This window comes from Hippocampus guttulatus, chromosome 3, assembly GCF_054856545.1.
Source record: "Hippocampus guttulatus isolate MCC_2025c chromosome 3, RoL_Hgut_1.0, whole genome shotgun sequence".
Classification (NCBI taxonomy): domain Eukaryota; kingdom Metazoa; phylum Chordata; class Actinopteri; order Syngnathiformes; family Syngnathidae; genus Hippocampus; species Hippocampus guttulatus.
In genome coordinates this window covers 14,685,845-14,893,368 of record NC_141263.1, presented here as the reverse complement: position 1 = coordinate 14,893,368, position 207,524 = coordinate 14,685,845, and the positions used below count along the sequence as shown (strand labels likewise).

Below are 207,524 nucleotides of genomic sequence, written 5' to 3'. Positions count from 1 at the left end.
CTACTACTACTACTGCCCCTTCTATTACCAGTCCCACTACAAGTAGTACTGGTACTTTTACTCATATTACTACGACCTTGACTACTACTACTACTGACACCACTTTTAGCACTATCATATCATCATCACCACCACTACTACTGATACACACAACACTTGAAACCTCCACCACCACTGCTGCTAGTACTAGTACTATTACTGATAATACCTCTACTATTCCTCTACTATCCCATTATTCCTACAACTACTACTTATACTAATTAGTTACATTAGTGGGTATAACTTGTACGACTACTTTTGGTACTACTACCACCACAACTACGAGAGGCAGTGATGCGCCCACCACTACTCCTACTTGTACTATTACTGACACTATTATTTCGAGGACTACTAGCGTTATTTTTTTATACTACGGTATCCCTGATATTTCTACCACCACTGTTAATTGTATTACTCCTCCTCCTCCTAATCCTACTACTACTACTATTAACTTTAGTAATACTTCTAGTAGTACCACTACCAGCACCAACACCACCACTAATACTCCACTGGGGGGGGGGGAAATGCTGAATATATTCAATTTTATTACATCAAGTGATTGCACGAAATAAACTCCTCTGGATCCAGTTACATTTTTAAGTAGCTGTGGTCTTATTTTTTTCAGTGTAGCAGTAACTACTATATCTACTACCACGGATACTTCATCCCACTTGTACCTTTTCTTTCACTATTACCACTACTACTGATAATAATAGCACAACTTCAACCAGTAAGTAGTAGTCATTTTACTACACTTGACACTAATACTGACATTTCTGCCTCCACAGCTACTGTTACTATCACTGATTCTACTACTGTACTAACACCCCTACTACCCAGCTCAGTGTGTCACTGAGAGAAGACGCATATGCGCTTTGAACGAAGTCATGTAAACCTCCATAAAATCAACGTCTGAGAAAGAGAATGACGATGATAATGATGATGAAGATGAAATGTCCCAAAGGACGCTTGTTGTCCATCAGCGCATCAGACATCGTTTCGTTTTCTTCATACCAAGCAAGAGTGCGAGGGAGCGCGTGAGTGAGTGCGTGTACGAGTGTGTGTGTGTGTGTGCGTGTGTGTGTGTGTGTGTGTGGGCGAGGGGGGCTGCGCGCGCGCAACTTCAAAGAAGAGCACGTATGGACTCAGTGACAATGACGAATGCATTGCAAACACATCCTCGAGCCTGTCGCCTGAGCGGCGGTTTGACGGGGGTGACAAAATTCTGCCGGCTCTGTTAAACGTATTCATGGAGCTCCCTCTGTTGGATGGACGCGGCCCCCGACGAGGAAAGCACACTTCTCCTTTTTTTTAATTTTTTTTTTTTATAACCCCTCCATGGATTACCGAGGAGACATCATCACTAGCATAATGTTTGCATAATACGTCAAAACGGAGTAAAAACAATTCTCCAAATGTATATCATAAAAATATATTATAAATGTTCTATATATATCATAACATTAAATAATACATCAAGAAATTGTGGAGATTTGTTGTCATAATAGATGCATTGAAAATCTCCTCATACACAGAGCAAAGAATAGCATAACAAAATACAAATACCTGGAAATTATGCATTCCTTTCCATCCATTTTCCATCTATCCTCATCATTTCCTGACACGCGTTTCACTCACCACAGCAGGACCCACCGTTTAAAGCCATACACCCTCAAAGTCACAGATTCGACAGCAGAACATGAAGGGCCCTATTTAAGTAGACTGGCGCCCATGCAATTGGTATAAGAACAAGTGTAACTTCATTTTCACGCCAGCGGAAGTCTTGTCCACCACGTTTGGTGCCATGTTGCGCCTGTCTGGGCGGGCCGGCACATGGACTTGCGTCGCCATTGACTCATTTAGTGAATTTTAATAGATGAGTTCTGCCTCACTTGATATTTCTGCCTCACCCCCCAGCGCATCTGCAAATGTGGCTACAAAAAGTAGGCTACATTTGATAGTGGCTAAAAGAGGTTTATTTTGCATCAAGTAATTGATATTTTTGATATATTTGATCGAGCCGAAGGCAGACAGATTTGGCACTCTGCGGATGTGAGCGGTGGACATCACTGGATTTCATTCGTGGTATGTGAGGGAATCACTGCCTGACTCCAGTTCATATTTAACTATTAGCACAAACATATTTGCATTAAATTTTTGTTTGTAAAAATGTATTGGGGTGCAATTAGTACCCAACTTTTATGTGCAATTCTTTTAATTAACATTATTTATTGTATTTTTTTATTCCCATATTTAAGCCTAGTGTTGATGTTCAAAGTAGGCATGAAGTTACATTGGCTTACAATAGTATGAAATATATGTTTTAGAGGTAAAAAAAAAGAAGAAAGTGTCTCGTTTTTGATGCCCACTTAAGCTACCGTTCTGAGTGTGATATTTGGAGAGCTAAGTTTTTTTTTGGGGGGGTGGGGGGGTACTTGGTGTCAAAAGTGGCCCCACTAGTGGTGGCAAAGGGTGCTGCATCCCGCCACGGCTCAGTCATGGAGTGGGAGGCGGCAACCTCCAGTGAGCATCGTCGCTTCTCGCCTCTCCTTCTCGTTATGTGTTTATTGTGTGGAAGGAGCACACAACGGGACGTGGGGAAATGGAGAGTGAGTGCCGAAGGAAGTGGAAGGCGAGATTTGCCCTGAGGCGAGACATCTTGAAGGAGTTCCTGGCGGAGTTTCTGGGGATATTTGTCCTGATAGTGAGTAGCTGTCCCGTCTGCCTGCGTGCACCTGTCATTCAGCTTAAACCGCCGCTTTAAGGCTGCTAATTAGGTGCCTCTCTATCTCTCCTGAGACTCTGCTGTCTGTCACATACATGTCTCGATTAAGACACACAGCGCACTTTGATGTGGATCAAGAGCTTCAGCATCGCTGTGCTGGCCTGTTTCAAATGTTCTTACATTTAATATATTTGTGAGCTCCCCCCCCTCCCCCCCACTTCTTTTCACCTCCACCTGTCACCACCTAAGTTCAATGACTGTGACCCATTAGTGCAGCCTTTTTATGTGTGGATGACTGCTCTCATTTGTTTTGTCCTAACTAAGTGGGGGGATTCTTTATTTTGCTCGGACAAATTGTGGCTGGCAGTTGGAGGCTGTTGTTAGACAAGGGGCTAGTGTTGAGGGTGCCTATAATTGGAATGGTGGAGGGAAAAAAAAACAATGAGCGGTTTCTCGTCTCTGTGTGTCTCGCAGCTCTTTGGATGTGGTTCTGTGGCCCAGGCTGTCCTGAGCAAGGGGGCTCTAGGGGAGCCCCTGTCCATCCACCTTGGCTTCACTCTGGGACTTATGATGGCCGCCTACATTGCAGGAGGGGTTTCAGGTAAAAGCACCTGGACACAGTTTGTATACACGTCCTAAATAGGTGGTGGAGGCAATCATATGGCTGCGATCAACGCCACTGAAAACCTACTTTAAAAATGTAAATGTGATACGAGGAGGATTTAAAAGGGTGTCCCCTCCCCAAGAAGTGACGTGAATTACATGTCCTGTTGTCCAGTGTTGTTTAATATTATTCCTATTTTTTATTTTTTATTTTTATATCACGGTGTCCCGAAGTCACTTTTCTATTCTGTTTCAGGTATAATTCGGACAGACATAACACATCAGCATTTGACAACTTTGGCTTTGCAGTTTAGTAAGCTTGCTTGACTTACAAAGTGACCATTGAGCAACATTGCAAAATTGCCACCCGGCAAGATGTTTTACTCTTCCTGACTGCAGTTCATTTCAGTGCAACCCTACGAATAAAATTTCTAAAATGCCCGTTCTAGGGTTCGGGTGTTCACATTAGTGGTGGTTGGAGCAGTCTCTGTATTGAAAAACTTGCAGCAGTGTGGCGCAGTGTGGCGGCCATGAAGCTTCTCAAATTGGCGGGGTCCGATACTGACAAACGTCTTGCCAAGCGTGAAATTTTGCAATGCTGCTTCGATGTCAACTTGCGAACCACGGGCAAGGGATGCTTGTAAAAACCGTAAAGCCGAAATTGTCCAATGCTGATGGTCTCACATTTGTCCAAAGGATACCAGAAATAAAACAGAAAAAAAGGAAGTGTATGCTGACTTTGGGACACGCTGACATGTTTCTTCGGTTGCCTGCAGTGAGATTAAAATATGTGCTGTGGGAAACTGTCCTCGGCAAATGAAACAAAATAGTTTTTGTGGTGTAAAATAATATATTACTCATCCAAATTCCCCCCAAATTTTCAAACGGGTATCAATTTTTTAACCAATTTCACAAATGTTCAAAATGGGCATTGCCTGTGACACGACTTTGGTACTCCAACTTCTTTTGCCTTCATGCGTTTTAGTACATTTTGCCTAACATTTTCCCATGGCTCAATTATTTCCTGGCTAAAGTCACACACTTGTATGACATAAGGCTGCCTCCTTAAACGAGACTAATTTCCACAAGACAAGCAATGTTGTGTGTAAAGTGGATTTGGATCCTTAATCGTGGTATTTGGACGAAAGCATGTTAAAGAAATGTTTATTGAAATGCCCAGAAAAATGTTTGAAATTGTGGAGAAATGGCATACCATGTCTCCTTTAAACTCGACTTTATTTTCAGATTATGAAATTATGCAAACACCCGCTAATGTAGTTCTCTGGTGATTATTGTTGTGCAATTAAATTAAGATTTAAAAAAAAGTATTAGCCGTTCCACAATTGGATGATATCAGACTGTACGATCACAGATATCTTAGTCTGATACCAAAATGTGAAAAAAACAAAGCATCCCTCTTACACGGCGATGTCAAAATGTCATGACATGTTATCTCTTACGGCTCCTTGTGCGCTTGCAGAACATCATTAAATTTGAAACTGCAATTAGAGTTAATGTGAATGAGTTTCTTGTGCTGCCTTGATCACCGATCGTTTCCATCACTCAGAGGCAGTAAAACTTAAATTGAAGAAGACATTTTTACAACTTGCACTACATGTTTGGATTGCAACTTTAAGAAATCAGTGGGGAAGAAAGGCAAACATCAAAAATACAATTACTGTAGGTCTGTTTAATCATCCCTCTACATTGATAATAACGCCAAATGAAATATTGAAATCAATAATGAATGTCATCCTGACTATTGATAGGTAGAAGGTGTAGGCAAAGTATAATGATAACAGAATAACAATTCACGTTTGCCTCATTCAGGTTGCAGGTGAACCACAACCGATACAGCCTAATTTGCGTGAAAAGCAGGATACACTTTGGGCTAGTCGCCTGTCAATCTCAGCAGCAACATTCACAATTACCCCAAAGTCGGAGCAGTGCACAAAGTTGAAAGAAAAAAAAGATAAGCGCAGCATTTGACAAGAATCAAGGAAAATTTAAATCTCATTTTAATCGGAACAAAAGGTGACAGGGGTTTCAGGCATTGCCGTTAGTCTGTGGCAAGTAAAAGTAAAATAAAATGGAACCCCCCCCCCCCCCCCAATAAAAGCAATGAATAGGATCCAGTCTAGTGTGCAAGAGCCACCTGTTTTCTACGGGCCAACCACTTATCTTCACCAAGTTTTCGGGTGAGCTGGATATCCACCCAGTTTTCAGTTTATCATACAGTATCGGAGGTACCTTCTTCCTATATTTTCATAACTTCATTATGCCATTTTGCACACCACTCTCCTGCTGTTATTGCAATCTTCATTTTTATAGCTGTGCATCATTTAAACATTTGTTGTTGATAGTCATTATCTCACGATTGGTCAATTCATCCAATACATCTATTGCTAATGACTCCTTAAACTTTGCACATTTGTCTTTTTGTCCAAAATGTATAGTGTCTTATTTTTGTAATTCTAGAAGAGTGACTGCAACTGAGGGAGACACATTCCTCATGTTTGCCATTAGAGATTGTCATGTGGATTCTGATGTACCCGATGTCGTGTAAGAGGTCCCTAACCGAGAACACATGTGGTCGGGTTTGACTGGACGATGCTTGCGCTGTCTAGTTGCTCTCTCCGTGGTTAATGAGAGTCGTAGTGGTGAGGCTTGAGAGGACAAGGAGGTTAATATATGGAGAGATTCTGCTGCATGACTGGGCCATTGGGCCCCGGGGTCCACAGCACAGTGGGAAGCTACTGTGGGACGACATGTCTGAAGATGATCATAGGTATTGGACTAATGAGCTTTACTGGGGCATGGGTCTCCAGAGAGGAAGGCAGGGGGGTGGGGGGTCAGGTGTGACGAGCCTGCCTTTCAAGGCTTCCCAGGCGGGGAGGCCCCCGTCACTGAAGAAAACACAATTGTCTCCTCTTTGTAGTCCCCCATTTTGGATGACGGCGGAGCGCAAGTGTGACACATCCTGGTCACTCTAATGACCCGCGCTCTACGTGTGCCTTAAGCCGCTTCAGACAGATTATGTCACATGCAATTGGGCGCGCCGCTTCTGGCTCCGTTGTTGCGCCTGGTGTTTATGAACAGGATGGGGAGACGAACAATGGCCGCATGGTTGATACCCCCCAGCGGTGTCGCCACGGAAAGGTCAAAACGGAGATCCCAGAGTGTTAAATAAATGAGCCCACACTGTCAGCGCAGGACCACAAATTTGGGATGGAATGTTCTTCACCCTGCTCTTTTAGGGTGGGATCATGAAGGGTGTAGTTATGCCCAGCTCAAACAACAGGCGAGACGTGTTCAGATGGGTGCCTTGAAAACGAAGTACAAATGAAGGCAACATGAGTTTATTGATCAGGAATGCAGCAGAAATACAGTGAAGCATCCTACTATCTTCTAATAAAATAAGAAAAATATTTAACGTACCTCGTTCTGTTTGCCAAGGGAGTTCATCGAAGATTCAAGACTCCTGTTGTGTTTCTTATTTCTCTAGCTTTGGTCTGTGATGGAGTTTGTCTCGAGATTCAGGACGAAGATGTTGAACAGCCACTGGGACCAAACACGAGAACTTTACATTGAAATTCAAGACGTTTAGTGCCATCCAAGCCATGACTTCCTCCAGACAACACTTCCTGAGAGAAAAAAAACCTCTTTTGGCCAGTGGGACATACTGTAGATCTGACTGTCACGCACCGCAGTGAAAGGAAATACAATGAAAACAGCAGGGGCCCCAAAATGGAACCCTGTGGAACGCCATATGGTAGTGTGGGAGTCAGAGCAGCAAGGCTAACACAAAAAAAAAACCTGCCTGCCAAATAGAATCTAAACTAGTCTAGAGTGCTACCACAATATTGTGGTCCACTGTAGTGGACGCTGGAGTCAGGTCAAATAAAACAAGCATACAGAACAAAATTTCAAACAAGAATAGTATTAAGAAGAAATATATATATATATATATATATATATATATATATATATACAGTATATATATACAGTATATACAGTATATATATATATATATACACATATAAACTAGAGGAATTCAACTAGTTTTTGAACTTGAGCACGCCCTTTTTAGTCATAGCAATGATTGTGTGCTTTTGGGTTGTGTTGCTCCAGGAGCCCACGTGAACCCTGCAGTCACCCTGGCTATGGTGATGCTGGGCAAGATTTCCTGGAAGAAGTTTCCCGTGTATGTGGCCGCACAGTTTTTGGGGGCCTTTGCTGGGGCCTGCTGCGTCTATTTTTTGAATTATGGTGAGTAAAAATGTCTTCTCACCCACCTAAAGTACAGTGCAACAAGTCTAGGCACACTTCAGGCACACATGCAACTATAGGCATATATATATATATGCCTACACATATATAGACATATATGTGTGCCTATATATATATATATATATATATATATATATATATATATATATTATGGCTAATTGTACTGTTAGGCTATTGCTATCTTTCTGAAATTATTTTTTAGACGTTAGAGGATGTTCCATTTCCTTTGAGTGATTCCCTCAATTTGCATTTTACTGTTTCAACTAGCTCTTTTACTGCATGTGTTATTCTCATAGATGCTTTAATGGAATATAGCAGCGGGGAATTTATCGTTACTGGAGAGAACGCCACAGCTGGCATATTTGCATCTTATCCCGCAAAGCATCTCTCCACCCTCAATGGATTCTTTGACCAGGTAATAACTAAATCATGCCATGTCCAGTTTTTGTTTTTCGTTATTATTATCATATATTGATATAATTTTGTAACTGTGCCAAAGTGATTTGTGTTGTGTACACCTGTATTTTTGCAAGCTTCGACAAAATTTTCGCTTATAGTCTCTGAGTGCTCTTGGTTTCCATATGGAATTATTGATGATGATGAGTGCAAACAATGTTACACAACACTGACTGTACTGTATGTAGAACCTACTGGAGCATGCAGAGATGCTTGAGAGCATACCTACCGTGCACCCGTGGGCATAAATGTTAACTTTGATGTGACTTGTTTGCCGATGAGTGAACAATTCCGCACAACGCTGAAAATAGATGTCACGTGTGCTGGATATGTACAGTATATGTGGGTTGCAACGTTAAAGACCATACAGGAAGATTTTTCATTGTGTAATTTGTCATTTGGTTTTCTGATTTGCACGTAAACACCCATATGTTTATCTAGTTTATGACTGCCTCGTGAAGCCATAAAGCAGGGTAAAATGGAAGCCATGTAATAAGCTTAAACCAAACAACATAGGGCACAGATGATCACATTTTAAAAACGGCATCTTGTTTTAGATAGTTGTGATTTGGTTTTATGACGGACTGACCGCCTGTGTGTTTTGTCAGGTGGCAGGAAGTGCTGCGTTGATCCTGTGCATCCTGGCCATAACGGACTCGAGGAACATCGGCGCGCCCAAAGGCATGGAGCCTCTGTGCATCGGCCTGATCATCCTGGCCATCGCCGTCTCCATGGGCTTGAACTGCGGCTATCCCATCAACCCTGCACGAGACTTCAGCCCGCGACTCTTCACCGCAATGGCAGGATGGGGATGGAATGTCTTCAGGTAAGTGCAGCCGAGAAGATATAGTACACTGATACCTTGACTTATGAGTTTAATTACTTCTGTGACCAAGACTTTAACGTATTTTTCAATTTTCCGCTACCTGTAGTCAAGGATTGACAGAGACGCGGGTCCACTTTCAATCACTGTTGAACAACAGTTAAAAAAAACAAAAAAACATCAGCAACTCACATGTAAATAAGCTACTACCCAGGCTTTTAAGTAGCTCACAGTTAGCTAGACGCTAACCTGAGCTAATGCAATAACAGCTAAGTCTACACTCTCATATGCTGACTCCCACATCACTCACCGAGCCCGCCCTATCTTGCACACTTAAAGACACAGATATAAGAGTGTGCAACGTGAGGACGGCGACACCAAGTAGGCAACAATAGCTGCATGTCACATGCATATATCATTTTTTAATCAACCAAAGTCCAATTTTTAATGAGTAGAAAAATCACTTTGTGAAATATTCAATTGCTGCAGCCCTACTGAAGGGATTTTTGCTCTTCCTTGCATTGTCTATTCTAGATATTCTAATTCCTGGGGCTATGTGAACCGCTACAACTAGCCATGTCACATTTTATTGGTTGATTACTTTATTTCAACCACAAACAAAAGTTTTTGACCGCACTCATGGATCCCATAAAATAAAAGAGAATATTTTATTTTGAATTTGAAATTTGGAGCATAAAAAGCTGAAGCTATTAGCACGTGTTCAGTGCAGCCTTGTGTCCCTGACTCACTACTAGCTGACACTCCCTCAATGCATTATTGCACATTCCCAATGTGAGGAGTAGAATTCACAGCCACAAGCTTTTCCTTTCAGAATCTCTTTGTTATTAATATTTCAAAGAGCACTCATGTATTTTGTGCATTTTGAAACCTTACTGTGGCATTCAGGAGAACAGGGAACATAAGCCTGTCGGTGATATGAAATATTCAATGATTATAGTGATGCCCAAGTGTCTTGACCCGGCAGTTAGATCTGACTTCAAACTACTGCACCTACTTTGACGTCACTTGATCCAGTACGCAGTACACGTTTATTTTCACAAAATTGTCCCCGGTTCAAATGGGAATTTAGTAGGATTTCATATAATAATACATAATGAGCTTTAACGACTGTAAAAGTCACGCGAATAACACCCATTAAAAAAAAAAAAATCCCAAAGGAGGTTTTATACGGTGGGCTTAATAATCATGCATATTATTCACTCCGATAATAAAGGTTACCAACCAAATCAGGGGGGTTGTATTATACGGCGATGTAATGTTATTAAAACTGCCACAATATCGTTGTCGTCGTGTCAATTTTTAATGCACCACATCTGTTGAAAAGGCTGAGTTATTTTCCATTTGTGCAGTTCCAGTACCCTCTGCTGGTTAGTTTATTAGTGCAGTTTAATTTGAATTAGGCATGTTTTGGTCACCTACAGTACGTTGAAGACCCACAAGAATTGTCAGATGAAGGGGACCTAAAACGTTTGAGTTCCTCCACAAATTGACTCGATTCACGATGTGTGTGTGCATTAGCAAGTAAAGGCCTCAATATTCTGTGTTATTTGTGTTATCAGCCAAATACAACATTGTGAACTATGTAGATCATGATATTTTGCGCCGTTGAGCCAAGAGTAATTGACAATAAAATGATTGGCCGATCCTATTTCTTTATCACTACTGTCATACAGTATATAAAAACACAATACTGTGCATCTTTTTTCAAATAGGAGTTCTTTTTTTTTTTGTTATTGCGAGCTTTTTTTTAATATCTCCACCTTCCCAACAATATCGTGAAATATCGTATTGTGACATTAGGATATCGTTACATGCTTAGTATTATACACAAGTACCAAGGAAAAATTTGAACGGGCATATTTTACACTGGTGATTGTTATTCACAGCATTTTACAGGAGTAGAAAACAAGCATATTTCTTGGTTCCTTGAAAAATCTTTATGAGTCAAGCCCATGAAGCTATGAAACTCAAGTTTCCTTCTTTATTTGGTTCTCTCCACCTGTTTTTACAGGAGATACTACAAGATGTTATTTTTGTATGCATGTATTTATGTCTTTAAAGGGCAAGTTCAAAGCAACTCATGCTAAAATCCAACTTTTCTTGTGACTCCGAAAATGTTTTCTCTCTCTCTCAAGTGAGCTGATTACATTGATCAGATAGAAAAGTCTCCTGGGCCACACAGTTAAGCTTGAAATCCCGCTCAGACAACGTCCCTGGAAAGTTGGACTGCATTCATCCGGACCCATTTAATGGACGACATGTTGGTGTGTCAGTGACTCAGTCGCACCAGACCTTCTTAAACCCTGTTGGCCACTTTCCACAGAGGCGCTTTGAAGTAATAACGTAGCGTAAACACTCTCTGGGTCATGCGCCTTCATCCAATTGAAGTTGGCTTTGTTTTGATGCGACAAATTAGAGTAATGACACCAAAAAATATGGTACGTCCGGGAAAATATTCACAATGCCTTATTTTTCAGACATTTCATGTTATGGACTTATTTATTTATTTATTTATTTTATCTCACAATTTTACACACAACGCCCTATTCCCCCATGTGAAAATCATGTTTTTTTTTTTGTTTTTTTTTTGTCAATGTATTAAAAGGATCAAAACGACAAGAACGTACATATACATCCATCCTCATTCAGGACAATGAGGCAAATTCGAGTGTTCTTCTGATTATGTGACCTGTGATTGGCTGGCGACCAGTCTCGGGTGTACGTTGCTTCTCAGGCCCAGATTCTAAATCACCCCCAACCCTAATGAGGAAAAGCACCAAAGACAATGAACGGATGGAAGGACAGTGGAAAGGCCATGATGCAGGGTGTGTTTCCATGTTGTTCACCATATGGCTTAAGCACTTGAAAAATATGCTCATCTTGATGCGTGCTCATGTAAGCTTTCGCTTCTACTTCCTGTCGAACATCTGCGCATTTAATCCTATATCCATTTCATCCAACAATTTTCTTCCATTTATCTGGGGTCAGGCCATGGGGGCAGCAGCTTATGCAAGAAAGGTCAGAGCTTGGATCCCTGACGTCCAACCCATCTCATTTGGCATTCGCCATGCAGAGGAGCACTGGTTGTACTTTGAGCCTTTAAGACGCAGCTTTTTACTGTATTTCTGAGAGAAAGTCCGGACACATTGTGGAAAAAAATTACTTTTTTCGAACAATTAAAAAAAAAAAAATGAGGTGTAGATATTGACGTTTTTCAATCTTGTGCCTTTAAAAATATGATAACTAACAGAAAGTGCATTTTATGTTTCAGTGAAAATGTCCTTCGTTTTGTCAATGAATTTCATTCACGAGTTAGTAGCTAAACCGAAATACAAATTGTGCCTTTTCTTGAGGAGTAGACATTTTGTTGAGGATTATTTCAAAAAGCATTTCATCATCTGAGGACCTGATTGAAACACAATGATAAACTCTGAGTATGCAGTCATCCCTCGCCTTATCATTTTTTGTGGGCTCACTGTATCATGGATTTAAATTCTGCATATTTCCAGATTTTTTGCCATACCACCAGATTTTATGGAGATCATCTTCCTACATCTCCAAAACCAGTCCAAAATCACTTTTATGGAAACCAAAAAAAAAAAACACAAAAACTGTTTGATGAGCCCTTGATATTGCATCATCAGAGAGCAAAAATAACAGCCCCATATGGGGCTTGACCACCGGTATGGATTTGTGAAAAAAATATGTCAGCAAAAGCAGCTAACCTCATATTGATATGCAATATCTGAACATTCACATTTTATTTTATTTTATTTTATTTCATTTGGCATTCCTGCTCTGATTTAAAAAAGATAGATCAGACATTACTCACCAGTTACAAAGTACTTGTTTTTTTTTCACTAATTACTGTATGTACTTCCTCTTATGTAAGTAATTATTTGTAGCACATTAAAAAAAAAACATTTACTTGAATCATGTTAATCTAAACTAATGCTACTCCTCCTCGAGTAAAGTTTCTGGCCTCTCTGCTCACTTCTATTTTTGAAATATATTTTTTAAAATTTGTGGACGGCCAAAATATTTTAATTGTGAAAAATGTTCAATCAGGGCAGAGGATTTCTTCATTCCATATTCATGGAATGGTGTCCTGGACAGATCACCCTCAATGAGGCGCCACATAAGTGGATAATCCAGTGGCATGCCGCCTGCCGACAGCATTGGACTTCCTGGGAGCCCCCAAGAGTGACAAGAGAGCCCCCCAAACCCTTTCCCCATAACTTGTTGACTTTTTTTTCTTTTTTTAAATAAACCTGCTTCTGCTTCACCTACTGTGCTATAATGCTGGACGCTAATCACTCACTTAAAGAGTCTGCCAAAGTGACAATGAGGACACATGCAGCAGACACTGAGCTGCTTATTTAGAAGACCCGACTAATCAGGGATCAGGGCGGGCCGCTTACCTGCGCCATTTCACGCTTGGTGTTCATGAAGTCGCATTACAGTTGAGCACATTTATTAGAAATAGAATTCAACGTAAAAATATGTGGGAGTTATTTGTCTTTGCCGCCATCTTGTTGCATCTGTAGGCAAGTATTAATCTTCTGAGGTGCAATCAATTACCGGTACTCCTGGCTTTTTGTTATTCTGTCCTTACATACTGTCCTTCCTTGGCAGTAAGACGCCACAAGATGGTGCCAGAGCATTACTTTTATATTGGACATGGCTCTGGCCTGAGCACAAAAACACCGAATAAGAGTGGATAGCTTTAAAAAAATGTAAATATCCATTAATAGATCAATTTGCAAGCGGAAAATCATAAATAAATGAATCGATATTTTAGAAGAGTAGGCTCACTTTCTTCTGTAAATTCACTTTGAGCACATATTTTCCTAAGTTCTGTTAGGCTCCAATAAACGACTTTTGTGTGTGTACGCGTTTTTTCTCGTAGGGCTGGAGGGTGCTGGTGGTGGATCCCCGTTTTCGGACCCATGGTTGGCGGCGCAGTGGGAGCAGCTATTTACTTCCTTTTCATTGAGCTGCACCACGCCGAGCCCAAACAGCAGGAAGAAAACAACGGCCAACAAAAGTATGAAATCATAACTTTGTCTTAGAAGCAAATATGCTCATGAAATAAATGTTTCCTCAGAAAGCAGTTGAAGAAATGTAGGATTTCTCCCAGACAATCAATGAAGAAAGGCAATGATAATCAAGAAAACAGTATTATTTTCAAAAATAATTTACCATACTGTGTTACTAGTGTTATAATGTTATTATTTATTTCTTATTTAGCTTCTAAGCTAAAAAGTTTCATTTCAACTACTATGTTGTGGTTGAATCATTTTATATCAAGTACAGTATTTCAAGGCGTTTACTACAATGGTAATTGTTCATTTCAGGCATTTTTTGTTTTCAATCTTTGATGTTATCAGTAAAACGAAGTAAGCTACACTCATCTATTTTTGCAAACCTGTCAGGTATTATTCTAACCACAATTGAGTTGGGAACATTGAACTTGCAAGTGTTTCATATTTTCATCTAAAAAGGGTACATTTTATCTCTGTATTGTTTGGACACAATGAGATAGATCCATATTCTTTTAAATAGCAAGACCATTAAATAATACTGTACGTACTGTAGCTATTACATATCTTAGCACCTAAATATTTATATTTGATCATGTAAAGTATGGTGGAACTTCCACACAGTACCTTCTCATGTTGGCTTCCAAGTGGTGCGAATTTTAATGCCACTTCGTTCGATCATAAAAAGTGTACAGGCAAGGTTTTAAGTACATGGATCCGACGTGTCATACAAGCAGCACACATGTATGGAAAACACATTGGCGTGACCTCCATATTTTCTTTGACCCTTTCCGATCGAACTCAAGTTATGAACCACTGGCTTAGGATAACAATTCTGGCCTGTGCAACCTCACAACTACCTACAAGTATACAGGGAAGCTAATCACAAGTACCAACCTTGTGTGGCATTTTATAGGGAATGCTGGTATTGATTAAGCCTTGCCATATTTAATTCTATCAAATGTATCGATGATGTTGTAGTTAGCAACCAGAGAATGTTCCTGTGTCCGTTATGGAGGTTCCGCTGTATATGAATGCATTACAGTAACATGTGTTTAGTAGTATTCACTTTATTTTCTGCATGTGTTCAAAGCTCTGCAAGTAGTTGGAGTTGTTTTTAATTATTTTATTTTATTATTATTATTACATATATATATTTTTAGAAACTCCCGCCTTAAATGATTCTACGCACATCCCTTCTTTTGTATATACAAGCACCCAAGAGCACAGGTGTCAAATATCTGGTCCTCGAAGGCTGCTGTCCTGCATGTTTTAGATATTTCCCTTCTCCAAAACACCTGATTCAGATGATGAACTCATGAGCAATCTCTGCTGGAGCCCGATAATGATCCTTATCATTTAAATTGGGCGTATTGGCGGAGGGAAACATCTAAGACATGCCTCATCGTGGCCCTTGAGGACCGCAGTTTGCCACCTGGGCCCTAGAGTTGTAAAGTCAAAGTGACACCAAAATGTTCGGTGATATATTGTTACCGTGTCATTAATGAGCCTGTACCATTTTAGTTGTTTACCTGTAAAAAAATAGAACTGAAGTGTGACGAAGAAATATTCAACATACGTACTGTATATGTATTGACGGTATATGGATAAGAATTCCCACATGAATGTGTGTTCTGTTTGCTGAGGAGAGTTGACGCGTACATATAGTTATTTCCTGTGTACAGTGTGTATGTGTGTGTGTGGAAGGAAGAGCAGCATTATTTATAAACATATGCCCTTAATGGACATTTAAATAAAGAATCAAATTTTAAAGTTCATATTTAATGAATATCATACAGTAATGGTGTTGTAGTTACTTCCAACGCGGGAGGGTAAAAGCTTGTCTGGAAAGCTTCTTATAATAGCTTTGAACCCTCCTCCCTTTGCCTTAGGCACACCAAAAACGTTCACGGCTCAGTGTGACTCACTCACAACTTTATTCTTATCACATTATTTTGATTATGGATATAACATGGAGCGTGAAAATTTAACATGCGATAAAGATCTTTGTACCATGTGAAAAAGGGTTTCCACACTGTAACACCGATATCTTGATGAGTGCATTAACAGCAATGGTCCTAAAACGTAACCTTGAGGAACTCCCTTAGGGAAAAACCACAAACTAGGTAGTACGAATGAGCCCATTTCAGGACATTAACAGATGTTTTGAAATATGTCAAGCAAAAATACCTCGACAGCCTTCGGCGCCATGACACTAACAAGGGAGCTAAGAAGCATCCGGATGCACAGTTCATTTGTATATACTGCAATTATATCAAGCTTGAATAAGATCATAGGGAATGGATGTAGAGTACAGCCAAGTAGTCCCAAGAGTGCATCCAAAGCTCATCTAATAGTAACAACCTGACACTATAACAGCTATTAGAGTATGCGTGAGCTGACCTTCACGATTCTTTCTTGATATTTGTTGTACTGATTTACTGAACATCATTTCAAGTAAGCCAATCAATAGTGGTACTCACAAATGTTTCTATTTGAACAATTATGTTGATGTGACGTCACATGTTCAACTAAATGTACCGTAACTCCAGACTGAAATGAGCGCATTGTCCTAAGCATCAACATTCAAATGACCTTTTTTTTTGTTTATATTTGGATCTATGCTTACTTGATTGAACAGACGTGCAAGACTTGGAAGAGTAAATAGCTGCGAAAAGGACAGCAAATAATGATAACGACTTGCTATGGTGACCTATATAAACAGGTGCATTTCAAAAATGGTGGAAAACATACAACTTATATGCATGACACAAAAAGCAAATTTGTGATTTTATTTGTAGTCTTAAGAAGTTGGAAAGTGGAAAATTGGTAGAAATGTGTCTTCCGAAAGTATTGTCCTTTGTTGAATAAATCTACACGACATTACAGTATATACTGTATGACTTTTCTTTTTTGATTTTAACAGAAAGAACTAGTAAAGTTCTCCACATCGTGATACAATAGTCACACGAAATACAGAAAGACATTTTATAATTGAGGCCCATGCACAGCGCTAAACAATCTGAATAAAGGACATTTCCACATTCATTGAAATCTTTATTCATTTCTTATTGAGCGCTAAGTACTGCAGGCCCAGTATGCTAGGTGGCTCATGGGTCATGTTGCATTGCATCAGACGGCCTCCCCACCGTTCGTACCTCGGCTATTTCGCAACCTGTTCGATCCTCATGTCCTGACCCGCCAGCCAATCAGCACAGGCCCAGTGCCTCTTATCCAGCCAGCTGCAGGCCTCGCTCTTCTCCACTCCACTGTACTTTACTTTAGTCCACATGACCACGATTAGGCCCCTCTAACCCAAACAACGAGAGAACGGATCTCATTCCCAGACTTGACTGTGACACCTGAAGGAGCGATGAGCGAGTGCGACGCCCTTTTTGTGCTGAAAGTCCTGTTCTGTTTGCTCCTAACGTGTCATGCCGTAGATGGAAGGAAGATGAGAGGACATCCAGCTGGTGAGTCACCTGCTCCGAAAGCACACGAGTGAAATACTGACAAATTCAAGTCCAGAATTAATATGTTTTATCGATACACACATACATACAAATCTGTGTGTGTGTGTGTGTGTGTGTGTGTGTGTGTACGGTATAAACAGATACAATGTTTGGTGACGTGCAGTTGTCCTACTAGTGTGCAGGTATATACACGTGTAAACACACATACATCTGTATCTGCTCCCCCCCCCCCCCCTCTCTCTCTCTACCCGACAGAGTTCCATTCAACGGAACTTGTTGAGAAGTACCAAAGAGGTCCTTATGACCTGGAAAGACATTCAAGCATTTATTAGGGTGCACTAGTAGAATGACTAGCATATTAATAGTTTTTTCCACTACTAGTGCCACTTTTGGAATATTAATATGCAATTAAGCCTTACTAATACCGAGCTGCATTTGGGCCAACTAGTAGGAGTGCCTCACCCATAGGTACTCCATGCACCGTACAAGCACCAAAATCCAATCCACTTTCTCCTCACATGTAACGTTGTTGTCCGACTAGCAACGTCCTTTTATTTATTTTTATTTTTTGTTAGTGTGCCTGAGTTATTCCACAAATGCACTGAATCGTCTTACTAGTGACGACGAAGAGTGTACTAGTAAATCGACCTTAAACTGGATATTAAGGATATGGAATGCATACTTTTTCCACTACAGACTTTCATTACTGTATGACACATTTCTGCACAGTAGTAGGATAACTTAAACATACAAGAAGGCTACTAGTGCAAGAAAATGCCTACGAGTTAATCCTAGTAGTGTTCCTCGTGCAGCTCTTTGGGCGTGATTCCGTATTGGTAGACCAAAAGTGGCACGAGGTGGAGATACATATTTCTAGTAAGGACGAGTGCACAGAATTGTCTTACCAGTGAGGACAAAGGCAGCTTTTTGGAAAGTCCATGTACTTGTGTATAATTGCACAAGCAGTTTTCCATCAATTTGAGCATTTACTCGCGATCCATGATATCCAGTTTAAGTTCTATGCACTGGTACACTCATTGTCCTAACTAGTGGGACAACTTTTGCATACCAGTAGGACAACTACGTGTATTTGAAAACTGTGTGCTACTAGTGATATAAAATTGCACTAGTTAACATCTAGGTGTCAACTAGCGCAGTTATGCCTCATTGGTGACATGCAGTTGTCCTACTAGTGTGCAGAACTGTCACAGAATGGTGGGGGAAAAAAAACATTACAAGCGAAACACAATTGTTCTATACTAGTGCGCCAAATTGTCTGGTACAGTTATTTTTTAACAGTGGTACATTGTCTCCCTCTAGTGGTAGCTGAAAGCATCACTGAATTACATGTTCAAACTGCATGATGCAATGGTGGCTTTATTATTATTTTTTTAAATCTATTATAGGACTTTTGTTACGTACAGTTCATCTGTGAATGACTTTCATGCCCAATATAGCGTTCGTGAGGACCTGAAGTGCACTAGTAGCTGGAAACTCAAGCTTGATATCAAGGCGATGGAATAAATGCTTAAAAAATGGCCTCATACAATGGCTGCGCTACCACATAATTCCATCAATATGTACCCTTGCATACTGTTTCGATATGACTTGTAACTATTCACCTGCGAGCAAACATGAGTGTGCGTCAGCTGTGTTGTGTTACTCACAGATAAGTGTGTGTGTGTGTGTGTGTGTGCACATAATTCCATCAATATGTACCCTTGCATACTGTTTCGATATGACTTGTAACTATTCACCTGCGAGCAAACATGAGTGTGCGTCAGCTGTGTTGTGTTACTCACAGATAAGTGTGTGTGTGTGTGTGTGTGTGTGTGTGTGTGTGTTTTCTCCCCGAGACGTGGCCGTTCTGGGAGACAAGAGGGTCCCTGTGAAGGCAAAAGAGCCCCACGTCAGCAGCTCGGTCTTCCGGCTATTGGTGGCGAGGGGGGACACCTGCACATTGGAGCCGCCGCAGCTGCATGGCCTCTCGTCCTGCGGCTTCAACGCCACTAATCCCCTCATCATCATCACTCACGGGTGGTCGGTAAGGTCACGCTGCCGGCTGGCTCGCTTGTGAAGCGTAACGGCGGACGACTCGCTGCGGCTACACCTGCGCACTTTAATGAGGGTCTATCAAAAAGATCACAATGCTCACTTTTGATTGGATTAGTCATTGAACAGCTTGTTTTATTATCCTGCTTGTAGTTCATACTGACCGTCTGTGTTAAATGTCCCTCTCATTTAATAATTAAATTACGTAACCATAATTTTAGAAACAAGAAGATGAAGTTCAGGTCTGCAATGCTGTAAACTGCAATCGCGGTTTCAACAGGCACGCGCACACATTTTTCACACATTTTTTCACATCACACATCTAAAGCGCCATCAAAAAGGGCAACCATCAGCAAAAGCATTCATACGATGAAGAAAAACCTGTGAGATTTATTCCATTATTATTAATATTATTATTATTATTAAACTTTATTTTATTGTAGTGGTTGTGTTTATTAATCGGGATTTCAATAGCCATCAAAAGTGTTTGTTTGTTTTTTTTGTACAATTCTATACTATTTGTCAGGCCATGAGTGGTTGATTTTTACAATTTTTAACCCGTTTGAAGTGCTGAAAATAGCCTGCTCGCTTTGGCGATGCAATATGTTAATGGCTCAGCAACCACACACATTTATTTATGTATTCATTTATTTATCTTTGGCCTGAAATGTGATGATTTTGCCCAAAGTCGGTTTTTTGTTGTTGTTTTTTTTTTTTAAATGCAGAAATATGGATGATACCAAGAGTAATTTCTAATATTTTGCAGCATGACTGGCACAAATTATTAGAAACGGAGCCCAGCAGTACATTTACAGTACTATAAACAAAATGTATTAAAAAAAAAGTTGAAATCAACTGACTTTAGCAACAACATGAAGAAGAAAAGTTTGTGTTGCGATCTTTGGGCAGATGGACGGCAGGATGGAAAACTGGGTGATCAGGTTGGCCTCCGTCCTCAAGACTCATCTGCGAGACGTCAACGTCGTGATAACCGACTGGCTGTCCCTGGCTCACCAGCACTACCCCAAAGCGGCTCACAGCACGCGCGCGGTTGGAAAAGACATTGCGCATCTGTTGTCCTCACTCAAGGTACCAGAAGGGTTTTCCACAGCTGTAGGACAGCTGCACAGTAGTTCGACGTTTGAACAACGTGGCGCTGTAAAATAGGAAAAGCAAAACAACCTAAATGGAATAACCGTTCAATGAAAATACATTTCATAAATGTTATATAAAAGAGTATACCTAAACTAATAGTAGGAGAAAAAACTAGAAGGTCAGATGCACAGTACTGCTACTATTGGATCTGTTGGACTTAATGGATCTTAAAGGGGAAGTCAAGCCAAAAACCTTCTTGACAATATTATGTTGAATGCGGCCCCACTAGTCTAAACACGTTATCCTGATTAATATTGCATTTGTGCTCTATGACTTAAGCAGCAAAATCCAACCGTTTTATTTCCTCTACCTCAAAGGCCAGCGATTTTGTTGTCGATTAAAAATGACATTACAGCTGCTCAGGGCTCAGATTCCGACCAATCACAGTTCAGCTTGCGATCAAAAGATAACCAAACTCAGAAAACAGGTGAGTCGTGATTGGTTGACACCTGAAAAGCTGTGATGTCCTTTGCATGAATAGTAGTCGTATCTGCAAAATTAGTCAGAATGCCGCAATTAGACTATTGGGGCCGCATGGAACATATTGTTGCAAAGGGAATTTTTGACTTGATTTCCTCCTATGAAATAAATGCTGAATTGGCTTCCTATAATATTAAGTCGTAATAGATTGCTATTACTCTCACTCTCACAGGAGCACTATGACTATTCATTCCAGAAGGTTCATTTGATTGGTTATAGCCTCGGCGCTCACATCTCTGGATTTGCTGGAAGCCACTTTAAAGGACGAGACCAAATAGGAAGAATTACTGGTGAGTTTGATGTGGACAAATATGGTGATGTGTTCACGCGGCACAGCCATTCTTGGTGACGTTTGACATTTGCGCAGGTCTGGATCCGGCCGGGCCGTTGTTTGAAGGCATGTCGCCAACGGACAGGCTGTCGCCCGACGATGCCGAGTTCGTGGACGCCGTTCACACGTTCACCCACGAGCGTCTGGGCCTCAGTGTGGGCATCAAGCAAGCTGTGGCTCATTATGACTTTTACCCCAATGGGGGCGACTTCCAACCTGGATGCCACCTGCACAACATCTACGAGCACGTCTCCCAGTACGGCCTTCTTGGTATGTTGCGCTACAAGCGGTCAAAACATTAGGTACACTTACACAATGAAAGCTTTCATAGCTTCCATTCTTCCATTTTCAAACATCACAATCACATTCTCACACGTCTACACGCAGGTGCAGTATTTCCAGTTCGTTTTTATTCCCCTCTCGAAAAGATAAAAACTATTAAGAACAAATAATAGTTGAGTTAAAAGGTTATCGGTCACGACTGCTGAAAAAGGGCTTTGATACGTCTTTTTTTTCGTAGCGGTATGAAGTGGCACGTGAACAGGGGTGTGTAGGCTATTCATAGCTACTGTACAGTATATCATAAAGAAATTAGTTTTGTAGTGGTTGTTCAAGGCTCCTCACAAGATCAGATTTGTTTTTCCGGATGGAATATCGTCACATGCTGGCGCATATGTGCTAAGGCAAAACATGTCAGTCAAACAGGAAGAGCTGCGGCGCATCCTCCTCCGCTGCTCTGTCATAACATTGTTTTTTCTTAATTGGTGCCGCCACCTCAAAACAGAGATTTGAGGAGCCTGGATGCACTGAGCCCGTTCATCTTTGCTGGTGTTGACAGTTTCTCCTTGTGTGCATTGGAGCAGATGAATTTAATTCCCTCCAGCTGAGCGGGAGCGGCTCGACGATTCGCGGTGTTTTGGTGCCTCTCAATGAAAAAAAAAAAAAAAAAAAAACGATGAGTGCCACATTAAAGCAACTGTCACGCTCGAGAGTTAATTAGCAACATGTGCCTTTCCTTCCTGTGCTCGGTCCAAGCATCTGAGGCAAGCTGCCTCCAGGCTACGCAGTCACATGATGACTTGAAAGGGGACGTGACAACGTCAACGTGTGACAGGTGTCAGCTTTAGACAGGTATTAGGTCCACCTACTGTATGTATATTTTCATGTTGTTATGAAAACCATTCACAGCCAATCAGTGCCGAAGCCAGCTGTGATCTCGACTTTCCAAAATAGTTTTGGGATTTTTTCCCCCAATATAAGATGTATAATTTTACTATGATACGTTTCCCCCACTTATCCACAAGTTAGCTAGTCTTTATTAACAAACTAAATAATTAAAAATAAAATTAGCCACTCACCGTTTTTGAATACTTTTACTTCCAATGGTAAACTACATTCAATACTGTATTAGAAAATCAGTATTGATAACTTAAGTGCAGAAAATTTTAAGATACTTCAACTGTTTTACTCGAGTAATATTCTCCAAGGTGACTTTCTGTCGAAACTAGTAGACAGACAAAATAACAATATTCACAGGCATGTATTCTTTATCCTTAGCGAAGAAAAACAACAAGAGGTAACTAATGTATATCCATACTTGATACCTGATACTTGATAGCTGTATTATACTGCCCCCAGGTGGCCAAAGTGCAAACAACAGAAGCAAATGATGCTTTTTTGCAAGTTTAATTCTTTACATTCTATTCAATTATGTCATGACTTCAGTACAGTACTATATATTTTTTAAAATATTTTAAAAAGTACATATTTTCCATCATCTTATGGCATCAATAATCTACACAAACAACTTTTGCACAGTACTGCATGTGACATGAATAAATACAGCAATATCAGTGCTACAGGGTAGCCAGGGGAGGCCAAGTAAATGGACGATCAGTTTTTTTAGTGCTTTTCCACCTCTGGTACTCAAAGCACTTTCCACTGTTACCACATTCGCCTACTAATGACACAGCATCAGGAGCAACTGGGGGTTCAGTGTCTTGCTCAAGGATACTTCAACGTGGTCGCAATGGCCGGGGAGTGTGAAACGACCACTCTAGCACTGAGCCATGCCGCCCCTAAGACAGACAGACGCATGCGCGGCCAACCCTCACTGAGCTGTTGTATCGGCTTGGCCACCCCATTGAAACATTTCTAGCTACGCCCCTGAGCAATGTCCCATTCTCATTCTATGCTGCAGGCTTTGGGCAAACGGTCAAATGCGCCCACGAGCGCTCTGTGCATCTGTTCATTGACTCAGTGCTCAACGAGGACCGTCCGATCAGAGCGTACAGGTGCAGCGACAACCGGGCCTTTAACAAAGGCGTCTGTCTGGACTGCCGAAGGAACCGCTGCAACACGCTGGGCTACAACATCAAAAAAGTCCGAACGGGAAAACGCAGCAAGAGGCTCTACCTGCAAACACGCTCCAGGATGCCCTTTAAGCGTACGTCCATCTACATGTATCTCCTTTGCCGTTTACAGGCAGAAAATTAAATTTAGTTTGTTCTATGACCTCCTGTGCAGTTTATCACTACCAGCTGAGGATTCAGTTTGAGCAGCCCATGCAGAGCACCACACCCTCTCTCAGCATCTCCCTCACTGGTACCAAAGAGGAAAGCGGAGCACTCCCTCTCGCCTTGTGAGCACGACCCTCCATTCACAAGCGTACGCCATGTGTGTGTCACGCATTATTGCAAGCAAGACAGCATTTACAATTTAATAATTCACGCCTGTGTAAAAATCTGCGTGATGCCTCATAATGAGATGTCGTATGTAACATTGTTTCATTTCTCAACTCGGCAAGCACGGAGCAGGTTCTGGGGAATAAGACGTACACCTTCCTGATCACCATGGACAAACATTTGGGGGATTTGATGTTGCTCAAGTTCCACTGGGAAGGTTCGGCTCTGTGGAAAGACGTGTGGAACAGAGTGCAGACCATCATGACGTGGGGTGGACGGGACACCAAACCACTGCTGACTGTGAGCAAAATCAGCGTCAAAGATGGCGACGCACAAGAACGGTATGAAACACTCCCCATTTTTTTTCAAGGGATGCCCTTTTTTTTTTTTTGTATCCGTGTCAGCTGATTTTGAGGACATGTAGATTCAACAGTCTGAAGAAATATTGATGGAATTATTTGGTCAACAAAAATATGTTCATCAAAACAGAATGCCATCCATCCAGCCATTTTTTGCCGCTTATCTGGGGTTGTGTCGCGGATCCTCAAAACAGAATGTTTTCTAATTTACATTCTTCCAAGTAGGCACCTTTTGCCCAGATGACAGATCTGCACATTTCGGTATTTTCCCATTTAGCTTTATGATGCGGATGATGCTTTGTGATCTGGAATGACTTTCAGTTCACAACTGTGCATTGTCAAGACTTAATAACTTACATTTCTTGACCTCTTAATGGTCATTTTAATTTTAAGATATTTACAAACATGTTTTATTTACAAAGCCTATCTTGAAAAAAAATCAGGGTGCCTCGAAAATGCACTTCTACAGAGGATTTTTTTTAAATCTCTTAAGTCACGTCATTCAAGGTTCAGAGCCAATTAATATGCAACAATAACCCTGGGAAACAGCAAATTTTTCCATGTGTTGTAATTTATCGCTATGACGTTTCAGAAAAAAAATCCACCTTTATTTTGCTGGACCTAATCTTTTATTCATAAATATTACTAAATATATAACAATAGTACATATTCTATTTATGTTCATATATGATAAGCCAGTGGGGTAGATTAAAAAAAAAAGGAAGACAAATTCGTGATCAAGAACAATTTCCAATGTGACGTCAACACATCCTCGTAGATGTCTTTTCTATCAATTTGTATTTGAACATTTAAGATATCCTTTATTTGTCCCACACTGGGGAAATTTACAGCCTCCAGCAGCAAGAATGTAGGCAGAAAGAAGAAAGAAGAAAAAACAAACACCGTTCAATTAAGTGCAATATAAAGACATAAATTTACAGTCTCTCATGCTCATGTGCTCTTTTTCTTCTGCCAGGACATCTTTTTGTGCCATGACAAATGACGAACGGCATGTAGAAATGTCCAAAGTTAAAGTGTTTGTGCGTTGTCAACAAGAGCCAGGAATGAAGCACAAGAAGAGGACGCACACGTAACTACCCAGTCAGCAAAATTGGTCTGGCCCAGCTCTGGGGCAGACACGGCACGTACACTCGGCCCACATGCCTCAATGAATGACGGTCCTGCAATGGCCCACGTCTGGCATCCATGATGTGGGCCACATTCGGCCCAGATCTGAGCCGCATTGTAAAACCATATCTGGCCCTACTCGGACCCGACGCTGGGCCAGAACAGGTTCCTGATATCAGCCTGAATTCAACATCAACTAAGCCACATCTTTCATGAGCCATATTTGACCCACATTAAAAAAAGTCTCAAAAACGACTGTTATAAAAATATGTTTATTGTCATAATTTGTGAAGCTACATATAACTCCACATACACTGGAAAAATGCACTTTTCTTTATTTAACAGTGAACACAAAGTCCGAATTGGGATGCAGCTTACTCTTGAACGGTATTTTTCTGTCCATCAAATTGTTGCACTCTCCATGTCCTCTTTTCTTCTCATGCTCTCCTTCCTGTCACCATCCCGATCAGCAGCCAGATGTAGCCATCTTTTGATTGTGACATCAATTTCCTGGTCTGAGGCCCAAGATGTTAGGCTGTTAGGTCTCACAGCGGCTGTAAGAACTGTAAGAAAAAGGGAATGGACAGTGTGTTAGGAAAAATAAAAATTTGTACATGTCATGAACAATGAATGGTCAGTAAAAATAACCCCTGAAATTTCTTATAATAATAATAATAATAATAATAATACATTTCATTTATAAGCGTCTTTCAAGACACTCTAGGACACTTTACAACCAAAACTAAACTAGGTGTGACCCTGTGGAGCGGAATATTTGCCACCAAAAACTAAACGTGAATAACATATAAATAGTTTATACTGAATTTGAATTACATGAATTGAAGGTCAGTAGTTCGGATAATGGATGGATTTGTATATTTTACTCTGAATCAGATTGAATAACTGAATCTGAATTGTACAATCTGAATTTGAAACGATAGACTTTTTTTTCTTTGAAACTGTATTTGATCCTCACTGAAAATTAAATTCTGTTTATTTTAATATTCAGTCTTACAAATACAAAATGACGTTTTTTTCAACGTCAGATTTTGTTTTTGAATTGAGGTACTAAGTTTTAAATTAACTCTATGGTCAAGTATGAAGTATCCGGTTTGTATTGCAGCAAAGGGAATCAAAATTAATTTCATTGTATTTCAGTGCAGAAAGGCGTCTTTTTGGCAGCACCTCTGACTGTTCAATCACCTACATTTTCACAAGTGATGTGTCGGTCGAGAATGAGCCGGTACAAAGAGGCTCTTTGAAGTGAAGGATGAGCCGTTTTTAGCCGAAAAAAACGACCATGTATAGTAAGGCGTTTTTAGCCCAAAAAAACGACCATGTATAGTAAGGCGTTTTTAGCCCAAAATACGACCATGTATAGTAAGGCGTTTTTCGACGAAAAAAAACGACCATGAGTAGTAAGGTGTTTTAACAAAAAAAACCCCGACCATGTATAGTAAGGTGTTTTTAGACGAAAAAAACGACCCTGTATAGTAATGCGTTTTTAGACGAAAAAAAAGACCATGTATAAGAAGGCTTTTTTTGACGAAAAACCCCACCATGGTGTTTTTAGGCGAAAATAAATACGACCATGTATAGTAAGGTGTTTTTAGCCGAAAAAAACGACCATGAATAGTAAGGCGTTTTTAGCCGAAAAAAAGGACCATGGATAGTAAGGCGTTTTTAGCCAAAAAAAACGACCATGTATAGTAAGGCGTTTTTAGACGAAAAAAAACGACCCTGTATAGTAATGCGTTTTTAGACGAAAAAAAAGACCATGTATAAGAAGGCTTTTTTTGACGAAAAAACCCACCATGTATAGTAAGGTGTTTTTAGGCGAAAATAAGTACGACCATGTATAGTAAGGTGTTTTTAGCCGAACAAAACGACCATGAATAGTAAGGCGTTTTTAGCCCAAAAAAAACGACCATGTATAGGAAGGCGTTTTTGGACGAAATTTTTAGCCGAAAAAAACGACCATGTATCGTAACGCTTTTTTACACGAAATATTTAGCCGAAAAAAACTACCATGTATAGTAAGGCGTTTTTAGCGGAAAAAAATGACCATGTATAGTAAGGCCTTTTTGGAGGAAAAAAACGACCATGTATAGTAAGGCATTTTTGGATAAAATTTTTAGCCGAAAAAAACGACCATGTATAGTAAGGCGTTTTTAGCCGAAAAAAACGACCATGTATAGTCAGGCGTTTTTAGCCGAAAAAAACGACCATGTATAGTAAGGTGTTTTTAGCCGCGAAAAAAAAGACCATGAATAGTAAGGCGTTTTTAGCCGAAAAAAACGACCATGATTAATAAAAAAACACAACTCCATTGCTCTATGTGGTGCTTTGGCTCAGTGGTAGAGTGCCACACCAGAGGTTGAGTGTACGATCCCTGGTTATTGCAACAACGTCTACTCTTTAACCACCATATACAACTTATTTGAGGAAAAACACAAAACAACCCAAAGGTTTATTGTGGTGGGTTAGCTCAGTGGTAGAAAGTTCAAGTCCCAAATCCAGCGGTTGGGTGTTCGATTCCCAGTGTTTGCAACAAGGTCACATATTTCTTTCACCACCATTTGCAGCTTTATTGAAGAAAACACAAAACAAACAAGAAGTTATGTGGTGGTGTGGCTCAGGGGTAGAGAAACTATGTCCCAAACTAGCGGTTGGGTGTTCAATCCCCAGATGTTGCAACCATATCCCTTCTTTCTTTGACCAACATGATAAGTAAGGCTGATTGAAGCTGTTTTTTGTATCGTAAGGAGTTTTTCGCCCAAAAAAACGACCATGTACATAGTAAGGCGTTTTTAGCCGGAAAAAAACGACCACGTATAGTAAGGCGTTTTTGGACAAAATTTTTAGCCGGAAAAAACGACCATGTATAGTAAGGCGTTTTTAGCCGAAAAAAATGACCATGTATCGTAAGGTATTTTTAGCCGAAAAAAACGACCATGCATAGTAAGGCGTTTTTAGCCGCGAAAAACGACCATGTATAGTCAGGCGTTTTTAGCCGAAAAAAAACGACCGTGTATAGGAAGGCGTTTTTAGCCGAACATATTTATCATGTATAGTAAGGCCTTTTTTGGACGAAATTTTTAGCTGAAAAAAACCACCATGTATAGTAATACGTTTTTAGCCGCGAAAAAAACGACCATGTATAGTAAGACGTTTTTAGCCGAAAAAAATGACCACGTACAGTAAGGCGTTTTTGGACAAAATCTTTAGCCAAAAAAAACGACCATGTATAGTAAGGCCTTTTTGGACGAAAAAAACGACCATGTACAGTAAGGCATTTTTCGACAAAATTTTTAGCCGAAATAAAACGACCATGTATAGTAAGACGTTTTTAGCCGAAAAAAATGATCACGTATAGTAAGGCGTTTTTGGACAAAAATTTTAGCCAAAAAAACCCACCATGTATAGTAAGGCGTTGTTAGCCGAAATAAAAAAACGACCGTGTATAGTAAGGCGGTTTTAGCCGAAAAAAACGACCCTGTATAGTAAGGCCTTTTTGGACGAAAAAAAAACGACCATGTGTAGTCAGGCATTTTTGGACGAAATTTTTATCCAAAAAAAAGGACCATGTATAGTAAGGCGTTTTTAGCCGAAAAAAAACGACCATATATAGTAAGGCGTTTTTAGCCGAAAAAAAACGACCATGTATAGTAAGGCATTTTTGGACGAAATTTTTAGCCGAAAAAAACGACCATGTATAGTAAGGCGTTTTTGGACGAAATTTTTAGCCGAAAAAAACGACCATGTATAGTAATGCCTTTTTGGACGAAAAAACCGACCATGTATAATAAGGCATTTTTGGACAAAATTTTTAGCCGAAAAAAACGACCATGTATATAGTAAGGCGTTTTTAGCCGAAAAAAACGACCATGTAAGGCGTTTTTAGCCCAAAAAAAAAAAAACGACCATGTATAGTAATGCCTTTTTGGACGAAAAAAACGACCATTGATAGTAAGGCGTTTTTGACCGAAAAAAACGGCCATGTATAGTAAGGCGTTTTTAGCCGAAAAAAAAAAAAACGACCATGTATAGCAAGGCGTTTTTGGACGAAATTTTTAGCCAAAAAAAACGACCGTGTATATTAAGGCGTTTTTGACCGAAAAAAACGGCCATGTATAGTAAGGCGTTTTTAGCCGGAAAAAAAAAAAAACGACCATGTATAGTAAGGCGTTTTTGGACGAAATCTTTAGCCGAAAAAAACGACCGTGTATATTAAGGCGTTTTTAGCCGAAAAAAACGACCATGTATAGTAAGGCGTTTTTAGCCGAAAAAAACTACCATGTATAGTCAGGCATTTTTGGACGAAATTTTTAGCCGAAAAAAACGACCATGTACTGTATATAGGAAGGCGTTTTTAGCCGAAAAAAACGACCATGTATAGTAAGGTGTTTTTAGCCGAAAAAAACCGACCGTGTATAGTAAGGCGTTTTTAGGCAAAAGAAATTACCATGTATAGTAAGGCGTTTTTAGCTGAAAAAAACGACCATGTATAGTAAGGCATTTTTAGCCGAAAAAAAACGACCGTGTATAGTAAGGCGTTTTTAGCCGAAAAAAATGACCATGTATAGTAAGGACTTTTTAGCCGAAAAAAACCCTACCATGTTTAGTAAGGCGTTTTTAGATACAGGGTCGTTTTTTCGGCTAAAGATAAGATAAGAAAACCTTAATTAGTCTCGCAATGGAGAAATTCCCAAAGTTATGAAAGGAAGAAGTAGAACAACAAAATATAAGAGCTGCTGGAAAGGCAGCCACTCTCGCGGCGCCATTTCGAAGTCAAAATAACAAAAATAACACAACACAACACATAGGACACAGACAGTCGTGCAATCTTCACCAATTTTCTGCATACACTTTGTTGTCTGAAGCAGTTCTAGATGAAAGAGGAGAGGATCAAAGTGTCCTTTCACCAGTGGATCAGAGACGTCATGCTGAAAATGTGCACACGTCTGCTACAAGCTAAGTATTGAAAGCAAACACGAAGCTGTAGCGTCCATTGACGAAAAGAGATGAGTTCATTTCTCCTGTCCCACGTAATCCGCTTCAAACTCCAAGCCGCGACTCCCAGTTCCAAATCCGCATCGGCACTCCGCGCTAACGCTCCTTTCTTCTCATCGTCGGCTCCTCAAGACTTACATCCATCCAGCCGCAGACCGTTCAACAGCACCGATCTCTCCGCTGAACAAGCGGGGCTGTGAAAAATGCTGCCCATTACAGACGTAAGACACAAGCGCCCCGGGACTGTCCAGCAACGACAATCAAATGGCGCCGACATTCCTCCCAGTCAAAAACAGTGCTGGTATACCCATGCTGCCGAGAAGGCGCAACCACCGAGCACAGTCTCCTCTTTAATGAATGTCGAGGCCAAAAAATGCTGAAAAAAGTCCACATCAGGTCCACACGACGTAACAACAAACACAAAGGGACAAAACAAACACAAAAACAACAAAAAAAGCAAGGCTCATGAGAGCACTTGCTGACAGCTTCCTACTCGGGCGCCATCTTGAAACACCTTACTCTACATGGTCTTTTTTTTTCGGCTAAAAATGCCTTACTACACATGGGCGTTTTTTTCGGCTAAAAAAGCCTTACCATGGTTGTCTTTCTCGGCTAAAAACGCCTTACTATCCATGGTTGTTTTTTTTCGTTGAAAAACGCCTTACTATACATGGTCGGTTTTTTTGGCTAAAAACGCCTTACTATACATGGTCGTTTTTTGGGGTTAAAAACGCCTTACTATACTTGGTCGGGGTTTTTTCGGCTAAAAATGCCTTACTATACATGGTCGGTTTTTTTCGGCTAAAAACGCCTTACTACACATGGTCGTCTTTTTCGGCTATTAAAAATATTGATTCTGTGTCTTTTATGCATTTTTTTTTCATTTTTAAATTATCCTGCGGGCCTGATTGAACCTCGTGCGTGTGTGTGTGTGTGATGAATGGAATTCCGCATCGGTGTGCAATTGTAAAACAAGGCTGTGTGTTGAAAAAATAAATCTGAAACTGCATTTAAGGGTGGCTCAATACTGGCTGGCCATATACGGGCCGGAGTTGTAAATTGATTTCTGGCCCAAATACTTCACTCCACAACTGGCCCTCATCTGGTTTGCCAGAGTCAAGCCGGTGCCTCCTTTGACACTCCTGGGCCGTGTTCGGCCCACATGCATTATGCCAGTGCTGACTCAAGGCCAGCTGTGCCAGCTTCATGCCGAATCCGGGCCCGATGCCTTTGCTGACTGGGTACACCGAAATGTGGCAGAACCGCTCTATGGACTGGTTTTCGCTTTGGGCTCCGAGGACGTGCAGCTCAAAGATTGGGAAGGTCGCAGTGAATGTGTGAGAGAAACAGGAGAGAATGTGCGGTTGTTGTGAAGCAGCCTGTTAAGTGCGTAGAAATATTTGATTACATCACAACTTACCTTCCTGAGCAGATGGAAATCGAAAAAGTAAGGTCGTGTTCTAACATTTCCGACATTTGGGAGAAAAACTGTTGAAAACTTGCCAGTTCAGCTATTATCGGGTGACACCAAACTCATTGAATTCCCATTAGGAAGTTCAGTAGCATTTTCTTGACAATTCCAGGGATTCGATTTCATTTTATGCTTGTAAATGTGAAAAGAAATAAAGAAAAATGCAACAAAACTGAATCAAACCCAAGACTTCAGCAATAAACTGATCATTTCTGTTTTGGCCTTTTTCACTTCCACAGTTGCAAAAACACAAACGCATGCGTGAAACAATTTGACGAGGGTTGAACAACTCAAGACCATAGGTCACAAAAACAAGCACAATGACATCAGTAAAGTTGCACACCTAAAGTTGTACTACAATTGATGCTCCTGGTCACTTAAAAAAAAAAAAATACGGTGCAACGATTATCCGCACCAACTGCACACACGTCATCGTATCGTATTGTATTGCTCCATTGATCACTTTCTCTGCCCATTGTCGCACAACTGTCATCGAAAATGATATACAGATCATGGCTCTCTGCATAAAATGCATATCCATCCATTTTCTGAACCGCTTCATCCTCACAAGGGTCGCGGGGGGTGCTGGAGCCTACCCCAGCTGTCTTCGGGCAGTGGGCGGGGACACCCTGAACTGGTTGCCAGCCCAATCACAGGGCACATAGAGACGAACAATCATCCGCGCTTGCGCTCACAACTAGGGACAATTTTGAGTGTTCAGTCAGCCTGCCATGTATGTTTTTGGAATGTGGGAGGAAACCGGAGTACCCGGAGAAAACCCACGCAGGCCCGGGGAGAACATGCAAACTCGACACAGGAAGGCCGGAGCTGGAAACAAACCCAGTATCTCTGCACTGTGAGGTTGACGCGCTAACTAAAATGCCTATATTACCTGAGACTAAAAATTCCAAATTAAATTCAATTATGACAAATAACGCATTGGTTCATCGTGAAACTTAAACCAGGGCTGAAATGTGGACATAGTTCCAACAACGGTATTTATAAACACTCAAACCTGACAAATTTGATCACTATTCAGACTCATCATCCGAACAGCAATTCTGGCGTACGTGAACCGATTCATTATTCTGACAGACGCTTGTTTCTAAATACATGAAATAAACTTTTTACTTTGGATCGTGCAAAATGGTTAATTGGTGATCATCTCAGCTCACAATGTGCTATTTTCTTCTCAAACAGGACATGACTAATACAGTATATAAACATGAAGAAAAAGTACTCCATTTTAAAATAATTGCATTGTGACAACTTACCTGTGCCACAACAAGCCCTGGTCTCCCCTACTTGGTGATTTTTATGTATTTCTTTTTTAACCATTCAAATTTTCCTCTGTGGTGTGTGAAAAGATTTATACTTTACTTTAGAAATAACCTTGTTTTTTGATGAACAGTTGGGCTCTCTATGCTATTTTCATGTTTTTTCATATTGGTCGCAATGTATTTTTTGAGGTGGGACTTTAAAGTTTGAGAACCACTGCAATGAGCCATTAAATGCCTCTTTGGGGAAACTGCTGACATGACATTGTCCAAAAATTGATGGCATCTGGCAAAATACACACGCGCGCGCACACACACGCACGTATGCATTACTTCTACGTTCATGCTCAGTCGATATTGAGAGCCAAATGGTTTAAGTACCGTACATCCAGTAAATCCGATTTGTTTTCCAAATGCAGTTTTCATGGAGTTGGGAAATTTCATAGCTTTATTACATTTGCAATACCACATCTAAAATGTTTTTTTAAAAAATGGAAGTGAGGTGGACAAAAATGGCCAGCATAAGGCAATAATCTATTTTGAAGTAGTTCAAAGGGAATTCGGACAATACAAAGAAAAACAAAACATGTGAAAGAAAGATTACAATACAAAAAAAACAACAACAAACAAACCACAATGGACATGAACATTTGGCGGGTAATGTTGCAATTGTCACTTTAGAATGTTTCACTCAAAATTCCAGTGTAGGAACAAACACACACAAAGCTTCAAACATTTTCACTTACAATTGGATTCAAAACAAGTACCAAAAAAAACCCCCCTCAACCCATCAATATAAAATAGCAATTTTCCTTGTATCCATTTGATTGAAAACAAAAAGGCACTTTTCAGTGAAGGAGTCTTTTCCATTGTCTGAACTGCTCAGCAACAATCCTCACACAACAACAAACTGCAGTGGTGCGTGACACAACAATGGACTAAATAAAATGTGTAGTTTGCTATGCCAGAAGCCAGCTTGTGGTCTGCACATAAATCAGTGCTTTTCCTCCAGCATGAGACATAAAACTCTTTCATTGGCAGATTTTTGTGTAACTTGGGTAGACAGAGCAAGGATGGATGAATGGAAGGTTTCTATTTAGAATTGCTTGCCACTACTGGGATGCGAGATAAATCTTCTGAGGGATGGACACAAAAAAGGTGACAAATGTTCATCAAGAAATGTCACCATTCACATCTATCACAATAAAACCTTGATGTAAACAAAGCCACGTAGACATTTAATCCGCCACCGTAACGCTCATCTAACATTCCACACAACCTTTCTCAATTTGCTATTCGAGACCAACATGCAGTATGTATCGAAAGCTTCTCTGGGGACCAGGCACCAGTCAGGAAGTGCCCATAATTTCCTATGAATAGTTATCATTTGTTCATTTAAAAATGTGCTTTTTAAACAATCATCTCTAAGACTCCAACCCATCTGTCAAAGTATTGGAGCACGGTTGCCAATTTTTGCTGTGGACTAAAACATCAAAAGTGCAGGATGAACATCTCAAGATTGTATTTATATAAATAAATCTGGATGGGGAACAACAGTGATTCTCCAAGTGTGGCGCTAAAACCACTAGTGGTACGCGGACTCCAGTAGTACACTAAAGAGTTACAGCTCAGTTTTATTTCAACATTTGAGTACATTAGCATTTAAATAAATTTGAATTGGATCATTATTTTAGGTAGTTTTTGGAGGGTTCGGGATGGGAAGAAGAAATAAAAACATCCATCCATCCATTTTCCGAACCGCTTGATCCTCACTAGGGTCGCGGGGGGTGCTGGAGCCTATCCCAGCCGTCTTCGGGCAGTAGGCGGGGGACACCCTGAATCAGTTGCCAGCCAATCGCAGGGCACACAGAGACGAACAACCATCCACGCCCACACTCACACCTAGGGACAATTTAGAGTGTCCAATCAGCCTGCCATGCATGATTTTGGAATGCGGGAGGAAACCGGAGTACCCGGAGAAAACCCACGCAGGCCCGGGGAGAACATGCAAACTCCACACAGGGAGGCCGGAGCTGGAATCGAACCCGGTACCTCTGCACTGTGAAGCCGACGTGCTAACCACCGGACTACCGGGCCGCCGAAATAAAAACATTTTTATTTTGAATTTTGTTACTGAAAAAAATAGGTCACCTTCTACGCATGATAAGCAGCGGTCAGCGGTTGCTTGCAACTAGCAACCAGAGGCATTAAGGTATTGTTTTCAGCTTATTCTTATTCAAAGCTCATTTGATTGATCGTAGTGACAGGCAGTGACGACCTCAGATCGACCTGTCTTGTACCTTCTTTCTGTTTCGTTCATTTTTGGTCAATTATGGCTCGTGCTCATCGTGCAGTTTTAGCACAGGCGTTGCCGTGATGTCTAGTGATTGTTAGGCAAGGGGAGAAAAAAAACTGTCGACACTGAACTCTCGGAAGTTTGGGAAGTTGAAAAGTAGATCTCGAAGGGGAAAAAGAATGGTTGGGCACCCCTGCTTTGGAGCATGGAGTGGGAAAAGCCTGGAAAACATCCCAAGAGTGCAAAAGTTGAGTGACATCACTTTTGAACTTTCAATGGGTCAGATGTAAATACATAGGGATGAAGTCTGAAACAGTCATGTCAATATCAAACCCAAACATTTCAGTCTAGATCAAAAAGAAAGTTGGCTTTACTGCTCAGATATCTCTGAAGGGGCCTGTAGAAAAAAAATTTAAGTACAGTCATGCGTCAGTCAAAGTACAGTCATGCATAAAGAATAAAGGTGATATGTTTGAAAAGCGTGATTGGCAGGAATAAGACATGTCAGTGTTGATTGGGGAGTAAAATGCTGAGTTTCACTTGCAGTCCTGCTGCGGGCTCAGTGAGGAAAAACAAAAAAGTACAGTTGAAAGGATATCTGATAGTGAAGTGAGGCCGTTGAAAGGCAAGCTTCCTCCCTCCTTTCTCTCGGGTAAAAAAAAAAAAGTCACATTAAAAGCATAGTAAGGCGATGGTATGCTGGCTGGCTATCACAGTACAGAGGTCTCGAGTGATCTTGCTTGGCCCTGCATTACTTCAGAGACATGGAATCGGTGGCAGCTGCTGTTAAAGACTTGCAGTAAAGGTACAGGAACTCTTTGGGAGTCAAGTGCTTCCGGTGTAGGCACAAGAAGGGTGCAGTAGGCTCAGAGCAAAGATCTCAGGGCCCCATGCGACCCATTTGGTAGTTCTCACCACTGGGACGATAACGTCGCGCAGGGCTGGCATGGTGCTGCCTTCTCCTCAAGGTACCTACAAGGTAACAACAGCTCAGTTCAATTGGGTTCACACTTGGTATTGTTGACCGGCGGCTCACTGGCTTCAAGCAACTTCACTTACATTCAAACAGAAACAAATAAAACAAAATAGGGGTTGTTTTATGCACTTGAAATTATCATACATTGAAGCCCTTAAGTTGATAGTTGACTGGTCACAGAGAAGATAAAATATTATATCAGAATTATTCATTTGAGACCCCAACAAGTTTTTTTAATTAAAAAAAACAAAAAACACTCAACATCAAGTATTGTGCTTCATAAATGTACAATCAACCAGGTTAAATAGTCACAAACCAGCAAAATTACAATATGATGCAGCACTTAATAATTCAATTACCGTGACAAAATGTAATATTGTGGACAATATTCATGCTTTTTTTATTGACTATTTTCGTCATGTAATTCGGACTGGACTCCCTCAAAAGAGCATCAAACAGCTGCAGCTCATTCAATATGATGCAGCCTTGGTTCTGGCCAGAGCCAAGAGATCAGATCATATGGGATCAGTCATAGATCCCAAAACAATTAATCCGTGTATATATGTCGGTGAGTACTGTTGTAAGATACGTCTGCAAGTGTTGCTACAACATATGTTCAAACAGAAGTTGTTTAAAGTTTTATAATTATCATAACACGCTATTTTCATGATCCTGTCTAATTGTGTGCTTGCGTTAATAAGTTTGAACGTTCTCTGCAAGGGAATCACAAGAACTGATGGTGGCCAGTTGTTCACTGCTGCCATCATGTGGCGAAATGCCTGACGTTCACTTGCAAGTCAAACTTTTGCAGAGAAAAAAAAATACATCCACCAGGGGCGGGGCTAACTCGAAAATCTCATATTTTGTGGCACCTATTCCAGATGCCACTGTGTTTGAATTTCCAGCGTGCGTCTCGAGACGTGCAATACCTGGCAGTGGCTTTGGAGGAGGCAGTTTGGGGTTGCTGCTAGGGGTGTGGACGCTGCAGACTTTGATGAATCCAGCCATCAACAAAATAAGAGCGATGCCCATCAGAACCACTGCCCACCAGTGATGCTGCAACACAGACGCATACGCAATGAACAAAATATACATACACAATGTGAAGTAGATGTGTCAGATCCAAGACACTCACCACTATCCACTCTGCAATGGTCTCATAGATTTCTGCATTGAAGATGGCTTTCTTAAGCCTTGACAGAGGCCCGTCAGCATCCACCAGACGACACCTCATGAACACATCGCAGTAGCCCTTGAAATCATTGCACGGTGAGCCGGGTTGCAGATTTGTGACCTTTCTGTTGAAGAACTTGGCCCATTGTTCCGAGCCTGAGCTTCTACAGGTGCTTGGGTTCACTTTGGGCAAAAAAAAAAGAATTTGTTTCCTGAACATCCTGATCCTTAAAGCTTTGAAGTTACGACGACTGGCACCATCATGCATTAAAATCCAAGGACGTTTTTTCAGACTGTAAACTCACTTTTTTCCATGCAGCACACATGACAGAGTTCAGCCGCCTCATCCTTTTCGTTCTCTCTCGCACATGTGCATTCTTCTAGATTGTACTTCTCACAAATGGAACCTGAACAGACCTGCACCAATTAAGTGGATAAAGGATGGTTGAAATTAAAATCTGTGTATTCCAATTACAACACGTGAAACAGAAGGTCACATACCCCATTGACGCAGACTTGCGTCTCCTCGTGGCAAGAGGTGAAGTTTTCCTTTGGGAGCGAAGCAGGACAGTCGGCGCCGGCTCCGCTGCACATGCCCTGAAAAGAACACTCAGACTCCTTCCTGCACGCATCAAGTGTGCTCTTAAAAGAGCACGTCTCAGTGCAGCATGGGCCTTGGCTTGGGCTGCGGGAAAAGGGTTTTTATTCGTTAGACAATGGGTTTGCTTTTATTCTAATAGCCACAGTTTGATCGAGACCAAAACCGGATACACTAGTAGCAGTGTAGACTAGTTGATGTCACGTATGCGCTAAGTAGCGTTGTCAGCATGCTGACATCTCACATGTACAAATCAACGTAGAAGTTGAGACATTTGCATTTTCGACACAGGTATGTAGTCTCAATATTGAGTTTGTGACAGCTAAACCAGGAGACCATTGTCTCCTGGGTTCCTTGTGATGCATGACAATGCCGGTTCAAATGTGGCTTAAGTGTGTTGGCAGTTCCTGCAGATTTTTAACTGGAACATTTCTTTAATATTTGGGATATATTATTTTAGTGTTTCCTTTTTTTGAGCAGTGTAGAACAATTCTGTCCCGCGCTAGGTTTGTAATTGCTTCGAGATGCCACAAGATGGCTGTGACGTATGGTAAGTGAAACCTGCAATGATTACCGAAGTAGAGGAACATAAATTTGATTTTTCAGTGAATTCAAATAGACAACGGTGTATGCTCATTATTTCGTTACCTTTTCACAATTTGCAACTAAGGCACATCTTTATAGCTTGGCGTTTGAATAACTTATTTATGTACTTTACTTATTTGAATTCCTTTAATTCAAGCCTTTTCATTTATTTGTTCATTTATTTTTGTGTTTCGTCATGGGGGGGGCCTCCACGCTGGGAGGTGTGGCGGCTATCATTCAGCGTGGATTAGCTCCCCTTGGGTATGTATGAAAAGTGCTATAGAAATAAAGTTTGATTGATTGATGTGAAACGGGAAAATATGGATGTGTACTATAATGATGAGCTTGTTGGAATCAGGGCTGTGTGCATTGATCACATCTGACCTGCAGATCTTTCCAGGTTGGAGTTTACACCTTTTGTCCTCCTCTTCATTGGCGTTATAGCAACATGGTTCCGTACACTGATCGCTGTAGCCGCAGTCACACTCCTCTCCGTCCTCCACAAGTCCATTACCACAGATAGGTTCTCCAGACACTGCGCATTCAGACACAACAAAATGAAAACAAAACCCCAACAGGTTGAGAAAAAATGTATTTATCCCCTAGGCCACTTAATTTATTCACTGCCATGATGTAAAATGGATTGTATAAAGAGTATTTGCCGCCATAGTTATTGGAAAGTGTGCTGCAATTGTAAAAAAAAAAAAATGCATGAATGAATGACAAACACCATGTAAAACAGCTAACAGAATAACATATGGGCAAGTACATTTTTTGTTTATTTCAATAAAAAGGAGCAGAGAAAATAAATTCACATTTTCTGCCCCTTTTTACAGCAAATATTAAAATTTCACATGAAATTTCCATTTAAGCATCTTTTTAAAATACATTTATCAGGAGCAGCAAGAATAAATGTGCCCCTTTTTATAAAAAAAATATTTACACTTTTCCACCAAATAACTTTCAGATTTAACCAATCATTTAAAATGGAGTTTGTAAAGTACCACAATTACAACCGCACGCCCCCCTTGCTTCTCTTGGTAGTTTGGACGCTTGCATTGTCAAATAACACAATAGTGGCTCTTGAAAGATGGGTGCTGTGTTCTGGGGAGGCTGGCAATGAATGAGTTAAGGGCTCAGAAAGTGCCACAGCAACATAAAACAAGTTGATAAACACTGAAAGGGTAAGGATTTACCGACAAAACAGTCATTCTTTTTCACTGCCAGAACGGCACTCATATTGCCGATGCTGCACATTGAAAACTTGTTATTGTTGATCTTGTCTCCTGAGGTGGCTCGTGCATACATTATGTAATTGCCCATCTCCTTTTGGGCTTGATTGGAAGACTCTCCCGGGGTGCACTGGAGCCCAGAGTCATGCTGCCAATAGAGACAAATGTGTTGCTGGTGACAATGCCGAAAGGTCATGTCACACGTGCCAGCATTTTGAGGGGTTTTGTGTGTTCCTACTTACAGGAGAGCCAAAGCTGTGTCCAACCTCATGGGCGAAGGTGATGTGCGACACCTTAGGGGGCACGTGCGAGGCATAGTTCTGCACGGTGATAATGCCAGTGTTCAAGGACTTCCTCTTCCCATCGGAGTACAGTCTGTTTTTCTCACAGATGCCTCCTGAGCTTCCTGTGGTCAGAGCAACACTGAGTGATTATGCTCCTGCAAACAGAGGTCAGTTTCTAGTCATGGCTAGCGATCCTTAAGAAAGCAACTCCAAGGAACATTCAAACAGCCTCTTCCAAGCTCTTCAGAGGAAGCCAAAGCAATAACAAATGACAATGTGGTTTTTTTTATAGCATAATAATTCACTGTTCAATCTGTTCCTGCTGCAGTTAATTTCCCCAAAAACTAACAGACAGATGCAAGCCTGCACTACCAGTTATTACGCTATAACATCTCCCATCATTTTGTGGGTGAATTAATTAGCATTAAAAAGACACTTAAATTCATGTGACTGTTTTTTTCCATTCTTTTTTTTTTAATTACTGACTTGACTCACCAAGTTAGAGAAATGCTCTCCTGCAGATGGCAGCATCAGGTCGTCAATGTTAAACAAAAGGTCTAGTTTTCAGCAAGGATGGTTTGTGTATGGTATGACTAGTAACTACAACCAAAATGAAACGGCACTCGTTTTATGTTATTCAATATCGCTGCCCTTTCAACTTCTGCGTGGCCATTACGCAGATGTAGGCTGTACACTTTTAAGTGTTTTTTAAGTTGCTGGGGGGGGGGGTTCCGTGTAAAACATTTATCACTTCTTGCCATCTAGACATTCTAATGTATTAATCCTTCAAATTAGTCCTTTTAATTACACGTTTGCACAAATGTGTGGGTTGTGCAGCAACCTAAACAATGACAATTTTACATACCTTCAGTACAGTTCTATACTATGTTTTATTTCGTATAATACATTCTTTTTAAAACCAGCAAAAGGTGCTTCCATTTCTTACATTAAAATGATATTCTTCTCCATGGTCGGCAGGTGGTATTTACTTCTTAAAATCAAAATTGCCTCAATCATTTGATCCATTGCAGTGCAGTAAACAATTCAGTGGCTCTTTTTGGAAATTACGACCGTTACAGGAAATTGCACCAAAAATTGTCCAAAAATCGATAAATGTTGTAATGTGGTTTAAAAAAAAAAATGTTTTTGCAAGATAGCAGTTAGCAAAGTCCACAGTGCTTTCCTGTATTGCACAAAATTATGTTGTTATTAGGGGGGCGGTAATGTCCTTCAAATCACTTCATCCTCAAAGTACTTTAGCAATATGCAGTATTTTCGTTGATGTGTATTTTATTGTGGTTATACACGCCAGATTGTGGCTGTACTTTTTTTGTACAATTACCTTTACTCGGTACCATGCAATTTGCTCACAATACTAAGCAAACACAAATCTATCCAAGATAACACAGGAAGTGACTCTCACTCAGATTGCATGTATGTGACGAACCTGCAGGAGAGGCAACCCAAGCCAGGCCGAGAACGCCTTCGTCAAAGTCCCTGTCAGTGAAGACGTAGGCCAGGCAGTAGTCATCGTGGTTCTGTTCAGAGTTGAGCTCCAAAAACTTCTCTACTCCAATGTTGGGAAAACGAAATGGATTGTCTGTCTGGTCATTTGTGGTGTTTATCTAAGAGGTGAAGTCATCAATCAGGACAGAAATAGTTCTTCTAGAAAGGCATCCTGGGATGTACACATAATCATCACAGTAGTGTTGCGCAGGACTAAAACAGAATCAAACGAAATCTCGATTTTTTGTTATTATGCTGTGATAGCGTTCTCCTTCTGAAGTGCTGAGATTGGGCGGTGCCTTTTTGGAGGCTGTCAAAGATAGAGAAATATATTTCTTTCTTTCAAATTTAACGTTTAAATATTTTCACGGTTGTGTTCAAATGTTCAGAATTGTATACAAATTTTCAACACCAAAATTCTTTTTATTTATTTACCCCCCCCCTGCCAAAGTATTCTAAGTTAGTAACTTAATATTCTTTTAAATTAACAAAAATACAAAGAATTTGCAGTTGTTTTATCAGCTACTATGCCACTGCTTTTACTGATGTTTTTTGCACAGTATCGCTTTAGTTGCTGTATCGAGGTACTTCATGCAGGTATAAAAAAGAAGTCAGGACTCCGGTCGGTATCATATCACATACCACTTTGTATAACTACTCATCCCCAGACCTTGCATGTGAAAGCTCAACACAGCTTTTGCGAGAGATACAACTCACCCTGATCCTTTTAACCATGAAGCCGATATTTCGGATGCCTTTGAAGTCTGTGATCTGGTAAATGGAGTTCATTGCTTGAACATGGCTGGAGATCTGTGACCAAAGTTAATTCATGGTCACGCATATTTGAGACATCAAAAATAACACGTCTTGCTTGTCTATGTGATAATACCTGTGCAATGACAGCTTCTCGAGTGCCATAGTATTTGTAGAAAAGGTGGTCGGTCTGAATATAGAGCTGGCAGGTATTCTTATCTTCCGCCGCTGCTCTTTTCCTTCTAAAAATGACAGGACCGTAGTGTCTGTCGTCGACATGATCACTATTTGGACCCTAAACAAAAGAACATTGAAGAAAAAAAATTAACTTAGGAAAAAAAGCATACTGTACATCCAAAATATATTTTTGTAGAGGAGTGAGTGGTAGTGTGAAGGGAATTGATTTAATCATATGTGTAAGGTGGGACGATGCAATATTAGTAATGTTGCCACTTGCTCTGACAGACGGCTCGACCGCAGATGCCTGGTACGTCCTCATCCTTTCAAACACTGATGGATCAGCACAGCCTCCATCAGAGCCATATTTATGAGGATAAGCTGGTAAACAGGCAGAAAACAAGGATGTGAATGGTACTAATCAACACTGCAATGTCTGAAGTCTCTGCAGTCCGATGGGAGAAGTCAATTAGTACCAATCTGGAATCTCCGACGGGATAAAGATATGCTTGTGATTATGGTTATACTGTTTGTTTACATGAGTTGCTGTAAAACTAAGCTAGTTTTATTAGCCTGTCCTTGATGTTTTGCAGGTTGTGTTATCCTTAAGCTAGCAAACTTTCAAAGTTGTGTTGTGTTTGGTTAACTAGAAAACGTGAAATGCCCAAAAAAATGCCCCCCAAAAATATGAAAATAATTAGGCCGAGGTACATCTCGCATCTCCAAAAAGTCAAACGTCAGGTGACTCATAACTCAAGGTACCACTGTACATTCACAATGTCTGTACATTCTTGCATTTGCACAGGAGACTAGTCAGCGGTGAGCTATTAGGATGCCCTGAGGCAGGGTGGGGCCCCTGTCAGACTCATTCCAGTCCACTGGGTCTTTCATAGCTATGTACTGATTTTCATTCTAGTGTGTTTTATCAGGCGCACTTATTTCTTGTTTGACCTCTACTGTTTTTTCCTTCTGTAGCTTTTAACATGGTTTGATTGGATTAAATACATTTGATACATGTTATATTTATATATGTATACAGTGGAATTAAACCCTTAAAAATCTCATATGGTAGCTTTTAGTATCAACAAACAAAACCATAGATTCAGTGTAAAGAGAGAGAGAGAGAGATACTTACTAATGTCATCCTCATGATAGATGATGGAGTGAAAGGGGACATTCTTCTCCAAGTACCTTTCTGAGGGTTCAATGTAATATATTCCTTGCCGCGTTTTAATGAAGCCCTCGAATCTCCCGTTGATCACAGATCCGTGGCTCAATGTCCCATTTTCACCTGAAATACGTCGGACACCAAATGAAGCAGAGTTAAGGAAACTGTGAGTGTGCCCAATGGTGGCATCATGATAAATAAAATTCTCTTATTGGCCGAGTGTTATATTATTTTGCTAATTAAAACAGCAGGCCTGATGATTTCATGCTGCCTGATATAAATGTTTCTCATAATACCACATTCTTCACATTCAATGATAACAGAGCCTCACCCTAAAATGCAGCGATTCATAATATTATGCACGGTACATCATCTTAGATAACATGAAGATAACTATTCTAAAGGAAGACCCTGAACAAGGAGAGAATGTATCGGTCTCATTCTGTTCCGTCCCATTGCAGACACACAAACCTGACAAACAGGATATAGGGTTCATTTGAACTCTGCAGACGACACACACGGCAGGGGTGCGCCCAAAAGGGGAATCAGTCGAGAACACAAGTTAGTAAGTGCTTGTATGTTGTGCTGTGATAAAAATAACTAGGCACCTACCTAAGAGTTTGCCGCTGTAGATATGTGACGTGTCAATTGGTTCCTCCTCTCCTGACACCTCCATGACAACATCTGGAGAAAACACTGATCTGTCCCTCTTCATCTGCAGGTTGAAATGTCTAAATATGGCATACAAGTACAGTATTACGTCTAGTTAAAACAATAAATTACATTATCATATAAAGTAACCTGCTCTTGGCAGTATGGGACCAAGCCCTGCCATGAAGAGTGACAATCCACAAATTGACGGCCCCTTAAAATACGGTTAAAAAATAGACGCCACAAGATGACAACAATGCACTTGAAGTTGAGAGGATCATAAAGCACGAACACCATGCATTTAGCATGAAAACAATCATGAACCATTGTTAAATAAACAATTGTATTCAGTGTGAAATAATCCAACACAAACAAACCAACTTCACATGAGGCTCATCAATAGAATTAGCTATGGGTACTTTACGAGCACAAACTGGCTTGACATCAGACATGGCAAACAATTATGGACACGAGAACTTCACACAAACGGTATGACCGTAAGTCACTGAATTGAACGTTTGGCATTTCCAACACAGAAATAAATCAAATGGAATACATCCAAAGAAAACTATGCAGGCTATTCATACAGTAGCAGGATAGAAGAAGCAGAAACAGGATTTCACCTTCGACAGTGTATAAGATGAATTCAAGGGCCACCAACAAAACTACCATCTCAAACGCAGACGTGAACAACAATCAATAAATCAATCTCGGTTATGTCTACATACATAAACATAATTCATTTCATTTCCCCGTCTTGAGCAATCACCTTCAGATTTTTATTTATTTATTTATTTATTTGTCCCTAGGAGCTTTCTCGGGGGATTTATTATATGTCCTTGGTAGAGTGACTTGGAGCAAATGTTCTGTGTTAAAGACAATATGAAGTGCAACCTATTTTCAGCCAGAATAGATGTCAACTGACCAGAAACTATCGAAGCCATTTTTGGCTATCTTTGGACATTAGCATTGTGTTGTCCACTTAGCTTGATGCAAGCAAACAATGCAAAACACCATTGACAGGCTAATTGTTAGAATCAATAGCTGCAGTTTTCGAAACAACTGGCTGTGAGAGGCTGCAGCACCCTCACGACCGTGGTGAGGATGAATGGCTCAGACAATAGATGTTGAAATGTTGGATGGATATTTAAATACAAACTATGGAGAAACACATGTACACAGATAATATAATATTACTGAGTCACAGTAGTAGTAAAAGAAGAAATACTATTCTTCGTTTGTGTCTGCATGAATGCTCGATGAGTGTGTGGAATATCTCGTGATGGTATAACCAGATACACAGAGCCAGAGTTCAGACTTCATAATCCTCGCTTTCAAATCACATCCCACCACATCACATGAAGTGCACATGAACTATGGAGACTTGCCCAAACCTGAGGCAATGCAATGACTGCTCACAAGGCTTCTTTATTTCAACACAATGTAGCAAATAAAATGGTTGAAAAAGTCCACATCAACTACAATGATTTCCAGTAGTGCGTCTGTGTCCACTAATGGAACACAATAGCTTCTGAGGTTTGTGTCACTAGAGAGAGAAGTGAGAACGCTCTAGAAGCGGAAACATAAAATTAAGTACAGCATGACTAACACAGCACTCCTTCTGAAACTCATTTCATATGCCAGGTATTAGTGTGAGGAATTTCAAGCCCTGCTACAAACTGAAATATTTATGGCATGCTGCCCAATCCTGGAAGGTTTAAGAACTGAACGAGGGACCTTGAAAAAAGCCATGCCAAGAATTCTGAGCATTATGCTGGCATTTTCCCACCTTATCAATCACAACTGCGAAAATAAAAATTCAAGACATACTCCAGACACCGCACCAAAACAATAAAACAAGTCAATGAACAGATCTTTCACCGATTTATAGCGGGGAGGGGTTAAGGGGGGAGTAATAACCAGCATCGACTTGAGAGAAAGAAACCCTCACATTCTGATCTGAATTCCTGTGTGTCATGTTCATTTATACCTGTAGAATATTTCAATACTAACATGAAAAGAATGTTTATCAATTTATAATGCACAACAGGGGTTGCCAACGTGGTGCCTGTGGCGGCATCAGACAGCTCCCAAGGACCACATGAGTAATTTTAATCGTAATTTTAATCATATAAATGATTAAAATCATACAGTAACATCATCATTAGAGCTAACTTATCCAAATTTGATGTTACACGTGCATGGCTTTAAACTGTACAGATATGATGAGGCGGCTCAGCGTTGCTCTACTCGGACAAGCAGCAGAGTGATGAATTATTCAGACACGGGACAAATGCTAAAACCACATCATCAGCTGACAGTCAAGACTACTCGGAATGCAGCGCAACCCAGACAGCCCCCGAACATGTCTCCAGAATCTAAAGTGTTCAACATACCCTCTCCCCTCCGAAAGTATTGGAGGAGTGCGGCCTCTTCCTTCATTTGGTGGTCAACATCAAAAGACAATTTGATATTAATTGAACGCTATAAGCAGTCAAGCATACAAATACCAAATGAAGGTACTCTCAAGGAGCATGGAGGAGACACTCACGCTGAACTAAGCGCATGGTCAACTGGAGCTGGTGAAGTCACAGCTCCTGACATCAACTCACAAAGTGAGGCCACAAATGACAGGAAACATTTTAACATTATGAATTTCTCTTTGTGAAGTTTTCCTCGTTCATTCAGCACCAGATGCTGCTATCATATTCAAGTGAAGAAGGCTTTTCTTTTATTACATCTCTGTGGTGGCAGGCAGCCTCAAGAGTTATTCAGAATGACAGAGACAAACCAGTTAAAGCACAAAGAACATTTTAACTTTTGGACTTTTAAAGTGCAGGCTTGTCTGAAAGCAATCTCAGACTGCTTCTGTGTCCTTCACACATAACATTGTCAGACAAAGTTAACACAGAACAACGCTGTGATTATCTCTTAAATACAAGCGCACCAGCTGCCTAACTGACAGGAAGGAGCACAAGTGCACAGGAAAGTAACCTGGTTTGGGGAACTAGATAACATTCTATGAAGTGGGTGACGAGGAAAGAAAAGGGTATTTTCACAGTGCTGCAAAGGGCAGAGTATCCACACAATTACCATTACACAATATATGCACTATGTAAGCACAGTGGACATCAACAGTCTTGGCACCCATATTTAAACGGCAAGTTTTTGTGAGACAGTAATCCCTCGTTTATCGCGGGGGTTATGTTCCAAAAAGCATCCAGAAGTGAAATCTGTGAAGTAGTCATCTTTATTTTTTACATTTGTTATGTATAAAATTCTGGATTGAATGAAACCAAAAGTTAAACCTTTTTTTTTCACAAGCACAAAAAAAACATTATATACAGTATATATAGTGTGTGTGTGTGTGTGTATGAGAGTGAGAGAGAGAGAGAGAGAGAGAGAGAGAGTTTTCTAATAAACAACTGACAGTTTTTAGAAATACTGTATTGTAAAATAATAATTTTAATAGTCAATAAGAGTTGCAGACGTGACTCACGCAGCTTTCAATGTTATTCTGAGTTTGCCTCTCCGTCCTGACTCCACCCCGCTGTAGCGTCATTTGCCACTGAAGGCTGTGGTGCAAGTGTCTTTTGATGAAAAAACATAGTTTGGGGTAATTCTTGGCTCTTTTTTCTTCCAGGTAAGAGGATTCCTATAGACAGACGTGCCACCTTCAATTATATTTGAAAACTGTAATGAACGACACATCAAAGGGTCCCATTCTTGTGCCGCTCGCTTTAGGTTCAGAGGCCATTCTCACAACGGTTGCCTAGAGACCGAGTGTTTGTCCATCCTTCTCATTTTGTGTGTCCTCTTTTTCCCCTTGTCCCTCATCCTCGCTTGGGGAGTTTGTCATCTCTGCCAGACCATCATCAGTCAGTGGATGTGTGCGTGCATCAATCAGGGCATTAATGTCATCAGGAGTCTCGTCATTCAAGCTGTCTCATCCAAACTGTTGAGCTAGATTGACAGCTGTACCTACCGCGGAGTGATGGATCTCGTCAAGGGAGCTCGTGGTCAGGTTTTGCACTGCCTATGGCTTTTTTTTTCCCCCAGCAGGCATTCAAAGTTTGAGTTTTTATTTCCTGAATGGCCCTCTGAATATTTTGGAGACATGATGCAATGGTGTATGCACGGCACTAGTCCTTTAATAAGAAATCTTGATCCTCACTTTTGTTTTTTGGGACTCTTGGGATTTTTAGACCTACAAATGAGCCCTGGTTTTATCATGAAACCCACAGCGTTTCACACATAACGATCCAGCGCAATGTTCTTATTCCTGCAGTCATTAATCCACAAAGCTAAAGCAGACTCCAGCCTTACAATGGTCTTGTTGCGGACAGTTACGACCCCTTTTGCATCCTTGATAAAACTTATTGCTGCTGTTGTCCTCATGTTATTTTCCTCCTCCTTTATGGAACAAATGGAGGATTCATTCATTCCGTAATGGCGCGCTACAGCCCCATAACTTCTACCTTCCTTCAGCATGTCCAGTAGTTTAACTTATTCAGCGATAGTTAGCATCTTCCTCTTCCTTTTTGGCGACTCCTCAAGTGCCTTTGCCGGTGCAGAACATTTCCTCGGCATTGTGGGCTTTGTCATGGAGACAATTTGGCAAACTGTATGACCAACGATGTGTAGACTTATCAACAGTACATTAGGTATCGGGATAATTAACTATTCATTGTTGTTTAGAAATTCATCAGGTCTTGAAGCAGTTGAGACAAAATGGCAGGCACGAACAAGTGCTTTGCAAGATAAAGAAGACAGCTTTGTGAAATTGAAGTACATCTACAAAGACCTACACCATGGCACAATGGCAATCATCATCCCATTCAATAGAAAAGCAATAAACCATGATTAATTCTATGTACTGATTATTTTACCATTAATATTCCCCATGGTTGGTCAACGAAATTTTGTAGAATGTTCATCCCTAATGTATATTGTTTTTATCTTATCAGTGTGTGTGTTTTTTTTGGAATGTTGGACGCTCTAAAATTGTCCCTGGGTGTGAGTGTGGGCGTGGATGGTTGTTCGTCTCTGTGTGCCCTGCGATTGGCTGGCAACTGATTCAGGGTGTCCCCCGCCTACTGCCCGAAGACGGCTGGGATAGGCTCCAGCACCCCCCGCGACCCTAGTGAGGATCAAGCGGTTCGGAAAATGGATGGATGGATGGACAGTGTGTGTGTGTGTGTGTGTGTACACACACACAAAAAAAAACTGAAAAAAATTTAAGAAAGCAAGCCAATTTGTCCACATTTTTGTGTTATGTTGAGGCAAGGTAATTTACCAGGAACATCAATAACTCACTACCTTCTTTATTTTGTAATTACCAGGTTAACAACATGACATATCAAAATATTTGCAAGAGTACAACAGAAAAATGCCAAGGATTGCTCATGAAGCTAATTTGGATCAATGCCAAATTGTAAAGCACTTCCTTCCTGAAGGTTGTCACTCACTAACATTTATGCATTACATAGGCCTGGCGAAAGGATCCAAGCGCTTGCTAATGTAGAGATTCCGGAGAAAATAAACTGTTGTGGGAGCAACAACTGTACTCTGATTCTCATCTTGCTCTTAGCAATTAATTTGGGCACTAAAAACTTTCGAGGAATCATTCTTTTCTTGTAATATATGATACAGTTGTATCCAAGTATGAAATAAATCAATTTCTGTTTTCAGTAAATCCCACAAAGTAATGGGGTTAAACACAGTCATACCATTCAGAAAGACAACGTGTGTGAGCCTGAAAGAAGTAATGGTGGGTGTGTGCTTGTTTTCTAACTGACCTGCCGTGTGAATGGAAGTTCAGGTGCAGGGTACCGTCTTGAGGTGAGAGTGCCCGCTTAGCTCTCTGGTGCCTCAGGTGCAGGGCCTCAGTGTCGTAAGATAAACCCTCATAATGGCCTATGTAGTTGTTCAAGGGTCCTTGCAACAAGGCTGCAAGAAATACAAAGGCGATGTAAACATTCCAGACACAAAAGGAACATTTTTCACCGATATCCCGTTGGGCAGTTCAAGTGCCATTTTATGCAAACATCTAATCACCCAATCAAACAGACCAGGTGCTATAAATGAAGAAAATACCCAGGTAACAGCGGTTCTGGCTGAAAATACTTTGTAAATGCCATTCATCAACAGTGAAATGACACTGGACAGAAGATTTAAAAAAAAAAAAAAAAAAAAAACTTATCTTTGCGCCATCAAGGCTGGAGAGTCCGGCGGTATGTTTACCTGACGAGCAAGAATGTGTTTTTTTTTCCAGGTTTCATGTACAAGATGACAACACTGTCCAAACGATCCTCATTTTCATCCATGTGTTTACACATATGATGTCTTTTGGAGGATAACATAGTATTTGGAAGGTATAGTACAATGGGTCAGTGGTCATGTGCCACATATGCCACCAAGTTATCCTACTGGCTTTTGTATTGACCAGTTTATTGTTCTTTGTGCGGTCTTCGAGCAACAACAAAGCATGTGGTCCATTTAAACCTCAAACAAGGATCACATGAGAAGAAGCACATCAGGTGATTTGAAGATTTTTTTTTCTAGGAGAACTGAAAGTCACCGTGTTCGCTCAGTGGTTCCACTTATGGTCAGGTGGTTACATACTGATTTATATTCTCGGTTGAGCTGCAGCAATTCAAATTTTTTAGATTAGAATTTTCTCCAAATTATTCAATGACATTTTCATTTATTAAACAAACAAAAAAAAACGTGCGGGTCAAGTGAGGGGCAATTATTGTGAAAATTTGGTGTTGCATCTTCACGTTTCACACTATAATACCTGTGATTTTGAGTGGGTGGCTATAAAAGGTGGAGCGTGGCCTGCTGAGTGACATGGGAGTCAGCGAATGAGACTGTAGAGTTAGCTGTTGTGACTTGGGTTTAGTGGCTGGCTGTTGACTCAAACGTTAGCCAGTCTGTAAGATGTCTGAGTGACTGGCCATCGGTTGTGGCCATAGAAGTTTGTGTATGAATGTACTCGTTACGTGTTTATTATGTTACCGTTTTATTCCATAAAGCGTTTGATACCGCACACACGTCTATCCTTGAACACTTGTGGGGGCATTACAATACACCCTAACTAGTGGGTTAAGCTATATAACTATAAATGAGCTAACATCGATACCTATCGTAAACATGTTGTTGTGGTGGGTTACTTAGTTCTGCTTTGCAGAAGATATGTTATTCTGTCTTTAACACACTCTTTTCAGTGTGGTGCTATTGTATATTTGCTAAGTTATTTCTGAACTGAGTCTGCAGTGACGTGTAGCCATGTAGAAAAAATATTTTGACTGGAATTACTCAAGTTATCCAATTAATCATTTCAGCCCAAATTTCCATCCAGAACAAGTGCTTTGAGAATAAATGGAACAGGGTTGCAACTTGGCTTTGAGAATAAGGGGTGCAACCTTTTGGAGTGAAACGAAAGAGTAACAATACCAACATCAAACCTAAAGCCCGAGAGATTCTACCTTGCCAGGCTGCTTTGTTGCTTCATAGTAAAGCTTCCATGTAGCAAGGGCCTGACAGGCAGAGGCTGATACAGGCTCGTAGCAACTTGTCCACAAAAGAGACAAATGTTCACACAACCAGATTCCTCTACCTGTCCTCAAGACTTCGACGACTGTCAGAAAGCTATAAGCAGTGCTTTAATTATGAAATGTGTTGATTTTGTAAAATTCAAAACAAAACTGGCCACAAGGCTCACCAAGACTAAGCAAAAATGAGAATTTTTAATGTATGCTGAATTCATGGGCTTTTACAACATTCTGGCAAGCTTCAACAACATTGCTTTGAAATTAAAACTTTCCCTCGCAGATGAACACATTTGGCTAAGCATTGTTGACCTTGTTTTTTTTCTGCTTCAAGGTTACCCCAAACTATTGACTTGGATAGAGACCGAGCCCTGCTGCAAATAGCAAAAATCGGCAATTGGCGCGCACCCAAAATGTTTGTAATTGCTTATGGATGCCACAAAACAGGTGTAAAGCACTTTTTCCCTATTAGACAAGGCTGCGGCCTGACTGAATGATGCTCTGAGGACAGTGGTGTTTTTCAGCACGCCGGTATCACCAGTGTTGCTTTAATGGGACTATTACTGTAATTGCTGTGGTTGTTGTTGTGCCTATTGTTCTCTCATCCATCTTTATCAACCCTTTGCTGCTCTACTGCTTCTCTATTTGTAAAATTGAATTGAGTCTTCTCCTTTCTTCCTTGACACCATATACCACAAAAGGTTGCCAATGTAAAAAAAGAGACATGACTGAGCACTGTAGGCAGTGAGCTTACTGCACATGAAAGGCATTGTATGGTCTCTGAATTAAAAGTGACTACAGTATATGCTAAAATCAACAAGTCCAAACAACTCTAGAGGACAGAATTAAGATTTCAAACAAATCTGTTGGGCTCCCTTCAACAATGTACTGATGTTTTTCCCTATGAGTCATCTTGTTTTCTCGTTTTATTGAGAAAGCAGCTGTATTGCAAAGTATCACAGTAAATGTTAAGTATCACAATGTTTTCCCCATACCCTTTGCCAGGTCACATGTAATTAAAACATACAACTATGAAATAGTTAAACTTCCAGAGAACAAAACATTCAGGTGGAATAATCACAATGAGAGAGCTAATACAGAAATGGTATGTAGGTGCGTAGCAGGACACAGTCCTACTAGTGTCCTTAAACTGGATACCAAAGATATCAACGACATTTTCAAATGCTCAATGCTCCTAAATTCCTTCCATCGCCTATTAAGGGAGAAGACAGTTCGGAACTACCTGAAAGTTCGTTAAGAAAAACTTACCTGAGGTATGGAGAATGCAGTAAAACGTGAGGAGCACTTTAACCAATATCATATTGAACAAGCCTTTAGATGGAAGGGAAAAAAACTTAGTAGGCGAGGTTAGTAAGAGTTCGGCTGAATTTTTAGTTGTGTCGAAATAGTGGCGCTTCCTATTCCTGCTGCTCATCAACCCCTTTGACACCTCTGCGTTCCTCTGGCAGAGTGACGTCACGTGTATAACTGCCGCCTCCCTTCCGACAGTTTACTATACTGTGTTTGAGGACAGACCTAACGTCAAATTAAAGCACTCCACGCAGTAAGAAAAAATGCCTAAACAAAAAGGGACACGCGACGAAACTGGTTATTGTCTTGAGGCGTGACATAACAAACACGCAACGTCGCTGCATATCGATTTGTTTACGCCCTCTTTGTGTACTTCCGTAAATCCTAACTTCCGGGTTTGACAATTAGGGGAGGAACAGTCGAGACCTCCTAATGCTATACAGTATATATTATACAATACAATATAACTTTAGTTATTGTGTTTTTTATCTATTACTACTATTATTGCTTTTATCAAACTGATATTATTCAAAGTAACGATTACGTAGTGATTTTCAAGAAAGACTTGGGGTTGATGTAAATAAGGTTTACTGTAATTGTCAAGTCAAGTCAACAGTATTTATAGAGCACTTTCAAACAGCCATCGCTGCATACAAAGTGCTGTACATGGAGCAATTTAACATGCACAATAAACAGTAAGACAAATCGGTAATAAAGGCGGTAGAAAGCACCAAACAGTAAAACCAAGAACAAATCTAAGTCACGCTGAGTCGAATGCCAAAGAATACAAGTGAGTTTTGAGGAGGGTTTTGAAGATGGGCAGCGAGGAGGCTTGCCGAATGTTCAGTGGGAGGTCATTCCAGAGAGAGGGACCAGCAACAGAAAAGGCTCGATCCCCTCTGAGCCTCAGTTTAGTTCTTGGTACTTCTAATAAGGTCTGGTCCACAGACCTGAGGCGCCGGGCAGGTGTGTAGGGGCGGAAGAGCTCAGAGAGGTAAGGTGGCGCGAGATTATTCAGAGATTTGAAAACAAATAAGAGGATCTTGAAAATAACTCTAAAATGAATGGGGAGCCAGTGAAGGGATGCCAGAGTAGGAGTTATGTGCTCCCTCTTACGAGTACCAGTCAAGAGGCGAGCAACGGCATTCTGGACCAGCTGAAGGCGCTTAATGGAGGACTGGCTGACTCCAAAGTAAAGGGCATTGCAGTAATCGAGCCGGGATGTGACAAAGGCATGAATTACTGTCTCAAAGTGTTCATGTGAGAGGAGAGGTTTTATTTTGGCCAGCTGTCTAAGGTGAAAGAAGCTGGATTTAACAACGGCACCAATTTGCCGATCGAGTTTGAAATCACTGTCCAGTTTAAGGCCCAAGTTTGAGACTGTTGACTTAAGATAAGGAGACAGGGGGCCCAAGTAATTGTAACGACTTTTCTATCGTAAAATGCACAAAACAACTCAAACATGCAATAACGCACTATTTATATTTTGTGATAAAAAAACACGTCGATCCTATATCGTCTGAACAGTGAGAGAGCGATGAGCAATGTCTGTACACTCAGATCAGTGTATACAGTACTGCAGGAAATGCTGACTCCCAGCGTTTGTAAATAGTTCGTGCATCTAAATTAGGAGGTTAATCTAAAAATCCCGGTTCAGTGTTTTGAAACCCGTTAGATCTTTTTTCGCTCTCCTAATATGTGCTGAATTGTTTCAGTAATAGCACGCTATTTCTCCGCACTTTTTAAATAAATTGTACTTGTCAAAGTAGTTTTAACAAAACATATCTGACATACTTTTACTACTTTTGGATAGAGGAAATGCCGTTAGAGCCAACATTCTGCTCCTGGGTGTTTTATTTAATATGCAGGAATTTATTGCTTGGGTGATCGATTTTGGTTCGTCAGAAACACTTGTGTCACCTGACTTTTTACGCACATTTAACTAAAAGAAACCAGAGAGTCACGTGACTGCATATGGTCTTCGTTCCCCCACAGGACACAGAACATTTTTCAAAGTAATTACGTGAAACATGGCAGAAACCTTACTCAAATTCCAGCTCAAACTCAAACAAGAGTGAGGATTGTACGGAGGAAACATGGAAGGAAAAAAAAATTGCGAGATCTCGCATTACTTTGTGAGATCTCGCAAAGTTTTTTTTCCCCTTCCATGTCCCCTTAGGGGCTCCGTACTCCAGCACCCCCCGCGACCCTAGTGAGGATCAAGCGGTTCGGAAAATGGACGGATGGATGGATGAATATTTGGCTACTCTACCCACATCTGGTGATCAGAGACATCGCAACAAGGCAAACCAGGTTACTGCGGGGGAGTAGGGGTGTGACGCTGAGATACACCTGACATTGGCCTATCTTGAAGACAAAACAGCGGCACTCTAAACCTTGCACCGACATGACGGGATAGGATTCCTGGCCCTCATATAGGGCCCCTAACTAGCACTTACACCGGTGGCTCAGGATGCAAAGAAGGCGTCCTCTGGTCCTTATCAACGTCAACAAAATTAAGCAGGGCACACACAATTTTTTTTTGAAAAAACGATGGTGGTAAATGTGAACGCGTATCTTTTTTCAATTCGTTTTTTAAAGGTGGCCGTCTTTTTGAAAATTACGAACGTTTGGTTTTTATTTATGTTATTTATACAATTTATGTGAAGTTGGCAGCCATTTAATAATTAATAGGTACGTTTTGCTTGTTTTGGCGGAGCCTAAAGCATGCACCTGAAAGGCACAAAGTACTACGTCATTTGTCTGAAATGACAGGTGTGGATACAAAAAGGCACAAGTGAACTACAGACAGCAACGTAAATAGTGACCTAAGAGGAAGATCCGAGGGTCCGCAAACGCGCCACCACATGACTGCTGCGTCTCGAGCGCCTCCTAGTCGGCTTGAAAAATATTCATTCTGATGACGTCACCGGCAGAGTTGTCATGGCGTCTTTTGGACCGAATGTACTGCTGCAATTTAGCTAGAATCTATCGACAGTCGAAATGGAGAAAAATGCAGACGTGCATCGAGACCCCGTCGGGGGCGACACCATCGGGGCGAGCACAGGCGACGCTCCTGCTTCGGGAGGCGGGAAAGGAGCGGCGGAGAAATGCACAAATAGTGAGCCTCGTCTCAGTAGTTTGCAGGATACGGATCGCTCTAACAACAGCTCCGAGGAGGAGCCTAGCACCCTTCATGTAAACCCCGGCGTGGGCAGGTGTGATTTAGTGGAGGTCCTGGAAGTGTCGGCTGGACAGGAGGCGAAGAAGCACGCCGACTCGAACGCCTCGCGTACTGGGGAGCAGCAGATCACTAACGGGATGGGATCGGATCCAAATAAGGAGGGTGGTGCCTCAAAGTTAGTAAACAACCAAACCGACGGGCCGTCCTCAGGTGCTGACGAGAAAGAAATCGAGTCGACCAAACTTGCCAAGCCCACCCATTTGTGTCCGGGCAGGACAATCCCAGAAGACCTGAGCGCCCCGCACGCCTTATCCGAGGGGCTGGCGAGCGGCAGCGACCCGGACCCGGATGCCAGCCTCGGCGGGTGTGAGTCCCGCAGCCTGGACTCACTGGAGGAATCTTTCTCCAAGCTCAACTCGTGCCCCAGCTCGGACTTGAACAGCGAGGGCCTGGAGGAGCGAGGGTTGGCCCTGGCCCTTCAGGGCGAGTTCGGCCTGGATGGCACCAAGGCGATGTGCGCCAAGGACCGAGCGGCCGGTCAGTCGATCTACCACATCAAGTGGATCAAGTGGAGGGAGGAGAACACGCCGATCATCACCCAGAACGAGAACGGGCCCTGTCCGCTGCTGGCCATCATGAACGTACTCCTGCTTGCCTGGAAGGTAAACCATGCACCTTGAAACCTCATTCATAAAAATACAGAATAAATCAAAATGATAATATTGTAAACCACTTTAACACTACACACCGTTTAAACATTATCACTGCGGTTAAATATTGGAAAATTCATTGATGAATCAGATGCACATAAAAGTTAAGCAATCCTACACCTTAATAAAAGTTTAAAAACAAACCATTCTCTTTTCAAATGCAAATGTATGTACTAAAAGGTTAAATACAACTGAGCTCTACTTAGGCAGTGTTTTGTTTCCATCCATTCGTTTTCTATTTACCGTGTATGTTGTTCAGGGTTACGTTGAGTTAATGGCTTCAAGTGAAAGGCAGACTACACCTAATCTTGGTCAAATGTCAGTCACAGAGCAGGAACAGAATTCGTACTGCCTCCACAGAGGTCAGGCAGATGCACCACGACTGCACCACCAGTGACTATTCTATATAATGCAGACTAATGTAAGCCACTGTATGCTGCACTTAAATATCCACCTTATTCCCGAGTACTCTCACGGCGAAACGAGTATGTGCGGGACTTCCGTTAAGAAACTTCCAGTGAATTTTGCTATTTGTAACAGCGAGCTTCGTTTCACGGCCGGGTGCCAAGTGCCATAGTAACATCAGGTATTGTTTTTATTTGTGCGCGAGACACATCACTTTAGTATTCATCAACCTCAGAAATTATTATAAGGATCACTGCAAAATTTTCGATTTTATGGACAGTAAGCATTTTTGTCAGGAAGCTACAGAGACCGCCCATGGCGAGGAACTCAACTCAACTCAAATGTATTTATAGAGCACTTTAAAACAACCACCGCTGTACACACAGTGCTGTACATGGAGCAAACATTACTTTCTTCCAGCAAACCACCAAACAAAAATGTTACCAAAATGCATCAAAGGGATAATTACTGCATATACCTTCTGCCATCTAGTGGAAGAACATTTTATTGTCATGCCTGTCACTAAATGTCACAGGCATAGATTGATGAAATAGAGAAAGATTATTTAATATTATATAATATTTCAGAAGAATTTTCACATTTCACCCGCAACTCTAATGAGGTTAAAAAAAAGTATTAAATGGATGTGTTAAAACTGATGAACCCACTGCACCTCTGTTGCATGCTATATCCAACATGTTTGCTTTACGGATGTCTCTATCACAGGTTAAAATGCCTCCGATGATGGAGATTATTACAGCCGAGCAACTGATGGAGTATCTTGGTGAGTGTTACTGTTTCAGCATTCAACATCATTAATTGGTCGTGGATGTCTATGACGAGCATAGCATCAAGTTTTGTGGTTTGTGACTTCTGGTCGGACACATCAAAATCAACTTTATTGGCCAACTAGTTTGAGTCACTCAAGTAAAATATAGTAAAAAAAAAAAAAAAAATTATATGTATGGCATATACACTTATGCAGTGATTCTCAACTCTTGGGTCGGGACCTAAAAGTGGGTTGCAGAGGTCGCTGACAGGTGACGATGAACCACCATCCGTACTCACACTCACACCAAAGGACTATTTAGAGTGTTCCATTAACCTGCCATGCATGTTTTTGGAATGTGGGAGGAACCCAAAGTACCCGGAGAAAACCCACGCAGGCACGGACGGGAAAACATGCAAACTCCACACAGGAAGGCTGGATCCGGAATTGAACCTTTTACCTCTGCACTGGGAGTCCGACATGCTAACGAGTTGACCACCGTGCCTCCTGGACTAATTTAATGTGCACGTTTTGGGCGACAGTCTTCTGCCACACTATTTATATGAAAATACCGCGAGGACTCTAATCTCAGCACAATCTGTCGTCCGAGTGCGTTGACACAATGGCGACAGATGATTCAGAGGGTGGTGGGCGTCACTCAGCAGCTCATGGTGCATTGTGCTGTCAGCTGGGAGACCAACGCTCACTGGTGCACTGAGCACCAGTGAGCTTTTGCCTCAGGCTGACACTCGGAGTTGAAAAGAAGTATATTTTGATGATATGGCTGTATGGATTCTCAGTCATTCGGGGCATTATAATCCATAAAGGTTGAATCGAGGCGACTGGACTTTTCTTGTTTGTTGAAGGTGTTTCACCTGTATGTCTTCAACAAACAAGAAGAGTCCAGTTGCCTCCATTCAACCTTTGTGGGTTGTATTTAGATGAGTGTCTTTCTCCTGGTGCGGCGCAGCTGATGACTCTCAGGACACTATAAATTGATAATTGTTTGAAAAATCATCCTTGAAAAAGCACAAAAGAAAAAAAATCGAAACAAATACAAATCAAAATAAATAAATACTGCCTGAACAAATGTGTTTTTCTTAGAAAAAATAATTACTTTTCATCAGATTTGTGAATCATGGAGTGCCATTTCTTTTTGCGGGATAACAAGTCAAGCTCGAGAGGCGGCTGTCTGCTGCTACGCAACCAGGTCAATGGAACTCTCAAATAGTAACAAAGTCGACAATGGAGAAATATGTACGTAAATGTGGATGAAACAAAAGCGGACGTTCCACTTTTTTTTTTTTTTTTTTTAAATTAAAAAAAAATGTTGCTGTTGTTTGACTCTCGGCTTAGTCCACTCATCTTCACAAGGGTCGCAAGCGTGCTGGAGCCTATCCCAGCTGCCTCCGGGCAGTAGACGAGGTACACCCTGAACTGGTTGCCAGCCAATCGCAGCCCTTTTAGTCAATTATTATTTGTTTTCAATTTGGGGTGTACCAATATATACCAAGCAATTAAGAGGCTAATAAAATAAAAATAAAAAGAAAGTACTGTATAGCAACGTCTTTCAAAGAGATCTTTGTCATTTCCTCATTAAACCAGACAACTCCAAGAAAATAATTTTCTTCAAGTCTGACAAGTCCAAAATGTCCATATAAATATACAGTGCAGAGAAAGTATTTTGACCTTTTCTGACCAATTATTTCTTTTTGCATGTTTATTACACTTAAATGTTTTCCTTTGTCAAACCAATCTTAGTCATGTGACGCAAGTTAACACAAAATGCAGTTATTTATTTCTATTTTTTAAGAGAGAAAACACATCCAAACCTCCTAGGCCCTGTATGGAAAAGTGAGTTTCTCCTAAACCTAATAACAGGTTGGGCCACATTCGGCACCAGCAAATGTAATCAAGTGTTTTCTATAACAGACAATGAGTCTTTCACATGTCTGTGGAGATATTTTGGCCCACTCTTCCTTGCAAAATTGCTTTAATTTAGCAGCACTGGGTTTTTTTTTTAGGTGTGAACAGCCTTTTAAAGGTTATGCCAAAGCCTTTCAATCAGATTTAAGCCTGGACTTCAACTAGGCCACTCGAAAACTTTTTCAAAGGCATTTCGAAGTTGACTTGTTGATGTGATTTTTGATCGTTGTGATGCAGAACTGAAATGCACTTCAGCTTGAGGTTACAAACTAATGGCCAAACATTCTCCCTCTTGGTTCATGGTTGCATCAAACGTCGCAAGTCATCCAGGTCCTGAAGTAGCAAAGCAGCGAAAGACCATCACACAATCATCACCATGTTAGACTGTTGATGTGATGACCATAGAATAGTCTCCCAAAAAATCTTGGGAACCATTCAAATGTGTTTTGCCAAAAATAAGACAATCCTTTATGTTGTTTCTGGTCAGTAGTGCTTCATGCCTTGAAAGTCTGCCATGGATGTCATCTTTGCCCAGTCTTTTCGTCATTGTTGAGTCATGAAACCCTGACCTTAACTGAGGTGAGGAAGGCCGGCAGTTCTTTAAACCAACGGTCCTCACCCACCAGACCGCGTCCCATTACTGCTCTGCAGGGATACTTGGTACAGGACTGCACAGCTTGGGGACCGTTGCTTTAGTTGTTGCCCTTTGCGACCTCCTGGATGAGTCATCAAAGTGCTCTTGGGGTAATTTCTGTGGGATGGCCATTCCTTAGAAGATTCACCACTGTTCCATACTTTCTCAATTTTCGGATAATGGTTCTCACTCTGATTCTCTGGAGTCCTAAAGCTTTAGGAATGATTTTGTTTGAGAAATCACGGACGCAGACGAGTATTTGACAAGGTTAAATACCTACAGTATGAGCTTGTGGTTGTCTTTAAAGTACATAATGCCAGCTGCAAGAAAATGTGCATGGCAGTTCCCAGGTTCTGAAAAAAGACATTTGAATGAGTTTTACACACAAGTTGTTTGGTTTTGCAGGGTTAGGAATTGCAGTATTGAACGATGCTGTAATAGGCAGCCTGCTATTAAGCGCTGTAATTGTTTTGGCCATACTGAGCATTCTTCTTGCGCCCCGGCAGGAGACTACATCCTGGAAACCAAACCGAAAGAGATCTCGGAGGCCCAGCGCCTAAATTATGAACAGGTAAGTCGTACTTACGGTATCTTCCAGATCAATAGACAACATTACCAATGAATGTGCTTTGACTAATAACGTACACACAACCGACAGTGGTTAGCATGTCTTTTTCACAATACTGACACCGAGGTTCGGGGTTTAAATCCATCACATTCTAAAAATGCGTTTGATCCATTGAAGACTTAGCTGTAAATGGTTGTTTGTCTATATGTGCCCTGCAACTGGCTGGCAACCAGTCCAGGGTTTACCCCCTCTCCCTCAAAATCAGCTAGGATTGGCTCCACCTTTGACACAAAAGACAGGTACTGTAGAAAATAATGCTCAAAGATCAGTTTTATCAATGTGGTTGAAGTTTGTAAGTGGCTCGCCGTTATGTCATACTGACAGGCTTTTTGGGGGATATTTTGAAAACCTTCTTCGAAGCAAAACATTTTGAAGTCAACACTTGCTGCCAAGAGCACTGAATGAAAGAAATGATTACCGTATTTTCACGACCATTCGACGCACCGTATGGTTGGGCGCAGTCTCATTAATGGGTGCTATTTCTGTATTTTACACATAGACAAAACGCACTGTATTATTGGGCGCAATTTTAAAGTGGTAAAACATACGCCAGCTTAAACATACGGCATGCATGTGCGCACGCTAAAAACACGTTAGCTTGTAGCATGCCAAGACCTACAGATACAAGCTAAAAACACGTTTTTAAAAAGGCAACGGAAAACTGAGTTCCTTTGTATTTTATTTAGCCATCGTACAATGTACTCACGTTTTTCGATCAATCATCACCCAGAAATCCATCAAAGTCCTCATCCTCTGTATCAGAATTGAACAATCGTGCAAGTACCGGTAATCCATCAAAAACGCCGTGTTCCCTCTCGTTGTCAGTCACTCTCATTGCCATGTGGCTCCACAGAAATGATGCCGGCTTTGCCAAAAGCTCGAACAACAGTGCAAGCAGACACGTTCGTCCAAGCAGCCACAATCCATTCGCAAATTGTGGCGTAACTCGCCCGGCGCTGCCTCTCACTCTTTGTAAAGTTGTGTTTGCCATCGTTCATTCATTGTTCCCATGCCGTTCGCAACTTTACTTTGAACGCCCGGTTGATGCCGATGTCCAGCGTTTGGAGTTCTTTAGTCAAGCCTCCGGGAATAACTCAGAGTTCATTTGCTTGACTTGGTTTTTCACCGCTGCTGTGAGATGGGCACGCATGCCAAAAGCATAACCGATGGCTTGAAGTTTGAACTGAGCTTCGTAGGCGTGTCTCTTTGTAGAATTTATTTTCGGGGGTTCTTAGAAACCAAAACCGAAGTTGTTTTGCAACAATACACATAGCCACACTCTATACAGGTGTTGGTACCTGTTTGTAGCGTACCTTGAGCGTCCACTTACACGCCCACCCTTCACTCATTGGCGGACTGCTTCCCCGCATGCCTGTCACTCACGTCTGCCTTTTCGCTCTCTTTCTCTCCATATATGTATATATACACGCCCACCCTTCACTGATTGGCCGACTTCTTTGCCGCATGCCTGTCCACAGTCACTTCCGCCTTTTCTCTATATAAACAGCGTGTCGGCTGTCAGTCAGGTTTTGGAACTCAGCACATAGACAAGACGCTCCGCATCATAAGGCGTCCTGTCCATTTTGGAGAAAATTTTAGACTTTTAATGGCGCCTTATAGTCGTGAAAATACGGTATGTTAATGCTCTTCATTGCGCAGATTCAAAGCAAAAGCTTTTTGCTCCGCTTTTCCATTTCATCTTCAACGTCTTCGGTAAATGCAGTAATTAAATGAGCCCATGCGGAGTTTGACATGTAGTCGCCAAGATGCAGGAAGTCGTTTTTGTTCTGCTCTTTTATGTCGAAGACCTCTTGGCAGTTGTACAGTGGTGTGGAATTACACTGCATCGGTGGGAACTGTTTCTAATATTTCTATTGAGTCATTTCGCTACATGAGAGCGACAAACGATGTTCTCTCGAAGCCGCGCACGTGAACCATTGCAGTGTTCCCACCCCTTCAACGTCCAGCGAATGTGTGCAGTGCATACATTTTTTTAACCTCATCTGTATTTGCATTGGTATTTTCATATTTTCATCATATAAATCCATTAAAAAGTTTATTTTTCATATGCGGTTGATGACGTGGGAAAGAAAATTGTGACAAAAAAAAAGACGGTCTTGTCCTTGACGCGGCGTTGGCCAGCATTTGCACTGTCCACTTGTCACCTCGCCATTATGCTCAGAACCGACCGGGGGGACAGAGCCTCGATGCTAAGTAAGAAATAGATCACACTTTGGCTCAGTCAAACACAGTAAGAGCCCCCCCCCCCCCCTCCTCTGTACTTCAGATCACTTTTGACATTCGGTGAGTTGAGAAATTTGTATGTTCAAAGATCACATTGTTGATGAGCAAAGCACCAGTTTATGGAAGAAAAAAAAATCAATAAATAGAAAGTGACCACTGCCATAGTGTATGCACTTCCATGTTGTCATCTACACCATGGGTGTCAAAAGTATTTTTGTCATGGTCTACATTGTGGTTACGGTTTACGAAGGAGGCCGGAACGTCCTCTTGTCTTGTAAATTTCACATTTTTTCATAAGCTATTGGTCAGTCCATACATGCGGTAAGTGTTGAAAATGGCTTGCTCTCTTTGGCAACGTAATGTTAATGATTGAATAAAGATGGCATTTTTGGAGTCTCCTCAAAAGTGATGATTTTTTAGGTAAAAGGATTCCGCCTGATACCAGCGACATGCACAACAAATTGAAAAATTGGAGAGAAAAAAAACTAAATGCTGTCACACGTCGTTCAGGAACGCATGGCCTGGGTTCACTGTATTGGTACTTGACGAGCACGGTCAAAACCAAGGCTACACAATCAACGAAACAAAACATGACCCCTGTCATGGATCCAAAATATACCAGGAGCGGGTTAAGAACATTTTTCAATTCAAATATAAACACCGGGAACCAATTAACTGTGGCTTCACACTTGTGTGTGCATGTGTCGTTTTCCAAGTGAGAAAGTAGAACCAATTACAGATTAGTAAGTGAGCCCACACATATGAGGGGGGAAAAAATAATACAGAATATAGCTGATTGCGGTGGTTAGGGACCACTGGGGAAAATTTAAAAAATATATACAGTATATATTTTAGTCCCAAAAAATCTTGAATAAGCAATGATGCATCACCTATAAAATACATTTAAAATATCACGCAGTTTCACATAGTAGCACTTCCACCTGCTCATTTGCATTAGAGAAGAAACTAAAACACGCGGGAGAAGAGAATGTTCTCGACTGCGAACATTTACGCAGAGTTTGCTATCAAAACATCATAAAAGCGAAGCGCGGCTCTTTCTCCGCCGTGCTACCTTACATAAGATGCGTCTTGCGAGACATTGGTGCACAACGGAGGTCAGGGCTGCGCGATGTCGCTCGCAGTGGCGGTAAATGCTTCGAGACGCACGGCTGGGTTCCGCCTCAGGCTATTACCGAGGTTTGCTTTGTATGTTTTTGTGTGTGCGGTTCACCATGCGAGGAACTCGGATCGAAGATGGAGTTCCGCTTCCTCTGCTTCCTCCCATCTCCTGTGGCCTGCCTACGTTGCGGCCTGTCTTTACTCCAGCGGCACATCTGCGGATGATTTGAAGCCACGTTTTAAAGGAGAGGAGAAATTTTTGGCAGCACGCTCACACGCTGATGCTCAGTTGCTCAGTGGCACCGGCTTTCTAAATTTAAGCGGGGCTGAAATGCAACTTCTTAAATAAATCAACAGCGTCTTCAGGGAGAGGCTCAAGTTTTGCGTTGCATGGTAATTATGGCAGTCTAATCCTAGACTTTGGCCTGGGAGCTCTAATGCATGCGGGTGTCCGTGCGCCACTTGTATCGCTGCAGACAGAAGTGGGCGGTGCTGGAAGCTCAGGTCCAGAGTGTGTTTAATCATATTTTTCTTTCCATTTTCAAATGGCAGTCAAAATGAAATATTTCGTGGCTCATTGTGCACCTCCGCTACCTCAATTTAATACAAGTCTGAATTTGGAGTTGTGCACCTTCAGTGTAGTACCATATTGTGCCACAACTTGCCGGGCAGCACTAATTAGTGCGAAAAGAAGCCGAGTAGGCCCCCATTAACTCCACTACTAGTTGTTGCTGTCATAGAGTGGAGCGAATATATGTCTGTGACTACCGCTGAAGGCTCTGTGTGTGAAAGTAGCAATTATTTGAAAGTTAAAATGAATGTGACAGTTATGCTACGTTCCGTTTGCCCATCCGTGGCGTTTCTCGTGTGATTCAATAAAGGAACGAATATGTTGAACAGGAATAGTTTAAAAAGTGTGTTTTGGTAAGTTGAAATGTTTTTTTAAGCGTGTGGGAATGGGAAAATTATACAGTATTACAAAAATGTTTGCGTATATGCTCCTTGGTTTGTATATGTGGTCTAGATTTTCACCGATCAAAGGTGGGGCCTGGAACATATCTTTGATAAACAAATAATCACTGAATTTGTTTTGGAATCTAATGCAAAACTATTCAACCATTGCCTGTATCATATCTCTACTCATGCTCGTCGCCAATCTTCCATTTCCCCTGACCAGTTAAATATTCCAATCAAACATAGTCCCGTGGCCAGTTTTTCCTCATTTATTTTTTTGATCCAGAGCCTAAAATTGAATTTGATTGCAACTTCAAAATGAAAAGAACAACTGGTCAATGGATTGTGAATGTGTGCCCCGCTCATCGCGTTCTGAAAGGATTTTTCTTGCATGTTGGATTGAACCGTTTACACCAGCACTTCACAACAGTTCTATTTTTACATTCGTGTTCATACGTCATTTGTCACACGGGTGGATGAGGATTAAAATAGCAGTCGCTGCTCTTTAGCGGTTGTTTAATATTTACTCAGAGGAGCCGTGGAAGTGAAGAGTCCAGTGTTGCAATGTGTATTTGTCTCCGTGGAGCTGAGCTGCACTATTGCAAGACAAATGTCCCATCATAAACCTCATTTGAACGATTTCTCCCTTGTTTGACTGTAGTACCCACAAGTACTTGTTCAAACCACAGCACACTCGAAAAAATGCATGGACATGAAGGCTTCTTCCAGTTGTACCATTAAAGCCGTTCAACCAAACAACCAGTTTCCAGTAATAGGGTCAGCTCAGACTCAGCTGTTCTCTTCATGTGCCCAAGTCATTCTACGAGTGTGCTGAATTGACAAACGAAAAAGCGCACTAGTAAATGGACTTATATTGTGATTGCGATTTCATATGCAGTTTAATATTTATTTCCAAGGCCATATTCCCATGCATTAATCTGTATTCCAAGAAACAATAATGATTTGGTGTAATAGCTTAGCCTGATGTTAAAATGAAGACAAATGAACCATGAATTAATATGAAACACAGTTCATCGACTTCAGTTGGAGTCGTTAACTTACTAAACGGTTGGACATGCTCTCTTTTAAGCGTTCACGACGACACAAGTGTGGCATGGACAAGTCAGGAAATCCAAAGTCAGTTTCCAAGAATAATGGAAACAAATCTGTGGCTTAATTACTTTGTGACTTATTTCATTTTGCTGAACCAGTTGCCAGCCAATCGCAAAGCACACATAAACTAACAAGCATTCACACTCACAGTCAAACTTAGGGACAATATATAGTGTTCATTTACTGTAACCTACAATGCATTTTTTTGGATTGTGGGAGGAAATCTGAGTACCCAGAGAAACACGGGGAGAGCATGCAAAATCCCACACAGGAAGGAGCCTGGAGTCGAACACCGGACATCTGCACTGTGAGGTGGATGTGCTCTCCGAAGCACAATCTATTCAACTTAATTACATTCAAAGAAACAACAAATCATCAGCAAATAAATATACAGTATATCCAAATAACATAAAACCAATTTAATTTGATTTATACCTGTGTGCATCTCTCATAAAAGGCGATTCAATACACATCTGGATAAACGGTGAGCGATACAATTAAATTGTAATAATTCGATTCAGTTCGGTTAAAAACGATTTTCTGATTCAAATCCGTTTTTGTTATACCCCTAATATACAGTATGTACTGTATATAAAAAAAATACCCTACTGACCTACTGAAATGAAGCGGAATTTTGTTTTTGTGATCAATAGTTCAGACCCAATATGGACCTTATGCTGGATATCGAAAAAACATGCTTAGATGGCTTTCCTTACATCTTGCGCAGTAACATTGTGCTGCACAGTAGTCAATTTATGTCAGCGACTCGTGTATTTGAACAATTCAGTGTGAAACTCTGACCCAACCGTTTCAGTTCAAGCCTGTTGTGTTGCTAATGACCGCGTGTCGCTGGGATCCTTCATGAGCCCAGATGAGTGCCAGTGATGCAGCGCTAATCATATCATCTGCTGGTTTCCATCTGATGTTGGATGCACCAGATGTGGTCCATTACAAAACTTCAACTAATCCCAACGTCTGTGAAGCTCGCCAGCGTCCTAATCCGCACGCTCTCTCATTAGTCGGATCGAGGATTTCCACCTCGACACAGTCACTACATCAACCATCAAAGAGGAAGTCGCACTCGGGGCTTTGGTGCTCAACTCCAATGTAAACTAATAAATATGAATGTCATTACATTGCTCTTGAGCTGGGTGATAAAACCTGAAAATAAAATGTGATTTAATTTCCAATGGTAAACAATTTTCCTTTTTTTTTTCCCGATCAGAAGCTTGAAGTTTATATGCTAACTGACTGCGATTTCAAACTGTCCTTTTATCCCCTTCACCTTGTCCGAGCCCCAAATTGCAGCTAAAGATAACCAAATCCAAAACACAATGTCACTAACTTGCTTCACTGTGGGCGCTGTTGGTGTTCTTTTGGCGATGAAATTATGGCCAAAACGTTCAACCGTGGCGCAAACGGGGAAATTATGAACTGTTCCAAATAGCAGTACCGTATTTTCCACACTGAAAGGCGCACTGGATTATGAGGCGCACCATCAATGAATGGCCTATTTTGTCATTTCTTTTCATATATCGGACGCACCGCATAATAAGACACAATCTACAATGCATCCACTAGATGGAGCTACGCTCAATGAAATGCCAACAGAACGATCAGATGTCAGTAAAACGTATATAATGAAGCAGCGACACTTAACCAAGAGCAAGTTGTAACATTGACTCGTTAACGTTGAATTCTCTTGCCGTTGCTCTATTTCTGTGTTCAACTGCCTAACCGATCGCCTTAAGTTTGAACTCTGCGTTGTCAGCATGTCTCGAGCAAGGAGCCATTTTGGGGTCGAAATATTACCGTAATAACAATACACACGGCGCATCGGATATTAAGGCTCGCTGTGGGCTTTTAAGAAAATGGAAGGCTTTTAGGTGCACCTTTTAGATGGAAAATACGGTAAATGTGTGCATAAAATATTGGAATTTACTTTTCTGCCAGATATTACTGTTAAATTTGGATTCATGCATTCATTTAACAGTCCACATAAGGAAGCGTGGTTGTAGTTTGCGACGATGTAGAATTGCACGGTATCGTACTGAGATGTGTCCTAATATTTGGGTTACCTTATTTAAAAAGGTATGAGAAAGAGCTCCGTATACTATAGCACAACTGTAAAACACTTGAATAATAAACATTTTGTTATCTCTCTTAGACTAAGAATGATTATCTTTTGAAAAGAAGACTTGTTATCTTTTGCTTCGTCTGATTGCACAGGCGTACCCCGTCAGGGGAACTGATTCAATTTGTACAGTACAGAGTATCTGCTTACCTTGTTTCCTCTCAGCAGTGTAATGAAAACGTTGAAGCGCACAGATGTCATTGTCGGAACTAAGTTGTAGGGCTCAGCTGCGGGGCTTATCTTGAGTCCAGACTTTAATGGCAGCGTGGCTCGCGGCCAGCTGGGAGGCAGCTTCGGGGCAGAACGCTAGAATGGGTCGGACTCGGATTCATCGGGTTCTCAGGTGTGTGGGCACCTGGCACTCGCTTTCCATACTCCTACATAGCAAGATGTGTGTGTGAGTAACAAGGTAATGAAAAGTCACCGCTTGATGCTCACCTTGTCAAAATCATGGATGCTTTTCAAAGAGAGACGAAGTTGTTCATTCCATGCCTTTTTACTTTTGCCGAGTAGAAAAACGGTACCGCTTTTCACGAAACATTGCATTGCCTTCACTTTCGAGCCATCCATTGACATCTGCTACATTCAAAAGTTGATAGAAGGCCAAATTTTGTTATTTTTAAGTAACATTTTGCAAGGGGTCAATGTTAGCAGTTCAACATGGGCCAGTGAGTTGCTGCAAGACTTTTTAATACACAGATTGTGAACATCGTGAAGTACTTTGTTTTAGTCTGATTTCCTGTTTGACACAGATGGAACATGCAGGCATTACACGGGGATAAGCCACTAATCAAATCATTTGATCCATGTCTTATTAGCACGTCTCTCTTCTTCTTCTGGTTTCAATTTTCTCCACTGATCATCCTGTTGATTGCAGGGCTCGGCAGCCGCTGGACTGCATTATCATGTTAGATGTATGTCATCAAAGGGAGTTTACACATGCTCAAAGCAGACAGACCCGACGAAGAGAGGCGGTGCTATTGTTAAAAGCAATAACTGTCAACTAGCTAATGGTTTCTGGTAAAGGTAGAAAAATCAATGGGCTGCTATCAGTGTGGACCGTGCAGGCTCGAATGCACACCAGTCCAACAACCGCATTTGTCCTATGTTGTTATGTGTTTAAAAAAAAACTATTGAAAGAGCTAATATCTGCCAATTGAACCGAGCGTGGATTAATCAGTTGGGTCCTGGAATTTTGTTTAATAATGCAAAAAAAAAATTTGATCGGTGGGATTATCGGGAGAACACAGAATTCTGCAAATATTCGACAGCCGCAGCAGGCCTGGGTTGATGGATGGAACCCAAGTTAACATAACTTTATCCTCCTATCTGTTCCCGTTTTTTTCTCCTCCTAGAACATGAGCGACGCCATGGCAGTATTGCACAAACTACAGACGGGCTTGGATGTGAATGTGAAATTCACAGGGGTGCGGGTTTTTGAGTACACTCCAGAATGCATTGTGTTCGATCTGCTGGACATCCCCCTCTACCACGGCTGGCTGGTCGACCCCCAGGTATGGCTTGACCATTCACAATCGTGAAAATGAGCTAGAACAATTGTGGTACTTCATAATGGTTGGTAGGGTGCTTGTTTCAACACCACTTTTGTTTTGGTCACGACTAATAGTAGCTTTGTGTCTCCTACATCAGTTCTTTACAAATACTGTTTCCCCACAGTATCTATCTGTTTTTGCAGATGTGTGACATTGTCAAGGCAGTGGGTAACTGCAGCTACAACCAGCTGGTGGAGAAGATAATATCCTGTAAACAGTCAGACAACAGTGAGCTGGCAGGCGAAGGTCAGTTTGTCTCTCTCCGGGCTCTCCTCTTGTTCTCCTCCCCCATTTCTGTTACACTGCAACACATTACAAGTCCCCCCCTCCCCGTTAGTCGTTGGCCATGAAAGCGCGCCACAATTTTCCCTTCTGTTCAAAACCAGTTAATCCTAATGCCTTGGTGCTTTGTGACCCAACTTACGATGCTGTGGAGTTAAAACCTTTTAAGCAATGAATAATTGGACACCAACAATGGAGCAAAATATGTAGACAAACAATGTAACTATAGCTGTACTCATCAGTAGAGTTGGGCGAGATGGAAAATCGATCACGATATAGGGCATTTTATATCACGATGATGATGTGTTACAATATTTTTTTAGTTATTCTGTTTTTTATGTTCGATAGACTGTTACTGCTGAGCAAATGAGAAATGCACCCGCTAGCGCAGCTCTATAAAATTAACAAAGGTGAACGCAAGAGTACAGTAGCTGACATAATTGTGCACAAATGTAGATAATCAGTCCAACTCAAAGGCATAAAAAATGTTTCAAACTGAATTGGCTACGCTCTAGGTGACATAAGCAGCCAAGTAACGCTTCTTGGGACCTTCTCTGCTGTTGAATTATAGAAAAGAACTTAAAAATCGGTGATTGTCTGTTATGCTATTCTTTATGTCTTGATGAGGCACAAAATGCAAATTTAGACTTGCAAACTGCCATGCAAAACTGTTGGTTTCGAATCTCGTGTTTTTTGAATGAATAGCCAGCATGACTTAAAGTACCCTATTTTGTAAATAATGATTTTTTTTAAATTCATTGCCAGAGTAGTAATATTCATTATTTGCATTCACCCAGCTCATTATTAATTTTCGTGTACTGTCAGATTTAATTGTGCATCATACGATTGCTATGTAAGATCAAAACTTCCAAAGGTCACATTTAGCTCCTTTCCTGCAAGTAGGACTTCAACCATTTTAGCACTGTTCCATTTAATAAATCCTTTGGAGGGAGCATCAATTACCTGCAGATTTTTGCTCTTCGTGACAAGTGGTGGAGCAATGTATTTCACTTATTGCTTGGCAAATTCAAAACAACGCTGAGACGGAACTAAGAGATATGAGATATATGAGAGATAAGATATATGCCTACATGTTTTGCTCCACCAGTTTGTTTAAAATGTAACAAAACCAACATATAGGCGCAGTTAGTTTGCCTGACAGTGGGAAATGGTCATGGTGTGTTAGCCAAGCAAAGTTATCTGGGCGGGTCTTACTTTGGGTCAACTGTGAGAGTGCCTTCCAAAAAGGGTGTCCAAATGACTTTTTGCGTAATCCTGCAAAAAAATTAACACACATCATCCATCCATCCATCCTTTATCCAAACCGCTTATCCAATGAAAAAAAATTAACCTTCTTAGTGCCACTAAAAATAAACATATTTTGTCATGAATACCTCCTTGACAGTGTCAATCAAAACTGAGAAGGTTTAATTACCGCAGGCTGTGCTGCAGTTTTTTCAGAAATGCTATTCCAGATTCTGGCCCATGTTCCTGGATGAGTAAGGAGGGTGTTGTGATTGTCAATGCATGGCAGATTAAAGGCATGCGCTGTCATTGCATTATACTCTGCCAGCAATTGCAATCCTTTTTTTCTGCACCTGTTTGTGACAGGCATTGTGGCAGAGCAGTTCCTGAGCAGCACCGCCACTCAGCTGACGTACCACGGCCTGTGTGAGCTCACATCCACCGTGCAGGAGGGAGAACTCTGCGTCTTTTTCAGGAATAACCACTTCAGCACCATGATTAAATACAAGGTGAAACACGTGAAATAAAGGCTAGCATTCAACATCATTGTCGGGAAAATTTCTGTGCTATATTAATCTGCCCTTAGCAGTTACAACACATTTAGCGTATTCACGGTGCTTCACTTTTCCAACATTTTAAAATTGCTTTCCTCCAGAATTTATGACATTCCTTTTACCCCCTCATAATTCTACCAACATCCCATAATGACAGTGTGAAATTTTGGTATATAAAAAATCTGACGATTCTTGCCAGTTTTTCCTCTCTGTTGTAAAGTGAGACAAATACTTAAGGGTTAAATATTGTAAAAAAATATATATATACAGTGTGTATGTATATATATATTTTTTTTTAAAGACAAATGTTCTGTTCTGTCCTGTATGTGATATCTTGATTGTTGTTCGCGTTAAATTTTATGATGCCAAAATATCAGAATCGGCCTCTACTTTATACTCCACTTAATGTGCTAAATTCTACATTTAAAACTTTTGATTTATCTGACACGAAAGTGGTTGTATGTCCAAAATATTCATAAGATACATACAGTATGTGGAAATAGTACTAAAAAAATATGTGGTATAGTCAAGTATAAAAAAAACTTTTTTCTTTTCAAGTAGTAGCATCTCCCAGCATGTGGGGAAAAAAGTCTGTCTCTCACATTTTCATTGATTGAAGCTCCTTGGTCTTCACAACATATGTAGCTTTTGCTGCTGTGAAGGCGATTTAAAAAAAAAAAGCTGTGTTCCTACATGAAACTGTTCATTACAATTCTAAATGAGTGTGGTTCTGCTAAGATCAGCTGCATGCAGCTGCTTGGGAGTTTTATCGGTGCAGCTGGACCAGACTTTTCCTGTTATCTGCAGTAGGGGAAGTGACTTGTTTTGGACTGTTTTTTTTTTTTTAACTATTCACTATCACACATTGGCTTTGCCAATACAGTACAGGCAAAGCCTTTGTGCGTCACCTTCATGACCCCTTGTCCACAAAAGAAAAAAAAAGAAAAGTGTAGTTTCTGCTAAACTTTCAGCGGGAGGTCATTCCAAAAAGTGTTTAGAAACAGAACGTGGGTACGTGCATGATATGAAGTGCACACAGGTGATAGGAGTATCTCAAATGATCTTTTTCCTTTGAAATGAATGGGAATACCATTACAGTCATCTGTTCCATTCTTCCTTAAAAAAAACATGTTGTACTCTGTATTTTAATGGGGGAAAAAATTGCACTCCATAAAATTGTACTTTACAAAACCATACAGTAATAAAATGAAATCGAAAGTATTAAACTATTTTGTCACAAGGCTTCAAACGCATCAAAACCTTGATGGAGTATAAAACCGACAGACAGATACAATGCTCATTGAACCGTCTTATCTCCTCTCAGCTCATTGGTATGGCACTAATATTAGTCATTCCTTTGCTGATGATAAAGGATATATGAGTAACTACTGTTATATTATCTGTGTCGCTGGACCATTTGTATTTAGTCCATTGCTTCAAGGGTTAGCGCTCCGCAAGATAGATGTGATTTAGCATTCGCAATTAGCATTAAGATAGTGGAGTGAAAAGCTAAGCGCTGCCGCGTAAACTTCAACTGGGGTGGCATTAAATAGCTCAAAGCTTCTTTTTTGAGGTTTGTTCATTAGTTGCCAAATTGCTGCTTATTGTGAAGTGAGTCAAGTTCACTGCCACCATACAGTGCCAGAATTTCAAGTCTGCACTTGCATGTCAAAGCAAAATAAAATGCCCAAACGGCAGCTCGTATCTCAAAACACTCAAAAAAAATCGAGTCGCTAATATTTCAAGAGATCAGTGCATTTATTTACTATACCTGTGATTGTTAATCTCCAGGGTCAGCTATACCTGCTAGTGACCGATCAAGGCTTCCTGACAGAAGAAAAGGTCGTGTGGGAGAGTCTTCACAACGTGGACGGAGATGGAAATTTCTGTGATTCCGAATTCCGGTTGAGGCCCCCGTCGGACCCGGAGACCGTGTACCGAGGACAGCAGGATCAGATAGACCAGGTCTGAGCAATGATGCAGGCAAGGCTTGCAGAACCTGCATTTTACCCCTGCAACCATCAAAAACTGTGAGGGGGGAAAAAAAAGTTTTCCTCTTGTTTAACTTAGAATGCCCTAAATACTTGCTAAATTCACAGCAATTCCATTGTCCTACCGCACCCCTTAACATTCTCTCCATAATGTAGCAAAGCTTCTCAGTGGCCCCTCAATTATTCATCAGGCCTCTGCAATTTTGGTGGATTCACAGCCATCTGTTCAAAAGCAGAACTTGCTGACAAATTCTCCACTCAGACAATGGCTTGGGCAGACTTTATAGATGACTTGTTTACTCCGACAGGCCTAGTTTGAGGAGAGGGACATCCATTTCTGAACGGTCAACAATCAACACCTTTAGATTAGAGAAAGCACTAATGAGGCCCACGGTACAATCAGGTTGTTTGCACCAAGATTGTAACCGAGAGGGAAGAGAATATGTCGTATGTCAAACGTCAAGTGCAGCTGCACAACCTAATGAGATCTAAACAAGAGATAGATCAGTATTGTGCAACGTGAATTGTGTGTATTGTTTTGGTTGTAGTTTGAGGGGAACAGGCACTGCATCATACTGAGAGCTGCTTAATTGAACCGTTAGTCTACGTCAGTGGTTCTCAAACCCTTTATGAAAAGTACCACCGGGAAAAAAAAATACTTGGCTCTTTGAGACGCACTACAATGACCAAAAAATAAATAAAAAAATTAAGTAGGTAGTAGGGTCAAGTGTCCTTAAATAATGATTCAGTTAAAATGAATTGCACGTTAATGCTGAACAAAAAAATGGTACCTAATATGCTCTTTAAGTTCAAATGCTATTGTACCGGAATCGTTAATACAACTGAACTATACAAATATGCTGTATATATAGTGGTGCCTTGAGATACGACATTAAGTCTTTCTGTGACTACGCTAAGAAGTTAAACACTTGCATCTCAAATCATCATTCCCCATTAAAATGAATAGAAATGCCATTAATCCATTCCAGCACTCCTCCGCCCCCCGCCAAAATAAAACAGTAATTAATGCATTTTTTTTCAAACATAAAGAATAGCAGCTTTTGACACTTTTGGTTGTTTCAATTCAATCAACATTGTGTTGCTCCTTCCGGTGTACCTGCCTTGGCCATCTGGGGCAAGAGAATACAGAACTATGGAAATACATACATGCAGTCGGTCAAAAGTTCTCAATAAGCCGCAGTGGTATTGGTCATTCTGTGCGGATGATAAAGAATATATGCCTGTGAGTATTGTATTATTTGTCCACATCTGCTGCTTTGTGAAAGTTAAAATAAAAGTTGTCGTATTGTACCTGAATAAATCTTTGAAACCAACTTAAAAGTTACATACAACTGGACTGTATTTAAAAATATACTGCAATGGATTTTAAAAGTCACAAGTTGAAGTCACTGTAACAATATGCAAAGTTTGAACATGTCATTCAGTGATTCTAGCGGACTCCTTCGAATGGTACATGAAGCAAACTTTGCCAATGGCTGGTCTACATATTGCATGTTGCATTTTATCATCATCCTTTTTTTACTCAGGACTACTTGATGGCGCTGTCGCTGCAGCAGGAGCAGCAGAGTCAGGACCTCCAGTGGGAGCAGCTCCCTGGCATCAGCGACCTGGAGCTGGCTAAAAAGCTGCAGGAGGAGGAGGACCGCCGAGCATCACAGTACTACCAGGAACAGGAGCAAGAGCAGGCGGCCGCAGCGCAGGCTGCACAAGTGCAGGTGTGTGTGTCGGGGGGGGGGGGGGGTGTATGGGGCTTGAGGCAGAAGGAAACGAGTTAGAGGCAGGCGCTGAAGGGCTTGAAACAAATGGGAAGCACTCACTGCGCCACAGTGGGGGTTGTTGCTATAAAGAGTGTGAAATCTGGGCCTGTTTAATTAAACACAAATTGCTTATTCTGTTGTTTGAATGACAACTGGTGGAGAGATGGGTTTACGAAGTGTTTTTTGTATTTCAATATATCATGTGTGTAATTATTTTTGTTGTAAGTTTATATTTCCAGTAAACCCAACTGGGTATCATTAAAAAAGCATGCTCAGGGAGGGACGAATATCATTCGTTACACGCTTGCTGAACAAGCCTCACGGTGCCGTCAGGGTGCTTTCACAACATAGGAACTTGCATGCTTAGCAACTTAGCTTGTAGCAGACGTGTGCACATTGCAGCATGACCTTTTTGATCCACTGGTGAAAAGGACACTTTGATTCGCTCCTCTTTCATCTATAACTGCTTCAGACAACAAAGTGTATGCAGGAAAGTGGTTAAGAGTGCACGATTGTCTGTGTCTCATGTGTCGTTTTGTATTATTTTGTCTTTTGTTTTTTTTTGTTAACTTTTCTTTCGATGGACACCCGCAGCGGCTCGTCTTGTTTTGTGTTGAGAGGGAAGAAATTTAATCTGTGCTGTATGTTTCACATACAGTACATTTGACAATAAAGTTTATCCAATCCAATGCACACACACAGACACACCACCATTTGGCACATTAATCATATAATCATATTTCTTTGACTATCATATTGTTATGATCCCAAGAAACCAAAATTGGAATCATTAATTGCCCAGCCCTAATCTGTTTGATAGAAAAGTATTGCTATTATCGCCATCTTGTGGTATCTATAGGCAAGTGAAATCCTTTGAAGGGTGCAAATTAGTATCGAAAATGCTTGGATGACACCTCCCGGTCTCTGTGGTTGTGTGTGTGCTGCAGGCTCAGCAAGAGGCTGCAGAGGGAGACGAGGCGGACCGAGGGGCAGCGGGAGCTGGTGGCGCCGGGACGGCGCCGGCGGCAGCCGCCGGCCAGGCCACGGCCACGGCCAGCCCAGGAAAACAGTCATCTAGTGGAGAGCGCAAGTCCAAGAAGGAAGCCAAGGATAAAGACAAATGTGTCATTTTGTAACGTCAAGCGAGCGTATGGCAAGCCGTTTGAGCATTTAGTCCATGTGCTTGTCATCCAGCTCAAGGTGCTTGCACTGGTACACTCGCCGTCCTCACGAGTGACACACTCCAGCGCACTTGTAGAATGATTGTCTTACTATTATTAATTTATTCATTTTACACTATTAGTGACACTTTCGGCCATCCATCCATCCATCCATCATCCGAACTCCTTTATCCTCACGAGGGTCGCGGGGCGTGCTGGCGCCTATCCCAGCCGTCTTTAGACAGTAGGTGGCGTACACCCTGAACTGGCTGCCAACCAATCGCAGGACACACAGAGACAAACAATCATTCAGACTCACAATTGAGAGCAAACAATTAACCTACGGTGCATGTTTTTGGAATGTGGGAGGAAACCGTAGCAGCTAGAGTAAACCCTCGCAGGCCCGGGGAGAACATGCAAACTCCACACAGGATGGCCGGGGCCTGGAATCAAACCCATGACCTCAGCATTGTGAGACGGACGTACCAATCATTCGATCACCATGCTGTTTCGGCCAATATAGTACGCAATAAAGATTTACTCGTAAACTACTGTGCAGCTCAAGTGACAATACTAGGCCCAACTAGTAGGCATGAGTTACACACTAGTCACCTTTTGGACAATACAGAGTTTGTTGAGTGAGCTGTTTTAACTCATTTTTTGGGTATGAGATCCAAAATTGTTCTCAGATAGTTTTTGGTCAAGTTTTTGAGCTATAGGATTCGCGTTTTCTTTGATGGTGAAGTCAACCCCCACGTTTCCTTGATGATTTTCATGTGCCTCCACTCGTCTAAACATATTGATGCTACCGCCCTGAGTCCAGTCGTAACGAGCTCTCCTTACTACAGTCAGTGGAATTTTGCTTATCTGGAGGGTAAAAGCCATGGAGAAAAACCTTTTCATACTGTCACTCCTGGAACTAGTCAATTAGTTGACAGCTTTATAGGAAGCATTTATTCAAAATGGTGATATCCAGATTAGGATGCATGTACGAGTGCGCTATTTGTCTTGAGTAGAAAGACAATTTACAGCATTGGTACATCAGCACGGCTGTTTCCATTTTTTCCATTGCTAGCATCACTTTTGGCCTACTTGTACATCTTAAGAATGCATACCAAATTAATAATCATGTAGTTTTGATTGTCTTTATATTGTTTAAGGTCCTTGGTACTAGTTGGACAACTATATGTTACTAGTGAGGCAAAACTAGTGAAACACTAGTAAAATTAACTCATGTCATTCGCATCAGTAGTAGCCCACAATTTATTGTAAAGTGTCCTTGGGTGTCTTGAAAGGCGCTTATAAATAAAATCTATTATTATTAATTGTCAATCGGCTTGTTATGAAGCCATTTGAGCGCGCCGAATAGCCTCACCGGTGAAGGCAAAAAGCGGACCAGCACATGGACTTTGGATATGACTAAATGCTCAATGGGTTTGCCATACGTGCCTGCGTGCGTGTTTGATTGTGTGCGTGCTTTTGGCCTCCAGCGAGGGAAGGAGACGCACGAGGAGACGCTCACGAGAGGATTTGCTTCCCAAGCCACTGGTGCCTGCTAGCCTCCATCCTCAGCGGACCACAACGCGACCCCCCCCCCCCCCCCCTCACACCCCACACACACACGGGATCTTTTGACCGAGTCAGCCACACTTTTTTTACGAGTTGCACACGGCACTATATTGGTCACGCTGGCTATCTTTTCTAGCAAAAAGACATCATCTCCAGAAACTAAACGTGACAGACGCTCTCCTTAACACGACCCTTTCAACTTATTTTGGGGTAGGAGGGGGAGGAGTTGTCTCCCGGCAAAGTTCATCTGCTTTCTGTAAGTGAGCTGTTGATGCCAACATTTCTTTATGTTACCAGTTTGATTTTACACTAAAATGTCTGGAAAGCCGTTCATTCCATATTGTCAATATCCATCTTACTGTAAGGTCCATGAACTAGGGCTGAACCATTTGTAAAATATCCAATTGAGATTTTTTTTTTCCAGCTTGATATTGCGATTGCAATTTAACATGCAATCTTTTTTTTTCAAGGTTCCTTCACGTGTATTTTCTTTTTAACACAAGCAATAAATTAATCTGTATTACAATAAAAACCTAAATTTACTACACCTAAATGTTTTGGTCTTAGAGGTTGGGCTTCCCTTAAAATAAAGCCAAATGAAGCATGAATTCATACGACTTCAACTTCATGAATTCAACTCTAATTGAGTTTACTTCAAGTAGAGTTATCTTACTCAACAGTTTTAACTTGCAGTCTTTTAAGCGTTCATAATGACACAAACACGAGCCAGTAAATCACATGAGGTTGCAACAATGATGCAAACAAATCTTTGGCTTTATCACTTCAACGTTTCTAAACTTGTCAACTGCACTTCTTAAGTACTGAACCTATCTGGACACGCGATACGTAAATACATACATAAAATATACAAAGATATAAAAACTGACCGACTACCCAAAAGGAAGCAAAGTTTTTGTTTTGAATCCCCAAATTGTAACCTTTGCGATTTGAAAATTGCATTCTACTGCACTGCAATGTCGATTTGAATTTGATTAATTGTTCAGCCCTACCATGTACTAGTTCACATTCTGTTCTCACTAGTCAGCTAATTCAGTGTGTTAATAAAACAACTGTCTTACTAGGAACATTTTTTTCCACTACTAGTGACTTTTGGCCTACTAGTATATGCTGTTTTATTGTGCTCTTACAGCTACTGTGTTGCACTAATAGCACTACTAGGCCTAACTAGGAGACATGTGCCATGCACCAGTAGCCTCTTGGACCCTACTAGTAGCACCAAAATATCCACTAGTAATTTTGCCTCACTAGTAACACGTAAACGTCCTACTAGTGTGCAGAAATGTCATACAGCGGGGGCGATTCTCGACTACTAGTGCACCAAAGTCATTCTACTAGCGCGCCACTTGTCTTGAGATTGTTTTTGATATCCATTTTATTTGCCATACGAGTGTTTATGGAGGGGCAAAACTATGTACTAGTCAAGTACTAGATGTTACCACATAGAATTGCACAATGTCAAGGATTGAGCATTTATTTGAGATCCGTGACATCCAGCTTCAGGTCTATGTATTTGTGTTTTTTCAGACAGTTCAGCACAGTAGTAGAACCACAATCTTACTATTAACGTATTTTCCACGACTGCCTCCGACCACTGCATGGCATTTCTGCACACTGGTGGCGCAACTCTGTTACAACTGTGCGCTACTAGTGACATACTGGCCAACATCTAGTGTTTCACTAGGAGTCCTAATTGCACACAGTATATAATAGTAACATGTAGTTGTCCCACTAGTGCAGGGGTGTCAAGCTCATTTTTGTCACGGGCCACATTGTAGTTATGGTTTCTCTTGGAGGGCCGCTATTAATTTTGGGAAACCATATAAATGTTTAATCGCCCCCACATTTACATACACAGCACACAACAAATTGATGGATAACTAGTTTTAAAATCAGAAGTCAAGAATAATGACAGTTAATGCGGATTACATATGACAATTTGAATTTTTGGTTCAGACTTTAGCAAGCATCATGGAACTTGACATGCTTGATTTGCTTTTGCGGGCCACATAAAATGATGTGGTGGACCAGATCTGGCCCGCGGGCCTTGACTTTGATACCGGTCCTCTAGTGTGACATTCTGTACGCATGGGTAGAAATGTCACGCAGTAGTGGAAGTGTTCGTTCTACGACGACTGCGCTGGATTGTCTTACTTGTGAGGACAATGTGTACAAGTACATGGACCTTTAAGATAGATATCAAGGATATTTTTTAAAATGCTCAATCGGTTTTCCAAGGGATTATTCTGTACCAAGGACTATCGGGCCACACAGAAAACGATTAAAGAAAAAAGATGCCAATTTGCATGAATTAAGTTAGAATATTACGAGAATAACGTGAATATTTTACCAGAAGTAAAATTACAGAATGAAGTTGCAACAATACATGGAGAAAAAAAAAAGAGAAATCTGTTGCCATGCAACTTTGGAATACAGCAACTGCCGCAATATTTTTTTTTTAACAATTCTCATAGTTCGACTTTATTCTTGGAACAAGATTTTTTTTTTTTTTTTAAGGGGGCGGGGGCGTTTTTGGGTCAACTTTTTTGACTTTTTTTTAGGACTTTGCCATAAAATAAAATGTTTGTATCATAAAGATTTGATGGCGTAATATAACAGGAACAAACTTGAACCATTTTGTTCTTCTGACGTTACAATTTTGTTCGAGTCATTTTCTGGTAACATGACCACTTTTTGTTTCATGACTATTATTGTGAACATTGACTTTTTTTGTTGCATTACTTTGAGTTATTTTCATTCCCATAACACTAAGTCTTTATTCGTTATTCTACTATTTTGGTTTTTCTTGTCACATATCAGACTTTATTCTCATTAGTACGATTTTATTCTTGTAACAACATGACAACTTCACTCTTGTATTTTTACAACTTCATTTTTGAAACAATTCAGTTATTCTCGTAATTTTGCAATCTCTTTTTTTTTGTAACATGATGACTTTATTTTTGCGACATTACAAATTTTTTGAAATGTCTCGTGATGTACAACTTCAGGCTTGTAGAGCTCCAACTTTATTCCTATATTTTCACGACCTTCAGCATGTAAAATGACTTTTTTTTCCTTACATTACAACGCCGTCCTTGTACTATCACGCCCTAGTTTTGTAATGTCACTCGTAAGACTTTATGCTCGTACTGTTCCAAATTCTTGTGAAATGATGACTATAATCTTGTAAAAATCACATCTTTATTTTCATAACCTTACTTACTTTAATTTTACATGTTTCTTTTTTTGCTACCCAGTGTGGCCCAAATCCTCATTTTGAATTCACCTTTTTGTTTGTTTTGCAAATACAGAATCGTGCTTTAGAGTGCCCGCTGAAGAGGTTCTGATGCCGTAGCGCCGTAAACATCATTCCTCACAGTTCGGCTTTACAGGTGTGTGTGTGTGTTGCTGCAATTTGCTCACTTTGAATGTGTGTCCTCGTGCAAAGTGTTCAGCCAGTTTGGAGAATGACCAAATGTTTGACACAACAATACTTCCGGACTTTTACCATTGCAGATTTTCTTTTCAAAAAATGTATGCGGCACAAGCAGAGGAGATGCTGGTGACTGAATGCATAAGCTATTGACCCATTGTTGTGTCAAGAAGTAGAAGAACCCTGGTCGTGTCAAGCTGGGGCTAATCACATACATGTCTGGAAAGCCCTTTCGACATGAATGACTAGTGCGATCTTTACTAGTGGCACGCAGGCAACTAGTGCACATATTTGCCTCACAAGTAAAATGTATGTCAAAGCTGTGAGTGAGGGCAAAGAGCAGACTAGTACATGGACCTCAAGCCGGGTCTGAAAAATATTGAATAAATACTCCTTCCATGACATTGTAAAATTGTTCTCGTGAACATCCTACAAGAGAGTCCCACAGATGCCAACTAGTGCACAGCTTTGCCTTACCCGCATCGTGTAGTTGTCCTATGACTACTAGTCTGCCAAAGTTGTCCTACCAGTGTGCAAAAATGTCACACAGTGATGGAAATTAAGTTACTAATTTGACACTAGTGAGCTGGATCGTCTGACTAGTGGATGGATCCTAAGCTGTTTGACATCTAAATGTCCATCTGAAGAGCAATGTACTAGTATGCTCGTTGTCCTCACAATTGAGGACATAGACAATTGAGCTCACTAGCAGAATGACTATGGAGCACGAGTAGAATAACTGTCTGTAACGAGTCATGCTTCTTTTTTTTTTTTTTTTTTAATTAGAATTATATTTCTCGGTAATTGATCATTTTGGACATGCTGTTAGCACTAGTGAAGCAAAACTAATGGCCATTTTGGTGCTACTAGTGCATGACTCATGCATCCAAGTTGGACATGGCACAACTCCACAGTTTTATTAGGTTTTAATGAAAACTCAGCAGCCAAAAGAGGCACTAGAAGTGAAAAAAAAGTTTACTCGTAAGACACTGTCTATCTGTGTGTTTAGCTGGACAAACAACGCACTAGCACATGGATCTTAAGCCAGATATAAATGGACAAACGGCTTTCCGTACTGATGCGCTTCACCTACAAGACAGTGTACATAATTCTGAAATGCATCTGCTTAGAGGACGCTCCTGAGACCTTTTTCTATCGAATCATTCCAGTCGGATGCCTTGACTCAAGAGGAGGGAGGAGTAGAGAAGCTTTTTTTTTTTCTTTTTCCCTAAATGTACAAGGCGCCTTATGACCTTTTCTCAGACAAATCCAGGCGTCCGAGCAGTGTGAGACAATCCGCCAACATGCCAACTACTCAGGCCTTTTTGTGACGGGACATACTATTCTAGCTCTTTTTCAAGCTTTGTATGGGCACACTTCCTCGGGCCTGCAGTCACATGGTGAACACTGCACATGTGCGCGCGCGTACATACGATGAAGGATGCTTGATTTGTAGACCCAACTAAAGCTGCATTTGCATGCAGACTACCTAAAAAGTACAGTGAACCCCCAATTGAAGAGCTTCATGTCGGGTTTTGCCACCTTTTTGGTGCCAAATAACCAAGCTGAAGTGGGTTGAAGAGCTTTACGCAGTGCTTTGGTGCCAAGAAATGTTGAAGTTGAGCTTAATTTAGACAAAAAGTAGTGCTTTGCCATTATGTTGTGACAACTTGGGATCAATGAACTATGTTGAAGTGAGTAGAGGAGCCTCATGTAGTGCTTTGCCGGCATCTTGTTGTCAAGGAACTATGTTGAAGTGAGTTGAGGAACTTCATTTCGTGCTTTTGAACTATCTGGGAGCATCTTGGTTCCAAGGGACTATGTTGATGTGAATTGAGGAGCTTCATGTTGTGCTTTGCTACCACTTTGCAACATCTTTTGGAATTGTAAACCATTGTACGGTAGTGGGGGTTCACTGTAAATGAATACGAGCCTGTCCGACAGGGTTCAGCAGCATTTCTAGTGAATATAAAAAGTCATCTTACCACCATATACATCTAAAAAAAAGATGATAAAATACATGTGCAGTTCAGATGGAAAAACAAAACAGTGTAAAAAAAAAGAGTGCAGGCTTCTTATATCCATCGACTAACAGCCAATTTGAGGCGGCTGTTGGTTTGACATAAGGCTGGTGGCACATTTTGATAATGAAGTGACACTGGTTGGAGTTGCTTTGGATGAGTGAGCAGAACCTTTTTTTTTTTTTTTTAAATAAATATTTTTGTTGCCATCCCAATTATTATCCTGAGAATTTAGATTATGAAGATAAGTTGATGGGAAGGACATATGTGTCAGTGTGTTTTTTTCTGTTTGCCTTGTACACACACAAAAAAAAAAGTGTCACATCCTGTAAAATGTGTATTTCGACACATTGGACACTAATAACAGTAGTTGTTGTCATTTGGTTTTTGATATGCACTAACAGCAAAGCAACATACCTCATTTTGTATGGATCATAAGTGTGCGATGGGCACTGTCGTCCTTTCGGGTACCTTTTAGAAAAAGAAGAGGAACAAAAAAAAAATGACGAATGGCCAAAAGAGTTATCAAAACTCGGTAGCAATCTTAAGCCAGCTGAACTCTTATAATTTATTAACCTAGAAAAAGGGCTGTTTTAATGTTGTGGCCTGTTGACTATTGCAAATTGCTATGTTCAGGTTAGTTTAAACACTTGGTGGGGAGCTGCAGCTTTGTGTTACAGAAAGACTTCTCATTTCCATTATTTACATTTCCTGTCGGACCGCTTGATTTTTTTTTTTTTTCAGCCAACGCGCTCATCAACAAAGGACTAATTTGTGCTAATTTGATCTATTTACATAAATGACCAAATAATGTATGTAGCCTTTCACATTGCAGTCACAATATGTATATGGTGATAAATATATATTTAACTAAATGCCTTATTAGACGAGGGACATTCAGCCTGATTAGAATTGCCAATAAAAGAGCAATCATCCTTCAAAGATCTTCTGTCGTCATTTGGGATGGAAATGGGGAGAGTTAACTAATTTGTGCGTGATTGAGCATTTATCCGATATCCATTTTAAGGCCTGTGCACTAGTAAGTACACTCTTTGTTCTCATTAGTAAGACAATTCACCAAATAGGCAGGAGCATGATGGCACACTGGTAATGATTTTCCCACGACCAGTGCCACTTTTGGCCTACCAGTACTACCTTACTAGGAAACTACTGTGCTGCACTGCTATGTCCAACTTGTAGCCCTTTTGGACCCTACTAGTAGCCCCAAACAGCCACAATTAGTTTTGCCTTAAAAGTTGGCCGGTTGGTAGTTTGCATAAATGTCAGTCGTTTAAAATATGGTCCCCGTTAGACAAAAACTCAACATGTGGACTGAATTGGCGTACTAATTAGGCCAGAGCGTACCGTTACATATGGACTTAACTACAGGTTACCGTGCACTAGTTGACTAAGTGCTAACAGGTACGGCCAGTAATAATGTCAGAATTCTACTTGTTTCAATCTAGCGCTTCACATAGTGTGCAGATGTCTACTAATGGTAGTTTTGCCCCACTAGTAAACAAATAACCGGCAGTTGTCATACGAGGACAAACGTGAGGAAGGGTTTACTCGTTAAGATGGATAGGAAAGATAAAATACAATGATCAAATGGTTCTCCCTAAAATCAGAATCAAAAACTCATCAGATGGTCAATTCATCTTTTATTTCACTCACATGTGCATTAATTGACAGTTATGAAATGGTCTAAATTACATCTTGTAATAATTCCTGAATTATAAATCTATAATTCTAGAAATTTACAAAACATACTAACCGGATGTAACAGCAAACAAATGTTTTTGTGCTACATGATGGAAATATTGTAAGGGGGGGGGGGGACATGAATTAATTTGATAAGAGTAAGAAAACATGTGAAAATAAATGACAACTAGAGACAAATATTGACATGTTACAAAGACAATCTAAGTACAATTTAAGTGTGCACAAAGCGGAATTGTCAGGAAAACCCTACGATGCATACTTTTATACAAAATAAAAATGATTCACCCGGCCAATGCGGTTGCACCACCTAAAAGTCTTATTGTAAAAAATAAAACATCAGAGGGTCCCCAGTTTTTATTGGTTCGAAGTGGTGGACATTTAGAACTGCCGCGTTCCTTTGAAAGGCTTAAAGCTGCCCGTGTTGCCGCCGCTGGAAACGGAGCTGCTAGTGATTTGGACGATGCGACTCATTCCAGATGAATGACTGGGGTGGGGGGAGGGAAAAAAAAAAGTTAAGGATCAAGAACATTCACTGTTTTAATTTTTAGAATCAATTTATCTAGACTGTCCCAAGAGATTAATCAAATAATCAGATACAAGTTGAGTTTGCATTTTTAAACAATACCTTCACAAAATATGCACGTGATTTTTATTATTATTATTACGGTATTATTGTGGTTCGCTTGGGATCGCTATCCTTAAATTTTCAGCCAACTTACAGAAATTCAATTTTTCCATATTTTTTTTATGCCAGAACCATCGTGAGTGGTTTGCATCTTGTGACATGACCTGTATATTTCTTCTCTCCAAATTTTCTTTGAACACTGGATTGTAATACCTTCACCCCCCCCTCCCCCACGCTGTGGAGGTTGGTCGTGATGCCACTAACGGTGGTCTTTTGATTGTTTCTTCACAGCTCTCACAATGTTTCTGTCAGCAACTGCTGCTGATGCACTTGGGTGACCTGTTCGATGTCTTTTGCTCAGTACACCAGTGGTTTCTCCTTTTTCAGGACATTCCAAATTGTTGTTTTGGCTCTGCTCAATGTTTGTGCAATAGCTCAGGGTTTGCACCCCCTCTTCTCTGGTCTTCATGTTTGCTTCATAGCAAATGAAGATTTTACCTATGAAACCTAAAGCCAAAAACAAGCACGACATCAATGTAAAAGCCAACACGCGTGCAACTGGAAACATCCATCTATCACGTGTTCAAAATACTTTTGCTCTTAGAATTGGAAGTCTTCAACCAAAAGATACCCTGTTTTCTCTTTTATGCTCCTTGAATTCTTGTGCTTGTTTGTGGTAAATGATGAGGCCAACAGTCTTTTTTCTTTCTCCTCAGCTAAGCAAAGATTCAATTTTAAAATTTACTTTTTTTTTTAAACTTCAGAGAGGCAGCTCATCTCTGCAAGCAGCCACTTATCGTGTCCTACTTAGAAGTCAACTCAAAGAAAAGAAGAGCTCACTACCAGTGACGGACAGTTTTAGTGGTTATTGAAACAGTTATAAAGACTCAGTAAAACGGTCATTGGCCTCGTAGACATATAGCACTTGATCTTGTGTGAAAGTGAAATTATTCCAAACTTTTGACATTTTATTGTTTTGCATAATCATTCCTCACTCGTGTTGCATCTACAGTAACAGTCCATTTGGAAATGATTACTGCATAGCTTCAAGGCAGAGAATTTATTATTTTTTTAAAAATAACTACGACAAACTCCTTAGTTAAGCATCTAAACCCTAACTGGAGTGTTATGCTACAATCATATCCTGCTTTGTAATAAAATTGAAGGGAAAAAATTGTCCAGATCTTTAAGTTTTCAAAATCATTAACACATAATGCTCGACCTGGGAACATTCGGGCCTTTTGATAACAATGAAAAGGATTGTTTACATTTCATCTTGCAGCCAACTTGAGTGATGTCGTCGTATAAGGTGTGCACGCAAGATTACAATTACAGCATGCCGTCGCCCTCAAACTGGTCAGTGTTGACTTCAGATCATGTTCCTCTCTCATCCACTAACTTCACAAGAGGACTGTGCAAAAAAGAGCAAATTAAGCTGTGGACCTCCTGCATGCCAAATGTCAACGTGAAGGGAGCGCTTGTATATTTTAATGTGTGAAGACGACGTTGGGGTATGACAGCCAGCACAATTGTTTTCCCCATTTTCAGTTAACATGTGACAAAGATAATGACATTCAAACATCACTGACCACCCCTGAAAAAACAGGCCAAGATGAATGTATTTTTTGACAAGAAACAACACTCTGGAGTGACAGAGTCCCAAAAAATACAGTACTCTGTGCTTCATGCAACTAATGGTGCCCATATAGTGGTGAATAAAAGAAGGCAAAAAAGCGATTTACGCAGATCCGTCTATTTGTTTGCCATTGTAATAGAGGTGTTAAACTGTAAAGTCTCGAGGGACAAACTGTTTTACCCAGATGGCGGCGACATCATGCTGCCACGACTGTTGCTCATCCTGCGGTTTTCGGAGAAGCCTCCTCCTCCTCCGCTGCCGCCGCCTTGAGAAGCCGAACCACCGTGCCATTCCTTCCTCATGCCTTGCTCCCTGCTGTGACGCTGCACCACCACCCGGCGGCCCGAGCTGAAAGGCTGCATGGACATGGTAAGCCAATTGAGTGTTTGTTCCATATACTTGAGATCCAGTTTGAGGACCATGTACGAGTGAGTACGTTTGTTGCCCTCACTATCAAGACAATTCAGTGCACCAAGCAACTGCATCCTTCAATCACCACTAGGGCGCAATCAAAACAAATCATTCAATGTGTTGCACTAGTAACACGACAAATTCCAAATAATTTGGGATTCTTTCGCAAGAAAGTGGGTCTGGAAAGCCCGCGCTCCACTGCAGGTCAACCCCAGTCCAAAATAAACCCTGCAATCACATTTGTTGATTTACTGTAAACAATGCCTAAACTCTTGACCTGCTGAAGTCCATCCTCATTCAAAATGGCATGCATGGAGACAATAGTTTAACATCATTCTGCATTTGATCAGTTTTAAGAAACACATGTAAAAACACGTTAAAACTGTCGTTCTACAACTGCACCATCGTCTCTCCAATCGCACATTGAACCGTCTTATTAGATAGAACTGAGTGCAGTAGTACATGGACCGGCAGTTAAATATCAAAGATATGGGGGAAAAAAACCCTCAAACGGCTTTATGTAGGAACAGATGAGTAGTCATGGGTCATCATAAGTTGGGAAGCAGACCTGGTTATTCATCACCATGGCTCTTCCTCCATCCTGATCACTAAAGGAGCCTCTTCCTCGGCTGGCTGAAGAACCTCCTCTGAGTGCAGAACCAGGCTCGTCTCGGCCCGATCGCTCCGAACGAATTCGCATAGGTGCACTGGGTAAACCACAAGAACACCAAAGCAAATAAACTGAGGTAACTAAGAGGAAGGAGAAAAAGAAAAAAAAAAAAAGCAAGGGCGGCAAGGGGGAAGGGAAGGGTGTACCGTAGCTCGCCCTTGTTGGCATTCATGTCGGTGTTGTTCTTCCATCCGTGGCCTCCGTCCCTGGGGGGGCGGGGGCCGGACATGCCGGATATCCTGGCTCCCATGGGACGATCGTGGATCTGGATGGGCCGCCTTTCGTCTCGATCCCTGCGGTCGGTGTCACGGAGGTCGGTGCGTGAAGGGAGCGGCTCAGCCCGGCGCACGGCTTCAAAGTTCTTGGGGTACCGCTCGAAGCTGGCGCCCTCCCGTGGAGGAGAGATGCGACTCTTCTTTGCTTCGGGCTCTCCGGTGAACCGGTTGCGTCTGTAAGATGACAAAGGTGAGAGTGAGTAGAGGGGGTGCGCGGACACCCTGCGGAGGAAAATCATTTCGGACGCTTGCATCTGGGATCTTGCTATTTCGGTCATGGCCCACAGCTCGTGACCATCGGTGAAGGTAGGAACGTAGATCGCGGTAAATCGAGAGCTTCACCTTTTGATTGTGCCTTCTTCACCACGACAGACCAATACAAAGTCCGCACCACAGCAAACACTACACCAATCCGCCTGTTGATCTCCCGCTCCACCCTGCCCTCCTCATAAACAAGACCTATGATACTTAAACTCCTCCACTTGGGGTAAAATCTCATCCCGGACTGAGGACCATCTTTTAACGACCTTTGGTTCAAATTTGGAGGTGCTGATTATCATACCAACCCTTCACACTCTGCTGCAAACCGCTTCAGTGTGATCCTGACTTGAAGAGGCCAACAGCATCACATCATCTGCAAAAAGCAAAGATGCAATACTGAGGCCTCCAAACCTGACCCACTCAATGCCTTGGCTGTGCCGAGAAATTCTGTCCATAAAGGTTATGAATAGAATCAGTGAAAAAGGACAGCATTGGCGGAGTCCAACTCTCACTGGAAATGAATCCGACTTACTGCGGGCAAGGCAAACCAAACTCTTACATCGGTGATGACAGAACAGCCCATATGAGGGGGTTCGATACACCATACTCTTGAAGCTCCGTGCACAGAACTCGCCAAGGGACATGGTCAAATGTCTTCCCCAAGTCCACAAAGCACATGTAGAATGGTTGAGTGAACACCCTCGTAGACCCTGCCAAAGGTGTAGTGCGAACCCTGGGCTGCATACTAAAAATTCTCAATACAGATAACCTTTTTCCAACACAACATTCTTACATAGCAACAAACAAAATGTGTTGGGGGAGGGGATTTAACAACTTAAAGTCCCTCTAAAAACTAACTTGTTGGGAAGTATTGGAGTGTCTGTACTTTCATACCTAAAACACTAGTTCAGTGACTGATTTGTTCATACTTTGTACAGCTAAGATTTAAGCGAACCTGTCAAACGTGTTGGTCTGCTCGTCAGTGGCCTGTGGGAAGCGGCTCCTCGGGCGGGTGTTGAAGTTGGAGAAGCGATTCTGCGGCCGGTTGAAGTTGCCACCTTGGTTTAGACGAGTATCAGCTGCATCGGACGGAATCTTCTTGTTGCCGTTCCAGTATGTGTTGTCTCTCCGACTGAAATGTGAAACAAATTGTGGTTTCACTCTGTCTTAGGTATTATTTTAAAGCATGTTCTCATTATAAACCCATTTAACTGATTGTCGTACTGTATAATGAATACAACCATGATGTACCGTAATTAAGATAAGAGAAGAAAACCTTTATTAGTCTCGCAATGGAGAAATTCCCAATTCACAGCAGCAAAGTTATGAAAGGAAGAAGTAGAACAACAAAATATAGGAGCTGCCGGAAAGGCAGCCACTCTCGCGGCGCCATTTTGAAGTCAAAATAACAAAAATAACACAACACATAGGACACAGACAGTCGTGCAATCTTCACCACTTTTCTGCATTGCACTATAGATGAAAGAGGAGAGGATCAAAGTGTCCTTTCACCAGTGGGTCAGAGACGTCATGCTGAAAATGTGCACACGTCTGCTACAAGCTAAGTTTTGAAAGCAAACACGAAGCTGTAGCGTCCATTGACGAAAAGAGATGAGTTCACTTCTCCTGTCCCACGTAATCCGCTTCAAACTGCAAGCCGCGACTCCCAGTTCCAAATCCGCATCGGCGCTCCTACTGGACTATAATCCGCGACTTTTGTCACACGCTTTCAACATCCGAAAGGCATTGTCGTGAAAGTTGACACGAAAGCGTGGATGGTAGAAAGCCTAATGAAGGAATGGTTGACCGAGTGTTACGGCAAGCGAAGATTTTTTTCATACAAAAAAAGCGTTACTTGGCAGCGAACAGTGACTTTTGTGTGTGTGTGTTTTTTTTAACTAGCCATGTTAGTGCTGTTTTACTGCCGTGGTGCTGCTGCATTACAGGCACTATTTGGGAAGAAAAGTTAATGTTATCAAAACTTTGAATCCGCTTCTGTGTTACTCTTTGTAACTATCTCATGTTACACCGTGGGCACCTGTGGCTTATCGACAAGTGCATCTTATGTGTGTACAAAATGTTTCTTCCTTTAAAAATGTAGTGGGTAAGATTTACAATCAGGTGCGCTCTATAGTCCGGAAATTACGGTGGTTTAGAGTAAGAAACAAGTAAAGAAGGAAAAGCCCCGTGGCCCAATTTGGAACTGAGATTGCTGATATTTTGGTCATTTCCTTTCCAAGCCATTTGATTATTTCTCTTTCAATGTATCGTTCTTGGATGTAAATTGATGTCATCTTCTTCCTTATCAAAGGCTTATTAGTAAATGGAACTCAGTCTTGTGATGAGTAGTCCAATGTCTCAAAAACAGTATTGAATAATTTCTTTAAATAAATAACTGTAGGTTGAAACCATCAGAATCACTGCCTGTGGTAAAATGGTACAGGTATTTCTGCAGTGGCTATGAAAACACGTTCTCTAATCCGTGTCCATTATGATTTAATTCATTTTAGTTGGATTGTTTATAAGTCAGATGCCATCATGAATGAAGAAAATCGAAGAATGAAAATAAATACGTGAAAACAACATAATACATAGAATACACAAAAAAGTAAAAAGATTTATCCTGCTTTAAATATTCCCAAGATGTAAAAAATATTGGCCAAGTAATTCTGGACTAAATATCGGGGGAAATGTATGTAATTTACCCACATGCAAAATTCAGCAATTGTTGATGTTGTTATTAAACTGACCCAACAGGCAGTTTGTAGTTTTTTTTCTCTTTTAATTCTTTTCCTCTCTACGTTTGGTTGCCTCGCAGTTTGTTTCAGTGCAAGGAGGCCCTTATTCTCCCATAGTTGTTCATCTTCCCCATTGCAAAGACTACAAAGTGGTTTTCTTGGATCTTATTTAGCGTTTGAAAAAATGTGCTGCTTTTAAATAAATGTCCTGCTAACTCTTATGGAGGATGCCTATAACGCGCAATGTTGAATTAAGTTCAACGCATTACACAATACCAGAAGTTAAAACACGTTTTATAGCAAAGGTGAGGCCATATTGTACTCTCGTATGCGATAGAATGAGATACTGTATATACGAATCCCGGGGAACATGAATTTTACTTCAGAGAGTTTCTGGATGTCACGGAGAACAAGCGAAACTGAGAAGCACATTGCTAAGCAGACCAACTAAAACAAAACGTTTTTACTTACCCAAACCTACGTTTGGGTGAGAAAAATTATGTGATTCAGCTAAATAAAATCTGTCTGGGATCCCTGAAGTGTGAAGGGCAATTAAGAAGATGAACATGTGACTTCATACATAAAAGGTAAAGGTTTTTAGATTTTGCAATTCTGAACAAATTAACGAAAAATTTTCCATCAGATTCTTTTGAAAGTTGAACAACTTGACAGGCATTAAGTGTCATGGAATTGATTACAGCATTCCTGCATCTTAAGGTCAACAAGACAATGCATAAATAAAAGCGTACAGACCCATGTTCCACATCACGGCCTCTTTTCAGGTTTCTCCTTTCCTGCTCATAACGGAGGTGCTCCTGCTGTCGTCTGAGCTCTTGTTGCCTTGCTATGTGTTCTGCCTCTTTTCGCCGCTCCTAAAAATAATAATCCACACGAGTAAAAATGACTCTTCATAAAAACATTTAGTTGACTAGTTTCATTCGCAGGCTGTTGACTGTACGTACTTGCTCTATTCGGATTCTCTCCCTTTCAAGCTTCTCCCTCACAAAGCGCTCCCTCTCCAGCTTTTGCCTTTCCATCTCCAGTCTCTGCCGTTCACGGAAGAGGTTCTCACGCTCTTCGCACTCCCGCTCGCGGCGCGCCTGTTCTACCATTTCACGGTGCCTATAAATAATCAGCATAAAAACCACTGAAAGAAACCACTACACATTCAAATTAAGTGTGATGTCAGGTCCTGCTTGCAGATTGACAAATTAAGAGACCCAAAAAGAAATTTGCCGGTCAGTGATGTGCCAGCATTTCCTTCTTTCGCTAAAAGTCTTGATACAATTCAAGTATACTCCTACTTCAACATTTATGTCCTTTGTGATTAATCTACCTGCGAGTGCGCTCCATCCGTTCACGCATGCTCTGTTCCTTTATCTTCGCAAAAGGAACAAAGCCGTCTTCCTTATTGACAAACCGCTGTTTGTTTTTAATCATCTCCAGCTGCAGGGGCAACAGCAAAATTTTACATTGATGCACCACGTCACGGATGAAAACAAAACAAAAAACATGGAAAATATATATAAAAACCTCTTCAGGGGGTATCAGCCATTTGGGACGTCTTTGCATGGGCATCTGAACAAAAGGCTGGAACAGAACAAACCAAACAATTACATTGCATGACCACGTGAGGATGCAATAAAACCAAACCTGAGTAAGTCTTACCTTCTCAAAATATCTTGTTTTCCTAAAAGGTCTAGTTTTGAAAAAAGTCAACTTTTCTTTGGTTTCATCTCCCTCCACATTACTGCCTGGACTCTTTGACCCTGGAGCAGAAAAACCCCCAAAACAAAACAATAAGCCACCTCATCTGTTAAACTGAATTCCACATGTTAAATATATAACAATGTCCACAGGATCTGTCATGTCTCGTTGAAGAACCTTGTGCAGAATTTGATTTACCAGAATCACATTTTCCACTTTTGTTGTCCTTGGATACATCTTTGTCCTTTTCTCCAGATTTGTCATCTTTTTGGTAAGGTTGTTGTGATCTACATGGAAGGAAGAAACAAGTAGTCATTACACCGGGAAGGCAGTCCTTTTACCATTTTATTCCTCACCCACTTGTTAGACAACTTTGTCCCTGTGGAACTTCTTTTTTCACTTGACTTGCCAGTACTTGCTTTTTCCTCCAATTCAGTCTTTGAGGATTCTTTTTTGAAAGGATAATTTTTGGCCTAAGAAAAAAACCACAGCAGGTTACAGAAATAAAAGTAGCAATGGATCAATAACACTTTTCTCAGACAGAGTCTTGCAATTTTGATGCAAATCTTTGTTTTTCTGATTTAATTACTGTTGAAAACATTAGCTTTAAACTATAGCATAGGCATTGTGAGCGTGAATGGTTCCTTGTCTATGTGTGGCCTGCAGCTGGCTGGCAACCAGTTCAGCTTTAACGTTCTAAAGTTCACATCACTTACACATTCAACATATATTTCTTGTCCATCAAGCTCTGAGCAGTCCAGCTGAGCGATGCAACGTGTCACCTCTGTATTGGAAGACATGGTCACCAGACCATAACACTTTGAGCCAGGGCTGTGCGCTTTTGTTAGGACTTTGGCACTTAAAACCTGTAGGCAATAGGTAAGAGTTTGATTTCAACCAGAAAGGGCAGAAAATAAAAAGACGTCGGAAAATTACCTTGCCATATTTGCCAAAGAGGTTCTTCAGATCCGCTGCTTTGGTGTTGAAGGACAGGCCGCTCACCCAAACATTATGAGAAGAGCTAATGCTGCTGCTGCCGCCAAAAACTGCTTTCCCACAAACAAAAAAAAAATTAAAAAAAAGATTGGATATTAAAAAATGCGCACACAAAAAAAATATGATTTCCCACATGCCTTACCCTTATCATCTTTTGCAGCTTTTCCATCTCTGTCTCGGGAAGAGCTACAAAGCAAATAGTGCCACAACAAACAGCCAATGAGCTTTAGCAAATGAAATATTCACGTGGAGAGACAAGGATACATCTTTTGGTGAAAAAAAACCCCATACACATTCTGTAATTTTTCAAAAGAAATACAATCCTGTGAACAAGACATAGATGTGACAATGTCTCAAAGGCTTCAGAGGTTTTCCAGGATGGTGATGGGTCAGGATGTCAGCCAATTAATTCTCTTGACCAATGAATTCTTCAGGTGGCTTGTGGACCACCTCAGCGAATACAAAAAGTGCCATCAAGAGAACTAATGCTCTTATTGATGCACTTCAGCCAAAAATGGGAAAGGCTTTAGCAGCGCTCGAAGAGGCAAAGAAACAAAGTTGGCGTTTTCAACTCCTGGGTACTGTCGCAATTTACCATGAAGGGGAAGAATACAAAAAAAAAAAAAAAAGAGGGATTCGGATCATCTGTGAACACTTTCCTTATGGCAAAAAAAAAAAAAATCTTGAAGCTACCCACAAAGTTGCGCTGTTATAGAGGTGAACTTGATAGTAGTATCAAAGAACTGACATAGAAAGACAAACCTCTTTGCTTGACCAGATACCCCAGTAGATGAGGGGCCTTTCTTCCCAGAATCTTTTTCTTTATCTCCGGCTTCAGCTTTCTTCGTGATCTCTCGGCTGTCCTTCGAGGCTTCGCCCCAGGCTCCATCATCTTGCTTACCATCTTTGTCTTCCATCTTCATGTCATCATCTGTATTCATCTCGACAGAGGCCTCAGGCTCATCGCTGCCTTTGTCAGCCTCTGAATCTGGAAGTTTTACATGTTTACCTGTGTCCAGAAGATCATCACCATCAACATCTAAGGTGATGGCGTCTTCATTTTGCATCGACACAGATAGGTGATCGTCCTCGGCTTCTTGAAAGGAATCCATGGCTTCAGTAGCCATCTCTTCTTCGGATTCCAATTCGGGTTCAGCCTCCCTGTCCGCCTCGGGCTCGGCTTCCCCATCGCCATGCAGCTCAGCCTCTGGCTCGGCTTCCCCATCGCCATGCGGCTCAGCCGCTGGCTCGGCTTCCCCATCGCCATGCGGCTCAGCCTCTGGCTCGGCTTCCCCATCGCCATGCGGCTCAGCCTCTGGCTCGGCTTCCCCATCGCCATGCGGCTCAGCCTCTGGCTCGGCTTCCCCATCGCCATGCGGCTCAGCCTCTGGCTCGGCCTCGCACTGCAGCTCGGCCTCTGCCTCGTCGTCACCCTGCGGCTCAGCCTCTGCCTCGTCGTCGATCTGTGGCTCAGCCTCTGCCTCATCGTTAACGTGCCACTCGGCATCGGCCTCAGCCTCTTGCTTGGCATCCGCGTCCACCTCTGGCTCGACATCCGTGTCAGCATCCCGCACCTCAGGGTCTGAATCGGCCTTGCCGATCGTGGCTTCTGTCTCTGGTTCAACCTCAGGTTCAGCAGTGGTCTCACCCTCAGGCTCAGGCTGAGCGAGGTTGTCCTCGGTGAGCGCAGGCTTACAATTTTCACGTGTATGATCATCTGTATCTGTTACATCTGAGGGATTCAATAAGGATACACATGGCAAAAAACACGTTTACATGAACATGTCACGTTTGACCTAAAAGTAGAATAGAAAGCACATTCAGTGTTAGTGGTCATCGAGGGCGTAGACACCACAAGAAGACACAAAACACACAATCTTCATCGAAAGGGAGCGAGGATTGAGTATTCATCACTTGGAAAGGACTCCAGCGAAGACAATTCATTGTGAAAGTCTCATTCCTGATGCCACTCAATGTGGGGAAGCTTTCCTGGTGGGACTCAAATCAGAAATGGAGGGGAAGGAGGTTTCAACCATTCACCCCTTACTTTCATCGATCGTGGTGGTCAGTCCATGAAGGTGATCTGTATTTTTCAAAAAAAATTAAAATAAGTCCTGAAGTCCTTCCTTTTGATGACTGTCTTTCACAACTCTCCGACGTGTCCAGTGAGCAAAAAATACAGCTGCGTGCACAACAGGTTTCTCTGTAACCAAACAGTCTTTGTCGTTGTAGTCCAAACATCGGTGAACTGTCGCGTGATTCACGAAGAAGAAATCCATGCGATTTAGATTGCCAACTGCCTTGAAAAGTTGACTGAATCCTGTGATATCCCAAATGCCGATGCATTGTGAGCTTTTAAAATATAGATCACGGGCCGTCTCTTGCAGCGATCTCACGTGATGGCTGCTTTAACAAGAGTCCAGCTGACAACCATTCCGTTCACTTGGGCTGTCCATGATGTCATGTCCATGATGACAATCGATAATGGCAAGATGATGCTCAAAGTCTTCACTTCATTGTTCATTTGATCACATAACCAGATATCAGTTAGAATGCCATCCGTTGCATCTTGTCACTCCTGCAATGTGGCTGTCGCATTCCAGATCCATTGGAAGTGCTGCCACAGTTGCATTCCAGATCCATTGGAAGTGCTGCCAAACCAACAGCATACTTCCTACAAAGCTTGAGCGCAAGGCTTTTCCATTGCAACATATGTGGGACATCGATAATAAAGATATCCATTTAATGTGCCCTAACCTGGAAAACGAAGCCACTAGGGGAACCTGGTGTGCACATGACCCTTCTTACCACCATGTGGACATGATTCGTATACTATAAAAACCTTATGCATTATTGTTCCAGTATACATACCTTTCTCTGACTCATTCTCCTCCGTTTCCTAGAAAAGACGACGAGTTTGGTCAAGTGAGCCATGAAGTATTCAGAAACAACAAACAAGAAGAGAAAGATATCTGTGTGGGTTTGGTCAAGTATGCCACAAGATTCTTTGTTCGACTTCATATCAACTACTTTAGATCTGCTTTGCAGCAACATTATCTTCTTAAGTGTGAAATGATCTCACATTGTGGCCATTGTCTTATATGCACTCTTTCGTCATGGCTTGGCACCATTGCACCAACCTATTTCTACATGGAGTGGGATGTGAATGTGGAGCAATGTTAGTCCATGTGGTGAAATTATCCCCACAAAGCTTTGAGGCAGACTTTGCCTCGACAAAGACCACGACTGCAACCAAAAATTATGTAACATACCTTGGAAGGCACATCATCTTCCATGGTAGTCTCCAGGTCCAAATCAATTTTACTACCTGAAATGTTGAGTGCAGGCATTGAATACAGCCCACCTTCTTTGAGAGCCACAATGCGAGCCATGCAAGCAACAGCTTACCTTTGCCTTTTCCACTTTTACGAGTAGATGTGCCTACTGGAGGTTGTCTTTCAACACTGCTGAAGTCTGCATCTTCACTCTCAATAGCCTTAATCCAGATAACCATATTAGTTAAACCGTGTCAACTTCATCCTAATTACACCTCTGACAAAAAGTGGCTACACAAATCATGTCAGGAAAAACCTGAGCCCACCTACAGAAACTTCCCAAGTGCTTTTGAAAGAACACAAGATGAGAAACATTCGCAAAGCCAAACGCCTTCAATTGTTCTGTCACAAGCATTTCGTTGATGAAGAAACAGATTTTCCCCCGAGCAACTTGGCTAATATTATTTAAATGTCAAATCGTCACACTTGCGTATAAACGAATGTGATGATCATATGTGGCCTCTAAAAACATTAAATTGTGATAACACAATCAACAACAGTGGCTCTACAGGCAGAAGAAAACATCACCTACTGCGAATAATCCCATACTTTCATGTAAAGGCTAAAAGTACAGAACAAAGACAACGCTGTCCTGCGTTGGCTTTGTTCGTCCCTCAGCATTAACATATATGCAATTATAATCTTCATTTTACTTTTTCCAACTGTCGTGGCAATATGTTACCCTGACTCACTATCGTTGTGGATTTACTACGAATAGGGACAAACGTAGCTAATAAATTGCCTCACGAGACAATGACAGATTTTTTTTCATTCAATTAAACGCTGCGTGGCTTTGACCGTTTAATCGCACCCAGTCGGTTCAGCTGCTTTAACCGAGGCTTTAAAATACCTAGCTCAGAGGCTAACAATTAGCTACACGCACTCCATTGCGTTGAACACACAATATGCGCTGTCTTTACCTGCTTCAGTCTGGCGAGAAGGACACTCTTAACACCCGTAGTGTCCAAATTCCGTCGTTTGAGCTCAGATTTCAGATCAACAACCCTTAATGCTGTTATTTTCTTCAGAGCCGTGGAAATGGCTACCGACGCCATTTTACCGACTGACTTTTACGTTCACGTGCGCAGATCGAATTCGAGCATCTTTTTCCTTGCTCTTTTCCCACTTGAACGCAACAGTGCCCCACGCTGGCCTGGAGTACCCAAGCACGAGTACTCGTGGAATACAAGTAGAAAGAGTAGGGCGTATAGGTAAATTGACTCTTACCAGTTCGATTTTTTTCCCACTACTGTACTCTAGGACATTTCTGCATACCAATGTAGGGCAGGTTCGAAATCATAGTAGGACAATTACATCTTACAGTAGTGAGGCAAAAATAGTACTACTACTCTACTAGTGAGCATGAGATGAACCAGTAGAATTTTACAATGTCGCGACTCACCACTACTAGAAGCACGCAGTTGTCAACTACTGCAGCTGTGCCTCACTAGTAACATGTAGTTGTCCTATTAGTAGTGAGGACAAGGAGCCAGGCCTAATACAAAGACTGTCAAAATAGAATATGGACATCAAGGTGTCGTATACCGAATAGCACAGCTGCCTAAGACAGTCAGTCACATTTGAATGTTTTCGGAAAACAAAAAACACATTTATTTTCAAACAACATATTTTGTTGATATTGTGACAGAACTTAAACATTCCTTGGGTACCCTCCACAATTATTGGAAATCCGTGGAGTGAGCAAAGAGGAAAGTGTATTGGAGAGGACTCAGGTTGCTGGGTGATCTATAAATCTTATATTAACATCAGGAGTGCTACTAATTGTAGCACATGATTACAGTCTCAGACTACTAGTACATGGGACAGGAGAAGAGAGCCAATCTCTTTTTCTTTCATGGATGCTACAGCTTGTTGGTTTCAACTTAGCTTCTAGCAGACGTGTGCACATTTCAGCATGACATCTTTGAGTCACTGGTGAAAAGGGCACTTTGATTCGCTCCTCTTTCATCTATAACTGCTTCAAACATCAAAGTGTATGCAGGAAAGGGGTTCAGATTGCACGATTGTCTGTGTCTAATGTGTTGTCTTGTATTATTTTGTCATTTTTGTTAACTTTTCTTTTGATGGCGGTGCGGGCACCCGCAGCGGCTCCTCTTGTTGCATGTTGTCTTGAGAGAGAAGAAATTTCATCTGTGCTGTAGGTTGCACATACTGCACCTTTGACAATAAAGTTGTACTTGAGTTGACTTGACTTGATATCAAAGAATTATTTCATAAAGTGAGATTTTTCAAAACATCACTGAATAGATGCACTTGAATTACAGGTTGGATTTCCCCATTTGCTCAATGGAGTGGGGGCGGGGGGGGCATGTCATAAATATATTTTCAAATATCACCATGCTTACTAACTGGGACACACATAGTCACAAGGTGTGTCGGGTCAACGAATCCAATTGTCGTAAAAGTGTCGTAAATGGCTAGCTGTGATCTGGCGACCCCGTGCGGCAATGAATACAAGCCGAGTATTGTAGCCAGCCAGAGCGCACAGACGACCTGCTGGGTAAACAACAGTGTTCACTCGAGAGACAGGAATGGGGACTTCGTCGAGGGCTCAGAGTGAGGTATTTCCATTTCATCTAGTAGACACACCGCTTATATGTTGTTCTGTCCTTGTTAGTTTGAAACGAGATGCTCGTGGCTTTAAATAGTGCTGTGAAATCGTCTATTTGCTTCGTGGAGTTGAGCTAGCCTTCACGTTAGCTTAGCACATAGCCCTCCAGGGCCCATTGCTTTCGATGCTGCTTTTCAATTCTCATCGGGACTGTTGTCAATTTCACAATCCAGCCATTAACAATTGCGATTTCTATGTAGGCCTGCCGAGTTACGGCTTGTGTCAACGTTGATATGTATGTTGCGTTTCAAAGCCTGTCAACATTTTCGCCGGGTTTTAACCTCCACGTCGAACCAAAAGACGCGTTTGAACATTAAACATGTAGAATACAGATACGCGTAATCTTTGTTGTTTTCTGTGTGGACTACGATGTGACAGTCTTAAGCGGTTGCTAGCTCCCCCATCTAGTTTTGCCTCTTTCAACTGTTGTCGAAAATGATCTTTCTGAGTTGGCTTGTCCTGTTTCCTGCGTTTCTACACGAAAATAAGTTAATAACTGGTTTCCATTACGTTTGTGGGAGATATTTGGCCAGCAGATAGTAACTGTTAACCAACCGCCCTAGAAGCTTTGATAACATATGCATGCGTTAAGCAAATACGCGCGTTTAATTTCTTTTTTATTTAACTAGGCCGAGAGTCCCAGTTATTGCTTTCACAACCCCGCAGTTGCAGTTGCTTTTCAAAACATTTGCTTCTAGCATCAGTAGCCACGTTGGCTCTAATATGGTCATTTGATCTCAGGGAAGAAACATTTTTATTCTTAGTATGAAGAGAATCTGTCCTGTGACTCCTGATGCTGAGCTAGGGGGGGGGGGGGGGGGGGGAGAGAAATGTACGCCATTTAGACAGCGTCTCCATTTGGTAGCCGGGACTAGCACGTCACTCAGTTGCATGTCAAACTAGACAGAGTTCTTATGGAAAGCAGTTTGATCGTTTATTCGATATCCTTGATCTCCATCTTAAGGTCCATGTAACGGTATAGTGGTGCATCAGCGAATTAAATTATGGAACCAAGTGCCAATGTGAAGGGAGTTAGTGTATTTTGATTGAATAAGATTTTGTTTTGTTATTATTTTCTTGATGAATTAATATATCAGAGAAAAAAACGTTTTCATTTCCATCCCTTTATTCAAAAACAGGAAATTTCAAACTGACGGTGCAGGAAATGTTGACAAATTCATTATAATTCGATACTGGATAACATAACAGGAAATAGGCAAAAATGTTAATCGTTTTTATCAATAAATGTTAATGTTTTATTTTGATTCGACACAAAGACAATTAGTCTTTGCCAGGATCCAATCCATGCCATTCTCGCAAAAGCTGTGCTTGCCATTGTTCCAGCAGTAGTTAGGCCTGGATAAAGCATGCCATCTATCCACATTAAACAAGCCAATTTTCACATGGCAAAAACATGCTGTAAAAATGTGAATAGCAGGGGTCACCAACTTTTTTTGAAACAGAGAGCTACACTTTGGACACTGATTCATATGTTGAAACATACTTCTGAAATAAAACGGATCAAATTACCTTGAGTTATGTTGTTTTCAAATGCCACTGCAACACAAGAGACAATTGACTAAGTCCATAAAGAGCGCCAGTGTTTCAGGATGCCATAAACAAGCGAACTGTACCGCATCAACCGCTATTTAAATGGCTTAATTCCCCAGAATTTGTACTGAACGATATTGAAATGAACTGTACCGTGTGGTGAAAGGGAGCAAGTAGAAAATTGCTAATTTCAGTTGGTTTTCCAATTGCTATTCCCTCAGAAATCGTTTGAATACTGCAGTTTATGCTTGAAGGTCAGCCCACTGCTGTTTGTTCTTTTCATGGTTATCCTGGTCTTAATCTCAGTTTAGGGATTGTTGAAGTCACCGTGGACCATGCCCTTTAAACATCATCTTCATTGTATTTTAGAAGTGTTTTAAATGTCACCATGGTGGTGTTTAGCATTAGTCTGGCAGAGTTTTCGCTGGAGTGAAATTTCTACAGATTTATCCTAGTTTGAGTTCAACAGTACAGCAATTCCATATAGTGGCCCATCGCATTGGCCTAGCAAGTGGATGACTTATTGAATCAAATCTCTTGGTGATATTAGTCAAGTCGACTTTATTGTCAAATGTGCTACATGTGCAACATACAGCACAGATGAAATTAGTTTTCTGTCAACCACAGGAGAGAGAGGAGCCGCCGCGGGTGCCCGCGCCGCCATCAAAAGAACAATTAACATTAAAATGACAAAACACACATACAACGCAACACATAAGACACAGTCGTGCAATCTCAACCACTTTTTCTGCATACACTTTGTTGTTTGAAGCAGTTATAGATGAAAGTGGAGCGAATCAAAGCATCCTTTAGTGGATCAAAGACGTCATGCTGAAAATGTGCACGTCTGCTACAAGCTAAATTTGAAAGCAACAAGAAGCTGTAGCGTCCATTGACGAAAAAGAGATTGGATAGGATTCGCATACTTTTGTTCATTTTGTTTTGTTTTTATGACTCAGGCTTCCTCAATTTTCAAAGTATCCCTAGCGCCCAAATTTGGCCAATGAAAACTTGGAGAAAACCTATTTTGGGGAAGTACAGAAAGAAACATTTAGAACGGATCAGAGATGAACAGGTTTTAACGGATGCTCAGTGGGTGACCAATATGATGCTAAGAGGCTCCAAAGCAGCAACCTCACTTGTTCATTTCCACTGAGCTCTCTTGCTCATTGGCCAAAATCCAGATGTCATCGTGTGAGATTAACCAAATGCGAGAGTGTAAAATAAGACTTACTACTTTAATTTCAGCAAGAAAGGCATGCCATATTAATAGAGCCCAAATAGAGAATCCTCTATTTAGACTTCCTGTTCGCACTCAGTCACCAAAAGACCAGCAGGTTGCTTTGATCTCTTTATGTTCATTCCATGTTTGTTATTATTTTATCATTAGGGTGTGGCACCATCTCTAACTCAGTCAAGCATCTAATAAGATAAGAAACCCTTTATTAGTCTCGCGATGGAGAAATTCTCAATTCACAGCAGCAAAGTTATGAAAGGAAGAAGTAGAACAACAAAATATAGGAGCTGCTGGAAAGGCAGCCACTCTCGCGGCGCCGTTTTGAAGTCAAAATAACAAAAATAACACAACACAACACATAGGACACAGACAGTCATGCAATCTTCACCACTTTTCTGCATACACTTTGTTGTCTGAAGCAGTTCTAAATGAAAGAGGAGAGGATCAAAGTGTCCTTTCACCAGTGGATCAGAGACGTCATGCTGAAAATGTGCACACGTCTGCTACAAGCTAAGTTTTGAAAGCAAACACGAAGCTGTAGCGTCCATTGACGAAAAGAGATGAGTTCACTTCTCCTGTCCCACGTAATCCGCTTCAAACTCCAAGCCGCGACTCCCAGTTCCAAATCCGCATCGGCGCTCCGCGCTAACGCTCCTTTCTTCTCATCGTCGGCTCCTCAAGACTTACATCCATCCAGCCGCAGACCGTTCAACAGCACCGATCTCTCCGCTGAACAAATCGGGGCTGTGAAAAATGCTGCCCATAACAGGCGCAAGACACAAGCGCCCCGCGGGGACTGTCCAGCAACGACAGTCAAATGGCGCAGACTTTCCTCCCAGTCAAAAACAGTGCTGATATACCCATGCTGCCAAGAAGGCGCAACCACTGAGCACAGAGTCTCCTCCTTGATGAATGTCGTGGCCAAAAAATGCTGAAAAAAGTCCACATCAGGTCCACACGACGTAACAACAAACACAAAGTGACAAAACAAACACAAAAAAAAAAAGGAAAAAAAGCAAGGCTCATGAGAGCACTTGCTGACGGCTGCCTACTCGGGCGCCATTTTGACTTCAAAGTTGTCATGTAATGTTCCATGTCATCTAATAATATGCTCAAGCAGATCTTGACATGCTCCCTGAATTTATCACTGATAATAAAACGGGCCATTTGTGAATGACCTTTATTTAGCATACCTTTCATCTCGGTTATTGGCTCTCGGAATGAAGTCTCTAATAGTAGGCTTTCAGCACAATGACTCTGACCGTCTTGTTTCTCTTTTTTCTTTTCTTTTTTCCTTCTTCTGGTAGGTGTTTTGAGATGAAGTGGTTCGAAGCATCGGAACTGCACACTCACTCTCTTAGGCTGGTGAGGACAGAGCTGCCACTATGAAGAGTGAAGTGCCGTCAAAGGCCTCCAGCAGACAGGAGCACCTGAAGGAGCCACTGGTGAACCCAGAGGCCATGGAGGCAGCTAAGAGCTTCCCTAGCAACATGGAGGTGATTGGTATGGCAGACAGCGAGTTTGCAACCCTGTGTTCCGAAACGAGGCATCGCACCTTGAGGGACACGGCGGCTCACAAGGACTCGGAGCGAGGTCTTCCCGGACGTAGAAAAAGAAAGGTCCAACAGGCAGGACCGTCTGACTGTTCCCTTAAAGTCGGCCATTTTAGTGAGACTCCTGTGGCCCCTCAGCGTCCCAGGGAAGAACTCTTGCATCACTCTAGCGAGGATGAACTTAATCATGAGTCATCTTTTAGTGACTGTGCCTCATCACCTTCCTCCAGCTTACGATTCGGTGACTCGGAGACACTGAGCTCCGAGGAGGATGCGGAAGCTGGACCAACAGGAGGCCAACAAAAAGCCCCCGTCCTCACAACAGGAGCCACTGGAATTAGTCTTCGCCCCGTCGTGGGTCGAACGAGGCGGACCCGCTCACATAAATGGGTGCGGCCTGAGGCGGAGCCGTTGTTGCTGAAGCGGCCGTGTTTGAGCAGTCGGCGGCCTCTACATAGGAAACGATTTGTCAAATCAGTTCCTGGGGGAGGGCAGCGCACACAGAAGCAAAAGGAGCGACTACTACTGCAGAGGAAGAAACGAGAAGTGATTGCACGGCGAAAATATGCTTTACTTAATAGCACAAGTAGTTCAAGTGAGGAGCTTAGCAGCGGCTCGTCCTCCCCCTCCTCGACTGAAGCAGAGGATGAACTATATGTGGATGTCAGCAGCACCAGCAGCCAGCCCAACAGCGCTGCAGTAGCCACAGGTAATTAGTGACCTTGATCCTCCAGTTCTGTACGCTCTGTGTTACACACGCTGTTTTGCAATAGTCCTCCGGACGTCACGTGACTGATCACTTCATGTGTTTGTTTACACCGCCCATGCTGGCACAGTAGGAGTGATATTGGCGTTGGAAGGATTTATAATCAAACCAGTGATCAAATTAGCGTTTATTAGTAGGGGTGTCCCGATCGCGCTTTATTTGGCCTCAGAGTCTTTGGTTTTAAGTATCTGCTGTTACCGAAAAAGAGCATGCGTCCGATTTTTCCTCAAATTAATCTAGAAATATATGTGAATCGATGTTATGTTGTTCTCTATAGTTATACTATATGGACCATTGCACCTAATCAACACCTAATCTATTACAAATGCTATTTGTAATATTTTCAAAATAAACTCAAGGTTCTTTTTTCCTCTTTCTTTTCCACAAACAAAATTTGATGATACGCATATTGAACATTTCAATGTGTATTGGTTCATCTCAGAACTTGTTTTATCATGTCCATTTTTTGTAGTGAAACATTTAGTGGGTTTTTAGCATAAAATTAGCAAATAACATCTGGAAAACACGTGATCGACCCCGATTTCTGAACACGTGATCGGATCGGGACACCCCGATATATCAGTCAACATTCTGTCCAGGCGAACTCAAATCTCACTTTGTTGAAAATTCATATGAGATAAATATGCAAGGGGAAAAGAAGAATTTGGCCATGTAATGATTTCTTAGTCATGAGAACAGTGGTTTGTGCTCATAAAATATAGACAAAAGACGTTTTTTGTGTGTGAATGTTAATTAAGTAATGATGTAATGTTAATATGTGGAAATATGTCATTTAGGTGTGACAAATGTTATTTTTTTTCACAAGTTTTGAGTTTAAAATTTCTCATTACAACAGCCTGTACCCGGGCTACACAAGTTTACTGCTTTATTAAAAAAAAAAAAGCAAAAACTTTAAATTCACGTTTAACACAATTGAGTTAGCATTTTGGTGTGGCCTTCAGCGGTTGTTTCAGTTTTTCCACAAGATAGCTTTGAAAAATTAATTGCACATCTATGACTTGTAATATGAGACCGTGTGCGACCGCTAGCTAATTTAGCACAGTTCAGGCCAGCGGTCTGGTCCAGTACCCAATATTCTTTTGCACCAACGATCGCTTTTACGTATTGCGGACCATCAAAGACGCACAGCAACGAGACCGAGATGGCGTCCCGTCGGCAGTCTCTCTGTTTTCGGCCACCACTTGAGTCTCACTGCTTTTTGTGTGAGCGCCAGTTAAGTCACGCTGGCCACAATACCGGTTGTTCATACAGTCAAACCTTGTTTCAACGTACCTAAAGGGACGTAACGAATCTGTACGTTATAACGGTAGTTTGTTGAAACCATTTCCAATAGAATTGCCGCCAACTATGATGTATAACACAGTATGAACATTTATAGATGTAACAACATGAACCTGTAATACATTATATTACATGTCCATTACGACGAATACAGTATGAAGAAATAATGATTTTATGAGACATGAAACAAACAACTGTTGTGTTCCGACTGCATCTCTGAAAAAAATTCAGTCAGCAAATGAAAAGGGCCTTCTCCAGCTCAGGAAGTGTCGCGCCCCAAAGCCATTTACAATCATCTTTCAATCTGTTGGCCTCGAACTCTGCCATGATTTTGTTGCCATTACGGATGATCGTGGAAATTGGCGACTTTGCCCATGCGTAGTCTCGGCTGAGCTTCGTCTGGGAGACTCCCTTTAAAAGTGAGAGACAATTTCAGTCTTCACAGACAGCAAGATTTATTTCTGTTTACTAGACGCTTTCCGAGCATCTGCGCCGTGTCTCCAGAAGTACAATATACAGAGTATATCAGTAGCCGTTCTCACAGAAAGCAAGCAAGAAAGAAAAGCAATGTCATCTGTCAATGCAAGCCTACCTCTTGGCCAATCAGAGAAGGAAGCTTCCTGATGTCCGAGAAGCATAAAGAGGCTCGAATTTTGGAGGCACTCTTTTTTAAAACATTGCGACGGGGAGTTCCAGGAAGTGTTTTCTTCACCTTATAACTAGTTCCAGCTGGTTTCTGTTTTCCTGTTTGCAAGCTTATATTCTTAGCTGGCCACTTGCTTTTCTGTACTTTCCCATTTTTTTGTCCTTCGGCTGTCCCAAGCAAAATGTTGACCTCAACGCTCCGAATACATCCATAAACCACATAATCTTGATTATACTTATATTAATGGCAAAGCTGTTTTTTTCTTGCAAAATAGGTGCTTTGGCTCTTCAGGTTGAAAAACACTGATGTTAGAGTTTACTCTCCTTGATAAAAGCTCAAATTATTATACAAGTCTTAAATGTTGTCCCGAGACTAAGATGTGTCATAATAATTCATATCTAATATGGATAGAGTCATGATTATGTGTATTATTACTCTCTAACTAATGTGTGAATGAGCTCAGCTCCTGTATGAATGTCAACTTGTAGTCTGTAAGATCAAGCGTTGTTTTTGTAAGCGCATGGATGTTTCACCAGAGTCCCAGTTAGTTGCAGAGGATGCTAAGCAGCAGTGCTCAGGGGACAATCGGAAGAGAAATCCCATTTGGGAATCATGAACTTCATTTACATGGCACGTCGCCCACTTTTGTGTGCACAAGAGCACCCTGCAGTGCAAAACGAACTGTCGTCATGATTCTTGTCAGACATGACAAGACTAACTTCATCAATTTAGCATTTAGGATTGCTTGTATCTCCATATTTGTCTTGATTTTCAGGAGCTCAAAAATAATTTATTGAGATCCTTTTAACAATGTGTTTGAGACCAAAAGAACGGATGTCCAAAGGTGTACGTTTCATTCACGTGCATGTCATGTTCCTGCGCACGTGCACAGGTGCTCTGGATGAAGACGTGGTGGTAATTGAGGCTACTCCAGCTCCGGCACCTGCTGTCCCTGCCAGCGAGGAGATCAACGTCACCTCGACAGACAGTGAGGTGGAGATCGTCACAGTTGGAGATAGTTTCAGGTAAGCAAATCACAAAGTATGCTAGCCGTAGGTTGCCATGGTGAATTGTTGCATTTGATTTTGACCTAGTGACAATGCACGGTCAAGCATTCTCCTATACTTATGCGTGATGAACCCACTCCATATTATCCCAGTTGTCTGGGATGGGCCTACTTTTATTTTTTACCCCAGGCATCACTTCTTTACTGTGAACACGTTGTTCCATCTGCTGGCTGTTTATGGGCAAAAGCAATGAATGAAGAGAATATTCCAGTGTTTCAATCGTACACAGTTGTATGCCATCCCACCCGGATCGCAATGGGATCCTGCAAACGGCATACTCGATATGAATCAATAATAAACACACTTGATCGGCCTCTGTTCTCGGGCTAAAGTTGAGCTCAGGACATGCACGTTGTCAGCTTGCCTGTGACTGTAAAAATACAATGTTGGCTTTAGCAGCGTTTCAATATTATCCTCGCATATTTGATGGTCGGAAGGTAACTGTTCTGTGAAGCGCTTTGTTACAGCTGCAGCTGTTGTGAAAGCACGATATAAATAGAGATGCATTGTAATCTACTTCATTCTAGAATTGGACACGGAGGTATAGTTGCATTTGATATGACATAGATATTTTGTCGGATTGTTATATATATTTTTAAGTTGCAGGGATATGTTCTAATTTGAAATATGGGAAAATCATTACGTTACCAACGTAAGGGGACTTGTGTTTGTTTATAATGTTCCATCTTATTTCTACCAACTAAGAATTGCATAACAGGCTTTGAAAGTAGAGTGTCTATGACAAATATCAGTGTTACGACGAGCTATTTAAAAATATTTGGCACTGTATACAGGAATCCCTCATTTTTCGCGGTTAATGGGGACCAGAAACCCCTCACGAAAGGTTAAAACCCATTTGCTCCCCCGTAGGAATTTTTATGTATATGTGGGTAGCAGCATGTGTTAAAACATGTAAACGGTATTTATACTTTACATGTTTGAGACAGATTACAACAGTACACCTATTTAATTAATTCTTTAATGATAAAGAAACAAGACTTCACTCTGCAATATGGCTGCCGATATGTCTGTATTTTTTTCTTCATAATTTTTTTGTGGGGGGGGGGGGGGCGAAACACCGAAGCCGCAAACCTCACTGTGTACTGAAAGTGTTAAATAGGGTGGACACACATTTACATTTCTCTTTGGTTAAGTTGATCCCATTGAAATGGAAAAATGAAGGGGCTATATTTTGTTTTATCTGCGAGCCAGATACAATCATCAAAAAACGAGCCATAGGTTCCCGACCCCTGTGCTGGAGGGCATATGTGAAAGATGAGAATTCATGTGGCATTTAACAATGGCAACTATCTTAAGAAAATGTGCTGACATTATGCCTGATCATTTTCCTTGATGGATGATCTGTTGTTTTATTGGTCTGAGGTTCGCATTTTTGGGCTCCGTTTGAGAATTCCAAATGTTGACCCAAATTCTATTCCAACACCAACAGAATCCTGAACAGAGAAGCCATAATGGTTTGCTGCAAAGTTCCATTTCTGTCATATCTTTTTTTTTTTCACCCTTGCCAGCTCTGGTATTCGTCTGAGGTGGCACCATCAAGAAAAATCGAGAAAAAGCAAATCACACTCTTTGTAGCCAGTCCATTTCGAGGCCGTATCGTAGGCTTTGTTGAGTGACCCCTATTCTAGGTTGTGTTTATGTTGACAGTGCAATATTGTCCTCCAGGCTTCACCCTTCCCGTCCTCGGTGTTTTATGGTGCCGAATAGAAATTTACAAAACAATCCTGAGTCGACTTCATTAGAGACCCTTCCCTTGTGGATTTTACTCTGCCCTGGGAGGAGCTGAGGAGCCTGGCCAGTTCGTGTGTACATCTGCGTACCACTCACACAATTTGGACCTTTAGTGTTTGTTGTGCATGTGTCATAAAAGCGAAGTTCAGAAAGTTGGAAAAAAAAGTTTTATTTTCCGTTTGTGAATGGAGACGCTAGGTCAGCGTCACAACACACAAGACACCTATTGCACCATTCATTATTATTCCCTTAACTCACTTCGCATACTTAATTAGTCGGACAGTCAGGTCAGAAGCAGTACAGTTGCAATGAAGTTGCAATTTACCATGAAGAATTCCCCTGTTAAACTTCTGCAGATGATGAAAGCTCTCATGAGAGGTACAATATTCCCCAACCACAAAGCTCCATGGCATCCCACATTGCAACACCCCCCCCCCCCCCGTACTGTATCGCTTTGTGTGTGTTCACTTTATGGCCCTGTGCGGTTAAATACGACTATTCCCTGGACGCGCTCACTCCAGACTCTGAGAACTTGATGACATGAATGTAAGACTGCAGCTCACAATTTGTTTAATAATCAATCTGTTGATTATTTTGTCAATTAATCGATGCATTTAAAAAAAATTACATCTCTATATTCCAAGACATTTCAAATTAACATTGGAGAGTGTACATAAAAATTCCTCGTCTCACCCCCCCTCAGCTGGTGTCCGTCCCTCATTCAGCTCGGGTCCTCTACCAGAGGCCAGGAAGCTTGAGGGTTCTGCGCAGTATCCTTGCTGTTCCCAGCACTGCACATTTCTGGATTGAGATGTCCGATGTTGTTCCCGGGATCTGTTGCAACCACTCATCTAGTTTGGGGGTCACTGCCCCAAGTGCTCCGACCACCACAGGCACGACTGTCACCTTTACCTTCCAGGCTCTCTCCAGCTCCTCTGAGCCCTTGGTATTTCTCGAGTTTCTCGTGTTCCTTCTTTCTGATGTTTCCATCACTTGGGACCGCTACATCCACTACAACGGCTTTCCTCTGCCCTTTATCTATGATCACGATATCTGGTTGGTTCGCTATTACCATCTTGTCAGTCTGGATCTGGAAGTCCCACAGGATCTTCGCTCTGTCATTCTCCACCACCTTCGGAGGTGTTTCCCATTTTGACCTTGGGGTTTCCAGTCCATACTCCGCACAGATGTTTCGGTAGACTATGCCAGCCACCTGGTTATGGCGTTCCATGTAGGCTTTCCCTGCCAGCATCTTACACCCTGCAGTTATGTGTTGGATCGTCTCAGGTGCCTCTTTGCACAACCTACACCTTGGGTCTTGTCTGGTGTGGTATATCTGGGCCTCAATGGCTCTGGTGCTCAGGGCCTGCTCTTGAGCAGCCAGGATGAGTGCCTCTGTGCTGTCCTTCAGGCCAGCCCTCTCTAGCCACTGATAGGACTTCTTGAGATCGGCCACTTCAGTTATGGTCCGGTGGTACATCCCGTGTAGGGGCTTGTCCTCCCATGATGGTCCCTCTTCCAGCGCCTCATCTTCTGTTCCCCATTGTCTGAGACATTCTCTGAGTACGTCATCCGTTGGAGCCTTCTCCTTGATGTATTCATGGAGCTTGGATGTTTCATCCTGGACAGTGGCTCTCACACTCACTAGTCCCCGGCCACCTTCCTTTCGGTTTGCGTACAGTCTCAGGGTGCTGGATTTGGGATGGAACCCTCCATGCATGGTTAGGAGCTTTCGGGTCTTAACGTCCGTGGTCTGAATCTCTTCCTTTGGCCACCTTATTATTCCTGCAGGGTATCTGATCACTGGCAGGGCATAGCTGTTTATTGCCCGGGTCTTATTCTTGCCATTGAGCTGGCTTCTTAGGACTTGCCTCACTCGCTGGAAGTATTTGGCTGTAGCCGCTTTCCTTGTTGCCAGTTCGAGGTTGCCATTGGCTTGTGGTATACCGAGGTACTTGTAGCTGTCCTCAATGTCTGCTATTGTTCCTTCAGGGAGTGAGACCCCTTCAGTGCGGACTACCTTTCCTCTCTTAGTCACCATCCGACTACATTTCTCAAGCCCGAATGACATCCCGATGTCGCTGCTGTAGATCCTGGTTGTGTGGATCAGGGAGTCTATGTCCCTTTTGCTCTTAGCATACAGCTTTATGTCATCCATGTAGAGGAGGTGAGTGATTGTAGCTCCATTTCTGAGGCAGTATCCATAGCCTGTCTTGGTGATTACTTGGCTGAGGGGGTTCAGTCCTATGCAGAACAGCAGTGTGCATCACCTTGGTATATGCCACATTTGATGGACACTTGGGTAAGTGGCTTGCCAGTGGCTTGCCATTGGCTTCAAGTGTGGTTTTCCACATCCTCATCGAGTTCGCAACGAAGGCTCTTAGGGTCCTGTTCACCTTATACAACTCCAAGCATTCAGTGATCCATGTATGTGGCATCGAGCTTTCTTGTAATCAATCCAGGCTGTACACAGGTTGGTACGTCGGGACCTGCAGTCTTGTGCGACTGTTCTGTCAACCAGGAGCTGATGTTTGGCTCCTCTGGTATCTCTACCAATGCCCTGCTGTGCTTCGCTCATGTATTGATCCATGTGTCCACTTATCTTAGCCGCAATGATGCCTGACATGAGCTTCCATGTTGTGGATAGACAGGTTATTGGCCGATAGTTGGATGGGACTGCACCCTTTGAAGGATCCTTCATGATCAGGATCGTTCGCCCTTCGGTTAGCCATCCTGGGTGAGTCCCATCCCTCAGCAGCTGGTTCATTTGTGCTGCTAGGCGCTCATGGAGTGCTGTGAGTTTCTTTAGCCAGTAGGTGTGGACCATGTCCGGGCCTGGTGCTGTCCAGTTCTTCATATCTGAGACTCTTTCCTGTATGTCTGCCACTGTTATGGTAACTGGGTTCTGTTCAGGGAGGTTGCTGTGCTCCTCTCTCAGGGTCACCAGCCATTGTGCACTGCTGTTATGTGCAACCTCCTTCTCCCATATGCCTTTCCAGTACCTTTCAGTTTCCAGTCTTGGTGGGTCAGCTCTGTTGTTAGGACCCTGCCACTGAGCGTACACTTTCGCAGGTTGTGTTGCGAATAGCCTGTTTATTCGTCTGGCCTCATTCTCTTTCGTGTACCGCTTTAGGCGGCTGGACAAGGCTTGGAGCCTTTGTTTGGCAGTTTCGAGTGCTTCAGGTATGGTCATCTGGATGTACCTCTTGGGTATCGGCCTTTTCATCACACCTCTCTGGGCCTCCGTCAATTGACTCACATCTTTCCGAGCCGCCTTGATCTTAGCCTCCAACCGTCTTTTCCATGGTGGGTAACGTATCTCATGGCTTCCATGGTTGCTCTTATAGCCAAGCATGGCAAGGATCACTGATGCTGAAGCGTATATCAGCTCATTGGTTTCCGTGATCGTTATGGTAGGGATCGCCCTCAGTGCTGCATTCACACTTTCCGTGAGACTTTCAGGTGGTACTTCACATAGCCGTTGTAATCGGTTTCTAGAGAATGCCCAGCTTTCATTCTCGCCATGATCTTGGCTTTCAGGTCAGTAGCTGCCTCACTCAGCATTTCATTCATTGGGGCTGGCCTCCCAATCTCATCATCTGCATTCATTGGGGCTTGCCTCCCAATCTCTGGTATGACCTCCTCCTCTGATCTGGCAGCCTGGGGCCCTTCACCATGGAACCTGCGTTGTACCTCATCAATCTCAAGTTGTGACAGCAGTTGCCGTTTGTGGATGTTGGAACACTGAGCTACTAGTTGTTTCGTGGTCAACCGTGACTGTGGGTTTCGAAGTAACCACTTAGCCCACATTCTCTGCATGTAACCCCTCTGACTAGGGTTGCTTGAGTAGTAGCATTCCAACAGAGCCATGTTATCGCATCTCGCCCATCTCCGCTTTGTTCCAGTAGCCCATTTTTCATCAAGGTGCTCTGGTTCCCCAGCACCTGACGCAGACCTTGTTTGGCCGGGCGACGTCTGAGCCGGCATGTCATTCATTTTATTGTCTCTCATCATTGTATGAGGTAGGCATTAGCGTGAAGGATCTTGCCCAAGGACCCACACTGGATGGTGTTATGTGCTCATTTTTTTGCCCCAAGCGGGATTCGAACCACCGTCTCCCGTATGCCAAACCGATGCCTTACCAACTGAGCTATCCAGCCGCCATATATATATATATATATATATATATATATATATAAAACCTGTCCTGGGTTGATGTAAGTACTTAAACCTCCCCATGATTCATCCATCTTCCATGATTCCTGTTATCTTTTTTTATGACTAGGTTTCATAATAACACCAACAAACCAGGATGTGAGCATAACCCCAAAGTTTCACAATATTTATTGGGCTTTTTCTACTCACGACGTTGATGGACCAAATTGTGACATTCGCATTAAATTGCCAACTGATGCGTTCTCGTCTCCTTTCACACCAAAAGCAAACATTGCCATGTAAATTATAGTTTGCCTCTGTTGAAGGCAACGTGTAAGTAAGCACCATTATGCCTTTGTGTTTATAGGTCGCGCTCATTGGGCGGTCTCAGTAGGATATGGGCTAACAGTTGCTCTCAGAACCGTCTTCAGGAGCCCCGAGGACGTCACAGACTGTCCACCGTCATCCAGCCGCTGCGTCAGAATTCTGGGGAGGTGGTGGACCTCACTGTTGATGAAGATGGTAAGAAAAACATCCCATTGTTGATACTCTATATCTAGGGCTGCCGTGGACGCTCAGCTATCGCTAAGCAGGAGAAGAGAGTGAATGTTTTGAGAACGCTAATGCAACTCGTTACCTATTCCCATGGCACCACACACCATTGTCATAGTGTGAAGGGGGATTGAGGCACAATTTAAAAGTACTTGGAAGGTAGAACAGCACTATAAAGGTACTATATACGCACTCCATTTGGCGCAAAACTGTAAAGACGATTAGATGATAAAATGGGCTAGATATATCAGAGACAGATATTCTGCCGCATGTTGAGTTCACACTTTTAGACCTCGGTTAGACTTTTAGACCTCGGACCCCTGGAATTTTGAATTTTGCTCGGGTTTTGATTGATATTTATGAATTACTTGGGTATGCATTCTTATTCATAACTGAACGGAAACATATGTGAATGTTCAATGTTGAGAATACTTTTGCTCGGGTTTTGATTGATATTTATGAATTACTTGGGCATGCATTCTTATTCATAACTGAACGGAAACATATGTGAATGTTCAATGTTGAGAATACAGACAGGACTCTTTATTGAGCTGAGTATGAGATTAATTTGTGAATAAGTAAAGTAGATGCCGTGCACACCAGAATGCTAATGAGTTTGTCTTCTCCTCAGATCTTAAGCATCTGCTGATTAGCACACACTCATTCTCTCTCTCTCTCTCTCTCTCTCTCTCTCTCTCTCTCTCTCTCTCTCTCTCTCTCTCTCTCTCTCTCTCTCTCTCTCTCTCTCTCTCTCTCTCTCTCTCTCTCTCTCTCTCTCTCTCTCTCTCTCTCTCACACAGAGGTTTACTTTCATGACTGTGTACACATGAAAGTGTATATTCAGTTGGTGGCAGATTTCTTTATATTATTGCCTTTTATAAATGAAGCAAAACGTGAATGTACACCAACCTGATTGTAATGTCAGTTCTAAAATTTAAATGATCACGATAATCACACTGTTCATTTGTTTTGTTTTTTTGTTTTGTTTTAATAAATGTCAAAGTTGAGCTGAGGCAGCCTAGCAGTACTGTATGATGCAGTGGTACGATTCAGGCAAGGGCTATATCAACACAAACAGTGCAGCAACACATGTAGACAGGCAATCTCACAGGTATTTACTACTTCCTGGGAAAAGCGACAGTATGCAGCTTACCCCTCAGTTGTGAAATTATTCTTCATGAATTACTTGTGTGTTATACTGAAACCCCCCCCCCCCCACCCCCCCAGTGACCAAGGTATGCACACCACAAGGAGGCGCACAATGACTTAGGATAACAAATTCTTTAATTCTTTACATTCTATTTGTACTGTCGTGCTATTTTTTTTCATCAAAAACAAGTCTCAATTTTTGTTGTTGTTTCATGCGGGGCTTGAACAAATTAATAGAATGAACATTTCAGTGAAGAAAAATTATTTGTGATACAGGTGTTTTTGTGTAGGGTTGTCCCTAGAATGGTCAAGACTATGTTTCTGTGTATCTTATATCTTCTCTGCAATCTGTCTTTTTTAGACCTCTCAGTTGTGCCAACAACCTCTGGCAGCATTCACCCTCAAACAGTCAGGTCCTCCTCCTCATCATCTTCCCAGCATGCCTCTACCTCAGAGCTCAATGATGCCGCCGGCCCCTCCACTAGCTGCCCCGCCTCAATATCCAACAGTATGCACGCATCGAGGCCGAGTGGCTCGACTCGAACAGTCACAGAAGGTGAGAGAGCATGTTGCGAGCAGATGCTTTTATTTATGGAACCTTTATTTGTCCAGGAAAGACCAGTGAGAACATATGCCTGTCACCAGATGACAGCAGACCGGGTTTGTCAGTTTCAGTGGGAGAAACCGCAAGCACGGCTATGCCCAGGCTCCCGTCGTGCTGTCAGCAGCACTCACCGTGCGGAAGGCCCTCCCCCGGTCATCTGTCCCTCAGCCACTCCCATTCGAGCTGCATGCAGGCCTCGACCTCTCAGGCCAACGGCTCGCAGCATGGTCACGGCAACGCGCACCATTTTGTCCTTCATGTTCACCACCCCACACCACAGCCCCCGGGTACCCTGCCTTTCCAAGAGCAGAGCTGTGCTGTGGAAAGGCCCAGTGCACTGCCTGCACCTTGTGCTGGAGTGAGCGGTGGGAGTAGCAATAGCAGTGGCGGCAACAACGCTGCATCCCATTACCATGACCAGGTAAGATTTCATTCCAATCTAACGTAGTAGTTTGTGTCACTATGAAAAGCCTTTGGGCATTTATTCCACATCATTAACATCCAATTGGAGAGTAGCGGTCTTACCAATAACGTTCCTCCGTCCCTCTTTCTTCTCACAGCAAACTCTGCCAGTGGACCTGAGTAACAGTAGTGTTCGAAGCAGCGGTGCTAGTTTCCATGGCAGCACGTCAGCCTTTGACCCCTGCTGCCCAGGCTCCACCTCACGGCCTCCCGCCTTCGTTTCCCAGGCCACCCCTGGCCCGAGCCAACCAGCTGCGGTGGATTCTTTCAGCGCCGGCATCGTGGCCCAGCCTCAAACGCAGCTACAGCAGCCTTGCAGACATTACATACACCCCTCGTGTAAGTATGAACTTTATGAAATGCTCTTCTTTGTTTTCGTCGTTGGCTGGTCAACTTTGGTTGGAAAAATACAGGCTGCAAACGGAGGTTTGTTTACTTGTATATTTGAGTCGTTCATATTTTCTTCACAGATGGCTCTCTGGCACGCTCATTGCATCATCAGCCCTCCACTGCCTGCCCTCATTCCCACGGGAACCCCCAACTTACATCTCAGCCGCCTCCACAAGGCGATTATGTCCTTCCCCACAATGTCCACTCCTTTCATCCGCCGCTGCCATCCCACCCGTCAGGCCACACCGTACCCAGCGCCCCTCCTCTATCCGCCCACCACCTCTCCGGTTCGAGTGCCCCACTGGCACAGCACCTGCCCGCGGACCACCAGACCCTGCCGCACCATATGCCACCACTCGGGTCAGTTCAGCGGCTCCATCAACACGAAATGTTGCAAAGGATGGAGGTCCAGAGGCGCAGAATGATGCAGCATCCCACGTTAGTACTTCTGTCTTCCATCAAATTAAAAACACCGGTTGTGTTTTTTAATACATAGCGTCTCTTTAACACTTGCATATAGCGTTGCACCAAGTACAGTGTACAGTACAGTGTTGTGCCGTGGATTTTAGCCGGCAAAAAATGACACGATACCACGCCAAAGCACTCCAACTCAGACACAATACGGAAGCCCGTCTGTCATGCACGTTGTACTGGCATTTTTCAAAGGACGTTGTGTATGAAGTGCACACATTTGAGGCGGCTCTCCTCAATCGGCCACATTCACTGACACGCACGCACTCTACGTGCTTGCTTGGTGCGTTTTGGAGTGGATGCATATCCATTAGATCCACAAGTATAAAAGGAATTATAAATTCTATTTGTAATGTTGTAAAACATGATGTATGCAGCCGGTTGTGTCTCCAACTATTAAGCGATTGCAAGCTTAAAACGCAAAGTTATTTATTGTGCGAGTGGATCACTCAAATCACTCATGTCGTAAAACAGGTAGATGCTCGGACTTGAAGATTTGAGTTAACGTTTGTTATACACTTCACCTTTCTCGTTCATATATAAAACAGAGAGGACAATAACGAGAGTAAACACAAAATGGTTTGTCTGCACGAATGTCTGTATCATCTTTGTGTGTAGTATTGTGATCTAAGGTTATTTGTGACGTTACAAAGAAGAGCGAGCTCAGCGAAGCTAAAAACTTAATTGTACTTACTTATTCATGCATATGAGGGTAAAGCCTATGAATCCTAATTAGGTTATCAATCCTGTACGGCTTGTTCATTGCAGACGAGCGCACGAGCGTCCTCCTCCTCACCCTCATAGAATGCACCCCAACTATGGCCACGGACACCACATCCACGTGCCACAGACGATGTCTTCCCACCCTCGCCAGCCAGAGCAGAGAACCGCGTGGTGCGTCTCGGATACTGTTTAGTCTCTTTTCGGTTTTATGTTCATGCCTACTGTCATGGACATGACTAAAAAGTGACGAATGTGTTTGTCAACAAACAGGGAGCTCGGGATTGAGGCCGGAGTGACGGTGGCGTCGTACCCTTCGGGGCACCTGCACTCCCACCTGCACCACTACCACCCCACCTCCAGACTGCACCACTTCCCCATCCCCTTCATGGTAACACATCAGCATACATTTGCATAAATAGCACTCACTTTTAATTGAATTGCGTCTTAGATCATTGATGGGGTTTTTTTTTTCACATCTTATTTCAAGGGTGGTGTGGCAAAGATCATGAATTATGCATAAGCAATTAATAAAAGCACATCAGGCATTTCAAGTGCATAATCAAGAAGCCTTGAGGAAAAGTCATGGCACAAATGCAGTCGAATATTTCCTCACGTCTTTTTTTTTTTTTTAACATTTGGACTCCCTCAAGCATCTTCTGATTTTCTATCGTACAAGTTTAGCACAGTGAGCATCCTCGGATTTAATTAATGGGAAAAAAAAGTGATTCAGAAGGAACATATCGGTTTGACCTTTTTAACTGCTCTGCCGCAGCAACCTTGCTAATGAACAAAATGTGCAACAATGTTCAACAATACATGCCTTATTTTAAAAGAAACACATTCTTGAGACATTTTTGGAGTTGACCCCCCTTCCCCTTTAAAAAGTGCTGCTTTTTTTGACTGCAAATATTCTAAAATCGAAAAATAAATGAACATTCTTTGAAAGAACAATAAACCAAATGACGCTCTGAACTGACACTGTTGCTGCTGTACAGAACTCCTTACCAAACCATGCACATCCTCAAATTCTCGTTTTACCCAACAGCCTAAACCGGAGAAGAAAAAGAAGTCCTTTTATAACGGCTACAAGTAACATGTGTTTTTCTTCCTGACAGCACACTGGTATATCTGAAGTCACTTACCCGCACATTCGCTACATCTCATCTAGAATGACTGGCTTTGGAAGAACATATGAGGTGAGTGTGCACTGATTGCTTTGTCTACGCATAACAATCCAATGGTGGAGTTTTGTGAGGGCGGGTCAGTTTAGTTAAGCAGAGTTGTCTGCGCTACGGTTGCATGGTATCCCGATACTAGAAAAGTACGACGCATCACTGTCAAATATGTTACAATGCCGTGTCTTTTAGCACCGTTCCTTCTGTGTAATTCAACAGATAGCAAACAGTTCTCCAAAAAGAAGCAAAGTGTGCGTGGTTGAAACTGCGTATTTGCTACTCCTGTAAAAAATATGGTGTATGTGAAAAGAATTACGTGGCAGCATGCTATTCAGACTCTGAGTCCCCCCACATGACAATGTTACGGCAAAAAAGGAGGGTCAAGTCTTGGCGCATCTTTGGAAGAATAAAGGCGAATCTGCCGAACGGAAATTCAGGTTGAAATTGACTGTAAAAACAAGCACAGAAAGACTTCTGTCTAAACACCAACGTGTTCCATCCAACCATACAACAATTAAGGCTATCTTTATGCTAACAGATGTTTTCATCAGCATGTGTGTGTGATGATCTTGTAGTTTAAGTTTATGCTAAAATATTTTTTAAAAAGAGTAGTTCTCTTTTTTAAAAATATTTTATTCTGACATCAGTGTTGATGTATTATTACGTTTCCGAATCAGTAAAGCTGAGTTCGTTTTTAAATTAAATCCCACTGGGCATGATTTTTTTATTTTTTAAGTTACCTTTATTTAGCATTGATTTGTTTCCAGAAAAACCATTGTTACTGGTTCAATATTGAATTGTATCGTTCGGTATTTGTAAAGGAGGCAACGTGAAAAGTAGCAGTGCGCAATCAGGAGCGTTGAGTGTATGCATGTTGTGCCCCGTGTAGGACCTGCTGCATTTAGAGGAAAGACTGGGGACTGTGAACCGGGGAGCCTCTCAGGGAACCATAGAGAGGTGCACTTACCCACACAAATACAAAAAGGTGAGACTTTTTGCCTGTCCGTAGCAGCATATTGAACACGTATACGATTGCATGGAATGTCCAGTTACTTTTGTCTGGTGCTGCCTGGCTGTTACCCGTGTGTCCTGGGACAGAGTGGTCTTTTGTACTCACTTAGCCAAGTGCTGTAGTGTCTTTTAGCTGTGAATGCAGATCTTGTCGGGGAAGGCTTTCCCTAGGTCTAACTAAACGAGCCGTCTAACACCCTGCCACCCAATACAGAAGGTGTTGGAGAGAGACATTGACCAACAGTTAACCCCCGAAGCTTGGGCCTCTATTGGGAAAAATATGCACGCAACCCCTGAATCGGTGAGAAATAATGAACCAATCAATTTGGAAAACAAGTGTTAGCTGTAGTCTTGGGGGAGGAGCCTTGTTTTTTGTTTTCCTCTTTTCAGGACAAAAGGACCATTCTCTCTGTCCCCAAATAAGAATAGATATCAATAAAATGTTTGCATAGAGTTAAATATATGTAGCGCTGTCTTTAGGTGAGCCTATTCATGTTTTTTTTTTTAACACAATGGGATTGTTTGCACGTGTCTTCTGATGTCTCCAAACGTTTGTTACCTGTAGAGAAAGCTGCATGGCAAGCAGGATGAAGACGAGGGGGCGGATGAAGACACGGAGGAGAAATGCACCATCTGTCTGTCCATACTGGAGGAGGGGGAGGACGTCAGGTGCGTCCCCGGGCTTCTTTCACTCTTTGCTTTAACAATCTCCCAGGTGTTCGCAGAAAACCCACGAGTGTCTCAAATTGAAGCCCGACTGGGCCACCGTTTAGCACTCGAACCGCACTATTTATTTATTTGTTTACGAGGCTTGCCCTCTGGTGGCAAAGTAACATATGCATTACGAGCCTAATTTCCCGAATCGTTTTGAATTGAAATTTACTAAATAAGACGCCAGTTGCCTCGTTTCAACCTTTTTAGATTATGTGATCTGGATGACTGAGAATCTACAAAGACATCAATCAAAAGATTGATTGATTGATAATGTGACAGTAAATTAAACATTACTTAGCCACTGATGCTATTAATTAACCTCACAATATGATACATTTCCCCTCATGAATTCATTTTTGTTAGGTTGTACAGTCACAAAAATAGTGTCGAGAGAGCCAAGTTTGGAAAACATGCACAAACACAATTCGAGTGGAAGCTCGCGTTTTGAGCCTGCATCTAAGAGTCACTGTGAAGCACACACGAGCCCCTTCAAAGACAGCGTGGGTTTTGTTCTTGTCAGCACTTCCATCACTTTGGACCCAGATCACACTTTACACTGAGTTTATGGATCTGGGTATGTGGTGCATGAGGTGAACAAATCACGATTGACGAATTCACATGGCACGTATAGAATCAGCTTTATTGTCATCGTACCACAGGGTGCAACGAACAGACAGAACCTGTCCGAGAGACACTGAAAAACAATGACCAACCGGGGGGATGCGAAACGCCAGTCCCCCGAATTACCTTTTACAATACCCTGCTTTTGCAGATAAGAAGAAAACAACGGAGGGGGGAGGGGGGGGGGGGCACGGACAACACCCTCAGACTGACTGACTAAGGGGAGCACGGTATGGATTTGGGTTTGACCTCAGCAACCAGGCCGACATGAATACATGACACACAGACTCGCACCTAGCACAGCTCAACCTGCAGCGGGCAGGCTTCATAGCCAACACCATTCTGCAATTGCGCCATCATCGAAAGGAATAGAGGGCTTGTCGGTGGAAGCCAACAAAGGTGTTGATAGATCGCGTCGTGTCATGTGTGATCATGTCAGCGTGTCCCGTGCAGACTGCAAATAGTTTAACCCTTTCAGGTAGAGCGGTTACTACAGTGGACAGCTTCTCATGTTATCAGGTTACACGGTGCTGGAAAGGGATATTCATATTTATTTTACAAAATGTTTAAATCTGAATAATAATAAAAAAGCCTGAAGTTTCTTTTTCAGACTTGAGCAGTCACCAAGTAAGTTTGTGCCCATGTTTGTCTTGGCAGGCGCCTGCCGTGCATGCACCTCTTCCACCAGCTGTGTGTGGACCAGTGGCTGCTCACCAACAAGAAGTGCCCCATCTGCAGAGTGGACATTGAGGCGCAGTTGTCTGCTGAGAGTTGATGCTGTTTGATTTGTACCCCCTCCCTACCCACCAACCACGTCTCTTTCTAACAAACACCTTTGTTTCCATATTCATTTTCATTTCCTCCTGAGTACTGCAGTCAACCAAAGAAGGCAATGAATATACTGTACCTGCGCAGCTCTACTACTAGGAACATCTCGACAGTGTCGGCTTTCACTTCTTCTCCATTAATTAAGAGTTTATGTATTTATAAAGCTTTTATGTAGCTTTTCGATCGTTCCCTCAAGTGTCATTTACCCCCCCCCCCCCCCCCCCCCCCGCATGTTTCCTTGCAAAATGCATTTGTTTGCACATGTACCACGGGCTTAAAGGTGAGGAGAGCTGCTCTAGTAAAGCCACAAGGTCTCGCTTTACTGGACTAGAATGTCAGCCTCCACAACAACAAGGCAGAGTTCATTTTTACCAATCATCGTATTGATTAGTTTGTTTAGAGGATGTGGATTGTTTGTGAAAGATGTTTTGTTTTTTGTTTTAAAAGAAGCATTCCTAGACATTCCTAACTAGGGAAAACTATGTTTAACAGATCAGCTGCTGTACTAGTACATACACACACACATACTTGCACACAGTATTTTTTTTCAGCACACGGTGTTACGCCCCACAATTGTCAACACACTAGTCTCATCCATTTCACACAAGAAGAATGTCACACAGCCCTTTTCCAGAAGCAGGGCTTGTCGGTACGTGTGCAGGTGGTCATATCACAGAGAGCTAACTAAGCTAGATGGATATTTAGACGGCTACATATAGCGTGTTTCCCTGCCCCCTCCTGTCACTCCGTCTCTGTAGATGAGCATCAGCTGTGGGGAAAATATGACACACAAAAGTGTTCACTGGCATAGACTTGCACAAGAGAAAGAGAAAAGGCAGGATTAGTTGCGATCACAACACCGTGCCGAGGCCATGTATTTCCACTCTGACTGTGAAATACAGTCCAGTTAAAAAAAACATTATTTTGAATGGAGTGATGAAATGCAGTACTTAATGAATCAAAAGCAGGTATACATGCGGTCATCACCCACCCCCTTCAAAGGCACCAGAAGCATATTCTGTGGGATTTATATTAGTTTAAAAATATTAATAAACTTGGATAACTCTTGGTTTGTGTCATCTTTGTTTGATGGTTTGCTGACATGACAAGTTGTGACATTTTCAGGTAATGTATGAAATTAAAGATGTGAATTTTTGGATGGTGAAAAATTAAAAGCAGCAGTATGGCCTGCCATGTCTGCAATAGCACTTAAAGCAAACTTTTAAGATGTATTAAAACTACCCTTTGGGCATTTACGCAATAAGAAATGTTAGGGAGTACAGGCAAATGGCAATGGTGAGGTTGACTGCGTGGGCAATTAATTTGAGTACCTGCATCAGGAGAATAGTAGAAGCGTCTCTTGGGCTCTGCACGAGGTGCATTCAAGGTCCCTCAGCAAAGCTCCAAATCAGTCGACAAAACACTACCTCTACAGGTATTAGTAAATTCGTATTACTTTAATAACTATGGTGTGCTTACAAAAATATCAAATAACTGATTCATTAAATTCCTCAATAAAATCTGGAGAATGCCGAAACAGATCGGAACGTGAACAAGTGAACTCGTGTGAATTAGACGTTTGTTTTAGTTCAATGTGCCCTCTCCAAAGGCCTCTGAGTGTGACGTCTGAGAAGAGGTTTCCGAATAAACTTTGTGACATTACATGTAGGTTACGCTGGGGATGTTCAGGTCCCAAGCTATCCTAAATCGGCTGAATATAATATGAAGACGGAATCGTTTGAAATGAAGGCATTTGGAAGGTAGCGGTAAAGATATAAAATCTCTTGTGAATTTTATTGTGAAAAGGTGGGATTTGGAGGACTCTGATAAATAGTTTCATGTTGTAATGAACTGAATATTGGGAAGTGGGAATTAAATGTTGGAATTGTAGAAACAGGTGGTCAACGTAAAGTATCACTTCAAAAGGTCATTTTATTGTGAACATTTTGGAATAGTATTTCCCAAGACGTCCCGAATGAGCTGCGGGCTAATGAAACTGGGAGAATTCGAGGAATGTGAAACAGCTGCCAAGATGTCTTGAACAGTTTAAATTTGTGGAACAAGTTGTGAAACTTTCGCTGATGGTGTAGTGGTACGCTCGCCTCACTTGTGTGCGGGCAGCGTGGAATCGCTTCCCACTCAGTGACGGTGTCGGCGTGAATGGTCGTTTGTCTCTTATGTGCGCTCTGCGAATTGACTGTATGAATTTGTAAAATAACTTTCCACGATGACCTGTGGAGTCGCTGGTGGTGTATTGGTACATTCGTCTGACTTATGTGTGATCGGTTCCCACTCAGTGTGGATGTGGGTGTGAATGGTTGCTTGTCTCTATGTGCCCTGTGGCTGACTGGCGACCAGTTCAGGATGTTAGTCTTGAGTTTCACCCAAAGTCAGCTCGGATAGACTCCACCAACTCTCCGCAACCCTGTTAAGGATGAGCGGTGTTGAAAAGGGATGGATGGATGACGATGACCTGCATGTGACCATTTAACTGGAAATGGTGTTTTGATCGATGGAGAAATGCTCTTCAGCAGTCACACATCGCTGAAGGTTTAGATCCTGGTACACACATTGGAAATGAAAGCAAACAATGTTCAACAATACATGCTTTATTTTTTAAAAAACAAACAAAAAAAAGTCAATTACTATCTTGTATTGCACAAGGATGCTTTTGAACCATCCAAGATCCAAAGTGATGAGAAGTCCCAGCAGTTGAGGAAGCAACTTCGAGCACAATTTGATCAAACATAACCAAGTCGGAGGAATGTAAAAGAAAAATGCAACTTGCAGTGCACAAAAAGAAAAATAACAGGGCGAAAAATCACTTCTCTGTGAACACGAACAATAAACAGGAATCACCATCGTTTGTGAGAGAAAAGCGACCCTGCGAGTATTTGGACGAATATAACAACAATTCTTCATAAACCGACAATAACAGGTGCTCTCGTATGGAATGTCATTAGAGCATTTATTCCGTATCCTTGATGTCCAGCTTCAGGTTCATTCATGTACTAGTGTCCTCATTGTCCACCAGCGATTTGGACATTTATGAGGCAAACATTGGCATTCTCGGAGGACAACTACATGTTACAAGTGAAACTGTGCACGAGTTGCCAACTGTGCTACTACTTGTACTAGTAGTGCCAAGATAAAAGTCAAAAATTGCGCACTTCACCACAGTAGTAGTCGTGCACAAACGCCAAGGTGTGCACTTTTGCCTCACTCGTAACACGTAGCCCAAGTTTTCCTACTTAGTGAGCAAAAATATAACAAGCAGTGGCTTTACTAGTGTCCCCTATTCATTCCACTAGAGCTTTAAGTTGTTTTACTCGTGAGGACAAAGACCATACTAGTACAGTTTTTCGGACTAAATGCTCAAACGTCATTAATCACGTGAACCCATACAGAAAGGGAGTTCAAAATACAATTGTGTAAAAGCGTAAACAAAATCCCGTGGGCCTTCATTACTTGACTCGACGAAAGTGTTGTGTCCAAGGTAGTAGTACCTGTACTGATAAAGTGCTAACACACCACAGACAGCGTGCTCAGGTTACAGTACACACGGAGATTCTTACTATCTTTGGTGTCTAAAAACTTTATAAAATCACTTAATATCCATTCCCTGCGAGCTTTGCATTGACGAAATAAATATGACGGCATCCTTTAGGAATCATTTTATGATAAGAAGGATTAAAAAAAAATCATAAATCACATCCTTTCCCCAGATTATGCGTACTGTAACTTTAAAAGAGTTCCTCAGCAAAAAAGGTGATCAGGAAAGAAAGCATGTATAAATACAATAAATAGTTGGGTTGTTTTTTTTTGTAGTTTTTTGTTTAGTTCAGCACTTCCGAAAAGACCAAAAGTAGTTCTCTTGTGTTGGGGAAGTGGACTGACAAAAGAGAGTTTACATTCATGTACTATGCAAGGCAGTAGTGGAGGATTCATCTGGAAATCCCACAGTGCTTCTTGACGCTCCACCGGCAGGAACATTGGAGGAACTCCTTCGTCCCACCCGTCCGTTCGTCTTTCCCCCTTCTAGATCTTGGCTACGTAATTGTTGGGGAAAAGGCCTTGCTTCCCTCGCAGACGTCCTGACCACCATCCAGAAGCGTCTGAAACAATGAGAGAGATTCATTAGATTAAGTCTAGATTAAGCACCGCGACCCTTGTGAGGATAAACGGATCAGAAAATGAATGGATGGTAAAATTGTTGATCAATATTGGTCTTTTAATATTTAAAATAAACTGAACAAAAAAATCACAAAATTGCTGAATGATGTAATAATAAACATGTTCAATGTATCTGTCAAGCACATTTGGTTTAAATTAATCCCCATTATGAATTGCATCATAAACACAATTATTAAACTGACCAATTATTGAACCAAAAGAAAATGTGAAATATCGATGTAAAATGACTTCTTTCAACAATACTACAATGAATTTTAAAAGGATTGCGCCAGTGGTGGTTTTGAGTGGGCACCATTCATTTGCCGTCTGGACGCAGAAGAGACACCTGCCAATTGTCCAAAATGGCAACCTACAATGTGTCCTGCAGTTACGTGATGCGCACATACCCTCTTTGATGATGTCAATGATGTCATTGGCATTGAAGCTGAGCTCGTCCGTGTCTTGGGCATCGTAGGCGTACAGGGCTTTGCACTGGGGCACCTGAGGTTTAGGTTTGGGTGCAGGTTTGGGTCGTCCGCCCCCTGGTGGAGGTCTGGTGGTTGACGGTCGGTGGGCTCTGATGTAAACACATCAAACAGGACCAATGTGTCTCAGTTCCAAACGCACGACCGCGTAACAGCTGCACTATTGTCACAACAAGAAGTTAATCAGCTGTGTCACTGCATGTTATGATTTCATCGTTCACGGTTCAGTTTTAACTGTTTCTACGAGGATTATAAATGGTGAGAAGCAGCCATTAATTCGTTCCACCTCCCCCCACCCCCCAAAAAAACCCCAATACAAGTAGTTTCTTTAATGAGGAAAATATTTGAATATACGTGGATATCATTTTTATGGAATTATATAATTAGTCCCCGCAGGATTCCGCGGAATTGAAACCAATCCACGGGAATAAGGGCGAGGTGCGTAATATCAGCATCATAGCTGCAGTTTTCATCCCGGCAGCTAGATGTCGCGGTCAGACAGGCTAACGTTCACACTGAAGCATGCTGCCCAATTCAGATTTGTTTTGTTTAATACGATCTTTTTTGTTTGTTTGTTTGTTAAATCCGCTCTTATATTCTTGTTCAAGCATTCCCATGCATGCTATTCAAGTGGAAACAAAAACACTAGCATAAAAATGCTGGCATCCAAGTATTCTTTTTTGCCATTAGGTTTAATATTCTCACTAATATTTTTATCCCAATGTACTTATTTTTGGAGGTGGTGGGGGAAGGGATCACACATTTTTCGTTATAATGTGAAGGCTAATAAAACGCTGCCGTTAATGATATTGTGGTATTTTATATCACCCCCCCCCCCACCCATGATTAGAGACAAACAATCAGCATTGACAGCAATGTTTTTAAATGTGTGTGTGTAAGTGTTACTAGCATTGCCACTGATACAGTGTCAATATTCTCAATAGTTTGTGTACAAACTAAAATAAAAAAGCATTTCCATTTTAGTACGTTAAATATGCTTTTTCTTTTTTTCCCCACTACAGTAGTGTCTTGTTTTGGCCTACTGGTATGAGCTCAAGTTGGATATCGAAGAAATACTCACATGACTTTATGGAAAGCTGATTAAGGAATGCTCAAATGGCTATATTATAGTATAAAACTATACTATAGTCCCCAATTTTCTTTTAAAATAATAACTATTTAAGTGTAAAATGTGGGAGTACACACACACAAAAATACAAACATCAATCTCGGGTAGCTTGAAAGCATAATCCACTGCTTTGCTTATTATGGAATGTTCGTTTTCCAAGTCAAGGCGTTGCATTGGAGTATGACCTCTGTAATTAAAATCCTTTTGTACTGTGATTTAACCACCACCCAAGACACAGCAAACACTCACATTCTTCCATTTGAGGCTGCTCCACTGACGCCATAACTACAAAAAGAGTACATTATCTAAATTATGTCAACTCAGAGACCCGTGTGTGAGCATGACCAACAACACATTTGGAAAGGTATCATCCTGGATGGCAATGTGTCTTTACTAACGGTATGTGTATACCGTAGGTCATTTTAGAATTGGAGGAAATATTTTAGCCATCTCGAGCAAGAGGGAATAAAAGTTGAGCTTCATTGAGCATGTCACTCAAACCAATTCAACCATGTTACTCTTTGTTATCATCAAAAGACATATCAAACTTTTTCTTTTTTATTGCATAGCTAAATCTGGTTTTTTAACAATTAGCGTAGCATTTAAAACAGCTAGCATGTACGCCTGAGCAAAAACTATAATGCTAGCAGAGATTTGCAAACCCCTTACAGCAGGGGAGTCAAACTCATTTTTGTCCCGGGCCACATTTTGGTCACCGTTTCCCTTGGAGGGCCATTATGACTGAAACTATTGTTTAAGGTACTGTCATAAGGGGTTTGGTAACAAGAAAATCCTGACAATCTCTCTCTTATTTATTACAAAGGAGAATTTTAAATGTTGGTAGGGATTTTAGCAAGCATCAATGAATTTGTTATGTTTGATTTGCTTTTGTGGGCCATAGAAAATGATGTGGCGGGCCAGATCGGGCCCCCAGGCCTTGAGTTTGACACCTGTGCGTTAGAGCATTGACAGGATACAAAAGTTACTGTTCACATACAGCAATATATTTGAAATACATCTGTTCCAGGTGACTGAGTATCAGTTGACAATAACCGTGTACCGTTGAGGTTTATGACCTATTTTTCATGGAAACATAAAAAACATTGCAGATTAAATTATGCTGAAATTTTACATGCTTAAGAAACCCTCCTCCAATTCTGGAATGACCTTCATTTGCATTGAATTGTCAATTAAAGTCACTTAAAACCACCAGTATCAATATTCAGCACATATGCTAGCCAACCACAAAAGTCACTTGACCTTTACTCCCTTGCTACGCATACGAATGTGAGACTCCTCACCCTGCAGCGCCTTGATCAGGAACCTTGAGAAAGTCCAGATTGGGTCCAGGTTGCGGTCGTAAACTGCCCCTCTCCCTGGGCTGGCTGAGGTTGCTGGGGAGCTGAGGGCGAACGGGTTCGCCCCGCTGATGGAATTGCGAGTTCCGCATATTGGCCATGTGATTGTTGTTCTTCAACCCGCCGTTCTGGTGAGCGACTGTGAGCAGGAGACAGAATAAAATTCTGATAACCAATTAAAAGGCCATTTCATTCCAAAAATATGTAATGAATCAAAGAACTTATTTATTCCCTTAACCCATACAACAATAAAAGATGTGAATTACGGGCACAATGTCTGACTGTTTTCACAATGCTTTGTCCAATTGTACCTGTTTAACTTTACAACACAGTGAAAAAGAAGCAAAAATCGGCCGATTTGTTTTACCTATTTTGCACGTGTGTGTTTATTATTGTGTGAAAATGCCAAAAGGGGACTTTGACCCTTTCATGCACCTTGTAACCTGGTAACATGATAGCTGTCCACTGTAGTAAGCGCTGGCCCTGAAAGGGTAAATGAGATCATACGGGTTGTATAAAGTGTTGGTGCGCATGTGTTTGCTCAAGTGTCTTATTTTGGCAAGTCTGCTGACTAATACTATTGACAATCCTCACTTGAAGTTTGTGGTGAATAATCTCATAATTCTAACTACCGAATACAGTCTTTGATCTAACACGGGTTCATGATAGCACATTCAGTGCTTTGCTGCCGTCTTCTATATGGAATTACAAGCTCTTTTCGGGGAGTATCAACGATTTACAAATTGTCGTTATTTGCAAGTAAGTTGCATTCTCTTTTTAACAAATGCTTCTTTTTTTCCCTGAATATAGCCCAAGTTTTTAGAGATGTCATTTCCATAATATACGATGTAATATTCTGACAATGAAGTTATATTTTTTTAATATCATGACTTTCTTCACTGATTTGAGTTTTGATTAAGATTACTGTATAACTTCATCTTGGAAAAATAGGACTTTGCTCCTGTAAGATGACAGTTTTGCATTGGATTCCATATTGTACTCAGGTTGAATGAATCCGCAGCGTGTGATTGCAGCACCTGGAGGTCCCGGTGCGGCCCGCGACGGCGTGTTCTGGTGTGTTCGAGAGCGTCTCTGGGCCTTGTTGATCCTGGAGGGACCTGAGATAGGAATGCAACGCGAATGGGTTTTGTGCACATCATCAGGGCTCATTTTCGCAACTCCGATGTGCTTCTACTCACGCGAGTTCCGAGGAAGTCCCGGCCCGATGCTGACCTGCAGATTTTTGCTGGAAGGCTTGAGCACAGCCATTTCGCCCTGACCCTGGACGAAAGTAATCTGTCGGGAGCCAGCTCCGCCACTTATAATGCCCCAGTTCTCCTTTTTCAGCTTCAACGACAGTCTGACGTCCAAAGAAAAAAAAGCCGTTCACTGTCCAGCCTTGACAACCACTAGTCTGGTGTGATTTGGACTTTTCCGATCACAAATTTGTTTGTCTGTATGTAGTAGAGTTAAACAGTCTACACAACCCTGTTAAAAGATGATTGCAGTGTACAGACAAATCGGAATTTCCAAGTGCGTAGCTTCAGTGTTGTATCATGTTTTGCCACATACTGGGCAGCTCTCTGGTCTACTGGAAGACATGTAGTGCAATTTAGAGCAAGAAGAAGAGGGAAAGCAGGTGCCTACGTCATCTCATGTATGCCTGTGAGTGTTGTGAAACACTCTCTTTGTAGGTGTTGCTGCTCTGTTTGTGTTAAGCAGAGGTTGTTTTAAAACATAATACTGTAATTACCGTAACATCTATGCTAATTTCCGCATCTACGGTGTTTTTCATTCCATGCTCGCATTGAGCTGGCGGATTTTCATTAGGGTAGCTAAAAATAAGAGTCTGGTTGAACCATTTAGTGTCTGAATGTGTTGCTGCGCTGTACGTGTTGAAGTTGCACTCATTGAAGGCTTATAATTACGTCACATCAACGTTAATTTCCGATGGCATTTTACACATTACAGTGAATTCCAGATTTGTGTTTACTTAATAGGCTGTATCAAATTGTGTGTGTGTGTGTGTGTGTGTGTGTGTGTGTCCTTACGTGTTACTAAATTTGAGTGGTAGAGTCCTCTGGGTTTTCTCCTCGAACCTGCGGGCCAGTAAACTGATGAACTCCGTTTTGAAGACACACTCCAGCAGGCTGTCATACTCCTGCTCATGTAGGATCATGAAGTCATCCTGTAGGGTGCTGGAGGAAATAGACACATTTACATGTCGGGGGTTGCAGACTCTAAATCTTGTCGTCCCATGAATAGGATTCATCGGAAGAGTAGAAGTCAAGACAGTGCTTCCTGGTTTCTTTGGGCTTTGGTATCACATATCCGCTACACAAGAAATATGAAAAAGATCTGCCTTCCAAGAATATAATCATGAGCTGTTTTGATGGACACTGTTAGTACATAATAAGTTTCTTATTGTGGTTGTAGTTTGCAGTGGTGACAAAATATTAGAAAACAGCTCAGTATGATACAGTACATTCTGGACCACTGAAAATTGCAACCACAATGATAAGCGTGGCAGTCATTTATTTATGCTCGCTGCTCATACTACTAGTGAATTGCTACAGGTAAACTTGTAAAATTTTATGGGTAAATTTACATTCTACTCACTACTGGTGCTACTTTTGGTCTACTAGTGAACAATTCAACTTTACCAATAAATTAATATGCTGCACGAGTAACACAGCGAGGTCATACTCGTAGACATGTGTCACTCACAAGTAGCTAACTGGCTCAGTTTCAGAAGAACAGCTGAGGCGTGATTGGTCATAACCTGAGCATCAGTGATGACATTTTCAGTTGACGGCAAGTGGGAAAATGGCCACCGTGACATGGCTAAAAACAAGGTGGAATTTGCTGCTTAACTCATACTCCACCAACGCAATGTTGATGAGAATTCCATTTTTAGCCAAGTGGAGGCAAATAGAACAAATTATTTGTACTTCCCCCTTAATTCTTCTCGAGTGGTGAATTGTTTTAGTGATGAAGACAAACAGCATACTACAACATGAACCTTAAAATGGATATCAAGATATGGATGAAACGGCTTTCCTCAAACGGCTTTCTACTGTGACAAATGAGTACCTCAGAGACACTCCCAAGATCCTCTCCACATTAATTTGCCGCTTGAGCACCTCAGTCACTTGTCCTTTCTCCGGTCCCTGTTTCACCTTTTCTCTTCCTATCAGGTACACCGACCTCGGCGTCAGGATCAAGTCCCTCTTGATTGGCTGAGCAGGGGAAATATAATTCATGAGTACAAAATAAATCCGTATGGAAGTAACGACCCCAGGTTGAAACCCACCTTGAAGCGGCGATCATATTTGGTGACTTTGTCTGCAAAGTCGATCTTCTCCCTCTTGGCCAGAAACTGCCGTAGCTCGGGCCTGTCATCCATGCCCAGGTAGTCTCCCATAAAGTTCCTGTTCAGGCTGTGTCGCCGCCTCTCCTTGTGATTCAGCAGGAGGTCAGATGCTTCACAGACACACAAACAAAGTTTGTGAGCAAAGTTCAATGTGCACCCTGGACCTAAATGTGACACCACTAACCTTCCTCGCGCATCTGGACATACTTCTTTTGGGCCGCATATTTCCGCCAAGCTTTTTGGATGGTTCTGGCATAGCCATCAAACTTGCGCTCCCTGGTCTCTTCGAGCAGAAAGAGCTGCCAAAAGAGGGCAGAATAATGTTAACCCTTTCGGGGACGGCGGTTACTACAGGGTGCATGAAAGGGTTAGAATCACCCACAAACCCAAAAAATAGACAAATACATTAACACCAAAAAGATTCATTTTGTACACCAATGATTAATAAGCAGTGCCGCGAGAAATCCATAAGTCTCGTGGGAAATTATTCAATTTTACAAAATTGGTCCAAAAACCATTTGTTGATCTATCTTTGCCAACAGCATATTGTGTGGGTGTAGAATGCTGTTTTAAATGAGTTGTGCTGAATGTATTGAACATTTTTCATGTGATTTTGCCATCAGAAAAGTAATTTTCCCAGTTCAAGAAAAACAGCTGTTTTGGGTGTTATTCTACACGTGAGACAATCAAAAACATGCAATCACACTCTGTGGCCTCCAAGACTTGCAGACTAAACATCCTGCCCGCCAGCACACTGCAGCTACTGCAGTACACACAATGCTATCATCGTCGACACCCCCGCTGCTGCCGCAACAACAAACAGCATTATAACCTTTTTCTGTAAGAAATTGATATTTGATGACAAATGGTATATCAGTACATGTAGACATAATATAACTTACAGCATGTATTCTTCATCCTCTGCGCAGAGCAATAACATTACTGCGGATTACGGAGTAGCTGACACGTCTAAACATATATTATCTGTATTATCATTATTTTGTCAGTATCTACTTTCGGAAGTCATTTGTAACCATTCAACACAAAAAGTCACTTCGGCCATATTTGTCTCAATGGTATGAATGACAGTTCTCGCCAGATCATCCATCACCACTTTGGGTCTTTGCGGCCATCTGGCTAAGCGTCAAACAATCTTCACTTGTTTCATCCAATAGGGTAAAAAAAAACAAAAAAAACCGCTTCAGTCTCAAAACTAATTAGCCAGCCTCGGTCTTATCGCTGAGAAAGGTTTGTTTTGAGAAGCCTGTCAGCCGTTTTCATTCTGTGTCATATTTGACTTTCATAAGCACACCTCAGTGACGTGGACTTTGAGCATGAGGCGGGGGGTCGGGGCCCGCTGGTGAATAAGTAACATTCAGCATCAGCTGTGAGGATGAATTAAGACTAAGTTGTCTGTGCATTCATTTTATACACATGCGTGTGTGTGCATGTGTGTGTGTGTGTGTGTGTGTGTGTGTGTGTGTGGGCATGCGTGTGCGTGTGATGTATACAAATCTCAACAAGTACGAGCGCAGACTCAACAAGCGGCGCTTTCATAGAAAATGTCCAGGGAGCAAAAAAGACGAGCGAGCCTATTGGATGTTGTGTCAACTCGCCAACCACACTGGGTACTTTGTTGAGTGCGTGCTGACGCAGGGCGACGGCTCGGGTGGCGTCTCCTCCCCGACGTCAACGAGCCGCCCGTAATTTAGGATACTGATTTCTATGGAAAAAGCCATTTCAGCATTTATTCTATATTCTTCATGCTTATGTACGGTATTAGTACATGCTTTGGCTTTACTAGTAAGACAATTCAATGAACTCGTAGAAGGACTATGTTACCAGTCAGATTTATTTAACTACTACATCACATTTCTGCACACTTGGACAACTTTAGTATACTCTTAGGTCAACTATGTATTATTCGTGATGCAAATTTACTATGGGCATTATGGGTCATTCCAGTAGGCCAAAAGAGGGAGGAGTAAAGCAAAAAAAAATAAAAATTACGAGTCAGTTTCTACAGCTGCGCTAGAGTTCTTAGAAGCGGTAACAAAGACCGTACTAGTACATGAACCTTATCTTAAATGCTCAAACAGCTTTTCCAGTGATGCCTTAATCTTGTGTTTAAAATGTTCATCTCAACCACTCATTTCTTGTTTTCATGCTCAGGTATAAATCTGCCATAAAAATAGTGCTTTGGTGCCATCTTGTTGTCAAGGAGTTATGTTGAAATGAGTTGAGGCGCTTCATGTCGTGCTTTGTTGCCATCTTGTAGCAACTAGAGGCAATTCAACATCTTTTTGGGGCGTCATTTTTTTTCGACGGTTCTCGCTGCAGTCTACACCAACTGCTAAATAAATGGATGTCTTCGTGGCTAAAGAGAGGTGATGCGCCACGGCCAAACGTACCGACTCGGGGGCTTTGACGAACACCTTGGTCTGACCCAGCTGGAACTGATCCTGGTCCATGTTGACAGAGCGCATGAGGTGAAGGACACCTTGTTTCTCGTCACCTCGCCATGAGGGCCACGATTCTTTGGTCAGAATTGCATACCTGCATTTAAAAAAAAAAAAAAAATTAATAAAAAAAAGATCTGCATATCTCACTGAGGAGTGTCATGATCCACTCAGAGTTGTTTATTTCTTTTTTTTAATCTCAAATGGCTTTTCATGGGTTGGCTCATGGCTGCAGGCGCATCCAAAGCAGTCCAAAGCTCTCTGGCCACACCAGATCGTTCCTTTGTCGCCGCCATTTGCTGAGCTGCATTATGGCTTTCTTCCATGTTGGATAATGTTCCTAGCTGGATGTTGTTTGTGCTTGTTTTCCCCCCGTGTCTGGTCTACATCAATCCTCATTTTGTGCTTTAATATTGTTGATTACCATTTTTCCTACTCACCGGTAAATGGAGTGCACTTATTTATTACTCTTTTTATTGTATTATTTTGTATTCAGTTACAATATCTAATCGTCAGCAGAACCTTTTGCAATTGCAGTAAAGGTGATGGTACTATTTCTACACTCGTTTCCTGCCTTTCTTGTGCAATAGACATGCAAGAGATTCAAAGTTTATCACGAGAACAACAATACACGCTGTAAGTCTAGATAGCATGTAATTGCTAAAGTTGCTCATTGTGTATAGTTTAAACCAAGAGTATTTGTCAATTTCACCAAGCCAAGACTTTCTTTGAAGACCGTTTATGGCCGCTCTGTACAAATTTAAACATCTCATTAACTGATGAGACCAAATGAAGGTTAATGGTTCCGCTCAATGCAATCTTCATTATGCTAAAATGCTACACAGTAATCACAGCGTTTCAAAGCGTTTACCCCCAAAATAAATCAACGCTGCATATTGTATTTGGCATTCATGAGGCCATTGAACAGGCAAGTTAAAGATGGCGTGTCATCAATCCTAATTGAGGAAGTTGTTTTAATGTGGTACAGTGATTGCAGCCAAATGTTGAACTGTTCCATTTTGCCACTCTTTGAACCCTTTGGGGGATAGCGGTAACTACAGCGGACAGCTTTTGTTATCAGGTTACAGGTTGCATGAAAGGGTTAATGCTGATTGTCTTTTATCGGACTTTGTCGCGTTGTGTTTTCTTGTTTGTGTTTTTTTTTTGGGCAAATCTCAATGATCATGTTTTTCACCCATTTAAATAAAGGATACATAAAAAAAATATAAACTGACTGTCCAACTAGTCACTGATGCTAGCCTACAAGTTTTCCTCGAAAATCCCCAAAGACTCAAAAGAGGTTCTTGAAAATCTTTTCAACGTGCTGCTTCTGGCAAGGTTGCGTTACCTGTTAAGGAACTTCCTGAAGACGCGGCGGTAAGCGTAGCCAGCACGCCTCACCCTAATGTTTTCCTTCAGGCCGAGATATTCCACCTGGTGCTTCACACTGGAAACACACAAGCACAAGAATCAACCAAACGATGGCTGACTTTTTTGGATTAAGTCACCGTCTCGATCAGCGCAGCACTTTCGAGCACTGATCGCCGTTAAAGCTTAATACAGTGAACTCCCACTATGTTCATTTTTCATGCCCTCGCTGTATCACAGATTTTTAAGCAATCGCTTTTCTTAAGCATATGCATATGAGCTACTTTTTCCCCCTCCAACAATCTACTTCGTACATTCAGACTTCCCGTCAAAACAGCGGTTCCGGATGCTAATTAATGGGTCGGACTAAACAGGAAGTTCATAAACCGTGAACAATATAAGTACTTCTCAGCCCTCTAAGCAGGAAACTGAAAGAAAGCGATAAAGTAGGGGAACGTCCCACATAGTAAGATGGCCTTTCGGTGGAGAATTAAAAAAAAAAACTTGAGGAGGCAGGAAGGTGATGAAGAAAAAGGTCAGAGTGACTTTTTCGCTTACCGGCCCTCTTCCCAGTCTCGGGGTTTCTTGGTCTCGTTGGGTTTGATACAGCGGATGTAATGGGGAGTACATTTCATCAAGGTGCTCACCAGGTCATTGGCTTGTTTCTGGGTGGTTGAAAAGAACATTATTAACATGCTGTGTCTCCTCAAACATAATCTTACAAAATAATACTGTAATATTTTGAACTGCACATTATTCTCATGATGCATGTTAATTAATGACTATGATCTCAAAAAGCTATTGCAAAAGACTTGTTGTCGTGCAATGAAGTGACAATTAAAATTAATTATGTGATAACTGAGTCACACGAATAAATCTATTATCAATATTGCTGCAACAAATAGATGAGTTGTTTTGAAATTTTTACAATTAAGGTAAACAATTTGGTCAACTGCTGTTGAATGTACACTTTGCTAGCAAAAACACTTCCAATATCTACTTGCTATATCCATCCATCCATCCATGCATGCATCCAATATCTGCACTGCTTATCCCCGTGAGCGTCGCGGGACTTGCAATATCTCAATGTTACTATGCGAGAAGCCAATTCTAAGTCTTGGGTACAGATTATAGCAAGAAAAAAACTACATTATTTGGCTTTAGCGGGCCACATATGATGATGTGGCGGACCAGATCTGGCCCCCGGACCTTGTGTTTGAGACCTGCGGCTTAAACACTAACACACACACACACACACACACAAATATGCAGAAACACATGCACACACACATATGCAGAAACACACATGCACTTGCAGAAATATGCACAGTGAAACACACACACGCACACACAGAAGCATGCACTAACACAAGCACAGAGACACACAAACAGAAACAAGGACATACACACGCGCACACACCTTTATTTTACTGCCTGCAGTTGTGGGCCGACCCTTCTTCTCCGCATTGAGGTTTTCAGGGAAGAGAGCTCTGAAGAAAGCTCTGTTAGAGGACAAAGGTGAGCAGAGTAAGTGGCTATCATCCTCCATTCAACATCACCTCCTGGCAGCCCAAAACAAAAATGCAGTTAATGATTCAATAAGCCAAAGGCCTTCAACAAACGTCAACCATTTACATTTCAAATCCACCCAAGGTCACAGGTGTAGATGGTTAAACTGGGAAATGACTTGTTCACACAGAAATCCTCCCTGTGAAAGTGGAAACCCAAAATGCGCTGCCTCTCACCTCATCAGGGAACTGATGACAAGCGTTTGACTAGAAATGCCTTTTGCAAAAAGGACAACGCAGCCGTTCCAACAACATGGATCTCAGAATGGATCCCATATGCTTAACTTGGCGTGTTGGACAGAAGTCGCTTAGCAAAACAAGTGCTACATTTTATTTTGGTCGACAACTATTTATTTTCTAAATTGCTAGCCTAGCAGCATTTGGCTGCAACCGCCAATTATTTTAATAATCCATAAATCTTCATTCAAATGGACATCAATTGTTTGTGATGTAATTATTGGTTTGGTCTGTTACAGTAGCCAGAAAACAGGCACAAATGTTGTTTTCCCAAAGCAATGGCAGATGTTTGCAAAGATCTTAATTTGATTAGACACAAAGATAGTCAAGCGAATAATGAGAACATTAGTATACTGGAGAAAGGATGACATTCAGAGAATTCGGTCAACTCAGGTTTTCATAATAACAATAATAATATATGTAATGAGTAATACACGTGATATTTATGAATTCAGGGTTAGGTTCAGCAAAAAAAAAAAAAAGGATTAAATTTACTAAATATTATAACATATGGTAAAATCTGTATTGCGTAATATTTTATAGCTCAAACTTTCAAACAAAAAGTCATCAGTCAATTCAGGTCGAGGGTCATCTGCAAAAGTTGAATCAAGGCAACTGAACACTTTTTGTTCAATTTGTTGTTTTGTTTTGTTTTTTCTCTTGTCTTACAAAAATGTTACAAAATGACGGGCAATAACGCTATTGGGTTAAATATATCTGTTTTCATACATAGGTTTTCGCCTCCTTTAGTTCTCATATTAGAAAATATTGCACTAAGCTGCGCTACAGTTGACACATGCTGTTATTTTATTGTTCTTTCTCGTGTCGGAATTCTTCACCCATCTTGTTCTCAATGTAGTTTATTTACATTTGAGCGTCGGCCTGAAAACTGGGTGGCCTGAGAACAAAGGCTCCACGGATTTTGTGTAGACAAACAACACCCAGCTGACACTGGTCTTTTTTTCCCCTTATCTTTTAACCTGCTACGCTCAAGAACAAGGCTTTTTCCTTCCTGCCTGATCTTCCTTTATGACGACCATGTGTTTTATTGCATGTACAGTTTTGATAGGGTTGACTTTCAATTTACCCGTGTCAAATCAGTTTCCCCCATTGAAATGAATGGGCATGTCATTCAACCACTCCAGCGCTACATAATCTACCACCCTTTTTAGTTTCATGATTTTAATCATGAAAAATAGCACAGTGGTGTAAAATATGAATACGGAGAAAATAAGAACATTTCACATTTCAATGGGTGTCTTCTCCATGCAAATTGCAAGTGTTTTTATTTTGTATTTGTGTGTTTGAATCTTTTGTACTTGTCAATAAACAGCTGAAAGTGTATCAGCATTCTTAAACACTGATGGGAATGAAAAACGGGTTATTTATGAGAACTCAATTTCGAGGAATTGTTTGTTTGCTTCCCTGATGATTCTACTGATCGATTCCTCAAAACAGTGGTTTGACCGGCAACGTGCTGCTGGTGAGGCTGCTTAAAGCTATTTGTTCTGGGCCGTGATTCTCCCAACATAGTGGAAAGCACTTTGAGTGGGATACAGAAAGAAAATGTGTTGAGACCCGGCTGTCACCTGTCTCAGATGTGCCTCTCGTGAGACTTCCCGATTTTACCTGTAGGAGAGTTTCTAAAAAGTACAGTAGGTTTCTATAATTATGTGGAAGATAGTTGGCAAAACCTATGTTAGTTCTTGACAGATCAACTTTGTTTTATGCTTATATAGTATTTGTTAATTTGGATCTATTGTATAAGTGCCGATGTTTAGCCCACTCAAGCATCCCTTTCATGGGGGGCAAATTCATTATTTAAAAAAAAAAAAATCCAAGTTATCAAGTTCAAAACTCTCGACACTGTCATAAGCATGTAACTAATGTCCAAACCCGATAAGCCCGTAACAATGAAAACAACTGTATTACTGTTGGATGCCAGGAAATACTCTACAAATTACTCACATTTGACTGCTCTGCATCAATTCAATGAGGTCAGTGAAAAGGACGTCTCGGTTCCTTTCACAGAATCCGCCTGCGTCGTAGGACACCTGGAAAAAAGCAGAGAATCCATTATGGAAGGTAAAGCTACACTATTTAAACCTTGAACTTGATGAAAATTGCACATGTGGGAAAATAATCTGACTGTAAATCGATGGGATTGTATTTTATGACATTGGGCAAGGATGAGTTTGTGCATCAAATGTGTTGTGGTATTAAAAGTGGAGCATAAATTGAGCCTTGTTATTCCTCCACTGTCGTAGCCTGAGGTCATAGGAGCCCCTCAAGTCATTAGGGCACGGCTCATTAAGCATGTGGCATGTGTGCCAGGCCAAGACCACCAAACATCTGGAGAAGGACAGTGACGACCGGGGCTCAAAATATATGTGAAAATAAAACAAATACGGCTGAGTATTAGGTGTCAGGTTACATAACAGGCATGTTAAACCTATATAAATAGACAAAGCAGACATGCTCCAGAGCTATAGAACTGTTAGTTTAACCCTAAAAAAAGGACAATGACATCATGACCAGAAATATAACCACCAGTAGTGTAAGCTATATTTAAAGGGAGCAGCAACAATTCTCATACTGACACCACTAAAATAGCAATTTAATAATGCTGCACACCACTAACCACTTTACAAGGTGGAATCACTTTTTGGTCTGAAATATATAGAGCAGAACTGAGCTTAAGTACAAAATATAATTTTAGAAAAATGTATTCCGTGACCACGTTCAAAACAACTATCTCAAATCATCTTTGCCCATTGAGTTAGATGGAAATGCCATTATTCCGCTTCAGCTTCCGCCAAAAAACTAACATTTTTCATCATTTCATATGTAAATTTTATTAGACTTTGTATGTGTACCTAATGTGCTCTGTTCATGCTTCTAGAGAGCAAACCGACCTTGCCAGCGTAGTGGTGAATGATGAAGCCTTGATTCCAGCTGTTGAAGTGCTCATGAGTGTTGATCTGCATGCGGAGCTTCTGCAGCATAGTTTGGTCCGCCCCTTCGCCAACCGCATGCATGGTGGCACAGACGTCGTCCAGGATGCTCATAATGCCGGGAGGATTCTGGGAAGTCCAGGAAAAACACTGTTTTATCACATCGATAACCATGAATCTTACATTTGTTTTTGTTTTTGTCATTGGGCTGACAATAAAGAAGTCTCTATTATTTGCGATTCTTTTTTCCAGTCAGCAGGATTGAGATAATTGTCTTTTCTGTTAAAAATAATGTATAGAAAGAACCTATTAAAGGGTACGCAGATTCCATCTTATAATTTTCTTTGTTTAGCAGATTTTCCGCACTAAAAGGCCCACCTAAAAGTGTAAAATTTTCTCAAAAGCCAACAGTGTGCCTTATAATCCGATGCATTATTCAGATTTCTTGGACATAGTATTTTAAATGTTCTGCGCTTTGTTACAGCTGCAGCAATTGTGAAAGGGCTGTATAAATAAAGCTGTATTGTACTGTGTTGTATTCCCTTTAGCATAGCACCATCTAGTGGATGCGTAATGCCCAAACCATTATTGCAGCTTCTATCTATGCGACGTATCACGCGGTGCGCCCTATATATTGAAAGCAAAATAGGCCATTATAGTGTGGAAAATACGGTAAATAAAAGCAGTGGATACTTACGGAATAAATATTTACACTTATTATGTGCAGTGTTGGATATTAACGAGCTTTACATGTCTACTCTATCAAATGGAAATGTCAATTGATATGAAAACCTTTCGAAAAGTGAAAATATATTTGCCAAACAGTACATGGTCAGCTAACTAATTTAATCATGTTGCTAAATGAAGGTCCACCTTTTGATCATAAAATTCATAAAAATCACCAAAAATGTGCACCATCTCAGCATCACACATATTTGACTGTGTCACCCCCCCCCTCCCAACACACACACATTTTTGTATTATAGTTCAAAAGAATTATCTGCCTATAGAGAAGAGTTGTAAAGGCTACGGTATAAATGTGCCAGTGTGTGGAGCAGTGTAGGAAGCCAGTGGACACACACTTCCCTGTTTGAGTCAACAGTGTTAACAGTGTGCCCTACACTCTATACACAAAAGTAGTGTCTTGTTAAAGGCAATGTGAACATGCAGCTGAAGCATCGGGCGTTGATATGGCGCTACTGTATGCCTCCTCTCGAACATTACTAGCTTGTTGTAAAGCGCTTAAATATCTCAGTGGGACTGATGAATCTCATTATAATTACTCTTAATCACACACACTTTTAGCATTGCAGACAGGAAAAGGAAGTCAACACATTGAAAGAAAGCAGTCTATACATTGTTTATATATTACAGTCGCTTGTTGCCAGTATAATGAAACGTGAAAAATAACCCAATACCTTTTTAATCAGTGATTCTCAAAGTGAGGTACGTGTACCAGCTCCCTCCAGTTACCAGGGAGGAAAAAAAAAAGAAAAATCAAATCAAATCGAAGTATTTAACTATTAAGTTCAACATATCAAACTTATAATTTTTAAGAATGATTCTTTTTTTAAACATTTATGTAGTTATATTTTCTATTCGAGTCATTTTAATGTAAGCACATTTTAAATGCATGTTATTTTATTTTCCTACATTGAGACAGTCTTGAGTCATTACATTGTGAAGGCATACCCAATGATGTTTTCAATGAGTATACGGTGTGTTTGTGTGTGTGTGTGTGTGTGTGCGCGCGCGCGTTATCATTCTGAATATTGTACCCATGTACACTGAACTTGGGTGCACATATCTTTATTTACTTTGCTCTCGATGAGGTCGCAGACAATCTTGTTATTGAAGTAGTCAATAGGACTCCATTTGATGCCCTCCTGAACATACTCCTCCTACAAACACATGCGTAGAAGAAAAGGCTGAATAGAAACCACATGGAGGCTGGAAATAAACAAAACTTCAAAAAGTATTCATGACGTGGAGGAACGTCACCTGTTCAGCTTTAAGTGTCAGCTCAATGAAAATTTGTTGCAGTTTTTCATTCACAAAGTTGATGCAGAACTGCTCAAAGCCGTTTTTCTAAAGAGGGGGCGGGTGAGGAAGACAATACGTGGTTAATAAAAGGCAAACACATTACGAGAGCTTTGTCTTCTGCTGAGGACGGATATCCTCTGAGCTCAATGGGCTTTGTTTGGGGTGGGAGCTTAAAGCAGGCTGCCAGCTATCAAGAGGAAAGGCCACATTGTGTAATTCACGGAACATACAATGGACCTTCGGCCCGAGCCTTATGTGCTGTTCATCTGCATCTTCCTGGCTTGACGACCTTTTCGGGCTGTGCAGGAGAGAGCCTCGCAACTGCGGAATTTGACTGCGCAATTCGCAGACTGTCATGTTGACGTCTTATTAGCAATCCACAGCAGGTCAAAAACAATCTCATGAAGCCAACTAAACAAACGCGTAATCAGTTGAGATGTGCCTGTTGGCATCTGCTCTTTCAATTAAGAAATGGAGACTCAGACGTTAAGTCTAATCCTTTGTATTTAATCTGTTTATACATTCAACCTTAAAACCTGTTGGTTTGATGCTTTCTCTGTGTGAGGTTGTCAAACTCACTTGGAAAATCTCAAATCCGTAAATGTCCAAAACGCCAACATTCAACTCCTGGTGATCCTTTACCATGGCTTTATTGATGGACTGAAGAAGAAGAAGAAAAAATATATACAGTATATATTTAAATACATTTTGTTCATGTTAAAGTTAGCAAGCTAGCTAGCTAGCTAGCCATAGATACATTGTTTGATAGATGGGGGGGGGGGCGGATGCTTCATTTTCTGATCATTCTGATTATGTACGAGTACAATGTGTGACAGCTACCTCAACTAGGAAGTCAAAGACACGCGAGTGCAATGCTTTGGAGAGGGCGTCGCGTGTGTAACACGCCTGCTCCACATTCAAGGTCACGTCGATGGACTCCAGTGCACTGCCCCATTTGCTGTCCATCTTGCGACTGGTCAGCTTCTCTTTCAGACGATTCTGGTCGATACCCAACAAAAAGGCAGGGAAGGCTAGAACTGGAAGAGAACATTAAAAGAGGGCTCAAGTAACACTTCTGGAATGGTGATCTGAAATTAAAAAGGGAGTAAACGTCCCCACATTGTACGTAGCACTGAGACTGATCCAACCGCATTATGCATTGCACTCAATCTTATCAAAAGGAGATAAAGTCTCTCCAAGCACAATGTATGACATCAGTGTGTTCACATTTACAAAACGGTGGCATTTTGGGATTACACAACTCACAAGAATACTTGTCATGAAAAATGACTACTAAATACGAGCTGATTAAAAAAAAAGAAAGGTGCATTTTTCCAAACTTGGCGTTAATTCTGTCCCCTTGAGAGCCCCTCCCTGACTTAATAATGTGACTCACTTCCCCTAAAAGGAAATGGCCCTCAAGTCTGCATATTGACTGTGTCTGGGAATGCATCAGTCCACTGCACCAGTTCTGCTTTTGGGACAATCTACTAGGAGTGGGTGCAAAAGTCAGCTTTTGTGTTGGTGGTGGCAAGTATACAACAAGGAGCACCATTTTGGGGGTAGAGGGGGGTTTAGTTAGTATAAGTGGCAGCCGGCAGGAATATGCACACACCGGTAAGCCAAGTACAATGGACAGAAAAGCAGACCAACAGGTACTTAAGTGGACAGATACAAACACAAAAGCAGGCCAACAGACAGACAAACAGATTGATTCATTGAGAAACAAAGAAGACAGGTTGGAACAAACGCAGACACAGACAGAAGACAGCTGCTTTTATTCTGTCATCCTGTCAAATTTGTGCATCAGTCATAAAAGTGGTGCAGCTTGTGGCGCAATTAGAAACATGCGTAAAAAGTTTTTCAGTAGTTCAGACGGTTTTTACTGAAGTTAAAGTGATGGAATTGGAGGTCTGGTTGGAAGAGGCAAACATAACATTATTAAATTACAGAAAAAGCTCAAGAGTTTTGTTTCGGATGACTCTTGTGACTGGCTCCAAGTCACCTCTAGTATCATGAAAAAGCTCCAAAACTGCATTGCTGAATCCACGATATGTCTTGTTTATTTGTTTGCAAAATATTTACACAAGCGGAAAGATCCATACTGACTGTTGCCTCTCATTTTGTCAATGCTATGCCTTGTCACAATAATGACATATTGTCACAGTCACTGTTAAGCACTTTCAGAAGTCTTCTCCAGAGACGCAAAATTAGCCCCCACAATTTGTCTCAGGTTTGAAAAATCTAATTGCAAGAGCTAATTTAAACATCTGCATTGAATCATCCCTGTATCTTTCATGAAAATCGACAGCTAATTTAGCTCTATGTCAGAAAAGTTCCAGGACTGGAGTCACAAAATATTTGTACTACAGTACTGGTAATCACTCAGCTGTCTAAAGCACTTTCCCAGTCTTTTCTGCCACATCTTCATGCACGATTGAAAGCTTTCTTTCGGAATGCAGCACGGCGTCCCTTTGTCATTTCAGCCATCTTGATGTCATGCACCTCTTCAATTGCCAGGTCGTGTGAGTGGGGAGGTTGGTCCGGCACGGTGAGGTTTTCTTGGCCGGGAATTGTAAGCTGCTCGGGATATTGTGATCTGTTGTCATGGTGAAGAGCCACGAGTTGCCCAACTATAACTCAACACTGGAGGATCTTCGTCTGGCCCACAGTGTAGGGCATACTCATAGTTTGGGTTTGAAATATATCTTTCATAAAACCGGTCCTTGAACTTTTCTGACACACCTCAAATTTGTGTGCCTGAAATTTTAATCAATCAAAAGATGGAATCAGACAGAAAAGTTGACAGGCAATTGACGGGCTTGCATGACCACAGACACCCACTGAGATGGGCAGGCAGAGAGAAAACGAAAACGCAAACAGGCAGGTAAAACTGAAACACCAGGCACGATATCAAAACACACAAGAACGTGGATAAGCAAACAGAAACAAACAGACGACTAATGAGATACAGAGGGAACCACACACTGGTGGTTCCTTAGTCCAGAAAGGCCACTTACACTCTTCACTCTCCACAGCAGCGTAGTTGCCCGCCTCCTTGAAGCTGATGTTGCCCACGTGCAGGACGCCAGCCACAATCTGAAGCACCATGGCGCGGTCCTGATCCGAGATGCCAATCACCTTCATGGCATGCTGGCAACACCAAGAGTCAACAGTTACAACAAAATCGGGAAGCCAAAGTGGACACAGTCACTGGGACAGAAAAGTATGTGTTGATGGGATACTACGGTCCTTACCACGGTCTCCTGGAAATCATTTTTGTCATTAATGTCGTCCACTTTGTAAGAACCAGACTGGTTGAGGTAAGTGTAGTAATCCAAACTTGTGATCCCAAGGCTGTTCTTCTGGTCGTCGCTCGCACCTTCTATCAACTGTACTCAGAGACACAATAACATGTAATGCTGTGCTGGTTCACATGTACATCATCAGATTATGTAAAGTTGTTTTACATGAGTCAAAGCGCTCGCATTGGAAAACACATTTTCAAAGAGCCAAATGGTATTTTCCATGACACTTTTCAGGGAGTTAAAACAGAAGGCATTAAGGAGTTGCAGCTAGAATAATTTCTGCTCTTGCGGTAAAATGTTGGGTGTGTGTCTGGGGGAATTTCTGTCCATTAATCCAGATCGATATGTGTTAGTTCACTCAACCTGAGAAGGCCTAATGGCTCTGAATCTCTGTTCTACTTCATCCCGGTGCTTAAGCCCAAACCCTGTTTGATACGTGAATTGAGATATTGCCCAATACGTCAGTCCATATCCTGATTTTCCCTCACAGACTGTATCGGTGAGCCAACCATTTCCTCACTGCTGCGCAGGTCGCAAATAGCTCCCACCTGATAGAATATATGGAAACTCCTCTCGCCAGGATTCCTCATGACGACACGTGACTTCTCCAGAAGGAAGTTGGAGATTTTCCCTCCATCTGGCTCGCCGCCGTTGCTGAACTGGATCTCAAAGTATTTCCCCTGATGGACCAGAGAGACATTTTCACCAACCGAGTGGGCTAACAGACAGGAGCTGCGGGCTCTGACGTGCTCCTGTGTGTGCTCCCATATGAATATTTTACTGCATTTTTACTGTATTCACCAGACGGGCGTGTAGTGTAATGTCTTTTCCAGTCACTTTCAAACTGAGAGCAGTAGCTCGACACTGAACAGAGGCATTATTGACTCAAAGACACTACCTCAAAAGCAGTTATTTAAGGCGGATGGAGCCAAAATAAAGGGATTTTTTCCTGAGATGATACAGTAGGGTTGTGGAACCGATGCATCTCGAAAGACAAATATAACCCGAGAGGAAACCACATACTCATCATACAAAATAAACATGTGTTCTGACGTTGCATCATATAAATTTAGTATGGAAGACTCAAATGGCCCCTGGACCATTTCATTGGAACGGTCTGCCTTCATTTTAGGAAGCTATCCGTCTTCTATATGACTTTGAAAGCTTATGTAAACAAAGCTGGGGTTATCAGTTGCATGAGGCAGATGACAACTGCATCGCCGTGTGTGTTTGACTTCGCTTCAGGAGAAATTGCCAAACACCTTTTAGGACCATGTTTTGTATTTGAATGGCCCGAAAATTCCAAAGTATTAATTTTTTTGTTTTGTTACGTTAACATTACGACTTTTTAATTCCCATGGCATATAGGTTGTACATGTGGTCGTTTTTTTTTTTGTTTTGTTTTTTAAACTGATGTTCAGATTGTGAGAAGGTCTTTGGAAAAATGCCTCGACTGTTACGGCGACTTGACCCAAATAAGTACCCCTACTCTAAATTATCTCACAATGACCACTTATGCCATCATAGGTATGTCCTCTATAAAATTGCGTTGGATCGTGTACTTCTCGTTATATCACAAACCTCCATTGTATCTTTTTTTATTTACAGGTGAACACTATTTGAAAGTGACTTGTCATGGCTTACTTTTAAAAACTATGTAATGCAGTGTGACAATGGTATGAGGTATTGGGAAATCTTACAAATCTGCTGGAGTTGTTGTTCCTAACTGTCTTGGCGTTACCAAAGGCCTCCAGCAGCGGGTTGGACTGCAGGATGATGTCTTTGACGTGCTGTGAGGATGCAAAGGGGCATGCGCAATGAGCGACATCTCTCTCTCTCTCTCACACACACACACACAAACTCGCGCGCGCGCGCACACACACACACACACACACACACACACACACACACAGAGTAGAGTGTATTAGGTAAAGATATCACATTCTTCACACTCTCACTTGTGAGTGTGACTGGAACTTTCCACTCACACACTCTTTTTGTACAAACACAGTCTGGAGGACATCTTTCCTTTGCAAGGCATTTCTATGTCAGACTCTCATTCGATTGAAATTACAGACTTCCAGTCACTTTATGGAGACTGGAATTAAATGCCCAATACTCAGAAAAAGTTTGGGATATCGATCTTTCTGGTGAAATTTCAGGATGAACCTACAATGTACCACAACCTTTTCAGGTGAACTTAAATTGACCTTGTCGAAACGTTTGAATGTCCATGTCTCACTGTCTATTTCAGTTTTTTTTCACAACTTATTAAACTGATGTAATGGCCAAAATATGGAGAAAGAAAAGCTCTGCCTATGATCCCAAAAACACAACTCGTCTGTGAAGTATGGTGGAGGTAATATTGTTTCTTACTATTAAAGAATTGCTACATTGGTAGCTTGCTAGCTTATTTCCTTAATAAGATAAGATAAGATAAGAAAACCTTTATCAGTCTCGCAATGGAGAAATTCCCAATTCACAGCAGCAAAGTTATGAAAGGAAGAAGTAGAACAACAAAATATAGGAGCTGCTGGAAAGGCAGCCACTCTCGCGGCGCCATTTTGAATTAGCCCACGCGTGACTTCATGACTTCTTACAACCATCAGCATGTAAAATGTTACTACAGTGTGTTAAAATACAGTACAATAATATTGATCACAATTATTCTCATGAAAAAAATAATTCATGTTTTTTTTTTTTTAATTTGGTTTTGCTGCTCCAGATATTTGCGTTGAACTGAATTGAACCGTACTGTTTGGTAAAATGGAAACCAAGCCAATTTATCAGTCATGCAGTGCAATATTTTCCGATTCATTTTTGAGAAAAAAAGTGGATTGAATATAAATGGAATCCCACTGCTGTTGCAGTGCAGGCATTTCCTCATCACATTTAGATCTTTATCAAGCTTAGAAGCAGGACATTTCAGGGGTGGCAAATAGCTGGAGGAAGCCGTTTAAATATTAAGGATTTTAGCTGGCTGTAGAGTCTTGTTTTGATTTGATTTCATGCTTCACAATCCACTCATTGTGGATTCGAGTATAAACAGAATGAGAAGTTGTTCTGACATGACTTTTTCTGTCATTCGTAAGAAGAAAATGGTCTCACCTGCACCCTTGGTCCGCCTCCTGACACTCTGGAGATATATCCCATTATGTATTTGGCCGCCACAGTCTTGCCGGCTCCACTCTCACCACTAAAAGAGACAAAATATATCAACATCTGCTTTTTCTCGTCTTATTCATCTTTAAATGATACGCTGAACAATATGATGGAAAGCGCTGCTGTTATTACAGTTATGAATTGTGTGCTTTACAGATCTAATTTGTGCATAACCTTTTTATTGCAGTTCTTGTTTCCCCAGTTCTGGATTCTTTGTGGTTTTGGACATTTAGTTTCTGTTTTGCGCAGGAGAACATTTCCCTCTTGCACATAATGAAAGTCATAAATGAGTGCTCTTGACTACACCATTGTAGTTTAATGCCTGGACTTTACTGTTGCAAAATATCAAAACAGTAATTTGATAGGATACGTACGCCACAAATACGGAGTTGCTATTTAGTATTTGGTTTTCAAATATTGGATTTTGTCATTAAATCTCAAGAAATTATAGTGCATACAGTAGCAGGCAGTGCATTTCGGACGTGTGCCGTCAGCGATGACTTGGCAAAACAGAAGTTGAAATCTGAAATAAAAAAAATTAAATAGTGGCAGCCAAAAGAGTGGCTTTGAAAAATATGTTTGTTCTCTCAAATTGTACTGTATCCATCAACTAAATAAATAATATTGGTGACAGTCTAGTGCATGTAAATCCCGTTGGCACACACTTGCCTTCATCTCTATTCCCACACCCTACACTCTACTTTCCCTTCTTGACTTTTGGGTCATACTTATTTGGACGCATGTGGTTTGGCAGTGGATGGCTGCGGAGTCTTGTTTTTATTTTTTATTTTTTTTCTCCAGCGCCTTAAAGTAGAGTCGTCTTGCTAAATGCTGTGTGAGAAACAGCTGCAGCCTGTTAGCGGCGGCCAGAGGAAGTCATGGGAGCCACTCGTCTATTAACCCTCCCCCACAGTCCAGCACCTCCTCAGCTCTGTTGGGGCCTCCTCACTGTACATTGGAAATACTCACAATACTGCACGCGAGCATACGTTTTTCAGAGTCCCTCTTCAAACGAGTTTTCTATTTTGGGCACATCAGTATAAAGCCGTGGGGGGCGTAAATGATGTCTGTAGGGATTTATCAACTACAGTGAGCATCAGCGCTCCTTAATCAAGGATAACTTTAGCAGTTTGGTTAGTAAAGTAATTCTGTGCAATGTATTTGATAAAAATGATGTGATGGAACAGTCAGTAATGTGAGATTTAGGTAAAAACACATAAGTAGGTGAGTCAGGTAAAAGTAAATTCGAAAAATAAAACACACGTGAGGGCCTCCTCATATTTGTGGTTCAACATTTGGGAATTCACATATTGGCAAGTTTTTGGGGAACCTTTCCTCCGTTATTTGCTGAAAGCGCAGTTGGTGTTTTTGTGCTCAGGCAAGAGCAAAAAAAAAAGATTGCTTTTCCACCATCTTGTTGCGTCTTGGTGCCAAAGAACCATATAGAGAAGAGTTGTAGTGTTACGATTAGACAAAAAGTATTAAATTGCTGCCAACTCGTGGTTTCCCAGTACCAAGGAACAACATTGAAGCAAGTTGGGTCGGTTCAATTAGACAAAAGTAGTGATTTGCCATCAATGTGGGGCACCTTGGTGCCTAGGCTCAATGTTGGAAGTGAGTTGAGGAGCTTTAATAAGATAAAAGTAGTGCTCCGCCCCAATATTGTGGCATCTTGGTGCCAAGGAACCAGGTGGAATTGAGTTGATGAGCTTCATTTTGACCAAACTTGTGCTTTGTACCTATTTTGTGGTATGTATAGGCTGTTATAGCCCTTTTATGGAGGGGGCATCAATTACTCACCTAATAATAAAACGTATTGGAATTTGTACATGGACCTAATGCTGCATATCGACTTATGGCTCAAAGTGTTCAAACTTTAAATGGCGGTTTACACAGTGTTGTGAAATGAAAAGCAGAGCACTTCTGGAAATGAGCTCGTGGTTAGTTCAATAAAAAATAAAAAATAAAAAAACAATCCTGCTTCTGCTAGAGAGTCCATAAATGAGCTGCTGTTCATGTGCCATCAAAATATCAGATCACAACTTCTTACATGACAACACGTACTAATCACACATGCTGGGAGATGCCAATGTCACAATATAAATACTGACTTCAAGTACAGTAACCAAGTATTTGTACTTCCTCACCCCCGAGTCACCGCCACTGCTTATATTGTTCATTGTCCAAGTAAATGGTGAAAATTGGAAACACATGCCAATGCTGACCGCACTGCCTGGCCAGCAGTTGGCAGAAGCCTATGTTTGCCTCATCATAACACCATTTCCATTCTTTTGTTTGCTGATTTAGACCATCGCATAATCCAACTCTGTGCTTTTATGTGGGGGGGAAACTGAACTAGCAAGTGCTCACTGGGCAAACAACAGGCTTAAAGTGCTGAAGCAGGATTCATTCATCATGAGGTAAGCACTATGACTATAGCAACCGTGGAGCTCAGGTGACTGCGCCATGGGATAAAAGGTCCCATCATGACACATCAGTCGTTTCAGCACAACCAGGATGTTGAGGAAAAAGCATTACAGTAGCACACCTCTTGACATCACATCATGTTGATTGTACTTGTATAGCTCTGACTCATATCAGAAGTTATCTCATGGCACTTAACAATTCCAGAAAAAATACATTCCAGATCCCGAGGGACCATCTGTCTCAGACGGGTTTCGATGCAGAGTCAAGAGTAGAGGGACAAAGAGTAAATAAAGAGAGAAAACAGGAAAGAGCAGTTGAGCGACCAGGGGAGGGATGGGAGAACAATAGGCACAACAACTAATTTTAATGGTCCGGCCCACTTGACATCTACCGAGGCCGTATGTGGCCCACAATGTGAAATGAGTTTGACACCCCTGATGTAGCTCTTAGTTGCAAAAAGATTGGTGGTCCCAAGCTAAACGGGTTACGGTACTCAGTAACTGTAATAATAATAATAATAATAATCCTCAACTATCATGAGTTGCATTACTTTTTGCTGGCTAAATGTAATGTATTACTGCAACATGCGCCCCAACACTGCTTGTCATGCAGTTTTGTTTTTTTTTGTTGTTGTTGTTGGGGTTTTTTTTACCTAATGATGACACACTGATTTTCTCGGTCGATCATCATATTTCTGTACATGTTGTCCGCCAGAGCGTAGATGTGAGGAGGGTTCTCATACTGGGCCTGATGGGAGAGAAACATACCACAAGGACAGGATATTAGAAAAGATTTGTTCAAGCATTGTGTTGGCTATAAATTTTCAAAAATGTCCATGTATCAAGTGCAAAAGATAATTCAAAACACACCAGTGAAACGCATTGTTGTCTTGAATCCCACACAGAGTGAATATAAAAAGTCTACACATCCGTGTTCAAATGGAAGGTTTTTGTGGCGGGGGAAAAAATAAAATGAGCAAGATAAATAAAATCCATCATTAATGTGTGCCGTACATGTTCAACTTTATTGGATTATAAAAATAATAATAGGAATAAAACCTTTTCGAGTGAGGAAATAAAAATAAACCACTGAAAATGCGGTTATATAAACCGGGGTGTTACATGAACAGTAGTCCAGGGTCACCATGTGAGTGTGTCGGGCCGTCCAATGATGCTGGTAAAAATTGCATGAATAAATGTAATAAAATCAACATGTTCTTGCTTTTTTAAAAAAAAATAGGTAATATTCAATATGTGAGGTTTTCAATCATCATTAATCTTTTTATCGCAATGTAAATTTTTTTGCATCAGATTAAATTCGTCCATACTGTCTTGAATAAGTTATACAGCCCAGAAAATGTCAAATGTTTAACATTCAGTTAAATATTATGTGACAATAAAACTCAAAAACATGTAAAAAATAAAATAAAATAAACAGAAGCAATATTTACTGAAAGGCTTACATAAAATGCAGGATAAAGAGGCTAAATATGTAATAAAACATAATTATTGAAACTTAGCATATTTTAAATGCACAGGGCCAGTAGCGGTAATGCCAGGGGCCACAACAACGGCTGAAATATTCCTTTCTTGTAGGGTTAGAACACAACAACATCAATGCTAGCCCATAGTCCTCCTTTGTTAGCATTAAACATAACATACTTATCAAAAGCTAAATTATGTGATTGATTTAAATATTAAACCTGTCAGGGATTTCAATGATAGTGGATGATCAAGATTTTCCAACTTCCTAAAAGTTTGTACTAGCACTAAATAGTACAGATAAGGACCAAATGCTTTGCTCTCCACACGTTTATTTGACTATACATATACTGTAATGTCTTCTGCATTTTTAAAGGCAGCCAGTACGTTTATCTGCACGGTACTGAATATTTCTTCAGAGTGTCTGGGGCTGGTGTGCAGCTGGCCGAACACACAGTTCTATGACGGCGCTGCCAAGCTTTCCCAGCGATCATGTCCAGTTCCTGACAGGCAACATCTGCACCCGCCAGCTGGAACATTCACCTTCAATCCAACCCAGTTCTTTTCAGCAACTTTGTTCTGCAGACGGTCTCATCTTCGAAGCTATGCGTGCTGCAGCGACACGGCCTGCGTGGATGCTTTCAGGTTCAATTCAGCGACTCACCGCGCCTTGATAGATCTCCACTTCTTTTTCTCCAAAGTAAGGCATCTGCTTGAAGGGGTTGATGGAGATTAGCACAGGACCAATGTATGTCTGACAGGAGCATTGGTTGTTAAAGATCACAAAGAGACTTGTTGGGTTTTTTGGGCTGTCCTGCAGAAGACTAAAGGTATTTTTTAAACAAATAAATGGAACAATTAAACAAATACACTTTAAATAATTCAAAATATTTGTTACATATGTATTTATAATTTTAACCCCCAAAAAAATCAAGACAAAGAGTGTGATGTCTGGCATTTCTCAACTTTTGTGACAGATTTTAAAAAAATTACACTAAACTTTTACATTAACAATCATTTTACATAAAATTTAATGTTTCACTAGCTATTATAAATTTAAAAAAACTATTATCTTTTAATAGCCAACTTTTCTTCCAATTTTAAATCAAAATGATGTTAAAATGGCATTTCTTTTACATTAAAAAATCATTTTGAATAAAAAGTGTATCTTGTTACATTCTATTTTTTATAGAATTTTTACTCTCGCAAAAAAGAATGACTGATTCTTAACATTTATACATTTAACCATTTGACGTGGGGCATGTTTAATTTTATTCTTACAAGATGCGGTGGGCCGATAAAATACATGTAGTGGGGCTGCATATGACCCCATCAGCCAGACTTTGGACACCGCGGAACTTTAAATTTGGTTATAGTTTGCCATTCCAGTTGCTCATGTACTAGACTGTTGAATGGTCTGATAGTTAAAGAAAAATATTACCTGATCAGATTTTTATAGAAAGTCCTTGGTTTTGAGCAAATGGTTGAGAATGGGCTGGACATTCAACACCGTTGTGAGGTTTTACACCCTGAAGCCAAAGCGCTGTCGATGACAGATAAAGCCGCTATTGTGGGTGGCCTACAATGAAAGAACTGCAGTGCTGCTGGCAAGGAGGCCGCACAGTTGCTGCTGTTTGCTGACCAACATCTAAATCCTGACTACGAGTTGTCAGGTCTAAAGCTGCCAGCATTTTGCAAAGTTCACAACCCCCAGACACTGCCATAAAAGTGCTTCTTGGAGAACTGTTTTTCAAAGGGATTCGTCATTCCTCATTCATGAGTAGTTCATTCAGCAAATTGTGCGTGTACTTGGGATTAGAAAAAATAATAAATCCTCATCGGTGTGCAATGTGCGTTGCTTTCAAGAGTTTAAATCAAAACCAGAACTGCTCACAAAGCCGAATACGGTATGTCTGCAAAAACATGAGTTATGTTTTAAATGAAGTTTAGTGTAAAAAGTAACAGGCTGTGCGACAATGACTCGAAGTCATATCTGGGAGAAAATAAAAAAACAAAGAAAGGGGTGGGGGGCACCATATGTCAAGGGGTCTTCCTTAGGCCACCACTTTTTATAAGTACGAATGGAAATTGGTTTTACAGTCAATGTTTGCAAATTTGCGGAATGACATTTACAAATTCGCCTGTTTGCGCTTTTCTTGTTTTGTTTTTTCTAGCTATCCGCCTTTAGGCTACTTGTTGTTTTTGTGCTCAGTGGGCTGAAACGGGGCTAGACAGATTCATGACGGGACTATAGCATCCCACAGCTCCACTGTAACACCGTGCATGCGGTATACAAATGATTCAGTGAACATTCAAAGTTTTCCAAGGACATTTACGTCATTGAACCCACTATTTGTAATTTGCGAACGATCTTGGCATGGACGTGTGAAAGGCTTCGTTTTGCTCCCCCCCCCCACACACGTGGCGCAAAATCAAGTTATTATCATTGTTATTTTACTCTAAATTAGCGCTCAATTTAGCACCAAACCAAGTGAAAATGGCTTGTAATCATGCTATTATGAAGCTTCTACCGTGCTTTTTTCATAACCCAAAGATGTTAAAACAGTATTGAATCTAACTGGCTTAGATGCTGCACATAGTGATTTTATCGGTAACGTAGCATCTTATTTCTATATTGTACAGTATTTATCTTTAACCATACAGATAAAAATAATGTCAGGAACATATTAAGTGCATTTTCATTCCTTTCAATAGGAAACATGACCTTGTTTTGTGAGCATTTTGGCTCGCGAACTGAAGCGCAGAACAAACCATAAGCAGTACTTGGCTGCCATTTTGTGGCATCTATCAGCAATTACAAACCAGGAAATCTAAACATACTAAATACATCAAATAATTTGGGCATCCAGGCTGCACACATGCAGATTGACTGTTTTGTTAGTTTGCACCCCAGTGAAATATTCAAACTTTGCGCGACTCAAACATCTAGCAGTGGTAGCAAGCTGACCTGTGCCCCTTTAACCGCAGCAGGAGGCAGGACATTAGCTTCCGACAATAAGGTTACTCACTGCCGCCAATGACTATCAGGATATTCTGGGAAAAGCGGAGGTGAAGGGAAACTCGCAATTCCTCGCCGAGGTGCAAGGCGCCAATGTAAGGTGAGGATACAAAGATGTAGTCATCCATGTAACGCTTCTTCAGGTTGTCCACGATGGCGTCCTCGTTGATCTTGCTAAGCAGGACCATGTCATCCACTCCGCTCAGTTTGATATTGTGGCTCTGCCAGTGGTACCCAAACTGACCCCGGCCCCCCTGAAACAAAAACAAAAAAGTGAGATGAGCCAGCAAAGCCAACCAGAACATTTCATTGACTTTTGAGTACAACTGTCATAAAACAAGAGGATTACATGTCTAATAAAACTATTTATTTGTGTACATGTTTGCATGTATAACTAAGGTAACCAAATCAGAATATGAGCAACAATCCACAAAAATAAATTTCATGTCCCTCAGTATAAAAACTAAATATTATTATCTTTGCAAAGGCAGACTATTTTTTTTAATGTGGCTTAAATCACTGATTCTTAAACTGTGCCACGAGGGTTGCATCTAGTGGTATGCAAGAAAAAAAAAACTGCTTACGATTGTGCAGGTGCACCAAATTTATGGCCAGTAAGTGTATATTGGTTTGATTTACTTCATATGTTGATGAAGATTCTACAAAAAAAAATAATAAGAGTAAAAAAATAACAATAGTAGAAATAACACAAAAATATACAAAAAAAATATTTTTTAAATTTGACATTCAGAACAGAAAATATCTTATAGCCGTCAAAGACATTGTACACCATAGCCAAAGTAAAAGCGCTGCTTGAATATTTTAGTCTGAAAATAAGACTGTTTTCAATTTGTTAATGATATCCTGTTTTTTTTTTGTTTGTTCACTCTTTGCATAGCGGTTCACATTTGAGTTGAGGGGAGTTCAAATCCTAAGTAAAATATATTGACAGATACATGAAGCCTATCAAATATTACATAAATATGTTATTAGTAAATACCTAAAATTGAAATATTATATAACATCACATTTAAAACATGTATGTATTTATATATAGAACAACTACAATTGGTATAGGCTCGAGCACAGCCTTAACCCTAGTGAGGATAAGCAGGATAAAAGATGGAATGGATGAAATAAAAAACAAACAAAAATTGAGTGTGGCTTCAGGCACATGTGGCATCCCCACCAAACCCCATCTATGAGGTCATCAGACAAAAAGAAACACTTCTTTACAATCTGTACATTTTGTGACTGCTGCAGCATGATGAGTGTGTTTCCTGTTGGATTCAACTTCCATCCACATCCGAATACTCAGCCCACATTCTCTTGTTTTTCTTAAGATGACTTGTGAGGTCATCCATCATGCGCTATGAATCAGTGTTGTGTCACTCAGCGTGCGGCTACTGTGGACGTAGGTCACATCGTGCAGCTTGGCTAGCGACGGTGAAGCATCCACTATTCAACCCTTGACTTCCTCCCAAGAGGAAAGTGGGGAAGCCTAGTGAGGGGATTCTAATTCATACTCTCAAAAAAAAGAAAAAGAAGAAGAACAATCTACCGCCACGATCTAATCAGATCAAAACTGAAATCTTGTGGAATCTCATGGAAAAGGTGTAATAAGTCTGTATTAAAATCACATGGAAACTCATTAACTTTGTTATAGAGAGAGGGGTGCTTTTATCATCTTCCAGGGTGAATTTAGACTTTACAGAGAAAAAAAAAATAGACCACTTTACATGCTGTGTGCCGGTGAAAAATGTTCACAGCTTTTGTAGACTTTCCCAGGTACTTTTCCTCTCTAGTAAAAGAGCCAATTGACGCCTAATTAATCCTTCACATCACAACCATTAACATGTTTGACTGCTTTTCTTCTTGGTGGGGCAAAAGGAAATGCACATATTTTCCTTTTCACAATAACATGAGAATGCTGCATTAGGAGGAATGGAAAAATGTATGTATTAGCTGTTATGGTCACCATGCATACAAAGAAATCTTGACACTGTTCTTTTAGAGGGTAGCATTGAATGTTTGGTTAATCGTGGGAGGGAACTGTGCTACAATTGGTGTTTAGTGAGCAAAAGGTGCTATTTGACTGGGGCTTTTGACAAACGCATCTTGCGCAATTTATCTATCATGACGCCGCAGCAGAGGTGGGTAATATCGAGCTCCATTTAAGATAAGGTAAGATAAGAAACCCTTTATTAGTCTCGCAATGGAGAAATTCCCAATTCACAGCAGCAAAGTTATGAAAGGAAGAAGTAGAACAACAAAATATAGGAGCTGCTGGAAAGGCAGCCACTCTCACGGCACCATTTTGAAGTCAAAATAACAAAAATAACACAACACAACACATAGGACACAGACAGTCGTGCAATCTTCACCACTTTTCTGCATACACTTTGTTGTCTGAAGCAGTTATAGATGAAAGAGGAGAGGATCAAAGTGTCCTTTCACCAGTGGATCAGAGACGTCATGCTGAAAATGTGCACACGTCTGCTACAAGCTAAGTTTTGAAAGCAAACACGAAGCTGTAGCGTCCATTGACGAAAAGAGATTACCGGTAGTTCACTTCTCCTGTCCCCCGTAATCCGCTTCAAACTCCAAGCCGCGACTCCCAGTTCCAAATCCGCATCGGCGCTCCGCGCTAACGCTCCTTTCTTCTCATCGTCGGCTCCTCAAGACTTACATCCATCCAGCCGCAGACCGTTCAACAGCACCGATCTCTCCGCTGACAGTGATCCCTTGCTATTTCGCGGTTCGTTTATCGCGACTTCACTGCATCGAGGATTTTTTCAAACATATTCATAAAAAAAAAAAAATAAATCATATACATGTAGTACAGTACTGTATATGTTGCTCTATGTGACTTGCTGTTGTTTTGCTGACTTTCAGAGCTTCTCGCGGACCGTTTGCGGACTTTTTGCGGGGTCGCTACTTCGCGGATTTTCGTTTATCGCGGGTGGTTTTGGTCCCCATTAACCGCGATAAACGAGGGATTACTGTATTCCGTTTCGTCGACTCAAGTGACTTGTTGAATAAATTGTACTTGTCAGCATACCGTTAATGCTACATCCTTTTATTTGATGATTTTTGTGAAGAAGGAACACTACTTTTATGCCGTTGCATATAGCTACGTTCCGCTGGCGGGCAAAAAAAACAAGGAAAAAAAACGGCATCTGAGTCACACAGTCATGTCATGTAATTTCAACCTACAAGAACTCGACTGGAGAAACACACAAAAGGCTGTCGCCGTGTGCATTTGCAAAACAATGCCCTGTGGAATTAAAACCAGTAGGTCAGCCACAGCACATAAATGCAAATTGCAGTTCAGTCAACCAAATCAGAGTTCCTCACTGTACAAAGGGTTGGGCACATTCAAATGAAACGGGGGAAAAAAGTAAACCCACATTGTACGCAGATCAGTGAAGATGAAGCAACTTATAGTTGGCAGAACTCACATTGTACAGCACATTTGACAATAAAGTTGTATCCAATCCAATCCAATTGTTTTTTGAATTAATGAAACAAGGTGTCAGTTGCTGAGAAATGTGGGTGCTCTCCGCCCGGTGAGCAGATTGTGCTGGTTTAACTGCATGTGTAATTAAGAGTTCATTTATGATCAGTAATTGTGGGTTAATTTGCTCTAGTTGGGTATTTGACAGGTGATATTTTTGGGCAATATGATATTTTGTTTAGACAAACGTAGATCTTTGTGCCCATGTCGCGGCATCTATTTTTTGTTGTGGAAGTTGTGGGCCTTCAATTGATGCGGGTATTTTCACTTTAAGCAACAGGGCTCAGTTTCTTTCCCCCGTGAATAGCAGGGCTTGACTGTATCTGGACTTCTCCCCTCTCTTTTTTAAACATCCAATCAAATTTTTCTAAAGTTAGATAGCTGTGACAGTCACCCATGCACTTTCAGACAAATCATTGAATTGCACAATATCAGTATCGCACAATCCCTCCAATGATATAAATCAAGCAATAACACATGCTGAGCATTTTACATAAGCATGTTTTGGCACCACGGACAAAACCAAGACCCATAAATGCTTCAGGTCAATAATTGTCAACATAGTGTGTGTGGGAAAACCATCTAGTCGAGAAAAAAAAAAGGCAAACCTTCAAGTGCGCTGCAATTAACCTGTCTGAAATGGAAAACGTGCAGATTCATGATGAGGGAACTAATAAGTTGTGCACATAAGAGGTGCATGTCAAACGGGAGAATAGCTTCATATGTTTTGACTCGGGCTGGTTTAATGAGGCAAGACTGAGAAAATAGTCTTGCATCAACAGTCACGGGCAGGGAGGAGCTGACCAGGGAAAAAGGGCGGCACACACAAACACAGACATACATACACACAAAGATGCCTGGGAGGTGCCTTGAATTGTCCGCACACAGGTCTCTGGAGGGTTAAAGTTCATTGCACTCAAACTGTGATAGTGTTTGAGAGGGACGCCACTTTCCAACCATCTTGTCAGAAGTTGTTTTATGTTCAATTTGCTTCTTCACCTTGGAATTTAAACTTCTGAATCTATCGTAGCTTCTATTTGTTGACTGAGAGCTTGTTTACAGCAGACGTGTGTGATGTCATGCAGGCTGTGATCATGACGTCTCTAAACCACTGGTGAAAGGAGACTTTAGATTCTCTCCTCTTTCGTCCACACAAACAACAAGGCACATGGAATAGTTGTTAACGATTGTATTGTTCTCCATGTTTTATGCTATGTTGTATAATTGTTTTATGTTTAATGTGCTGGAAAGCGCTTTGTTACGGCTGCAGCTGTTGTGAAAACACTGTATAAATGCAAATGTATTGTATAATAAACCTCTAGCAAGACAGGGTTTAGTAAGTCAAACCAAAACTAAAGGTTGGTTTAGTTTTGGTTAACCCCCCCCCCCCCACACACACACACACATAGAAAAGGCCTTTCAGCATCCATCCCGATCCATAAGTCTAGGCTTTCCCTACCCATGCAAATACCATCGCCATATATGGCGAGCGCTGAGCAGAAGCTGGCTCAGCGAACAGGAAATGGCTGGCTTTGATTCAGTATCATAAGCGGCACTTTTCCCCTCATTTCTCCCTTCTGTGCTTTTCCACCGCAGAAGCTGACACACAGTCCAGCCAGTGTTACCACTATGAGCATGAGAAACACAAGCCCGCCCTCCTAAAATTAGAAACAAGTGAGGTCGCTAATCACTTTGTAGTGGCACACATTGTACTTGAAAACAACAGAACGTATGAGCAAGTGATGGACAGATTGTGATTGTGTCGACCACAAAATGAAAGAAATTGAAACCTTGCCATGTGGCAATGTATTGAAGAAATGACCTCTGTTAATGCCACGAAAAGTAGACCACAATAGGTATCAAGGGATGGGTAATCATTTCCGTATAATGGATTAGGTACTTAAAGATGCCTTTCTCTTCCTAACATGGGCCCAACCTTATTCAAGAGAAATGTTAGTGTTTGATAATTCCAAATATGTTGTGATTAGTGGCGCCACCGTAGTCCACTTTGACCCCCTTTTTTTTTTAGACAAACTTGTTCTGGTACCTGTGCTCAAATCTTAGAATAGAGTGTTTAAATCAACAAAACATCAATGTGTTGCCAAATTTCCACGAACATTTTAGAATAGAAGCAAACCGCCCCTATTTTATTAGTAAATACTGCACTGTAAACCAGGGATGCAGATATTGATATTAGAATCAAATATTCTAGCATTTATCCAATTTTCCAATAAAAAATACCTTTGCATTTTGACCACATGGGGTCGCTATCCACGCGTTCTAATGTAGTATCTGTGACTGTTTCTTGTTTTAAATGGCAGGCCTGTCCTGGTGAGTGACTTGGGTGTCACTGAATGTGCATGTGCAGAGTCGCTGTTAATTGGCGAATCTGTCAGTCACTAAACCATCAGTGTCCATGTTGTGTGTCTTTTCTCCGGGTATTCCAGTTTCCTCCCACATTCCAAAACCTGCAAGGTCGGTTAATGGAACACTCTAAATTGTCCCTATTTGTGAGTGTGAGCAGGGAGGGTTGTTCATCTATGTGTGCCCTGCGATTGGCTGGCAACCAGTTCAGGGTGTATGCCGCCTATTGCCCGATGACATCTGGGAGAGACTCCAGGACGTCCTGGTCACCCTTGTGAGGATAATTTGATTAGAAAATGGATGGACGTAGTGGATACGACTTGCCGTGCAGCCGTAGTCATGTCGAGATGCCAATGTTTTGAATTTGAGTGACGTATCTGCCACATTTTAAAGTCGTAAAATAAAAGTTAGAGTAGATATAACCAATGAAGAAAAACATCACATATCCAAATCCAAATTGAAATATTGTATTTCATTACAAGCCAAAAAGTAACCATGTAGCATCTGAGGTCAGTGACAAAACTGTTTCTTCGATTCCGGGAACGATCTGGTTCAGTTTAAGCGGAAGAGAATAAAATATTTGGACAAGAGTACTGCAAATCCGTTCTCTGAACTTTATCCACCCAATTAGGCTAATCAGAGTCAAGATAAACCAACTGCATGTGCCTCCATTGAACATTCATAACAACTAATTAAACGCTAAATGAAAAAAAATGAACATGAAATTTACTGTCAAACTAAACATGGAACAAAGAGAATTACACTTTGTGTATTTAAAATAGCCACATACCTTAGCCTTTCAGTCGCTAAGCAGCATCTACAGTATATTGTGGTGCTGTAACCCATTCAGCAACGGATTGAACACAAATGGAACACAAGCAGACAATGTAACAGCGCGCGGTCATATTTCTTATCCTCGGTGAAGAGTGGCTAATGAGTGCCGTAATGATGAGCTGAGACGAGCTGAGATGTCACAGTGAACAGTATATCTGTCCGCGTTATACTGCCCCAAAATGCCCAAAAATGTCACACCAGAAATAGCAGCAACCTGGCCATTCAATTGATGCAGTGTGACAAGACCGTCTTAATTCCTTTTATTTCTCTTTAATTGTGTAATTTCTGTTTGTTTTTTGTCAAGTACAGTAATATGGATACATCCATTATCTGAGCCATGCAGGCATGGGGAGAACATGAAAACTCCACACAGGAAAGCCGGGGTCTGGAATCGAAACCGGACCTCTGCACTGCACCTCACAGTGCAAAGGTCCGATAGATAAAATTAAAATACAAAATACGTTTTTGTTAGTTTGTTTTTTCGTGGGGGAAGGCCAGAATAGATTCGTGGCATTTCTATTCATTTATTCATTGTTCTAAATGCTGTATGTGCATTCTGTATACAGTTAAAAAAAACAACAACCCCAGTATCAAAATATCTTAAATTAAACAAGTACCGGTAATATGGTGTTTTGATTGACGTTGTCAACAAAAAAAATCCTGTTCTACTCCGCTCCAAACAGCCCTCATGACACAGAAATATTGTTATGCTGTAACAAAATAAAAAAAACGGAGAATTACTAGCTTGTAAGGCAGAATTTTTGCCACAACTGCCATTAAACTGTGTAAGTGCACCTCAACTTGTGACCATTGAGGCCATGTACTTCTTTTCCATGTGTATTTTGCCATTGTGCCAAATACCTCAATATCTCATGAGATCTAAATGTCACGCAATATAAGAGCAGTCGCTAGCAATCTGTTACTGATGCCGGATCGTGGTAACATGAGCGCAAACTAATTGTCAAGTCATATAATGCTCTGCCTAGAGGGAAGAGCGTGTGTATGTAATGCACTGTCCCGCCCCAAAAAAAGAAGCCAAACACATCATGAAGTAAAATTAGAACACCGTTTCAGTTTTGTTCAGACTGTGTTAATCCTCAGGATTTATTTGAAACATCTCTGTCAGGATCTGTCTAAAAAGAAATAAAAAAACAAAATGATTCACAAAATATTTGTCTCTGTGATGATTGTGGTCCAGGGTGGAACTCTTATGGAAATCAAAGACAGGAGTCACAGTGATTTCTTTATAGAGCAAACTCGGCAATGGCTGAATATGAACAACGCATCATGGCCAATCTCTGCGTGTCACAAAAACTTGTCACTTGGGTTTCAATCAATGATCCTGAGGTGCTTTGTACTGAACACATGAAAAGAAATAATTGTTCAGTCACTTTTAAAACCCGAGAGCCTCGATGCTTTTTCCCCCCCCCCCAAAATCATTCAGACCACCACCAATGCGGAACAATCCTGAATATGTTCATAGACCCCCTCAGATTGATATATTATTCACAGATTATTTTCAATATTTTTTAATATTAAAAAAATAATTGGGGCTGTTAAGGATCAGATTCAGCCATCGACATATCCAACTTTCCCGTGGGAAGGGAATCAAACAGAGCTGTGCCAATACAGTTAATGCTCTTTGCTCTAAGTCCTAACTAAAAACACACCACTCATTAAAAGGACCTGACCAATGACATTAGTGTCTCCAAACACAGTTCCACTGTGAAATGGTGTGGAACATGCACTGTACAGAATGAATGGCACTGGGCTTTGAACATCTGCTCATTTCAGTCACTGAGAGCAAAGAGCAATATCTGATGAGCGAGATTGTGCTCAGCACAGCACAACCGTGTGTTTTACAAAATCCCTACTTCAACAACACTAATATTAATCCAGTAACTTTCTTGTTTTACTTTTCAGGTTTATTTTTCGAACACACAGTAGAAGTATCCCAAAATGATACAGCAACTGCAAGTCCAAAAAAGGGTTGGAAGAAGAACGTATTTGGACAGGGCCCTACATTTAGCATTTTTCGGTGGAGACTGGTGAGCCATCTTGTCGTGGCCCTGCCAAAATTGGCACTGGCCCTATGTATTCATGATGTAACATAAGTTTCAATGGTTATTTAACATTTAGAATCTTTCTACTATATTATTTAAGCCTTTAAACAAATATTGCTTCTGTGTAATTACATATTCTGCGTGGATTTTATTTCAATACCACCCTTATTTATATAGCGCTTTCACAAAGGCTGTGAGTGTGCTTTAATTCTTCATCCTTAAAGTTCCACCGTTTGACAACACAAATGGACAAACAAAAACTCTTCCAGGTTATGTGGATGTAATATGTGTAATATTTAAAAGCTGGGTTGATTCTTTAAATTCACTATCCTATTCCGAAACAGATTTTGTACGTCACATTACATTAAGATTAAGATATCCTTTATTTGTCCCACACTGGGGAAATTTACAGCCTCCATCAGGAAGCATCCAGCAGGCCAAGAACTAAAGTAGTGTTGTAGTCATAGCCATACATCTATCCACCTTTTTTTTCCCTAATAAAATTATTGATTAGTTAAAAGGCGCAGTGAAATCCTACTGGACAGTATTCTTCTATACATGGGCATGAAGTGAAGTGGCATCCTAAAGTGAGTGACTAACACATTGCGCAACAGCGTTCCAGACAAACAAAGGACCTGACGACTGGGTTATTGTTCCGAATTACACTGTCTGCATATGAGTTTTTTCCGCATGACCCAGAACTGCATTGGCAAAGCACACGAATATTAGTAGGCACTCATCATGCTCATCTATATCCATCAATTGAGGTAAATTACATTAGAACTGGGTTAGTTGAACACAAAACAAAACATACAAAAGCTAAATTAAAATATATATTGACCTAAACTGCTACCATAAATAATTCTGAATTAATCACATGTGGTTCTCAATCTGGCAGCTCAAACTGGAACTCCGCTCTCCACGTCAGTGTCTGATAAGAACAGCAGTTCATTAGATTGAAGATCAATTATCAAGGCGACCTAACAAAACAAACCAAAAAAAGTCCCCTTGTGGCAAAATCTGAGTAAAAATGGTTGAAAATGAGAACCTATCGGCAGAAAACCGGAGCACCAGCCTCGACCGTGTTGACAGCTCGCATAGGGAATGAGGGATGGGCACACAAATAAGCAGTGGTGTTCTGCCGCATCGCCGAGTGCGTGGCGGCCCTCGGACAGCTTGCTGTAGCTGTTGCGACATGATTAACCGAAATGTTTTGGCTGAGAGGCAACAGCAACATCGGACCTTACGGTGACAGTCAAATAATATTATTGTTGTCTCAGATCACAGCCAAGTAAAAGGGCTTCGGGCTTGAAGTCAGAACGCTTGAGCTATTAACAGATGAGCTACTGGGCTCAATGCCTTCATGCGTTTTCAAACGTGACGATGTTCAGTAGCACCATTCAGATGCCAAGCATAATTCTCGTCTGTTATCATACAACCTGCAGGGGAAAGGACACGTATGCATGGAATGTTCACCTGCTTGGTGGGAGGAAAGTATAAATCTAGAAATGACACCAATTGCTCAAAGTTACCATTTCACTGAGGAATGCCTGCAAAATAAATTCTTTGAATCTGGATTTACACTAAATAGTTTAAAAGCCACAACTAATACCACCCCAAAACATTTGTAAGCAAATAATGCGTCAACTAACATGAACTGTCCTCAGATATAGTTTAAAATAACGACCGCTGATGCTCTTCACGGTTTTTATTCCTCACGAGTGGTAACAATGGACATTCATTTAAAGAGTTGCTGTCGGCGACAAGTCACGCCCTGTCACTCCACACACTGCTTGCCATAAGCCAACGTTCAAGCTTCCAAGTCCCTTTGCCCTTTCACCTGAAATGTTCCTTTGCGCTTTCATCTTTCAGAACATCACAACCACACTCAATGCAAATAAAGAGGTTTCGATGGAGTGCTGCAAAGCATGCCGGCATGCTTGGCTTCACCATCGCTACAGTGGAGCAGCGTGACACTATTGCCGCCTGGCAAATATTTTTTCAGTCTGGTGCAGCCTTAGTAATAGTATTTCATTGGCTTTGTGAGAACGTCTGCTCTGGCAGTTCAGTGTTTTCATCAGCGGTTGCAGTAGCACACCTTCCACTGAGTGCTTTGTCAAGAACAGATCCTGTTTCAAGAAACTTGCCATCGATAGCATACTGTACATTCCCTAGCCCTGTAGGACATGCTGTTGGAGCAACGTGACGCCATAAAGCTTATCAAAATGGGGCTGAACTCAAGTTGAGGACCAAAAAAAAAAAAAAAAAAAACGTTCATAGAGCAGCTCCAGTGTCAATTGGCAAGCCTTGGGCAAGAGAATGATATGCGTTCAGAAATTACAAAGCCTAAGCCGTCAAACGCTGATGGCCTCACATTTTTCCGGAACAAAAAAGTATGAAGGGGAAAGTGGCATCTGGGGACACTCTGTATATCAAAGAGGCGCATCACAAAATTTCTGTTACATGTGATAAGGCAAATAATTCAAGATTTCTGGGGATTTTCGAGTGACTTGTGGCCCCACTTGCATAGCTCCACATTCAGCACTATTTGTAGTAGCAAACTGCCAATGTCTAAAGCAGTGCTTACTCGTGGATCATTAATGTGGCAAGTTCATAAATTGGACCTTGAAATGGAGCAGAAGGCGGAGCAAACCATTTTTGCTTCTGAAAGTGAAACGGTTTTAGATCCAAGACATTACGAAGAGATATGTAGTTGATATTTCAGTTGATAGTTTCTTTGCAGCTTTTCATTTACAGTGCTCCACATAAGCTCCACATAAAATGAACTTTTTAGTAGTCGTATTGAAAATTGCAGTAGTGAATGAATACTGAATATCCTGGCCTAAAAGATTGATGGGAAGAGAGCAATCTGATTGGAAAGTCTTTGGAGTTCACAGAAGTAATAGTTCACAATCCTGATCAAACCGAACGACACACGGATTAAAAGATGAACAAATGACACAGTCATTAAACATTACTGTTGTGTAATAATTGCCCAGCAAGGAGGAAGTCCATCGTGTCAACACTGTGAGGGTATCATATGCAATATCATTCGGCCATGGAGCAAATTCTCCTCATCGGTCACTGTGAAATACACCAGATGAGATTACAAGTCAAGGATTCAAATTACTTCAAAGTCTGGCTGCCAGTCAGTCGGAAAACAAGGCAGAGGGCCTAAATACAGAGTCGTACGCCCACAGAGATAGTACACACACTGCTTTGGGGACATAGTGAACATTGTGTACGCAACAAGAGGAGAAAAGTGCTGGGTACTTCTCTTCTGACCACTTCTACCGTCGAGAGTTACATCAGAGCCAGAAATACTAAACTGACGTCATCACGAGCATGGTCAGACTTAGCATTAGACAAACACAGCAAATGTCTGGGGCCCTGAGATTTACACTAGCACCGAGATGACTCATAAAACCTGATTAATAAAGTTGTCTTTGTTTCAAAGCAATTCTAGTGCCGAGAACTATATCAAAACAATTGATACATCTTGCCCAGTTTCCAATGTCCCCTCTCTTCTCATAGGCAATTAATGTATTTGTGATTTAGATTTTGTTTTATCAACAATCTTAAAAACATTATCAAACAAAAACGATTAACGTCCCGAACTGCGGTGTGTGTGTGGATGTGCGCAAGTTCCTGACGTAAAAGTACCCTGAATGCACCGTGTTGCTTGCACAGCAACCGGGTGACATAATGTAATTCTGAACTGTTTAATTACACCCCAGTTGGAGTTTACTGTAAACACACTGCCCATTTAAATACAAAACATGCTTAATGTTCAAAACATCACCAGTGCTCATGCTAAAGTCGATGTAAAGAAGAGTAAATTAGCATTGATTTGCAGTAGCGATATTCCTTCATAAAACGAATCTTCACACACACACACACACACACACACACACACACACATATATATATATATATATATATATATATATATACTGTATATATATATTTTTTTTTAAACCGTGTGTATTTTATAGTTAGATGTGCCCAAGTTTACACGTCTGTTCTTTCTTTGAAATATCAATTGACATACAAACCTATCAAACATTTTTGTTTAACAGTACACAGTGTGTATGCGAACTGAAAGTCCACCGTGTGCTCATTAAATGCTAATAGTAGCCAAACAAGTCCACCCAGCCATCGTTAACCCTGTCAGCAAGCCCATCATATACAGTAGTTTGCAATTTGCATGTACAGTGACTGCCAGTGCCCAATTTATCAAAAAACATATGGAAGCTTGACCAATATGCAATTTCACAGCATAACATCAACTTAACACAATGAATATGAAGGTTACTGGAAATTTTCAACTTGTACTACATGTGAAATGGGGAGGTCTCAAAGGCATCTTAGGGGATTTCAACTATGCATTTCAAGTTGTTGACAATATTGGAAAAACTAAATATAATTATTCAACCCCCTTATAAAATAGCCAGTGTATTGTAACATTTGGACTGTAAATCTTTGTGCAGCTGAAGTACACTAAAATGTACTTTGATGTTAAAACAATATTCTTTGATATACTATGAAGTCTGTTTTGTGAAGTGAGTGTTCAACTTAACATTTGACACAATGCTAACTGAAAGCTCAGTTCATTTCCCCCAATGTTCAAATGTATTTATGTCTGAGCTGGGTGTCACCTTGTATGTTGTTTCCATGTTAAAATGTTATTGTATTTTGGTCATTTCGGGACACCGTTATGGCAACCTCCAGGTCCGTACAGCTAAGCCACTTTGTCCTGCTTTTTTTTTTTTTTTTATCTGTTACAATGATCTGACAGTTTAAGTTAGCCTACTACTTCCCACCAAGACTTTGAATATTAATGTTGATCATCAACTGAAAAGAATTTTGAGAACATTCTCCATTTTCCTAAGCTAGATAAAGTCCTTAAAATCCTTCCTGAGGATTATTATCTCAGAGATAAAAAACAACAACAACAACAATGAATAAAAATAAATTCCAGCTGCTCTTACAGTGGGTAAATTGGCTTTTTAGGGGTGGTATGGTGCTGAGCATGCATGGGATGGACACTTACAATGAGATAAGTAGAGAGTTGCGATTGAGCTCTATTAATAAAACTAGTTTTTCACATATTTTGAAGACTAAGCACCTTTATGTGTTCCTACAGTGCGTGTAAATATTTACTCTTCAACTATTCACCGTTTCAGTCCCCATTGAAAAAAAGACAGGGGTCACCAGCGCTGGTCCTTGAGGGCCCATATCCTGTATGTTTTAGATGTCTCCGTCCTCCAACACAACTTGATCCAAATGATCTGGGTCGTTATCAGAAATCTGCAGAGCTTGCTGATGAGCTGATCATTTGCATTGGGTGAGTTGGGGGGAAAACATAAAAAACATGCAGATAAGTGCCCTTGAGGACCCCTGCTTTAAAACAACAGTGGTTCTCAAAGGGGCAAGTTCCCATCATGATAGGGTGTGGATAGCAATTCTGGACACGCATGCGAAATGTTCAATATGACTATAAAAATAGAAGTTATATGATCAAAATGACTCATTTTATCAAAAGAACTTATGGACTATAAAACCATGAAAAAAAGAAGATATAGTGTAATTTTAACAACTACTTATACACAATTTTATTAGCAGCGCAGTTTGTGGGTCATGCCAAAATCATATACTGTACTGTATGTCCAATAATATGGGAAAAATACACATTTTAAGAGGGTCATCTTTATACTTCTACACATACAAATGTTTGGGCACATATTCCAAGACCTCTTGGTTTCATTATTCTGCTATATTGTCATGGTAGCTTTATGACTGTGATGAGGACATAGGGGACTGGACAGTGATTTTGAGTTCATCATTGAACTGTTATTCATTATCATTGAATACGCAGTCAATTTCAAGTGAGAAGACATGATTGTATAGCTCAGATTGCTTTAAACTCTAGACCCAACAAGTCAACAACTGTCTGTAGTGATCACAAGCCACAGCAGCGCAGCAAAAAGGAGGACGTGTGGAAGCGCTCAAGAGGAGTGTGCTGAACCACAGCAACAAGCCTAACGAGTTCCCCAGGTGAATGGGTGTCCGTCCTGTTTCGAGAGAGACAGAGCTGGAATTCCAGAGCAAATCTCAACAACAGCGACGGGTCAGCGAACGGAGTGCCAGCTTTGAAACCGACCGAGAGTGAGTGGGGGCTCGGTCTGGGAGAAAGAGAAAATAATGCAAACCATCTGCTGTCATACCGACGTGCTATCCAGCATCTGGCAGAGAGCGAACTACCGACCGAGCGATGCGATGCGATTCACTAAGAATGGCAGTGTAAATATTTACTCCCTCTTTTAATCACATGTCATAGTCTCTTGGGCCTCAAGAACACTGAAATATGGACAAACATAAAAAGGTTTCCCATTAATTTGATCCATGGTATTCTGTTTTTAATCAAGGTGCAGTACAATATATTGGATGAAGACTGCATCATTTAGTTCACAAATAGATGAATAAACCTTATTTTTTCCACTACAGTTGAAACGGAAAGGCTCTGTGGACTGAATGTGACGCAACCTTTGTCCTTTGGGTTTTACAAGTCGCCCTGGCTCTGGCCTCATTATATGAACAGCTTTAGTCTTTCTTTGAGCACATTAAGATTGAAATAGTACATAAAACATAATGTGGAATGCTAATGAGAGAAAAAAAGTCCATCTTCTTCCTGGATGGATCATGTAAATTCTTTTTGCAGAGAAGGCAATGTTGTTCACCTTTATTGAAGGAGATCTAACAAAAGCAAAGAAAAGGTTGTTTGTTTCCTGGTGAACATCAGACCACCACATTTTGCCACTCACCCTAACAGCTGGAGGGGCTATTGCCAAAACAATGCTGAGTGAGGCCACATAACCTCTAGGTGTGTCTGTTACAGGGATGCCATTTAGTAACCAGGAAAAACCTGTCTCCATGCAATGAACAGCCTAACACACACGCGCACCCACACACGCTACCTGATTCCTGGCGCATGAATAACCGGTTTGTGACAAGGACGTGTCCTTCATGTGTTAAACTACATTACTGTCAACCCATTGGCCACAAGAATCGATGCGCTTGTTGAATAAAGTTCTGGGTTTTATACGCAGTTTTTAAATACAACAATATGTTTAGCACTGCTATGGAACAGCAATGCATCCTGAGAGGTGTTTCTAATACTTTACACAGTATTACCATATTTCAACGACATCAATGGATAAACAATTTGTGACAAAAACACGTCCGCAAATTGAGAAAACGGAGCATTATCTCCACAACATAATGCAGCTGTACCTAATGAAGTGTCCGATGAGTGTATGTGACCAGGGACCAATATTCCGCGCAAACGTTTCGACATCACTTCCAGAAAACTTAAGTAAATGTCCCATGAATAAGAAAAGTAAATAGCGTTGGCTCTGTGTTGGATATTTGGAAATTAGAGCTTTTTCAAGCAGTCGTGTTCTGTTAAAAACAAGCCGTTAAACATCACTCACCATCTTCAAAGGAACAGTAGTCTCCTTCCCAGGCGGTCCAATACGTTATACGTTAAAAAAAAGAGACAACTTTGAAGCTGCTGAGCCAAAATCCAGAGCAGACGGGAGATATTTCCGACAGTGTCCGACACGCGTGGATGCGGCCACTTCAGCGGTGTCCTCCGTCCATTGTGAGCAATGACGTCGTCTGAGCCCAGTGACAGCAGCAGGCGGACAAGTTCAAGCTCTGATCCGCGAGTGCCCTCAAAAGTGGGGCTCTGAAACAAAAACACAGGAAACCCAGTCACAACGGACCAATCAAAGGGTGCCGAGTTGGGATGTCATTAAATATTCATGAAGTGACAACGCGCATGTGTAAAATTAAATCCGAGCAACGTCGAACGTGCAAGGTAGTATTAAAAGGACTGATCTTTATACTGCCATGTGCATAAATCTCATTAAAGTAGAGTGTGTTCATGTTTTTATTGAGAAAATATGGAAATTAATATGAGCGCTTTGTTATGACAAGTACCGGATTGTTTTGTTTTGTACTTCTCAGCTACCATAGTCTCGACTGGCCAAATTGGAATCAATTAAATTCAAATCGTGCAACATTTGCATTCTCAACGGCACGATTGCATCCACTTAGGACCAAGTCATTGATTTTTATGGTCTGCTTTAGCCAAACAAAATGGGATTGAATTTCTCACCTATTCACACTCTTTACTTTGCCAGCTTTCAAATGAGACCCATTTTGAAAAATTGGATTGGCAACATTTTTAATCAATTAAACTCAAATTATGCAACATTTGTATTATCAATCCCAAGATTGCAACCACTTTGGATCATGTGAGCGATTTTGGTGGCCTCCCATTGCCACAAAAGTAAAGGGACGATGATTTTCTCACCTATTTCATACTCTACACTTTGCCAGCTTTCAAATAAGACCCATTTGGCAACATTTGACTTGTAAAAATTGCAATAAATTAAGCTTCAAATATTCCACATTTCGGTGACACAGTGTTTACCAGTTAGCACGTCCGCCTCCCGGTGCAGAGGTCGGGGGTCTGAATCCAGCCCTGGTCTTCCAATGTGGAGTTTCCATGTTCTCACCGTGCCGGTGTAGGTTTTCTCCAGGTACTCTGGTTTCCTCCCAAGTTCCAAAAACATGCACGGCAGGTTAATGCAACAATCTAAATTGTCCCTAGGTGTGACTGAGTGTGAATGGTTGTTTGTCTATGTGTGCCCTGCAATTTTCTGCACCCAGTTCAGGGTGTACCCTGCCTACTGCCCGAAGACAGCTGGGATAGGCTTCGACATGCCTGCGACCCTTGTGAAAATACGTGGATTAGAACATCAATGGATGGATAATTTAAGGAAAATGTCAAACAGTGTCTCAGTACCAGAAGGGAATGCAGTTTCGCTTGCTTTATTTAATCTCCCCCCACCACCCCAGGTTGGGGCAACCTGAAAATAAATTATCTGGTGATTTTATTATTATTATTTCTTTTACTTATTATCATGAACCAAAGGCCACAATCCTTTGCAGTATTCAGCTTTTAGATTTAAGAATTACATGGAAATGATGTTTTGCAATAAGTCTTAACAAGATATAACAAGAATTTTGCAGAAAATATATGAACTTAAATATTTTTTCACATAACACATTGTGCCTCCCAAAAACGAAATAAACAGAAACACATTCCAAACATAACATTGACAGAAAATATTAACAATTCACCATGAAATGCCATGAGTAAATACTAATCTTTTACTGTAATAGATTGTATTCGCATAACTTTCTAAAGCATCCACAGTATAAATTTGCTGATTTGGAGGGCAGGGGGAGCGTTATGGCTAATATGTCAGAGGGGTCCCGACCCCCACTTTGGGCACCACTGCGGCTTAGGACACCCATAAGGAGCAGTGGGTGATCGGAGTGCAGCGGGAAGTGGACCGTGCAGGATGAAAAATACTCGTGTTATCCTGCACAGTATGGATATGAGAGAATTTGTTCCACTCAGAACTATTTGTTACACTCATAACAAAAAGATAAAAGTATGGTTAAACATGTTCAACCATAAAACAATAAACCTCGTAAATACTGTACAAGTATCCAAGATGATGGCCAATCCAAACAGACCATCCTGGACCTGTTATTGTGCTCCAAATATTTTCATCCTCTCCAGTATGCAGTCCTGAATATATGGTGTGCTTGGCCTTTCACTTGTCATTTGACAGATAGGATCCAGGTGCTTTAACGCAAACACATATTCAATGTCCAGTATTGCTCTCTGCTCTTGTTAAGACTGACTTCAGCAAATCATTGAAGACATCTTGAACCGTGTCCATGCCTATGTAAAAGTGCGTAATACTGTGTCGAGTTCACATAATGTCTTTTTTTTCAATTTATGTCCACTTGTGTAGTGATTGTGACACTGGTATAATAGAGATTATTGGAATCCCAAAACATACAGAATTTACATAATTCATAATCATAAACTTGATATACAATTTATCCAGCAACAGCTATGCGAGTCGAACTGATTCATCCATTTACCTTGGTGTGTATTAAATGTCGAAGTGGTAAGGCACATGTGTGAGGCATTTTTTTGACCTGGAGTTGCCACACAACATAAATGTGGCTTCAAATTAATCCCCTCAGGATTACAGAATCAGAATTCAAAGACCCCCGTGGATATCAAAGCAGTCCGTGGAAATTAGGGCGAGGTCTACAATATTACATTTTAAAGTATATTTGGCTTTGCATGCCAGCAGCTAGATGTCGCAGTCACATAGGCTACTTTCACACTTTAGGACATAATTCGGATGTTCTCGTTACAAAAACAAATAAACTGACATGCCATGCCGTGACACATATGCACACAAAACTCAATGTGACACAGCAGTAGTTACCCTAGGAAAATTTGGCCCAGTGTGAAGAGGCTCATCTTTTTTAAATCTTAGATTGACAGAAGAGCGACCTACAATATCTAGATCAAGTGGATAGTTCACACGTTTATATCATTGCTTTTATTCCTTGTTCTGCCTAAAACCCATAGGTTGGTGAAATGCACTTTGATAAGTAATGCAAATGAAATGTATTATTTGTCACGTGAAGAGGGGAATTTGGATACAGAAGCAGATATGACACGGAAGTTGAAAAGTAAAAGTCTTTATTTACAAAAGTACAAAGTAACTCCAGAGAGAGGGGCTGGATGCAGAGGACACAGAAGACAGCTGACACTCTCTGACTGGGAGGAAGTGTGATGTACTGACATGTCACAGAGTAACTCCTTCGTATATACTAACCCTATATGACAGAATAAAGGTGACAATGAAATGACTACAGCAACTGCATAGCAACTGATACATCAAGGAACAACATTATAATTAGAATTATTATAATACCAGGTCAGGGTGTGCCCCACCTACTTCCTAAAGACAGTGAGGATAGTCGGCACTCTCGAGCATGCCCGCGACCCTCCAGAGGATAAGTGGCTCATGGATGGATGGATAAATCTGGTTGGAGTGGGACCAAGACAACAGTGATGTTGATTATTTTATAAACACAATGTTTCACAGTGTTTTGGTTTTGCAAATAATTTCCCAAAGGAACTCTTCATTAATTTGCTTTCTTCGTGATCCTTTTAAGTCATTTTTTAATGCCCACTTAAAATCACCTTTCAAGCAGTGGAACCAAGATTTGCTCTGCAGAATCAGGATCGTTCTCGGTGGAATCAACACTTGCTCTGCAGATCCCTGAGGGCACTGTCAAACTAGACTACAGTATTCCTTAATTCACCTGCAGAGTAGGCTCATCCTTGAGATGTGTACTGATAAAGAGCATTGATTAAGACCTGGACATGTCTGCAGTCGCCTACTACACTTGCAAGTAGTGATGGTGAGATGAAGCTCCTTGAGGCATTGAGGCTTTCCATGCAATTGGTTTGGCTCGTGCGTGTCAAGGCTTCAAATGTGGTTAAATCCCCTCTGGCACCACCAAGTGGACATCACGGCATGCAAGAAAGAGTATTGTATTTCATATTATATAGTACCTGTGGTATTGTGCCTTATAAACACACACACAACCGATGTAATTGCTGATTGGATTATTATCAATGTTTGCTGCGAACTATTGCTTCCATGTATTCAACTGATGACTTGATTTTCGTAATGGGTTGACTCCAAAAAATTTTTTTTTCTGTCTTTCGTTTTTTTTTTTTTTGCCATTCATTGTACTTGTTTGCTTGCCTTTTGTTTACGATCATTTTTCTTCTGTGTGTGGTTTTTGTTTGCGATTTATTTTTCTTGTTTGCCAGATTTTTTTGTTTCGACACCTTTTTCTTATTTGCTTGTTTTTTTTGTTTCCAATTCCCTTTTCTTGGGTGTGTGTTTTATGTTTGCAATTCCTTTTTATTTTTTTTGTTTGTTCTTTTGTTTGTGATTCATTTTTCTTGTCTGCTTTTGATGTTTGTGATTCTTTCTATTGTTTGCTTGTCTTTTTTGTTTATAGTTCCTCTTTCTTGTTTGTTTTTGCTTGCGATTCCTTTTTCTTGTTTCCTTGATTTTTATTGTTTGTGAATGCTTTTTCTTGTCTTGTTTTTTCTCATTTCTTTTTCTTGTGTGCTTTCTTGTGTGTTTTTTTTGCACTCTGGGGCCAATAATATTAGAGATAATGTTTTCCTACTCTTACTGCTGTAATAATTTTCGTTCTTCATCTTTTCTTTTTGGTCTACGGAAAATAGGTATATTTAACAGTGCGTCGGGTGAGTAGATTTTAAAGCATAATTCAACAGAGACGGGCATCTGCCAGCTACTGTACTAAAAAGAAAATACAATTTCCCTACCAAATTTTATACTTTCAATAAAGCTATTTAAAAAAAATCCCTAGCGAAACATTCATGGGATTTGTAGTCCATAAAATATGGACGTTTCGATTGTTTGTGGCTTCTAGTGGCGAGAAACGACAGTCGAATGTATACGCGTCACAGCAAAAAGTCGTAGATAACTGTTCAGTTAATGTAATTATTATAAGAACATATATTTCAACTTTTTAAATGCGTAGGAGCCTCTGATAACACTCGTGCTTGAAGTCCGGAAGTAGGGCGGGACGTCGCCGCTTACTTTCCAAACATGGCCGTTAAGCCTTTGACTGCATTTGCTCCTGCGTTCGGTTGAATTAATCACACTTTGAGGAAGTCACTGGCAGCTCTGGACTTCGGTAACAGGTGGTTACGAAAATGTAGACGCCCGTTGGAGGTCTCTCTATTTTCCTAGCGAGCTAAACTTGCGCGAATTTAGCATTTCCAAACTTTTTATTCCGTACTTTATGCTAACGAGCGCCGTGAGCTAACGCGGATGTCCCAACATTAACTTGGGTCAACTTTTTTTCCCACCCAAAGTGGCTAGCTCGAAATGGAGGAGTACCATCGCCCAACTACCACGTCTGTGTGAATATTTTTTGTTTCCTAAGGACGTCTGGGGCTCAACCTTCTGACGGGCTTTGACTCGAAGGCTCCGTTTGATTTGTTTTTTCCCCACAGTGGAAGCTAGCTGTTCAAAACGCCCATTAATACCAACTTCAACAGGGCGGACATAAACAATGTTTTCTGTCAAACCAATGAAACCAACCTTCAAGTGTTACCTTCCTCCGGTACAGGTACATGGACACAACACAACACAACACAAATGTGCATGCTATGTTTTTATGAGTTGTATGCAGACTTTGCCTTTTAAACAGGGGTGGCAAAAGTCCACGCTCGGTGCACTGTTAAATGGTAAATGTACTGTAGTAGTACTGTATTTCAACTCCTGTACTTAAGAAACATTGCAGACATTGAACTATACTTAAAAAGCAAACACTGCCCCCTCCCTCCCCCAGGCTTTGAAACTTACAAGGGAAAAAACTGCAGGCGAAATAAGTTTGCCCAATTTTAACCTAACATGTTAGAATCACCTTTGCAACAGAAATGTATAAGGCCATTGTTTGGGAATATCTTGCTTCTCCCAATCCCTTGCTGTTTAGTTAAGTGTCCATATTTAGCCTTTCAACTTGTTGCAGCTGGCCTGCTTTTCCCTCATTAATACCCCAAGATTGCAATTGAATCTTTCTATTTAACTCTTTATTTTTTTTCACTTTGTGTCATAATCTGTAGAGGTTGAACAAATTAAGAAGCCTCTCTTGATAAGGCAACAATTAGAACATATGTTTGCAAATGTAGGAAGTAAAAGTAGTGTTTTACCAAGTAAATTCGGATACCTGAAAAATCTACTTAATTACAGTAGAGCATATTTTGCAACTTCGTTACCAGCACTGCTTTTAATATATTTACTTTCAAAAATAGATGGCAAGATGTAAGAGCCCAACCAATTCAGATTTTTTCGGTTAAAATTCCAGTCACTGATTAATAGGCTGATTAATTAAAAATGTGTTCCTTAATGATTGCATAAAGATATGAATTACAGGTAGAACATTTCGTGTTATTTTAAATTCTTTGTCCTTTGGCGTTTATTTAACTTTCCAACCAAGAGAAAAATCAACACATTTTGTTGCTGATTTTTTTGGGGTGGGGGGTGTTTGAACCTCATAATTTCTGGTATCCAGTATCTTATGTTTTAGTGTGTTACTGTGTTAAAAAAATGGCAGACTTGAATTATATGATGTTAGATAATTAGACTGTGGAGAGAGGGCTTAATACATATACACAGGCCTGATAGTGGAAGGTGGATATTAAGTGCCTTCTATTTTATGTCCATTATATTAAGTTATTGTCAAGCAAAAATGTTGGTCAATTGTTAAAAGTGTCATACCAGTGCATCACAATTCATTACAATATCATAGAAAAGTTAATTTATTTCAGTAATTCAATGAAAAAATAACAAGGATAGAAAATCACATTTTTCAGATACTTTTTTAAAAATTTGGCAAAGTGCTTTCAGTATTTAATAAGGCTTGCAAAACTGACAATGTTGTCAGGGTGCAGGTCGATTGCGGCCATTGGCGACAGATTTTTGTTTAGAGGAAATTGAATGGTGCATGAAACTCGTACAAACAAGTGACATGTGGTTGACATGGTTAGCTTACAATTTTAATGAATGATAGTAGTATCTGTTTTCGAACCATTTGGAGATTTAGCCCATATAAGACTTTATTTGGACAAGCCGGAAGGAGAAGAAGACGACTTTATTTGGTAAAACAAAGAGGTGTTGTACAAAGCGTTCGAGGAACCTTGGTCTCCATGGCTGCTCTTTCTATGGGAAAATATGAACAAAGTGATTATTCTCATGACCTACTTTGTAATGTCACATTGTTGCCATCATTCATTAACCGCTGACTGCTGGTTACTGTGTTTCCTGTTTAGAGTGATGTGAAGAAGACCATTGACCCCCCTATTAAAAAGTTGGAACCCAAGTTACTCCCAGGTAAGCTTGTAAAGCTGGCAGACATTCCGGCAGTAATGATTTAAAAATATAAATATATGAGAGCTGCAGCCTCTGTGCGCCGTCCCGTAATCTGATAATTAGAAGTGGTCTTCTGACTTTCGGTACAACAGGGCAGGACAAGTGAATGTCAGGTGTCAAGTTTCACACACACTCTCCCACCTTTCCAAGACTTCCTGTATGTACAGGTGTCATACCATCTGGTACAGCTGTGATACTACCTTTGAAGGCTGAAAATGGTATCACTGCCATTTATACAAAACAGCAGCATGGGGAAACGAGACAAAATGGCAGACCTCACAACTTGTGTGAAATCAGACTTTCTGTGAAGCAAATGTCATCGCTACCAAAGTTTAACAGTGTCATACAATAAATGACAAGTGGCTTTTGTCAGACATTGAATTTTTGTAGTCAAGGGTAGTTGGAGGTCAGTGCGCTTTGTCAGTACCACCCTGCTATTTATCTTTGCATCTTGCCCATTGTGTTGTTTAGTTTTTTTTCTCCTTGACTGTGCCTTTTCTGCAGGGAATAACCACTGCAAAGCTCCACCATGAGCGTTAGTTTCAAGTGTCCTGCCAACTAATTACAAAAAATCTGTCTCATGTGCTACTCATTTATGAACTGGAGAAACAGGAGAGTTTTCAATTCTAAATATAATTCTAGTTTTTGGCTGACCAGATGAAAAGGCATCCTCCAGGGAGTGGCTCTGTGCACCCTTTGAAATAAAACTTTGTGGCGTGCTATTTAGAGTAATTATTCATAGGTGAAATACCATGGAGAGGAATAGATTAATTATAGCCTTGAATTTAAAAAACGATATATTTGAGCATATTGCTTAGACAGGATCAAAGTGAAAGTTACGGAATTTACCGCAGCTTCCTGTTCATGATCCACTTCACAAAAAAACTTCCGCTTTTGAACATCCTGGGAAATTTCAAGCGGCAGTCATTGTAATGTGATGGCTACGGACCCATTGGCCACGACTGACCAGCTTGTCTGAAACACTTTACTCCTTATTCACATCTTGCAACGTTTTCTCATGGTCTACCACGGTAATGGTGATGGATCAAGGGAGGATGGGGCTGCGGAGTCCCGGAGGTTCAAAGGTGCACTGTGGTTCAGCCCATGGTCCACCACGGATGCCAGTGTGTTCTCTTCCGTCCCGTCACATTCTGATGGGATCCATCACGTGTCTCACTTTCTGTCAAGGCCTTCCTCTGGTAAAACTTAAATGCCAGGTAGCTTTGGAGCTCATTTGTCAACAGGTAGTTCAATATTCGATCTCTTGTATCCATCTCAGGCAACAGGCATTGTCTCACGAGCACCCTGTTCTGTACACAATGGTTTTAAACGGCACTGCCATGGCCAGCGTAACCATATTGTAAATGTAGAGCCTTACTTATGCAGAAACTTAAATGGTTGGCAGTGAGAGATGACCACGTCAAAACTTGGTACAAGTGCACCCGAAAGTCCTTTGTTGAAATGAGTTTAACTTCCTTTTCAAATGACGTTTTATTTGTGTACTCTAAATTTTAAACCCGTGTCTATTTCCAGGGGAGATAGTAGTTAACGAGGTGAACTTTGTGAGGAAATGCATCAGTGCTGAAAGCAGCCAAGATGACCTCTGGGGGAAGTTGATTTGTACCAACTTTAAGGTCTCCTTCATCCCTCAAGATGCTTCAACTAAACCGGTAAGAATAAGGTCGTGTGGTGGTCATGTACTGCAATGAATGCACCAGCTGTAAGCAGAAAAAGCACTACCTGGCGTGTGTAACAAAATAGCGAAGGATGAATGAATGACTCAAAGTGGTGTACTGTATGTATTCCCACTTCCATGTCTGTTGTGTGTATGAAGTGGGAAAGAGGAAGTAAACTTTCCTGTTCTTCATTGTGAAGTAAGAACATGCGTCATTTCCACTTATGCTTCAGACTGCTGCAGAGATAATAAAGTGCAAACTGCTGAACCAGATTTTAATGGGTCGAGTCACATTCTGCTTTTGTTTTGCCGCTCAGAAGTTTCAGCTCTCCCACTTGCTGCTCGGAGAGCATGACATCCCACTGACAGGTTTAGAGCACGTGGTAACAGGTAGGACTGGTCCTGACATTGGCCAGAACAAATTCTTCCTCTTTTGTTTCACCTGGCTGTTTGTATAATGACTGACTGCTCTTTAGCAGTTATGTGATGTACCCTCTGATAACAAGCGATGCCAGCAGTGTTTTGCATCCGAATGTGGATTCGTTTTCACATCTCACGAATGGCTTACAGTGCAGATCTAAGCTGAGCACAAAAGGAAGCGCTTTGTAGTGATGAGGGGGGGCTTGTTTCATGCTAACACACGGGCTTTGAATCGAAAGAATGATATCAAGCCTCATTTTGGCTAACACCAGATTGTGTTTTCCAGTTGTATTCACTTTTGCCTTTTATGAATCTTTTATTTTTTGCACATTTAATAAAATATTCATCTTATATTTTTTACTCATTTCAGTGAACGATACAAAGGGGAAGAAAAAAGTTTTGGGCTCAAACCAAAAGCTGAAGTTCAACCCCACTGAGCTCATCCTTTACTGTAAAGACTTGCGAATCATAAGGTTCTGCTTTGATGAGGCCGGGCCTGAGAGTGCTAAAAAGGTGAATGATTGCTTCTTCTTGGTCGCCTGTCATGTGATCTGAAATCAATTTAAAGATGTGTACATTAGTATTAAAAGAGTAACTCCCAGCCACAGATCATATTTTTGCTACCAGGATTTTGTCATCACTGTTGTCTCTGCCACCGTCTCGTAGTGCTTGTAGATTATATTTTTTCCTGGTAAAGTCAAAGCAGAAAAAACATGTCCATTTTTAGTTGAGGCACCAGTGTACTATTTGATTATCTTATCGTAGAATTAAAAAAATAATAATTTTTGCTTTGGAAAACACCAAAGATTAAATCCAAATACTCCGGGGTCAGAGAAACACCTTTCGTAACATTAATTCTTGGAATTAGATTGCCCTGAACTACATTTATTATTACAAAATTGTCACCCAAAATTTTTTTTTTTGAGTTATCTACATTTTGAGTATGAAGTACATTTTGAGACTTACAATTGTAAATCTGGAAGGATTGGGTGATTTTACAACCACCATTAGTGTGATAAGAGGAGACTCTTCACTGAATTGTCTCAATAAGCAACTACCTTAGTCATGATGTCATGACACTGTATTTAGCCTCTGGGAACTTTTGCAATGTTGAATTCTGGTCAGGCAGAGTATGTTCTTTACATGGAAGTTCTGGAATAGAAATGTATTAGCCACTCCTCGCTGCTGTGGATATTTAGGGACACAATGTTAGTAATTACAGTGTGAAGGTAAAAAAAAATAGTCTGGCTCTTTTCCTCTTTACGACATATGGAATTCAGCCAACCTATAATAACTTCTTTTGCTGAAGTAAATTACAGAGTCGGGTACTCCCTTACGCACAGACACACACAGTGTTTTCTTTGGTGTCCTCATGCTTTTCACAGCTTCTCTACTGAATGGCCGGCTTTGTGGGACTCCTGTGCAATCCAGAGCAAAATGCTTGGTTCCCAGGTCACACTTGTTCATGTGTTGGAAGCATTTAAAATGCCTTCAGATGTTTTTTTGTACTCGAAGTGAAATGGTCATTAAAAAAATCTTTCTCAGTTTGATTCAGTCATTCATGAGTAGTTCTGTTGTGCTTCTCTTACTGTAGGTTTGTCTCGCTATTGCTCACTACTCCCATCCAGCTGATCTGCATCTGCTCTTTGGCTTTGAGTATCAGGGGAGGCGGTACCATGAATCCAAAGGTTCCAAAAACACTCTTTCTTGTCATAATGAAATATTATATAAATGTGTCTTCCTTATACATGCCAGTGAGATTGAATTCCTGCGTCTTTACTTTCCAGATGAGCGACTCAATGGGTCTGTCCGACGAGGAGGATTACAGACGCCCATTTTTGATCGCCGGTCTGAGTGGGATAGAGAGATCAAGAGAACGGGCGCCTCGGAGTGGAGAGTGTGTTCCATAAACGAGTTTTACAACATCTCCTCAAGGTTTGGGCTGCTGTTATTTTGCAAGTGCAATGAGCGTGAAGAAAAAGTAGGCCGGCAACTCCTAGAATATTATTAACTGTCTAAAATTCTCCCTCGTATGTTTTGCCAAGACGGTGAGTTTACACAGTCAACCCATGCTGCTCATTTCATAAAATTTTCACTGTAATGCACGTCTCCATTTGACAGGAGGTGCCAGTAAGTCCAGCGGTGACCTCATAGAGCTTGCATTGTCATCTTTGTCCAGAGTTTTATGAATGTGGATGTATTGTTTATTTCTCATATTATTAGTAACTTGACACATTAAATGACTATGAACAATGTTACTTGATTGAGCTAACAGATACTTGCATGAACAACAAGCGCCTTTTGAGAGCATACATTTTGTGATTCATTGTCCTTTTTTTTTCTCCTGCTTCCCAGTCTTCCGGAGTACATTGTCGTTCCAGTTTCTCTAGCAGACCAGGATCTCAAGCAGTACTCTATATTTTTAACTGGCAACCGCCTCCCCGTGAGTGTCATTTATACCTAACGTGCTGTTTGTCAAAAGATGAACAGGAATGTTTTCCATTTTATTTCCTATCACTCCACCAAGTTGAGCCTTTGTTTCCTTTGTTGTAGCTTTGGTGCTGGAATCACCGGAATGGAAGTGCTCTTGTGCGCATGGCCAGTGTGTGTGACCCGGTCCAGCAGAGGAAGATTGAGCAGAGGTAGTGCAAGGCCTAAGAATGCATAGCTAAGTGAACTTCACTCAATTCACTTTGCAACAAGCAGCAGTTTGGCAGATAGTGAACAATTCTAATTTATAGGGGTAGGGAGAGTTTTCACTGCTACCTGTTTTTCCATTTATTTTTGTGGGTTCAATTTTGTAAAAACAACTTAACTCATACAGTACCAGCCATTTTCAGACCCGTTTAAAAAAAAAAAGTCCTTTAATTAAAACTCATTTAGTACCAGCCATTTTCAGACCCGTATAAAAAAAAATTCTTGGAAAAAAAAGCTAGGAAAATAGAAAACCTAAGTATATGGGATTGAATGTGTGAAGTCTGAAAAGACATAAATATATCTTTGGGAGTGAATGAGTTAAAAAAGACTAACCTCTTAATTGCCAATCCCAGTTGGAAGTTTGCAGTTAAACTAAGCATAAAATACAGAGAAGTCTCAAACTAATCTTTGTTGTGGGCCAATTTGGAGTTACGTCTTCCCTCGGAGGGTCGTTATGACTGTGAAAACAAATAAATGTTTTGTCGTCTCATCATATTGTTACTTCTGCAGGTCAACTATACAAATAATAGTTTGTTCAAGTGAGTGTAAACAGGATAATACAATTATTGCAGAATCTGAACGTTATTTATTACACACTGACAATTTGACATTTCGGTACAGATTTTAGCAAGGATCATGGAAGTTGACACACATGATTTGCTTTCGCAAGCCGCATAAAATGATGTAGCGAGCCGGATTGGGCCCCCGGGCCTTGAGTTTGACACCCGCGGTGTATACCAGTAGTCCACGATATAAATATCGCTATACAGTGCGTAGGGAATGAGTAAATTATTTCAAATACAGCCCAGGGTTTTCCGCAGTACAACTTTTGTGCAAGACTGTTACATTATACCTGAGTTCCGTAATCCACAGTGTGTGTGTTGTTCATTGTGCTAGGATCATCACTGCCATCACAAAGAGCCACCCACAGTGCAGTGAAGTCTTCACTTCAGACCTGGACAAGTGTCTGCCCAACATCCAGGATATCCAGAGTTCTTTCGTCAAAATCCGACAGATCTGCGTCATAGGCGAGCCTTGTTACTGGTTCCTATCTGAACACCAGAAGGAATTCCTCAACATTCTTGGAGTCAGTTTAGATTTCAGGGGTTCTGTTTTGATTGTGTGCAGATCCTTTTGAGGAGTCTGAGGAAAGGTGGCTTTCATCCATTGAAAACTCGCGATGGCTCGAGTATGTCAGGTACGGAAACAAACTGCCAAGGTGTATGATAGCACCTCATGTACACTGTATAGAAACCCTCACGCATTTTATGTCAAAAATATTGTATTTTTAAGAATCACAAATGTTGGACCGTTTGTTGACTAAATTACAGTTGCGCCAATTAACCTGCACAATGTGATGGGCTGTTTCAATGACTGGTGTGAATGTTGGAACAAGATGTAAATACACAAATGCTTTTTTTAAAGATCTAATCTGATCTAATCTAATCTGCAGGGCCTTCCTGAAGCAGGCATCTGAGATAGTGTACCATTTGGATGGGAGGAATGTTTCAGTCATTCTCCAAGGTAAACTCTTCTGACTCAAAAGCAACACACGGTGCCTTTGAAATTTCCCCATTAACTCATTGATTCTTTGCTAGCCCATCGTAAAACAAGAGACTTTTTGGGCTGTCAATGGCAGTGAATTTAAAAAAAAACTTAATGTCATCTTGTTGGAAAAGTTGCTCAAAGATATTGCGCACATCATTGAACTGACTCAATAGAAAAGTGTTCCTGCAAACAATTTGATGTTGTTCCTTCTGATCTTGGCAGAGGAAGAGGACCGTGACCTGAACTGTGTGGTGTCTTCCATGGTGCAGCTCATGGTTGACCCTCATTATCGCAGCCTTGTTGGATTTCAGGGTTTGGTGCAGAAGGAGTGGGTGATGGCAGGCCATCGCTTCTTGGACAGATGCAACCACTTAAAAAAGAATGACAGAGAGGAGGTATTTGCTTATTTTTACAAGGTAATGTACTTATCTTCTTTCAAGACATTAACACTGGTAACGTGTGTGTGTGTGTGTGTGTGTGTGTGTGTGTGTGTGTGTGTGTGTGTGTGTGTGTGTGTGTGTGTGTGTGTGTGTGTGTGTGTGTGTGTGTGTGTGTGTGTGTGTGTGTGTGTGTGTGTGTGTGTGTGTGTGTGTGTGTTTTTAAAGTCCCCACTGTTCATTCTGTTTCTGGACTGTGTGTGGCAAATGATGAACCAGTATCCAGCTGCATTTGAGTTCACAGAAGCTTATCTGACAGTCTTAAGTGATAGCATGTGGATCCCACTCTTCAGCACTTTCCTCTTCAGTTCTCCTAAACAACGTGCCCAGTACTTGATGGTGAGGACGAATAAGCAATTCTTTTCATTGTAAATATCTTTGTGTGCGATTGGTCAGTGGTGTGTTCTTCGTTGTTATAAACTTGTTTGAACTTGTGTGTCCGTTTCATGACTGATAAAATACTTGGGTCGTAGTCAGAAATTAAATTGTGTCTTTTCTGTAGGATTTTGCGAGGAATAAAGCCATCCCTCAAGGGGAGGACTCCGTTGTGTACTTCCCCCCTGTGTGGGACTGGTCACAGCAATTCTCCACCAAAGACCAAACCCTTTTTAACAACCCCATGTACGTTGGCAAAGGAGCCGCATGTGTTCTCAATGGGGAAGTGAAAAGCTTTCGACGCACAAAGGTAACAAAGACTGCCTTTCTGTCTGCTGATTTTTCTTGCCTATCATACACTGATCAAAAGTTTGCACACAAATTCTGATTCAATAACATGCGTGTCCTCATGATTGACTGATTTACTGCACTACCAGTGTTTAAGTGCAGGGGGGGCATCACAACCAAGTTTGTGTATTTATCAATTAAAAAAAATATATATTGCCTCGTCATCAACTATACCTGTTCTTCTTAAGGATTCATATTAATTTAAAAGTATATATTTAATGCAGTGGTTTTAATCTTATCCACTTATCTCAAAAGCTTATTATACCCTGCTATGTTCTCGGCATGTCATCACTTTTAACATACACATCCAGTGTTATTGAGACAAATGACTACCAAACCAATCAAAACCACCAAGTTCAAGATTGTTGAACAGACAATCCCACGTGTCATTGCACATACAGCCCTATAAGTGAGTGATCAAACTGCTTCAAACAACAAAGCGTGTGACGGAAAAGTGGTTAGGACTGCACGACTGTCCGTGTTTTATGTTATGTGTTGTGTTTATTATTTTACTTTATGTTAACTGTTTTGTGAAGCGCTTTGTTACAGCTGTCGCTGTTGTGAAAGCGCTATATAAATCAGCATGTATTGTATTGTATTGTATTATACTTGAAATGTAGTTAGCCCCAGTATGCAGAGATTCCAAGTGATACGGTTTGCCGTATTTTGTTAAGGGATGTTATAATGTATTCCGCTGTTCCTGTGAGGTCAAAAATGTTTAGGAGATGAGACGTGCGATAGATGAACTGTTAGATTTCATTCTGAATTTTGAGATAACAAGAAATGTTTCAATCTTAATTTACTATGTATTAAATAAATTCAGCTTTGCTAAATTACCATACTATTTTATTTATTAATTTTTGTCATTCTTTAAATAAAATTGTCAAAACGTGATTGTACTGGTATATTGAGCAATATTTCGCCAAAACATACTGAATGAAATAAGAGACAATTTAAATGTCAATATCTTGTGACTGCAAATTATTTAAAGAAAATATTGAAAAATATATGGTAAAAATATGAACATTTTGAGTCTTTCTGGTGGAGCATATTTGTTGGTTTTGCCAAGATGAAAATGCTTCCAACCGAATAGCCAGAATGTTTCCGACATGAGATTACAGGCGTTGCCATCTCTGATTACATGTTCATGGATGTTTTTTACTCCCCTTCAGAAATACGGCTCCGTCTTCCGAGGAGCCTCTGCATCTCTGCGTCACGGCTTGAAAGGCGGAGAGGAGGCCCTCACTCGACGAGGCTCCCTGGGGGCCGAGCTGAAGACCGACTTCTCACCCATGAAATATGTGGTGGAGAGCCCGTCGGAGCGCTATTTCAGGGAGTGGTTCTCTCGGCCCGCTGACCAGCAGGGCCTGTTGCTCCCCCTGCTCACGCCCTCCCACATGGCCCTCTGGAAGCTCTACTTCCTCCGCTGGGTGCCTGAAGCCTGCATTTCCAAGGGGGGTTTCATCACTGCCTACCACAAGCTCTCCCAACTAGTGGACGAAATCGAGATGCTACAGAACCACCTCAGGCAGTACAAGGCGCCCACCCCAAGCAACACGCCCCTCCCCAGCCCAAAAGGGACCACTGCTGACCAAAGGCGGATGTATTTTCAGGCCGCTTCCCCAAATGATTCGCCTCCAGAATTTCTTTCCTCCTCTTTTCCTTTCACCCCTGTAGGAAATTTGTGTCGCCGCAGTATTCACGGAACCCCCATCAGTAAGTTTCTGAATGGGGCTAGGATCTGGCTCTCCACAGAGACGCTCGCGAACGACTCCCTCTGAGAATGGGTGGGATTTCGTTTCGATCGCTGTTACCACTCTTAATGATGCAGACATCTATCTAAAGAATAACTTTTTTTTTAAGTTCTTCATAAGCTAAAATCTACAACAATGATGCTGCTTCAACAACTGAAGCAACAACTGGAAGAGCATCAAACAAAAAATAGCTCCATCAATCATTCAAAAAATAAAGCGAGAATGCAGAAGTACATCCTCCGAATTGGCCAGTGACGTGCTACTGTGATGTGCGCTCATACTGTGAAAGAAAGGTGTAGTTTTTCTTCCCCCCCCCCCCCCCCCCCCCTTAAATCGCTCTTAACATTTTCTGAGCCGAGCTTCCAGGAATCCACAGATCCTGTGCGGGATTGACCTGTGATGTCAGGCCGTGTGATTATCCTTCAGCAGTCTCACAGTCCAGATTTTATTGCAGCAACAATGATGCGTTTCACCGACACTGACTGATTCCAAATGTAATGTGCACCTTCCAGGAAATATGATGAGATTGCATCTAACTCTTAATTTGGGATTTTTTTTATGTTCTTAATCCAAAGCATCATACAATATAACACTACTAACTGCTATGCCAAGTGGTGCAAACAGAATGGGTCCGTGTGCGCGCGTGTGTTTGTCCTCCCACAAACTTAATGCTGTCTGCTTACAAATTCTATCACTTGTTTGGCATTTTGCTGAAACAAATAACTGTGGTGCTGATTTGAGATGACTTAAATCTGTGGTAAATTTATAGACTCTTTTTCAGAGCAGTTTTATCAAGAACTAATTAGGTCTTCCTTTTCAAAAAAAGGAAAGAGGACTCAGCAATTTTTAGTTTTCTTTACAAGGGTTCCCTCATGTTTTGTAACTGTTGAACCAAAGACTGGCTGGTAAAAACGAGTAAATGGTTCAGTTGTCTAAAAGTGGTGAGAAGCTTGGAGTGAGACTCTTAAGATCAGGGGTGTGGAACCTGCAGCTCAAGAGCCATCCAATTACAAAATAAAACCTCAATAAAGACATTAAAACCGCAAATGCTCATATGTGAGATAAGTGTATGCTTGTTTATTTTTGCCCTGTTTCCCGTAGCCCTCTAAGGACTTAATTCAAACGTCAGTGGCCCCCAGATAAAGGGAAAAAGGTTCCCCACCCCTGATATTAGCGAGCAGAGTGACCCATTTTAACCTAAAAGTAAGATTCCTTGGCAATAACTAAAATTGTCTTTCAAGTGGCGTGAGTGCTGCGTTTGCCCTACAAAAATGCTATTAATTGCACATTTCACCCAATTTATGGTTCTTAAGGAGGCTGAACAATAGATTTGGCAGTTTTTTTAAAAGAATTTCTATGTGCTTGAAATCTGATATTTTTAGAGATAATGGTACTATGTCTCATCTTAATTTTGACTATATTTTATGGAGAGATATTTATGTGATGCTATCGTCCTTTGCTGATTCTATGAAGACTGTGTTCACTGTGGCACAGTTGGATGTGCCAGCAGGTGTATTTATTCATATTATGCAAATGTTCTCTTCAGGGAGACGTAATGGCTACTCTTGTGCCTTTTGGGAAGATTTTGTAACAATGCTCTATATATCTGACCTGTCTACTTGTGTTCATTTTAATGGCGTCTTAAACCTTTAACAGGTACTGCACTGAGAAGGGTTTCCTGGGAGAAAAGAGGGCTCAAACGTACCAGTAACCAATCAATACAGTTTATTTTCAACTGAGGTCTCTTGTCTTTTTTTTTTTTTTTTAACTCAACTGTATTTATAGAGCACTTTAAAACAACCATCGCTGTATACAAAGTGCTGTACACATTTGCTCCATCAAATGTGTATATATAGTGTACAACAATAAAAAATAAATAACGAAGACAGTAGAAAGCACAAAACAGTAAAACTAAGATCAAGTCTGAGTCATGCCGAGTCAAATGCCAAAGAATAAAACTCATGAAGTTTAACTGGATAGGGTTTTATGGCTGACTTTATTCACATTATACGCTACATGGGCATAGTGCATTCTTTAGTCACCTTTCTATATTGGTTATTGGAAGTTTTACTCAAATAATCCAATGAAACTACATGCCTTTGTTTTGGCCAAAGTTGTCAAATGTACAGCCTTCAGACTAGATAAGGTCTGAACAAGGACATGATTTGGTGACTAAATGTGAATTCAAACCTTTTGTCAAATTTTAAGCATACAATGAGTAAAAAGCATTGACTACTAATTATTTGTGAGTAAAAAGCATTGATCAATCAGTATGTGCCCTGCAGTGCTGTATTTGGACAAAGCGGATGGAGCGCCTCTGCTTTGATGGTTTGTCACAAGGCAGTCATGCCTCCCATAAAGCGTCCTCTGCTTCTCTCAGCATCTTAATCTTTGAAACCGAAAAGTCATAAAAAAGACGTCCTGTAAAATTTGCTGCATTATTTTGGCAGATGGGGAACACTTATTCCAAAAGGAGGCTTCATAAACAAAACACAAGATTAACATGTATTAAAAACAGCAGTGAATAAAGGTACATAGGCACCGCTGTGCCAAATGACGGCTAATATAATACTAACAGAGATATATTCTTGATCTTCTATGAAGAATGACATGCAGCTTACTGAGGCCCCTGGTAGTCAAGGTATGCACACCAGAATGAGCAGCACAATGTGCATGAAATTAGTTTCATTCTTCTTCATTGTATTTAATGGTGTCATTACTGTATGTTTTTATAAACTAATATAGAGTGCTATTTTTCTTAAAAACACGATGTTTTCTGGGTGGTGGCAGAGCTGGAAGAGATTAATGGCACTTCCATTCATTTCAAGAAGGAAACATGATTTGAGAAACAAATGTATGGTGTTACCAGCGTGGTCATAGAATAAATTGAATTTGTATCAATAAGCACTGTTGTATTTAATAAAATAACCACATTCATTATAAATATTACATTTTAATTGTTAAAAATGTAGTATTTAATAGAGGCTACACATTTAAACATTTTTTCTCTCACCTAATCTAATGATTGCGATAATTAGTGTGACGGTGTAGTTGACGCCCAAACACGAAAGGTGTGGCAACTGTGGATATACAGTATTTATTTTTGCCAATAGAAAAATAAATGTAAACGTTTTTCGTGAAAAACTCTTATTGTCTTAAATGATAATTGACACCGCCTCAAATTTTTTTTCAATACAACTGAGTGCGCGTCAATTGTTCACGGTATTTCGCTATTTGCGAGCCAATCCAGTCACTATCCCCGCGAATACCATGAGTTCCTTATTACAGCAACCACAAACTGATACCAATTTCAACTACGAATGGACAACGTGATGTTATATGAGTCATCCTGAAGAACGCTGTAGATTTCTGACTTAAGTGTTAGTTTGAACTATGTAAGTGCAACGGGGCATCTAAATGTACTAAGACAAAAACATGAGTCACTTGTAAGGCGATAGCATCAACCTGATGACGTCATATGTGAGCGCCTCCGCTGGCCTTCGAGATGGGCTCGACTTCTGAGCCTTGATTTTTGTCACACATCGCTCATCCTCTCTCCTTATTTCCAACCCTCAGCAAAGTCCTTCCGCGATGACAATTGGAGGTAAGTCTGCTTTACTCCCCTGCGTCGCCGTTCCCAACAAGAACACAGTGCGCGTTGCCGCGGCATTTGTGAAGCGATAGGAATCGAGCAGGAGTGGAATTGAGTGAGCTAACAGCCTTAGCTGAGCAGCTAACTAGCCGGAACCAGTGGAACGCGACACGAATAATGAATAATAGGCCTACGAACTCCACTTTTTAAACACCAAAACGCTTACTCGCACAAAACGCTTGAAAGGATGCAATGTAATGTGTGATTTTCGTGATATTAAGTGCTCGTTAAACGCACCCTCTAGTAGTTAACGGTGTACAGTGCCTGTGCTGTGTAACGGAGTTCGAGTGACTTTTGGGCTCACTGAGTGTTCCCAGTGAGAACCAGGAAGCCCATCGATGGTATCGTTGGAACATTATTCCTCAAACAGATAATTGACCAAACTCACGATTAACTTGTGCTCTTCCCACGAATCAGCTGCTAGTTTTTACATGATGACATCCTCGTTTAAAACGATGCGGCTCTGCCACATTGTGTAAAATAACCATTTGTTTATCCATCCATCTGTTTTTTATTTTAAACTTTCTTTATTTGGGCCTGAAATGTATTTTGTGCTAAAAAATGAAGACATTTGTGACTGCGGGTGCACTTGTGATGTATTCAAAGTTAAATACCAAATGTTGTTGATGATAAGACGAGATAATCCATTTTGTGTGATCCTTCTGAAGAGAGCAAAATGTGAACGGTGAACACAACGTTTTTCATCTGTGGAATTCTAAGTCAAAATACTAATCGAGGTACGACAAGCTATTGTACCTGGTCAGTTACACAGCTGTTACAGTACCTAAGATAAGATAACTTTTATTTGTCCCACACTGGGGAAATTTGAAGTCAAGACATGCTCATTATTGCATGTGATAGAGAGCAATATTGTTCGTAAAAATGATTGTGTAGCATTCAGCAGTCCAAATGCAATATTACAGCCTCTGAATTGTGATGCTTTACTTTCACCAAAACAACTGCAGCATTCTAAAATGTGACTTTTAACCTAATAAGATGATGGATTTTTTTTCAACAAGACAAATGATGACTTCAGTTGTACCTTTTTTGTCAAGTCAGTTGCTAGCATAAATAGTTATTACATACTTCCTATATGTCCTGATGATCATGTCTGTGGCAGAGTGATGAAAAGGAGAGCAAGTGGGTACAGTCCAGATCTGGTGCAGGATTGTTGTCTTTGTCTTTGAGGATAAACAGCAGTGCCAGCACTCCAACAGTGACATCATTGTGACAGCATCATCTTTTATTGACCATGTATGATTCATTCCAAACCCCTAATTAAATAAAGTCATCTGAAACAGCCATTTTGTAAATGTACCCTACGAGAAGACGTGATTTTGTTCTCCCGTGCTTTGTTTTGTTCTCAGGAGAATTGCCAGCGGAAGTCAGCCCGGGGATTTCAGAGCTGGTGCCTGCGTGGCCCGACTGGCTTGCGAGTGTCTGCCCCTGCGGCGTACAGTGAATTTACTTTGTCGGACTCAACGTCGCGATGAAACCGGCTCAGGAACGCAACCAGGAGTGTCTGCCTCCTAAGAAGAGGGACCTCCCTGTTCGTAACTGTGGCGGCACTGCAGGGATACCAGGAGCGGCGTCTACCGTTGAAAGAGGAGGAGGAGGTGTGGGTGCCAGCGGTGGAGGAAGCGCTGTTGCAGAGGATGAAGTGGGCTCCATCTCGAACTGTGCAGCCAACAGTGACTCTCAGGGAGGGCATCCGTCCGGGGAGTGGCTGCGAGCTCAGCCAGGACTTCACTACGGCGTGGACACTTCTGAGGGCATATCAGCAGTGCCAGTAGACCAATACAGTATGCTTTATAAAGTGGCTCTACCGTCTGTTACATACTCGCCCACCAGTCCTCACACAGTGTTAAGCCACATCTCTCCAGCCTACACTGTACACTCGCCCCTCCTGCAGCATCCAGGCCTTCCTTATCCTCCTCTGGGCTACACGCAGCTCCCTCATTCCTCCCTCCAGTTCGTCAGCTCCCCGTATGCGGCGGTACCGTATGCTTTGCCCCCAGGCTTTGTCTCCGGTTCGTTAATTTCACCTTCAGCGACCATCTCTCAGGCCCATGCCTTGTCGCACCTCGTCCCTTACCAGTCTGTCATACAAGAAGGTGTGGTCTCCCCACCTCCTCAGGCTCAGGTAGCCACTCATACATTTGCCAAAGTTTCTGCATCCGGCAGCGTCCCGCTGATGCTGCCTACAGAGCAGGCCGCCCAGCAGCAACTCGGCGCTGTCGGCGTCTTGTCCGGCGCAGAGCTCAGCTCGCGGGGCTTGCCGGTCTTCTACCATCCTCAGGGTGCTGCCAGAGCCGCCTCCAGGGACACCCACAGTGTACATCAGGAAAAGGAGCCAGAGATAAATGGAGGGGATAAGGACCGCGTGGGCAGGGAGCTTGCGTTGGACTCGCTCTACCCCATCAGGAACACGCGAGTACAGCAAGTAGCCGCCCTACCCGGAGCGCACGAGACCAACCAGAAACGCAAGCTGAGCTCACCCGGCCATCGCAGCACTCCAGACAGTGACCTCGAGGTGAGTGTTGATGTGTGTCATCTAAAACGCGTATCCATCATGACACAGACTTCATTCTCAACTTTTTTTGTTCAGATACAGTAATCCTTTATTCGTCATTATTTTAACTTCTACATGAGATGCATCCATTCACTTTCTGTAGCGCTTGTCCTCATTAGGGTTGGAGGGGGGGATAGCATTTCCTAGCCGTGTTTGAGTGAGTACACCCTGGACTGCAGTCTCCAATGAAAGTAATAGGCATGCAGAGTAATTTGTTAGCCCAAAAGGTTGAAGCAAAATCCCTACCCGGAAGCTTTGCACAGATAATTTTTCCACATAGACAAGTGCTAATGCAATCACATGCACCCTTCTGTGAAGGAATAGATTGGTACGTTGGTGGCAAACCAGGAGCAAAGATTCAGTAAAAGACAGATGATCCCCAAAGTTTGAGAAAATATCACACTTTACAAGGAAGACAAAGTATAATATGCACCACAGGAACAAGTCTATGATTCCCAACACAAGGTAACTAACACATTGATGTTAGATGTTTTCGTATCATCTGCCATCAAATCAGTCAATGATAGATAGAGCCGCCTTTGCACTTTTAATGGCTTTGTTGAACCATAATACCATACCAAAACCATATAATAAGCTGCGTCGATTGGCACAGATGAGCTGTTGATGGCCACAAATCAACCCCAGTCTCTCAGCATGCAGATGGGCTAACACATTGATATATCTCTCTAGGCTAGGGTAAAATAGTTTAACAGTCAGCCAACTCTACATGGGGATTTGCTGGCGCCCACGTCACTCACCAGGCTAGACACTACCTATAAAAGCCATACACAGTCAGTAACAGATATGAGAGTAGAATATGAGGATGCCAAATGGACATTTATTCTTTCTGAAACCAGGAGAGTAATTGAAAACTGTTTTTTTTTTCATGAACAATATAGACAGAGGCAATTTAGGTTTAATGTCTTTTCCAAGGACACTTTGACAGCAGGCAGTGAAAACCGGGATTTGAACCAATGACCTCCTCTATCAACTGATCTACCGCTGTCCGATGACAAATATACCTGGACCTCACCTGCTTCTGTTATTGTGCTTAATAATGCAAAATCATTTTGTATTAGATTACTCAATTAATGGACAGGATAAATGGTAGAATACTCTATTCTACTTTTGGGACATACTTGCTCTGAAGAATGTTGCTTCTAAGTGGTCTGACCTTTCGTGCTGTACAAGTTGAATATGTTTTCTTTTTTTTCAACGTTGTTCCAGGTGCAGCAGGTGGTTGGCAGTTTGACCTCCTCCTCCTCCTCCTCCTCCAACCAAGGTGTCAGCGGAGGGCGTAAAGAGGTCTCCTTCGCCCCCATGAATCTGTCGCAGAGTATGCAGCGAGCCAGAGATGTCCACGGAGAAAACCCGGCTCTCGCTTCTGGCCAGTCCGGGTACCTGGTCCAACCTGTAAGCTACAGTGAGCCCAGAGTGAGTGGACTGCATCAGCAGCAAAAACAACATGCGGGTCCGCCGTCCCACGCTGTCATGCTAGCCAATGGGCAGCCGATGCTCGTCCCTGTGGAGTATCACCCACAGCCTCAGCAACAGGCCAATGACAGCTCTCCTAAGTCCTCCCTTAAAGCCTCAGATCTTTCAGGCCGGGCGTGCCTCCCTGAGAGGGCCGCGGGTGAGCCGGTCATACCTCAGCAGCAGCCCCCCGCTGAGGTGACCCAGGTCTTAGCTCCAAGCACTGTCCCCGGACCAGCCACTGCCAACCCGTCACACTTCATGAAGGGCGCCATTATCCAGCTGGCCACTGGGGAGCTGAAGCGCATTGAGGACCTGCAGACTCAGGACTTTGTGCGCAGCGCCGAGCTTAGTGGGGGTCTGAAAATCGACTCAAGCATGGTGGTGGACATTTGCGCCAGCCACCAGAGGCCCGATCTCGTGACGCTGCACTTTACCGTGGGGGAGCAGCAGAGCAAAGTGACCATCGATGTACCCCCGGAGCACCCTTTTTTCGTGTTTGGCCAAGGCTGGTCATCCTACAGCCCGGACCGCACAGCACAGCTTTACGGCCTGGCCTGCCATCAGATGCAAGTTGGGGATGTGTGCGTGTCCATCACACTGCAGCAAAAAGCCGCCGTGCAACACCATCACCCCCAACAGCAGAATGTGGCTAGGACGTTGAGCAAAAGCGCTTCTGCGTCAGAACCCGTTCAGCAGCTCATGGGGCCGCCCGCCCCGCAGCACTCGCGTCCTCAGACTCATTTCAGGACAGAGCGCATGCACAAAGACAGGCCGAGGGAGGCAGAGAAAGACACGGCGGACAAGGAAGAAGCCACACACCACCCTGAGCCCCACGTCAGACCGAGTCGGACCTCAGGCGAGCACCCCAGGAGTCAGAGCGGCTACCAGTTGCACACGGATGCCTCTGCCTTGGCGGGTGCCGCCATGGGGGCTGTGCTGGGTGCTTCTCAGAGGCGCTGGTCCTCACCTGGCCTCCAAAGATACAGTACGAAGGGAGAGCATGGCGCCTGTCCACAGATCAGCGCCTCTGGACACATCCGGCCCTCGTTTATCCCCCAAGAGGTCAAACTGTCCATCGAAGGACGCTCCAATGCAGGGAAGTAGCAACGCCGTTCTGTGGAAATTAGGGCTGAACGATTAATCGAAATCAAACCGACATCACAATGATTTAGAATGCATGACAGTCGCATTCTGCATTGTTTCTAACATACCATCCACAGTCATGGTTTCGTGGAATGAAATGCACACGCTGCAACCTTGTCCAACATACTCGTTATACAAGACGGAACAAATCTAAGTCAATCGCAATGTTTAGCTCAGATTTATTTACGAGATAATGCTTTTTGCTGTTTGCTTTTGTTAATTCCCCTTTCCGTTTGGCTAGCTAACAGTCAATTAGAGTGATCAGTTATCACAGACACCCAATGCCATTTTGCAGATACAATTTGGCGAAAACTGCTCACCGATTAACCGGTTTATTTTTTCAACCCATCTAAAAAGCACAATGGCTGGAAAAAACAATTTCTTAATCCTTCACATGCACAAAAACAAAACTGATCGACTATCTATTAGCAATTGGTAAACAGAAATAAACACACATTACCTGGGAGAGATTTAAAAAAAGTTTTTTTAAGACAGAACTTTACCTGTCCAAAAATTCAAAGCACATGAAAGTACATCTATATTTCCACAATTTTATCTACCACCTTTTTATAGAAGGAACACATTTCGCCCAGAAGTAACATCAACATACACGAAACACAGCACTAAGAAAAACAATTCAAGTTTCATTACTTTGGAGAAAAGAAAATGAAGGATGGGCGGTAAAAAAAAATTGCCATGAAAATCTGAGCAAAAAAAAATATTCACGGGTAAAGTTCTGCAGTATAAACAATTGAATTGGCCCCCAATCATTTGGTTATTTAAATACATGTGATAAGGACCTTGAAAAAATGAATCACATATTAAATTGCAATCACAATACTTTGGAATTGCAATTAGATTGTATTCCAAAATCGTTCAGCCCTAGTAACAGCTGTGGAGGAGACCTTTTACGGATGGAGAAAAGAGTGAGAATGTAGCCTGAGAATGTTGAAGATTCTTTGCACATCCAACTGAAAAAAAATATCTATATCTATATCTTGTTCTGGCTCCACGTCACTCGCCCTAAGGGAGAAGTTTGTAGTTTCTAGGAATAGTCCTCATACACTGCATTTCTCCTCCCTCTGTCACCACTTCCTCACTGGAGGTCACCCCCTCTTTTGGGAACGCCCCGGCTTCCTGATTGGAATGCACTTGGACGACTCCAGCTTGCGTTTGGAGCCCTCTAATCTTGAATCCATTCCTGACGGCTGGCGTCTGTTGCGCAACGCCGACACACGAAGCGCAGCGCGTTCCGTCGCTTGTCTTACAATCCAACTTGTGAAGAATCAATCACGCCCTCTTTTTGTCCACTAACACCTCTGTGTGTTTATGTCTGTCTATGTGTGCTTAAGTACAACAAACTGGAATCCGTGCTTTATTCATTCCAGTATCGTCAGCGAGTCCACCCTACCAACTCATCTCCTCGATGTACCACAGAGACCTCCTTAAACAGCAGACTGTGACCTTGGGGAATGACCCAGAGAATCACGTTGGCCTTTGTCTCGAGTCTGCGCATTTACCAAAATTTAAGCAATAGAGCCCGCAGCGGGGCTATCCTCATCAGATATTTTTCCCAAAAAAAAGTCCACCGTGTCTCACCCCAACTTAAATATTGATGCACTATTTCCATCCTCCATTTTCTAAGCTTGTTGATTCCCCATCTCGCTGATGTTTGATCACATTTTCTTCTCGTATTTTCCTCTGTTTGTCCGTGGTTAATTAGTCACCAAACTTTTGTCTCACACCACGCGAAGGGAATATGTTTGGAAAACTGACATGCATTTCAAAAAAAAAATCTGTTTACAAATTAGCCAAGATGAATGCTGCAGTTTCCTCCCGCTCACTGAAGATATACAGTAAGTGCAATTAGAAGACACGGAAACATACAAAGGTTTTAGTAATTAGGCAGCACATCATACACGCCGAGACATTCCTACTAAAAAAATACGACTTCAAACTGGCTGTTTCGCTTTGTGTTGAGCAGAAAATATTTACGTTAAAAATGTCTGGCCTCTGGCCTCATCTAAAAAAAGTAATCTACAGGGTGTCTCTTAAGTCAGGACACTTTAATATTTTCAAGAAGTTACATTTCCAACATTCCATTGAATTAGAATACAGTGTTCCCCACATATTCACATTTTTTTCAAGGCAGTAACCTACCCTCTAACAAAAAAGCGGTGCTTTGGTGGTATCTTTGTGCCAAGGAACTATGTTGAAGCGATGGTAGGAGTTTCATTTAGTTATGACATCCTTATCTATTAGAAAAATGTCATGCTTTGGCACCATTTTGGGATCAAGGAACTGGTAAATGGGCTGTCACTTACAGTATAAAGCACCTTACACGGTTTCCTTATTTACTTAGTGATGACGCAACATAAAGAGCAACTGGGGGTTCAGCGTCTTGCTCAAGGACACTTAGACAAGGTCGCAATGGCCAGGGATTGAATCCTGAACCTCTGGGTTGGGAGACGACCCCTCCACCACTGAGTGTGGTGTGCCAAAAGTAGTGCTGAGCCATCGTCTTGTTGCATATATGGGCAATTCACCAAGTACTCAAATAGTAGGAGGAAACACCGTATTAACGTCTTTTATATAATTTCCAACATTTGTTAGGCAAATTGTTGATGCCTTTGCAAAATTCAGGTAAACTCAATGCAATAACTCAACATTGCTGTCAGTTATATGTCCCGACTTCAGGGACGCCCTGTATGAGTGATTTTGATGCTATTTGCAATACGGCTGCCTTTTTTTTTTTTAACACACGTCGTCTTCTATGCAGTAAACACAGCAGGACCGCTCAGCCGATTGCTAGTTTGCTCTGCCGTTCTTCTCTCTGCTTGTCATAGTGGCTGTTAAACAGCAGCTGGGCAACCAACCTGCACTAGAATACGTGCTCCCGCTTGCCATGCAATTCTGAAAACAAATAAAACCTCAGTGGAACTCTTCAGAAGAGGCCAAAATTTTTTTTAACCCGCATATGTTCGTAATATATAGTAATAGTGTTCCCAACCTTTATTCATGCAAGGCACATTTTCTGTGAAAATTCTCACAGTACACCATCAAAAACAAAACTCACAAGAAGTATACTCAACGCACAGAAACTTAAAGATGTCGGGCTGGGGGGGGGGGGGGGGAGCAATTACAGTGCACTAAAACCTTTAGAGGTGACCTTAATTTGACCTCCAAAACTTTGATTGTACAAGTCCAACCATTGTTGGAAATGTTTCAGAAGCTCAATGGCAAAAATCTCTAACAGGTGTTTGATCCATGAATGGATCGATACATTACTTTGTTCCGTTACAATTGGAGATCAGGACACCTAGAGCAGTGATTCCCAACCTTTATTGAAGCAAGGCACATATTTTAAGTTTGACAAATCGCACGGCACACCACCAAACAGAATTGTCACAAAAAGAGGCCATTTCATACTTTTTGCCATCAAAGTTGCTGGCATCGATAGAGGGACAAAGATACATTTATTTGTTGTTAATGAATAAATTGTCTCACCAACGAAGTGACATTTGATAAGCTCCCGTGGCACACTCATGTGTGCCGGCACTCTGGCTGGAAATCACTGTTTCATCTGAGATTTTCTTTGACAGAGCGCACTCCCCATACGAACGCCAATGATTTATATGTCAATAGAAAAGAATTTAACTCCAGTTTTTTTTATTTGGTGGGCAGCAGAAATATTACCCTGCGCTGCCACACATATCGCACATGCCAGAGTCTGCCACTAGTTTAGAGGTCTAATTAAGTTCACTTTTCAAGTGCGTTAATGTAATTAACTTTTTGTGAGTATACTAAAATAATGGTGATGTCGTCTTCATTTACTTTGTGTGAAATGGGCCTGCTTAGCCGAAAAAAAAATCTATTCTGTTATATGAATGACGGCTGTATAAATGGAAAAACGGATACATTGTAGTTTCTGCCATCTATGCATTGTTTTTGTCACAAAATAATTTTGGAATCAATATAGAGTAAGATCAATATGATTTAAGGCCATTATGCAAACAGGTTTTTGAAATTGTGATTTTTGCAAGACTTTGGAAAAACTAAACTTAGGCCCGTTCGGAAAACCTTTCCCGACCCCTGATTTAGTGTCAACAATCACAAGGTATTCATCCCATTTCAGGGCGCGAGCTTTGCCGCCTCTGTCTTTACCTTTTGGCCACCGGGGGCGCTCTGTTATGTTGTTGTTGTGCCATGCCAGCCTTTTTTTTTTTTTTCACCTGTGTTGACATGGCTGATGGTGTGTTGCTGTGAGTACTTGCACTAAATATCCCCTTCTTGGCAGTGTTGTCGCTGTCGTTTGAAGAATCGCAGGGCAGAAAGTCCTTTGCGCATCTATTCGAGATCCTGAGGTTTATGTACTAGAATGCTTTTTGTCCTCACTAGTAGAACTTTGGAAAACAAGTCAGACAAGTCCAAGGTACTTGGGAAGAAAAACTGCACACCAGTTGACATCTACATGCTACAAGTTAAGCGCTAAATGTTCGGAGAATTGCATTTGAAGATTTATATTCTTGCTATTTTATGTTCGGTGTTCTGTAAAGCGCTTTGTTACCGCTTCAGCTGATCTGAAAGCGCCATATAAAGATGTATAAAGGTCAAAATAAGCTATTCGAATCATCTTTGAATCTAAATATACTTTTTTTTTGATGATTTGACATTATTTCCAAGGTATTACTCAAGTAAATATCTATTACATACTTTGTAGAAAAATTGGATTCATTGCCGCTATGGAAAATTGTGCGACTAATTTGTTGAAAATTTCTCATCGCTTGACAACACACACACAATTTATGTATGAGTTTTATAATGTTCCTACTCTCTAGCACGCGAGTACAATCTTGAAGTTTTTATTTGGTCTGCTCCCAGTGTGCCGAGTTGTCTTATTAGTGAGGACAATGAGCGCAGTCGTACGTGGACCTTAAGGTGAACATGAAATAAATGCTCAATCACTTGCCCGAGTTGTGTGCCGTTGTCATACACGAGCTTTGACCGCGATTGTTTGATGCCTTAACTCCCGCTTTGTACAATACGTGCGTGTGTGTGTGTGTCTGTGAGTGGTGGTGGACTTCCCAGAGATGAATTTTGAGGAAACAAACAAACAAAAAAACAGAACAGTTTCTAGTTTTAAAGATGTTTTTTTCCCCGATTTTGATGTTCTTATTTTGGGGGCACAAAATGACACTGCTTTGTATGTGAAGTTGTGATGTGTAACTGCGTAAGAAAAAAAACAAATGTATTTTTTTCTTTTTCTTTTTTTTCTCTTCCCCAAATGCCTAAATCTGCAAAACATATGCAAAGATGTAAATGTAACATTCAATCCTCAAGTATAATCCAGGTCGTCTGAACTTTGTATAATGACTTTTACTCTTGTATGGTTGTACCGATATGTATTGATCGTTTATCAAAAGCCTTATAGAGTTGTCCACCCAAAGTGCACCCTTAGAACTACCCTACACCTACCTGAATTTAACAAAGCATTAATATTTCTATTTTCTTGTTTCTTTTTTTAATTATTATTATTTGTACCCTTTTATTGGATAAATTAGATTTGTACCGTATATTTGTACCTCTGTGAACTACTTAGGCCGTTTTTTTTTTATTTTTTTATTTCTTTATTTTTGGCTGTTTGAATTTTATGTACTTTAAGGACACAAAGATATTGTATTTTTATTGTTACAGCTAACTTGGAGATGTTGCATTCAACATGTTAAGACGACACAATGTAATATATATACATATATACATATATATACACAAATACAAATCTAAACTATTATCAAAATTGTGTGCTATTTGTCTGTTGTATTGGTTGTGAAATGTTTCCATGTACACAAAAGGCCCATTTCTCGCATATTGTTTACGAATCTGTGTTGGTGAGCTCTTCCCCTTCGCTGAGATAATCCAGCCACCTCAATCAGTCACATATGTCATGTTGAACTTGGACTGCGATAACACCCAGACCTCACATGTATGTTTTGCTGTTTTATTCTTCAATTTTTCTCCAATGAATAGATCATCGGTAAAAAATAGACCGTTATGGATTTTTTTTAAGGCCTATGCCAATATTTATATTTGGCAGAATAAAATTAAACTAATTGTCCAATTAATTAAAAAATATTTAGATTAAATACAATAACTTCATTTTTTTCCCTTAACACACAACAAAATGAATTAGAGGCATTTACGCCCCCTCCACCTCCAAGGAAGAAGAAAACATATTATTTGTAAGTACACCTCTGCATAGCATTGTATCCTTAACATGAAAGAAAACAATGAAGAACCACTTTATTAAAATGTGTGTCACA

General features: G+C 41.3%; 9 protein-coding genes across 19 annotated transcripts; 6 read left to right on the top strand and 3 right to left on the bottom strand.

Moving 5' to 3' along the window:
* Positions 1 to 2,549: 2,549 nt before the first annotated feature.
* aqp9b (aquaporin 9b) lies at positions 2,550 to 16,890 on the top strand. Its single transcript, XM_086106976.1, has 6 exons — positions 2,550 to 2,743; positions 3,239 to 3,365; positions 7,499 to 7,636; positions 7,954 to 8,072; positions 8,722 to 8,939; positions 13,867 to 16,890. The coding sequence occupies exons 1-6, from the start codon at positions 2,642 to 2,644 to the stop codon at positions 14,027 to 14,029; spliced, it is 867 nt and encodes a 288-aa protein (XP_085963102.1). The 5' UTR covers positions 2,550 to 2,641; the 3' UTR covers positions 14,030 to 16,890.
* A 329-nt stretch (positions 16,891 to 17,219) lies between these two features.
* Positions 17,220 to 25,923, top strand: lipca (lipase, hepatic a). Its single transcript, XM_086107306.1, has 9 exons — positions 17,220 to 17,472; positions 19,329 to 19,516; positions 20,434 to 20,613; positions 21,332 to 21,449; positions 21,527 to 21,760; positions 23,691 to 23,936; positions 24,017 to 24,131; positions 24,297 to 24,515; positions 25,510 to 25,923. The coding sequence occupies exons 1-9, from the start codon at positions 17,373 to 17,375 to the stop codon at positions 25,625 to 25,627; spliced, it is 1,518 nt and encodes a 505-aa protein (XP_085963432.1). The 5' UTR covers positions 17,220 to 17,372; the 3' UTR covers positions 25,628 to 25,923.
* Positions 25,924 to 33,852: 7,929 nt separating this feature from the next.
* adam10a (ADAM metallopeptidase domain 10a) lies at positions 33,853 to 54,016 on the bottom strand. The gene is made up of 16 exons (XM_086106975.1): positions 53,644 to 54,016; positions 50,620 to 50,770; positions 44,783 to 44,901; positions 44,138 to 44,293; positions 43,283 to 43,383; positions 42,962 to 43,120; positions 42,790 to 42,882; positions 42,014 to 42,191; positions 40,525 to 40,688; positions 40,247 to 40,430; positions 39,435 to 39,585; positions 38,369 to 38,552; positions 38,173 to 38,284; positions 37,830 to 38,050; positions 37,624 to 37,750; positions 33,853 to 36,690 (listed from the first exon to the last, which is right to left on the bottom strand). Exons 1-16 carry the CDS (start codon positions 53,807 to 53,809, stop codon positions 36,599 to 36,601), a joined length of 2,358 nt encoding a protein of 785 aa, XP_085963101.1. The 5' UTR covers positions 53,810 to 54,016; the 3' UTR covers positions 33,853 to 36,598.
* Positions 54,017 to 55,888: 1,872 nt separating this feature from the next.
* Positions 55,889 to 86,054, top strand: mindy2 (MINDY lysine 48 deubiquitinase 2). Of its 4 annotated transcripts, XR_015100441.1 has the most exons (11): positions 55,889 to 57,531; positions 58,711 to 58,768; positions 61,820 to 61,884; positions 70,861 to 71,019; positions 71,202 to 71,304; positions 72,952 to 73,094; positions 74,931 to 75,104; positions 76,678 to 76,866; positions 77,856 to 79,893; positions 82,970 to 83,050; positions 83,175 to 86,054. XR_015100441.1 is itself a non-coding variant. In XM_086106974.1 (9 exons), the coding sequence occupies exons 1-9, from the start codon at positions 56,689 to 56,691 to the stop codon at positions 78,042 to 78,044; spliced, it is 1,923 nt and encodes a 640-aa protein (XP_085963100.1). In that variant the 5' UTR covers positions 55,889 to 56,688; the 3' UTR covers positions 78,045 to 86,054. The 4 variants fall into 4 exon arrangements, 1 of the variants encoding a protein (XP_085963100.1); XR_015100440.1 differs by having other exon boundaries at positions 82,970 to 86,054; XR_015100439.1 differs by having other exon boundaries at positions 77,856 to 83,050.
* Positions 86,055 to 86,756: 702 nt separating this feature from the next.
* sltm (SAFB-like, transcription modulator) lies at positions 86,757 to 100,568 on the bottom strand. Of its 4 annotated transcripts, XR_015100438.1 has the most exons (21): positions 100,409 to 100,568; positions 99,562 to 99,649; positions 99,426 to 99,481; positions 99,025 to 99,052; positions 96,916 to 97,885; positions 96,296 to 96,339; positions 96,094 to 96,203; positions 95,874 to 96,023; positions 95,518 to 95,630; positions 95,356 to 95,444; positions 95,119 to 95,219; positions 94,984 to 95,040; positions 94,787 to 94,896; positions 94,413 to 94,572; positions 94,204 to 94,322; positions 91,668 to 91,844; positions 90,323 to 90,625; positions 90,075 to 90,213; positions 89,276 to 89,451; positions 88,728 to 88,870; positions 86,757 to 87,966 (listed from the first exon to the last, which is right to left on the bottom strand). XR_015100438.1 is itself a non-coding variant. In XM_086106972.1 (20 exons), the coding sequence occupies exons 1-20, from the start codon at positions 100,541 to 100,543 to the stop codon at positions 88,834 to 88,836; spliced, it is 3,162 nt and encodes a 1,053-aa protein (XP_085963098.1). In that variant the 5' UTR covers positions 100,544 to 100,568; the 3' UTR covers positions 86,757 to 88,833. The 4 variants fall into 4 exon arrangements, 3 of the variants coding, with proteins under 3 accessions (XP_085963098.1, XP_085963099.1, XP_085963097.1); XM_086106972.1 differs by having other exon boundaries at positions 86,757 to 88,870; XM_086106973.1 differs by lacking the exon at positions 88,728 to 88,870.
* Positions 100,569 to 101,969: 1,401 nt separating this feature from the next.
* On the top strand, positions 101,970 to 125,917 carry rnf111 (ring finger protein 111). Of its 4 annotated transcripts, none has more exons than XM_086107099.1 (15): positions 101,970 to 102,070; positions 106,216 to 107,170; positions 110,068 to 110,200; positions 116,517 to 116,671; positions 118,212 to 118,406; positions 118,496 to 118,875; positions 119,015 to 119,255; positions 119,387 to 119,744; positions 120,546 to 120,671; positions 120,771 to 120,888; positions 121,616 to 121,696; positions 122,565 to 122,660; positions 122,901 to 122,987; positions 123,252 to 123,355; positions 124,679 to 125,917. In XM_086107099.1, the coding sequence occupies exons 2-15, from the start codon at positions 106,294 to 106,296 to the stop codon at positions 124,794 to 124,796; spliced, it is 3,069 nt and encodes a 1,022-aa protein (XP_085963225.1). In that variant the 5' UTR covers positions 101,970 to 102,070; positions 106,216 to 106,293; the 3' UTR covers positions 124,797 to 125,917. The 4 variants fall into 4 exon arrangements, with proteins under 4 accessions (XP_085963225.1, XP_085963224.1, XP_085963227.1 ...); XM_086107098.1 differs by having other exon boundaries at positions 118,463 to 118,875; XM_086107101.1 differs by lacking the exon at positions 122,901 to 122,987.
* Positions 125,918 to 127,442: 1,525 nt separating this feature from the next.
* myo1ea (myosin IEa) lies at positions 127,443 to 175,894 on the bottom strand. 2 transcript variants are annotated; one of them, XM_086106968.1, is made up of 29 exons: positions 175,665 to 175,894; positions 159,504 to 159,647; positions 157,039 to 157,128; positions 155,546 to 155,640; positions 152,413 to 152,500; positions 151,005 to 151,094; positions 149,853 to 149,984; positions 149,254 to 149,388; positions 149,017 to 149,149; positions 146,837 to 147,033; positions 146,576 to 146,656; positions 145,955 to 146,041; positions 145,771 to 145,854; positions 143,915 to 144,082; positions 142,968 to 143,053; positions 140,615 to 140,696; positions 139,753 to 139,859; positions 139,175 to 139,273; positions 137,779 to 137,923; positions 135,552 to 135,666; positions 135,308 to 135,477; positions 135,088 to 135,233; positions 134,046 to 134,192; positions 133,194 to 133,354; positions 133,032 to 133,112; positions 131,938 to 132,133; positions 130,886 to 130,921; positions 129,430 to 129,599; positions 127,443 to 128,964 (listed from the first exon to the last, which is right to left on the bottom strand). In XM_086106968.1, exons 1-29 carry the CDS (start codon positions 175,665 to 175,667, stop codon positions 128,888 to 128,890), a joined length of 3,345 nt encoding a protein of 1,114 aa, XP_085963094.1. In that variant the 5' UTR covers positions 175,668 to 175,894; the 3' UTR covers positions 127,443 to 128,887. The 2 variants fall into 2 exon arrangements, with proteins under 2 accessions (XP_085963094.1, XP_085963096.1); XM_086106970.1 differs by lacking the exon at positions 130,886 to 130,921.
* A 4,877-nt stretch (positions 175,895 to 180,771) lies between these two features.
* On the top strand, positions 180,772 to 194,100 carry mtmr10 (myotubularin related protein 10). Its single transcript, XM_086106965.1, has 16 exons — positions 180,772 to 181,305; positions 183,008 to 183,068; positions 184,641 to 184,777; positions 185,100 to 185,172; positions 185,573 to 185,715; positions 186,797 to 186,890; positions 186,990 to 187,137; positions 187,558 to 187,645; positions 187,756 to 187,844; positions 188,797 to 188,927; positions 189,028 to 189,097; positions 189,353 to 189,423; positions 189,670 to 189,842; positions 190,053 to 190,223; positions 190,387 to 190,569; positions 191,780 to 194,100. The coding sequence occupies exons 1-16, from the start codon at positions 181,249 to 181,251 to the stop codon at positions 192,386 to 192,388; spliced, it is 2,298 nt and encodes a 765-aa protein (XP_085963091.1). The 5' UTR covers positions 180,772 to 181,248; the 3' UTR covers positions 192,389 to 194,100.
* A 1,762-nt stretch (positions 194,101 to 195,862) lies between these two features.
* Positions 195,863 to 204,313, top strand: atxn1l (ataxin 1-like). Its single transcript, XM_086106957.1, has 3 exons — positions 195,863 to 195,965; positions 197,381 to 198,546; positions 199,813 to 204,313. Exons 2-3 carry the CDS (start codon positions 197,503 to 197,505, stop codon positions 201,163 to 201,165), a joined length of 2,397 nt encoding a protein of 798 aa, XP_085963083.1. The 5' UTR covers positions 195,863 to 195,965; positions 197,381 to 197,502; the 3' UTR covers positions 201,166 to 204,313.
* The last annotated feature ends 3,211 nt before the right edge of the window (positions 204,314 to 207,524 follow it).

Coding starts and splice junctions, on each gene's coding strand:
- lipca (XM_086107306.1), top strand. CDS start 17,373: ATGAGCGAGTGCGACGCCCTTTTTGTGCTGAAAGTCCTGTTCTGTTTG. Junction 20,614..21,331: donor ATCTGTTGTCCTCACTCAAG/GTACCAGAAGGG, acceptor TCACTCTCACAG/GAGCACTATGACTATTCATT. Junction 21,450..21,526: donor CCAAATAGGAAGAATTACTG/GTGAGTTTGATG, acceptor ACATTTGCGCAG/GTCTGGATCCGGCCGGGCCG.
- atxn1l (XM_086106957.1), top strand. CDS start 197,503: ATGAAACCGGCTCAGGAACGCAACCAGGAGTGTCTGCCTCCTAAGAAG. Junction 198,547..199,812: donor CTCCAGACAGTGACCTCGAG/GTGAGTGTTGAT, acceptor ACGTTGTTCCAG/GTGCAGCAGGTGGTTGGCAG.
- myo1ea (XM_086106968.1), bottom strand. Junction 157,129..159,503: donor ACATGGATGACTACATCTTT/GTATCCTCACCT, acceptor TGCTCCTGTCAG/ACATACATTGGTCCTGTGCT. Junction 137,924..139,174: donor TTCAGGAAGTTCCTTAACAG/GTAACGCAACCT, acceptor TTTTAAATGCAG/GTATGCAATTCTGACCAAAG.
- aqp9b (XM_086106976.1), top strand. CDS start 2,642: ATGGAGAGTGAGTGCCGAAGGAAGTGGAAGGCGAGATTTGCCCTGAGG. Junction 7,637..7,953: donor CGTCTATTTTTTGAATTATG/GTGAGTAAAAAT, acceptor TTATTCTCATAG/ATGCTTTAATGGAATATAGC. Junction 8,073..8,721: donor TCAATGGATTCTTTGACCAG/GTAATAACTAAA, acceptor GTGTTTTGTCAG/GTGGCAGGAAGTGCTGCGTT.
- adam10a (XM_086106975.1), bottom strand. CDS start 53,809: ATGAGCAGCAGGAATAGGAAGCGCCACTATTTCGACACAACTAAAAAT. Junction 38,553..39,434: donor CAACCTGGAAAGATCTGCAG/GTCAGATGTGAT, acceptor CTTTTCCCGCAG/CCCAAGCCAAGGCCCATGCT. Junction 38,285..38,368: donor CGCAAGTCTGCGTCAATGGG/GTATGTGACCTT, acceptor TAATTGGTGCAG/GTCTGTTCAGGTTCCATTTG.
- rnf111 (XM_086107098.1), top strand. CDS start 106,294: ATGAAGAGTGAAGTGCCGTCAAAGGCCTCCAGCAGACAGGAGCACCTG. Junction 118,876..119,014: donor CATCCCATTACCATGACCAG/GTAAGATTTCAT, acceptor TTCTTCTCACAG/CAAACTCTGCCAGTGGACCT. Junction 120,889..121,615: donor ACTTCCCCATCCCCTTCATG/GTAACACATCAG, acceptor TCTTCCTGACAG/CACACTGGTATATCTGAAGT.
- mindy2 (XM_086106974.1), top strand. CDS start 56,689: ATGGAGAAAAATGCAGACGTGCATCGAGACCCCGTCGGGGGCGACACC. Junction 71,305..72,951: donor CAGTGAGCTGGCAGGCGAAG/GTCAGTTTGTCT, acceptor TGTTTGTGACAG/GCATTGTGGCAGAGCAGTTC. Junction 76,867..77,855: donor CGCAGGCTGCACAAGTGCAG/GTGTGTGTGTCG, acceptor TGTGTGCTGCAG/GCTCAGCAAGAGGCTGCAGA.
- sltm (XM_086106971.1), bottom strand. CDS start 100,543: ATGGCGTCGGTAGCCATTTCCACGGCTCTGAAGAAAATAACAGCATTA. Junction 99,482..99,561: donor TAAAAGTGGAAAAGGCAAAG/GTAAGCTGTTGC, acceptor TCAACATTTCAG/GTAGTAAAATTGATTTGGAC. Junction 95,041..95,118: donor AAACAAGATATTTTGAGAAG/GTAAGACTTACT, acceptor GTTCTGTTCCAG/CCTTTTGTTCAGATGCCCAT.
- mtmr10 (XM_086106965.1), top strand. CDS start 181,249: ATGTTTTCTGTCAAACCAATGAAACCAACCTTCAAGTGTTACCTTCCT. Junction 181,306..183,007: donor GTTACCTTCCTCCGGTACAG/GTACATGGACAC, acceptor TTTCCTGTTTAG/AGTGATGTGAAGAAGACCAT. Junction 188,928..189,027: donor CCGACAGATCTGCGTCATAG/GCGAGCCTTGTT, acceptor GATTGTGTGCAG/ATCCTTTTGAGGAGTCTGAG.